This window comes from Lytechinus variegatus, chromosome 10 (assembly GCF_018143015.1).
Source record: "Lytechinus variegatus isolate NC3 chromosome 10, Lvar_3.0, whole genome shotgun sequence".
Lineage (NCBI taxonomy): Eukaryota > Metazoa > Echinodermata > Echinoidea > Temnopleuroida > Toxopneustidae > Lytechinus > Lytechinus variegatus.
In genome coordinates this window covers 19,893,558-20,139,879 of record NC_054749.1, presented here as the reverse complement: position 1 = coordinate 20,139,879, position 246,322 = coordinate 19,893,558, and the positions used below count along the sequence as shown (strand labels likewise).

Genomic DNA, 246,322 nt, shown 5'->3' with positions numbered 1-246,322 from the left:
ACACTCGTACGTTGCGAAAAGGCGCGCGCGCGCATGAGATATGGGCTTCAAACCCAAAAACATGCGATGCACGCACGCGAGATTTTTGCGATGCACGCACGCGATTCATCGTATTATCAGAGAGATATCACCTCTGATATCTCCTTGGTATTATCAACCCGTACTAGCTGTGCGCTGACATAGAGATGTATACATCTCTATGTGCGCTGACTGCACTCTCGATTCGTCTCGCGTGCCGGGCTAGCTAGACGCGAAGCGAAGGCGGTCGGTCAGTCGTATAATCTGGCGAATGCTACTTTTTCTCTTTTTTTTCTGTCGGGTCCCGATGCGTGAGAAAAATGGGTGCCATGCGTGAGATCGTGAGACGGACCCTGAATGCGTGAGTCTCACGCACAATGCGTGAGACTTGTTAGCTCTGTAAATGCATGTATCAAAAGCATAAATTCAAAATGGAAAGCCTACACTACACATGTTCCGAACTGATGACTATTCAATGTAAGAAGATTTAAAAAAAAATCACTAGGCATTCTGTTGCAGAAGGAAATGATTGCTAATTCAAGCTTACTTTACAGATACACAAACTGATAAGCACATAGATTTTATGTAATGTTTAAGAGATAGTTCATTGACCTGGGCGATGTCTTACAACTTTTATCATTGTAAGATCACATGCTATCACTGTCTCCAGCTGAAGCAAATAAAACTTTTTCCCAGGATCTAGGCATCGTTCGATTTGAGATGTTGTTGGAAAAGTATTAGCAAAGTTCACTACAACTACACAATTATATCATTTTCATTTTTTTACCTGTAGTGTCAATTTATCAGAGTGGGGGCAAAGTGGTTACATTTTTTATATTTTTTATTTGAAAAAAATTTGTATAAAACATGGGGTGTATTTGTTAGAATTTCCTTCTCCTACTAGCTGATTTATTTTTTATTTTTTATTTTTTTGGGGGGGATATTTCGAAATTTTGATAAATTTGGGGGGGGGTGCAACTGCCTTTTATAGAGATTATTTACTTGTCTTTGTAGAACAGGAATGAATTGAATACATTTACCTCTCTTTAACTACCTGATTTCTTTCATTTTTTTCTCTTTGGAGAGGAGGGAGTGGGGGAGTGTTCTAAATCTTTAATAAATTTTCATTTATCAAATCATTTATCATTTTGTGTCCAGATCAAACTGTCTGTTACAGAGCTGGTTTGCTTGTATTTTTTATTAGAATTGATGAAGAGGATGAACATAAGAAAATTTAGGAAACCTTTCTACATCATCTATATCTACTCATATCTTTTCATTAGCATCTTCATGTGCATTTTCACTGATCTTGATGCACATTCTCTTTCAGAGAAGGTCAATACAGAGAAATTTCTCAAAGTCACTTGAGTTGACCTTAGATATTAAACAATCTTCAGATTCCTTATCACTATGACCTGATTGCTAATTCTTTTTGGATGGGCACTATGAAAAATGCTTACGTGCAAAAAGACATCCTTCCGTTTATGACCATGACCATTCTATTTAAAACCGAAATCCCTCTCATGCATTTTTGCAGTTTATTTCTTACATGTATGCTCTGTAAACTTACATAGAGAATGGTACTTGTGAGCACAACTTTTTTTTTTAAACCTTGTCTGCATATGTTTGGAAGACAAACATATTTCAATAGATGAAAAATATTTCCAAAGATGAGAAAACATTTCTTACAATACGTCTGTATTGACGTGAATTCAATAATGTTCATTTAATTTTGTTATTGATTCTAACTGAGGACCATCACTACCTATGAATGTGATTTGGGTCAGGATAATATTGACTTTACAGACTCACACTAAAATACGTGCAGATTTGCATGAGTTATCAAAGCAAAAAGTACAATCAAAATTTAAAGCATGCGTCACTCCTAAAATGGGCAACAGCAACCTCTATGATGCAAACTAACAAATATGAAGCATGATTGAAGAATTGATTTGCATATCTCCACTGTGAATAGGCAGACAATATATATCATCCTGTTTTGTAAAAAAAAATAGTTTAGCTTTTGATAATTCACGTGTTTTTAGATGGTAATCAAGAAAATAAATCTCTACATGCACATGTACATGGTGTAAGGGATGTCTTATTATTTTTTAATGTGAAGGGAAAAAAGAATCGCATCCTTTTTATAATGAAATTTCAAACAGGAAAGAAAGGGGGCTTAATAGAAAGATATTTAGGCTTAAAGATAAGACCCATAAACCGCTACACAACATGAACATGTGTAGTGTATTATAATCATCAGCAGCATATTGCAAGCTTGCAACTAAATTGTATAATTTTGCCTTCCTTCCTACATTTCTAACAAGCGCAGAAACACATCACTTTTCTCGATCAGAACACTTTCGAGATTGCAATCGCCGATTCCTGTCAGCTCGACTCTGAATCATCACATTTTTTCCTCTGCGCTAACGAGAGCAGGAAAAACTCCGCCTGGCGCGAGTCAAGTAAACAGATTAAAAAAGTCCATTTTTCTTTTCCCACCCTGCGGTCCTGATGGGATATATCCACACTCTAAACGGAACTGACAGGCCCGAGACACGCTTTTATTCTCCCTTTCCGCAGACACCTGCAAACGCGCCACGAAAGACAAGCAAAAAATAAGAGAAAGCCTAGGTTGGTGAGGAATTCATTCCCTAAAAATTCAGCGAATTTCTGATCAATTTATAAATAGAACCCTCTTGTTTTCATCCTTCAAGACTCGTTGCAAAGTGACAACAGAAACAATCCCTCTGCAGACCGACTTCTTAAGGACAAGAAGTGTCAACTGGGAATCCACTCTAGTTCTCACTGATTTGATTCTTTGTAGATTGTATCATCCATGACTCAATATGCATTATGAAACTTATTAAATGGATATCAATAAAACTAATTGAGTTAACTGCAGATTGTGGCAACTACCAGGGTGGTAATACGGTAGAAGCCCCAGAGAAATTGAAATCCTTCACATATAATAGAGTGTTTCTCAAGTAATGACAGATTAGATACAGACTATGTTCTCAGCATAGTACATTAATTAACGTAAAGACCTGCAAGTCCCTGTAAAATATTTTAGACTGAAAAAGATCTTTTTCAATCTTTTATATTTTATATTATTAATTTCCTTCCTTTGTCAAAGTTCAGACCTCACATATATTCTGGAACGGCATGCTTTTTAAAATTCACACAAAATGAATAGTAGTAGCCTACAGAAATATTAAATGTATCCTATTCCAAGTATTTTTGCCCGATTCTACAAATCATAAACCGATTCAGCACCGATTTCATGAAATTCATTTCCAATGCAAGAAGGAGGATTTTTCTAGTGCTTCTTTGTCCTGTCTACCTTCATCTCTTCATTCCAAGGATATATAATCTTTAACCTTAACCACTTTTTTAATGACGTATTGAATATGATTGAACTCATATTGTCGTTCAGGTTAATTTCAAGTGTAACTTTCAATAAAATTTTGTGCTGACAGAACCAAAATGATTCATCAAGAATATTGGTTAATTTTCCCCACTTCTTTGTCTTGTCTCGAGCCATCTCTTCATTTCATAAAGATATGGCCCCCATCCATCATAACCGAGGAATCCCTCAAAATAAGCCCACCAACACACTGATCGCTTGAGGCACAGTTGGCACAGATGTTACCCCAATGGCCAGAGAGGGATGCCTACAAATTTGTCTGATTTCCCGCATGTCAAGGCAATCACGACATCTTAACGGGACCAGGATATTTGGGGAAACACATCGTCGAGCAAGGAATGCAACAGTGAGGCTACCGTGCTGTTGGTTGAATTGGTTCATGTTTTGGAGGATATCCACACACAGGAGTGTACGTGTGGCTATGGCATGCACACATGATGTAGAATGGAGATGAGATCATTATGAGTTTGGGTTGTAGTAGGTTTGAAGATATGAAGTACATGTACATAAAACAATGAGGAAAAAGTATGAAATACTTAGAAGAGATTATGCAAGCACAAAAGGAAGACACAGAAATACATGAACTTTAATAAAGCAACAATAGAACATACAGGTTTCTGGTCTGTAAAATGTGCAAAATATCAATTAAAGAGATAACCGCATAAAAAAATTACAAATTCAGAAGTACATGTACATGTGATAAATCTATATATATTTTTACTTCTCCATTTTCACTCAAGAGAAAATACATTCTTCATTTATCAATATCATGGGGTGTATCAATAAATGACATGACAAACATAAAATGTATTGGTATGAGTGCACATCTTTGAATATAAATGGAGATCTGGGGAGCGTTTCATGAAAGGACTTGTCGGATGTTTTATCCGACAAGTCCCATTTTATCCGACAGTTACCATAGTAACAGTGCCTCACAGCCAATCAGAGTCAGAGAAAGATGTCAGATCTGACAACTTGTCGGACAAAAATGTTGATGAAACACTCTCCAGGAGATATTTTCTTAATTTGCTTTTATTCCTTTGATATTAGCATTGTGAAAAATTTGTATAGCCATTACATTTTATTCACACAGCTATTAAAAGCAATATTATGATGCAGATGAAGTGTAACTGATCATGAAAATATGTATACAGTTGTATGAACATTGCATTGTTTTCTCCCGATTATGAATTCAAACAGCTTGAAAGAGCACTTGATTTGAAATGAGACTAATAGTACTAAAAATTCAAGAAACAGCATGGTGGTCCAAACACATACATGAACTAATGGGAACCATTCACATTATGATTCATTTCAATATCTTTCATATTTCTATTATTACACCCACTTACCTGTGTTGGTTAACTATTGCTACTACGTGCCATTCTGAAAAAAGTTTGATAATACTGTAACGTTACTTCAAAATTTATACAGTGTCCTGTCAGAGAGCTCCAACAACCAGAGTTTGTTCTCATTTATCCAGATAATTTATTACATGATGCAAGTTTTTGGTCCAATTCCCAAATCGTCTATGGTTCTTATGCCACATGAAGCTCAACCCACTTGGTCAGCTTCACATATCAGGTTGGATCTAATATCATTTGATCCAATACTCTAATACATGCAGCCTCTTTGGCTTAGCCTTACTGCCGTTTTTCTAACATTCAAATAATGTCCTTGCCACTTTACCAAATTAGTTTTAACATGTAAAATATTAATGACTAGAGAGCCAATGCACAAAATTTGTAGGTTTGCCATCCAATAGTACAGTAACTTCCATGACACAAATAATTTTGGTTGGATGCTCAGTTCAAAGCATCATTGCCATGGATGGAGGATACCATTGGATGAAAAAAAAATACAGTACATGTAGTATATTCGTGCAACTGAAACAGGACCCTATGGCTCGTATTCTGAAGTTGGATTTAACTTAGACCAGTCTAACTGTGCTAAAATTATGGGGAGCCCAAAATTCTGTTCATACTGTATTTTTCTTATATTTACTATTTGTTTCCTTTAAATTTGCTTTCATAATGAAGAAAAATACTTCAGTTATCATTCCCAGACAATTCTTAACAATGCGAGGGTCAAATCAGATAATCAAGTGGATTTGTACTCTTAGGGATCTGTGCCCCAATTGGCTCTCCATAGTTAAACCACCACTTAAAACCAGGGTTTAATTTAAACTCGAGTTCAGAATACGGGCCATTGTCTTGCGAGATACACCTGTACATGCACATGAGTAGGCACCTGTACATGCACATGAGTAGGCCTAGTGTTGTTAGACCAAATGAACATTACGTCTAAAAAATATGGACATGTAGTCCACATTACGTATCCATACATAAGCTGAACCCTCTGAAAAAGAGTTGTGATTGATCTGATCAATCACAATTATAAAACCCCAGTTACGTCATTTTCGAGAATATATGTTCTTTTTTAAGTGTGATCTAAATATAATGCTCATACAGTAAACGCATCCTTGTTTTGATTCCGAAGACATCCTACATGAATTATTATGACACCCTTGAAGGATTTCTATAATTTAGATTGATCAGTGGCATACACTGTACATTATTTCCTAAAACTTGTTATAATAACAAATTTGCAATAACAGTTAAAAGCTACCAAAATCCTTCACTCTGATTGGCTGATAGTGAATTTGTTATAGAAATTGTGCATTTGTTATTATAAAAAGTCTTTATGAAACAGACCCAGATCAATTACAACTCTTTTTGAGACAGGGCACAAGACAACTTGGTAAAGTGGATGTGTGGCATTTTGGTCATGACTTCGCCAAACTGAATTTTAACTTTGATGAAATTACATCCAATTTTTTTTTCTTGCATCCACTCAACAAATAACAGAAAAAGAGAATAACAAGTGGGGGGATGGGGTAATAAATCACTGAAAGATCAAACTGGTTGTTGGAACTTAATACTCTCAAAATTCAATAAACGATGCTAAAAAAGATGGCTGATTATCCAAATCAGAGTTTGGGTGAATACAAACTTTGAATAAATTTGCTTAATGTTTTTGTTTCATAAAATTTGATTAACACATATGAAATTAACAAATTTCATCCTATATTTTTTGTTGTTGCATTAAGATTATCATCCACACAATTCAGGCTTTTAACTTCAGTTCAATGGGAAACCAAAAGTTGTTTAATGTAAGCTATATAATCTAATCTCTATATTAATGAAATGTATATACATTTTTCATTTATCTTATGAAATGATAATGGTAGTAAGTTTGGTATTTTATATCTATGCAACCCTCAATAGAATTGATAAAGGAAATCTAATAAATTGATGGGGACAAAATTAAGAATATCCTACTTTGTATGACAGAATATCTTTCTTTAATCAAACTTTGTAATTTGCTATTTTTGTATGACCCCAAAAATCCCTCGAGACAATATGAACCAGCATATGCTCATAACCGATATTATGAAACTCACTGTGCATTCTTAGTCTTTGGAATACTGCATTATTTAAAAATTGATTTTATTTGAAGTGATTTGAATTCCTTTTCTCACATATCCCGAACTGATCAAGATCAGGGTTAAAAGCCTGAACACATGGATGAGCCATGATTAAAGCCAGATGTCACTTCTAGTTACCTTCATGTTGGTCGGTCCTGCCTTACGCACCATGGTCTCAGTTGGAAAGACTGCACCAGCCAGGTGACCGGGACCAAAGAATGTCGCCTGAGACACTTGCTGCTGGAAGCTCTGCGAATGCGGGTGGAAGGGCAAGGCCTGTCTGCTGGAACTCTGATGACCCTGGACGGATTGCGCCTGGTCAGCAAAAACACAGAGGTGAGAGAAGTCGGCGGATCCTTCAAGACTGCTCTGTCCGAAATGGTTTGGCGTGAACTGCTGCTGAGTCTGCTGGATCTGAGGTGTCTGCCAGTCTGTTATCAAGAGAGCATGAATAAGGGAGAGGGAGTACAAGAGGAAGAGTTAATACTCGCTGCAAGTGAGAGAGGCAGGGCGCATACTACAAGCAGCGACAGTCAGCGGGATATTTGATTTAAGGGATTATGTCAACAAGCTCGTCCCAGGCTGTGTGACTGTTTCAGCTTGAAGGGGAAGAGAAAATTGCTGAGTGGACTGTTTGCAGCTACCTTATGGGTGCAGAGACATGGCTAATGTGGCAATGGTGTCTACATCTCACTGTTTGCATATTAAAGTCAGAGTATGTAAGGCTGGGATGTGTAATCAGGATACCGTTAAGATGCTCTACAAACAGTTGTACATTTGGTAAATATACAAAAGGCCTAAGTAAAATTGTAAATACACCCTAAAATGTGACAGAACATAAGTCAAGTCAACATTCCCAATTTGGTTACAAATGTCTTTCAAGGACATTTTTCAGAAAATCGATCATTTAAAATTTCAAAATTAAGGAACTACAAATCACATTACTTACAAGAACCCACTGGCAAAACATTAGTAGCCGTTTCTGTAAGAATCATTTTGTAAGACATGTGCAGTATTTGTTGTCCTATTAGTCTAGTCAGGAGAGGTATGAATCTTCCATACTTTACATTCTTGGTATTTATAGGGATTTCTAGGGATTATGTACGATGACAGAGAAAAACACAAGTGATGTCAAATTCTAATTCCGGCTAACATTTCTGAATGGATGACATCAAGTGAAAAGGGTTTTCCTTCCTGAAGTTCCTCTCTAGTTTTGGTCATGTTATCACAAGTCTATATGACAAAGTTCAATGGTATATGGGAAGAGAGAGAGAGAGCAAGAGAGATAGTAGCTGAGGTGAAATCATTGTCAACTAACACAGTAACGCTGTTTAGAATTTGAACTTTCCCTTATTAGGGGGGAATCCAACAGTTTCACGTACAGGAAATTCGTCCTGAACAACTGTGTGTACTCGAGGGCTTCCGCAATCTCTTCCCCTCTCTCTCGCTTCCAACGATAGTGACTGAAAATAGCCAAGAATTCAAGTCAGACCGGTAGCACGATGATCTCACAGGAAGGGACCTGGCTAGGGAAGGATATCCTGCGTGTATATTAAATACAATAATAAAACAGACAGACGATGGGGGGGGGATTAAACTCAGTAAACTTGTCTCAGTTCGACATGTACATTTGAAGCTACTGCTGCAGTCAATTCCAAAATGGGGGGGGGGGGGATCTAAAGCAGGTTTGAGAACACTATTAGAATTAGAAAATAGGTTCTCAACCAGCACACCACTATAAACTGTTCGATATTATAAGTTCAAAAAAAAAGAAAATAATTCACTTAATGGTTTTTGTAATAACATATTATCAACTTGATACACATGTATTACAGGGATAAGGGTCCTTTCAGAGTAATACCCCTTTCATAAACCCAATTATGCGGCTAATAGCAGCATAATTTGGTCGTAAAATCGGAGGGGGACCAGGGTTACCGCATTATTTTGATGATGCAATTATCCGCATAATAGCAGCATCGGGACCAGATTTTGACTTTATGAACGCATTTCAAAAGTAATGCGGATAATTGCCATGGAGCGGTCACAAGGTCACCCTTTTCCAACACAACCGCATCGGAGGGGTGTGTGCGGTAGCCATGATGAATATCCTCCTTTTTCAGGACGGGCGCTCGTAAAAATAGCGCGGATTATTTTCGGAGTTTATGAACGCAATTTTTATTGAATTATCTGCAATACTCTTAGGCGGATTGGTTTATGAAAGGGGTATAACATTCCCATGTCTGTATGAGCCTAGTCTGCTGAGCAAACCCTTCACTTGAATTAAGAGGTCCAGCCTACCATGACCTGTCACCTGAGTACTGAAGGAAACGGCAAGTTGTTATACATGTATGTTTCTTGTGTGAAGGACCACTTGTTGATCAAAGTTTTAGGGTCGGTCTGTGCCTGCAGACTAAGTGTTCCCCTTTTTATTGTTCATTGCTTTTTTTCATCAAATGGAAATATTAGGATAAGGAAGACGAGCAGATTTGACTATTAAAAGTGAATGGACTTCAGAAAATATGTTTGACTCCGGGGGGGGGGGGGGGGCACTTACATTGACGAGTGGATACCATGCACGACAAAAAAAAAACATGTAAAAAGGATGTCTTTTTCACGATAGGGCACGTTGATAAGGGTGTCAAAAACAAAAATAATGAAAAAAGGGTATCTATTTTGCTAGGAAAATTATGTGTTTAGGGTCAAATTTGCGGGATTGATAAAACAAAATTAAAATGTCTTATAAAGGATGTCCTTTTTGCCCCAAAATTTCATGTTTAGAGTCCGATTTGCACGAGGTGTAGAAGGTGGGGTTGTACTAAACCAAATGAGGTAAAGCCGACGACCGATGGACCCGTAACAATAAAACATTCCTGTACTTGTTTCGGGGTTCATTTCAGGGAATATTTGCTAATCGTTTTGTTTCCAATACTTGTTAAGGGTAGGGTTTCACAAACCAATCTTGTTCAGGGGTGCATCTTTAGAATATGGAAATTACGTGTTTAGGGTGATTTTCAAGACCCCATGGTCGCGCATGGTATCCACTCGTCAATGGAAGTGCCCCCCCCCCCCCCCCCCCCCCGGGTTTCACTACACTTACTAACAGTTGTGCTCACAAGTTAATGAACCCAACCACAAAATCAATCTTTCTTGCTGAGTTTTGAATGTACTGTACATGAGTAAACAACACTACAATATTCAGCAATCCCAGAGAAACAAACTTTGTTGAATGTAATATTTCATCACCCAACTTCACAACTGAATATCTTTAAACATGCAGAACTTGAACACTTTACACATTCATTTTTAATGGGGTTCACTAAAAACTTTTGAGCACCACTGTTTCTGTACATATTGATCACATGAATATTAAAGGAATAATCTGACTTTATGTGGACACGCATTCTTAAAAGGAAATGATCCTCCACTATCTAAATGTACTCTGAACAGAATAAATCCAAACTCACTAAAATGATCAATGTTTATTTTTGTTAGCATGTGACTCACTCAAAGGAATTCGGCAATCTCATTTTTGCTGACTGGACATTTTATTTATAGCTCTGGAATTTGATAACAGGAAGATGGTGCACTTATTTGGAAATTCTAAAAGTGCAGTTTGTATTATATAAGATCGAAGGTTAGGATTTAAAAAATAAAAGATTTTTAAAACTTTTATGTTCCTAAAAACTGCATGGGAATAATTTTCCTGGTATCGCACTGCAATTTGCTCCATACTTTTTTAAGACTGCTACATATAAAGTCTTTTGTATAACATATTTTTACATAGGACTGTACATTACTTAGCTGAGAGCTTTTCACTTAAAGGTATGGTCCGAGCTGAAAATATTAATATCTACATAAACAGAGTAAAATTCACAGAGCAAAATGGTGAAAATTTCATCAAAATTGGAAAACAAGTTACAAAGTCATTTAATTCTAAACTTTGTCAATATTTTATGAAAACAGTTAGGATTTTCCAAATGGGGGGGGCAAATTTTTTAAAGGGAAATTTTGACACAAATTAAGGATATTTCTTACCCAAAAATTTGACTAAGAATTTGTAATTTTGCTTCTCAAAAGGGGGGGGGCACGTGTCCCCCTGGATCCGGGCCTTAATATTCATTAGGTGGGCTGATGATGTCGCATTCCCACTTTCCTTTTTCTTTTGTTATTACATGAAATCATAAATGTTTCCTTTTTTCATACATGCGTCTCCATGATGATGAAATAAGTTTTGGCAGTAAATAACTAATGCACATAATCAGTTGTCAATCCAATTGTTTTAGTTCTTGGTAGAAATTTTTGAAAAAACCTAATTTCTTATAATAAAATACAAAATAACAAGGGTCATGCGTCATGAGGTCACCCCCTTTTGCGTTACATGGTGATTTTTGCTTTCGTGATGCACTTTCAACTTAAAAAACATTTATCTGACAAAGTATTTTAATCTCATGGTTTTTGTCATAAAATTTTGTGTAGTCCCCCTTTGACAAAAATAATGCTATATTATGACAGAACACATTCAGACCTTTCTAACCATATATAATTGTGTAGGGTTCATGTTCAATTAATGATCTGAAAATTGAGTTGACCCCGACTTTAGCCCCCCAAAATCATGCGTTTCAGGAATCGTATACTATAAGTGTTATAATGCTTGCAATACCATCATTTGTTTGGTTTTCTTTGCCTTGTACATCAGAATTTAAACATTTTAAAAGGAATTGATGGTACATGTAGGTACATAAAAAATTCAAAGGAAAAGTAACAATTGAAATGTAAGTTACACAATTTGCTTACCGAGGCTCTTATTACAATGATCTGCCAAGTGATGATGACATGCAAGAGACAATGTCTATACAATGTAGATTCAGGAGTAAAGACTGAAACAAGTTTGCAGATGCTGTATGTACAACACATGACTACTGCAGCTTCATGAAAGAAGTTTCTAAAGTGCAATTGCACACATTATATCCACATAGTCTGTGGTTGATAGTTTAAAGCCATGGTGGGTTTTGATGAGTTCAAAGCCAAAATATAGTACGCAGTCCTTTGGTATGATAGAATTTGAGGTAGGTTATGTCCATCTGACCATTTCACACAGACACATGTATTGTTCAATGTCAGTGTGTGTATTTAGTGAAATATGTATACATCAGTGAAGATGTACAAACTTGGTGCTTTTAAGAAATGCTAAACCTTCTAAAATTTGTAACACATTTTCTGGATGTTTGAAGGTCATTGACCTTTGTCAGTTAATAATTTGGATGATTTGCCTTAATACTGAGCAGTATTTTCATCCCCTCAGAATTGTAGGAAAAGTTTTTTTTGTAATTGATGCAAGTTTTGTGCTAACAATAACTGTCATTCAAATATGTGTCAATCTGGAAGAAATGTCAAAATTAAGACATTGCAAATTTATCAGATTTTTATGTTTCAACCTTATCACACAGGTCTATGACATGGCCAAACCTACTTTTCAATCATTAGACAGTAGAGCATGTTAGCTTTAATTTGATACCAAGTTTGTAGGTTTAGGCCAAGTTTTGACAAAAATATTGATGTTTTCCCAAAAATTGCACCAAAAATTGCGTTTTCCCATTGACTTTGTACAGGCGGGGCCGCTTCCGGGTGCGCCGCTTCCGGCACCACCCCTCATCACCTCTGATGTCCTGACTTTTGAGAGCTATAACTCAAGTTCTATAAAGTCTACAGCAATGAAACTTTCCAGGCTATTGCCTTATTAATTCAGCTTTAAAATGATACTAAATTTGTTGGAATAGCCTCTATGGTTTTGAAAATAATTAAGAATTACTATAGCACAAAGCCAAAATGTGTAACAGCACCACCCTTTTGGGGGCGAGCTCATGACGCATGACCCAAGTGGAGATATGACATATGAGACATGATGAATACATGTAGCATTTTTCTAGGGTTTTTTTTTGTTGTTGTTAACGTAATACTAGGGAAATTTTCATTTTGGGGTGAATCACATGAAGTGCCCTTTGCCTCCATGTCTTCTTTATTACTGTTGCTCCCCCCCCTCCCTTCATGGCTATAAACCCCTGAAATAAACACAATCAAAAGACCATGTCAGCCTACATAATTAATATACTAATGATTTCAAAGTACAATACACATGTATATTAAAGGACAAGTCCACCCCAATGAAAAATTGATTTGAATACAAAGAGAAAAATCTAACAAGAAAAACACTGAAAATTTACCGGTAATCAAAATCTCATGTAAAATAAGAAAGTTATGACATTTTAAAATTTCAATTAATTTCACAAAACAGTTATATGCACATCATGGTCAGTATGCAAAATGAGGAGACTGATGATGTCATCCATTCACTATTTCTTATTAAATATTTTGTGAAATATTCTAATTTTCTCTTTGTCACTTGAAACAAAGATTAATTTCTCTGTGAACGACTGGAGTTAGCATTATTCTAATACTGGATCAGTCAAGTTTGCCCTTATTGTCAAATCTTTAAAAATGAAATATTGTATAATTCAAACAATAAGAACAAAAGATATGGTAGTGCAACATTATTGACAGTCTCATTTCCATGTCACTGAGTTGTGCATATAACTCTTTTATGGATATGCGAAACTTAAAATGTCATAACTTTCTTATTTTACATTCAATAAATTCCAGCAAGCATTGATTTTGAAGATGATGTGAATATAATATGTCTCAATGATTTCATACTTATAAAGAAAAACATAAAACCAAGAAATTTTATCCCTTGAAAGTAGATATCACTTGAAATTTCGAATGATAATAGGAGAAATAATAACTCAGTGAATGTTCCAAATATCCTTAAAATATGACAGATGTGTCATATTTTTTCATTCAAAACACACAGACGCTAGCATACTAAAATGCAAATTATGCTGTAATAAGTTATAATTAGAAATATCTTTTGTTCTCATTAATTATCTTCAAAACAGAACTGAAATTTGAGGCTACACCTGTCCAATTAATCAAGTTTTAATGATATCACTAGTTATCAATTTTCATTATCATTGGGGGCTTGTGGCTGACATACAAGAAGCATATTAAAAGCTGCGAGTGAGAAATGAAAAATCAAAGGAATATTAAACAATGAATCTCAAGAAAGTGAAGGAAACAATAAGCAGAACTACTAGATCCCAGGATTTTAAGTTTTTAACCGCAGTCTGTATGCTTTAGAAACACTGGGATTAATGCAGGATGTCAAGTACGCCGCTTTCGACCAATCTCTCATGATTAACGCAGATTAACAAGGTCACAATAAAGGCAAAAAAGCACAAATTAACTTGACAACAGCTACATCGAGGTATATCTAATAAAGAAGTCACTCACTTGTACTTTGAAAAGAACAGCAATTAGTCTGGTGATGGCGATACATTTTTGGTCAGATTAGTTTCCAACTTGATGACAAAAATTACGGATTTTGCTGATGCGAAAATCGATGCTTAAACTGACAGCAACTAGTTTTAATATTCCATTTCTCCAGCTTATAAATGAACAAATATCAAAAACTTCTCTATTCCAATTGAGATGCTTTCATGAATAAGCATTTTTCCCAAAATAAACAAAATAAGGATGTGATAAAATGAGTCATTGTTATATTTATTATCAACATACTATACTTATCTTGGTGATCACTGCTCATATTCACAACAATTTTAAGAAAGGTAATCAATGGCAATATGGAATTGCTAAATCATCAAAGAGAGAGAGCACTATTAAGTCTGCTTATTAGTTAACTCTTTATCACTTGAAAGTCATAAAGAAACAGTAAAAAATATGGTAGCAAGTCCAAACTTTGTGGATGTACATGTATATGTTTTGAATATTACTTTACATGTAGTGCTAATACCATACATGATAAAATTATCAATATTTAAAGGTGTACTCCAGGCTGAAAGTAATTAAGTAAATAGAGTACAATTCACCAAGCAAAAGGCTGAAAATTTTACCATAAACTGATGTTTATATTGAATTGGAACATTAAGCAATATTTTGCAAAAATAGAACTCACGCACATCCTCATAAATATTTACAAGATAGGCTGAAGATCTGATATCCCCACTTTTTTTGGTCATTAGTACAATGTGTATGTACATGAAATCATCATCATTTCATAAGATTCTAATATGTATCCCTCATAATCAAATTGCAGTATGAATTATATCTAATGCAATAAATCAATCAGTTGTCTATCCAATTCGTTTCATTTCTAAGAGGACAACATTTGAGTAAACGTAATTTGATATCATAAAATGAAAAAAGACAAGTGGGAATATGACATCAATATGCTCATTGAATACTCATGAGGATATGCATAGGAAAGTTTCACCTAACTTTTAAAGTCATACCATAACTCTGTTTATATTCCTTTCCTTCTTTTGATCAAACTTTCAGTGTTTTGTTTGCCTGATTTTTTTTATCTGTTCAGACCATGTAATTTTCAGCATAGAGTACTCCTATGAAGTTTTGCATAGTTTGAGTGAAAGTTCTATGCACGTCTTTATCAATATGCAACAAGCAAAATGATGTCATATCCTGAATTATTCTGTATTTCATTAAACTTAAAAATGTCATAACTTTCTTATTTTACATCCGATTTTGATGAAATTTTCAGCATTATGCTAGTTTGATTTTTCTCCATTTATTCAAATCAACATTTTTCTGGGGTGGACTTGACCTTTAACTGCAACTAAAAGTCTTAAAGAAACTAATTCTTCAATCAATACAGTGTTAATTTTTTATTTTCACAAAGATGTTTTCAATTTGTTTATTTTTAGGGACAGTGATTTTCCGTTTCAAAAAATTGCCTTTTCCGTTTCAGAAAATCTCAAATTCCGTTTCAGAGATGCCAAGTTTTGGAAATCAGAATTAGGGAGGATTTATAACAGACACCAAATTATGTGCGCATAGCGCACATCTCGAGCTATCGTGCAGCCACCATTAGGGGACTTGCAATGCAAAATCCCCCCGTTGGGGCTCATCAATTTTTGTCTTTAATGAATAAAAATTTTGAAAATTAACGCAACCAAAATGCAAATTTATATTCCCTCTTGGCATTAATTGCCAAAAAACATAGAAAAAATGAACTTGAAAGGAACAAAAACAGTGACTTACCTCGGCTGTCGCGCAAATTCACTTCGTTTTATCCGATCTTAAGTACATAAACTAGGCGCCCTCTAGGTGCATTCTGAGGCATTGAGTGTGCTGACTAGAATTGCAGGGCGACTGTGGGGGCATTGCTTTGTATTGTTTTTGCATGTGCAATGAAAGGTTATTCCCCATGGCATCATTGTTTTTACGTAGCTGAATGTCTATGGCAGCTGTATAGACTTGAAAAAAATTCTCACTTGGTGATCTTGCGACTCTGTGTGCTACTGGAATTTTGGCCTTGCTTTCAACCTCTTGCTATTCACAGGTATCATCCCACTCTAAAATGTATTCTTCCCGATAGAGCAACATTTAAACTATATTGTGGTGAAATTTGAGTGAAATCTACTGACGCTAAAGATGTTTTTTATGTCCCTGTTTCGGCGGCGTCTGTTATTTTTGGGAGTGTTTTGGGGCACTTCCATATGCAAATGCATGCGCATTGCTGTTTTCTATTAGTGCACCTTGGTCCCAGTTAAACAAAGGAATAGGGCCTACATATTAGGCGATTTATTTGACCAAAAGCTTCAGTCTCTGTATTTTGGTTGTTCCGCTGAACTACGTTGGCTCCACTCACCATAAATAGACTGAAGAGGTTGGGGGTCCGTGGCTACAGATAACGTATAGTGAACTAGCATTTTATAGATCGCGATTTAAAACTGTTTTTTGAGCGAAATTTACAGTTTAATTATCAGGGAAATATAAACAACTTAAGTAATTGCATACCTTGGACCGGAGTTATTGAAAAAAAATCCACTGGATGATTGAGAAATCTGTCATCTAAGACATTTTCTCCTGACCTGACGGTTTTTCTTGCCAGTTGCCATCTTGAATGACGTCATTATCATTAATGTCTCGATATATCGCGATTATAAAGTATTATTATCGTTTGTCTTCGTGAGTGTATCGTATACTATTATTGCCTTGTAGGTGTGCTGGTGGAATACAATATCGATATCACATTGGTATATTGTTGACGCCCTCTCTAGCTCTCCGTTCGTTTGTAAATATTTCATAGTTTGGCTGCCTTAATTTATCGTTATCGTTTTAAGTATTTTAAAATTGAATAATTAAATATTTTTAATTTGTAGTTTACATATCCTTAGATTGTAACCTCGATGTATTATATAACCTCAAACTTTGGACTCTGGTCGGACAAAAGTGCTGGTGTTATAACAAATGGGAGCGGAGCCCACACGGACACTTTACCGTCGGTCAATGGGGATTACAGTAAAATGTCAGAAATTGTTGAATAAATCCCCAGAAACGACGGTTATTCCTGTCTAGCGATTTATATGACCTCAAAACTGCAATAACTTTCTTATTTCTGGGGCTATTGAGATAAATGAGGTGTTAAATTAAAGGTCTTGATGAGCTCTAAGTCTAAATGATGCCATGAAGAAAACATCTTATTTCTGAGATTTATTTTTTTGCAACATACCGGTACCGGTCCTACATGCATGCATGGCTACATAAACATATGGGCCAAATCGTGGTTTTGGGAACCACTCGTAGATTTGTGTACGCGCAATTGTGTACAAAGTGAATGGAGGTGGAAATAGGGAACCGTGCGTGTGACTGAAAGTGAACGGTGGTTCCCTATCACGATAATGCCAACATATCATGCATATAGCCACCCATGGGTTCAAAGCATCTCGCGTGTGAAGGAATATCAGTCGTATGCACGCGACACACACGACGCAGTTAAACTTTGCTGGGCTTTTGCCCACATAAGATTTAACTTAAAATTTTATGTATCACATTCTGCTATGACACTTACCGAATCATTTAGATCCTTCCGTGACTTCTCCTTGAAGTTTCTTTTAAAAAACATGTATATTTTCCTGATTTTTGGTGAAGATTTTACGGAGATGAAATTTGCTCAGCGCGGATATCAATTTTCGCCTAAAGAGGGCGCGCGATTTATATTCATCTCAAAGACACGACAAGGGACAGACTAGGCACCTACACTACTTCTACACGCAAATCGACGCAAGGCATTACGCGAAGTCCGTGAAGTGTCCAATCTTTTCATTGTATAGACTTTGGGATACCGTATACATATTATTGACGTTCGTTAAAGCTTGTACTGCTGGTTTCTTTCCAGGCACGTATATTATTTTCATTTTTTTTTATTAGTCATCTTTTTAAATTCATTGCAAATAAGTGTTATCATCACCAATAATAATCTTTAATTATGTTTTTGATGGCATTTCATTCATTAGTGCCCATAATTAGTGAATTAATCATGAGGATTGCGCATTCAAAGAATTTAGATACAGTTATAAAATTACCGAGGAGCTGAATCAAGGTTGTGAAATTATTAGTGCCACCAACGGGCTTCCTTGTATTTCCGTGGAAGAGACAAGCAAAGTCACTTTCGAGGCCGAGGTAAGCGAAATTTCCTTTTTTTAATGATTATTATTTTATTATAATTTTCTTATTTCTTTAAGGCCAAGTAAAAAAAGATAGTAGTTGATCGTCCGGGTTTTTTGAGAGCAGTGATGAGGGAGGTCCTTGCTATTTGCTATCTTACTATTTTTTTTAAGAACACGGAGGCATTTTCTCGGTCTGATTTTTGACATCAGTGATGAGGGAGGTCCTTACTATTGACTATTTTTTTGATATTTTTTATTCAAATGATTGTCAGGCCATGTCAAGCTCGAATTATGTGATGGATGTATGCTCAATAGTAATAATAAATGATTAGAAACATATATATACATATTATTATATATGTATAAATATCTACGATTGATTGGAAATCTATGGAAAATAAATCTATTGTATTATTACTGATGTATACTGGTACTGTATTGTTGTCAAACAGAATGTTCATGTCAAGTGAATAATTTAAACATTTTAATTTATGTAAGGGTAAAAAAAAATGCATGGGGGGTCTTTTTTATTGTCATGGAGTCTTGTTCAATTTTCCAGAGCCAATCTCATTTTTAGCTCTGGGTATGGTTTCGCATCGCAGGTTCCGGGTGCTTGATCGTGTACATAATGTTTAATACTACTGCTCAATTTTTATTCATTTTTAAAATTGATATTGAATATTGAATCCCTCATTGAATATTCGATGCATTGCCTCCTGACATTAGAAATCTCGAAGGAAAATTCAATGCATTTCACAAATTCACATGTTACGCCAGCACAGTCAATCACATCATCCTAGCACACATGCAGTTCTCCCAACAGAGTCACAAGCACACAATCACCGTAACACACGTCGAAGTACAGGCGCAATCACTCACCAAAAAAACCCGCTGAAATACAAATTACGTCATTAGAATTGATTTATCTGCGCCATATTTCAAGAGCATGCGACGGATTAGTTCAGATTCAGTAAGCAGGGTCCCCGAAAATGCACTAAAAATGAAGAAATCCGCGATCTTTTCCGAGTTTGCAAACTTTATTTCCTTGCTAATTTATGATGGTATCTTCAAAATCCAATAAAAAAACAAATCAGAATTTTTTTCTTTCTTGCAATTACGGCGATATCGGACTTTGCAATTGTTTTTGAAGTTGCGAGAGAGATCCCAGAGTAATCTTGTGATTTTTTTCATTATTCAGCACCCATAAAAATAGTTAATAACAAGAAAATTGATGCTGCAATGAAAAAGGGAAGATGGCGAGGACGAGAAACAACACAATTTTTTTTTTTTTTTTTTTTTTTTTTAGAAAATAGTAAATAGCAAAATTTTCATGCGGCGGCCAAAAGTGATGCGCGCGAGGACGATCAACTACTTTCTTATTTTACTTGGCCTAATCTATTGCTACTTACCGGCAAGAGCCCCGGTGCGTAGCGAGAAGGAGTTTCGGCAAATATTACTTCAGCAATGAAGCGATGTTTACCGACTACTTCGAAATCCAGGGTCAAACACGGTCTATTGTACAAGGTTAGTATTACTAACCTCGTACAATGTGTGAGTGGCATATAGCCATTGATTGAGTCCCCTGTACAGATCGCGCTAGAACTTCGGTCTCTGTATTTGGTGAGTGAATCCAACGGAGTTCAGCTGAACCAACAAAACAGAGACCGAAGCTTTTGGTCTAGGCAGGCCCTAGCTACGAGGAATTTACCGAACTTCCGGATTCTCAGCGTCTGACCCGCCAGAAGTTTGGGGTGGCGTCGCCTCGCGAATACCGGTCGCGTTGCTGCAGCCGCAGCCCGGTGAATCATAGTTCATTCATATTCAAGCAACATTTACAGTATATTTATGACTTGAAAACTTAGAATTATTGACAGAACAAAAATTATATTCTAAAAATAATTACAGCAATTGGTTTGACATAAATATTCACAGAAAACATACCGGAATTGTCAATTAAAAGTAATGTTTAACATCACATCAGCACGATCAATCTCTCTGAAAAAGTTGCTGACTCAGCATTTACTATTCATCCTCGATCTATATGGTATCAGATAATTACCAAAATCAAAATTGATTTTAGAACTCAAATAAACAAATTAGACACAAATAAAATATTTAATTTACTACTTAATAAAAAATTTAGATTATCGGAATAAATTGTTTAATACAATGAAAATAAAAATTCAAAATTAGGAAGGAAAGCAACCCGATATTGCGTAATTTTCCCCCCACAGACGTGCGTGACGTAGACGACACAATGTTGTTTTCAGTTATGCCTAAAAGTTTTAGAAATAAAGACGAGTGATTTTCATCGAATTGTGACATCTGTGACCTGGATCGAACTAATTGCCTTCAAATTACAGCGAATTCAATTCTTAACCTGTGAGTGAAAATGGACGCTATTAAAGCTTGTGCCTTAAAGGCTTTTGTGATAGTCGCGAAGTCGAGCTTCGTTTGTTTGCTTGCCTTGGGCTTGGCATCATCCTCGGCCCGCTGAAAAGGGGAAAGTCCCGCACTCACTCCCACCAGTCCACGCCCTGTCCCTGAAGTGAAGCTAGTGTAGGCCTACTGTTTTTGCAGCGGAAGCGCGGCGCGGCCGCGGCCTGGCGAGTTGAGAGCTACATATGTCATGAGCTGAGTGTCTGTGCATGAGAAATCTTCATCTAGCTAGGCTAGCTAGACAGCTGGCAGCCGTCTGTTTCAAGGAGTTTATAACCATGATAACTTTATGAAGTTAACATTTTTTATTTTGTTTTATTTCTCCTTGTACATAGACTAATGTTGTAACCCGCAAGTGAAAACCCGAACCGTACCGTCCCGTATAATCCAATAATTTGCAAGCGGGACCCGCTGACCCGTCGGGTTTTAACCCGCAAGTCAATTTATCTTTGAAAAATGAAAAACATTATTTCTGCAATCCCCACACTATACAGGCTCAAATCAGGAAAATATATGTCTACTACTACCTAGCCTAGAGTGAATTTACTTACAATTTGCAAATACGCCTTTTATTCCGGAGAGAAAATGTTTTTTGGGGTGACTTTGTACCACGAAATGGGTCCGCTCTGATCTCGAAATTGAAAGCATTACGCAATTAACGCCTCGGAGCGAGCGAGCCGCAGCTCAGCGCGCTAGCTAGCCCATCCCAGGCTGCCCAGCAAGGATCGGCAGACGGCAATGTTGTTTTTCAGTCCAGGTCGGTCGACACTGCGACTCACAACAATCATAATTACAATATTCAATTCTATGGGACCTCGTCTATAAAGTAATCAAAATTGCAATAAATACCTGGATAATGATACAGTCAATTTTTTCTTCTCGTTTATCTCTATATTATTTCCTTCTGTTTTTGTATTTCATTCGATAATATGGCCGCTAAAACTCGATGTTCAGTTTCCCGTCGCCCGCACAAGAAATTTGGCTCGCGTTTGAAAATCAAATTCCGGAAATAAACTATTTGGATATCTAGATTCAAAACTGATTTTAAACATTAAAATAAGCTTTTCAGTAAGACAATTACTTGTATATCTTGTAAATACCTGCAAATCTTTTCTTTCTTTCTTTTTTTGTGAATGAAATGACGCTGCATGCTCGACCATACCTCGAGGGATGTTCGTGCAGGCTCCACTCAACAACCGTAGAAGTGGTGGAGTCTGCACGAACATCGCTCGAGGTATGGTTGAGCTACCTCAATAAATCCCAAAGTCTTGTAACCTCGCGTTGGTGAGTTATCATACGGCCTAGTACTCATCCAAAATAACTTATCTTATTTGCTAATTATAACTTAAAAATCATTTGTTTTATTTTTCCAGGGGATGAGTTAAATATCAGACAAAAAAAATCATCAAAGCTCAATCTGTTACAATGCCGACGGGAGACTCACCCACGTACGCATTGGCGCTTGTGCTAGCTAGTCTGAGCTCTGTCTCTCTGCCAGAGCTCTGGGGGACAATTCGCTCTGTAAAGGCCTCAATGATGGTGATTTTCTGCTTCAGATAGAGTTTATATTTCGGGTATATTTTTCAAAACTGCCAATGAAGTTTGATGATTTCTTCATTGTCATGTATATTTAAGTTATTAATGAGTTCATTGTCACCAAATTTAGACTCCCCCATAGAGAAATACAATTTTCATGGAGATCTGCATTTTCAAAGAACTTCAGGAAAAGTAAGTGTATGTGGGCCTTTATTACATGGCCAAGTACTGGAATTAGATGGAGTAAAAATTAGATATTAAATTCATTTATATCAAGTTCAACTCACAGTCTCACCCACACAAACACACCTACATCCAAGATTCTAGGCATGAAAAAAACTTTAAAAATCATACAATATTAAACAAGAAGTAATAATTTAATAAGTGAACAGGTATTCCTCAAAATACAAAAACGTAGCATTTGAAAAGAGCCCCTGAAATATTGCAAAAAAAATGAAAATGGAGCCCCCCCAAAAAAAAAAAAATGATCAATTTTTCCCTGGCTTCAAGTTCCACAGAATAAAGTGCGTTAAAAGGTTACAAAAAGGTCAAACTTTCATCTTCTGAAAAATAATGAAATCGGTTCCTCATTATGAGCTGGAAAAAATGGGACGGGAAACTCAACATCGAGTTTCATTGGCCCATGCGGTTGCTTTTGACTGCGCTGCATGCACGCATGTACTGGCGCTGGCCTTTGAGAGCAACTCGATGTATTTATCATGTTGAACTGTCTCAGACTCAGTCCTGTTCACTATTCACAAGACAAAATACGCCGGCATTTTTAAAAGGAAATATCTACGTCTCTAAAAGAATCTGCCACGTAAGAAGCACATGATCTTACTCAATTTTCACTGTGAATGTTTTTATCATGCGTCGTTTATTCTCCTTTTTTTTCGCATGACGGTCTGCGGGTTTGAGAATAAACTCGGCCCGGCCCGCAACCCGCGATCGGAGGCATACCGGCAGGTTAACCCGTACCGCAACGGGTGCGGGTTACATTACCATAGACGGCTCGCTATCATGCAGCCACCATTATTTAGGGGACAATGCAAAATACCCCCGACGGGGCTCTTCGATTTTTGTCTTTAATGAATCAAACTTTTGAAAAATAATGCGACTGAAATGCAAATTAATATTAATATTCCCTCTTGGCATTAATTGCCAAAAAACGGGGAAAAATCAAGTTAGAAGGAACAAAAACAGTGACTTACCTCAGCTGTCGTGCAACTTCACTTCTCTGTTTTATCCGAACTTAATACATAAACATATGGCCATTGAGATCTGTACAGATTGCGCTAGAACTTCTGTATTTGGTGAGTGGAGCTAACAGAGTTCAGCAGAACAACCAACATAACAGAGACCGAAGCTTTTGGTCTATGTCTAGGCATGCTAGGGCCTACATAATTCCTCCTTTTGATGGACAAAGAGGGGTGCAATGATTAATATTAGAGCTGATTATATTCACTATTCTTTCTTTATTATTGCGCTCCCTTTGCTTATCAAAAAATGGAATCGTAAACTTATTAAAGGACAAGTCCACCCCAACAAAAACTTGATTTGAATAAAAAGAGAAAAATTCAACAAGCATATTTCATCAAAATCGGATGTAAAATAAGAAAGTTATGACATTTTAAAGTTTCGCATCAATTCACAAAACAGTTATATGCACATCTCGGTCGGTATGCAAATGAGGGAACTGATGACATCACTATTTTGTGTTTTATTATACGAAATATGAAATATTTTGATTTTCTCGTCATTGTCATGTGAAATGAAGTTTCATTCCTCCCTGAATACGTGGAATTCCATTATTTTAACATTTTGTGCTTCAGGCAAGGAGGTCGTAATCATCAAATTCGTAAAAATTGAAATATTGTATAATTCAAACAATAAAAAAACAAGAGAAATAGTGAGTGACATCATCGACTCTCTCATTTGGATGTAACTGGCTCGTTCATATAACTATTATGTTAAAAATAAGCGAAACTTTGAAATGTCGTAACTTATTTTACATACCATTTTGATGAAATTTTCAGCATTGTGCTTGTCTGATTTTTCTCTATTGATTCAGATCAATATTTTTCTGAGGTGGACTTGACCTTTTATCGATGAGGGTGCTCTAGCACACCCTTTCTCCATAGACAAAAGACGCTGTAGTTTTGTTTTGAAATTCCACCATTTAGAGCCCAAAGAATGTATGTCATCAGTCTATTGACGGAGGGGATACTGTGGAGCTAGATAAAGTCTCAGCAGAGCATATCCTTGACAGAAATAGACCTACCCAACAAGATAACAAGTGGGGGGGGGGGTTTCATAGAGAAAAATAGCAATTATGAAACGTCCTGTTTAATGAACATCTTACATGAAACGGACCTCTTCCATTAGTTAGATTAGAGGATCAAAAATGGTTGTGAATTTTAAAAACTTTACATATAGGCCTTCAGTGTATAGGCCTACTGGTTTTAGGATTTCATTTGGAGGTGCTCTGCCCCCCTCCTGTTTCCTGATAGGTGCATGAAAATGAAACTATACTTATTGTAAACTGTGAATTCCATACATTTGTTTGTTTTATTCTATCTTTTCTCCTTTATTAAAGTGAAGTGAGAGCACATAATGGCTTTCAAAAATCCATTTAGCTCCAACTCCTCCATGGGGTTCGTGTTCAACACCGTCATGAGCAGCATCCCGCAGACGGAGTCGTACAAGTGGACTGTGCGCAAGGAAAAGCCCCAGAAGTATGTCTCTATGGTAGTTGTCGCCCATGCAGATTACATGAAGGTGTACAATGATGAGAAGGGAAAGGTGTTTGAGTGTGTCGTCCAAGCTCCCGGGGGATCTGACGCTTTCAGGTGGGTAATCAAGTAAAAGTCAAAGAGAAGACAAAGGGTAAGGAAAAATGTGCCCCTTTCCCAATTACCCCCCCCCCCTCCTTTAAAAAAAGAAGTTATTGAAATGACCAATGGCTTTGAAACTTGCATATGACTGAGAGGTTCATAAGTTGGGGGGGGGGTCCATCATGAAACACAATTTAAAATGAGTATAAGACATTATCAGTGCAGGAGAAAGTTTGTTTCTCCTAATTCCAGGGAGGTACACTATATTCTCAAAGATATGACTAGATATTGTGCAGCATACTTCAGATCGGAACGTTAGTTATTTGTTGGGCAAACCATACACTCAGTCATTGCACATATATAGTATGCACACCAATATACTAGTTCCGTCTCTTTTCTACGTTAGTGAGAGGAGTTGAAAAGAGGGACTGTTACGGTATATTGATGCATATACTGAATGCAGTGAGGGAGTGTATGCTTTCCTAAACAACTATTTACTTCCAGATCTAGAATATATGCATCAAAGCAGTAGGGGCTGCAAAAATATCACCTATATTTATAAAGGAGAATACTGCTCATTAAATGAGTGAAAGTACAATTCTATAAGAAACCATGCAGTATTTTGAAGATGTGTATTATATTTTACATATATTTTGTGTTTTGAAGTACTATTTAAGTAAAGTCTCACTTGCTAGTAATAACTGATTTGTATCTGTGAATATAATAAGAAATCAACCCAACTTTGTTATTTGAGACATCTTAAAGGGTACCAGAGGAGGACTGTATTCAATGAATATTTGCATTAAATCAAAAGGGGAAGAAAGAAAAATAAGAAGTGGGGAAGCAACATGAATGGATTCTGAATGGTGAGGCTTTTGTTTTGACCCTTTTTTAAATATTGCAATTATTTTGATACACTATTGCTCAGAATTACACATCTCTTTGTATGTGTTACATACTATTCCATTTTTGTCATCAATTTATAGTTTGTTCCGTTTAACAAATGAGGATGATGCCTTAGCCAGGTTCATACTCCTACATCAACACATCCAGCCATTTTTCAATGGTCCGATGGGACTCTACGATGTGACTGTATTACAGAAGCTAAGTGACATCACCAGGAAAAAGGAAAACATATCACATGCCCATGCAGCTGTCCTAGCGGGTTTGAATGATGCTTTCAGGTGCCCAGAAGTAATCAAGTGAGTATTAATTACTCTTTAAAATGTTGTTAAGCGTCAGGGCACTTTTTAGTAAGAGTTAAGTGTGCATGACCATGGGCCTGTTGTAGAAAGTGTTGCGATGAAATGCAACTCTGATAATCCATCACAACTTGCTTTTGATCCAATCAAAAGGGTGCATTGGGATTTGCTCTTGATTTTTTATGTGTTTGGAAAGGCAACCCTTTTAGCAATAGGGAGTAGTACTAAGTTTGACCAGTGACACTTAAAAATGAAAACGGAACAGGGTACTTTATGGGTGTCAATTTGTGTTGTGAATCTATTGTTCAAGGAGGGAAGATCTATTGTTTCATCTCCCCCCCCCCTTCACTAGAATAGCATGACATCACGGATCGACACCAGTGGGGTACTTGTAAATATAGGGAAGCATGCATCCCTTGAGCATGATCTAACATTAGATCCCATTGTAGAAAGAGTTTGGTAATTGAGGAATCGAAAGCAAGCCCAGAATATACAAATCGAATTGTAATTGATTGGTATTATTTTTTTAACATTCTCCACACCAACTAAATGATGTACCACACGGAACCAGGAAAATTTTGTGATTTCCAGATCACAACTGATGTCTTGTGAAGTAGGCCCAGTTGTGATAATGGCCAAAAATAAATCCTGACCAAATCTACCAAAGTAATCACCCAGAGATTCTGATATTCAACGAAGGCTGCGTTTATCTTCAAACTATTCCACAATGCTTAATGCAATGGATTAGACACAGGCTCTACAAGAGAAGATAGATATTGGAAAATTGCAGACCAGCATTATTTATTTCATGCAAATGTTTAGATTTTATCTAAAAAAAAGGGAAGGCATTGTTATATTGAAATATTTGTACATGAATTTATTTCTATTGACCTTTTCTAATATGAATTACAGGCATGTGAACAGTAAGAATGGTCCCACAGGAAAGACACCTCTTCATTCAGCCATAGAGTGTAGGTCCATGCAGGCGGTTATGCAACTCCTTGATTGCGGAGCTTCTCAAGAAATGGTGGATGACAACGGGGATGGCGTCTTCCACTATGCTGCAAGATCTCCAGCCTTTGGCAGTCAAGTCATGTCAGTAAGTTTGAATTCTTGATTATAGTCACAGTACAGGACCAGAGCAGTAAGTTGTAGTGAGACGTTGTTTATGTGGCACAACATTATTTGCTCCTGCAATATAACTCTGGTCTTAATATCTCAGAGGGCATAGGGTTAGAGTTAATAGAGTTTTTGATTCAGAATAATGCAGAGACTCCAACTCCAACCCGCCGAAAGCCCATTTTCCCAATATCTCCCATTGGAGATTTGATATCTCCCACCCAGACTCTGTTTCTCCTGCTTTAGATGTGTTTTCTTCCCCTTCAAATGATCTTTCTCCCGCCAAAAAACCTTTAAAAAAATTGAATTGAATTTTCATAAATAGGCAGATTTCAAGGTAACTAGAGTGTCAAAGCTATGCGCTATCTCATGAATTTAGTGGGCGCGAGCAATCTCAATAGCATCATCCCTCCTATAGGCCCTTCTACGTTGCATATACCAAAGAATTGATAAGAGGACATGACATGAATTGATGACTATACTGAATATCATTAGAATGTAAAAAGTGAGGAAATTCCTTCATTTTGGTTTCTAGGAATACCATGTGAAATAATTAGAGAAGCAGTGAAATTGCCGATAACCAACTTTAAGCAACATTACTCCAGAGGCCTGTTTCATAACGGTCTTGCAACTGTTGTAACTTTGCCATTATCATGATTATGTCAACTAGCATGGAAAATTTGAATGTGATTGGCTGATGAGCCATTTTACCATGGTAGTTGCCATTGTGGCAATGTTACGTCCTTAAAAACAGGCCACAGATGAGACAAGATGGATATGGAAATGTCAATTTAAGGTGAGGTAGTATTTATTATGTCTTTACTGGTTGATCGAATATAAGATGTATGGTTTTGTAGATGCCTGTCAATTTCATATGCATGCATGAATAATGATATATAAACAGAAGTTTTACAAAACCAAAATGTATGATTGGATTCATTTAATTATTATTTACTTAGAGCCATCATATATTGAAAATTAGCCTGAGATAGCACGGGAGAGTATCTAGGACCCTAGAGGTTCCAGGGCCCTTAACCCTATCTAGGCCGGGGTATTTTGGGAGTTCAAATGGCCGGGGGGGGCCTCCCAGGCCCCCCTTAAAATCTTGGCCGTCGGCCGCGCGATCGCGCCGAAAATTGGCATGCGGGTTGCCTTGGACATAATCTACAAGATTGTATAGTAATTTATTTCATGTGAATCGCTATTAAGTGATTATGCTAATTTATTCGTAATTAGTATTTGAAATCACACTTTTTCCTCTCACTCCCTAAATAAAGCTCCAAATATACTGATTTTTGGTATAGAAACTCTTTGGGGCATTCTTAGCAAGTGTACATGAAAAAAATTGCAATATCAAATCATTTTCTTATGTATTATATTGTTTTTTGCAATTTCTTTTGTATTTCTTTGTTTTTTTACCTTTTGTTTTTCATTGCTTTTTCAATGAAATTTGTTGGGGACTCTTCTGTGATCACAAAAAGCATAAAATGAATACATTTAGACCAGCAAAACTAAAAATAATCATACATTTATGAATTTTGGTTGAAATGAAAACACAATTTGCATTGACTTTGTACACGAAACCATGTTTTTTAGCAATTTTCGGTCTGACATGCATTTACATAATGTTGCGTAATTACGGAACCACGTACCCGGGTGACGCAAAATTGGTCTCAAAAGTTGTGCAAGACTTGAAAGTAAAAAGTCAGCGAGCGGCGCGGTCAAAAAATTTTGCACGGCGAAAATATTGTGCGATTCGTTGAGGGGGGCCTTCGAGGCCCCTCCTGGCCTAGATAAGGTTAAGCGGGCCCTATACACCCTGGGGTGTCACCCCGGCCGCAAGGGACACAGCGCTCGTGATGTGCGCTTCGCGCGAATCAAGTTGGAGTCTCCAGTTTGCTTGGGGATCCAGGCGGGAGGTTCTCCAGATCAGAAGGTGCTTGGGGTTGAAGTCTCTGATAATGTAAAGATAGTATTAGGGTTTATTTTGGAGGTTAGGTTTTATGCTTGGATTAATGTAGATTTTCCATCGGAGAAATTGTCGCGGGAGCAAATGTCATGGAACCATCACAAGTTCTGTTGACTTGGCAGTTGGTTGCTGTACCTCTGAGTTGGTTGTTCATCTCAGTGGGTGTGTTTTCTTCGAGCCCTTGGGGTTCTCTATGTATATATTGTGAGCTACTATATACTACAGGCCGAAACTATGGCATTGAAATAAACAACAGAACTTCACTCGTCCTGCATTTCTGGTCTTCATTATAATGCTCTGGTCCTGTACTAGACATCAAGGACATCAAGTTTAGCCTCTTTAATAGGTGTGAAAGACTTCCTTCATTATGTAAAAAAAGATTTCCACTCTAGAGTTTACGTCTTCAATAGTTCTTAGTTGATGAAAATTCATTATTTTTCAATCAGTGAATGGGAGCTAATCCCTGAAAATCTGTAATTATCTTCCAAATTTCATTGATACATTAGGGAACATTTTATCGGTGTGTGTCTTCTGATTAGTTGTGAGATCTCACAAATATCAACATTTTTATTGGTTGAGAAAGCATAGTTTTATGATTTTTATTTTTGTGATTGTCAGATAGTGTCAACTTGGAGTCATTTTCTAAGTTTAGAAGCCTCATTCCGCCCCACCCCCTTGTTCATTGTTCTTTTGTGTTTAAAGTCATTAAAAAAGGCAGGCATGTACATTGTTCATTGTCTTTCTAGTTGTAATGAGCATGAAAAAAACCCTCCTATATTACTGATTGTGATCTTGATGTCTCTGAATCTGGTTCATATTGATTATCCTCTCTCACTAGGTATTGTCCAAAGACAAACAGCTGATGGACCGAACCAACAAGGCCGGTCAGTCTGCCCTCCTAGTAGCCTGTCAAGAGGGTAACTTTGATACAGCTGTCAAGCTGGTTAGATCAGGAGCCACGGTGGATATGAACGATAACGTGGGATACCCCATCCACTATGCCCTCAAAAAGTGCAATGTTAAGTAAGTTCGGAATATGTCAATGATAATGTGAAGTGTAGTCCCATCTGTACATTTGGGTGTCTGAGCATATCAATTATTTTTCTTCTAGTTGTTTATTTACTTCAAGCCTTGTTTAACTCCTTGCACAAAATATAAACAATTTGCTTTTTGAAAATACAGAAATGATTAAGTAAGGCCAGTGAATAGACCTATACCATGATTTTATTTTAGTTGAAGTTATGTAATTATTCATTTTGAAAACCAGCCTAGTAAACTATCATCTAAATGATGATTGGAATTGTATAATCTCTACACAGCACTGCACTGATTATTCTGGAAAAACATCGAAATCAGGGTAGAGCCAAATGCATCAAACATGGAGGTACCCCTCTCCACTGGGCAAAGAGTACAGAGTTCGTCAAGCTGGTTCTTGAACAGGAGTACGACATCGATGCCATCAGCAAGAGTGGTGATACGGCCCTAAGCATCATGATCCAGCGCAGTCGACCGCTCTGCGCCCTCACGCTCATGACCGCGGGAGCAGACCCAAACATCGCTGATAAAAACGGAAATACTCCGCTTCACCATGCAGTCAAGGTATGTGTCCGGGGGCGTGTAGCCCCCTGCGATTGAACTAATCTCGTTATTATTGACATGCGCTTGGTAAAGATTATTGAAGTTAGACTGTATAAAAATATTATTCATTTTGACTGAGTGGAATTTGTGCAGAGCCCTTTTAAAAGTTTGATCGGTTTCTTTTTGGAACCCAGTTTGTTTTATATAGTTTGTTTGGTATCTTTTCAGATCAAAGATTTACAGACAGTTCATCTCCTCATTGGCTTTGGGGCAGAGGTCAACAAACTTAACAATAGAGGGGAATCCCCTAGACATCTAGCCGCTACTGACATCCTCAACACTATTGGAGGGATGATGGGTAAGTCAACCAGATACTCCACCCATCTTTTATCTCATTCCAGTGTACTATAAGCTTTTGTACTAGTGATTGTTTTACAGGGTGTATCAATAAATAGGAAACTCAGTGTTGATGGGGGTTTTTTTTGTGAGAAAATTATTAAATCAGTAATTAAAAGATTTATTTTACTTGAAATCATGATTTTAAACATAAAAAAAATATGTATGAACTAGGTTCCTTTTAAAGACCATGTACAATAAGAGGTGCAAAATAGCAGGTGATTCATTTCTACACATTGAGTAGGAAAATTGTGAGTGTGCTTTGGAAAAAAAAACAGTTATTCTCAAGTATGTGAATGTAAATGTATCAAATCTTATTAAAACAGAGGATTGTCAAATAAAAATAACAGATTATGAAAAGTGAAGAAATAAATATTTAATGTTCTTACTCCTTTAATATCCTCATCGTGCGTTGTGTCCATAGTGTGTTGAGACTTCAACCAAACCAAGGTTATAAGTTTACACTATAATGTGTTAAAAACAACATTGGTGATAAATGAGATGTAGTCCAAGAAACATCACCAAGGTGCCATTCAAATGCTGATAAGAGATACTTTTAGGATTTTTTTCAATGATTTTATATTGTTTCCAGGAGATATTATACAATTTTGGGCTTCTTTCATTTTCTGATAAATCTAGTATATTCTGAGCTTGAGCAGTGAGCTCAAATGACCTGGAAATAGGGCATCCCAACATTCTAAATTCCTCTTCCTTAATGGAATAGAAATATATGTAAGAAACTAACCCTTAACAGAATATTATACATTATGATAATGTAAAAGGTGCAAATTTAAAAAAAAAATATTTAGACACCTTGATTAGCACAAGTTACACTCTTGTTTCAAAATTTAGAGATAAAAAGTAAGAACAGAATTTAGAACAAAAGTTGTAAGAATATTATATTGTGCTTGTGCATCTGTTGGATATTTCTCTTTTTTTGCAATAATAAGGGATGAAACAAAGGATGGAGAAAGGTTTTCTGCTTGTCGCCCCCTGGACTCAAAACCCTGAGCAGCTTGTGGATCGTTACTCAGGTTGAAAGCAACTCAGACGCATATTCAAATCTAAAAAAAATCCATGCCGCATATCATCAGCTAAAAATTCATGCCTTTCTCAACCGCATGGGTCTTGTGATTTTGTGTTATGTATTATATCAGCCGGTTGATATGTCAGAAAGATGAATCATGTTTATGAAAATTTCACATACATTCGTCATTCCGAAGCTTCGTTATTCCGAAGGTTCGATATTCCGAAGGTTCGTATTTTCCGAAGGTTCGTTAGTCCAAAAACAAAATGAGGATCGTAATTCCGAAGGTTTCGTTAATCCGAAAACGAATTGAGGTTCGTAATTCTGAAGGTTCGTTAGTCCGAAAACAAAATGAGGATCGTAATTCCGAAGGTTCGGTAATCCGAAAACGTAATGAGGTTCGTAGTTCCGAAGGTTCGTTAGTCCGAAAACTAAATGATTAACAAACCTTTTTTCGTTTTCGGACTATCGAATCTTCGGAACAACGAACCTAATTTCGTTTTCGGAATAACAAACCTTCAGAACATTGAACCCTATTTTGTTTAACGGAATATCGATCCTTCGGAGTAGCGCCACAAATGTTCGGATTAACGAACCCTTTTACGTTTTTGGATTAACGAACATCGAGGTATAGGCAATTTACGCGTTTCGGAATTACGAACCTTAGGAATGAAGAACCTTCGGAATTACGAAGTGTATTCTGAGCCCTTCATTGTCTTCACATTCTAAACACACATGTAATAATGAAAAATCAGCATTTAGACATTTGTATACTGCAGAAACATAAGAGATTCATTTGAAAGGGAAACTGATCTCATAGGATCTGTTGTAGCATTAGGATCTGTTGTAGCATACATTGAAGCTTCTGCCCATTATTGACTTGATTACACCCTTTCATCTGACAATCTGAAGTATATGGTAAAGTTGGTTAAAAAAATCATGATGGCCATTTGTTTTTTTGTTGGTTTTTTGTCTCGCTTGCATAGCAGAGCGATACTATTGGCGCTGCTTCTGATGGCGGCGGTGGCAGCGGCGTCGTCAATATTGAAATCTTAATCATGCAGGCAAGACTGCCAGAGGAGTTCCATTTGTGTTTATTTTAAACAGGAATACTTGTTTTGGAAGAATACTGTAAGCATTTCTTTTTCTGCATTGTGGTATGAATGTTGAAAATATTATAACAAATTTATCACTCTAGTGGGTTTATGAATAAGACTATATATGATCAAAAGTTTGCATCTTGAGTATTATCCAGAAACTATTTTGGGTAGATTAGGTCTTAACCTGGTGCAATCCAAAGTGGGTATAATATAAAATGTTAAGGCTTTTAAATATGTAAGCAAAGAATATACTTCTAAAGTCAGTATGTACATGTATGTTGGTGTATAGATGATTCATTAATGCAGTGCATACTCCACACATTCACCTAATGTATTCATCATTTTATGTTGCTTTTAATGCGCATTGCTGGCTATATGTAGAGGTGTAAATTTTGCATTGTTGGACTTACAGTACAAACTGATAGCAAAAAAATACAACCTTTCAAAAAGTGTTGTCATATACATTACTTGTGCATAATGTTGGTTTGCCAGTTTGGCATATATGTATTGCCATTTAAGATAAACTTCTGTTCTGTCTTGAGATAGTTAGGAAATAAATTGTTTCAGAGTCATTGAAAATGTGATTACAATGCATCAGGGTGTATGCTATAACATTCAAGAATAACTCAAACCTGCTGAGATTCACTTTTGATGCACATGGAAATGCACGAATGGGGCTTTACTCACATATAAAGCATGAACCTTAATGGGGTCATAACAATATTGTGATTACATCTGAGAAAAAATGATTTGCAATTGAGCTTCTTTACTGTAATGCTCTTCCTAAATACATGTAACATGAAAAGATTTTGAAAGTTCATTATTATAGATTTGTTTCCTACATGTACATCAGGAGCTTCTTTTCAAAACCTACTTGTGGAATGGCGACAGAATTTATGACAAGTCATTGGAATTACAAAATGCAGCCCATTAAATTTTTATATGTGATTCTGGAAGTACGATAATGAGCAGTTCCAAGCAATCGGTTACAGCATTGGAGATTTCAACTTTTTGGATAGTACATTCATGTACATGACTGAACCAACATTCGATCTAAAAATAACCTTAAGTTAAACAAATCATTCGCATAATATGCTTGCACGTTGCTTTGACAACATTTAACTTTCTTTTACACCATCTTCGGTTATTTTTTTTTTATTAAATCTACTGTATTTAGTGACATGTGCATGTAAGGTATATATTACTTTTTTTCAGGAATGCAATCAACAATATAAATATTACATTCCATACACATATATTGTCACTCATACCCTCTACTTATATTTCTTTATCTTTATCTTATTCTTCTTATCAATAGCATTTGTTCTTTTTCTTCTTATTTATCTTCACATTCATTTTTTCTTCTACTCTTTCTTTTCTTCTGTTTTCTATTTCCTCCTTTTTCTTCTCATCATCCTATTATGTTCACTTTTCCATTTTCCCCATCTTTCTATATCCTTCCATTTTCTTCATCTTCTGTGCCTTCTTTGTTCTTTTTCTCCTCTTTCTCCTCTACTCCTCCACTTCTTGTACTTATTCCATCTCTGTCTCCTCTTTCCTTCCTCTTGATAAACTGTTTCCGTATTTATACAAATAACCTGGTTGTTTTTAAGTTTTTTTAAAAGATATTTATAACTATAATAATTAATATCAAAGATGAATTACTGTATCCTTTGTCATTTCCCATACCAGGAATGAATTCCGAGGTCATTTATGCTCTCCATGCTGTAGGGGCGGAGCGTTGCCCCCCTGGGACCAAAGGATGCCAGGGAGGATGCAAGCATGGGGGTCAGAACAATGGAATGGCCCCCAAGATTGGCATGGACCAGGTTGATGCTGGAGCCCAAGGTATGTTCTAGTTCCTGGTCCAGGTCTTTGTGCCTTTAGTCTCTGGGTGTTTCATAATCATAAAGTTGTTGATATTTACGCATTGCTTTATACACAACTGCCAACATTTTCTTGTGCGACATGAGATATTCCAAGTTATCCCTGATTGAACACTTAGTTAACCCCCCCATGCCCCAGTAAAAGCCTGGCCTGAAATAGCTTGGTTAAAATAGGGTAAATGGGTGTGAATTTTCAAGTTATGAATTTTGAATTCAGTTTCTTGTTAGCAACAAAAATTTAAACTAAAAAGATCAAATTTTCACTTTTGCTGGTGGGAATCAAATGATTACTGCACACATGTATTTAAATAGTTAGTTTGTGCATTTGGGAACAAGATACTTAAAGATATTGATGATGTATATATTTTTTTTATTTGAAATGATTTCTCAATTGTTGATTATACAGTCTACAACAAATACCTCACTCAGTGCATAGCAGACATGAGCATCGCTGCCCGAACTGGCCGGCAAGGAAGAGACGAGAGTGACCTTGCCATGGACACAACCGATGGTGCCTCGGATCCTTCTCAGCGACGGTCAGAGGATACCGTTCTTTGTCTTGATGGTGGGGGTATCAAAGGATTGATCTTGACTCAGATGCTGGCTGCCATAGAGAAGTCTTCAGGGAAGAAGATCGTTGAGATGTTTGACTGGATCGTAGGGACCAGCACGGGAGGCATCCTCGCTTTAGCCCTATCACAAGGTACATGCACATACAAATCTTCCTTTTTTACCATATACCTACTTGCTCAAATACCATTTACCATTTTGAGTTCCTAGATTTTTCCTAATAGAATTATCGAGGGATGTTGGCTGAATGAACCTATCCTTCCAGCCCCCACCCCTAATAAAAGATAATTTTTAAAATAGCCAGGTGGGTGTTTCATAAAGATATTTGTAATTTGCAAATGACTGGTGACCCTTGTGCTAAAATATACCTATGTAGTTGTGCGTAAAGTTGTGCATAACTTTACAAACAGCTTTATGAAACACCTGAATTATTATAGCATTTGCAACCTATGAAATATCTTTGTAATTTCTATTATTCATATCTTTACCAGGACCCTTTTACACAAGGCTTTGCGATTAATCATAGGGCTGTTATTTATGCTTGATTGCACTGATGATTATGTGTAATCAAGGATATGATCAACTTTTGTGTTAGAAGCCTCAGCATTCAGTGCAGTGGTTGTGAAGGACAGGGTTTTCATTAACCTAAGACCCTTCCATCATAGAATTCTTGACAGCAGGGGGTCATTTCATGAAAGAACTTGTTAGACATTTTATCAGGCAAGACCTCTTACATCCGACAGTTACCATGTAGTAAAAGTGCCTCACAGGCAATCAGAATCAAGGAAAGTTGTCAGATATGACAACTTCTCTGAGAAAAAAATGTTGATGAAATGCTTCCCTGGAAATGATTGTTTTATTGCAAAAATTTCCTTCATCCCCATTCTATCTTTCCTCTACAGGAGTCAGTGTAGAGGAATGCAGGAAGCTGTATGCACCCACTTATCGCAAGGTACTGTGGAGGTTGGGCCATTCAAGAAACGCCGTGTAGCCGGCTTTAGCCATGTTCAATTTCCGAGGCACTCCCCACCCCCCCTCCCGGATGATTCTTCAACAAAATACAGACCCCTCCCACCCTTGGAGAGATAAGCAGATTTCCTTCAAGATCACTTTTGTAATCCTTCTTATTTGTATCATATGTCTTTCCTTGACAGGATTCAGTGTAGAAGAATGCAGGAAACTGTACATGGCTCTCAAGGATGAAGTCTTTACAGGATCCAGACCGTACAACTCAGACAAGTTTGAGTCTTTCCTGCAGAGTACCTTTGGCCCGGAAACTACCATGGATCAACACACATACCCAAGGTAGGCCATTGGATGAATATAGTTAGTGAGATAATGATTAGTGGAGATGCTTTGGCCGAGTGGTCTAAGGTGCCTAACTAGGCCCAGGAAAGTTTGGGGTGAGATCCCCATCCACAGCACTTATGCCTGTAAGCATAGCATGTAATTGACAACAGTGCTCTTTATACAACTCCCAAGAATGTTCTGTAATCTGATTGGTCCAAATCGGATCACATGATATTCAGTGAATTGCACTATTGCGTCAAAATTCCAAAATGCACTATCCTGCACTCTGATGTCAGAGTGCAGGATATTGCAAGTTTTGGAATTATCTAGAATTATCTAGAATTATCTAGAATTTAGATCAAATATAGCATTTAGGGCAACTCAGTAACTTGGATGGGGGGTGGGGGTGTATAAAACAAACAATACACATGTTCTTGTGCATAGAGGACCTAAATAATAAACTCTGTGCTCAATTCGCCAAATGGATATACTGCACTTGATCCTGCGTACCCTGGTGGAGGATATCCACAGGCTCTTCTCGCTTATCGTTTATTATTTGTCCCTGCATGCACGTGCTTACATGTATATGCATTATTTTTATATTTATCTTGCATTCAAATTAATGGAAATGCTTTATGCTTTCTTGGTAACTGTGTACACTTGTATTTTATTGAAATAATAAATAATAATAAACACCATTGGTGAAGGAGTTTGACAAACTACCAATTTCTAGGCTAGCTGGATGTAGAGCTATCTTTCCAAAGGACTGGTGATTGAGGAATAATACATTATTATTTGCAAATTACAAACAAATGGAAAAAAAATAGCCGCAAATTATTAATTTTGTATGTACCGGTACACCATTTGGAAAGCTGTTTTTTCTCATTATCACTATACAGTTTTACTCTTGGAACCATTTTGTTCCATCTAATAGAATTCTGGTGTCTGGGACGCTGGGAGACCGAAGTCCTCCAGCTCTCCATCTATTCCGTAACTATGACGCCCCAGAGACATCCTCAGCTTGGATCGCAGCTAATCAGGAACCATTTGAACCCGTTCTAAAACCATCAGGTTAGCTTAGGATAGATCATTGTAAATAATTTCAGCTGTTAGTGTATAGTTCTGGAATGATCTTCAATTTCTCAATTAAATTATCCTGAAATTCATCATAACCTCTGTTCCTCAATTTTCCTCTTTTATCCTTTCTCCGAATTTTATTTTGTCTTTCTCGTCTTAAGCTCCAGTGAAGTTTGTAGCTGAAATTTTCCCTCTCCAGTCTCGCCCTTCCGGTGACACAACATTTGCTCTGGCGACAATTAATCTGGGCTTTATTTCGCCCAAGATATAGGGTTAGGGGTGTAATAGGGTTTCATGCTAGGTTTAGGGTTTGGTTTTGTATGGGGTATAGTGCTAAATCCAGGGATGAAGTTAGTCATTCAGTTCGTGTGTGGAATTCAGTGGAGCAATTCAATTCATCTTTATTGCACAAGCCGATTAAAAAGGCCCTTTTTAAAAACAACGTACATACAGTATAAACAGTTCAAAGATAAAAATGTAACAATGAAAAGTAGCTCATTGCAGAATATATACCGTAAGTAACGGTGTATTAACCGCACCTTTTTCTCGGCGGGATAGAAGCAAAAGTCGGGGGTGCGGTTTATACACGGTGACGGGTCTGAGCCAGCCCGCCGTAACCTCTCCCGTACATGTACGATGTCTGCCAGTTCACAACACATCGAGTGGCCGGGCGTAGCCGCCCAGACAATGTCGTTTAGAGGGGTATGAGCCGCGGGAAATGGGAAGTGAATTACGATCTTAATTAAATGTTGTCCATAACAAACGCACCCACCTTCATGACACTAATTTTGACTTTATTCTCGATTCAAAGTAGTGAAGTTCCCTGGCGAATTTAAAGAGACGCCAAGCATACTCGGTAATATTTTGTCACCGCTGAGCGAGAGTTGAATGAGCTTAGAGATTGCGTTGTAATGTGGTTATAGTGCGACTTAAGCTGGCGCTATTCAAAGTCCCATTTCGCGCCAGCTTGTTTTTTTTTCCTTCCTGTTTGCTTTTCAGAAGATACCATGTAAACCACGCACGAGAGAGACAGCACGAAGCCGTAAAAAACAACTGGGCAAAATGTCAATTTCTTTGTTTCTTGAACCTTCCTATAATCCCGTATCCAAAATTCATGCTAAGACATCAAATTTCTGAAAGTGATTGTGAGGTTACGATGCAAGAAATGTGAATGTTTGTTCCTCCTACGCTGGGAAAGACAGATCATAATTTGATAAGATGTACTGGCATGACTGGTACTGTATCGTAGTTTGCAATGTAATGGCAGTGCTGTGTGTGTGTACACTGTGACTGTGAGGTGAGTGAGTGTGTAAATTGCCAATATTGTCGGGTCTGTTCTTTCTTTCTAACATTTGTAGATGAATTGATCAAGAACAGCAGATTCCGCGTACCGGTAATCTGTTTGGATACTTTGATTTTTAAAAACTTAGATTTTGTTTCTTTGTACTTCAAATATGCATGTAAATGTGAGAAGAATTTTTTTTTTTTTTTAGTCCAAAGTTGGGGGTGCGGTTAATACACGGGTGCGGTTAATACACCGTTACTTACGGTAAATGTTCCATAAGGCATTGTGGTAAAATACAATATATGTTAACTAATCATTACGGTGAAAAGGGAAAAATAAAAGGACGTGTTCTGAAAATAAAGGCTTGCAAGGCACACCTAAAAAGGCCTAGAGGCCTGCAGGCAAGGTAGCCTGAATTATCACTGGAGCAAATGTCAAGGAGCCTATATTTTGCTATCAATATTTTCCATTACATAAAGATGGCAAGCTAGGGCTCACAACACCAAGCTTAGCAAATAATCATACAATTGTGAAATTAATTCCTGTGATCAAGCGCTAAGCTTTATATTTTAAGACACGGGTGTTCTAATACATTGAGAGATATCGTTGATTGCATGAATTGTCTTCTTTCCTTGACAGAGCAACTGGTGTGGAAAGCTGCCCGTTCTAGCGGTGCTGCACCAACCTACTTCAGACCGATGGGTCGATTCCTGGACGGCGGTCTCATTGCCAACAATCCTTCATTAGATGCGCTGACTGAGATCCAGGAGTATTACATGTATAAGAAAGCACAGGTAAAGTTAGGCTAAATAATACCATGGCAATCAAAAGTTACTGATGCCCCCCTCCCAACCTTGCAGGAACCAATAGTAAAATGTTGTTGCCAAAGTTAGGTGTGTCCATGACATCATTAACTAGTCACATTTGACCAAGAAAAAGTGTTGATTTCCTGCAACTGGACTTTAAAATGCTCACATGTACTCTACCTGTAGGAACAGGGAATGGAAAGAGATTTGTACAGCACCACACCACCCCTTCCCCCCCCCAAAAAAAAAGTTCTGTGTTGGAGGTTTTTCTACCGGAATGTTGTGTTCTGGAATAATTCACATTCATGATTCAAGGATGTTCAATGATTTCTATCACAATTTTTTTTGATTTTCTTATAATTGTGTATTTTCACTTCCCTATCTGTGCAATCCCTGCCAACATCCGCATCTCTCTCTCTTTTTCCTTCCGTTCCAATCTCTCCATTCTCTTTCTTTCTTCCCTCCCTCCTTCTCTCTCCCTATCTCCACCCCTTGTTCCTCTCTATCTTTCACTTGTCCCTTTCCTTCCACTCCCCCCCCTCTCTTTCTTCCTCTCATCCATCCCTTCCCACCCCTTCCTATTTCATCCCCATCACCTTCTCCCACTACCAGGGTGAACCAGTGCGTAAGATTGGGGCAGTGGTATCCTTAGGTACCGGACTGATGCCCCTCAAGCCTATAGCCCACGTTGAGATCATGAGGCCTAACAGTGCTGTTGATCTGCTCAGTGCTGCCAAGTCACTAGCAGGAGGTGCTAACTTGATAGACATCATGGTAGAACAGGTTAGTATATCACCAAAAGCAGATGATGATGATGATGCTGATGCTGATGATTATGATGATGATGATGACGATAAAGATGATTACAATGATGATAATGGTGATGATGATGATAAGGGTGATGATAATGATGATGATGAGGGTAATGACGATGAAGATAAGGGTGATGATAAATGATGATGATGATGACGATTATGACAATGATGATGAAAATGCTGATGGCTTCTGTTTTCAAATCCAGATTTTTAGGAAAGTAAGGTTTTCATTTTTATGTTTGTAACATTTTTTTTCTTGTAAGTGCTTTGGGCCTTTGGAAAAGCAGAGTATATAAATCATGATGGTGATAATGGATGTAATGATTATGATGATGATGATGATGACAATGGTGATGGTTGTAATGATTATGGTGATAATAATGGTTCTGATGGTGATAATAGTAATGGTGATTGATGATGATATGATGATGATGATGATGATAATGGTGATGATTATGATGATGATGATGATGAAGGTTATGATGATCGTGAAGATCGGGATACTATTAATAGTGGGTTTTATAGAACACCACATGACTGTTTCTTATATACAGTACATGTATCTTTTTTTTTCATCCATCCAGGTTTGTGAATCAAGAATGCGTGCCGTTGACCGAGCGAGGGCGTGGTGTTTCTCAATTGGCACACCCTTTTTCCGGCTCAGCCCACCACTGAGCCAAGATATCACAATGGACGAGACAAGGGATCATGTACTCTTAAAGATGCTCTTTGATACGCAGTGTTACATCCAAAAGAACAAGGAAAACATACAACAAATGACCGACGTGATCAACTCCTTGTAATGCTTAGGATACCAAAGATTTCAGGACTGCTGTGCCAAGGTAGATGTTGATGTTAAATCAGGCAAGGGCCCAGGCATCTACTCTTGGAAGATGATATTGATACACGGTTTTACATTCAGAAGAATGGAAAAAAAATAACTAACTTGATCAACTCCTTACAGTACTGTGGAGTTCTGAACTTTCATAACACAGTTTTATGCGCCTTTGCTAATCAGCCATTTCCTAGCCTTATCTTTGAGAGGATAAAAGATGGGCATAGTGCAATATGTGAAGATGGAAGTATTTTTGCAAGGAGTTTGTTAGTTTAACATAGCAACGTAGATGGTATCAGGAGGATCGGTTTAGAATATCTGCTGATAAATGGGTGATAATGAGGATGATGATATGGATTTATAGTCATGGTGATGATAATGGAGATGGTGATAATGATGTTGATGATGATGATGGTGATAATGAAAATATTGGCAACAATGATAATGGTGAGTGATGGTGATGATAAATATATAAAGAGTTAAAGAATTTGGGATTCCAGAAAGCCAAAAGTAATTGTCTATATCATGCAATGACTTTATAATGTGCCATTGTTAAATTTTTTGTATATGTTCTCTAAAAGTGGCCTGCATTTATGCTATTTAAGTAATTGTAATAATAAAATTGTAATAATCTTTAGAAAATTAATATTCACGTTAATATTTACAATTTGCTTCCATTTGTAGTCTATTTTGTTCAATTTTGTACTTATTTAATCTGGTATTCAGATGAAAATGAAAAAAAATGAAAAATTTACACTGAAGGAAAATGACTATTTTACTAAATGTGTACAAACAAAAATAATGTCAAATGCCATACTTGATATACATGTAAGGGGAGTACTGTATTGGAAGAGTTGGCAATTTGTAATCTTTAAATAATGCTGGAGTGAAAATAATCTCATAAACCGAATTCAATTTACCTGACAAAGTATACAAAGTTTTAGCACTCTTGTGTAGAGGAGTAGCTGGCTTCATTTTAATATCCTTTAGTATTGCATAGAAACTTGATTGTTCATGTGTGAATAAAACAAATTTGCACCAGAAAACCTGAGTGACACATCAAGTATTTTCTGATGGATGTTAGAGAGTACTTTAATCGGTTTTAGGTTTAGAATTTGTTTAATTTGTCTTTAGCTGACACTTGTAAACCTCCTCTTCAGTCTCAGGAAAGTGATACAAAAGTTAACAGACACAAAGTTAAAAGGTCACAGTGAATCATTCGCATTTATAAACAGCAACGTTGTACAGTCACTTTTGTTAGAACTTGTAATCATATGCTGCATTTTATGTTTTTGATAAATTGATGTTTACAAGTTCATTTTGTGAGTGAGTATAGCCTGTACAACACAGTTTGATGAATTCTCTTCAACTTGTAATCATATGCTGCATTTTATGTTTTTGATAAATTGATGTTTACAAGTTCATTTTGTGAGTGAGTTTAGCCTGTACAACACAGTTTGATGAATTCTCTTCAGGGTACATTTTTTTTATGATACAAGAATAATGTATATAAAAACGTACTTAAAATGTATGAAATAATGAATGACAATCATGTCTTTCAATGTGAAATATTAAATGTGTATTTCACTGTGTTCTTTGTACATGGATTGCAAACTGTTTGAAAGTAGTCTCTTTTCATCAGACAACACTATATTACCAGTTGAGACATTTCTTTGTCGTTATTGTCAGCCCTATCTCAGAAATTTATGTGGAGTAATATGGTATTTGCTCATGCAAACATTTTTCCTGCCATCAAATCAGCAAAGGTAGCATGTTAGGGATGGCAATAAGATTAATAATGGCTAGATTTATAAAGCGCTGCTATTACCCCGGCTTTAGCTCGAGCTACCATCACCGGTGCTCAGTGCATGCAAGGAATTCTGCTGGGTACCCATTCACCTGCTCCGAGTCGATTGCAGCACAGTGTGGATAAATTTCTTGCTGAACGAAAATATGCCATGGCTACGATACGCACCCAAGACCCTCTGTTTGAAAGACAAGAGTCAGAACCTCTAGACCGTTACGCGCCCACAATGAGATCAAAGGATGCGGTTTAATGTACCGATAATGGTGGTGATAGATTTGGGTATAACTTTTACCTTTTCATGTGATATGTTTGAGGGTGTTTTTAATTAATATTGTTTGGCTGAATGTACCAAATTTTCCTGGGTTCATGTAGGAATTGATATATATTTACTACTTACAGCTTGAAGTTTGCAACAACTATGTATGCCTTTTGACCTCAATCTCATATACATGTAAAAACATGTATGAGAAGCAACTACAAAAAAGGGATTGGTGTTGCTAGATGTAAAGATCAGACATGCATTTTATTGAAATGAATTGCAGTCTTTTCTTGAAGACAGTTATTAGAACAACAGAATTTCATGCCAACAAAATGGTCATGGTGTTAGTTTCTTCTCTTATCGTTATGTTATTTTATAGTCTGTGGATGTATATTATGATGTGCACTTCATTCTAGAAGGTGGAAAGATTTAATTGTGATCTTTATGTTTAAAGAGAATTGTCCTGTAGTAAAAAGTGTTTGCCTGTGTTTATGAAATCCGGATTCAGGGTTATAAATTGAATAGAAAACAGAAATATAAACTGAATTTTTAACACCTATCATTGCCATTATTCTGCAGCTGATATTGTGATGAACATGTTCATGTAGATGTGCATTAATGTAATAAGACATGGGGTTAGCTAAGAGGCAAATGTGCGTTTTATACATGTATATTGATCATATTCATAGACAAAGTAACAAATGTTAGAAGATAAGTTATTCTGTAGTAATCTTTAAGGCCCAAATTCACAAAGGTGGTTTTAAAACCATTGTTTGAATCCATGGTTTATGCAGATTTCCTATATAAATTACGCTTATTTACCGTGTATATCACAAACTGTCCAATGATGATGCAAGATTTTGTCACATGCGCCAAATTGATGCATTTTGCCATGGTTTTTCATGAGTCCACTGATTAAGGAGTGGACTTATTAATTCAAAACAGTGGACTCATTAATAAAATAGCATGGATAACCACGGCAACAGGCGTCAATTTGGCGTACTGTGACAAAGGTACGCGTCAGCATTGGACATTTTTTTTAATATACGTGGAAAATGAGCATAATTCAAATTCAAATTCATTCAAATCAGCATTAACCATGGGTTTAACCAATGGTTTTAAAACCACCTTTGTGAATTTGGGCCATCATGTTAAAACATAAATTTTGGGATTTGAGCTTCCTTTCTTCAACATGTACAAATATTTCTATTAGAAATCGTGATTTATGTACTTAAACTTTTACTTGCATTCATCCATGATGTTATAGCATAGTGGCGTCTGAACACCAAAAATTGGAGGGTAATTATTAGATTTTAGAAGAAAAAAATACTGACACAATTTTCTAAATCAAATCTACTTGGAACTTCATATACAAATAAATCATTGCCAACATAAACCATGTTGTACACTGTTAGTATGTAGTACTGAATTGTGAAAGTCCAGCTTATACAAAGATACTTTTAGTGATATATTATTCATTATTATTATATTATTATTATCATTCATTGTCATTCATTATTATATTATTCACTCAGTGCCTATATATCCCTGCGCTGAAATTGCTCCCTGTTTAAACATCTGGATCCCATTTCATAAAGACTTCTTACTGATTTATATAACACATTTTATATCAGCCAATCAATTTGAATAATATCAGTAGCTTTTAACTGTTCCTGCAAAATTGTTATTTTTAACAAGGTTTATGAAACAGGGCCATAGATGTCGGGTAAGAGCTGAAATCACACCCCTTCCAATTCAAACATCTCATACATTGATGAGGATTGCTTTTGAACATATCAATCTTCAATTTTTTTTAATTGTTGCATTATTGCCATTTTGCCCCCCCCCCCCCGCACAAAGGGCACGCCCCATAAGATAGGCCATTGTATTGATTACATATATATGCATGTAGCAGATAAGGATAATCATAAGGATACTGACATCTAGTCATATTCAAAGCATTCTTTCCTGTCATTTTTATTTAAAATGCTATGTTATATTTTCCTGTATTTCATTAAAAATATATTTGTATATGAATGATGATTATAATTATATATACCGTACCAAAGAAAAGGATTCAAAATAAAACAATACAAGCATATAATTTGTAACAAACAACATATTTTGCTTTAATAATTATGAAAGAACCATTGAATGATAGAAAATAACTGGAAGCAAATGAATAATCAAAACTGAAAATTGTTTTTTATTAATTGAATTTATCATGCTTATTTAATTTGTGTATACTGAATGAATGCTCTCAACTTTACATAACCTGAACTCACCGTCAAGTTATGTTTGTTGAAGTCAATGACAATCGACCACCATGTCTCATTTTCATTGCTACTTTGCAACCCATTCCTGGAATTAATACATGTTGCTTGTCAGCTATTCCATAAATCTATATGTAGTAGATGTATTGACTTTAGCTTACTGAGTTTAAGAAATGCGATTGATATTTATGTCTTGTTTGATTCTATCATGCTAGAAGAGAAAGCTATTGAAAATAAAGAATAGTATAAAAGAGTGGAATTGTACAATGTTGTGTTATTTCCAACCCCATATGATTTCAAGTTCATAGATAACATTTTTGTGTTTTTAACGTTGATTTGATTCATAATATTATATAGATGTATGTAATAATGTATAATAGTTATGAAATACCCATCTGAAAGTGTCAACTGCAATGAAATGTTGTTTTTTTAACTGATCTGATGTCTTTAAAAAAGAATGTTATTGATTTCAGCAGTTGGTTTTTTTTTGGTAATGGCTGTTTCAAGTTCCCTGAAAATGTTTCTGCATTTTACATTCCAAGAATGATGTAAAATATAAAAATAATGATAATAATATTAATGATCTTAATGATATTGAAAATAATAATAATAATGATGATGATAATAATATTGATAATTATAGTAGTAGTAGTTCTAGTAGTAGTAGTAGTAGTAGTAGTAGTAGTACGTAGTAGTAGTAGTAGTAGTAGCAGTATGGTAGTGGTAGTAGTACAGTAGCCCGGAGTAGTAGTAGTAGTAGTAGTAGTAGTAGTAGAAGAGGTAATAGTAATAACAATAATAACTACAATAATAATAAAATGAAAACACCACAGAGGGGTAAGAGTAACATTTACTGAAAATCTCATCTAAATATTAACCAGGTGTTAAGTGAATTTTTGAAAGCGCTAAGACAAGGGTGTTATGGATGTATGGTTATTCCATAGGATGGCCTAGCATGATGAGATACTCGATATCCCATTATGAGGTTCTGGTATATAGCGAGATGAGCACTTTATCACTAAAATATCCAATGGTATCTTCCTTCTTTTTTCCTCTTTTTATTTTAACCTTCCCTAGATTTCCTCATGTTTTGATCAAAGGGAAAGTCCTAAGAATTCACTCTAAGTTCACTTGATCATAAGAACAGGAAAAATAAATTCAGTTGAAAGTGATCTAGTGAAAAATGTGATATGATTTTGACAAGTAATAATGAAGATCACTTCTTTTCTTTAATCTTCAGCAATTAGATTATAAGGGTTAATAATAACATGGAATTGCATGGCCCTCTGGTATACAGAGCAGTAGAATTGATTAAGTGACTGTACCATGGGTAAGACATTATCATTGACATTATTATTGTTATTATGATTATCAATTATTACTAATTATTATTAACAATTATCATTATTGTTTTTGTTATTATATTGCTGTTGCTATCATTTTGATATTGTTATTGTTATTATTAGTAGTAGAGGTAGTAGTAGTAGTAGTAGTAGTAGTAGTAGTAGTAGTAGTAGTAGTAGTAGTAGTAGTAGTAGTAGTAGTAGTAGTAGTAGTAGTAGTAGTAGTAGTAGTAGTAGTAGTAGTAGTAGTAGTAGTAGTAGTAGTAGTAGTAGTAGTAGTAGTAGTAGTAGTAGTAGTAGTAGTAGTAGTAGTAGTAGTAGTAGTAGTAGTAGTAGTAGTAGTAGTAGTAGTAGTAGTAGTAGTAGTAGTAGTAGTAGTAGTAGTAGTAGTAGTAGTAGTAGTAGTAGTAGTAGTAGTAGTAGTAGTAGTAGAAGTAGTAGTAGTAGTAGTAGTAGTGGGAGTAGTAGTATAGTAGTAGTAGTAGTAGTAGTAGTAGTAGTAGTAGTAGTAGTAGTAGTAGTAGTAGTAGTAGTAGTAGTAGTAGTAGTAGTAGTAGTAGTAGTAGTAGTGGGAGTAGGGCGTAGTAGTAGTAGTAGTGATGGTGGTGGGAGTAGTAGTAGTTGTAGTAGTAAAGTAGTAGTAGTAGTAGTAGTAGTAGTAGTCCATTTTCCACACAAGTTGAATGAATTGAGAGAACTTATTATATAGAAACATAAATAAACATATAACGCTGCAAGAAAAGTTTACTAAAATCGGATTAAAAAAGAGAAGAAAGTAATGGCATTCTTACGTTTGACTTTTATTCCCTAATGCCATGGTCACATTTGTTCTACGGCGGCCGTACGGCGAGTCGAATACAGCCGTTTCAACATATTTTGTCCAACTACATATAGGTGGTTTGAATCAAAATTGATAAAACGGCTGTTTTCGACTCGCCGTACGGCCTCCGTAGAACAAATGTGACCAAGACTTTAGAAGCTTCCCAGCCAGGGACGCGTCCGTCGAATAATTATTACGTCACGTCTAGTCGATCGGGGATTCCCCGAATTGGGAACGATGCTGCGCAATTAAACATTAACGCGACAAATCTGTAATAGAATTCACGATAATCCACAGGATATACCAGCCAAAACCTAAGCTAATGTAGAAAGGAGTTTCTACCCCCAACGTGGTCAGATAGACTGCTGCAAACTTGATTTGATATTCAGAACTCACTTCCGTGAAAATGGGTAGTATCTTTTCAAAGACAAATGCAACTAACAAGGAGGAAACGCGTCTTCTTAAGGTAAGTTGACTGTAGATCTTATTCATCTTGCCAATCATCATCGTCATCCGTTAAAGTACAATCATGATCGAGATCTGATTTGTTATTATTGTTGTTGTCGATATAAAGGTTACCACAACCACCTACCATTTACAACGTGCTGAATTGATGTTGGAAACATGGCGTACACCACCACATAACACAGAACGCGTTACGGATGTCTTTAAAGGGGAAGTTCAAGCTGACAGAAAGATTATAGTAAAACAGGTCCCTGCTGGGTCATTTTTTTTTTACTGGGGGTGCTGATGTAGACTTGACAACCAAAAAAAGGAGGGTCACTACACGATAATGGTGATACTGATCCCGAGAAATTTGACAAGCAAAAAAAAGGGGGGGGGGCTTTGATCACTACGAAATGGAGACGTTATTCAGGTCCCTAGAAATTTAAACGCAAAAAATAATAATAGAATTAATAAAAGGGTTTCCTTCCTTTCAAAATATAGGCCATTTTGCTTACATTTATCCAATCTTTAACACCTACCCGATCCAGGGGGTGCTGCATATGGAGAATACACGCAGCGCCCCTAGAGAAAATAATGGGGCCGTAGTGCTTCAGCTCCCCCGCTTCCCAGGGACATATGTAAAATAGCAGAATTTTTTTATTATGGTGAAGGGGGTTGCGGACGTCATATGCAAGCAGCTTCCCGAATCTTGAATTTAAAAAAAAATCGATGAAATGTCATTTTCTAAAAAAATTGAATTTTTTTATTGTATCTATAGTATAATTACAAATTATTTTGCATCCGCTCCTGAAAGAAATATTTTGTCATCATGAGCCATTAAAAAAATGAAATTTATGCATTTATATATATTACATAATATAAGGAGCATGCAGCTGCTCGTATATGAGGTGAAATAAAGAACTTCAATTTCTAATAAATTTCTTATTATCCCTAAATGGATTTTCCTCAAACCTTTACCAATATTTATTTTGTTATTATTTTTTCTGTATTTTAAAACAAAAGTTTCGTCAGGTTGTTTTTCCCTTTAATGCGCTAATTATGCGTCATTTATCAATCCTAATTATCTCTTAATATATACATGATATATATAGATAGATATATGAGAATTTATACAACAGCTTTGGCAACTCTTGCATTTAAATACATGTATGGGCAGACAGCTCTGAGGAACCTTGATTTAAGCTATACGCCTATACATGTATACCATTCTCTTCATTCATTCCTTTCACAACATATTTGAATACAAGTGTTGCCAAAGCAGTTGTACATAATTAATTTTTCACATTTATATACCGTTTCTTTCAAAAATGATTGAAATGTTGCTATATATAAGGTATAATAAAAACAATTTTCATTTTTTGAGAACATGATATTTCTTTATTTTTTTACTTCATGATATATGGGGAAACCTTTCGCATATGATCTCATGAATAAAGAATTTTTTAAAACTTTTCTAATACTAGATGGATTTTCCTCAAACCTTCAAACAGATATTTTTTATACAATTTTCTGCCTCTTTAGCAATATTATTTTCGTCAGGGTGAACTTCCCCTGTAATAATGTACGCTTTTAATTTGATGTGTTTAGAAATGAAGCAATGAATTCTTTTTTTCTCGAATCAGGGTGCACCTATAGTTGTCATCTGTAGCAGCTCTGGAGAAGAGAGCATCACGGGTATCAAGCGATATATCAACGAAAACATGGCAAGTCACCTTAAATCAGCAAGATTGGTGTTCAAACTTCTGCCATTCAACGAGAAAGACATGAAGGAATTTAATTTCCATGGTATTGAGGCGTTGATTCTCTGTCACTCTGTGGAAATCAGGGGGCCCTTTATCATCCATCTATGACAAATTCTTGAAGAAGGCTAAAGATTGTTTAGGTATAAAAGTTCAGTTTTGTAATTGTTCAAACATGAATACAGTTTATGATCATGACTCTACTCTTAGTTTCATTTTTTCCCGTTCAATATAGTACATTTAGATACGAGACGAGTGATTACACGCATTCTTCACCACCCCCATGCGGGTGGTGAAGAATGCGTGAAGAAAGCAAAGGCGAATCCAGCTTTCGCTAATCATAGGTGGTCGAAAAAAATATTTTCATCCAAATTTTCCCAATTAAGATGCGTGCCTAAAGAACAATAAATGCGAGCGTACATGAGCTAATTTTTTTTAATATATGAAAACGAACCTGTTAAGGACTGCATACAGTTTGAGAGCTGAAAATCTTTTTAGATTTGTACCTAGAAATGGGAAATTCTGTACACTTTTTTATTGTGAAAATGATGGATATATCAAAATGAATGATGCGAGCGGCAAAGTGCGATCAGAAATGTTTCTATATTCCGATGTAAAAACTGGATATATTTTACCACGTCACTTTTTTTAATAAAAAATAAGCTGTGTATCCCAGTAAACTGTTAATGCGAGCGCGAAGCGCGAGCAGATTTTTTTCATATAGGCCCATAATGATACAATAGGGTCAACTTTAATAATAATATGAACATTTGTAATGCGCCGGTATCCATCATAGAAATACGCTCATGGCGCAATTTTATCAACTTTATTTTTCTGTTTTTCTTTCCTGTTTTCTGGTTTGGTATTTTGCTATTTCTTCTAATTTTCTATTTTGTTTGGAGGGGGTAGTCTTATCACCCCTAGATCCACTTATGCATAAGTTTGATAAGTATCGAATAGGATGTGACGAGGGTACGAGGCCATATTCATTTGTGTTATTTTCCCAGGCCAAGTCGAACATTGCCACATTGTGTCTTGTATGAAACAAAAATACATTATTTTCTTTATTACTTATTAATTTAATTAATAATTAACAAATTCTAAAGAATGTAGATAAGAAAGATATTAATCTCGAGGTCGATGTATGCAAGTTCGGGTAATGAGTGAACGATCTGATAATATTTAACTACCTATAATATCCATTCTGTCGTTTTGTTTTGTTCTTTCATATCTATCATAGGGAAGAAAAAAGTAGCTGCCATCGTGCACGACTATAAAATTCCATTGGAAGCACATGAAAGTTATGACAATAAAAATAAGTCCAATTTCAAAATGGCGTCGTTGGTTCTATCCCTTAGTCAAAGGTCTGGAGATGCTGGCGAAATTCAGATGACTGAGGAACAGGAGGACAGGTTCATACTCTTCTTCAAGTTGGCAGTTCAGGCACTTCCTTATCACAAGAAGATTTCTCGGGCCTTTTACAGATTTTTCTACGGTGTGATCTGTCAGTAAAAGTCAAAAGTGACACACCATGCACACGGGGAGCGTTTCACGAAAGGAATTGTCGGACATTTTATTCGACAGTTACCATAGAAACAGTGCTTCTCAGTCAATCAAATTAAAGTAAAGTTGTCAGATCGGACAGCTTGTCGGACAAAAAATGTTGATGAAACGCTCCCAAAACTATCTTAAGCCGTCACTTGCCAGAAAAATGAAGGATAAAGATTTCCCCATTGGTCACATTTTAACTTTCTAATCATTCTACCTCCATGCCCTAATCTTCCTATAAGACATGGGCGGATTCAGGATTTAGGAGGAGGTTCTTTTTACATCCCATTTCTTTTTTAATATTCCGTAAAATCTGACGCTTGACTTGAATGATATTTCACTCGATCTGGATGGAATAGAGCTGGTAAAAAGAAACCCAACAGTATATGCATGTGTTATAATAACTTTATAACTTTGTTGTCAGTATTTTTATACGCCAGTGAAATGAGTGGCAACATATTTTTTTTCAGACCCTCTTCCTGTGCTATCATTAACGGTATACATCATTAATTTTTTCATTGTAATAATTATGTTAACAATCGAGTCCTTCAGTGTGGATATTTTTGGTATTTAGAAGTGTCAAATTCATCTTGTAACTCCGGTTGTGTGTTTGTTTGTTTACTTTGATCATAATCTTTCCCGCTCCGTTTTAATAGCTTTATGAGTCTTTCCTTAGAAATAAAAGTGCAGTTTGATTGAATATACAGAGGTCCGTAATTTAAAGGAGGCGTTAAAATTTCCTATCCAAAATCTGAATAAAGATTCTGTACATAATAACCTCTCATTCGGTTTTATAGAGTTGTGAGCAGAATTTGATAAACAGTTTAAAGGAGAATGAAACCATTGGAACAAGATAGCTTGTGTGAAAAAAGAAAAATCAAAGAAACAGATCAACAAAACTTTGAGAAAAATCGGACAAATAATGAGAAAGTTATGAGCATTTGAATATTGCGATCACTAATGCTATGGAGATAGCAAATTGGCAATGCGACAAAGATGTGTGAAGTCACTGATGAACAGCTCTCCCCATTACTTAAGTATAATTATATTTCACTTGAATTGCCTCTTTTATCACATCTATCCATAGATCATGTGTTCTTTCTACATGAGGGCACGTATAATACATATTTTTTAAGAATACATCATGGATAAAGAGTTTGCATCATCATAAGAAAAAGCAAAAAGAGATATTTTAAGGGTATTTTATAGTCCACCAAAGGGAAAGTTGTTCATCAGTGACATCACACATCCTTGTCGCATTGATTGCAATATTCAAATACTCATAACTTTCTCATTATTTGTCCGATTTTTCTCAAACTTTTTTTATTCTTATTCTTTGATTTTTCTGCTTCTACACAAGCCTATTTGTTCCAAAGGTTTCATTCCCCTTTAATATCTTTTATTTTACACTGTAACACCTTTATTGAATAGGTTCCTATTCAAAATGATTAGTGTGTTTCGGAGAGTATACAAGCTTATAATCCTTTTCGTATTGACCCCATGTCGTTATATTTTTGGTGTAGTTTTTAAAAGGCACGTTTCATCATTTGTTTTAGTTGGATGATTGTCACATACTGTGTAACCATGATCATAAGGCCTATATAACCTATAACCACGGATAAATTTCACACGCCCACTTTAAAAAAAAGTGAACCCCGGCCCTGTAAACCCCCTTGCAATTTTAAACAGTTACACTCCGGTATAAACATTTTTTTTTTCAGAATGTTGAGTATCAATGTTTTTTCTTTCTGCAACATTTTGATCAAATAATCCTGTTTTGTAGGCCATTCGCTTAAGCCATTATTGCACAAACTAAAATAATTTTTTAAAATGATTTAGTATATGTGCATGTTTGTAAATAGCATTTTTGTACTCGCGTGTTCTGATCAAGTTTGGAGTATATACATACAGTGCGTCCCAGAATAAACGAAACCGAGATTTAGCGATCATTTATCATTACTTGATCATACATAAAATAGACAAATGACCTTCCAATTTAAAGCTTAGAATCTCTTCTTTCATCTGATATTACTTCGATTATTTTTTATTCACGCATGAGTGAGCAAATATAATTTGAAGAAAGGATATCAAAAACTCATTTTTTGGGGGGTATCTGGGTTTCAAAAAGAAAACCACATTTTTGAAAACTTCAATATCTCCTCTTTAATTTGATACCTAAATTACAGAAAATGATCATGAAATAACAAAGTTCTGGTCATTTGAAATAAGGCTTGAATTTCAATAATTTTATAAAATGAAGAGGTTCTCCAGGCTGGCTTTCAAACTCACTCGACACTCTGCTTTGTTGACGATCAGCCATGCATTAAATCTTTTGTTCACCATGCGAAAGCTTCTGTGGGAAACCGGTGAAAACACGTTTATCTCATGAAATTATGGAAATACAAGCCTTATTTCAAATGACCAGAACTTTTTTATTTCTTGACCATTTTCTGTAATTTAGGTACCAAATTAAAGAGCGGATATTGAACTTTTCAGAAATGTGATTTTCTTTTTGAAACCCAGATACCCCCCGCCAAATGAGTTTTTGGTATCCTTTCTTCAAATTGTTTTTGCTCACTCATGCGTGAATGAGAAATAATCTAAGTAATATCAGATGAAAGAGGAGATTCTGAGCTTTAAATTGGTAGGTCATTTGTCTATTTTATGTATGATTAAGTAATGATAAATGATCGCTAAATCTCGGTTTCGTTTATTCTGGGACGCACTGTATAGTGGCATAGCTTTGCTAATGATTGCCTATAGATTTTATATAATTGCCAACTCGTCCACTCACCACATAGTCTATACCTTCATTTAGTATGCCATTCCGTCCATCAACATTTCGTCTATACAACCATTTGGTCCAATCATCACTTCGTCTAATCACCATTTCGTCTAATTACCAGTTAGCTTTTGACCATTTCGTCTCATATTCAGTTGGTCTCATATTCGTTGTCTAATTAGACCAAATGGTTATGGACAAAATGTTTATTGGACCAACTGTTCATGGCAATTAGACCATGTGGATATTGGAGGAAATGATGATAGACCAATCCCAAATGATAGCAGACGAGTAGGCAATTGGACGAATTGGCATTGGACCAAATGAAAATAAATATATATACCAACGATATCGATGATTGCATGCGTTGGGGTTTGCAGTCCTATTCCGATCCTAGTCTACAAATGTAGACCCACATCTGCAGTGTGTGTACCTCAGCTGATTCAACGAGTCTGCATAGCAGACTAGGTCTGAAATGGCTCGCTTCGCTCACCCTTTCAGGCTGGTTTGCTTCGCAAACCAGTAGCAGATCCCACCTCACGAGCCATTCAGAGTCTGCATAGCAGACTATTCCGATCCTACCTCGACCCGCCCCCACCACCACTATACCTATTTTATAATTTCATAAAACGGGATTTCATGCTTAAAAGATTAGCTTGTAGATTACAGCCCCCCTCCCCATCCCTCTCATCCCCAATGTTCATTTGCGTTTGTAAATTATGATGTAAATATTAGGTTCTAAGATCCTTTATTAGATAACTGAAATACAGAAATACAAAACAATAAGATATCATTGTAAAAAAATAAGACCAGAAATCAAACATGTTAACAATATGTAAATGATTTATGATGTGAATAAAGCACGTGTGCATATTATAAAAGTTGTTATAGTTATTAAATAGGCCTGAACTGCATTATACTGGTAATCACGGCATTATTTTCGATTTACTACTGTCTAAAATACTGTATAGCCAACATCGAAATGAAGTTCCTGGTGCTCATATTACAGTGTCTTTTAAAATAAAATGTGTTTCCCTATACAGTGCGTCCCAGAATAAACGAAACCGAGATTTAGCGATCATTTATCATTACTTAATCATAAATAAAATAGACAAATGACCTACCAATTTAAAGCTTAGAATCTCCTCTTTCATCTGATATTACATTGTTTCTCATTCACGCATGAGTGAGCAAATACAATTTGAAGAAAGGATATCAAAAACTCATTTGGCGGGGGGTATCTGGGTTTCAAAAAGAAAACCACATTTTTGAAAAGTTCAATATCTCCTCTTTAATTTGATACCTAAATTACAGAAAATGGTCAAGAAATAAGAAAGTTCTGGTCGTTTGAAATAAGGCTTGAATTTCAATAATTTCATAAAATGAAGAGGTTCTCCAGGCTGGCTTTCAAACTCACTCGACACTCCGTTTTGTTGACGATCAGCCATGCATTGAATCTTTTGTTCACCATGTGAAAGCTTCTGTGGGAAACCGGTGAAAACACGTTTATCTCATGAAATTATGGAAATGCAAGCCTTATTTCAAATGACCAGAACTTTTTTATTTCTTGACCATTTTCTGTAATTGAGGTACCAAATTAAAGAGCAGATATTGAACTTTTCAGAAATGTGGTTTTCCTTTTGAAACCCAGATACCCCCCGCCAAATGAGATTTTGGTATCCTTTCTTCACACTGTTTTTGCTCACTCATGCGTGAATAAGAAATAAACTAATTAATATCAGATGAAAGGGGAGATTCTAAGCTTTAAATTGGTAGGTCATTTGTCTATTTCATTTATGATTAAGTAATGATAAATGATCGCTAAATCTCGGTTTCGTTTATTCTGGGACGCACTGTATAGAGTTCCTGGTTTTGTTGCTCTTTAACTTGAACAGGAACTAAACTTTGATGATTTGGGAAAACAAAATAATGAACTCGTTTGTTGTATTTTCCCTTATTTTCTCGGGGTATCCACTATAAGCGTTGCTTTTGTGTGACTTTTTTTATAATACGTTTTAAAAAATGTATATTGTGTCAAGCAGCTGTATATAAATAAATAAAAGCATTTTGCTTGTACACCTACAAATGATATTCTATGTCTCTAGATTTGTTGTTATGTTAGATATTCGTCGTATTATGCAAAGTCAAAATTGCATTGTTGCCCCCCCCCCTGCCGATGGTTGGCGATGAAATAAAACCCCTTTTATGAATTCTATCACCATGGTGCTCGACATGTTTCTGAGGTAGTTTTTCATAAAACATTCCTTTCTTTTTCTTTCTTGATCTCTGTTGTTTTAAAACCGTAATAATCGGTTTATTCAATTAAAAAACATGCGAGTCAAGTTTAGTTTGTGTTCCCTCCATCAAACAAACTGACGCCAACCCTGAAGTCTTCATTTGATAAAAAAAATAATGAACCCTTTAGCAATTATAATAATAATAATACCAACATGCTTATATATAGCGCATATCACTGCCAAATGCGTCTAGTATGCGCTTAATTGGATATTATTACACTGGCTCTACCCCGCAGCCTTTTTAAAGCGCGGAATAAATTCCTGCCAGGTATCCATTTACCTCACCTGGGTCGAGTGCAGCACAGTGTGGATAAATTTCTTGCCGAAGGAAATTACACCATGGCTGGGATTCGAACCCACGACCCTCTGTTTCATGAGTCCGAAGACTAATATTCCACTGGGCCACAACGCTCACATTATGACTCTATAGCCCAGCGCACGCCATTTATTTATTTACTTCATTTATTTATTTATGTATTTATTATCTATTCATTTATTCATCTATTTAGACAGGTTTGGACCAAAACACTGCTTTTCGAATGAGCCATGTACATATTACAATCATGCTGCACAGATGAACAATGAAAGTAAATAAAAGAGAATTCAGCAAAAGAAAATCTACATGCTATATGTAAAAGAAATGAAATTGGGAATCATATAAACTATGCATCATGGACAGAGAGATCGAAATTAGCCATCATAATAAAATCGATTATGTCAATGATTTGAAAAAGTATGAAATAAACTATGCGATCCGATGCGACGCGATTTTTTTTTAATAAATCGCATTTTGCATTGTCATGAATGTCCAAAAGTAGAATACTTTCATGAGAAGTTCTTCAGAATAGTAATTAGGAATAACAATATCACAATTTTGCTTTGCGGCAACCCATGTGAACGGAGTAAAGACCAAATCTGCTTCAAGTCGCAGCCAATGACGACGTCATTACGATTTGGAATTGCATTTTCTTTTGTTTTTAAAGGGAGGCTCAAATTTTCAGTTCAAAATGGAAATCAAACTGGTCCCGAGAAAATTGAAAAGCAAAAAAAAAGGGGGGGGGGGTTCACTACAAAATGAAGGTAATTTAGGATATTTTTACACCGTCCGCCTTCTAGATTACCTGGGGGTGCCATCTATGGCCCAATACACGCAACACTCCCCCCCCCCCAATTTTTTTTGAAGCTCCCCGCTTCCATGTCCGACAGTATAGTATTAAAAGTAAATTAATCATCATGACAAAGATCATGTAGACTCATTCTAATTTTATTTACGAATTATTACTTTTACATACTGATATACATAGGACGTGATTTTTTAAAAGGAAATGAATTCAGGAAGTATGGTAACCAAAGACTCTAATGAGTATTATAATGACAGTAATTCTGTTGTCCGACAGTAGTATTAAAAGTAAATTAATTATCATGACAAAGATCATGTAGACTCATTCTATTTTATTTACGAATTATTACTTCTATATACAAATGAATTAAACGCTCGCTCGTATGAAAGTAAGATATGACATGAGTTTTTAAAAGGAAATGAATTCAGGAAGTATGGTAACCAAATATATACTATATATAATGACAGTAATTCTGTGAACTAGGCATACTATTCCCAATTATTTATCATAACCCAAAAGTACACATTTTCTCATTTCGCATCTAGGAGTATAGCGAAATTTTCGAGGCAGGAAGTTAGCTTTTCAGAAAGAAAATGAGGTAAAGTCGACTATTTCAACACAAGAGGCAAATTGCATAATAATTACTTAAAAAAAAGGAGTAATGAGCATAATCTTGAAATGGATCCCCATCATTTTTAACACTTTTTATTTTGTTGGGTAACAACCGCGTAGCCAGGATTTCATTTTGGAAGGGGCGGTAAATGCACACGAAGCGTGCCAACACTTCCAGAGCGCGCGAAGCGCGCTCCCTAGGGGGTGGGTGCAAGGAGGGAGAGTTTCCCCCTCCCGCGAGAAGCTTTCGGTGTTTCAAAAATTAAAATGAAAAGGAACCGTCTCTCTTGTCTCTAGTACCTATACCAGCTCCAATTCAGTTGACTTTATTGTGATTTTGAAGCTTGTTTTCAAGAGTGTTTGTGAACGCACAAAAAAGGGATAAATGGAGGAAATTCTAATAATAATTAGCACGGAAGCTAAAGCGTTTTATCCAGTTTTTTTCAAAGAAACGAATCCCGAGAAAAGGGTATTATCTAAGTCATACTGGATGCTTCCCTTGGAAAGATCAGGTTTTATTACAAACAATAGGCAACAGAGGAGAAGGGTTTATGCCGCGAGAGGACGATATTCCTCGAGTCCCCACGAAGAGCAATCGAAACTCTGAAATTTCAAAGGGCGGACGTTTCATCAAATGCAGATATCTCTAATACCCCCATCGGCTCTAATTAAATTGATTAATTCATTACAAGGAAAATGCCGCTCGAAAAGTTGAAACATCTGTGATTTACTAAAATTATATAAAAAAGGATGATATATAATTTCTTTGCCTAATCTTGAAGCACTTCATTTTGAATGATGAAGAAACTTAACCGTCATTCAAAATTTCAAACTGAGGGCGCAAAATAGGACAGGAGATGAATGTGTATAGAAATGACATGAAATTTAATAGAATTCGATTTTAAAAAATTGTACTTTTTTTATTTAATACGACACGAATTTTATATCTTCCTCTTTTTAAATTAGAAACCTGTTTGCCCTCAAATTATGGTTGTTCAGTAACGAGTTGAAAGTCGGAGAAGTTGCCTACATGGAGGTGAAGGCAGAAACCGATATAAAGATTTGATCAGCCCGGAGCCGACCTGTCCAGAAGTTGTGCGATCAATTTGAAAAAATAATAACTTCATACACTTCGGCCTAACCTTACTCTAATTCCATGCCCTCATGTATACATTTGAACTTGAACTGGCAAGAAACACTGAGGTGGGAAAACAGGGTTAAAGAAAGGGTGAGGGGAAACAAAGGAGAACTACAATATGCGCGCGGAAGCAAAAATTCATATATATAAATTGAGAGCAAGAGTTAATGAGTTTCTCTTTTTAGAAATAAAAAAAATAAAGATGAAAAAGAAACCCCCCCAAAGCTACCTTTCTACTCTTTCCTCCCTTCGCTTTTCCTTTTCTCCTCTCTTTTTTCCCCTTTTTCATTTTGGGGACGTTCGGGGGGGCGACCGCCCCCACCGCCCCTGGCTACGCGCCTGTTGGGTAAGGATATATATATCTGACTTGTGTTTTGATGAAAATAAGCAGACGTCAGGGCTGCAAAAGTTGAAGTGAAAATAAATAAAGGAGTAACAGGTGTCAAATACGGTAGATTGATTGAGCACGGGGGTTGAGCATGCAAATATTCCGTCGATGTCTGTATAAAATGAAAATGTTATGGATGGATGGCCGAATGAATGATTGGATGAATGAATAATGATAAAATGGATAGATGGATGAATACATAAATTAACAAATGCATGAATGAATGATGGAAGCTCAGTGGCTGCTGAGTCCACGCAGGAATGATGAACGGATTGAATGAATGGAATGAATGAATGAATAAATGAATGGATGGATAAATGGAATGGATGGAAGGATGCTGGATCCGGGATGGATGGATGAATCCGGGATGGATGGATGTATTGGTGGGTGGATGGATGCATGAATGTGAATGGATGGATGGATAGAATGAATAATGATTAATGGATGGATTGATGAATAAATGAATTAATAAATGCATGAATGAATGATTGTACACTCAAGCAACTAGTATACTTGCTGCTTCAGCTCCCCAACTTCATTATGACTCCCTTCATTTCTTGCATGTTAGTGAACAACAACTGGACAGCCTTGTGATACACTTTATTCCAACTTCGTTCTGAGCCATTCTCTAATTGTGTCTCTATACATATTTATCAAACCACTTTTTTCTGCGTATCCACTGGATCTCGCAGTTCTCCAGGACTGGAGGAAATCAACAGAAGAAGAAGAAGATAGAAACTAAATCGGCTGCAGATATGCCAGGGGCCGATTGCACGAGAGGTCTTTGCAAGAACCGTCTTTCGTGTCGCCCATTTATCATGATGCGCCAATTATGTGAAACGCATTTTAAATAAATTACCTGCAAACATATTTTCTTCATCCGTTGAAGTAAACAAAATATTTGTTTATGATGTGATATATCATGAAATCGCATACAAATTGATTTAGATGCTAGCTATTGAATTTTATTTGTTTATCATACATTTCAGAAATCCCCCGCATACAGCTTATCATAAAAGATGGGCGACACGAAAGACGGTCCTTGCAAAGACCCTTTCGTGCAATCGGCCCCAGGAATAAATGAATGAATTGAATGCATGAATGAATGAATGAATGAATGCATGAATGAATGAATGAAAGAAAGAAAGAAAGAAAGCATGCATGCATGACTGACCAGTGGCGTAGCTACGGGGGGGCCTGGGGGGGCACGTGCCCCCCCTGAGATTTGGCGTGCCCCCCCAGGTGCCCCCCCAGAAAAAATTGGCAGAGCAAAAAAAAAGAAAAGAAAGAAAAGGAGAAAGAAAAAGGAAAAGAAGAAAAAAGACAGAAGAAAAAAGAAGAGGAAAATAAGAGGAGGACTGAATGAAATAATGTGAAGGGAAGACTTGCAATTAAAAAAAAAATCTTTTCATGTTTTCATCTTTTCATTACTATAAACAATTTTTGCTGGCGCTTCGCGCCATAATTGCCTGTTCGATGGGATTCATATCTTGCTCAATAGGCTGATGTGGAGCAAGTTTTGAAGTCAATATGCAAAACATAGTATTTTAGCTCGGACATCGAGTTTTCATTATTTTTTTTTTCATTTACAAATTTAAGTGCTCTGTAAAATGTCCGTTTTATGGTCTACATATCAGCATTTTACGCTCACGCTGCGTGGTCACATTGTTTGGTTTGCCAAGTTCATATTGTCTACGTGTATTCCATAATGTTCCATTAAACAAATGTATTCAGAATGCCCAGATTTTAGGTCTAAATATTTAACATGCGCGATAGCGTGCATGTTCTTTATTTAAAATGTACTTAAATTATCCAGTTTTACATCAGAATATCAATAATTGTCTGCTCACGCTTCACGATCGCATTATTAATGATACCCAATTGACTATATCATATTTATGACTTACAAAATATGAATAGAGTGTCCCGCTCGCATCAATTGTTTAGTTACATACCTATAACATTGATTAATACAAAAAGTGCTTAGAATGACCATTTTTTTAAGGTCGGAATGTCAAAAAATTTGCTCGCGCTTCGCGCTCGCATTATTGAAATATATACCGTCTTCGTGGGTAACTGTAAGCAGTCCTTAACAGGTCCCTTTTCGATAATGCTAGAACAGTTGATAAACATTTCTGTCAGTGGCGTAGCTAGGATTTTTTTCCCGGGGGGGCACTGGGGGGTCCTTGCTTTTTCAGGGGGGGCACCGGCCATTTTTCCGGTGTGTGTGTATGTGTCCACAAGGGCGGATCCGACTTTCGCCAATAGGCGGACGGGGCCCGAAATTATATCTTCACCTATATCAGTCACTTCTTAGTTTTATTCTTATAAAACAACATAAACATAAAATAATCTCATAAGCCTTATAAAAAGTGCGAGCGCGAAGCGCGAGCGATTTTTTTTTTACTTTAATGTATTTTTTCCTGAAATTTAATTTTCTGGGCAATGTTATGTGTGATCCTGAACAAGATTCGTATGTACCCCCAAGCGCGAACAGAAATGTTTATCAACTGTTCTAGCATTATCGAAAAGGGACCTGTTAAGGACTGCTTACAGTTAACCACGAAGACGGTATATATTTCAATAATGCGAGCGCGAAGCGCGAGCAAATTTTTTGACATTCCGACCTTAAAAAAATGGTCATTCTAAGCACTTTTTGTATTAATCAATGTTATAGGTATGTAACTAAACAATTGATGCGAGCGGGACACTCTATTCATATTTTGTAAGTCATAAATATGATATAGTCAATTGGGTATCATTAATAATGCGATCGTGAAGCGTGAGCAGACAATTATTGATATTCTGATGTAAAACTGGATAATTTAAGTACATTTTAAATAAAGAACATGCACGCTATCGCGCATGTTAAATATTTAGACCTAAAATCTGGGCATTCTGAATACATTTGTTTAATGGAACATTATGGAATACACGTAGACAATATGAACTTGGCAAACCAAACAATGTGACCACGCAGCGTGAGCGTAAAATGCTGATATGTAGACCATAAAACGGACATTTTACAGAGCATTTAAATTTGTAAATGAAAAAAAAATAATGAAAACTCGATGTCCGAGCTAAAATACTATGTTTTGCATATTGACTTCAAAACTTGCTCCACATCAGCCTATTGAGCAAGATATGAATCCCATCGAACAGGCAATTATGGCGCGAAGCGCCAGCAAAAATTGTTTATAGTAATGAAAAGATGAAAACATGAAAAGATTTTTTTTTTAATTGCAAGTCTTCCCTTCACATTATTTCATTCAGTCCTCCTCTTATTTTCCTCTTCTTTTTTCTTCTGTCTTTTTTCTTCTTTTCCTTTTTCTTTCTCCTTTTCTTTCTTTTCTTTTTTTTTGCTCTGCCAATTTTTTCTGGGGGGGCACCTGGGGGGGCACGCCAAATCTCAGGGGGGGCACGTGCCCCCCCAGGCCCCCCCGTAGCTACGCCACTGATTTCTGTTCGCGCTTGGGGGTACATACGAATCTTGTTCAGGATCACACATAACATTGCCCAGAAAATTAAATTTCAGGAAAAAATACATTAAAGTAAAAAAAAAATCGCTCGCGCTTCGCGCTCGCACTTTTTATAAGGCTTATGAGATTATTTTATGTTTATGTTGTTTTATAAGAATAAAACTAAGAAGTGACTGATATAGGTGAAGATATAATTTCGGGCCCCGTCCGCCTATTGGCGAAAGTCGGATCCGCCCTTGTGGACACATACACACACACCGGAAAAATGGCCGGTGCCCCCCCTGAAAAAGCAAGGACCCCCCAGTGCCCCCCCGGGAAAAAAATCCTAGCTACGCCACTGTGACTGACTGACTGAATGATGGATGAATGAATGAATGCATGGATGAATGAATGAACGATTGCGAAACAGCAAAACGAAGTGCGCCATCAAGAGTTTAAAAAGCAGGAACATGGACGCTTACATGGAAGCTGAACCCGCCGGTAAATAAAATATTGAAATGGATTTTAAGGGAGTTTGGAATGAATTGATAATGCCATTATCTCTTCGAATGGGGGGCATGCCGAGTTTAGGGCCTACTGCAAATTGTGGCATATGTCCGTCAAAAATAGCACAGTTCTTGGTCTTCCAACGCTGGTGTGGCTGTGGGACTGGGTCTGGGAGTGCGGGATGCTGGTGCAGCTCACTGGGGCGGGCGGCGCTGGGGGCTGGCTAACCCACGTATGTTAAGGCCCTAAACCGCAAATTGCACCTAAACCGCAAATCGCCGCCTAAGCTTGTAGAAAAAAGTATTTTTGAAACGAAGGACCTTGGATGAGTGGTTTCACTCCCCTGGTAACATTTAGTATTAAAGTTTGCAAATTTTTGAAAATAAGCTACTATTACTCCTATACTACTACACCCATGGGTTCAAAGCATCTCGCGTGCGAAGGAATATCAGTCGAATGCAACGCGACACACACGACACAGTTAAACTTTTCTGGGCTTTTGCCCACATAAAATATTACTTAAAATTTTATATATCACATTCTGCTATGACACCGAATCATTTAGATCCTTCCGTGACTTCTCCTTGAAGTTTCTTTTAAAAAACATGTATATTTTCTTGATCTTTAGTGAAGATTTTATGGAGATGAAAACTGCTCAGAGCGGATATCAATTTTCGACTAAAGAGGGCGCGCGATTTATATTCATATCAAAGACACGACAAGGGAAAGACTAGGCACCTACACTACTTCTACACGCAAATCGACGCAAGGCATTACGCGAAGTCCGTGAAGTGTCCAATCTTTTCATTGTATAGACTTTGGGATACCGTATACGTATTATTGACGTTCGTTAAATCCTGTACTGCTGGTTTCTTTCCAGGCATGTATATTATTTTCATTTTTTTTTATTAGTCATCTTTTTAAATTCATTGCAAATAAGTGTTATCATCACCAATAATAATCTTTAATTATGTTTTTGAAGGTATTTCATTCATTGGTGCCCATAATTAGTAAATTAATCATAAGGATTGCGCATTCAAAGAATTTAGATACAGTTATAAAATTACCGAGGAGCTGAATCAAGTTTGTGAAATTATTAGCGCCACCAACGGGCTTCCTTGTATTTCCGTGGAAGAGACAAGCGAAGTCACTTTCGAGGCCGAGGTAAGCGAAATTTGTTTTTTTTAATGATTATTATTTTATTATTTTCATATTTCTGTAATGTATTGCTACTTACCGGCAAGAGCCCCGGTGCGTAGCGAGAAGGAGTTTCGGCAAATATTACTTCAGCAATGAAGCGATGTTTGCCGACTACTTTGAAATCCAGGGTCAAACACGGTCTATTGTACGAGGTTAGTACATACTAACCTCGTATAATGTGTGAGTGATACTACTACTACTACTACTACTACTACTACTAGCTATGTGCGAATACGGGGCATCGCGAGCGCTGGTTTTGGTGGCACGGGTTTTGCTATGAGTGGCATCGCCTCTGTCTGGGCGGCTCATTGAAAATGGGGTTTAATGCGCATGCGCACATAGTAGGTGCAATCTCGTGCCTTTTAACAGACAGCTGAAGATGTGCTCTTTCTGTACATATAAGTTTCAATACTCGCCTGTAAAGTGTGGATATCGGAGCTTGAAAGTTCATCAAATTTTGGGACACGTAAATGTTCGAAATTTTTTAATGGTAAGTAAAACAAGAATCCGATTAGGTATACAATTTGACTGGAAATATATTTGAATTATCAAAAAATCCAAACTTACGCGATTCTGACGTTGCGCAGTCCAGATATAAGAGATGCCAGCTACCCCTGTCACAGCCGGTCTCTCGGCAGTCGAGCTGCCCGATGCGCCTGCCGTTGGCAGGGCGATGCTACCCTTGTCACAGCCGGTCTCTCGTCAGTCGAGCTGCCTGATGCGCCTGCGGTTGGCAGGGTGATGGGAGCGGTCGATAGTGAGTCGTTCATGCTGGATTGAACTCCCGGGGGGGCCACTTACATTGACGAGTGGATACCATGCGCGACCAAAAAAACACGTAAAAAGGATGTCCTTTTCACGATAGGGCACGTTACGTACGTAACGTGAAAAGGGTGTCAAAAACACAAAAATAATGAAAAAAGGGTATCTATTTCGCTAGGAAAATTACGTGTTTAGGGTCGAATTTGCGGGGATGATAAAACAAAATCAAAATGTTTTATAAAGGATGTCCTTTTTGCCCCAACACTACGTGTTTAGAGTCCTATTTGCGTGAGGTGTAGAAGGTGGGGTCGTACTAAACCAAATAAGGTAAAGCCGACAACCAAAGGACCCGTAACAATAAAACATTCCTGTACTTGTTTAGGGGTTCATTTCAGGGAATATTTGCCAAGAGTATCGTTTTGTTTCCAATACTTGTTAAGGGTAGGGTTTCACACGCCAATACTTGTTAAGGGATGCATTTTCAAAATATGGAAATTACGTGTTTAGGGTGCTTTTCGAGATCCCATGGTCGCGCATGGTATCCACTCGTGAATGGAAGTGGCCCCCCCGGGATTGAACTAGATCGTAAATTGCTCACTTGATGATTATGTTGTGCCTTTTTTGGGAAATCTCTGTCATACCGTAGATAATTATTCTGATATTGATTTTAATACATTCATTTGTCACAGAAAGATTTTATCATCCCAAGGTTATGTGACTCAAGAGTCTAGGTGGTTGATTATCGTTTCATTTGGAAACTGGATTTGCTTTTGACAGTGGAATATCAATGTTGACTTTTCTAAAATTAAATTCATGGGTGGAAATCCCAGGGGGACACATCCCCCTACCCAAAATAATAGGGGGACATGTAACAATAATACATTTTTTTCTTTCTTTTTTTCTTTTTGGTCAAACTTTTTTGGGTGAAAATGACCTTACAACAGTTTGGGGATAAACTTTTTTTTTTTAACTTGTCAGAGTTGCCAGCATCCATAGGCGGCGAAAGCTGGGGGAAGTGTACCCCCCCGCCCTTAATTTGAGGTGGGGGACGATCCCCCCACCTCAATTTTTTTTTTTTTTTTTTTGATAACCTTTTTTTTCTTTTCTTTTTTTTTGCTTGTCAAATTTAGTTTTCTGCGTCCCCCTATAATTTTTGGTTGATAACCTTTGGTGTATTTTTTTGATTATCAAAATAATTTGGTGGTCCCCCTAAAACTGTTGGCTTTCGCCACCGATGCCAGCGTCCCCCTACCTTTGGGGCCAATTTCCGCTCATGATTAAAATGCAAAACATTTGTTGTTTAATTTTTCACTCTCAGAGGAAATATTTCACTTCCACATGGCTCTATTGTCTATTTTTTTTTATGTTATTCATTTTTTTTTCTATTTTATTATAATTATTTTTTTTTTCAAGAAGGGTGCAAGGGGGGAGGGTTGTGTTCATAAGTTGAAATGGGGATGGGATTTGTATAAGTTTTTGTGTCACTTTTGTTCTCTTGTTTTGAGTGTTGGAGCTTTGATGCCTGTTTTTGTTGCTGTTCAGAGCTTTATTTATGTGCAGTGATTTCACGCTAGAATATGAACTTATTTTTCATTAAAAAAGGAGTGCTCGAACATGGCTTTTGTTGTAATCATACATATCCAAGAAATGCATATATATTAAAGCTTAATTTTTATGTTTCCTTCTTGATACATTACATGCAATGCTACATCTTTACACCCTCAGACTCTGCTGCTCATCCTTCCTAAAAAAAATTGTAATCGAAAGCCCACGGTCTCCAAAATGAAAGGTACATTATCCATCTATAAACAAATTGTTGAAACAATAAAATACATAAAGAATTGGTGAAACAATCAAATACATCAGAAAAGCACACTTGTATTTTTATACCATACAAAGTACATGTACAAAAGGAATGATATTTTTCATTTGTAAAAAAAGACCCCATACATACATGTACACAATACTAAAGTTGAAAAAGAGCTAATTGTAATTTATATCAGAAAAACAAAGAAATACATTAGAAATTACAAAAACAATACTTTAAACAAATTCATTTAGGAAATTATCTACATGATGCTGTTTTGATGCCAACTAAATTATATACAAATTATCTCTCATTATCACCTTCATTTGGCAAAAAAAAGGCGAGTAATTGTAATTTGCATAATTAATTAGAATTAATTAAAAGAAATTATTTTACACATAAGAAGAAAATTACCAAGTGAAATGATTACACATCAATTGAGTTTTCTTTCACCTTTCCATTGATACCTAAATTACTTCAAAGGACTCAAAAACAAAGAAGTTAGAGCCCGTTGAAGACTTGGGTTCAAAATGGTCACAAAAATCGGTTATGCACTCCATTGACTTTACATTAAGACAATGACCACAAATTTGGATAAATATGCGCGACTTAAACTGGAATAACTTTATAATTTCTTGATGAAAATTTGAGTTCTTGGTATCATTTGAAAGGTCTTTTTAAGGGCTTTCAAATGATACCAAATTCATTGAGATTTGAGGATTTTCATTTTTTTGTCACATACCTACTACTACTACTACTACTACTACTACTACTACTACTACTACTACTACTACTACTACTACTACTACTACTACTACTACTCCTACTACTACTACTACTACTAAAACTACTACTCTTACTGCTACTACTACTACTCTTACTGCTACTACTACTTCTACTACTGCTACTCCTCCTCCTACTACTACTACTACTACTACTACTAAAACTACTACTACTACTACTCTTACTGCTACTACTATTTCTACTACTGCTACTCCTACTACTACTACTACTACTACTACTCCTACTACTACTACTACTAAAACTACTACTACTCTTACTGCTACTACTACTACTACTACTCTTACTGCTACTACTACTTCTACTATACTGCTACTCCTCCTCCTCCTCCTCCTACTACTACTACTACTACTACTACTACTACTACTACTGCTGCTGCTGCTGCTGCTGCTGCTGCTGCTGCTGCTGCTGCTGCTGCTGCTGCTGCTGCTGCTGCTGCTGCTGCTGCTGCTGCTGCTGCTGCTGCTACTACTACTACTACTACTACTACTACTACTACTACTACTACTACTACTACTACTACTACTACTACTACTACTACTACTACTACTACTACTACTACTCCTACCCCTACTACTACTCCTACTACTACTCCTACTATACTACTACTAAAACTACTACTACTACTACTACTACTACTACTACTACTACTACTACTACTACTACTACTACTACTACTACTACTACTACTACTACTACTACTACTACTACTACTACTACTACTAAAACTACTACTACTACTACTACTCCTACTCCTACTACTACTCCTACTACTACTCCTACTACTACTACTACTACTACTACTACTACTACTACTACTACTACTACTACTACTAAAACTACTACTACTATTACTGCTACTACTACTTCTACTACTGCTACTCCTACTACTACTACTACTCCTACTACTACTCCTACTACTACTACTACTACTACTACTACTACTACTACTACTACTACTACTACTACTACTACTACTAAAACTACTACTACTACTACTCTTACTGCTACTACTACTTCTACTACTGCTACTCCTACTACTACTACTACTATTTCGTACTGATTATGACTAAAATAATATGAGTACATGGCTTCATTACCCTCGTAACATTTTGTATTAAAGTTTTAAAAAGATTATAATAAATATTAAAAAAAATATTTATAGCGATTCTTTCTTTATTTTCCGCCTTTCATTTCTTCCCTTTTCCTTTTCCTTTGCTTAAACCTACAGGCGTTAGATTATACTAGGGGAGAATTAGGGATACACAAAAAAAAACACAAAAAAAACGGCACTATGTACAGCCCAAGTTGCCCAACTCCCACCATAACCAAGAGTTACGAGGGTAATGAAGCCATGTACTCATGTTATTATAGTCATAATCAGTATGAAATAGTAGTAGTAGGAGTAGCAGTAGTAGAAGTAGTAGTAGCAGTAAGAGTAGTAGTAGTAGTTTTAGTAGTAGTAGGAGTAGGAGTAGTAGTAGTAGTAGTAGTAGTAGTAGTAGTAGTAGTAGTAGTAGTAGTAGTAGTAGTAGTAGTAGTATGAGTAGGAGGAGTAGTAGTAGTAGTAGTAGTAGGAGTAGTAGTAGTAGCAGTAGTAGTTTTAGTAGTAGTAGTAGTAGTAGTAGTAGTAGAAGTAGTAGTAGCAGTAAGAGTAGTAGTAGTAGTAGTTTTAGTAGTAGTAGTAGTAGCAGCAGTAGTAGTAGTAGTAGTAGTAGTAGTAGTAGTAGTAGTAGTAGTAGTAGTAGTAGTAGTGGGAGTAGCAGTAGTAGAAGTAGTAGTAGCAGTAAGAGTAGTAGTAGTAGCAGTAGTAGTAGCAGTAAGAGTAGTAGTAGTAGCAGTAAGAGTAGTAGTAGTAGTAGTAGTAGTAGTAGTAGTTTTAGTAGTAGTAGTAGTAGTAGGAGAAGTAGGAGTAGGAGTAGTAGTAGTAGTAGTAGTAGTAGTAGTAGTAGTAGTAGTAGTAGTAGTATAGGAGTAGGAGTAGTAGTAGTAGTAGTAGTGGTAGTAGTAATAGTAGCTTATTTTCAAAAATTTTCAAACTTTAATACTAAATGTTACCAGGGGAGTGAAACCACTCATCCAAGGTCCTTCGTTTCAAAAATACTTTTTTCTACAAGCTTAGGCGGCGATTTGCGGTTTAGGTGCAATTTGCGGTTTAGGGCCTTAACACACGTAGGCTGGCTAACCCGCGTAGCGGGCAGGAGCCCAGGATCGTACGTGCAATTTGGCATACTCACCTGACAAGCGTGAAGTATGGTCAAAATAATTCTCTGAATAAATAGTTAAAACAGAAATCAAGCACTTACCATCATTATATGGATGATGATCTAACGAGTGGCAGTTTTTCTGACATCTGGGCACATTACATTTACAAAAATGGCCGATCGAGACGGGGGTAGAAGGAGAGAACTTTTTGTTTTTGAGGTTCCAGTCTGTGCCCAGATGTCAGAAAAACTGCCACTCGTTAGACCAGGGAGTTCCCTGGGTTAGGGGCTGGCATGCTGGGCTGGGGATGAACTGCGCTGCGGCTAGGTCTAGTAGGTGTTCCCTTTGTAATGAAATTATTTTAGATACTTGAATGTGGATTTATAGTATACAACAATCTTTGTATCATCATCATGATTGCACAGTGATTGTATGAAGTCAATGCTCAATATTTTCAGTGTTCTACTTTTACGTTCTAGGGCTAAATTTGGTAAGACTAAGAGTTACTAAGATGTAGAAAAAGTGAGGGTCAATGCCGATCGACTGTCTTTAGAAAAGAGCATGCTGGCGATCCAAAGAGAGCATGCATGAGGCTATATTTCCATTTGATGAGAATGGTAATGTAGACTGTAATATATTTCATTTCCATAACTAGTAAATTTAGGTTTTAGCTATTTTTTATTATTTTTGGGGAAATATAGATCTATCATCTAGATCTAGTCCTTTGCAAATCCTGAGTTGGATCATTACAAAATCTAATGTTATAGCTGGGGGGGGGGGGGGGGGGGGGGGTAGCCAGGCGGCTTATTGAGAGTAAAAATCATTTACTAATGTAGGCTTACTCTCAATGGAGCCAGGTCTTCTTTCTCATTGACCCAAACGACGGAAGCCAAAACCTGAAACTTTCACCCCCAAGGTTTCTTCTAAAAGATCTAGCCCTAAATCATGTACATGAGATAAAACTTCATTTCCGACTTTTCTACGCTCGTTACTTTTTAAACAAGAATGCATTAAAAAATGAGAAAAATATTGTGAAAAGACGGAAGAGACTAGCCCGATGTTTACGCCGCCATCTTGTTTCTTGTCCTTCTTCGCCAACATTACCTGACGCACGCGTCTGTAACGTTGGCGAAGAACAATAGGAAACAATTTTTCTCTCATACTGTCTTTTATCACATTTTTTCTATCTAATTCATTATTTTGTCTATGCAGCATTATGAAATCTTGGGACCAGGCCACTTCAGAATGTCGGGCCTTGAGCTATGTTATCTGAATCCCGCTGGATCTGAATAAAATCATGATTGATATAATTATTTATAGAACATGTACACTTGACAAACGATTAATTCATGTCTATATTATACCCAGGACTTGTGTCTGGACAGGTTGTGTGTACGGACGATCAATTTTAAAAAGTTGTTTGGAAAAATTTACAAGCGAAGTTTCATCATTTTTTGGTACAAAATGTTAGGAAATATTATGAAGAACAAAATAGACGATGATTACAACTATTGAATTCATACATTTTGTTTAATCCAAAGACAAAAAGAAAGCTTAAAAAATAAAGTGTGTCCGGACACCCGATCCCCCATCCTACTAAAATATATAACTAGAAAAAGTAATCAAATCTACTGTAGAGTTTGTTTTATTGATCATCATTTGATTATTTTCCTTGGAATTCCGGGACTTTCCTCCACTGTACACTGTCCCTGGGCCTAGAGTGCCCTCAGTCTGTGCATACAAGTGCACTTTGAAGTGACAGGCACAGCTGCAGGGTTCAGAATAAGCACAGACAGTACGCGAAAATGAAATAAAATTGCATTAGTCTTTATGAAATTTGTGGTAATTCTTGCAGCTATAGACAGCATATCTATCTCTGCCACCCATGATTAAGAAGAAAAATGTTTTTAGACTCTGGAACAAATATGACGAGGTGTTTACTTGATGAAAGCAAAATGTTGGCTGAGGGCATCGATCGTATTTTGATGCGCTATGGAAATCCTACACTATATTGTCGGCTGCTAGCGCTCCCATGGTCACATCTGGAAAAGAGCTGCCCTAGCTTTGCTCCCTTTTCGATCCCATGATTCTTTGCATAAATCTATTTGCAATAAGGCCTATTGACTAGCCTAAGCTAACCCAAGTCCTAACCCAGGAAGCTCTGGCCCGCAAAGCGGGTCGGAGCCCTGGACTCATCTGTTAAATATAATGCAGAGGATACTCTCCAAAATGGGGTCGCAATAGCACCCCAAATAAAAGGGGAAGAAATAAATTATGCACTTGCCCCGATTATATGGATGAAGGTCTATCATGACACAGAATCCTGACATGGAGGCACAAACTGGACCCTCAAGAAAAGGAAAAGTTCTGTCTCGTTCCTTCTTCTTTCAAAATTGAAAACAAAATGGCTGATCGATACCGAGAACGATCGTGACAGAGAGGTCTAACTTTTCCTTTATTTTGAGGGTCCAGTTTGTGCCTCGAAGTCAGGATTCTGTGTCATGATAGACCTTCATTCATACAATCGAGGTAAGTGCATAATTTTTTCCCCCTTTTATTTGGAGTGCTATTGCGACCACATTCTACCCCATTCTGGAGAGTAACCATGTCTGCCTAATGTTACACGGACGAGAGCTCCCTGGGTTAGAGCTAACCATGCTAACGTCATGGCTAGTCTACTCTCATGACTCTAGCCAGTCTAACTCTAGGACCTAGAGACAGTAACTTGTTTTCGGCAAATTTGGATCGTCACAGTTTACAGGGACTGTCTCAGTTTTCAAAGATTTATCCACACAAGAAGTCTAAGAAAGCTCAATCACCTGTCAAGTGGCGATATCAATCAATTGTGCCAGTCAATGTAAACATCAGGTTGCATAACGAGATTTTTGGAAGATGGCAAGTCGTAAAATATAGATGCCTTGGTGAACTGGGGGGGGGGGGGATAAATTAAAGATTAATATATTTCTGGGTAATAAAAGGTGGAATTATTCCCATGCACCACCCTTGAGCCCGCCCCGAGGTCCCCTCTCTCATTCCCCCCATGTTTTATAGAAACTGTGTGCCGATGTGCGATGGTACTTCCTCATCACTAGTGGGTGTCCTTCCCCATTAGCATTTAACAGGCATTTGGGAGGGTTTCAAAAAAATCGGCGAAGTGTCCGAACTTCCCCTACATAGTATCTTTGGTTCCAGACGAAGTCTTAGCAGAGCATATCCCTGACAGAAATGGATCTATTTATTGGTCTACATTCACACCTGCACCGAATGTTGAGCAGACAAACAAAATATTCATTTTCGGCTTTTAGCCAATTCTCGGCAGCTACTTTTTCACAACTTACTGCTTAAATCTGGATAAACTTTGACATTGTGGTGAACTGGGATCTTCACTGAGTGAAGATCCCAGTTAAAGCCCTGGAGTGAAGTTCACTCCAGGGCTTTTGGTTCTTAAGTTTCCACCTGCACTACAAGAACAAGAGCTTGATTTATTATGAAATAACAGTACTGTATATGAAAATTGTGTTTATCTTCATCAACTTGAAATAGCACTTACTCTTGAAGAAGAGTCTGTCTTCTGAGCATTTTGGGGGCTGAATTATAGCCCCCAGCCTTGTGCAATTTCCCCAAGACAATGTAGATCTCAATCATGCTAGAAGTGACACAAAACACTAGCATCAGTGTTTTGTTTAACTTAACTTAGGCATGAGCCGGACTTAAACCCACACACGTTGCAATATTACAATCTTATCTGAAACAGGCGCTCTAACTGACTGAGCTTCACTGCCTCCGATTGCGCGATTGTATTCCTCAAAACATGCCCACAGGGGTTACTAACTGATGAATGACTGATTCTATGCTGTGGATACCATTATTAGCATTATTAAACAAAATCGTCCAAATTCTTTTTTTTTACTTGTCACCCTACAGATGAGGCTGTTTGCCTCTGGTACTCTGATATCGGACAACGGATTCCTGCACTACGCAAGATGCTTGGCCAGATGGGATACCCAAGTGCTACCCGGTCGCTATTGGGATGGCTTGACAGCTACTTTGAGCAGTGTGAGAATTTTCCCCCTGGCAAGTTTCCCAATCAGGAATACGTCAAGGTACTGGTCCAGGAGTTTGTCTTCTACAGAGCTGTGGAGAAAAATCTGCAGGTGAGTTGATCATGGACGCCTGAAGGGACTACTTCAGGGGCTTTTCAACTGCATAGAGCCATAGACCATGTTCAGTCTCCATCTGTCTCCAGTGTTATGCTGATATTATGTCTGCCTCCACTGGTCACCTCTTTCTAGAAATAAAACATGCCTCAAAATTGTCAGATTTTCAAATTTTGCTGCATTGTGTTTCATTTTTTTGCATCCTTCCACAATAGGAGATCACCGAAGCATTATGTTTTTGGATCGGTCGTCCGTCCTTTTTTTTCTCTCGCAATATTCCAAGAACCAAATGATGAGTCAATAACAGAATTATTGCAAAATGCTGATAATTACATACTAAGAATTTGATTTATTTGTTGAAATTTTTTAATACTGCGAAGTAATCAGAAGAAATCTCTATTTGCCAAGATTCATATGTGTCCTGCACAGAGAAATACATCTATGGTGCTGCCATTTAATTATTGTATGTTCAAAGTGAGATTTGATGAAGAGCATTCTTTTATCCTATTAAAAGCATTGAAAAGTTCACACTTTTTGCAACTAAAGGCAGGATAATACCTTTATATTGTAAAGTGTGGCCCACTGGAAGAGCAGTTTTCGGAACATGAGTGGCTACCCAGGGTAAAATATGACATCATCACTATCACCATCATCACCATCATCACTTTGACCACCACCATCACCACCACCATCATCAGTGTAATTATTACCACATCTTAACTTAAAGTACCATATTTTTCCGGATTTTCTTGGCAGAAAATGACAACCAGTCAAGAGCTTCAGCTCCTGGAAGAACTCTGTCACTACTTGCAAGAGAATTCCAAACTGGCCACCATCCACAACATCTTCGATGGTCTCTTTGGTAACAGTGGACATCCCTTGAAGGACGTAGATGAGCAGAGACGCTTGGCCATGATGCGGCTGGTTTCCATGGCTATAAGCATCGGGTGTAAGGCTGTCCTGGATTGTACCGCTGTATGGATGTATAACCAGGTAATCATAAATTTTATACCCCTTGTCAAACAGATTGATAGGGGTTAATATATTGTAGCAAGTTGGTTGGTTGATTGGTCAGTTCTGTGCATATCTTGTATTAGATATTTACTAATTTTGAATACTAGATTAGTGGGGGAGGATTGCACATGAATCTGTGACCTGAGAATCACTTGTCATTATTTTGGTAGTCAGTGAATGGACTAGTGCATAGAGAAAGGTTGAAAGTATTGAGATGTATCTTAGAAATTTAGCTACTAGTTGATGTCCTAATTGCAGTTTCATACAAATAAATGTGCCTTACCCTGTTTTGATTTACATTAATTCTAGATTTGAGAGTACATTACACAATTAAATATTGGTGTATTGAAATGTAGAATGTTGAAAAAACCATAGGGTTATTTGGAAATTATTTTTATGGCAGGACAAAACAGGTATAAATGTTTACGGCCAGGAAGAGGATTCTTTGCATGTGGTTAGCACTGATTGGCATTTTAGCAAACCAGAGTAAAGCACCTTTAGTTGATCAATCTGTGTTTTATAATATCCTGCATAATTATGGTTATCACATTTCATTTTTCGCAGGACTGTTCATCGCATAGCATCAACCTAGCTGATGCTGTTATGACCGATTTCTGTGAGTTAGTCTCAGGTCTCAAGGATACCATACAAAGAGTTGCCCAGACATCGCCAACGTTCACCCATCATCTATTAACTGCTCTCATGTCACATTACAATACCTATCAAAGTAAGTTCACCGTTGGTTTTGTAGTTTACCAAAGATTTTTGAAAAATGCATATCTCATCATATTGGGCCTTTATGTGTGTAGTTGTCTACAAGCTCTTGCAGTACTTGTTTCCCTTGAGTGACTGATCTTCACACATGGCTACCACTGTATAATACTCTCCTGTTTGTTGCTTCTCACATATCTTTATCAGGTACCTCACAGCCAATCAAACTCATCCCACCTGCCCAACTGGACATTGTCACAGACTGGATCATCGAGCACCCGACTGTTTGTCTCCGTCATGCCCTCCCTGGCAAGCCTCCTTCCCGTATTCCATCTTTCTACATCCATGCTTCCTACAAGGCGTCCTCCCACGACCCCTCCAGCTCGGGACCGGTCCCAGGCCTCCTCTGGCAGAGTGTCCTCTCCCCGCTCATCCTAGATGCCAACCGCTCCCAGATACAGAAGACCCTTGACAAACGCTTCTCCGTCCACGACTACTCCCTCCTCTTTTCCAAACTCCATCTGGGCATACTGCAAGCGTTTGTGACGACGTCAGATGCAAAGGCAACAACTTCTAAGGGGAAGGCCAGGGCTGGTGCCCTGTCCCTTTCAGACATTGAGAGTGTGATCATGTTGACTGTCCATACCATACAGGATAACAAGATCAGTAGGGATGCTGTGCAGATAGCGGTTGAGAGGATAGCACAACTGCTTCAGGTTTCCATAGCAACAGGGATGCTTAATACAACCAAAGGTAAATTTCAGTAATGATCCCAACAAATTCTATGTATTCAGAATTTTCAGTTTCAAAGGCGTGCAAACTTTTTAACAGTTGGATAGAGTATGTTTTATTGGTAATTATGTTCAGATTTATATATTATTAGCACTTCACATAGATGTATACATGGCAACCCTCAATATTAAAGGAGAATGAAACCATTGGAACAAGATAGCTTGTGTGAAAACAGAAAAATCAAAGAAACAGATCAACACAAGTTTTAGAAATATCGGACGATAAATGAGAAAGTTATGAGCATTTAAATATTGCAATCTCTAATGCTATGGAGATCCTTCTATTGGCAATGCGACAAGGATGTGTGATGTCACTGATGAACAACTCTCCCCATTACTTAGTATATATTTCACTTGAATTGCCTCTTTTATCACATCTATCCATAGATCATGTGTTCTTTCTACATGAGGGCATGTAATACATATTTTTTAAAAATACATCATGGATAAAGAGTTTGTATCATCATAATAAAAAGCAAAAAGAGACATTTTGAGGGTATTTTATAGTCCACCAAAAGGAAAGTTGTTCATCAGTGACATCACACATCCTTGTCGCATTGCCAATGGGAGGATCTCCATAGCATCAGTGATTGCTATATTTAAATGCTCATAACTTTCTCATTTATTGTCCGATTTTTCTCAAACTTTCCTTATCTTATTCTTTGATTTTTCTGTTTCTACACAAGCCTATTTGTTCCAAAGGTTTCATTCCCCTTTAATGTCAAATTAATGTAAGTTTAATATTAGTAAGGATTTCAAAAGGATTGCTAAAAAATTATACTGGATTCCCAAAAGGATGCAAAGTTTTAGATTTGCTTTTCTGCTTATGTTCAGTGGAAAGGTGTTTCAAGTATGGTGAAAAATATCTTTTGGAAAAATAAGGTCCATTGGAGTGAATGCAGATATAAAAAAGAAAAAATATTAAATGAAATATTTAAATCAGGGACCATCCTTATTGCCAGACATGAGTGATGTATCATACTTCTTAATTGTTGTTGTCACAGGATGTTATGAAGTATAACACTTTCCCTTTCTGTTGCAGAGAAAGTGATTCCACTATGCAAGGAGCTGCCTTCAAATGACCTTCTGACTCTTATCCTCCATGAGAAGCTACCATCATGAAAGCCCCTGACCTCAAAGTACTGTCTGAACTTTTCAAAATGTGTGACTGATGCATGGAAGATAGCAATAGTGATGGCATTTCTGCGTCAATACTTCTGCATTAAGACTTGAGTCGTCATTCTCAAATACACACTCCATGTTTCTTGTGAAGTGTGGTAGGAGTAGAAGATTCTATGGATTGGTGAACAGACAGATTGATGTCCAGACAGATTTTGAATGGCTGCAGTGAAATCAACTGAAATGAAATGACCAAGGGTCTTGAAAATGGCTACAGTGCAAGAAAGGAATGTTTCTGAATAGGAATAACAAAATATGTAATGTCCGGATATGCGGAGACGGTTTAGAATTGCGGATAGGCCCGGTGAAAATAAGGATGGAAAAGGGATGACCACAAGAGACTGATACTGTATCAATGACAAGTGGCTGATCGAGGAGATGCTACAGAGATCCATGAAGAAAGACCACCCTGCTTCCATGCTCTTGGGAGTTGAGTGTTGATGTATGCATATGCATGTGTGTGGCATCTGACTCGGTTGTCAATATACTCTGAGAAATTACATACGCCTCCAAGTCTAAAATGAATAATTATGCTGTCAAAGACTTTCCAAAATCGAGATTTCAAACACATATCATCACATCAATGGTATTGTGGTGTTGACCTGGAAAGCTGAAGGCAAACAATGCCTGGCTTATTTTCATAAGACTAAAAAAAAACAATTCTTGAGAAGTGCTATAAACTGTTGTGAAGAAATTCAGTGTGAATTCCAAGTCACAGAATTTTAAGACTTCTCTGTTGACTCCTCTAGTGGTTATATTTATTTTTCAGAAATCAAATCGTCTACATGAATAAATCTATTACAAACAAGGTTATTTTGTCACTCTATTGATTTATATACTTTTCATAAACTGTTATAAACATGAACCTTAAAAGAGGGAGGCTGTTTGTGGTCTTTTTCTGAACCAAGTTCCCTTGCATTTTTAGAGTTCATGGTATTCCACTATGTAATCATTGGTTATACATCTTTCTCTCTTTCATTCTTCCATCAATCCTTCCTCTATTCCCTCTCTCTGTATCTGTTTCTCCCTCTCACTCTGTCACGTACATGTATATTTTTACTCGGGCAACTCTCTTTATTTGGGATAAAAGAAACCCAAATTGAGGACTTCACCAAATTCCAAAATCCTAGAGCTATAAATAAATCAGGAAATATTTCATAAATACCACAGCTAGAATAATTCTGTAGAGATTTTTGTGATAACATTCTAATTGTTTAAAGTAAAGAGCTGATAATTGTGTTGGGGAATAGTGGTGCTAAAATCAACAGGCCAGACCCAAAAGTGAAATTTACCAATCATATACCAATCAAAAGCTCATAAACTACTGAATTCAGCAATGCAAGCTTTATTTTCACCACTTACCAGTCAAGTACTTTGCTTTGGAATAGCTCCAATTATCGGGCTTTAATCTTTTGCTTTTCACTGTAGTGTCATGTTGTGTTAGAAGCTTGTGATTCAATAGGTATGAACATGGAAAAAATTGAGATTTTGTGCTTTCCAGATTAGGCATTTTATTTTCCTCTATCACGTAAGGATAAATATCTTGTACTGCAAGATTGAATTGGTGAAATATACAGCTTTGGACTAGTTTTTGTCATACATAAACATGTACTCAATTTCCTGCTTGTTTGGCACAGCTTCCAATTCTATCCTCATTCAGAGGATGTGTAACAACTTTTCCTGACAGCTATTTAGGCCCAATGAGAGCCAAAGAAAGAAATATAAAAAAAAACCCTAGTGACGAGTTGCTGGTTTCCATTTGAACACTGATCATTGTCTGCCATTTTCTTACATAAAAGAATTAAATTCATGATCTTGAAATCTAAAATATAATCCAACTTTTTTACTTACAAATCACAACCTTCATTACGCAGAGTGATGTCACATGATTTAGGCCGTTATGAAGCTCTATAAAGCCTATCGTCGACACCTGTTAATTTCAATTTTTCTTTTACAAGCAAAATACTCGGCTGTCGAGTGGTGAATATGCATAAAACTTACATTGTTGTACACTGTAGCTTAAATAGTTCCCTATTTGTCAATTTCAATTTTAGCTCCTAAATAAAAAGTTTTGTGTTTTCCACGACTCACACTTTCAATTCTAATCTTTTATTCTACACCAAACCCATACTTCCACCTCTTAAGAAAACACCAATACTTACTTCAATTGCCTAATTTGTAAATGGAATTTATACAAATTTACAATTAACATTTCTCATAAGTATTTGTACAATATGTAACTTTAACATTCCACAAAATGAAAGTTTTCCCAGTCCAACATAAAATCGCCTGAAAACTATTGATTTAGCAACAGAATTTTACCAGTACATGTATTTTCTTTTCTAATTATTAAATTGATCTGTTGGGTCATGCATGAGTAAGCTCACCCTATACAGCAAAAAATTGTTACATTTTCAAATTAATTTCCTGATTTCAATAGGGAGATTCTTTATATGGTGTGTATGTTCAAGAGCCGTGATATTTATCACCCACCTCTAGGCTAGCTTAATGTGATGTTCTGACAATTCCGGTCCTTGCACCTTTTGATGAGCATGATTTTAGGACAAGTTTCTGGTGTTCACCCACGTGCGCTTGATATAACTGAATCAAAAATAAAACATCAGATATTGCCCCCCCCCAAAAAAAAAAATGTAAACACTTTTGAGGTTATATTATGTTTGATGAAAAATGTGTTTAAATACAGCAGAAAGTACTCGCTATCAATGTCATCCATCAATTGGAGAATAGCTGAATATGTACATTTTCCATCAGGACACATCTAATTTCCTCAAAACCTAATAAAATTGATATCAAAATAACAATTATGAAATAAAATACCGGTATATATCTCCTCATGTATGATTTATTTTACATAGTAATAATACTTATGGAAAAGGAATTTACACAGCACCACCTATCTAGATTAAACCTATTCTCAGTCATCCTATTATCATTACACAGGCTTTATAAGTGCTTGGTGCATTCAAGGAATCAATCCTACTGGGTACCCCTTCACTTCACCTGGTTCAGTCTTGCTGAATGTAAACATGACAGTACTAACAGATTTGATAACACTCATTCAGGACAATACAGTATTTAATCCTTGTTTGGCCTGCTAAAATCTCTTGATAGGGAAAAGAGCTTGTATGCCAGGGAATTTCTGGAAACTCAGAAAATTAAAATTTTAGGGAATTGTCCATTTAAAGGGATGGTCCGGGTTGAAAATATTTATGTTTAAATAGAGTAAAATTCACAGAGCAAAATGCTGAAAATTTGATCAAAAGTTGGATAACAAATAATGAAGTTATTGCATTTTAAAGTATATCAAAATTTTGTGAAAACAGTTATATGCACATCATCATGAATATTCATTAGGTGGGCTGATGATGTCACATCCCCACTGTCTTTTTTCTTATGTTATCAAATGAAATCATAATTGTTTCATTTTTTCATACATGTGTAAATGATGTGTCTCCATTATAATGAAATAAGTTGCAGCAATAAATAACTAATGCACTTAATCAGTTGCCAATCCAATTGGTTTAGTTCTTGGTATAAAATTTTTGAATAAACCTAATTTCATATAATAAAATACAAAAGAACAAGTGGGGATATGGTATCATCAGCCCACCTAATGAATATTCATAAAGACATGCCTAGTACTGTTTCACCAGAATAATGCAAACCTTTTAAAATTCAATAACCTTGTTACTTGTTATCCGATTTTGATCAAATTTTCAATATTGTGCTCTGTGAATTTTACTCTATTTCCAGACTGGACCATCCCTTTAAGAAACTCAGAGAAAATCTTTTTGTCTATCATGTTCTTAAATCAAATTCAATTCATAATCTCAATCACCTAAGTAAGTGCATTAACCTCATAAGTGATATTGAGTCCATTTAATATAATTACATGTAGACATTAATATTTGATTTCTCTTGTAATTTTAAATTAGTCTACACTACAGAAAAAAACTTGAACTTATTGCCTTAGCGTTCAGCTTTGTAGCAATTAGACAAATGTGTCATTGGTATGTGTGACACAACATACTCCTGCGACAATTGTTCTGGTCTTGATATATCAGAGGACATAGGGTATGAGTTAAGGTTGTAGTAGAGCTTTTGGTTGAAAATAATAGAGGATTAAAATTGATTTAGTTTTGGAAGTTAGGTTTTACATGTAGGTTCAACGTAACATGCAGATTTTCCATCGGAGCAATTGTCCCCGGAGCAAATTTCATGGAGCCTTGATATGACGCAGCTTGAACGTAAATAAACTTTTTATTACAGGGAAAAAAGGAACCTTTATTTCATAATATAAACAAAACGAGTAACTAATCATAAGTAAATCGAAGTAAATAAACTTGAGTCTTTTATTCTGAGTTAAGCTTGGGCAATAAATACATGAAAACAATTATATGCAGCCTTGTTGTACTAGTATGGTTTGAATTTCCTTGCTGCTCTCATTTGGGCTATCCTCTGTTTGTCTTCCTCAAACTTTTTCCTGAGTTCAGCAATGTCTGTAAAACAAAAATAATATGTGGAAAGAATTATTGATATGATATAAAGTTTTTTGTTTTTTCAAAGTAGAAGCTTGCAATTGTCATTGGAGGATTACACACCATGAAAGAGGGTCAGGTCAATAGAGCAGATTAAAAATTAAACAAGTCTTCTAAAATATACAAAATGAAATGACTCAATGCAATTGTTTCTCGGGCACAATACATTGAAATAGGAATTGTTACCAGTGGATAAGTCTTTGGACTGAAATCATGTCTTTTATAAAAGTCGCGCCCAGACATAAATAATCATGTGATACGCGTTTGAAAAAAATCAATTACACACAATCCTGGTTTCAAATCTCACCAATAAATGAGCTTCCCACTCTTCTATTTTACACATTACCAATCTCCATACAGATGTTGAGAGGTACAGGTATTCCATTCATTTGTGAAAAGTGGGCACAATGGAAATTAAGCACTACTGGAATACTCCATAGTGGAAAATTTTATCCATACAATTTTGGGAGCAAAGTCTGAACAAGAATCATAGGATCTTTACTCAATTAGAACCATTTGAGTAAGTAAAAAGGAAAATTTCTAAATAATGGGACAGTTCAGCACTCATTTAAGGGAATGTTGCAAAAAGTCATTTGCACTGATCGCAAATTTCCGAATGAAACCTGTTAAGAGTCAATTCATACTTTCTGTTGCAAATAGCAGACCAGCAGTCAGTTTAGAATATTCAATTAATTGCACGAGTTATATTTGCTTTAGGTCCATAGAATTGATTCAGAATGAAAAAAGGTTCAAGATTTCTATCTCCTATCTACGAAGTGCATCTTCTTACGTTCTCTCTTTGATTCTCTACTCTGGAACGTATAAAAGTTCATCAGTTCCTTTTCTTGTCTCTTCTTCTTTTCCTTTGCTTGAAGTCTCTTCTGCTTCCTCTCTGTCCTTGTCACAACTGGTTTAGTACTCTTTCTTGTGACAGTGACCCAACCATCATCATCGGGCACCCCTTCCTCCTCCTTGGCCAATTCCTTCTCCTGGTGACAATAAACAAAATCAAATTGGAAATGGAAACAATTCTTAATGCTATTTCTTTTCAGAGTACAGTTGAGACTGCATGGATCGACCTCAAATAACATCAAATAATCACCCAACTTGAAGCAATTTTCAGACCAGGGGGGTGCTTCACAAAGAGTTACGTACGACTCAAGAGTCTCACTTAAATGCCGACGTATATATAATATATAACGCTTAATCTTATTAATAGATACGCAGTACTGCGCGTCCTCTTGGCATGATCTGACCAAAGCGGTCATGCCTTTTATACTGCATATAATTAGGAATTTAAAGTGCGACTCTAAGTCATACTTAAATCTTTGTGAAACACCCCCCAGATTAGGTAAACCATGGACCTACAAAAATATGGACGATTAACAAGATCCCTTCCTTTGAAGTAATGATAGTCACCGTCACCTGATTATATGCATCTTAATGAGAACCTTCAGCCTCCAAAATACCTCATTCTTACTAGAGTTAATAGGTGGTCATATGACAGAGGGTCACTGAAGAATGATTGACTGAACAATTAGTGTTGTTGTAGTAATATCAAGTAAATACAAATGAAACCAAGTTATTCTTTACCTCCTGTTTCCTCTTGTCAAACTCTTTCATGAAGTCATCTGCTTTCTTCTGCAGTATCTTAGGATCTTCCCATCGGCTTTCATATTCTGAACACCATTCTGTGATTACAAAAAAAAATGAAAAGAGCAAGAAAAGATGGTCATCAACTAAAATTGAAATGTCCTTGTTGTATATTGAAATTCTTGTCAAAAATTGAACAGGATTATATGAAATTTAGTCCCACTTTGGAAAAACATGAGGAAATTTGGGGTGTGTCATTCAGCACGAGAACATTAATCAACTTGTCTAGTTTCAAAGATTTACCAAACCCCTGAACTCCCAACCGCATGGAAATGACATAATGATTGTGGTGGTGGTGATGATGATGATGAGAAAGAAGATGGTAAGGATGATGATGACAATGATGGTAATGATGATGGTGATGATAAAGATGGATAATGACAAAGATGATGGTATTAAATTGTGATTGCAATTACTTACTTCTATACCCAGTAACCGGTCCATTTACCTGCCCTTCAGGTGATAATATGAATGATTCCTCGTAGTTCTGCTTCATAGCCCTGGTAACTGATGAACTCTTGTCAAAGACAATGTATCCTATTTTGAAACTCTGTGAATGATACATACAATGATATTCCAAAATCATAAAAACAAATCAAATGGGACTGTGACAATAAGAAAATAAATATTTTATCACAAGTGTCCCAGGAAATTGACCAGTTTTGCAAAGCTTACAAAACATTTCTGTGATGCTGCAAGCTTCTTTCCATGTTATATTCAAATATAACACTGAATTGGCTGAATTTGAGAAAGATCTTGTAGATTATTTCTGTTACAAATGAAAAATTATACAAATACATGAAATGTACCATTATGATTGGAGAGTACATACTATGCTGATTGCCATGACTAAATTATTTCATAACTATAAAAAAAGTCTCTAACAACATATTGGATTTTCAACACAGGAGGGGGAACATGACAGTGTTGCAATAAAATCTGAATAAAATCTAAAATAACTAAAAACAATGTTTGGGGCTAAAAACACCCAAATATTTTGAATGTGCATACCCCAAAGAGAGGTATAAGTAGAGCACAGAATGAGAGAATGGAATACTCACCCTTGTCTTCCTTACAGGGTAGATTTCTTCTAGCTTTGTATCAAGTTCTTTGCCAGCTTTAGTTTGTAATGTGACAGACTCCACACTTCCGCAACCACCAAACAAACGTTCCAGACATTCCTATTATATAAAAAGTTTTTTTTTTTTTTACAAACATGTGAAATAAGCACAAACAAATAAACTATTGCACTATAAAACTAGATAATTATTTTAATAAACTGAATTATTTAACATTTTTGACTATAAGAGATTGAACAGAATTATTTTATAATTTTTTAAAAAACTTAGCACCATTTGGCAATATACAAAATGATAAACAACAATATAATGAAGGCAAATATCAAAGATATTAATGGGAAAAAAATCTACATTTATCAATAATTGAAAGATAAACAATTTTTTTTTCATCAAAAATGTAATCAGGAGTTGGATCCATAAGACCTGTTTAAGTTCCCATAAATATTAGTATCAATATTTTTTGTCATGTATGCATACTTCCAGACCTGTTTCCTTAATTCCTTTTTAGTTGGGACAAGAATGAAAACAAGACAATGGACAGAAAACTGAAAACACAATGCATCTGGTAACCATTTTGGTAAAAGCATATGGTAAAAGGTAAAATTTACAATTGAAATGCTCCTTCGGGTCTAACACCGACTTCTAAAGTAAGGAACGGGAATGGTTTCAGGATATTAAAGATCTTCATCTAGCCTCCTAATAATATAACTATTCTAATGCCTTCTGTGATGAGGAATTAATTTATGACACAAGTGCTCTGTGCTCCTATTTTTTAATCATCAAATTAAATTAGCATGTGCAAATTGAAATATGCAAAATGTAGATTTCTTTGTCACTGATTTAAATCTAGAAAACATATGTTAGGGTTTTAGGTTTTCTGCCTCTCTGTCTCATTTTCAACCTTGAAAAGTTGAATTATAAAACTAAAAGGAAAGCCCTGAGGAACTTTTAGAAGTTAATTAGTAATTTTCCCCTTCTGGGTTTTTGACACAATGTCAATCTCTTCCTAAATGAAACCCTCACCTGATTACAATATGGAGGAACATTGACAACAAAGAGGGTTCTATCCGTTGGTTTGGAGTCATCAATTTCTTTCACTGAATGTTCCTTGTAATAGAGCAAATGACCTGCTGAACTCTTCTCATTGAATTTCACAGGGACCACTGCCAAAGAATGATAGAAGAAATGTTTAAGGAAAATGTCTTGTTTCTTTTAGGGAATGAGGTAAATATCAGACAATAAATCATCCAACATTTTACAAGGCAGGCGGGAGGCTCACACACTCAGTATGGTAGTGGATCGTATTACCGAACACTTTTCATGAATTTGATCATATCAAACACATTATTCCAATAAAATTCACCAAACTTTCACCATAAATACACAAATACCTACAAAATATAAATATGCAGAAATTTTGCCGAAATTGTTTTTCATTTTCACAACATCAGCTTCCAATCGGACCCCTCTTCGCAAGTGAAATATTTTGGTCACTTGAAAAGGTATCGTATTACCGAACGTGTGTTTTCTATGGGAAAAGTTGGGAAAACAACAAAGTCACTGATGAGCTATTTTGACCATATTTTATTGTTTTGAGGATGTAAAGACTTCGAAATTGTGTTTTTGATAATTTTTCATCATTTTTCTATTTAAGTTCCCTTTGGAAGGAAGCTGCAAAGGTTTGAGCGTATTTGATTATTTTCTGACGCATATGATGCGCGCGTTCGGTAATACAAGGCCGGTCGGTAATACAACCACTCACTATATATAATGCAAAGTGGGTATGTGCCACGGACGGGACCCCCATTTTTACACTCCAATTTCTGTTCCAAGGCATAGCATTTTTGTCTTATTGAAAAAAAGAACAAAGAAGGCCGCTCCAAAGCATAGCATTTTCTTCTGACTTAGTGAGAAAAAGGAAATCCGTGCCAAAGCTTCACATATTTTCCGTTACGCCATTCCAGTAGTGATTTTGGTGAAAAGCGGCCGCTGAGCACTGCCGACCATCGCCTCTGTGCTAGGGCACCCGGCAGTCGTGCCGCCAGGCTAGCTGAATGTATGTTCCATAGGGACATACATAACGCAGGCGACCTGTTCCAAGGATCCCTGTATTCACAAACATTTGTAGTTCTGAAGCCCATTCCGAGGACCCTACTTTTTACAACAATTAGCCTGCTCCAAAGCCCCCATTTTTGTCTCGCCGATCGCCCGCGGCACACACCTACTTTTTTGGTCGAGTGAAGGCGACACGACGGCTTAGCCACTCAGACTCACACGTATACTAACTAACTTGGGTTAGGCTTATGTGTGTATTTGTTTGAGTTTTGTCAGACGTGTATCAATCAGATATGATTATTTACGTCTGGGACCGACCTCTGAGCTCTGTAACGTCACCATCCGAAAGTCGTGACCAGGGCTCGAATCTCGGCATCAATTTGTAACTTCCCCACAGCTTGGATTACAGGCGCACGCCACAACGCCCAGTTAGCCACTAATGATTAATCTCGCATGTTGCACTCATCATACGAACGAGGATAAGTGATTAAGTGGGCAGTGCTTAACCCAGGGAGTGCTGAGCATCTGTCTCGGATTCTATCACTCTTTTACTAAATGTAAGCCGATAATCAGGGAAGAGCTCTTCTTGCGACAGCCACCCAAAGTGGTAAAAGTCAAGAAATTCGTGAAGTATTACCTCTGAAACCGCCGACCTCATGGGGAACACTGGAGGCTGACATCTTGGAATTGGAAAGAGAATACTAACTTGCGATCAAATCTGATTGTGATATAGCGCCAGCTTGCGTCTAAACCTGCAATTCCCAATCTTCAGGGACAAATCTGTTTTATTGCTGAGTGGCGTTCTAAACTTCTAATAACCAGTGACATAATTAGCAGACATTTTTTTTATTGGGGGGGGGGGGCATGTTCCTCAAGACTGTACCATAGAGCTTTGAACAAAATGGGGGGAAAATAATATGTGTACGTGAATTCCAATGAAGACTCTTCTTGCTAGGCATAGGGGGCATACCACATAAAATGCTGCATTTGGGTTACACAAAATTGGGAAAATGAGAAAATATCTTGATAGGAAAACAACAGAAAAGTTATTACATGCCTTCATCTTAAGTCACTTAGATAATAATAGTTTACTATTCGGAATACAGGAATCGCTTCTCGATAAATTACAACATACCCAAAATTCCGCTGCAAGACTTGTAACTCGAAAAGGAAAATTTGAACACATCACCCCTATCTTATCTGACCTTCATCGGCTACCCATTTGATCAAGGATCAAATATAAACTTCTCATATTAACATTCAAATGTATTCATGGTATTGCCCCTGTTCATCTTCAAGAACTTGTCCAGATTCATAAACCCAAGCATAATCTCCGTTCTGGCTCACAAAATCTCTCTGAAATTACTGTCAAGACCTAATCATATGGGGATCAGGCTTTCCAAAATGCTGCACCAGCACAATGGAATTCTTTACCACCGACATTAAGAAATATTACCCAGCTTGAGAAATTCAAAGTTCAATTAAAAAGCCACCTCTTTCATAATGTTTGATTTAGTCACTCGCGCATAGAGACCTGTAGTGTAGGTGTTATGCGTATTTAAGAAATGTACTCTGCTATTGTTATTATTATAGGCTTTCGCATCCTACCGTCCGGCGCACCCATTTAACTTAACACCTGGGTGGAGAGTGGCAAATTGTGGATTGACGCCTTACCAAAGGACGCTAGGGCATGGTGGGATTCGAACACACAACTCTCATATTACGGCGAGAGTCAGAACCAGCTACACCACAAAAAACTTATACACACTTGTTTTGAGAAATTTTCATGATGAAGGGGGCATACACACATATTTTTTTTAAAAATATAGATTCTAAATTGGGAATACTTGAATGTCCATTTCTCCTAAATTTGAAACAGTTTTGAGAAAGAAAATTCAAATTTTTAGTAATCGTGTAATAGCATAAACTCACACTTAATACAGTGTTCATTACACTATTTGTTAGACTGTGTATTTTATTACAGTTTGCGCACATTACAAACAGTTTTCAAAAGATGTAGAATCACACAAAGATCTGCACAGATGTAGAATCATATATAAAAAAATCAAACAAATATAGAATTCAGTACAAACCTTTTAAACAGTTAGAAGTATATTGTTCAATTATATATTATTTTTGTGTTTGAAAGTATTAATTCCCCGGTATAGTCTTTCCTATTTAGAAAGGAATCCAACCTCAGTAAATTATGATGATGATGATGATGCCGGTGATGATGATGATGATGATGGTGATGATGGATTTTTGTAAAGCGCTGCTATCCGCCTCAGCTGGGCGCTCATGGCGCTTGCTAAAAAATAGGAAATATCTCACAGATTTCAATGTCTTCAAACAGTGCTTAGGATCATCATTCAGTTCAAGTACTGTCCTAGTAATGCTACAGTTGAGTTATTCTTGTGATGTTGGAGTGGGGAACAGAAAGGTCTTCAGGTCTTTATGATTTGTATGAAAGTGAAAAAAATGAAAAAAAAAATAGGAGGGTTTAAGGAATCAAAAAAGGCCGACCCAGCATAAAATATGAGATGACCAAGGCTTCACAACTTGACAAGCAGATGTAAATCTCAAATCGGCATTTTGTCGCGTAGAATTGTGACACTGATGATTTGGGTCCTATATAGGGCCGGTTAACCCAAAGTGATTCGAAATGACAAGAGACTAAAAACAGTAAGCATTGCGCAAAAATATCGGAAGATGAAATATACTTAAGAGAATACATATCGGCATTTTGTCGCGTAGAATTGTGACACTGATGTCTTGGGTCCTATCCAGGGGGGGGGGGGGCACTCAGTATATAATGCATAGTGGGTATGTGCCGCGGAGGGGACCCCCATTTTCACACTCAAATTTCCCTTCCAAGGCATAGCATTTTTGCCTTGTTAAGAAAAAGAACAAAAAAAAGCCGCTCCAAGGCATAGCATTTTCTTCTTATCGAGAAAAAAGCCCGGGAAAAAAGAAGAGAGAAATCCGCTCCAAAGCTTCGCATATTTTTCGTTACGCCGCTCCGATCGCATTGAATGAGCCGCAATTTTGGTGAAAAGCGGCCGCAGAGCTCCCGGCGGAGGCCGCGCTAGCTGCATCATGCACACATGACCGTTCCATAGGGATGCATACGCACTCACACGCTGGCGATCCGTTCCAAGGACCCCCGTTTTCACAAACATTTGTCGTTCTGAAGCCCGTTCCGAGGACCCTCCTTTTTACAATAAGCCCGCTCCAAGGCCCCCGTTTTTTGTCTCGCCCGCGGCACACCCCCACCACTTTTTGGGTCGAGTGCCCCCCCCCCCGGGTCCTATATAGGCCCGGTTAATAAAGCCCATGCAGATTAATTTACCCCAAGAACAAAGTGATTCGAATGACAAGAGACTAAAAACAATAAGCATTGTGCAAAAATATCAGAAGATGAAATATACTTTTAAAAGAGAATATATAGATTTTTTTAGATGAAGGAGCCGATGATGTCACAGACATATTTTTTGTATATCATATTGAATTAATATTGTGAAGATTTTCCTTTGCCTCCTTTAATATTTTGATTGCTCCATGATTATGTTAAATCTATATTTTTAATTGTTCAACCAAGAACTCTTTAAAGACCGATCTATACAAACCTGATGAAAAGGAATAGTGAATACACGCCATCGATGATCTCATTTGCATATCACCCGTGTTATGAATATTTTGGCTGAAGACTTCCTATCTGAAATTGCCAGTGTTATGCATGTTTGATAGTTCTCAGATTCTGATTAGATCAGCTCCCGGGAATCAGCTTAAATTTGTTGGTCTTTCACATTGTTTTGTCCAGCCCATGCTATGATAGCGGGTATAATGCAACAACAAAACCAAAATGCATATGATGATGTCAATTTTTCTTTTCATTCAATTTTTAATCATAAGCCTAACGTAATTTTATGTGGATCGAGGCCAACCTTTGGAAAGAGATCCCCGACTCTATACACTTTGGGTGGCTGTCGCAATACAGGATATGGCTCCCATTTGCTCCCTGCATTACTGTCCCTGTGAACAATGATAAAGATTAGTTTTTTTTTATAATGATTATTTAGTACCTTTATACAACCATGGACTTAGGTCCATGATACAACCTATATACAATGAAATGATTACGCCCCTGTCATTGTATGCTGCCACCTGCTACTCCGGCTAATTGAACTGCGCAAGCGCTCTTGTTTATTATGTCACGTGATAATTGGACAAAATACAAAATCGCACCCGTGAATAGAATCATACGCTCTTGATCTTATGCATATGCACCAAGTGAAACCATAGACGCTATCTGCACGGTAACGAACGAAAATCTGGCGATCAAGAATTTGAAATGACGAGATGGCGGGGATTAAATTCCCATTTTCTTGTTCAGTCGAACATTTTTGGATAACATAATTGAGGATTATCATTGAGAATTCATTTGAGAAAATTATTGGAGTCTGGTAAGTGGTTTTGTGCCATGTTGTTGTGAAGAATAGTGAGTGATAATGTAAAATTATTGTGTTCGAATCTCAGCCACTACCACTCACTGCACTCAGGTGGTGTATGTACCGTACTCCGTGCCCCGTATACACGGCGCGATCGAAGAGGCGGAAATCCCGAGTCCAGTGCAGTGGAAGTTGGATGGAGCTGGAAGTGGAATATCAACCTTGGCTTGGTCATAAAATTTGTGTGGAAAAGGAGAAAAATTAGTTAAACAGGTTGGTGAAAGTTTTATTCATATAATAAAATACAAAAGAAATAGTGAGTGAATGATGTTATCAGTCTCCTCATTGTGCATAATTTTCTCGCCTAGGCCTACTGTTTTATGAAATTAAGAAAAACTTTTAAAATGTCATAACTTTCTTATTGTACAGCCGATTTTGATGAAATCTTCAGTGTTATGCTTGATGGATTTTTCTCTTTTTATTCAAATCAACTTTTTGTTGGGGTGGACTTGTCCTTTAAAAAAGTTTAATGTAAAATCGAGATCCATAACTTGTGACTTAGTCTAAGACTAGACCAAAAGCTTGAACAGTCTCTGTATTTTGGTTGTTCCGCTGAACTACGTTGGCTCCACTCACCAAATGTCAGAAATTGTTGAATAAATCCCCAGAAACGACGGGTATTCCTGTCTAGTCTAAGACCAGTTTTGATATAAATTGATCAGAAATAAAATGGCCTAAAAAAGGTGAAACTTCAAATTGGCGAATTAGTAGATCTATTGGGTAACTAAAATAAATTATTAGAATTGTTAAGGACAACTGCGTATTCCGAACTGTGCAAGTGTGCAACTGTGACTGCAAAGTTTGTTTGTATTGTAGTGCAGGCCTGGACTGCGGACACTTGCACTCTCAGTCAGAGAGTAAGTCAGCGAGATGGAGGAAACTCCTGGAAGGAAAATAAGCTATTGATGGTCATTAAAAACATAAACTTTGCAGTAGATTAGATTACCATCTATCTACATGTAGTTAGGTATTTTACAGATGATATATTTATATACAAATAGATCAGTGTTTTATAAGGATTTTATAAATATTTATCTCCATCACAAACATTCAGATAAATTTTGTTTTCTTTTTCTCTCCACAGATTAATTCAGGACCATGGCCATACTTTCTGAAGTTTTATTAGTGGCCTGGTCGTGAGTTTTCATAATACTGCAAAGAAAATAATGAGGAAAGATAAAAAAAAGTATGAGAGAAAAATAAGTAAAAGAAAACAAAGTGAGGAAGATGATCTGAAAGTGTGGGAGAAAAAAGTGATTGAATGTGATGAAATTTTATATAGTGAAGATGCAACTTTTGAAATAATCATTGTATATTTGTTTAATAAATTATAAAAGTGAAAATGAGATACCCTTATACATGTCGGCCTACAATATGAATTACATATTCCACAGTCACAGCACTACATTGTTGTTGTTGTTGTTCGTCATCTGTTTTGTAAAACAAATTTTATGGTGAATTTGAATAGAGGTTAGAAAAAAGGCCATGAAGAATACATCATGAAAAAATGCTTTAATTTCTTTAATTGAACCCAGTCTCATCCGCCTCTCAAGATTCTGTAATGATCAGAATCAAAAGCCTGATTTGCAATAGCTTGATATTTCACTCCTCCATTTCCCCGGATTCCCCCCAAATAAAAAAAATCTACAAGCTGGAGAGAAAATACATCATGGTCTCCAGATTCTCATCAAAATGCTTTACTGGAAAAATAAGTTTTTCTTCACCGACTTTTCAAGTGCTGTAGTAGATTGGCATTGACGCGGAGATTCGATCACCTTGCTCACTTTTCCGACAAAAATATACAAATTCAACCCTAGAAAACTGTTAAAAAATGTTGAGCATTGAGTTTATACTTTGACTGCACTCTCATGACACATTCAAGTATCCAAAATAATTTCACTACAAAGAAATGTGACTTTTAATAATATGAGCCTGGATTTTGAGTGACACTACACAAAACATATGGCATTGTATGGCTTTCCAAAACAGTTTGAGTTTGCCCCCATTCTCATTCCTGTGATCCTTTGCGCGACGGTATGCCCTCATGTGACAAATGCTATTTTGGATAATGTCTATAGAGGATTTGTGGTGTTCTCTCAAGTACCTACACGTACATGTATCTATTCCCCTTGAGCAGTCATCCACCAATGAAGCATAATGCTTTTTACATGTATTCTTTTCAAACTTTTTTCTTTCATAAGACTTATGAAAGAAAAAAGTTTGAAATAAAACTATTGTAAAGTATGTAAAAGAAACCACAATATAACTATTTCATGTATGGAGTGAATGGGAGTTTATTCTTCTCTTGTATCGCTAATTCGCTATGATTTGATGTCCCCTTTGGTATAGCAATTACCAATTTTTACAACTTTAAAAAGAACTCCAAGTTGCCCAATATTGTCAAAACTATATAGATCTACGGTACTTGTCTGCTTTTTTCAATATTTTAGTTTTTTTGACATTTTAGTTTTTTTGACACCCTCATGTGTTATGTACGTGACATGCTCAATCTTGAAAAAGAAATTCTTTTTACTCATTTCTTTGGTTGTGCATGACTGCATGGTATCCACTCATCAATGGAAGTGCCCCCCCCCCCCAAATACATGTAGATTGTTTCTGGAAATTTGGCAACTTGTGAAAGTTTTAAGTTCAAAGTCCTTTTTCAAGTCTTTTGATATGAATCACTGGCATGATTTAGTCACGTTTGGGACATGTTGCCCTCTTCCATCAGGACTGAGCAATGTGCATGCATGTTCACATGACAACGTGTATGATGTATGCATGTTTATTGTAATGTGACTCTCTGCAGGAGTTCAAAGGCTTGCTCCTAGCCTGACCTTCATCACCCTGTGACCTTCACAACTCTTTGATCTGCTCTGTTTATTGTCAGACATCTTGAGATGGTGCATTCTCACCAGCCCGATTACAAAAATACCTGAAAATTACAAGACTTTGTCCGGGCCTCGTATCAAAGAACTTCATAATCTATTTTTTTTTTGCATTTATTGTAGTCCTCTGTGTCATGTTCATAACCATCACCAACACATCCTCTGAACCAGTTAAGACTCAGCAACAAAGCTCACCCATCTTTTACAAAGTAGGCCTATCCACATTCCTGGTGCCTTAAAGTCCCCACTGCTTTTACATCGCAAAAATCCTTGGAGAATACTATTAATATTCTTGTGTTTTTGAAAAGTACAAACTACATGAAACTTCTACAGTGTAATTTGGTGTCACACTGGCAAAATACCAGGTACATGTACAATGTACAGGGTGCTACATAAGCACTTGCCTGATTGCCCGGGTAAGTAAAAGTTAGAATCGGGCAAGTGTTTTGAAGTATGGGCAAGCAAAATTCTCACAGTAGAATGACTAAAATTAGGGTCGATATGATATATTGACCCTAATTTTGGTCATGGCAGGCAAGATGAAATCACTTTGGATAAAGAAATGCAATATCAAAGTACATGTAGGCAAGTTTATGAAACCGCAAAATTTTCTTTTGAAGAGGCAAATTTTTGTTTTCAATTATTTTTTCGGGCAAGTGAAATAGATTTTTGGGCAAGTATATTCCAACTATTTAAAAATTTACTTGCCCGACTGGGCAAGTGCCTCAAAAAGTTATGTAGCACCCTGCAGGTATTTTTGTAATTTGGTGGATATGAAATCATCTCCAATTTTTTTTTTGTGGGATGCAGAGAAATAAATCTAGAGAAACCACATAATGTAGATTAATTTGGTCACATCTAAATGTAAAATTAAATCATAGATCTGTAATCATATTATAGGCAGGTAGTTTTCCTGGAGTTGTTTCATGAAGTTGTTTATAAAATCATGCCAAACTTTCCAATTCCCCACCAATAAGACATAGCATGTTGAAACGTCTGCATAAAGTTGTGAAATTACATGTACTTCTTATTAGGGCAGAGATATACATGTAGGCCTACATGTACTTTGCAGTTTGCACTGAATGCGTTCTTATCAGTATCTTTAACTTTGAAATTGAGACACATTTTATTTCAATAGCTCAGTTATAGATGTACATAGTGATAGTGCTCACCCTTCTGTTTGGCTAATGTGTTTGTAGTAATAGATGAAAGTCTTTGCAGTGTGTACATAATACAGAAACTCAGGAATATGGGAAGTTTTGTTAAATATATATTTTTTTACAAGCAATATTTTTACAAATAGGAATAAAGGAAGTTCTGCTAAATATATATGTCCCAAATATTTTTTTTACAAAGGAAATACTTACAGGGAATCTGGTTTAGTAGCATCCCCATCCACCAAACAAAGTTCCTCCCCAAATAGTACTGCATAACGGTGTGCTTATAAACTACCGTAGTCAATAGATATGCCTGTTGTAAGCCCTATAAATGTATATTAAAAAACATTGTGCAGTGCCTAAGTTGCCTAACTACCTACAGTGTATTTTATTACATCAGAGATAGGTCATAACATTTATAGATCTGAAACTTGGTGCAGTTTTAAGATGCAAAGGAAAAATCTCAAGGGAATTTTTTTTAATGTACTTTTTTAGAGAAAAATGAAAATCAATTTTCATATTTTTTGTTCATTGTGCAGATTTTCCCCAGGTATGGACACCTAGAGAGGAAACATGCCTGGACGATCAACATCCTCTCGTGCCAGCCGGTCAGTCCGGTCATCAAGACCCTCTACAGGGTCATCCAAACGGCCCCACAAGAGACCGCCCCTCCCGATGCCTGTCAACAACAAAAACTGGCCCAAATCATTTGGTTTCACCATCGGAGGTGATGCCCCTACTTATATTCTCTCCGTGGAACCGAACAGCCATGCTCATGCTGCCGGGCTCCAGCCTGGAGACCAACTGGTTGAACTGAACAATCAGAGCATCCTTCACCTGGGTGCAGACTCTATCATGACCCTTGCAAGACGGTGTCCGGAAGTGCCTCCGAGCATCGTCGTGGTCTCCTGCGTCAAGACGTGCGAAATCTACCGCGATCGTAATGGCCATTTTGGATTGACACTCATAGGAGGTGGTCCCGTGTACGTGGAGGTTGTCGAACAAGGCGGCCCCGCGATGAATTGTGGGTTGAAAGCGGGAGACATGGTGTTAGAAATCAACGGACTTCCCATCAAGCACTCTGATGATGCTAAGCTGTTTGTAAGGGGAGCGGCAAAGTTGAAAATGGTGATCATTCCAGGTGCTGGACACCACTCAGTGAAGAAGATTGCCGAACGGTTCGAAGCACATGCTCAGGACAGGAAAAATAAAGCGGATGGATTTTTCAGGAAGGTGAGTGCATTTCAAACTGTTAATCTAGAAGAGTTCTTTGTTTCAACTTGTCAAGGCAAGCAGTGAGTTTACATACTATATGTTCTTGTATGTGTACATTGTAAGCCCCGGATAATCAACGTATTATAGCAGTGAAAAACTTATAAGGGGGCTTGGGGTGATGTTGCATCTGAAAAGCTTATTCAATGTTGCAGATTCCGGTAGTAATTTGTGAAAAGAAGCCCTCAGAATTTAAAAATTAATTGTACATGATGGTTACAGATTGTACTGACAGAAATTCTGTAATCATATTTGGCCGCGAATTGTAAAGCATGCCTGTTGATATTTAAAAAAAATAATGTGTGTCATATAGAACCTATCTATACCTTAACCCTAAAAAGACTGGGCTATTTTGGAGGCTAGAAAAACTGGGGGGGGGGGGCCTTTTGGGCCCCCCCTAAGATCTCGGCCGTTGGTCGTCCAATCGCAACCAAATTTGGCACACACATACTTTTCATGTCCTCTAAAAGAAAACATAGTCAAAATACTGATATTCATTGTATTTCTTAATATATGCATAATTAATTATGCGAATATGCAAATTTTTATCAAAAAATTGAATTTTTCATACTTTGGTACCTATTGCGGTCCATAACTTCCCGTTTCAAGGTTTTCAGCTGTAAGAAGAGGTTGTTTATCATGGAATTGTGTTATTTCGTGCTTGAATTATTAGATATGCTTATGCAAATTAGTAATTACTAAATATGCAAATAAGTACTCTGCACGCGTTATGTAGAGAAATACGACATTTGGCATGTTTTATTGCATTACACTCTCTTGCAATGAGCCAAAGCAATCTTGGAAGATAAACAAGTGATGTGTTACATGTACACTAGCTGGTGAAAACAAAGCATAAGAGATATCACATAATTTATGCAAATTATATTCATAATTAATTATGTGAATATGCAAATTTTTATCAAAAAATTGAATTTTTCATATTTTGGTACTTATTGCGGTCCATAAATTCCTGTTTCAAGGTTTTCAGCTGTAAGAAGAGGTTGTTTATCATGGAATTGTGTTGTTTCATGCTTGAATTATTAGATATGCTTATGCAAATTAGTAATTACTAAATATGCAAATAAGTACTCCACATGTGTTATGTAGAGAAATACAATAATTGGCATGTTTTATTGCATTACTTTTCTTATGTTTTTCTTTGATTTTAATTTCTTATGTATTTCTTTATTTTGCATTTCTTATGTATTTCTTTATTTTTTTATGCAATGTTTTTCATTATTTTCATATCCTAGAACTGCTACTTGAATTCACAAGTGACATAATATAGAAAGAAACAAATAAAAATGTAGTTAGAAAACAATGTGTATAACATTCATTCAAATACCATACACTTTACACACAAACGAATACAAATTTCAATTTCTTACGTGACATGTGATACGAAAATGTTACGTAACTCCGCAACCGCGGCATGGGGGTATACAAATTTGGTATCAAAAGTTGCGCAAAACTCAAGAGAAAAAAGTCATGAAATGGCGGCGCGAATGCTTCATGCGCAAAAACGTTATCGCAATTTATGTACAGGGGGGGGCCTAAAAGGCCCCCCCAGTCTTTTTAGGGTTAAGGCCACTTTTCTCCAACACTTGGCTATTTTATCTGTTTCCCTTCGGTAGCCTTGATAGAGGTTTGATTGTAAGAAAGGGAATACGTAACGTACATGTACGTTAAAGGTGTAATAAAATTTGTTTTCCTTCGCTCCAATTCTCCGATCCCCATCCCCCTACATGTACATGTACATGTATATACATGTATGCCCTCTAATGTGAAATAAAATTACCAGAAACAAAATGCACCTTCTCATTTCAATTCCAGATTTTTGGCTATTAATTTCAAGAATTCACTCAAGGTGGAATTGTCAAAATTGCATTGTTAAAGGAGAAGTTTTCTCTATAAAGAAAAAGTTTGTTAAAATAGCAGGAAAATGATAGAAAAAATATTGGTGAAGGTTGAGGAAAATTCATTAAGAATAATGATAATGAAAAAATTATTAGTTTTATTTGAATTTCCCCTTTAAAACTCTTAGACATGTGTGTAATCAGTGCAAAATTGCAATTACACTTTTAGGTGTGCAGTTTCACTGACTATATGTAGAGGTTATTATGCATATTTACATGGGAATGGGATGAATTTTATTCTATCCCATTGCAAACAAATTAAGTTCCTCTTGGAATAGAGCTTTTTGGTAGCCTTGACTTTATTGTTTCCATCCATCCATGAATAATTGAATTACAATTACTCTGAAAGGCCATTAAAATATATTTCTTGACCAACATTCTTGGAAACACAGGAGTTCTCAGCAGATTGTTCCAGAATACAAATAAAGGAATGAATATGTTAAAAAACAACCCTCGTAATATTACATGAAAGATGATGTGATCACCTTTGGAAATTACAAATGAATACACTGTACATCACTTCATTACTTCATAAAAAAAGATGAGGTTTAACTTTAATAGATATTACTTTTAATAAGTTTTCCATTATATTTTTTAATCTTTTGTTTGATTCTGAATTATGAGCTTGATATGATTGATTGTTAATCTTTTATCATCAGAAATTATGATTATGGCACTGAAGCATGATGGATTGATTACATGTAGACCTTGGATTATTGCAATACATATATTGCTAGGTCCTACTCAACATTACCAATGCTCTACCCCAATGCCTCAATAAAATTCTGCTCCCCATACAAAGGAGACAGGTTCATAGAGGGTTTTAAACTGAAACTACCACATCAGTGTGTGTGCTCCCACACAGATCGACAGACAGGCAGATACATGTATGATGAATGGTACACTTATTGCCATAGTCACGCTTCCCACTAGGCTGTCACTATGGCAACCATTGTAAGCATCGTTGGTGTAGTATTAAGAGGGACGCACCGTGCAATTCTAATTACGTGAAGTGCATTTTTTAGTCCATTCCTGCATTGTATTGTTGAACTAAGCAATTTACAAGCTTAAGGGGGTATTTATGGATTAATCAGCTGGTATCAATTACACACATTGCTTTTATTGCATACACCTGTATAAAGTAATTTCATGTAATGGATTTTCAATGACAGATGCATGACAAAATTGATGCATATATCATCATGTATTGTGCTCTATTCAGTACTGCCCTTATTTTTTTCACATGTCCTGTTACTTGACAATTTTCTTTTTTTTTTAAATTGTTTTGTTTTTAGTTCTCATCTCTCATTTCATTCTCTTTACATGGAGTTGAATACCATCCTCTTTTCTTTTGTTCCCCTTTAATTCTTTCTACATTTCTGTCTGCTTGTTGACCATTAATGTACATGTACATGTACCACTTCTTTCTTTATTGCCCCTCTTTATCTTCAGCTATCTTTTCCAATGTTTCTACTTTGAAAGAAAAAAAAAATCCTTTCCCTGCATCCCTAAACCCCTTCATGTGTTTTTCATTTCTCTTTATTGATATTCGTCTTCCTTGTTAATATTTTCCTTCTCCCCTTTTATTCTCTAATATTCTTTTCATTTGCCTTACTCTTAATTTTTCTTTTTCTCTCCCCTATTCTACTTCTCTTTATTTTGTACTTCATTTTCTCATTATTCGTCATCCCCTCTACTCCATTCCCCAGTAAAACTTACCAGTAGTCATTTAAATTTATTTATCTTTATTTCTATTTTATTTGTTTTTCTTGCTTTACTTAAATCTTTGTATTTCTCTTTCATTTCATGTTCCCTCTATTTTTAATTTCACCTGCTTTTTCGTACATGTAGATTCTTCTTTGTTGTAATACTGTACATGTACATGTATGTACATGGAAAGGCCTGGTCACACCGCCCGAGTGTTGTTGGAGCGGTCGTGGAGCGGTAGGGGGAGAGAGGGTCGAATTTCGCTCACAAAATTGGGGGAAAAAAAACAAAATAAAAAACAAAATAATAACAATCGAAATTGAAAATGGTGAACGGTAGCAAGTGGTGATGATTTTTTCTCTCCGCTCCACGACCGCTCCAACAACGCTCGGGCGGTGTGACCAGGCCTTAACATACAAGTGCAACAAATTCTAGAAGATTTTACATTAGTAGGGCTAGGCCTACACAGTATAAATTGTTCTCTTCATACATACAATGCTTGCACAGTAGTGGCATACATGTCATAGTGAGGCCATTTATAATTGGCAAAGAATGATCCAAGTAGTTTCTAGGTGGAGACCCTATTCCATTATTCATAAAGTCATTGTATCAGGGCATGATATCATACACGGAAGACAATCAACGCCGAGAATGATTCACTCCGCATCAAAACACACCTACATTTAAAGGCAACTCCCTAGAACCGGGATCGATAACTCTGAATTTTATTGTCGAAAGGAATGACCATCACTGCGGAAAAGGTTTGATTGTTCTGGGGAACGCATCAAAAGGGTGATTTCTATAGACGCACTTCAATGGAGCGTGCTTATTGCATGGGGCTGTATTGATTGTGTCTCTGAAGCTTTACTTCATTCATCCAGCTTTTTGAATCAAACAATGCTTTGAGGCTTCAGAACAGAAGGGGATGGGGGAGGGTCTTGATAGATGAATGAATTTGGTTGTAATGACAGATAATTGCATGAAAAGTAATACCAGCTGCTTGATAAGAGTTGTAAACATGTCTGGAAAATACAACATAGAAGATTGAGATAATCTACTTTAGACTTTTTTACCACTTTTGTGAGAGAGTTTGTTTAGATTGTGTGTAATTGAGTGAGTTTAAAATGCACCTCACTACATGCACGTAGATGTTCTGATACAGTTGCACAACATGTATATCACATGTACATTTTCACCAAAATACTGCCAAAATTATGTTTATCAGTTAATGCTATTTAATATCTTACAATCTACAGTAGATCTATATACATTTTTGAAAGAGTCTATTCTCATCCTAGTAATTTGAGAGACACAGGTACATGTAATTGTCATTGAATGATAAAACTTGCTTATTTCAAGTAAGTCCTACATGTATTAACTACTGACAACGCATTGTACTTGTACATGTACCGTATGTAGGATTTTACTTTATGTCAGAAACAACAGATTGCAATTAATCAGTTTGTTGAAGCATTAGTCCATTGACTCTTCCTACATGTATTGTGCAAAGGCAAAGATGATAATTGAACTCCTTGAAGAACTCAATATGTACAGTAATAGTGTGGGTAGTGTACATGTTATAGATGGATAAGTTTCCCATTTCAAATTTAAGGGAGATCGAATGGAGAGGAGGAGGCCTACATGTAAACGTTATTTGGGTAAAGACAATTGAGAAAGAGAAAAATGATGTTAAATTATAGATTTTTAGAGCACACCACTGTCCAAATATGCTGCTCAATGTCGCCAGCCCAGAAACAGTTCTTTTGTATGTAAACAAGTTTCAAATATCGTTTTTTCAAAACAAATCTACAAATTAAAAGTGTATAGTACTACAATGTGGATGCAAAAGTCGCAAACATTTGCTAAAGTGTACATGTTTGCACCACTCGTCAAGAGTTATGGAGCTCTGTATCTCAATGGGGCCTTGTGCCCTCCTGCTTGCTGCCCTTCTCACCAACAATTAACATGCTTTATGAATGTCAAAATAAGACTAGAAAATAGCTTTATAGGTCTATTATGTCCAGCCAAAGAAACACTGAAAAGTTAGTGGATTTGAACGAATACAGAAACATCATACAAGCTGAAAATTTCTTCAAAATCATATAAAATTACAAATAATTTTTTTTTTCTTCACATGGAGCAAGAGAATTCACACCCCTTGAAATATTGCAGTTTTTAGATCATTTCATTCGATCAATCAATTCATTTGTGTAAAACCGTTTGACCATAGAGCCGAGACAGTATTTCACTGCATTAAATTCTTTCACATTTCTGATACCAGTACATGATGCATGAATGTTGAGGAAACCCAGATCGAATTCTTAATTTTAGTATCTGCTTTATTGTACCCCAACCTAATTAATATCTCGGCAGATAAGATTTCAAGATGTTCCTGGGTAAAGATCCAGGAACTTTATGAATTCATGCATGATATGTACGTTTTAAACTTTAAACCCCGAACTATCCTGTATGTCCCTCTATTTACAGCTTGATGCAGTGTTTTACAATGACCCATTGAAGAAGGAGACTTTACTTGCGTTACTCAAGCGATATGCAAAGGACAAGAAAGTGGATGCCTTTGGTAGAGCACTGGCTGGTCTCCTTGATACTCCTACAGAAAGAAAACTATTTGAAGATATCAGGTAAGATTATTTATTTCCTGTGGTGTTAATAGAGAATTAAAAAATAAAAATAATATTTTGCCATTTGACAGAAAAAACAAAATATTTTGTATTTTGTACACTACATTTATGTATTTCATTAGGTCAAGGCCACCCTGGTATTATAAATAGAGACTAAATTGTAAGCATAACACTGAAGACTTTTTAAAAAAATTGTCGCACCTACAAAAGGAAAACTCTTTGAAGATACATGTATCAGGTACAGTAGAATGACCCAAGCCCATCTCTTGATGAAATTATTGAATTGAGCTTGGACATGCAAGTTTTGCTTCTCACAGAGAGCCTACACCTTATAATTCTATTCATTTTTGACACATTACAAATTTGGAGTTTTAAGTACTTGTGCAAGTCCAGAGTAAATTTTGTGGTTTGTTTGTAAAAAAAAGAGCAATGAAAACCTTAATTTATTTCGTTTGCTTCCACTAGGATTTTTGTTCCACCCAAACATCGAGATCGATTTGATTTTCTGGTTACAAAGGATGAGCCAGCAAGGGGAAAGAGGTAAGAATTATAAAGAATGAAATCAAATTTGTTATTTTTTTCATAATTTTAATACTTTTTTATGTTGACATATATATGAAAACTATGTTTAGATTTGTATCCACTGATAAGAAGGTACATGTATCTATGTGTAATTTTTGAAGTTTACTTAAAGCACAACCTATGTGCAGTAGACCGTGATATCTCTCAACTTCTATATTAAACTTATGGTTTAGTTTTTTTTCTTCACTTTATAGAGACTCGCATCTCTGGATGTAATTTGAATAGAACCATTATTTTGAAAAAAGTTGTTAGTTAAGTAATAAATAAATATGTTAAGTTTGATTACAATTAATGTGATGATTCTGATTTTATTTTGATTTAAGGATTGTGACAGTCAATCGAGCTGGAGGATCATTTGGTTTTGTTCTTGCTGGTGATAACCCTGTAATCATAGAGACTATTGATAGAGGTAAGTCAGACTTTTGAATTTTAGATGAACATGTACAGTTTGTGTGATAACAAAATGTTGTCATTTTTAATTTTCATTATTTTTGATAGAGATAATTGAATATTTGTACTTATGAAAATAATGGGTAACAGCTAGCAGTGTTTTTTATAAAACGTTCTTATCATTGTCACCATCATCGTCTTCATCACCATCAACATCATCATCTTCACCACCATCATCATCATAATCATCATCATCATCATCATCATCATCACCATCACCACCACCATCATCATTAACCTCCCCCTCCTCCTCATCATTGAAATCAACATCAACAGTATCATGATCGTCATCATTATCATCACCACCACCACCAATTTTATTGTTGACGTTGTCATTATCTTCATCACCTCCACCATCATCGTCATCATTATCACCATTTGCATTGTAATGAATATTTTGATAATATGAAATCAGCAGCAGTATTACCTTTTTGTTTCTACTTGACACTTATAATTATTTTTCCTCCATTTGTAGGTGGTGCTGCTGAGAGAGCCGGTCTGCGTACAGGAGATCGTATCATGAGACTCAACGGTCTCAATGTACGTAAGAAGACCCATGATGAGCTAGTAGAACTCTTAAAGGGGAGCGGATCTACACCGACATTGGTGGTCGAGACCGGTCCTGCTGGTCCCTCCTCAGGTAGGCCAAATCATCCCCAACTTGTTGCTCTTTTCAAGGATATCAGCTTCATCAGGAGCTCGTTTCCCTTTCCTTGTTTGCTAAATTAATTTTGATTGGATATCAGTGAGGATTTGTTATTTTCTTAAATTCTGCTTTTGTACCACATAATGGATGATTCTGTATTGAAAAATTAGTTTGTGATAGCTTCTGCAGTAGAAAGGAAAAGGAAAAGTTTGGATCTGCTGTTTCCATCATTGGTGTACAATGTTTAATTGTGCATTAGACACATGTATGTTTTCTTTTTAATTAATTATTGCTTGATTGTCAATCAAATTGGAGAGAGAGTTGTTCATAAAACATCACATTGTTAACAATTTTAATTATTTTTGTGAAACTGAAACTACCCTGCATTTATTAATACATTTATAGAATATAAGCAGAGATGCCATTTATCATTTCTACTTCAACATTTACTGTTATGCTTCCAGAATTCCCCCCGAATTGTAGAACTACATGTATGCAATGAAACCTGTCTACGTGGACAACCCACAGGAGATGTGATTTAGAATTGGCTTTCGCGTGTTCAGTGTGATTACTAAGTTGAAGTGAGAGTGATATACTCTAGGCATTGTTGACATTGGTATCACCAGCTGCTGTATTCATTTCATGGCCTTTTGAGTTCCATAAGCAACCATTTTATTTGAGATGTTGGAGATAAATATTTGATTAATAACGCTTTTATGTTGATTCTGCAGCAGCTGTCTAGGATGCTGGCAATGTGTTGGAATAAAGATACGATGTGTACGTGTATTTACTGATGTACCAAAAAAAACGATTATTTTACACATGATCATGCCATCTAGTTTGCACAGAATGATGTAGTATTTCTATTTGTTCCCTAATCCAAATCCCTTTCTCAAATTTCTTTTGAAAAATACCTTTTAAAGCTTTTTATTTCATGTTTTATTGATTTTTTTGAAATTTCATTTTTCTTCTGAAATTTCTGTGGTATATAGAAAAATTACTGCTACCTTTCCACAATTTTTATTTCTGTAGATAACTCCCCAATTTGGGGTGTGCCGTATATATGCAATAATTTACTGTAGGCATGTTATTCATGTTAACATCATGTAGGTCCAATTTTGACACATCTTTCACTTCTCTTCATAAACACCAAGACATTACATGCAATTTTATTATGCTACAGTATGTGAGTTAGACCCTATAGGGGTCTATCAAATGTGCATACCAAAATATATCATGATTATTTGACTTATGGAAGTCAGTTTTTGCAGACTTAGATGTATTTGCAAAAAAAAACCTTGATCGCTAAAATTGTTGGTTGCACATTTCTCCTCTCTTTTATGTACTCAAGCCAATTCTGTGGCCAGTGCTAGTATGGTATCAAGCAGTATGCTGAGCACCACACAGACCAGTGACATCACCTCCATCGCAGGTTGGTTGTCGGAATCGGGAACCAGTCGAGCCTCGACAACCGTCTACGATGGTGACAGTATTATCGGCCTCAAGCCTCTCTCAAAGATGGACCTGCATTCTCTGGGAAGAACTTTCAAGGAAATGGTGAGATGATTTTTGACTTGTTGGCCCAGCTTAAAAGAGATTTTAACTATTCACTGGTATAGACCTTCCATTTTTTGTTGTTGTCTCACCTGCATAGCAGAGTGAGACTATAGGTGCCGCTTTTCCGACGGCGGCGTCAACATCAAATCTTAACCTGAGGTTAAGTTTTTGAAATGACATCATAACTTAGAAAGTATATGGACCTAGTTCATGAAACTTGGCCATAAGGTTAATCAAGTATTACTGAACATCCTATTAGAGTTTCATGTCACATGACCAAGGTCAAAGGTCATTTAGGGTCAATGAACTTAGACCATGTTGGAGGAATCAACATCAAATTCTTAACCTGAGGTTAAGTTTTGGAAATGTCATCATAACTTAGAAAATATATGGACCTAGTTCATGAAACTTGGACACAAGGTTAATCAAGTATCACTAAACATCCTGCATGAGTTTTATGTCACATGACCAAGGTCAAAGGTAATTTAGGGTCAATGAACTTTGGCCGAATTGGGGGTATCTGTTGAATTTCCGTCATAACTTTGAAATTTTATGGATCTGATTCATGAAACTTGGACATAATAGTAATCAAGCATCACTGAACATTTTGTGCAAGTTTCAGGTCTCATGATTAAGGTCAAAGGTCATTTAGGGTCAATGAACTTTGGCCGAATTGGGGGGTATCTGTTGAATTACCATCATAACTTTGAAAGTTTATTGGTCTAGTTTGTTAAACTTGGACATTAGAGTAATCAAGTATCACTGAACATCCTGTGCGCATTTCAGGTCACATGACCAAGGTCAAAGGTCAATGAACTTTGGCCGTATTGGGTGTATCTGTTGAATTACCATCATAACTTTGAAAGTTTATGGATCTGATTCCTGAAACTTGTACATAAGAGTAATCAAGTATCACTGAACATCCTGTGCGAGTTTCAGGTCACATGATCAAGGTCTAAGGTCATGTAAGGTCAATGAACTTTGGCCATGTTAGGGTTTTTTGTTGAATAACAATCATATCTCTGTAAGTTTATTGGTCTAGTTCATAAAAAGTGGACATAAGAGTAACCATGTATCCCTGAACATCTTGTGCGAGTTAGAGTAGTTTTCAAAGTCAGCACTGCTGCTATATTGAACTGCGTGATGCAGGTGAGACGGCCAGAGGCATTCCACTTGTTGAACTTAAGACACTCGTTTAAGTATGCCCAAGGAGATTTAAACCATGTCCATGGTTTAATTCTTTGCAGGTTAATTAGGGTACATGAAATATTTAATTGACATTAAAAAAAAACTCATTTGCACACTGGGCAATATGTAAACTTTCAATGAAAATTGGTTCACTGATATTGGAACATTTTTGAGCTGTGTTCCCATTTTGAAATAGAAAGATTCATGAATATATTACTTAACCCTAAATCTCCCGGGGTATTTTGATGCTTGTCATTCCCGGGGGGGGGGCCATTATGGCCCCCCCTTAAGATCTCGGCCGCCGATTGCGCGAGCGACGCAAAAATTTGTGCGCTGGTAGTGTGCGATGTAATCTACAAGGCTGTATGGTAAAATTTTCCAAAATAATGAGATTTTATTTTATATGAATTAATTATGCTAATTTATGCATAAATCATACTTTTTGCTCTAATTCACTAAATAAAGCTCCTAGAATGCTAATTTTTGGTAAAAAATTTCTTTGTGGCATTCTTAACAATCGTAATTCAAAAAAACTTTGGTTTGGAAATAAATTTCTTATGTATTTTATTGTTATATGAATTTCTTATGTATTTCTTTGTTTTTTTTCTTTTTGTTTTTATTGTTTTTTCAATGGAAATTGTTCCAGACATAATTCTGATCATAAACAAGGCAAAATTAATTAAGTTTAATCAGTAAAAGTAGAAATAATGATACATTTATGAATTTTGGCTAAATACGCAATTTGCATTGGATTTGTACATGAAATCACGTTTATGAGCAATTTTGGGTCTGACATGCCCTTGCATAATGTTGCGTAATGTCGTAACCGCGTACCCGGGCGTCACAACTTTGGTCTCAAAATTTGCACGAGACTTGAATGTAAAAAGTCAGTGAGCTGCGAGGTGAAAAAATTTCGCGCAGCAGATATATCGCGAAAATTGTTGAGGGGGGGGGCCATTATGGCCCCCCCCCGGGAGAATTAGGGTTAAAGCTTTATAGATGATTTTGAAAATCAGACTCTCCTTTCCTTGATAATTGAATACCATTAATATGATGATCATGCTCTTTTGCAAACATATGTAACTGATTATTGTCTGGCCTGTTGCAGACAGAGTTGCGATCGATTGGATTTCCCCAAATCGACTGCAATATAAGATCTTCAGCCAATGAAAAGGCAGTAATTGGGAGTTGTGTTTGATTGAAAAAAATGTTTTTGATTGCTTGCAATAGACTTCTGATTTAAAAGATGAACAGTTTGTACCTGAATAACCAAATTGCAAATTAACATATTGCTTTATATATAACAGATAGTCTCCTCATAATATATGGTATTATTTTTTATCCTGGTTCTATTGTTTTTGTTTTTTTATGACAGATGGAACACCATCTTACACCTGATGAAAGGAAGGTCATCAAAAAATGCCTTAGAGATTACCATCATACAAGGTAAGATACAAAATGCATAACTTTTTAAATACTTGATGAGGTTAAGTAGATCTTATTTATTATGGCTATTTTGTGACATTTACACAGCGTTTTATGAGGATAGAGTTTATACCCCACCGGGAATAAGTTTTTGAGCTTTTGTGGGCCATCCTGTGCAAGCCTGTTGTTTTTAATGCTCTATATTATTTTGACTTGCCTAAATGTATAAATAAATACATACATAAGTAAATAAATAAGTAAACAAAAAAATAAATAAGTAAATATAATATTGTGTAGTATGCATCCGTTGTCTTGAAAGACGATGGTGTAGTGCTAGGTTTTACATTTTCCAAAGTGGCAGACTCTAAAGGAATTTGTACAAATGAAGGAGGGTAGCGCTGAGACGGGTGCAGATGAAGATGCTACCCTCGCTTTCCTCCTAGCTCTTTGGTCTGCCAATTGAGCATTCCATAGGAGGATGTAGCTGAGGTAGGTGCAGATAAAGATGCTGACCGCGCCTTCCTCCTAGCTGTTCGATGTGCCATTTGAGCATTCTGGTTATTTTCTGCTATCTTGACATCTACACTATCAGTTTTTGTGTATAGAATAGTGAATATCAATTCCTTGCAACTCTGGAATATTCTTAGTGAAATAGAAGTTACAACAAAAAGATGCAAGGCAAAAATGTAAATATTGTATATTTGTATTCATATGATAAATGAATGAAAGCAAGATGATTGATATATTACTCTCTATTATCACATTTCTTGTAGGAACATTGATGGGTTGATCGTTGAGGTCTTTCCAATCCTCGACACCAACGCTAAGAGGACTATCTGGCCGTACATCATCCACATCCTCCCTGATGATGTCCAGGAGAAATGCAAGAAGAAGGTCATATATCTCATCGATAGGCATGCTGCTGGTATGTGCAATTTCATATGTTGTTACAATAGTAATATTCCTCTTTTATCAAGCGCTTAATACATTGGAACAACATCTATAGGTTCTTAACAGATGTACATTATTATCCCAGTCATCAGATCCTAGCTTACCCATACACAACATATGTGCTGTCTTGCCCCATTGCCATTTCAACAAGAGTTTCTAATATCAGAGCATATTGACCAAGTTCAGATCGTATCGCATGAGTCAGAGATGAGTGCAATTTGTTGTGAACACGGTTGGTGTTTTCTATGTACACGTGACATAAATTGTCAATATAATTTTGATTAAAAAGATACACGCACTGATATGAGAACAAGGAGAATGGCAGTGTGTTATTGCTGGAAACTAGTGTGCATGAAACAACTTTTTTTTTATTTTTCAGCCCAAATGCATATTTTTATAGGTAATAAATTCATATCTCATCTTTATTTTGTAGATGCTGTTTACAAGCACAAGGGAAGTCCTCTGCACCCTGACGAAGAGGTGCCATTCAGAGCCAAGTCCAGGAACCACAACCGAGCAGCAAGCTATGACATCACTCCCTCGTACGGTGATGTCGTGTTTGGCGCCCCTGGAGAGTTTGAACCAGGTAAGGATACCCTCCCCCTCATCAAATGTTTCCATTTTGCCCCTTTGCTCAACTCATCAAAGAAGATTTCCATTTAGTGTAGATCCCAGCATTCCCAGGATTATATGAAAATCAGCAGCACTCCCCCCGTCAAGATATAAAGGACACTCAAATTTTGTTTTCAGTGTCCTACTTAAATTGAATTTGGTTTAGAGTAGGAATGAAAGGGAGTGGGGGTGGGGTTATGGGGGTAAATGTCCACGTTTGTTAGCCCCTTTACAGCTATTCAAGATTAAGGAATCCAAATAAGTTATAAGAATAGCGAGTTACATGATCGTTATTATTTTTCCCAGAGAGGGTCTGGTGGGTGTTTTAAAAAAGCTGTTCGTAAGATAAGAGTGACTTTATGAACGACTGGTGAACCTTTCTTGTGGTAATGTTATATTCATTGGCAATAATTTAGCATGTAAGAAAGGATCACCAGTCGTTAAAGTCGCTCTTAACTTACAAACAGCTTTGTGAAATGGCCCCTGGGTTTGTGCAACTAAATACTTGCAAGACCAAGGCATTGGTTTTTAATTAGGCATTATTTCAAGAATCTGTGAACTGACATAATTCAGCTAATAATAATTATTAGTCACATGTTGATATATATATATTAAAAAAAACCTAGAAAATAATTCTAAAACTGGTCCTTTCAGAAATTAACTGCATCTGCGAATTGCATAAAGTATTTGATTTATTTAATAGTTTCAGTGATATATTTCCTTTACATTGACATTGTTTTTCATGATTATGATTTAAGTAATTATTTAGAAAGAAGGAATATTATTTATGTGAATATTGAAAGTTTTTAAAGGATTTTCTTTTTATAAATTACAAAAATTCAGTTGTCGCATACTAAACACTATCTGTAAATGTAGTTTAATTTGTGTGATCACAAACATTTAGTACTATATGCTTATATGCATTTAAGTTCACATATGATATTTAATCACCTTAATAGTGAAGTATTGAATTAATGCATTTTAAATCATTATATCTAGTTAATAAGTGTATGTGAAATGTCGATGTTATATGCTAGAGAAAAAAAGTTAGCTAGTTGATATCTACCTGCATGAGCATGCTGTGTGTGGATGGGTACGCACATAGATCGTCTGCACATTCCTGTTGTCTGCTTGTAGTGCCTGTTCCATCTTGTTCTTACATATACCCCTTTTTCTTTCCTGCTCTCCTTCTTGGCTTCCTTACTGGTCTCTCCATTTTCCTCTTTGCATTGTGGTGTGAACCTCTCCCCCTCCATCATTTTTCGCTGCTCCCTGGCTCCTGTTTTACTCCTGTGTGCTCGATGTGAACCCATTCCAAAACTCCCACCCCTAGGAGAAGCAGCTTACATGTTCCAGCAGGAGCGGAGGAGAAGGATGCGTCGGCATCGATCCCTCGGCCATCTTGGATGTAAGTAGTTATTCCGTTCAATACGCTTCTTCTCTACCTTCTAGTTACGTGGCTTTGACATAATTATTTACCCATCAATAAGTTCTTAGAATGGATTTATTTACCCATCAATTAGTTCTTAGAATGGAAATCAAAGTGGCAAAGAATTTAACTGGCATTTTGAAAAGACAAACTTTACAATATGAATCAGGTATTTTAAACTGGCAATTAGTATTCAGTGCTCCATAATTTGGGGATCAGATAACATATTAGGAAGCTTTTATCAGCCATGAAGTAACCCAGTTACCCCAATGACCAGTAAACAATTGATTTTATGAGGTGTTTTCTCTATATTTTGTTGAATAAATACAGAATATTGGTCTTAAGTAATTTGTAGCTGTCATTTGAAGATGATACTTAACCCAAACTTAGAAAGCAATCACACACACACAAATAATTTTCTCATTTTTCTGTATCACTACAAGGTCTTGAAAAATAATAGATTTTCTTGGAATTTAGCAACATATTTGTATGAAGTCTTGGTTAGAATAGAGCTTGTCATATCCCTTTTTACTACAGAGAAGTACAAAAGAAATAAATTTAAGATCAAACAGAGATATGTTACTACTTTGGCAAAGAAATGTATGCCATTTTCTGTTGGCTTACTGTTTATCTTAAAAAATGTCATGTTTGCAAGATTCTTCAGACTTATCGAAGGAGGCAGACTAGATCAGAATAAGTAATGATTCAACTTGAACAAGCCTATTCATTGCTTGTATGTAGAATTTTGCATAAACTGGTATGTCATTTAAGAACCATGCCTTTGCTTTATTTGATGGATATTTAATTTTAATCAATTTTTGTTATCACCTATAGATTCTGGTGAGCCACAGTTGATAAGCAAACGATGGACAGATCCTTCGTATGATGGGAATTACCCTCCTGCTATGGTCAGCTCAGGTAAGAGAGATTGTGCATGCATCTGAATGATAATGATATGTAAATTTATGCAAAATTCATACTGATATTCTAACCACAAAATAAGTAATTCATTGGACTAATTATTAAGAATTTTACTAATTTTAACATGAGATGTTGAAATTATTTTGTATTTTTTGCTTTTCTTATTATATTCATTAATAGAAATCATAATTCATTTATTTAAAAATGATATTAACAATTTACATATTTGCTTTATCTGTGACCTAATACATTAACCCTCCCATTTAACCCAATAACATTAAATGATATACCTGTTTTTCAAGTGTTAACAGTTCATAGCTGTGTAATAGCCTGCATGTAAGTGTTTCCCTAACCACTCCTTTCAAACATGTATTTTTTCTCTCCTAAATAGACGTTCAAATTTAAGCAAAATCATTTGTTGACCAAAGAAAAAGCTTCCATGTAGCAAGAGCAAAAACATTTAGCAATGCGCAAATTTGTGTTGCACCTCCCAATAACCCACCCAGCGCTTTGGAACACTTGTGTGTTTGCATTGCTATTGTTTAGATTATTGTGATATATCATGTTGTTTATATATTGGTTATTTGTTGTTGAGAACTTATCCAAATCTTATTGCGGTGCGTTGAAAAAATAAACAAGTGATTGAATCAATTTGACCAGAATATTATCCCTTTTCTTTAAAAGCCACAAGGAGACCACATATTGTATATGTTGCAGGTATATTAACATGTTTATGAATTATTAACTTCTTTTCTCTTTTTTTTTAAACTTTATTTATTTTGTATCTTCCTTTACTTTTGTCCTAACTTTCTTTGTATCAGCAGTCACTGCACATGTTACAATTCTAATACAACACATTTTGGAATTTGGGAACACTTTATATGGAGGCAAAATTGTGCTTTCACAAATTAAACAAATAGTAGCAAATTTTCTTGAAATGTTGAAGTGTTCAGTGACCTTTTGGTTTGGAAATTCATTGGGGTTCCTTATTGGAAATGTTTTTCTTTTTAATTTCTAATGGTCTTTTTTTTATTTACCTTTCCATATATGGTTCTAGGTATATCTTTTATATTTTGGTAGTAGGTTGCATATGACTGTGACACACACTCACAAAGCTAATTGTTTCAATGTTATTCCAATACTTCTTTGTACAGTAATTATTAAACAAAAAATTGTTTCAGTAGTTATTCCTTGGTAGTTTTGATAATTCTTTATAATTTTTGTCTTTCCTCTTATTATTTAAATCTCAATGTGTACATTATAAATATATATATTCACAAATCTCTTGAATTTTGTTTTAGTTTAGATTTAAATCTACTGTAATAGTGTATAGAATTGTTGATTCAGGAATGAATATACATATATCTATTGTGGTTCTAAATTTTAAAACACCACATCTATGCAACCTGAGGAAGGATGCAATACATGTACATGTAGTTTTCAAAGCCTCCCATTGCATAATGCGGTGTTTGTGCAAGTGTACACAGCACTGTGTGTTATAAAAAGCCTTCTACTGGGCTGTATAGTTTATGTTTGCCATTGCCATATAGGCACTTTTTCCAATTAAATGCGACAGGCTCCACTAAAACCTGGCATTTGTTGACGGAAATGACATATATGAACATCCAAAATTTTAACTTTCCTTTTCATTTGATATTTTTATCCTGAAGATGATATTTTGGGGAACGGTAATTTTCTGTACTTTATTGCAATTGTTCATTAAAGAGAAAATTATCTAAATGACTTGTAGACAATTGCCTAGTTTAGGGAAAATTTGCTTGTATATTATTATTCACACAATGAAGTGTATTTCTTGTATGAAGAGAATCTGTGCATATACCACTCTCTATAGTAGAACATTGGTGGATGTAGACCTGTACATAACGTCCTGTATTTTGTGATAAGTGGTTTATTGTAGGCCCATGAGTACCGTGCATCCAAGATATAAATATGGTACAATGTAGGTGAAAGTTAAGAAATTATTTTTAATGTGCATTGATACATAATGAAATCCTTTCTTTTGGTAGTGATATCACAACACAAATCAAATTACTAGGCCCTGCATGCATTTAATCCCTACAATTTTTTTTACTTCACATAACATACTTCATCAGACATAAAAATGCATGGTGTGATAAGAATTCATATGACTAATACTAATACTCCCTTAAAAACCAAAATACATGTACCATCAAGAATTTTCACCCATACCAAGCATGCCTCCCAATGTTTTTGCTTTGCTTCCTCCTCTAACAATGCCCAAACAGTTGACGATTATGAGATGCTCAGACATCGGAGTAGGGGATCGGTGGATGGCTCGATGATGGGAGACGACTACAGCACGTTTCCACGCAGGATGCGACAGCGACATCGGAGCCAACCGGACCTCCGCAGGTTCATCGACGATGACGACGACGATGAGTCGGATATATTCCCCATACCACGAAGAATGGATAGAAGATTTGGTAAAAGACAATTTGAATTTTTTCACCTTTTCCTCTCTTTTTGTGTAGTTGCAGCATGCATCAGAGAATGGTCAATGATCACTGTATTGAAGAATACTTTAAACATATATTTACATAGTGTTTATTTTGCAGGAGTATATAAAAGCATGGTGATTTTGAGTATGTAATATTCCCGCATATGAATATTGTATATTCTGTATAAATGTGCTTAGTAAGTATCAGCATATCAGTATTATGTTCTTTCTCATTTCATTGGATCAGATATGCTTTTTATCAGTCAAGAATTCTTATTTTAGTTTATTAGATTACATATTTTATATCAGACTCAATATAAAGTTTTTTTATAGTTTTTTTTCTTGCATAATTGCACTTGTTCGAAACATTCAATATTTAAACGAAGGCAGCTAAAAGGAAGACAAAATTGTATGGTAAATTACAATACGATACAAATGGGAAAAAAATATTTTGGTGAGAATATTAGGCTTTATGGAGTACCCAGAGAACATGCTCATTCATGTTATCATTCTCTTGTTTCAACAACTTGCATAATATATAGTGTCAGAGCGAAATCTTCATGCCATTTATCTACCTGAGAGCGATACAGGTAAACTCGTAAATAATCGATATCCCATTATGCAATTCACTCATATTCTTTTCATAGTACATTATCACATCAAGGGCGTAGGCTGGTTTAACCATGGGGAGGTGCACATTCTTGAGAGGTGGAAAAAGCAGTGATAATGAGGGGTGCAGATCTTGGGGAGGTGGAACTTAAGTTTAGAAAATGACCTGTTGAAAGCAGAAGAAGGGGTACAAAGTTTATTTTGCTTGCCAGTGTCAGACCTCCTCTGCCTCAGCAGGAGGGTGCACGTGTACCCAGTGCCCCTCCCCAGCCTATGCCCTTGCACATATCAGCTATATCATGTATCCAATCCTCACATCATAGTCATTTCACCATTGATACCTGTACCTTCACCTACTTGTGGCTGTCTGCTTCAAATTTCTCTCAAAATTTTAGCTTGGCATATGTTTTCATCTTGATGCTACATGTATTGGATGTATCCAATATTTCACTAAAGCATGCACCTCCGTTGTGCAGTTATGGGGGGGGGGGTTGAGTGAACTAAAATTGGCTTTCATTTTGCAGAACTTGATGTATTTCTATGAAAGTTTGATCTGAAAGACTGCAAAAAAAAAGCTTGTGGAGAGTTTCATGTTGTAAAAAAAGGAGCATTTGTTCTTTATCTTTTTCATGACCATGAGTGTCGCAATAATTTCAACTATTTCAGACACAACTTTTGGAATGAAGTGAATTACATAAATGATGGAAAATTAAATAACTATGGTACTTTGTCAGTTGTATTTAGTTCATGAATAATTTATTTGTCACTGTTGAGTCTGCGTGAAATCAGCATTGTAGGGTTTCTTACTTCTATCATTAGTTGTGGCATGTACCTTTTTTGACGCATGAGCTCTGAAGTCTTTTTGTTTCCAGTCTATATAGATGTCATCCTGCATGTTTGCTTTGGGGACCATATTCCTTTTCCAATTGTCTTTCAAATGGGTTTGAAAAATTCCTCTGTAAATGCCTTTCAGTTTCAGTTTTAAAAACATTGTAGGCAATTGTAAATTCTTTAAAAAATTCATTCTTAGGACACTTTCTTTTAACATGGGAAGAAGGAGGGGGGGGGGGGGGTAGTGAATACTCTCTTTAGTTCTTTCATTTTTAATTTATCAATATACAGTGCGTATCAAAAAAAAACGGGACAGATTTGAAAAGTCTATAAAATTTTTGTTTCAAATAATGATGTCTATATTTTGGTGTTAATAGATGCTCTAAGGTCTTATCTTTGAAATGCAATTCAAAAAAATAAATTTTATTCATGCTTGAGCGAACACGGGACGTTTTTGTTGGGGGTTCAAAAAGAGGCTTGCGCCAGAATTGCAGAATATGTGTAATACAATGATCAGACTTCTTGCTAATCTGGAGACTTCCTCTTGACCTTTTCATTATCTGTGCCACAAATTTCGATTTATGCTGTCAAATTTTATTTACAAAGTTATTTATTTGATTGAATTATTTTGTTTTTTTCATTTAAACTTCTCTTACCTTTTAATTTTCCTTCATAAGTAACCGAGAAAAGAAGATTTTTTTTTGTCAACCCAAGCAAGAAGATTTGAATTATTAATTGGGAAAACTTGTGATTATTCAAATCGTCTTATTTTGTGAAACAAATTATGTTATGTACCTTTAAAAGACATGAATCTATTTTTCAAGGGGTCATTAATTCCTTGACCAAGTTTAATTGCTTGACAGGAAACACAGGAAGGGATTCATGTCTTTCAATGACAATGGTGTATTGAGTCAATTTTGAAGGAGCTAGATATGGCAGATCGGGTAAAATGTATTAAAAAGTTGTGAGCGAGCGAAGTGAGCACGCAAATATTCCCACCTTTTTTTATTACAATATCAAATTTTGTGATAGATTTTGACATAATATTCAGAAAATAATATCATGTTTTACTTTCTATCTTTCCTTTTATTTCCTGTGCAGTTTTTTTCTTGGTCATGATTTTTTTTTTTTTAATTGAGGGGGGAGGGGGGAGCAACCCGAGCGCCTGCCCATCTGTGTGGCTTTGTTCAAAAGGCACCATAACCTTTGTGGCACATAATGAAAGGATTTGAATAAAAAATCCATGCTCTCCCATAATTCAGTTGAAAAAAAAATTAGCTTGAAGAAGGAATATTCAAAGTTAACAGAGAGCATATTAAAAGAAACAACAGAATAATTAAAGCAAATAAATAGATCTGAAAATGAATTTTGACCGCATGATTTGAAAATTATGGCAAAGATAATGAAAAGGTTAAGAGGAAGTCTGCTAATTAGCAAGAAGTCCGATCATCATATTACTCATATTCTGCAATTCTGGCGCAAGCCTCTTTTTGAATCCCCAACAAAAACGTCCCGTGTTCGCTCAAGCATGAACGAAACTAAATTTTCATAATAGCATTTGAAAGACAAGACCTTAGAGCACATATTAACACCAAAATATAGACATCATGATTTGAAACTAAAATTTTATGGACTTTTCAAATCTGTCCCGTTTTTTTTGATATGCACTGTATATGTAGATTACAGAAGTAGTTTTTTCCATCCAAGTATAAACTGCAATGTTTATAAATATATCCTTACACAACCTGAAATTACCTACATGTATTTAACAGAGCTGCCAAGTAGTACTGATTTTCCGTATTTAGTACTGAAAATAGAGAAGAATACTGATTGTTTCATGCAAAATACTGATTTCTTAAGTTTCAGTTTATGTGTTGTCCAATGGTATTCCTGTGAAAATACTAATTTCCTCACCAAAATACTGATTTTCAGCCTTGAAAATACTGAAATGTTCTTGTTCCGGTTGGCAGCTCTGCATGTAAATGTATCATGTTGGGAAAAAGGTACTCCATATTTGCAGATAATTTGATTTCATGGTGATATTAAAGGTCAATTAATTTCTTACATGAAGTCAAGAAATAATTCATACATGTAGTGTATCTTCTCACAAAAAAACACCTGTATTTTAATTCTTAAACTGTTCTGCTATCTAATGTAAGGGCCCCATCTAACAAAGGGTTCTATTATTTCTTAAAATCATCTCAAACTATGGAAAGCCAATGGTACAATTTGTATGTTTTTGTTCATGTGAGCAATTAATATAGAGCCTTTTGCTTCAATTTAATCATGGTATGATGCCACAATTCTTTGCAATGCATACGTGTCAAGCAATTCTATTCAAACAAGACACAGAGTTTCTTCTAAAAGTCACATATCCCCCAATTTTGATGAAATTTGTTGCACAGTTTAATATTTTTCAAAATATAATGAATGATATAAATACATATATATATATATATATATATATATATATTTAAAAAGAAGTTCATATGAAGTCAAAAGCCACAAAGTCTAGGCCTAAAAAAATACGGCTTACCTTCATTCTCAATGAATATTTATGATGTCACTGGCTTTCCATAGTTTATTCAACTACATTACATTGTTAAAAAGACAAGGCCCATCATTCCTTTACTGATGTTCATGGTATTTCATGAATCCAAACATATATTTACTTTGTGTGTATTGTGTGAACATGTTTCATACAACTTTTAACTACCTGTGTGAATTTAAATGATTTTCTATATATTTTTCTTTAAAAATTATTTATTAGCCTACTTGTAAAACTTGTATTAATTGCTATTAAACTTTATTGTTCAAACTACACATTTGCATGTATGCCACTCTGATGAAAAATAATGTTTTTGCACCTTTATTGAAATGTCCCATTTATAGTATTTATATATTGTATTATGTGTTTGAATTAATGTTTTTACTGTGCAGGTATTTACTTACATGTAATTGTACAATTCATATAAGTTAAGATACTGTAACACTATTAGAAGAATATGTATGCTGATTTATGGTACATGACATGTGAACCTGTAATATAAATGTTAACAATAGGCACTGAAGTTGGTTTTATTTTTAAATTACAGTAAGAGATACGACAATCGCCTGCTTTAAATTAACTAACAACCCACGCTAACAAACTGCATGAAATCTAGCTCACTCACTTACACCCTGCATTTCCCTTCCTCACTCTCTAACCTCGCACACCAGATTTTGACGAGGACGATGATCTGGTGCCGGACGAGCGCTTGTTTTACCCCCGCAACAGGTCATATTCTCGGCAGCACCGCCCTCCAGGAGAGCGGTTCAACACCTTTCATTCTCTCCCCTCCGGCCGTCGACGATCACAGCTCTCACAGGAGACTTTTTTATCTAATACGGGGGGCTTTGAGCACAGGGAAGTGGGTTCATTCGTGAGGAACCCATTATCAGGTTAGTGGTGTAGACTTTCTTATGCATAGAGTAATGGTATAAGGTTGTACATATTCAGGGAAGCATTTAATTGATACATTTACAGGAAGCATCTTATTTAGTATTTTTTAGCTAGGGGAAAGGGTTCATTTATGAGGAACCCATTATCAGGTTTAGTGGTCAAACTTTCTTCTGAATAGAGTATTGGTATAAGGTTAGTGCAAGGAACAGTTTTTTAATAATTTCTTCAGAAGAAGAGACTGTAGGACGCATGTAATGGGTTGCTTAAAGCAAAGTGAAATGGGTTCATTCGATGGGAACCCATTATCAGGTTAGTCAAAAAGTCTCATGTATACATGTAGAGTACTGGTATAAGGTTAGTATAGGGAACACTTACCCAATGCTCTCAGAAGAAGAGACTTTTGAAATGCCTGTTTTGGATTGTTTTGAGCAAAAGGGGAACGGGTTCATTTCAATGGAACCTACGGTATGCATGGAGTATCAGCATAAGATTAGTACTTTTGTATCCTAATTATACAGGGCATCATTAACAAATACATTTAGAAATGGATATAAATGAATAGATATAAGATGTGTTTTGAACACAGGTATTAAGGGTTCATTCATGGGACAGCATAAAATGAGTACTATTGACTTTTATGTGTATGAGTACTTGTATAAGATTACTGTTAGTTCATTAGTTTATGTCCGATGTATAGGTATAGGAGAATTTTATTGTTACCTTAATATGGAATCATAAGAAAATAGTATATGGTTATCTTGAATTTATCAGTGATAAAGTAGGGCAGTATTCGATTTAGTTGCATTGATTTGTGACATTAATTTGATTAATTCTTTTATTTTTTCTTTCAAGTTACACATTATTTATTGCACTAATTGCATGCTGCTTTGCCCTTATTCCCATGTCCATATCAGATATACATGTTTTTTTTCCTCTTAAGATATCAATTGCACATTTCATTTTCTAAATATTGTGTATTTTTTTATAAACTTATATTGGCATGTTGTTATAACATAAGTTATATCTACTTGCATCATAGTGAAGAGAAGAGAGTTTGCTTTCATCAATTTTAATATCAAATTTGACACTTCCATTTTTGCACAGCCAGTAGTAGATTTGAATTTCATCTTTGTTTGTTGTCATCATTTTAAAGTAAAAGAGCAGTTTTTTTATGTTCATATACACTGTAATCGTGTATTACTCATAGCCTTTATTACATAACTGATTTGGCCAGTATAACATCTATTTAAAAGTCTGTCTTTGGTATGTAACTATGCCAACTTTGCCAGCTGGTTTGATTTTATCTTCATCTTTTTTAATAGCTTTCATAAATTATTAACCCATGATACCTAATCAGCATGTAAAGTTGTATTATGAGTTTGCACTTGGTTTATTATGTATGTTGTATTTTACAAAACATGTATAATTTATGTTTATCTCCACTCTAACCAATCAAAGTTACTTCTCGTTGTCCCATAGTTGTTGCTGACCTCGTGTCAGATGAAGAGGGCGCCGCGGCGTCCCTTCGTGGCAGCAGCCAGTCCCGATCAAAATCAGTGCCAAGGTCCTCCAGGTCAACCCAAGAAAACGGTCGCGCTCCCAACGAGAGCGTCAACAACAACAATAACTCGCGAAACAGCAGCAAGTTCTCCCCGCCGATGTCTCCGTCGGGAGGCTTTTCCCATTCCACTCCTGTGACTGACCGCAGAGAGTTGGATGAGGTAGGGAGCTTAGATGCTTATCATGATGGAAGGCAGCGGTCACACTCTAGGAATCGACAGCATCATCATCATCACGATGATAACTGGTCATTTCCAGATATGCAGGTGAGTTTGGAAATTCTGTTCTTTGAGTTATTTATTGATTGCTCTGTTTACTTTTTATATGTGTGATTTACTTATTTATCAGAATTATTTATGAAAGTTTATTTGATTATTGAACAATTGGTTCATTCACAAACAGAAAAATGTTTAAATGATTTGGATATTTGTTTCTATAATATGTGCATGTAAGCTAAAAACAAGTTGATGATTCGAGTTTTGTTTGTAAAGTGTAACTTATCTAAATAATCATTTCACCAAACCTTTACAACAGTCTTTGTATGTGCATATTGTATTTCAGACACCTTCAAACACCATTGAACGCAACCACTCCAACCGCAGCTCCGTAAGCCACGCCTCCAGCCCTCCCCTCTCCGATAAGAGCATCCAAGAGCGTATGGATGATCTGATTCGAAGTGCACACCAGAGCCAACATAGTCCGCCCCGCCCTGACCCACCCCCTGTTATACCCCTCCCACAGGATGAGCACAATGGATCACTGGAATCTACCATGATCAATGGAGATGATGAAGAAGGTTTGTGGATAGAGGGATAGATTGATGGATAGATGGGTTGATTGATAGAAGGGTTGATAGATAGTCAAAGAATAAGTGGATATAAGGATAGATTGATGGATAGATGGGTTGAATGATAGAAGGGTTGATTGATATTCAAATAATTAGTGGATAGAGGGATAGATTGATGGATAGATGGGTTGATAGAGTGGTTGATGGATATTCAAAGAAATAGTGGATAGAGGGTTAGATTGATGAATATATGGGTTGATTGATAGAAGGGTCGATGGGTATTCAAATAATTAGTGGATAGAGGGACAGATTGATGGGTTGATAGAGTGGTTGATGGATATTCAAAGAATTAGTGGATAGAGGGATAGATTGATGGATAGATGGGTTGATAGATAAAGGAGTTGATGGATAGTCAAATAATTAGTGGAAAGAGGGATAGATTGATGGATAGATGGGTTGATTGATAAAAGGGTTGATGGATATTCAAAGAATTAGTGGATAGAGTGATAGATTGATGGATAGATGGGTTGATTGATAGAAGGGTTGATATATAGTGAAAGAATTAGTGGATAAAGGGATAGATAGATGGATAGATGAGTTGATTGATAGAAGGGTTGATGGATACTCAAAGAATTAGTGGATAGAGGGACAGATTGATGGATAGATGGGTTGATAGAGTGGTTGATGGATATTCAAAGAAATAGTGGATAGAGGGTTAGATTGATGAATATATGGGTTGATTGATAGAAGGGTCGATGGGTATTCAAATAATTAGTGGATAGAGGGACAGATTGATGGGTTGATAGAGTGGTTGATGGATATTCAAAGAATTAGTGGATAGAGGGATGGATTGATGGATAGATGGGTTGATAGATAAAGGAGTTGATGGATAGTCAAATAATTAGTGGAAAGAGGGATAGATTGATGGATAGATGGGTTGATTGATAAAAGGGTTGATGGATATTCAAAGAATTAGTGGATAGAGTGATAGATTGATGGATAGATGGGTTAATTGATAGAAGGGTTGATGGATATTCAAAGAATTAGTGGATAGATGGATAGATTGATGGATAGAAGGGTTGATGGACATTCAAAGAATTAGTGGATAGAGGGATAGATTGATGGATAGAAGGGTTGATGGATATTCAAAGAATTAGTGGATAGAGGGATAGATTGATGGATAGATAGGTTGATAGATAGAGTGGTTAATGGATATTCAAAGGATTAGTGGATAGAGTGATAGATTGATGGAAAGATGGGTTGATTGATAGAAGGGTTGATGGATATTCCAAAAATTAGTGGATAGAGGGATAGATTGATGGGTTGATAGTTAGAGTGGTTGATGGATATTCAAAGAATTAGTGGATAGAGGGATAGATTGATGGATAGATGGGTTGATTGATAAAAGGGTTGATGGATATTCAAAGAATTAGTGGATAGAGTGATAGATTGATGGATAGATGGGTTAATTGATAGAAGGGTTGATGGATATTCAAAGAATTAGTGGATAGATGGATAGATTGATGGATAGAAGGGTTGATGGACATTCAAAGAATTAGTGGATAGAGGGATAGATTGATGGATAGAAGGGTTGATGGATATTCAAAGAATTAGTGGATAGAGGGATAGATTGATGGATAGATAGGTTGATAGATAGAGTGGTTAATGGATATTCAAAGGATTAGTGGATAAAGTGATAGATTGATGGAAAGATGGGTTGATTGATAGAAGGGTTGATGGATATTCCAAAAATTAGTGGATAGAGGGATAGATTGATGGGTTGATAGTTAGAGTGGTTGATGGATATTCAAAGAATTAGTGGATAGAGGGATAGATTGATGGATAGATGGGTTGATTGATATTCAAATAATTAGTGGATAGAGGGATAGATTGATGGATAGATGGGTTGATTGATAGAAGGGTTGATGGATAGTGAAAGAATTAGTGTGGAAATTTGTGTTTATGGCGATAAAGGTCAGTGGATATTGCTTGATGGTTAGAGTGGTTGATGGACAAAAGCATTGATAAGTCTAGATGATGAAAAGCTTTGGTATAGGGAGATTGCTGAATGGATAGGTTGATAGATGGAAAATTAAATTCACAAGCCCATCAGAGTCTTAAACTGTATAATGGAAATGGGTGTTTGTTACTTTGTTGTAATGTGTGGGTAGATTACTAGCAAAAGTGGTTGATGCACAGTGAAACTAAATTGTGAGGAAAATGTAAGTGTATATGCAGTGCACTTGTAAAGTTGACCGATTTATGCCTGCCATGATAAGTGGGTTTTACAAAGTTTTACAAAGTGGTTAATAGACTGATGTATTGATCGATTGATAGAAACAACAAAAACAAAACAAAAATTGTCTTGATAAAACCAATTATTTATTGCTTGTGGGACCTAAGATAAAAACAGATGGCAAAAAAAAACCTATTAGAAAAGGAAAAGAAATAATTTGCATTCAGCATACATACACACTCTGAATGCATGTGCAGTTACATTCATCATGTTTTTTTTTCTCCTACTCCATTGTTTATCATCTTATTCATATTTGTCATGTACCAAGGCTTCATTTGACTAACCATAGATTAATATGACATTTTATGTATCCCAAAGAAACCTGCATCTTGTACTTGTTTTACTAACAGGTTTGCTATAAACTTTTCAAAGCTATATGAGCTGACCTGCATGTTAAATTATAAAGATGGATGTAATCATGTTTGTATGACGATTGATAGTAATACAAGCTATTTATTGAAGCACTCTGCCAATTTGATAGTTTTGCCATCGATGTTAATGAACATGTATGTTTACTGCCAGTCACAATTCTGTGACTCACTTTTACCTGTTAAATCCAGAGAACAATAGAATCAGTTGACTGAATCTATTGTTCTCTGGTTTTCGTGAGTCAAAGAATTGTGACTGGTAGTGTAAAGTAAATGTTTATAGTTATATTATGCCCACCATAGTGTATGCACACTCTACTACCTTTAGGAAGTTGTTCATGTATTCATGAATATATATTTTCCTACATGTATATATTAATATATGATCACCTTGTAAGACTTTACAAAAGGTATTTGTGTTGGGATAATAGTAGGGGTAATGTGTATTCATAAGCTTTTTTTATGTTATCAGTATACTTTAGTGAAAAATTTCCACTGCAAAGGGTTGCTCTTCATTTGCTCGTGCATGAAAATTGTGACCCATCCCCCCACCCCCCAAAAAAAAATAGCTGAAAAATTTGGGCCTAACATTTGCATAATTCCACTGAGTAGTCTCCATGCATTCATTTTTGTGTGAGTGCATGTGACAGCAGAATGTAAATTTTCTTATAATTTTTAAGATTTCATAATCTTACAAAATATAGTCATGTTTAGGTGATCAAGAGTTCCCTATTAATCTGAGACAGGATCTCTTCTCCCAAAAGTTAATCTTGTGACTTGAATTTTATGTATCTTTATCTTTAATCTTGGTTGTATTTATCATTTGTCCTTATTTCAGATGGTTCATCGTCACAGCAGAGCATGGAGGCCCGATCTTCTACCTCCATGGTGCCCCCGCCCCCTCCCATGCCTCCACCCCCTCCCCCTATCCCTCCACCACCCCCTCCCATCCCAGGGGAGATGAATAACAACTGGACGAGGGAAGGAAAGATGTCCGTCAAGAGACTCAATTGGGAGAAGCTGCAGGACACAGAGAACACTGTCTGGAGTGGGGTGAGTAAAGTTCTACTTTCCTTATTCTTCTTCAAGCTACATTGACTGCATCCTTCAATCCTGAAGATTCTTGCAGTATTATAGTACCAGGGCCCGGCAGGTCCAATACACCGGGTGAACACCCTACTCTTTGACGAATAGTGTATTGGTTTTAACGTGCATAGGTTGTGACTCTCCTATACACGGGACCAATATTTGCGTCCTTTCCGATGGACAGAGTGTTTACCAACTGCATTCACACCTACACTGAATACAGTGGTGAGGCATGCTAACACACAACACTATAGCATCAGATTTTTGTTAGCCGAGTTTTGGCACGAGCGGGACTCGAACCCCTCACGTTGAGATCTACGATCTTATCCGGAACATGCGCTCCAACCGACTGAGCTACGCTGCCTTCTAAATAAGAAAGATCTTTGTGTAATTTCAAATCAATAGCCTACTTATGATAATGATATTCTTATAATATAGTTTGAGTACTTTTGATGGAAGGCTGCTATGTATATGTATTGCAGATAATGTGGTTGTGGCAGAAGTGGTATGGTAGAACAACAGGGGTAGTGGAAGTGGTATTGGTAGTTCTGCCAATGGTAGAATTTGTGCTGACAATACAAGTGGTAGTCATAGTAAATTGTTACTAAATTAACACTATTATAGAAGCTTGTAGCTTAATACTAGTAGTTACCTGTTTTTAAACCGGACCAAGTATTCAAAATTCATTTGTTCATGCATGTCCATTCTTCTATTATAGCTTGGAGATGAGGTTGGCTACTTTGATGATGTCATCAAGCATCTAGAGCTTGAGGAAAAGTTCAGTACGGTCAGCAAGGGTAAAGGTCAGTGTTCATCCATCTTGTTATTCTTCATTTATCCATTCAATACACATTTTTTTAAACAATATTAAATCCTAAACCAAGAGCTTTTACATGTATGTCGGGTAAGAACCCCAAGAAATGATGGAAAGAATCATTATATAAATAGGCAAAATTTATTTAGCGCTTTAAAGCACTGCATATTACTAACTCAGCTTTGATAAGGCTAAAAGTACTGTGATGAGTTGCTCAAGCAATCAAGCATTTCTTCATACCGGGTGCACATGGGTGGGGAGTGGCAAATTTAGATTTTCTATCTTGCATATGCATGTATGTCTTAGCCTATAGCAGGATCACATTTCGTGAATCACCTGTGCTAAAATAAGACATTTGAATGAATACAGAAATGCATTTCCAAGGGACTTCAGCTGACAAGTAAAAGGCACCCTGGGATATTTTATGAATAGCATTCAACCAGGAAATTGTAATAAAAGACATTCAAATTGACTAGTTATTCAGAGAATTTCAGTGCAAATAATGATTATGAAGATTGAAAAGCAGTAATAAGAAAGAATGCTATCCCCCATTATTTTTCGTTGCATTTTTTGTGAAGTGTACTGTCAATTACCATTGATTGTGCTATGTTTCAACATGTAGAGCCTATGAAGAGATGTGAATATTTTTGAAAATCATTCATATACCTGTATGTCTTGTTGTATTGTCAATAATCTTAGTGTATAATATATTTTTCATCATGACATTTTTAACAGATGGAAAACCACTGAAAGGCGGAAAGCTAGGTCAGATGATAATAAAATAATTTGTAATTATGTTGCATTTCCTTGATGTCGCCATGTTTCATTTTTGTTTAAGCAGATCACATCATTGTCGTTGTTGTTTCTTACTTTGCTATTTACATGTCTTGGTATGTGTTTTAAAATGGCCACTACAGGAATACCATTATGTTGGTGTTAATTTGCTGCATTTCACCTCACATTGTGCTTGTTTTCTGTACAGTTTACCTGTTGGCTGAAAATCTAGTTGCAGTAATTTATTTTGTCACCCATTTTTAAATGGAGTTGCATATTTTCACGAGTTCACTTTTTGTTTATACTACATAAGACCTAAAAATGGTAGAATATAGAATTTTACCATCAGAAATGATTTGGAAAAAGGAGATACATAACATTTCATTCCCCTCTCTCATTGTTTTTTTGTTATAATTATAATTATGGGAGAGGTCTTGCTGTATAAGATTTTATAGCCGGCCCTGTGATTGATGGAAGTCTATGAAATTATTGCTGAGTTTGTGTTTTTCTTAGTACAGGACTTTATGCATTCTTATTTTCGCATCAAAGTTTGGTATTTCAAGTGCAAAAGTCAACATGCTGATTGTGCTTTGATAAACACAATGAATGCACAGAACAGAATATAGAAATAAAGGCTGTATACTAATTTTATTCTGAAGTACCAATCATTGTAAAGGAAAGTTGAATTCAATTTTATCCACATCTCTTTATAAACATTTAAAGATCAAGTTTACAAATCAATACAAATTACAAAACACAACATACATTATACATAATTATACATAACATTATAAAATGAATCGTAAAGATGAAGTGAGGCGGATGTGGGGGATAAACAAAAGGCCATTGGCCTGTCAAGGTACATGTAACTCCCTGAATTTACCCCACTTCAAAAACTGATACAAAATAACATACTACAAACATAAAGCTAACATACAATAACTGGTAATCATTCAACACTAATACTTTCGTGTTTCAGATTGATGTAAATTATGTATATTATTCTCATTCATCCAGTCATGTATATAATGAAGGAAAAAAGGGAAAAATCAATCACTTTTGCAACGTTTTTCCAGTTACCAATTGGCTTCATCGGGCAAATGATGATCCCAATGAAGAGGAGGCGCATATGTTTGAGATTTCATTACTTTTGTGTTTTTATTGTTATTGCTTTCCATGATTTTTATTTTTTTTCCATTTTGAATTTCAATCAGGCAATTGCAGTATATCATCATTTATAAACAGTTTGAATCATCTGTCATTTGTAATTGGGACAGGGATGTCACTTGTATTAAATAGAGACCCATATTGGTTTATCAGAGAATTAACTGTACAGGATTGTAAGGAAACACTAGTTTCACAACTGATACTTATAATTTGCTTGGATTATTTAATTGTTATTTTTGCTCATAAAGTGGAACTATAGCAGTGTATGTTTTCATATTGTCCAAATTAAAGTTTGATGTATTTCTTTTTAATGTAAATGATAGTGTTTACAACTTTTGCCCCCCCCAAAAAAAATGCATGCATGGTCCATTCTTTGATAAGTTTACTTTTAATGACAAAAAAGAGTAGACCTATGTCTGTGCTCATGAGAACAATTTAAAATGGATGACATGAATTTGAGGGGTCTGCACAATGGTATTCTACAATATGCTTGATAATCTTCAACTACATGTAGCTTTGCTTTGCACTTTCCAGTTTGCACATGAAAAAAAAATTGATGTTCCTGTTTGTTCTTCAATGTAGTTTGCCGGTATATACAATTTGCATGCCATTGAAATACCATTAGACAGAATGATAAATGTATGAACTGAGAGTGATCTTTTTGATCACCAATAGATCAAATCTGAAAAAGAAAAGTTCTGCAAGAGTAAAGCAATATAGCCATGAGGTGTCTGTATAGTCTGTATGGTACCAGCTGGTCTGATTGTCTAATTTTATACTCCATTTGCGTACAAAGTCCACTTGGTCCGTTTCATGTATCGATTCAGTGTAATTGCTATTTTGTCCTATCAAACTTTTGCCTGACTTTGATTTCAATTGATTTCTTGCAGCCATAACCAGTCCAAGAGACAGAAAGAATCAGATATTTGTGATCAACCACAAGAAAGCACATAACACAGGTAGGGTATAGATAGATTCCAACTTTTGGAGGTTACCTCTCAAAATTGTTCTTAGTAGTTGCCCTCACAAAAATGTTTCTGGATATTTCTTAGTAGTGCTGCAAGTCAGGCGGCATGTTCGGGTTCGGTTCGGCAGGGTTCGGCAATTTTTTTCCGAACTTTGGTTCGGTTCGGGGTTCGGCAATAAATGCCAAATTAAATTTAACATATAAAAAATAAAGATCGCCGACCTACAAACAAGTAATCTCGTGCATGATCCGTCATGTATTAATAATAAATTTTGTTTCTAAAAAGAATAGTTAAGATAATTGTTGAACTTTCTTTTGTTTTAATTAACAAAAAATAAGTCATTTCTACTTTCATTTTTAAAATGAAAATAAAAAAAATCAAAAGAAAAAAATATTGATAACGAGAGAATCAGGACAGAAACAGAATTACAAAGATCAGAATATTTTTTTCACGATTATTTCATGTAGCTATGATCATGATCGATTACGATGTCATTGCCAACGCAGCTTCTCAAATTGGAAAGTGTTGATCGGGAATGTCGAAATAGTAGACAAACAACCTCCACTCAACTGTTATTATACCGGTAAAATTCACATTCCAAAGAATATGAGTGTTTTAGAAAGTCCTTATTTTCTGAAAAGTGGTAAAATCTGGTCAATGAATTACTTTAAAAAGATAAAATATCAGTCCATTCTTGGTCCAGAAAGATCGACGCTACGTGACTTCAAACATATTTCTAACACGAAAATGAGTACATGGGACTGTACTGCGTATTTTAGTGTTGTGAAATCACTCGGCGTTGATCGTCAGAACTAAGACGGAACTGATAATTTATCATTTCATTCTCAGTAATTGGCCAGATTAAACCACTTTTAAGAAAATATTGACAATGGAAAAACGTTTCAAGTTTGGAATACGAATTTTACCTGTATAATTGACACCAATAGCAGGTTGTTTGGACTTCCTGTTTCAACTTTCCTTACCAACCATTTCCGGAACATCGATCAGGGAACATGCGTTGATTTGGTTTGAATTTTTATCTTTTTTGTTTTTTTTCACCCTCATTCCTTCATCTCTTATTTATTTATCTTTTATATTAATATGGAAATTTCAGAAGGTGGAATATATATACTTTACCATTACTTTGTCAGTCACAAGGAATTAATTTATGTCTTTTCAATTAAATGTACATCCGATTACAGCAATACGTAATTCAACTACACTTTTTAACTGAGTTAAGCTTAAAATGTCCCCACATTTTATAAGGAAAAATATATTCATGTTTAGGCCTGGGACGATTGTTATTATTACCATTCGATTATTTCCTGGAAAAATAATTGAATGATTTGATTGTTCGTCGGGAATCACGTCTTTTAAGTCACAATAGTTGTCCTACTTTATGGTGACCCCCCCCATGAAGAAATCTCCATCAAAGTCACATGTTTAGCATAAATGAGGCCCTTTTCCCCCTTCTCCATGATTTTTTTATATCAAAAGAAACTTCATGAAATGAGATTAAATCTTTCAGTTTATTGTTCCAATGAAAATCTTTCCTAAATTAATACTGGTACCCTGGTATTATGCATTCATCCCTCCAAGTGCCACACCCCTGCATATAAATGAATCAGCCCCGCCGAGTCCAAAGACGTAAACAACTCATTCATGAAGTATATTCTTTGAGACTGAGCCCAGGTGGAGCATTTCACTTGAAAATTTTCATCCCTTGCCCACACCATGTCCCCGCCTCCACTTGTGGCACTGCCCACGATGCTACACATGTATTAAAAAAAAATATTTCATTTGAAATACCTTTCAAAATAACGATTTTTTTATCATTTGAACCTACATGTATAACTGGGTCTATTTTTGGAGACTAGTCGAGAAAGTACTGGTGAAGGCGGGCGCGTGTTGGAATGTAGTTTTCATTGGTTGAGGGGGATATAAAAAAGGTTGCATTGTTCTGAAACATGAAAGAAATTCTCCGGCTCCCACCCCCTATCCTTCCCTCTCTCTTTCCCTCACACGCACACACACACACAGATGGGGGAGGGGTCAATTTATTTCTGAAGTCATGACCTTTCCTGATAAGGGAACCACATGCCTTCCGCTTCTTTGTTTCCCAAAGTTTCATTGGCTATCCGAAGGTCCAATCAGCTCAAGTGAGCTGGTTATGTGTTTACTTATTATTGTGCACGCACACAATGACTTATTTTGTGTATGAGGGCAAGGTCGGGTGGGATTAACATTTTCGGAGCGCTATCATGTTGGTATGTAACTGTGAATGTGATACAATCATTGATAATTTTTGAAACATTACCTCGGTAACATAATTTTTAAACCTGTAAAAAACAGCTGTCATCATTGTTTTCTTGTCATTTTATTATTATTACTTGGGTATTAGAGTTATCCCAACGTCATAATCGGGATCTGCCGAACATTCGATTAGTGTAAATTTTGCTAATCGATTGGTGATTGGCGGCATGCCAATCGAACCATTCGATCAATCGATGTTTACTCCCAGGCCTATTCATGTTTATAAAAAAATTGAAAATGATAAAAATTTAATCAAACACGAGACCGAAACTGTCATACTTTGTCATTTACGAGGAATGAATTTATGTCTGGTTCTTTTTCTTTATTAAATACAAAATGATTAGGTCCGATTACGATCACGATCGATTACGGCAATACGTAATTACACCACACTTTTATACCGAGTTTAGTTTCAAAATGCCCCCTCATTTTATCAAGAAAAAATATATTTATGTTAATAAAATATTCTTAAGTTGATAACAGTTCAATCAAAGACAAGATGGGAGCTATCATAGTGGATTTTAAAAATATATTGAGTGGAATTCTCTTTGTGCACAATCACTAACCAATATATATTTTATTAATTTTATACTTAAATCTATGTAGTCATCGCATTCACGCATTGCATACAAACATATTTTTTTTTTTACCGAACTTCCGAACCAGGCCTTTGAGTTCGGTTCGGTCCGGTTCGGAAGTGCCAAGTTCGGCGAACTTCCGTTCGGTTCGGCTGCAGCACTATTTCTTAGAAGATGTTTTGTTGAGGTAGAGTCGTCAGCTTTGAGATTAGGTGTTTTTTCAATGTGAAGAATAGGATAAGGGTAACTGTTATTAATAGTTTGAGGTTAGGTTTTTTATACTTCTTGAGAAATTGATAGTTTGTTTTCTATAAACCATAAGATATATATATATATAGTCATCATCCTTGTTGTTATGATTACTTATACTGCGCTTTTCCCACAAGGCCTAAAGCGTTTGTAATGATTTGATTAAGTGGAATTACATAATCTTAAAACTACAATCTCCAAAAGAGATGCCTTTTTTAATGCCTTTCTGAAAATTGCTAGTGGACATTGTGGAATTCGTACAATTGAAGGTACATAGTAAATGAATAATCAAATACACATATTCAGAACAGGTTGGGGGAGGGGCCAAAATTTCAAGTAAAACGACACTGCGGTGCACAGTAGCGTTTTCTTTTGGGATGTCTACATGCATATTGGTTTTCTGCAACTGAGCCGGAAGCTTTCATATAATCAAAAGTTTTTACAGTGCAGGAGTAATTGGTGTATTTATTGTAATGCCTAATCCTCATGTAATCCAGGCGAAAGGGGAAGAAACTTTTGTCCTGTTACTCCTGTGGATGTGTATTGAGAATATTATAATCCCCCTAATCCTCCTTAATCCCCATAATAGGACCCCAAAGAATTACTTGAATAGGAATGTAAACTCACATGAATAGAATTATCTCTCTCTCCTTCATTTTTAATCTCTGAATGATGAAGTGATCATTTACGATGTTAGCAATTTGGAAAATCTGCTGCTCTGCATGTAATATGGGCAAATCCATAAGTATATAATCCGGCCTGAGGTCATTTTCTGTGTTATCTAGTTCATCTTAAAGGTTGCGCTGCTCTCAGATTATAATGGCTTGATCATGGTTTATGTAGTTTGGTAAAAATGGAACAAGTGGGGTTGATTGTTTTATGGAATTGCCCACTTACAAGTAGATGGAGGTAAAGGTAGGAATTTCTTCAACAATATATCAAATCAAGGAAAAAATCATGAAGAAAAACAAACAAGAATTGACATCAGAATACAAGTTGTTTCAACTAATAAAAAAAGTAATACGAAAAAAATACATGCAGTCTTTGATTTGTAGTCTACCAAGATTTGGAAATACCCTTTGTGTTATAACTCATGAGTAGAGATTTTATTATATGAAATTCATGACTTTTATTTATTGAAAAATTCACTGAAATCTGCATATGGGATATGAGTATTGACCATGATCTTTTAATGAATTCTGAATCTTTTATTCCTATATTTTACCTCACTTCCTTTGTTGTTAATCTATGATTTATCAAATCCTAATATGTAATGTTTATGTATTGTTCAGCCATCTTGCTTGGTCATCTAAGAGCCCCAGTGGAAGAGCTAAAGAAAGACATCCTTACCATGGAATGCAGACGACTCTCTGTTGCCCACATCCAGCAGCTTGCACAATATGCACCTGACAGAGATGAGGTAAGACTAATCAAATGCTGTAGGGGGATTTCAGGTGTTGTGTTGACCCCTATCTGTTAGTGTCGGTCTTAGCATAGATGCCTTATCTGAGAAAGAGCAATTATTTTCCTTCATATTGTTAAAATTCAAATTAGTAAAGTTGAATAGAAAACAAAGATGCAAGAGTTTCTTTGACACTGTTTTTTCAGACTACATTTTATGCAAATTATAGTTGGGTTTTTTCAGGTTGCAGGTCACATATTTTACAGCACAAATGGGTTTTAACCTTTGGTTTGTTTTCAAGCAAGTACACTGACTGGCATCCTTGTTCTACATGTAATTATACCTTGCTTCTTCATCAAATTTATGAAGCTAGTCTAGCACTGAGACGAATATCAAAATGTGTTGATAGTATAACCCAAGATACAACAAAATACTGCTCTTAAAATACCCTAAAATTGTAGCAGACCTTTTGTTACAGATTTGCGTGGTCCCATTTAATTTTTTCCTGGTGTTGATCACATGATGATCAAATAAAATTCTATATGTGATGTAGAAATAAACAGAATATGATGTAAATTAAACTGACATTTATGTGGAAATTCTAGTGCATTATTCAGATTTCAGTGGATTTTTTAAACAAAATTTTAAAAAATTGCTCTTTGATTTCAGGTTGATAGCTTAGCTCGTCATGCAGGCCAGGCAGCGCAGCTCAGTGAACCAGATAAATTTGCGTATGAGGTAAGGATTATTATAATTGTAAAATTACATGGAAATGCTTGACTGTATTAGGCTCAGTTTCATGACTTCATATTTGTATTTTTGTATATACATGTACATGCATGTAGAGGTAGAGCTATTATATCAGTTGAATTAATTGCTTGATCTTGTAATAAATAATATTTTGCCTGATTATGACTTTGTTCATGTGACAAAATTTTGAACTTCATTTCCTTAGTGATTACATCTTGACTCGTCACCTTTCATGAGTTCATAGCTGGTTGTTCACAAGTTTCTCTTCATGAAACAATGTATATACCATTTATTTCCATTCTTTCAATGACTCTTATAGTTAAGTCGAGTTCCTGGCTTCAAGCTTCGCCTCTCAGCACTGATGTTTAAAGCTGGTTTTCATGAGAAGGTTGATGAGTTGGTAGGCTACCTGAATATCATAGCACAAGCCTCTGCAGAACTCAGACAAAGCCAGAAACTAGCCAAAGTTCTTGAAGTAAGTAGAATGAAAATGATTATTACCTATAGGAATCTTTGAATGCTTGCATTCATACTGAGAATATGGCACACAAGTTATCTTAATCCCAATATAGCTATCTTCTCACTACAGGGCTTAAATTTTTATTAAACTATTTTTTTGAAAGTGGTATTTTCAAATAGGTATTCTAATATATTTTGTGTTGTCAGTATAGTTATTTGATAGGTGTATGAATATATTGTTTAATTATGGAAATGAAATTTTGATACAAATTAATTCTTGTTTTAAAAGTTTATCATAGTGATAATTAATGATTCAATGACAAACCTTGAACATTCATTAAAGTATTAAATCGATCTACCTAAACTGGATCTCAATTATTCACCTTGTAATTTATGTCACCATTCTTCTTTTCAGCTTGTTCTTGCCATGGGTAACTATATGAACCAGGGCAACCAAAGGGTTGCCGGGGCAACAGGATTCAAGATCAGCTTCCTAACTGAGGTAATGATTATCAAGATTGTTCATTTTCATTTAGTTCATAGTAATGATAATAATAATAATAAACATTTCTTGTGTATCATATATAACATGATTATAATGTCTTTGTGTGTTTCCACTGGACTTGGATATGACTACCATGACTTCAGCGTGGCGTCTGTAATATATTTATATTATGTATTCCCAATGCTATATCACCTAAAATTTTATTTAAAGGAAACTATCTCTTATGTGGTAAATTTGCCATCTTGGTAACTCCCATAATGGTATATCAGGGCTCAGCAGCCAATCAAAATCGGGAATTCCATGTTAGTTCCATTCACAGTGACAACATACATGTACATGCGCGGATCCAGAGGGGGTACAGAAGGGGGCACAAGGGGGCACAAGGGGCATGTGCCCCCTTTTTGGATTGAAGATCTTTCTTTTTTTTTCTTTTGCTTGTCAATTTTTTTGTAAAAAGTATCCTTAATTTGTGGTTGAAAACTTTTTTTTTTTGGGGGGGGGGTTGGAAAAATTTGCCCCCCCTTCGGAAAATCCTGGATCTGCCCCTGTACATGTAGCTACCATGTAAGTTACTTTTACAAGTTGTAAAGTTTTTGTGCAACTGCACTTTGTCGTATCACAACCTTTTGCTTCCTATTTCAGAATTTAAAAAAATATTTTTTTGTACTGCTTCATGTCCTGTTAACTTATACTGCTCTCTATTGCGCCCGTCACATATTTGATCCATCCTAGGCTTAGAGAAAGTGAGCTATGGTAAGTGCCATTGACTGGTTCATTATGAGTGGTGGGATTCCTTGATTGCTTTCCAACTCTAATGAAAAAAAATCACTGTCTTGTTCTGTGCAGTTGGACACAACAAAGACATCGGACAACAAAGCCACTTTCCTCCATGTCGTAGCCAAGGCTGTCCATTCCAACGTTCCTGAAGTGATCAACTTCCGTGATGAGATTCCATCGGTGCCCAAAGCCGTTAAGATGTCTCTCAAGGCCGTGAAAGATGAGCTTACTCAGCTGACGGATCAACTCAATGTAAGAGGATTTAAGACGGTTGAGGTGATGGTGATTGTTATGGTAGTGAATAGGTAGTATTGATAAAGATGATATATTGATGATCACGATTGTGTTGGGTAGTAATGATGATGATAGTGATGATGATGATTATGATGAGGATGTTGGTGATGATGATGGTGAAGATGATGATGATGATGGTGGTGATGATGATGGTGAAGATGATGATGATGGTGGTGATGATGATGGTGAAGATGATGATGATGATGGTGGTGATGATGATGATGGTGATGTTGGTGATGATGATGGTGAAGATGATGATGATGGTGGTGATGATGATGATGATTATGATGATAGTGAATGTGATGATGATGGTGACGATGATGAGGATGATGGTGACGATGAGGATGATGGTGACGATGAGGATGATGGTGACGATGATGAGGATGATGGTGACGATGATTATGATAATGATGAAGATGGTGATGAAAATCATGATGATAGTGAAATAGATGATGATATTGATTGAGATGGTAATTATGGTGATAAGTATGGTAATGATTGTAAAGGGCTATGAATTCTCTTTTTACATGAAAACAAAAAATTCTTTGATTTTCATTGTAATCATCCCTTTCTTTTGTTACAGCAGTTGTTTATTACACCTGTATTTACTAGGGAGCATTTTTTAAAAATTAGAATACCTCTTTGTTTATTCAGGACATGGATCGTGAGGTAGAGCGTTTTAACCAGGAGGAGATCATCGTTGACGAGGACGACCGTTTCTCAGAAGTCATGGCCACCTTTTTGAAGGAAGCCACGGAGCACCTTTCCACACTCCATGAACAGTACGCCCTCTGTTGTGATGACTTCTACAAGACTGCACAGTTCTTTGGTGAAGATCCGGGGAGTACTGAGAGCGCAACGTTTTTCAGCATCTTCTCACTCTTCATCACCAAGTTTGCTGTAAGTTCATTAAGTGTGTTTTTGGTCAGGGGAATGAATCCGAGTTATGTTGTGTGAAAGCAGAAAAATCAGAGAATACTATCAACAAAATTTGAGTAGAATTGGACAAAGAGCGAATGTTGAGAATACTTATGGAGATCTTCCCATTGGCAATGACAACAAAGTCTGTGTTGTCACTCGTGTACAATTTTCCCCTTCAGACACTGAAAATATACCCTAAAACGTCCCTTTTTTGCTCATTCTAATGATGGGACAAACAATTTATACATGATATAATGTTGTGAAACCTGTATTACATTTCCTCTCATATAAAAAAGAACACCTGATCTTGTGATAGATTATAGCCATTAAAAGACAAAAATTAAGAGAAACATTTACTGAAGTAATAGGGAAGTTGTTCATGTATGACATCGCAGATCTTGGTTGCATTGCCAAAGTGAGGATTGGTAAATATACCAATACTTGGTGATCTCATTAATGCAATGCTCATAAGTAATTTTTTTAATTTTCCATTCAGTCATCCTAAAAATTTGATTGATCTATTTCTTTGATTTTCTCTTTCATATAAATTCTGGATTCCAGTGTTTCATTCTCCATTAAATCTTTTGAAACATATTTCATAATTGATGCAATATTAAAATTAAGAAATAATTATTTGTTGTGTACATGTAAATAATTTTTTTTTCCAAATATTTTCTTTGATTGCATTGCAGAAAGCTCATGCAGACAACATGCAGAGACCTTCGTGACAGCGAAACATACATCAATCTTTTGTCAGCAACTTCCCAACATCAACGACGTCTATAAAAATAGAGCATGCAAAGTAATTAAGTAACTAATCCAGTATTCTTGATGGCTTATGTTTTCCGTTGAAAGGGGAGGAGGTATTCTTCCTAAAATTGCCAAGTGTGTAAATTATTTACAATTTTCAACTTATGTCAGAAGAAGCAAGTTTTGCTGGTAAATTGCCAACTCGTCCACTCATCACAAGGTCTACCTTCATTTAGTCTAATGCCATTCTGTCCATCAACATTTCATCTAAAAACCATTAAGCCCCAAAAAACATTTGGTCTGATAATCACTTTTTAAATCACGAATTCATAGATGAGAATTTTTTCTCATCACACAATTGGTCTGATACCCATTTTCTTTTCATTCATTTGCCCAATTAACATTTAAACCAATTAGACCAAATGGTATATGTGGACTAATTGGCTATTGGACCAGCTGGTTATTAGTCGAAATGGCAATTAGTCCCTGTGGGTAGTGGACGGCCCGATGGTAGACCAAATTATAGTAGACGAGTGAGGTACTTGGACAAATTTGCATAAGACCATTTGAAAATAAACAGATTTATCCTACTACCATTAGAAACCTATTTATGATATCACATAAGTAAACCATTGTGTGCAGATACATTTACATTTATTACTTGTGCCATGTCAGAGGAAATTCTTGCAAACTTGAAAAAAGAAAAGTTTTGTTTCCGTAATGGCGTGACTTATCTGGTGTGTTCTTGTAATCCAGTTAAGTATGCTTGTACCAATGGATACTCACTACGCTATTAAGAATAACGGTTACATGTTGTCTTTACTAGCTACTGTGTTTCATGTAATGTATAATGGGAATAATTTTTAGGTTCTAAATGAAATGCGTGTACAATACATTGTTTTGCCCCCAGAGTCCATACAAGAATTTGGTGAATTTGAGGTTTGTGTTTTATATCTTTTCTACATGGAGCATTATATTAAATTGTGGCTGTGTGTCTTTTCTCATGAGCAATATTGTACATTAAAACCTGAAGTGGGAGCATATACATGTATGATAAGCAAAATATGATTGTGCATTTAACACGTGCATTCAAATGCATTGTATGCTACATGCACATGGCCAATACTGATTGGTTGTACAGATACAAATTTATACTGGGCTTGCATTGTTTACATGACAAAGCATAGAATCTTTTATGTTGCTTAATTTGTAAGGATTGTTCTCATTATTTTTGATGTCACTTTGAGCTGGAATGTGTACACTGTTAAGATTTGCATCACCTATTTGCTAATTTTGATTTTGTACTTGTAACAGTTGAGGCTTAACTTACTAAATGCTGCTATCTCACGTCTGAATTGAATTTCTCATGCTTTGTGTATGCATTTCTTTTGCAAAACATGAACAGTAAATAAAACTCAATTTAACCAAATTGGATATTCAAAGCTAGATCAATTTTTATAGATTTTATTCAATTAGATGATGATACTGTAGCTTCAGTTATGATCATGTGTGGCATTAGACTTGAAGAATTGGTATTTTATTCCTTTTTTCATCGAGGAAATTGGGGCCTAGATCTACTTTATAATGTGATGTATTTCAAAATATTTATTAGAATTCTTGAACTAAAAAACAATTATTTTAATTTGAATGTTTGAAAATGTGAATTTAGATGTTTAAATTTTTTTTTTATTTAAGCTCAATGCCTGTCATACTACACCAGATATTTGTGTATTTGTGGTGTTACAGAATCAATTGTTTATTCTCATTACATGCTACAAAAATTCTTTACCTTAAAAAAACGTATATTTTCTGAAATGAAACTGACAGGAAGCTAGTTTTGTGTGTATGTTGGGGGAGGGGATGTGTGTAATTGTGTCTCAACCAATTTGTATTATTTCATTCAGAGAAAACAACATTAACATGAAATGAGTGGTTTTATTATTAATGCTTGCTTCAATTATGTGACAGTGTATCAACATTCCAATTAGTGGTCTCAATTTAAATGGTCAGAATCAGAAACCTTATCGATATCTGGATCCTCAGGACAAGCCCACCCCAACATAAAGTATATTTGAATAAAAAGAGAAAAATCCAACAATCACATCACTGAAAATTTCATTGAAATTGGATGTAAAATAAGAAAGTTATGACATTTTAAAGTTTTGCTTAATTTCACAAAACAGTTAAATGCACATCCTGGTCAGTATGCTAATGAGGAGACTGACGATGTCATCCACTCACTATTTCTTTTGTATTTTATTATGTGAAATACAAAATATTCTAATTTTCTTCTCATTATCAAGTGAAACAACATCAATTCCTCCCTGAACATGTGGTATTAGCATTGTTTAATACATATGGTTCAGTCAAGTTGGTCCTTATTGTAAAATCTGTAAAAAATGAAATATCGTATAATTCAAACAATAAAAAGCAAAAGAAATACATGTAGTTAGTATGAGACATCATTGCCTGTCTCATTTGCATGCCCACCGAGTTGTGCATATCACTGTTTTGTGAAAAATAAACAAAACTTTAAAATTTCATAACTTTATTTTATGTCCGATTTTGATGAAATTTTCAGCGTTATGCTAGTTTGATTTTTCTCTATTTATTCAAATCTACATTTTTCTGGGGTGGACTTGACCGTTAATGTCAGTAGCAATACAGGCAAATCTGCCTAGGTAGAATTTTCCTTTGACTTGGCGATTTTTCAACTATGGAAGGTTGAATCTTGCATAGGCCTACTGAACTACATGTATACTCGAACATGAATCACTTTACTTTTTGGAGTAACCCAATACAATATTCTATGTCTGTAATGAAAGCTTGATTAGTGATGTATTTGTGCTACCTTTCCGTTGGTATTAATATAATTTTATCTGTGTGCACTATAGCATTGATTGATTGTAGAACAGGATGTGTAAATATGTGTGCTGTCTGAATTTCACTACAATATGACCTGTACAGTTGATATCGAATTGAATTGAAACACTCATCTGTGTGTCAGTTGCACCAGAACATTCTAGAGGGCAAGCCTTTGTTAACCCACAATAGCTTGGGCCTGGCGCGTGTTTCATAAAGCTGTTCGTAAGTTGAGAGTGACTTTAAAGGTATTGTTTAATTTTGAGCAGCCGATTTAAAAAAATCTCAAACCAAGATGAAACATGTGTACAAATGCATGTATTAGAACTAATAAACCCTGAAAACAACCATTATTGAGAATGAAAAGCGAAAACTACAAGGCAAACCCCGATTTTGTAAATAGGCGACTTATAGACACCTAAATAGTACACATAAGTGTATGGGATGAAATTAAGATGGTGTTTCCGGTCACTTTATATTTCAATTTTTGAAGCACTAAATAATTAATTTCGAATGCAATTTTTTCTGGGTTTCATTTTTGTAACATCACAGACACAGGTGACAAGTGTGACCTTCTAGCTCAGATTTTTTAAAAGTCAAACCAATGTTAACCAAACACTTTAGGCACGACTGGTGATCATTTCTTGTGGAAAATGGTATATTCATTGGCGATGGTTAAGTGCGTCAGAAAGGTTCACCAGTCGTTCTTAACGTACGAACAGCTTTATGAAACGGCCCCCAGGAGTGTTCCAGCACCTCTAAACACGGAACCCAGCAACAGTGGCACACAAACACTCCAAACATTCAAAGGATGGGAGGGGCAAGCCATTGTCAACGCAGCGTGACTTGCCCCTCCATTTTTTGTTGCTCAGTGTTCCAGTGCTCAAACAGGGTAACTGGCCCCTCCCATCTTTTGTTGCTCAGGGTGTTCTGGTGCCTCTGGCAGTGTATTACAAAATTCAAGTTCTTGCACTGTTTTCATCCCATCAACTCAGAAAGTTTAAAGGAAGTCACTTTTTATTTAAGTTTGTGAGATGAGACATTTGTGACTATTGGCAAACTTTGTTCATGTTACCATAGAACGTTATCAGAATAAACATAATTTAAGTTTCAGATTGGTTTGAAATGAAAAAAAAATAGTATGTACAGGAAAATTTGATTTATTGCCAATATAGAACTGTAAAAGTTGTTTATGATGCGATTTAATTTCTCAAGACCATGTCAATAAAAGGTATATTTGTAATCAACCTATGAGTATCTTTTATATGACCTTCCAATGCATGAAGTATTTGAAATATATGTTGAGGTTGAGAAGGCATTGGAATCTAAACATATCTGTACAGTTATCCCTGCACAAGAGTCCACAGCCTATTCCCATACCATTTTATCACCTTGATTTGTTGTTCAAAGAAAACCTTGATCTGAATGTTATTTCTTCATGTCACCTTGAAAGAAAACTGTGGTTCTCTACATAGATCTTTCTCTATTCCTGTTCCAAGTGTCCTATTTTTATTAAGAATATTTAACTTTTTATCATTATGCCATGAAGTTAGTAATAATGTGTATTTTTATCATGAGTGAAAGATGTTTTAGCTGAATGTGTATTTTTCTGTATATATTTTCTAAAGCTTATCCATGTACACCTTGACTTTTGAATAATGTACAGCAAATTCCTATTTACTGAAGTATGCGATATTAAAAGTGTGCAACATTACGAAAATTTGTGTTTAAAAACAGATCTCCTCTGACACCCCAATTTCAAATTCCAAGCTTCTCTCACTGCCCCCCCCCCATCCCGCTATCAGCAGGAATGGTAATCCTTAAGTAAACAACCACACACTCTCCCAGATAATCCACCTTCCAACCAAGGAGAAGTGACCTTCAGATGAGAGGGAGAGAGAGAGATGCTGCGGTTTCCAGCGCGGTGTTTGTTCAGCTCTTATCAGCAGCTGCAGTCGACCCCACCCCAGTTTAAACGAGAAAAACTTAACTTTCCCCAAAAACTGAAAATGGGGTGTCGATACCCCACTTGAGTTCCCATTGACTTACACGCAAGGCCTTATCAGCAGTCAAATGAACCCCACCCCAGTTTAAACGAGAGAATTGAAGCTCTCCCAAAATCTGAAATTGGGGTTTCAGATTCCCCACTTGACCTCCCATTGACATAACACGCAGGGCAATGGGGTTCCTGTGTTATAAGCTGGTGGGGTATTTTTTAAACACGGGATTCACGTAATGAAACTCATGTAAACTTAAAAAGAGATTGTTTTGTTGTATTATTTGAGTATTACCAGATACTTGTCATTAGGCTGATGTCAGGTCTAATGAGTAAAACTGACTGCATCCCTGCAATATGCAAGCCCCCACCCAAGTCTCTCTGATGTTCAAGTGTACCCTATGTACATTTGTATATCAGAGGGACTTGGCTTGATTAATTCCAAATTAAATCTCATTGGTTTTGATTATACAATCCTTTTAAGTGTAGTGCTCTGTTCTGTGAAAATTTGTAAAAATATAATGCAAAATTTATCGAACATGATTTATGACATTGTGTTATCATTGCGATAACATAATTGCCATGGATTTTCTTGGCAATTCAAACTTTTTTAAGAATAGTTTTGGCATATTATAAATGTGCATTTATTAGCAGTTATACTAATACAGTAAATTTGCCTTTCAATTGAAACTTCTTGATTTAACCGTTGAGCACTTTTACCATCAGATTACCAGATTATCAGTTACCATCAGATGGCAAAATTACCACTATATATATAGCTTTTATGCAGTAGGGCCCATAACTATGACGAACGTTGCTGTGCTTTGTTACCTGAATGTCATATCTGGACAAGGCTTTATATCTCCATATCCGAGAATATCCAAGTTATGCAATACAATGTATGCATAACACATAATTTTCTTTTGATTTTTTTTAACGAGCAAAAAATATTAATGGATCCCTCTTGATATATCTTTATTACAGACAAATGCAGGATTGCTATACAGCTAATAATATGCCCCGACTTCGTATGACATCAGTTATCATAAGTTCGTAATTCTATAAAATGGCTTTCTGAAATATGGTATCCACATTATTCATTTTCCTTACATTGCAACAATCAGAGGATATCATTTTAGATGTGGTAATCATATTAAAGGTAAATGCTAGTTTTGGTAAAGACATCAAAATGAGTTCGTAAAGAATCCAATGAAATGACCACCAAAGTGTCTGTATAAATAAAACGCATGTGCCAAAGGATTCTGGAAGAAATTGTGTAATTGCTGAGAAATCAGCAAATAAGCACAGGATTTGGGTAGAGCGTCGGGCCCGACGCTCTAAGCAATAATTATACATTGTCCCACGTGCGCTTATCTGTGTTGGGGATCTTCGGTGTGAACATTTTTCAGCGTAGATTTCAAGATTCACAAAGTTCTGTTAATGTAACTGTACCAGATCTAGATCCTCGATGATATACTGACAATTAAGCCTTGTTTTACAGACTTTCTCATGAAATCAGTGTTTACTGCAACTACTGAAATTTCTCTTTAAGCCTTGTATGAACAGATATACCAAGTCTCGTGCTTTAGGTGAGTGATTCCCGCCTTTGGGAGTCTTGTTCATCCATCTCACCCGAGTATAAATGAATATTGGCCTACTTGAAATGATATATTTCTTCTTTAACATGATATAACTTACATACAGTACTTGAAATAATAATAAACAAAAAATATTGGCAAACTGATCACATTATATCATTTTATTCAGTAATTATACTGTATTCATATTTTACATGAGTCTTTCTACAATTCACATATATACAAATAAACAGTAAATAAACAACATGGTACATAGTATTGTTTTTTATTTCTAACTTTTTAAAACAATTTCTCTTTACTTCACATGGGCCAGTCTTTGAAAGAGAATAGAAAAAAGTTATTAACTGAAAAATAATGTAGGCTGTATATATCAAGATAATTAAAGGAAATTCATTACCGATACCTTCAAATGTCACATTCAACAACAACAACAAAAAAAGGTTTATGCCCTCCAAACTAATGCTCTGCAATCCATTTTTTTTCTCAGAAGTTAGATCCAGTGTGTCTTGCATCTCATCCAATATATGAATCCACAAAAACTCTTGATTTAATATGCTAATCAGTTAATAAAATGGTCATCAGGCCTGATGGTCATATGTATGAGTCTAGGACTACATGTACAGTGATAGTGGATAAATTGCTAATTTGTGTATTGCCAACTTGTCCACTCATCACATGGTCTAACTTCATTAAGAGTATAAATGCCATTCCAATCATAACGTCGTCTAATAATCCAGTTTGTCTCAGAACCTTCTTGCCTCTACTAATACTGGAGGGAGATTTTTGCCACAGCAGATCGCATGGATCCATTTCATACAAATGCATCGGGTCCTTGAAGCCGCAATATCGGTACAAACCGATTCTGTAGATTTTTGCCACTTCAGGTTGCATAGATCCATTTCATACAAATGCATCGGGTTTTTGACCACACTTGTGTCCAACATATTCATATATGTAGTTAAAATTTTTATAAGACATAATATGACCAATTGCAGCTTCAGCTGTACGAGATACGACTAAGGAAAAACCCACCTAAACTCCTGCCAGACGCTGTCCCCCACACCTACAGTCCAGACGTTCAGCTGTCTCTCCAACTTTCCAATTCTCATTCTATCTTAACTAACCACATATTTGTTCCAAGAAGAGTCTATGAACTCTTCAGGAGGTAGATAAGGCATAAGCCAAAGTTGAGTTCATATATGTAAGACAAATTTAACTTGGGTTCATGGTAAATAAATATCAGATTTTTTCCCATAAAAGCCAATGTCATCTGGACTCTAATCCACTATTACTAATGACTTGTTATTTCAATTTTTTTTAAAAGCAACACATCCAGGAAATATTTCATGAAAAGACTTGTCAGACGTTTTATACGTCACGTCTGGTTTTTATCCCTAATCTTTAACTCATCCAACAACTCTCCATTTGTTGTGTAATGTGTTTTGTATGGATAAGTCTTTTTCATGTATTATGTCTTTGTCTATATGTCACGGTGCACTCGTCACAACCTCTTCTTACCAAGTTGCTACCTCCATTGTATTGTAACTTCTAGAAATGTATAAACGCTTTTACCTTTGGAAAGAAATGTTGAATTGAACTGAATTGATTTTCCTGAAAAATTTTCACACAGAAAATCTGACAAGTGCTCTAATTTCATCCAACAAATGGAGATTGCCCTTCACAACCAAAATAGCAGCGTTGCTGCCATTTCGCTGCAGGAGGAGGGAGTGGGTCTTCCAAGGCCCCTCAATCATTTCAACATATACGATGAAAACGTCAAAGAGATGCTAGAAAATAGGTTCAACAACAGACAACTAAAATATGGCAGCAGTGATGAATATATTACTAATAATAACAAACAACATACGCGCTTGATATGCATTGTTTCTTTTAAAGCGCTGGAAAGTAGTACATAGATAAATACAAGTATAAGTTGAAAAGTTGGATAGAATCAACAAAATACAAACTAAGACTACCAAAAATCAAATGAAAAATGCATGGAGGATAATTTAACATATTTTGTTAGGGGGTGCTGCCCTCTGGTGTGATTTTCAGAGACAGGACCACCCCCTTGACATCTACGATGTTGTAGACATGTTCGAAAAAATACAGGTTCGACAGAAGAGGTATAATGCACCTCATCTCAGAATTTGCAGATGATTTAGAGCATGCTACAAAGAGAAGAGCATTGCCTGCATCCCTGGAACTCTTTGCAGCATTGCCATTCTTTGCCATGGAATCCGTGTTGGAATAGTGATGCAGCAATTCACGGTTGCAGCACTACGTAGTTGTCAGCACTACGTAGTTGTCATCACCCTATGTTTTTATGCAGCTGTTTTGTACTTTGTAGATGATGTAAACCCTTCCCTGTCCTCTTTCAAAGTAATGGTGGACGTGGTATGAGCAGCACGGAAGAAGAATTCAAGAATCAGATGACGACGTGAGTGGTATCAAGAAAAAAACCTGAAGAGTACGGTACCTGAGGACTATTCAATATCTTTCCATGGGGACCAAAAAACAGTGGAAACGATTAACAAAGTAAAGCTGGCAGCTGCAATGGTACCAAAACTGCTGGTATGCATGCAATACTGAATGAACTTGCACAATACGTACCAGAGGACTACTCCATTGCTTTCCATGGAACTAAAAAACAGTGGAAACTATAAACAAGGTGAGACTGGCAGCTGTCATGGTTTCAAAATCCAGGTACTACTGCTGTGATGCATGCTATCCTTAACAATCTTGCACAGTAGGGGAAGGCGGGGTAAGTTGAGCATAGGGGCAAGTTGAGCCACCAGCCGCAGGCCAATAATGAATGAGTCAGACATTGTGGTGGTGTCATATATTGATGACCCATAGCATAACCCCTAACCCCACCACATTGTTTCCAACTTTGAAACAAAAAGTAGTTTTCTAGAGGGAAAAATGTGAATTTCAGCCAAAAAAGTAAAAAAGAGTGTGAAATAGATAAGTGCTTTATAAACACGCACGTCTTTAAATATAATAAAGACATGATAACAACATTATTAGTCCAGGTATGGATCTTCATTCTTGTCATAGTCTTTTATATGATGGATGCATAATAAATGTGTGGATACAAAATTATCGCACTAAGCTCGGACTGGGGTAAGTTGAGCCAAACAGCATGGGGCAAGTTGAGCCATGGTAATTCCTACGGTAATGTATCTTAAAAAACAAATAAACCATAAAAATCGATTGAAATGCAGGCTGAAAGGAGCAAATTTACACGACTGCTCTTTTCCTTTTACAGGATGTTAGTATTTATAGAGAATTAGCAAGTGAAAAGACTTTAAACAAAAAATTGACATGCTGGTTCTCCCCCATACATTTGTACATAGTTTTTGTGGCTCAACTTACCCCAGAAGGTGGCTCAAACTTACCCCATATATGGGGCAAGTTGTGCCATTTGACATCGGTTTTTTCAAAGGTCACGATGACTTTCAGTGTTGGGGTAGAAATTTATATATAGGTGGAAAATATTTCAGAAGAATGAAATTTCAAAGCAAGGTACTTATTTCGACAAGATTATTAATCATATCAATTCTAACTTGCAAAAAGCAAAAACTGTCACAACTTACCCCGCCTTCCCCTACATACCAGAGGAATACTCCATCTCTATCCATGGGGATCAAAAAACAGTGGAAACTATCAATAAGGTGAGAACTGGCAGCCATGATGATTCCGACGAAAAATACATATTGTGAGAGTTCCATCCAATTCTCCAAGATTTCCATTTCTGGGCTCTTGTAATGAAGGTAAGCATTATATTTAACTGACTTTTTAAAATTTGTATTCATGCCTGTTAGAAACTTATAAAAAAGAAATCATGTATGAAATAATGAGAGTAAGGTGTAAGAATTCATTAAAAAAGATTATTCACAGCATGGGAAGAGCATAATTGATTTCATAACAGATGACATTATATACTCAAGAAACAGTTTGTGTTGTAAATGACATCTGTTATTTTAAAATCACATCATTTCATCTCCCCTCAAATTGACTATTACAAAATCATGTTTCTTTATACAAACAATGGGAGATATAAGAAGGAAAGGTATTTAGTCATTACAATGCTCTCGATTTTTGATCGCTGTAGTCCTACAGACATAATGAGATTTAGGGTGATGTCTCTGGAAAACTCTCATGTCCATTTAAACTCAAGTGGCTGATTTTTTTCTTCCTCTCCGTGAAGGACATGATCACTGAATTATATTCAAACTCCTCTCACACGGAAAAAGGCTCACTAAAGAACATCAGAGAGGCATTTGGGCACCGTTCCGTGAATGATCAGTTTTAATCACACAAGATGATATTCTCTTGGTATGTGTTCAATTAGTTACTCAAACAAGCATATGAAATAACGTCATGTACAGGCCCGTACAAGATTTCTTTTTTTTTTTTGAAGAGGACTTTGGATCCCCCAAAAAGAATTGTAGATATTTTGCTCCCGAAGAAAACATAAAAAATGAGCCAAAATATATGCCAGCGAAAATTTGACAAACAAAACCAACCATAAAACAGTTCAAGCCCACTGAACCCCCAGTTGGTACGACCCTTTTTATAAAACATTATTATAGGATGCGGAGTACAGAAAAATAATAACTTTAATTTCAATAACTAAAGTCTTTGAGATATGTAAAAAGTCATAGAACATGTTTTGCAAGTACTCTTTTATCAACCCTGAACAAAATTTTTGCGTGCAAAAAAGATAATTTCATCCAAATTACCCCCGCCCAAAAGAAACAGACCGCTTTTCTTAAGTCAAATTTATCTTAAGGTCTTACTCTGTGATAAGAAAAATATGGGAATCCAAAGATTTCAAAATTTCATTTATATTACTGGTACTGTTTTATATCTTTGTATGGCACTTTCCTAGTGTCTTAATGATGAAGGGAACTATTTTAGTAAATATTCCCTAGTCAGCTGTGAGTGATTTGAGTGTCAAATGAGCTGACAAAAACTGTACTGTTAGAGTTTAAATCAAACACAAGTTCAATATTTGATGCTCTACATAACTTTGAATTTTGTATATTGTCATGATAATGTTGAAGGAGAAATATACACAGCATTATATTCATTTCTAAATGAAATGTTTTAAAGACCAAACTGCCCTTTGAGAAAGTCTCCATAACATTAAATTAAGACAAATTTTGTTCTGCAATTACAAATCCCCTATATTGGTATCATGTACTCTTCGAAAACACTGGGGAAATATCATTATGACTAATTCATATTATGTGCCTGTGAGGAATTTGACACAGGAACGTACTTCAGTATGAACCTCTGATTGGAATGACCAGTAAAAATATTCTATTCATTCCTTTTCTGTTGATCCAGTTCATATGAAATGCATTCACCTTTGGATTTGCTCATCAAATCCTTCAGGAGCAGGCTAAAGAAGGCAACACGAAGCCAGACTTAACCTCCGTGGCTGCCGAAATACTCCGACACAATTGGTTTCAACTACCAATGAATCAGGTTGCAGATGCAATAAACGCCACCACTGAGGGATATAACGACGATCTATGCTTCTGCAAAGAAGGTGACAACTTTTTTTAAGAGAAACATATCAGAATCATGGAAGAGAGGGGGCTGGGGGGATACAAATGACCAATTTGGATATAACATGTTGGGGATGCAAAAAATTCTTAAATTGAGCAAGATCATATCCTCACTTTGAATTTCATACATACACCGTTCTCAGTAAAACACTAATCTTTAGCAGTGTTATAACAATGACATTTTGTATTTATATACAATCAATGTCCTGATATCCTGAGCTAAAAGAGGGTTATTAGACTTAGTTTGCTGAAAAAAAATAAAGATGCGGATCTCACTTGATGATAATGATGTTGATGATAATAATACTTAATATCTGAGTTGTACTGCGTCAAATCCAATCTGTAAATAATAACATGACGGCCCGACTCTGTTAATTTTTTTTTCTCTTCATGAAGGATATCATCTTGGAATTGTACAACAAAACTTCACATACAAAGAACCCTGAAAAACCTCTTGGAAGCCTTTGGCCATCATTTGGCCGACAAACAAATGAACAGTTAAACCATACAGATGATATGCTATTGGTACTTTAAGTGTTCCATCATTATTAAAACTTGAAACAAGTACACTGTATATAAAATAACATGTAGAGGCCAATAAGAGGATCTTTTAAAGGGGGCTACGGATTTCCCTTACATCAAAAGTTAATAGACGTTTTGCTCCAGCAATGAAGGTCATCATATCCACAATGTGATATTAATATATAAGGAAATGTATACCTTACGAATATATAGTCCTATAGTCCTATAAACATGAGATTTAGGATCTCTGAAGTACTCTCAACTCCATTTAATCTCAAGTGGTTGAAGTTAGAATATCAAACGTACAATAAAGGTACAAACAGGACGACCTAACAATGATTTTTTTCCTTCCTCTATATGAAGGATATCATCTCTTAGCTATACACCAATTCATCTCACACAGAGAAAGGCTCGCTGAAGAACATCAGAGAGGCATTCGGCCATCGTTCTGTAAACGAACAGATGAGCAGTTTCAACCACACAGATGATTTTCTCTTAGTACATGTAAGTGGTCCATAACTTTCTAACCTCAAAACAAGTACACTGTATACATCATGTAGAGGGCAGTACAAGGATCTTTTCAAGGGGGCTTTGGATTTCCCCTATACAAAATCAATAGATGTTTTACTCCAGCAATGAAGGTCGTCACATCCATAACGTGATATTCGTATATAAGAATAAAAGATATATCTTACAAATGGCTCTGAATTTTAGATCGCTATAGTCCTATAGACATGATGAGATTAAATAGGGTCTCTGAAGAACTCTCAAGTCAATTTAAACTCAAGTGGCTGAAATTTGAATATCAAATGTACAATAAAGGTATTGGTAATAACTACACGACAGCCTACATAACTTTGTTGATATTTTTTTCTCTCTCTCTGTGAAGGATATCTCAGAGCTACACACCAATTCATCTCATACAGAGAAAAGGACCCTTAAAAACATTCAAGAAGCATTTGGCAATTTTTTTAGTAAAAAACAAGCAGTTTCAACCACACAGATGATTTTCTCTTAGTACATGTAAGTGGTCCATAACTTTCTAACCTCAAAACAAGTACACTGTATACATCATGTAGAGGGCAGTACAAGGATCTTTTAAAGGGGGCTTTGGATTTCCCCAAACAAAGTCAATAGACGTTTTGCTCTAGCAATGAAGGTCGTCACATCCATAATGTGATATTCGTTTATAAGAAAAAAAGATATATATCTTACAAATGGGTCGTGATAATGCTCTCAATTTTAGATCGCTATAGTCCTATAGATTAAATAGGGTCTCTGAAGAACTCTCAAGTAAAGTTAAACTCAAGTGACTGAAATTTGAATATCAAATGTACAATAAAGGTACCGGTAATAACTACACGACAGCCTAACTTTGTTGATAATTTTTTCTCTCTGAAGGATATCATCTCGGAGCTATACACCAATTCATCTCATACAGAGAAAGGGACCCTGAAAAACATTCGAGAAGCATTTGGCCATCTTTTCATAAAAAACAAACAGTTTCAACCACACAGATGACTTTCTCTTGGTACATGTAAGTGGTCCATAACTTTCTAAACTCGAAACAAGTATATGAAATAACATCATGTAGAGGGCAGTACAAGGATCTTTTAAAGGGGGCTTCAAATTTCCCGTCCACAAAATCAATTTTTCTGTTAATTGTAACTTAGTTAGTAAACATAAAAAGCTTGACCCCACTGGTATTCTTTTTCATTGTACAAACTTTTTTAATTTACGAATTGAATTTCATTGATCAAAGATATACTTTAACTATTTATTGCAGGGAACCCACACTAACAAGCTTTGCTTTCCAGTGGGTTCCCTTTTTTCATTTCTGTATATGATATTTTTGTGTTATGCTTTACATTGTAACTTTTGTTAAATTTGGAATGAAAAAGAATAAATGCAATCAATCAATCAATAGATGTTTTGCTCCAGCAATGAAGGTCGTGACATCCATAATGTAATATTTGTATATACATGTAAGAAGAAAAGGTATATCTTACAAATGGGTTGTTATAATACTCTCAACTTTAGATCACTATAGTCCTATAGATATATTAAGGGGGAATTGGAGAAATATGCAATAGCCCAGCATGCAAACCAACTACAACACAAAATTCTATGGGAGGATGGCAAGCTACTAACGTCAATAAAGCACTGGCATACCAGATGGGTACAAGAGGCCATAGAAATCACCCAACACGACACAGTACCACAAGACAGCGGCCTACTCATCAACAATATGTGGTCGTGAGTGCCTAAGATCACAGGGTATGGGTAGCTTACATGCGCTCATCTCAAAATGGGGAGATCGCGAACAGACGGCCATGCGTTCGCAAGGGGCCTTGCCTGCGTGGAAGCCATCTTCTTCACTTGAGAGTCAACTGGTGCAAAATTAAGACATCTGAGCTTAGAGTACATCTACAAAAACCAACCTTCACTTCGCCCTTTCGCCCTTCGAGTTTCAACCATCTACAGCAAGAATACATCACACCAGCAATATCTTACAAGTTACTTTGGGCCTGCCTTTTAGTTTGACATTCATTTCACCGCTGTCTTACACCAACTTTCCATGCTAACCCCACTTTCCACCCTTTATTTCCTCACAGGTAATTTATATATTATTATTCCAATTATTACCACACAAGGAAATAAATCCTAAAGCTCATTAAGAGTCTAAGGTTTTGTTACATATATATCGTCGCACGCAACACGAACCGTCCTCTCTGCGCACTTCGATGCGAAAGTTAGTTTTGCAGAGAACGCATTTAAAAAAAAGGTTTTTCAAAACCAGCAATAAGTGCACCTACAAGGAGAGCAAATTATTTACCGGTGTCTTTGTTCGATAGTTCAGGTTCCAAAGTTTCGTCCCGTATATATACATTTTCTTGAAGTGAATTATTTATGCCAGTGGGCATTGTAACAGAGAGGACGGTTCGTGGTGAAATCACGAGGCGCGATAGCGCACTGTATCTGTGCAGAGAGGACGGTTCGTGGTGCGTGCGACGATATGGCTCATAATGTAACTCCCCATAGAATTCTAATGCCTGCATAAAGAAGATGACTATCTTGTTTAAGATAACATTAAAAAAAAAACTTGAAGGAAATGTTTGGGGGTCATTACCTTACATGTAGCTCAGTGGTAACAAAACATGAGACATATGCAAACAAAATCGAGAGCTTCTAGATGTGCTTCAAAAGAATGTGAAATCATTCAAAAGCAATAGACAGAGAGTTTCACAGCATCCCTACACCCAACAACTAATGCCAAGCCTTGCTGTCAACTACTAAAACAATCTCCTATTCATTAGAGGATATAGTCAACATGTGGGCTTTTAATCCACATTTCCCATCTGACATCTTGTCAGATCTGACAGAAAAGTAGTTTTACAAAGCCAACTGACATCTTGTCAGATGGCCTTTATCATTACATCATAGTGAACAAGCCTACTGACTAAATATTGACACACTCGCGGCAAAAAAATAAAATAAAAAAGTGAAAATGAAGGCTTGAGCTCTTCAACAATAGCACCAGTGAGATGGCCAATTTGTGGAAGAAACACCAGTTTAACAAGCTCATCTTCGAAAAAAAATTCACACATCTGCTCATGTAGAACACTGACAGGCTTGCAGGTGACAAAGTGACAATGTTTGAAGTAAAGATGTGCAAAGACAAGCCCAGGCTACTATGGACAAGATTTTAGCAGGCTTGCAAGTCGATTTCTTTAGATTACATTTTAGTTGCTATCAAGAGCATTGCAGAGAACCTAACCGAATCATGGTTATCCAATCATAACTTCCGACCTAATCACAAAAATGTAAAATAGTACGGTTCACTGCCAATGGTATCAGATCAACTGGGTTCTAATAACTAATACCTAACAAAATGGGTGGCATTTGATTAACTTTGAACATAAAATGAGAACATAAATTGGTACAGATGCAAGGACAGATAAGTTAAGATAATGGCCCTTCATCAGTTAGATAAAAACAATATTAAAGCAGATTTTATACCTTGGAAATTTCAAAACAAAATATATAGAATAAGATTCTGTATAGGACTTTGTTTGAAGATGATAGTGAATAGATGCAAGTCATTTGTCCAAATCCCATACCTTCCGTCAATGCAGATGGGAAGAAATCACACTCTACCAAAATTTTCAGTATTAGAACATGGCCCATAGTTAGAAAAATTGTTCAAAATGATGAAATCTCAAATCAAATACCAGATTAACAAATCATCAGAAATTAATAAAAACGAACCATACAAACGCAATAGGAATACATTCATTTCATGTATAACATTACAGAATAACACCAGTATACGTAGATGATCATTGACATCAAAACATTGGATATTGCACTGTTTAATGTGGAATATGACCTGTTTTGTCCTGTATTGATGTACTGCTCATATTGCACTTGCTTCTTGAGGGGGTAGTGCTATCTGTTCTAAGACTAGGTGAAGAATGTGATTCTGTTCTGCTGATAGGTGACACCTGTAAGTGAAAGAGTAAGAGATCGGTAAAAGAGTCTAATTATCAAAAATATTTTTCATTTGCAACTTCTTTCAAATTATTCAAAAATATATTGAAAATGCCATTGCAACAATCCAAAGTCATTACAGGAGGAATCTCATATAACATGGATATTAGCACAATATAGAAAAATTTGAATCTGAAATAATGCACGCACAATGAGTAAAGCACGTTGGAATATCGAGACATCAGATTTCCTGATACTATTATACTAAGCTTTTACTTTATCTCATTTGATACATTGCTCATTGCACAATCATTGGCAGCGCAGCAGAAGATTATCTTTTGTGTTCGGGGGGGGGGGGGGGACGGCTATTGTTGCGTCCCCCCCAAACACAAAAGATAATCCTCTGCTCCGCCGCCTATGTGCACAATGCCTTTCCAAACCCTTTGACAAGCTGAAGCTAAAATCAAACAAAAACCTTTGAATCGGGGGGGGGGGGGGGGATAATTTCTTCATTTTATAAACTAAGGTTTTGGGTTTTTTTTTAAGATGAGTCTGCTCCTTTTTTTCATGATTAATTACAGTATATTGCATGTACATGGACTACTCAGAAATCTAACATTAGTGTTCCATGTGCATAAAAGTTCACATTAGTTAAATGTCCTTTCACTGCCCTGACCTCAACAAGAACTATTCAGATCACCTGTTATTCATGAAGTAGATTTCAGAATGTACATTCAAGGTATTCAAAGCATTAGAATGTACAAGCACTGCAATGTAACCAACAACCCTTGTCAGCTGCCAAACATTCTGACCTATTCATTAATTGTCAATGTACATTTCAGACAGGATCTGAAATGTACATAAACAGGTGTTGAATTCCTACTTGTTTACAGATTAATATTTCATCTCCATGTAAAGTAGGTCAGACTTGTCCCTACATTTATAAATCGATTCATACTGCCATACTTTGACAAAAGCAAGTCAGTGACACATTAATAAAATTCATATTGATATCTTTATCCGAGGTTACAAAATTCATAGAAAATTATTCTTTGTATACATGTACATTGTCAGTAATCTTCAAGCTAAACTGCATTAAAATTTGTGTAGATATTTTTTTTCAAAATGAATTTGATAAACAGAAAAAGGCACTTTATTACTTCCTTCGGTCAAAATAAATCAGCTTGAATTTCAATTTTTTGTTTAATTCAGTAAACATTTCAAAAAGGAGTTTTGAACCAAGGAGTTTTTACTTTAACATATGATTATCTGGCACCCAAACTCTATTATTACAAAAAGTGCAACATTTTACAGACGTGGGCTCGACTTGTAGCTACTGGGGCGACAAACTTTGTAACTCAAAACAGTAAATTTGTCAAGAAAGTGAAAACCTGACTGCCATAAAAAGTAAATAGATCTGAGGTGTATGTCACTATGGTGGCAGCAATGCTTACCATAAGTCAGCTTGAAGTTTCTTTAATGATTCACTGTCTTTAGATTGGCAAGCCATCTACAATAACGGTAAACAGTAAAGTCATACACCAGTGACATAGTACAATTAAATACAAAATCATCATTACAAGATACAAGATTTATTCATTACGTTTTATAAAGACGTTATCTCATCTACAATATCAACAGTAATTCAAAAAATCATTACAACTTTTAAGACCAGTATGTAGTTACTTATGGACAATTTTGGTCAAATGACCTTTCATTTCTTTCATTATGATAGGCAGATTTCAAAGCAAGATGTTACGTAAGCTTGCCTTACATAGCAGGATGAAGAAATTGAATAGACCAGGTGACTAGAATAGCACAGCAATTAACAATTTATAAAGGTATTTGTTGCATTCCTACTTTGAATGCATATCATAGCATGTTGCACAATGTACTTGACAAACTGTGAAATACCAGTCGTTCGTGGACGCATTGTTGTTTTTTGTGGATGCAAATGAAAACCACAATTCAAAAGGATATATGAATAATCAAGACATCAAAGTTGGTGCTTATCTCATTAGATTTTAAACCACCATGTCACTTTAGTACAAATGACCTTCCTCTGATCATGTTATAGAATCTTTCGATCATGCGCAGAAAGGAACTACGAACTGGCTTATTATTTAGAAATACATGTACAGTGGGGGAAAAAAAAACAATCACTGATCATTTGGCTCATAGCAGATATTATCTCCTCATACAATATGTTACTGGTTGCTTTTCAAATGGAATAAATGCATGCATAATTGAAGAAAAAAAGGTTGAAATAAATGCGACCATCATGTGGACAAAAATGGAATTTATAATATTAAATACTTAAATAAACAGTTGATAAAAATATCAAAGATTTACAAGCAAAAACAGAAATATTGTAATTCTTACCACCACTGATTGCAGCAAGAGAAACACCTCTTCTGTTATACATTCAGTCGCTGTAATGAAAAAAAGGTAGAAAACAAATTAAATTAAAAATAATTAGAAATATTATACATTTATCATAAATAATTAAATAAATGCATTTTAGAACAATGACAATATGTTTCCTACCATCTTGACTTAAAAAGTCAAATTATCCTTCTTTCCTTCTTCTCCCCCTCTCCCTCCTCCTCACTTTTCCTCCTCTTCTTCTCCTCCTTCTCTTCTTCCTCCTCTCCTCGGCCTCCTCCTGTCTTCTTCGACCAATGTAATTGTAAGTACTTAATCATTAACAAAGAACTATGAATACCTGGGTTAGATTCATCACTTTCCCATGTATATTTCTCTAATGTCTGTGCATGCTCTGGTCGTATACGCTGAGGTGTAGGCTGAAAATGAAAAAGAGGATAAAGCATTAGTTTAAGATTTTATATCCTTCTTGATATAAAATAAATGCAGCTATAAATTGGCTTGACATGTTAAGGGCAGAGATATCACATGATTCACTATTTTCCTTTCTTTTCTTTTCTATACATATCTTTTCATTTTTGCTTTGTTCTATAATCTTGTCCGTAGTTGTCAGATGCGATGTACTTTCATTTCATTCAAGAAATATTTGCTACAATATGGAGAGAGATATATTTTCAATATCCTGAATAAATCTATGCACATATTGCACTTTTCAGAAACAAATCAGAACATATGCTTTACACTGAACAATCATAAACAAAATTAGAAAAGGCTCTGGAGGCAAATGCTTCCAAACAACACAAGCAGACTGCATCTACAATATGAAAATGTTCAATATTACCACATGCACTTAGAACATTTTATTACCTGTAAGAGCATTAGAAGAAGTACTCTACTGATCTCACAGGTAGCTAGGATGTCAGAGAATGCTCCTATTGGTTGGTTGTTGGATCCAAGGATACCTCGCTCTCTTACCAAGTATTCCATTTCAGTCAAAACCGCCAGAGCACCATCAAAATCGCCTGAGAAAGATGAATGGAGGGTCAACAAACATGATTGTTCTTGAACAGAAATGCCATTTGAAGTGCAATCTAAAAATGAGTCCACACAGAATCCAATGAAATGACTACGCAGAATGTAATTGTCAATTTAATATGCGCAATCTCTTGTCACACACACAACATTTGCGCTGTAAGAGTTAAAGCCATTAGCCAGTATACTGAACTCAGGTTTACTTCAAACTGTGGTCCAAAGTTTTGGTTTGACTATCTCTAATGGTACAAGTTAATTGTCAGCTCATTTGACAAACTAATCATTCATAATGGACTGAAAATAATTACTAACACAGAATCTTTTCATCATTAAACATGAGGAAAGAGCCAAATAAAGATAGGAAACATAAAATGCCAAAGTGATTTTCGTAATTTTTTGGCTCCCATAATTTTCGCCTATAAAACAGACTTCATGAGAATACAGGCCATTGGGAGCAAAAATATGATGGCACTGATCTTTACTGAAAAACAGGAATGCTTGGGACCATTATGTAAACATTTCATTTTGGGCAAATTCTTTGACAGACAATTATAACTGGCACATATCTTTATACTACATGATCAAGAAGTTGCATCCTGGCTGATCTAGAGACAATTATGAGGAGTGTTGGTCTTGAGCTAGTGCTGTTCAAAGTGAATGTGGCATATATGTAATTAGATAATGAAGTACACTATTGATATATATTTTATGTCACATATTACCTACCTATTTCAATTTTGCATGAAGCAACCTTTCTTAATGAATGCAGACAATCCAATGGACACTGAAAGAAAAAAAAATAAAGCAGGAATGTACTCATGTCAATATGAATTATACAACACCTAGATAGATCCTTGTGATTTGATTGGTTGTTTGATATCGCTCATTCAGCCCATTTTGCAATGACGTCATCAACCGTGCAATTTTGGATCCATACGATTTTGTCCATTGCACTCGCGAACTGAGACTGCAGCTCAAGCACCAGCAGTGCGAATGTTGTAATGATGTAACAAGCAACATAGGGAACTCGCACTGCATGAGCATGTTTTGCATCACAATTCATGAATTTCATATGGAAAAAAAAAAAAATTAGGTGCCATATAAACAAAATAATGAATTTTTTTCATTCGTGCAATGGACAGAATACTTCATGAGGTGAAAGATGAAATGATCCATTCAACGAGGCATAGCCGAGTTGAATGGATCATTATTTCATCTTTCACCAAATTGAACTCATAAACATTCATTATTTGTATACTATATTGAGTGTAGTTGTAATACCTGAAGACATGAGAGAAAACCATCATCTCTACCTGCAAGAAACTCGCAACTGATTGCAAGTCAGTTTTAAAATCAATAAGTTTTGCAATTGATTATAAATCTGTGATTGATAACTGCTCTACTTCTTGCATCAATATATATAAACGATTTGCTTTAGATAAAATTGTTCTTTCGTTTGTAAATTTGCATCTGAAATCTGTGATAAACTGCAAATATTTTCTTGCCACACCCCCTAAAAGGTATGAAATTCATATATATGGTAATTTAACAAAACCAGGAAGCCTGAAAGTATCTTTTTATTACAGATTTTCACATTTCTTCATTTATACAACACTGGAGAATGCAGGAAAGCCAAAAGGCACAGTAGAAACTATTTTATAGGGGAGGTTAACACACTTTGCATCCCTTGTTCGTTCCACCCTTTCACACAGTAACAAAATCGGAATTTGAATGATTCCAGTGACAAATAAGGCGAATGACAAATTTTTAGAATGTGTGAAACCAAACTAGAATCACGAACTCTATTCACAATCACGAATTCATATTCTACTCTTGAGGTGAATTCCAGTCAAGTTTCAGTCAAATTATGGTATGAATTTTCCATGGTGAAAGTCGTGACCTCCAAAACATCTTTTGGGTGGCAGAGCTTCCATGACCTTTCAAGCAATTCCATAGATAATAAAATTGTCATGCACTCATCGTAGTTTGTATTTGCAAAGCAGTGCTTTGATTTACAAGTCACCAAGGACACATACCGCCTCAATTCAAATCACAGTTTTCGAGTGAGTGTGTTAAAGGTCTGATGATTCTAAACACGAACTGCAATCATTATTAATGATTCAAGATTCACGTACAGGTATGAAAAGGCCCGTTTTCATATTAAAGCTCTGATGCACACAGGACTTCATATAGGATTAAGAATCAAAGATACCTGATATTGTAGTTCCGCTGCCTTCTGATAATGTCCCATTGCTTCTGCAGGTTTCTTCAATCTCTGGAAAACAGATGCAATTCATAAACCACTATAGACCAGTTTGTACTTACTTCATGGGCAATTTTGGTCAAAATGACCTTACATTTCTTTCAGTATGATAGGCAGATTTAAAAGCAAGATATTATGTAAGCTTGCCTTACATAGCAGGATGAAGAAATTGAATAGACCAGGTGACTAGAATAGCACACCAATGAACACTTAATGAAGGTATTTGTTGCATTTCCAATTTCAATGCACTAACAATGTTGTTATAACAATGTACTTGCCAACTGTGAAATACCAGTTGCGAGTGGACAAATTGTTGTTTTTGTATGGATATAATGAAAAACAGAATTCAAAAGAATGGATGAATAATCAAGACACCAACGTTGGTGCTGATCTCAATAAATCTAAAACCATCATGTAAAGAGTACCAATGACTTTCTTCTGAGAGAAATGCAGTTTTCTCTTAATATAAAAGTGAAAGTTTAATTGGGTTAAATATCATTCAAGCCCAAGTTGGTTGTTACAGCTATCAATTTTGATATTTTCCATGCACTTAATGATGCTTAAAATATCACCATCATTAATGTCACTGTTTTAACAATAATTGTGCAATGCATATATTTTCACATTAATAACAATATTTTTTGCATGCAAAGCTTTCCAAGTGTCACAATAATGAGCATATAGAAATGTTAACATATTCCAGCTTCAGCTGTTTATTCATTTATGATTAATATCACATTTGTACATGTTTTCAAAAGATAATTCAGTAAAATAAAATACATTAGAATTCATGTTTATTTACCCTAAGACTGTTTCCAAGTTGAAGGCAAAGAGTTGCTGCAAGAGCTGGTTGTTTATGCTCAATACTAACCTACAAATCAAAGTAATACATACAAATAAATCTTAATTCCTCAGCTACATTACTGTTAAAGGTCAAGTCCACCACAGAAAAAAGTTGTGTTGAATCAACAGAGAAAAATCAGACAAGCATAATGCTGAAAATTTATCAAAATCTGATGTAAAATAAGAAAGTTATGACATTTTGAAATTTTGCATATTTTTCACAAAATAGTTATATGCACAATTTACCCACATGCATATGAGAGAATCGATGATGTCCCTCACTCACTATTTCTTTTGTTTTTTATTGTTTGAATTATAATATTTCAATTCTTACAGATTTGACAATAAGGACCAACTTGACTGAACCATATAATGTTAAGCAATGGTAACTCCACATGTTCAGTGAGAAATAAAACTGTATTTCACAGGACAATGAGGAGAAAATTAGAATATTTCATACTTCAAATACAACAGAACAAGTGAGTGAGTGAGTGATGTCATCAGTTCCCTAATTTGCATACCGACTAGGATGTGCATATAACTATTATGTGAAATTAAGTGAAACTTTAAAATGTCATAACTTTATTTTAGTTCCCTAATTTGCATACTGACTAGGATGTGCATATAACTATTATGTGAAATTAAGTGAAACTTTAAAATGTCATAAATTTATTTTACATCCGATTTTGATGAAATTTTCAGTGTTATTCTCATTAGATTTTTCTCTTTTTAATCAAATCAACTTTTTGGTGGGGAGGACTTGTCCTTTAAATATACAATAATAATAAAACATTTATAAAGTGCTTAATACACATTGTTTCTAAGCGCTGGATAAATAGACAAAAATATGTACCGGTACAAGTATATGTCAGCAAAATACAAAACAAAATATAACAACTTAATACTACAGAAAAATAGGAAAATGTTTTACTACTGATTAAAAAGGTAGGTTTTCAGTTTAGTCTTAAAAGATGGAGTGTGTTGGAGAGTCACGAACGAAAAAAAAATAATGTGATTTTGTATGATGTTGTAATATCAAAATATTGTGTCACTTAATAACAATGAATACTCAATCAGATTTTGTAATCACACAGTGACCAATGATAACATGTCTTCAACCCCTTTTTTTTGTTTACCATGAGGCAAACAAGTTATGTAGGTAAAACTTTACCCCCACAACAAGGTATGGTACAATAACATACAGTTGTGCTCAATAGTTAGTAGACCCCACCACAAAATGCATTCCTTTGTGCCGAGTGTTGAAGGTAGACAGCAACACTATGTTTGGCAAGCCAAGAGAAATAAACTGTATCATGAATGTAGTATTTTATCACCCGACTTCATGAATAATTATCTAAAACATGGTTGAACCTGAGCACTTTACTTATACATGTATATTTGTTCATTTTCTGGTAGGGTTCACTAACTTTTGTGCACCACTGTATCTGTTAAATGCTCAGAGACATTGTCCTAATGCAATAAGTGAGTACTATAGAAGTCCAATATCATAGTAATTTACCAATACCAGTTATACCTCGGTCACATTTGTTCTATGACGGCTGTACGGGGAGTTGAAAACAACCGTTTAAACATTTTTTTTGTAAAAGCTAATATAAGTGATCTGAATAAAAATGGATAAAATGACTGTTTTTGACTCGCCGTACGGCCGCCGTAGAGCAAATGTGACCAAGGTATTAGACTCACCCCAGCTCATCTTGCATCATTATGCCTGATTATCTACTTTGACAAACTATTATTCTGGTCCAATAATTCTTGATGTAACACACTATTAACCCACTAAGGAAACATGTCTAATTTGTCTGAATTATGTTTTTAAAAGTTAATTTTCTAAACTCCCTCCATTTAATCTAAGACTGTTTGGACTATCACTTATTTGTCCAATCAAATATTGTAGACTAGGTTGTGTTAAACCAACATAATATGCTAACCCGTCATTAGAAAAACAACAAATGGAGTAAGTCGGAATTACACCGTAGATCAAGAGGTTAAGAGAAAAATGGATTGCAGATACAATGAAAAACTATAGGACGAGACTCAAGACAATAGGGGGATGAGACCTGGGGGGGGGGTGCTTCACGAAGGTTTAAGAGTGTCACTTCAAGTCATGCTTAGTTCGTGCTGACATGCACATGATTATGCAACACACAATCTTATTGACTAAAGCGCAGTAGCGCACGTCCGTCCTCTTAGCATAATTTGACCAATGCAGTGATGCCTTTTATTTGGCAAGCATCTGGATATCTACGTGAAACTCTAAATCATACTGTACTCTTTGTAGAATACCCCCCCTCCCCAGTGGTCATTGATTGTTGAAACATACCCTGACAGCATGGTTGTAGCAGTTGATGGCTGCACAGAGATTCTCTTCAAAGTTTGGACAATGCATAGACCGGTCGCTCCACTCAGCATCCAGGAACTCATGGGCTGCTTCCACAAGAGCATGCACTTCAGCAGGGTGGTTTGCTAATGTGTGTTCACATCTGTTTATACACCGTATATGTGACAATAGAGACAAAAAGAAATATCAATAATGAAGTGTTAGGAACAATTGGCTCATATGCTCAAAGGTAAACCTTATATTCTGAAATTATTCTCTTTTTTCAACTACAAGTAGATCATGTAGGATGCAATGATGCAAGAATATACTGTGGTTCTTTTTTCTGTAACACATTGTGGTGATAGTGGTGTTAGGACCATTTTTTTATTATGATAAGCTATTAAAAAATTAAATACTACAAAAACACATTGAAAAAGGGTATCATCTCAAACAGGAACACTGCCAAATTTCAATTAATTTTGATGTTTTTGTACTTATGCCCTCAAATTAAATCATCCATTTTCTTGAGAAGACAAACAAGGTATCCATATCAATGAAAATGATAACAGAAAATTCACCTGGCCTTGGCAAGGCTAAAGAGAGCTGCATAGGATGGACATTCTTGATTATGTAACACCTTTGCCAGGTTACCTACAAAATGAAAAGGTGACATGAACCATTCAATAATAAAAAACAACAAAGAGAAAAAATGTGAAAATACTACCTAAATTGTTTCGGAAAACCAAGGTTGGGCTCAATTACATTCCAAATACATTCCTAATTACATTCCAGAAATGATTCAGCTACTTACCAGCTTCTTATTGACATTACAATGACCTGCTTAAGCCAGCTAATGACAAGATTGTAATCAACTTGACAATAACTTTTCATTGGGCTGGCTTAAGCAGGTTATTGTAATGTTAATTAGAAGCTGGTAAGTAGCTGGATCATCTCTGGAATGCAATAAGGAATGTATTTGGAATGTTATTGAGCCCAAACCCTGTCCAAATAAGTATAATTTAAAAGAACTAAATGATTTATTTTTTAAAACCCATTTTATCATCTCTAGAACCATTAGATTTCTGGTATAATTTTTCTAGGGCATTGTTTTACAGTATTCTACATATTGTAGAAAAAGTTTTCATTGGAGACTTGACTGCTGATTAGAATTAATCCCTAGCAACCCCCTCTCCCTAATATAACTTAAGTTCTGCCAAAGGTTTGATTTAATATAGGAGTTGAAATTGCTTGAATGCCAAGACAACAATTTAATCATGAATAAGAATTGGCATTAAACATTCCTCAATATTTTTGGCAAATGGTATACAGCTGAATAAAATTGATTTTTACTTACCAAATTCATCAGCGGCTTCAGCAACATTTGGCTTGCGCAAGAAACGCCTGGTAAAGTAATAAAAATTAAATCAAAGCATACACCAAAAGGATATGTAATATCTGATTGTGCCCAAAATCTAACATTTACTGATATCAAGTGGAAAAACACAAAAAAATCATCAATGCTCTTTCCATAAATATTCAAATATGAATTAATCAAAAGCCAATGGCAACAATGTAAACTTGCAAAATAATGACAGGCTGCGATTTTAAAACATTGGAGGAACTTGCCTATTCTTTCGTCATCATCATCTGCTGTAATCAGTAGTAGGTATGTTGCAAAAGCGCCCTCTAGGTGCATTCTGAATGAGGCATTGAGTGTGCTGGCTAGAATTGCAGGGCGACTGTGGGGGCATTGCTTTGGATTGTTTTTGCATATGCAAGGAAAGGTTATTCCCCATGGCATCATTGTTTTTACATAGTTGAATGTTTATGGCAGCTGTCTAGACTTGAAAAAAAATTCTCACTTGGTGATCTTGCAACTCTGTGTGCTACTGGAACTTAGGCCTTGCTTTCAACCTCTTGCTATTCACATTTACAGGTATCATCCTACCCTAAAATGTATTCATCCCGATATAGCAACATTTAAACTATATTGTGGTGAAATTTGAATGAAATCTACTGACGCTAAAGATGTTTTTTATGTCCCTGTTTTGGCGGCGTCTGTTATTTTTGGGAGTGTTTTGGGGCACTTCCATATGCAAATGCATGCGCATTGCTGTTTTCTATTTGTGCACCTTGGTCCCAGTTAAGATCACAACTTTTGGCTTAAAAAACAAAGGAATAGGCCTACATAAGAATTGAATAGGCAATTTATATGACCTTAAAACTGCAATAACTTTCTTATTTCTGGGGCTATTGAGATAAATGAGGTGTTAAATTAAAGGTCTTGATGAGCTCTAAATGATGCCATGAAGAAAACACCTTATTTCTGAGATTTATTTTTTTTGCAACATACCTAAGTAAAGGTGCACAGCCAATATGGGAGACTCTCTCCAATGTGGGAGATAATCTCCCATACTGGAGACAATATATGGTTATATCATAACCCTGTTCATTGAATGAGTCCTGGAGACTTGCTAAAGAACTTGCTTTGCAAAAGAACAAAAGAAAAACCAACAAAAGCAAACAATTTTTCCACCCAAAATTTTGGGGTAACTTTTCATGAGGAATCTGCTTATCACATTTTTATTTGCCGCCAAGGTAATCCTTTTAAAGTGAATGTAAACAAATGAAATTGGTATCCCAAACTGGTGACTGTCTCTGAAATTGGATACCCAAATTCTTTACAAAAGTCTCTGATATGGGAGATAATCTCTCTCATGTGAGACAGTCTCCAATAATGCCATAGTCGTGCCCGTCATCTTTGACTTTGTCAAAGGAACAGGCTCTGCAGCCTATCTCACAAGATTTTGACACAATTTTCGGCACAAATACTCTTGAGAATATAAGACATAATATCAACCTACACTTTCGTGGGTCGTAAAAGAAATTCGTGTTTAATCTTCAGTTTAAGGAAAATATTTTTTCAAAGATCTGACATCACACAAAAAGAAACACGTGGGAACAGCAAATTTGTACACGCCCATTACAAGTCTAACTACTAAACTAGATCTAGCCTTAGCTACCACAGAAAATTGTAGGATTAAATAAACATCAAATTAAGTTCATATTCAAAGGCAGTCCGTTTTCAATATCCTAAGAATGTACGAAATCCACTCACTTCTTCAGTTTGCCAGAAATAGCACGATATTTTCCGAGGTAGTCGCTGTCTCTGTCCATTTTGATAGCTTTCCTTTGCTGCGCTAGCGATTAATGGTTTAACGCCCTCTTGTGGTCTCGAGGTACGGTATGTCATTTTCGTGATCACTTTTTCTTTGCGGGGTATAGATTGAAGATTAGGTTATCCTGAGATTATCACGGATCTACGTTTGATGAGTGACAAACACAGAGTTCTATACGCACTCTATGGTGAAAAAAAGAAAAATAACAAATACAACTAAAACAGCAACTACAACAACGGAAACGACGACGACGATAAAAATGATGCTGGTGATGCTGGTGATGATGATGATAATAATAATAATATTTACAGCAGGGTAACAACTTCAATTCCGATAACTGTTCTCCCAGTGGGCCCTGCTATAGATAAATGAATGAATGAATGAATAAATAAATAGATAAATAAATAGATAGATAGACAAATAAATGAATAATTGATTATTATAATAAATTAGAAATCTGACAGACCTGAATTATTAAAGACTGACTTTATGACGTTGAAACGATGCTCTTCCTTCATCAATTTCCTTTTTAATTTTCTTTGTCCTCCCTTGACTTGAATAATCATAGGGCGGGTCGCCCCCTATTTGCTGAGTGCCTGTAGCACACATATTCACCCAGGGTAAAAGCATCATTTCATTTTTTTTTAAATATATCTCTACCTTCTACAAATATATTATATTTTGTAAACATAGGCTTATTGGTCTTTAGACCAAAAGCTTCGGTCTGTTCCGCTGAACTCCGTTGGCTCCGAAGGTCTAACTTGATCTTTACAAGGAATCATTCTCCATAAACCAGGGAACTGGGAGTTGAGCGACTGCCGAAGTCTGTCACTGTTTCCCCCCTTTTTAAGTTTATTTTACCCTCTTTGGTGCATTTCAAGCCAAAACGGAAGAAAGAAAGAAAAGCAAAGGAAAGAAAGAAAGGAAGAAAAGCAAAGGAAATAAATAAATAAAGAAAGAAATAAAGGAAAGGAAAGAAGAAAGAAAGAGAAAAAGAAAGAAAGGAAGGGGAAAAGAAAGGAAGAAAGACAGAAAGGGAGGAAGGGGAAAAAATGATGATATAGACTAGAAAAGAAAGCAAAAGCTAGAGGGAATAAAATCAGAAATAGATATGAAATAAATAATCCCTTTTCTTTTTCTTTCTTTCTTTTTTATGTTTTCCCCTCTCCTTTTCTGTTTCCTTTAATTCCTACCCCAACCATTTCCCTCTTTTTTTCCGGAAAGAAATTTCGATTGGGATCATAGGCGGCGGAAGCGGGGGGGGGGGGGGGGGGGACGGTCCCCCCTAAAGTTTTCACTGATAACCTTTTTTTTGTTTTTTTTTTGCTTGTCAATTTTGTTTCCTGCGCCCCCCTAAATTCTGGTGAACTCCCCTATTTTTTTTTTGGCTTCCACCGCCAATGATAGGGTACTAGGCCTAGCGCACCCATTTCCTCATGCACATACAACCCCATCAGGGAATCGTGAATCAAAGTGAATGCATCCACGCTGTAAGTGGCGCCATCATGCAAGTGCTCACTGTTCGCGCGGACTGCGAAGTTCGTCGCACGGTGTCGTCGGTCTTGTCATGCTTACAGTACGCGCCATACATTCCATAACAGGTGTATTATTTTGGTCGATTGAGCTTGTCGAAGCTGCCACTCGAAAATTGGATTCAGAAGAACTCGGAGATAGATCGAATATAGGTGCATGGATTGACCGAAATTGGAATAACTCACTCGGAAGGAGGTTCAACTTGGAGATATAAAAGACAGGCATTATCGAATTAAAAAGTATTATTCCGTAAGTTTTAATAGCTATAGTCTCTATATAATTTTTATGGTAATTATATTGGATGATGTTATTTTAACAATTTTTCGGTAATGTAATTAAAAAACAAACATTTTGAGGGTTGTAAGCCGATAAAATGGGGTCCACCCGCCAGTCATAAGGACCACTGGTCATAATACCCGCTAGTTATAAGGACCGCTAGTCATAATAGTCATAAGGGTCGCTATTCATAAGGGGCTTTGTTCATAGAGGTCGCAAGTCATAATCAACGATGGGGTTCGCCATTCATAATCAAACAAGAGGGTCGCTAGTCATAATAAAGGAAGAGGGTCGCCAGTCATAAGGAGGAAAAGGTTTCGTTGATCATAAGGGTCGCCATTCATAATAGTGGATGAGGGTCGCCAGTCATAATAGTAGAAGGGGTTCGCCAGTCATAATGGTAGATGAGGGTCGCTATTCATAATAGTAGAAAGGGTTCGCCAATCATAATAATGGATGAGGGTCGCCAGTCATAATAGTAGAAGGGGTTCGCCAGTCATAATGGTAGATGAGGGTCGTTAGTCATAATAGTAGATGGGGTTCGCCAGTCATAATAATGGATGAGGGTCGCCAGTCATAATATTAGAAGGGGTTCGCCAGTCATAATGGCAGATGAGGGTCGCTAGTTATAATAGTAGATGGGGTTCGCCAGTCATAATAATAGATGAGGGTCGCCAGTCATAATATTAGAAGGGGTTCGCCAGTCATAATGGCAGATGAGGGTCGCTAGTCATAACAGTAGATGGGGTTCGCCAGTCATAATAATAGATGAGGGTCGCCAGTCATAATATTAGAAGGGGTTCGCCAGTCATAATGGCAGATGAGGGTCGCTAGTCATAATAGTAGATGGGGTTCGCCAGTCATAATGGTAGATGAGGGTCGCTATTCATAATAGTAGAAAGGGTTCGCCAGTCATAATGGCAGATGAGGGTCGCTAGTTATAATAGTAGATGGGGTTCGCCAGTCATAATAATAGATGAGGGTCGCCAGTCATAATATTAGAAGGGGTTCGCCAGTCATAATGGCAGATGAGGGTCGCTAGTCATAATAGTAGATGGGGTTCGCCAGTCATAATGGTAGATGAGGGTCGCTATTCATAATAGTAGAAAGGGTTCGCCAGTCATAATAATGGATGAGGGTCGCCAGTCATAATAGTAGAAGGGGTTCGCCAGTCATAATGGTAGATGAGGGTCGTTAGTCATAATAGTAGATGGGGTTCGCCAGTCATAATAATGGATGAGGGTCGCCAGTCATAATATTAGAACGGGTTCGCCAGTCATAATGGCAGATGAGGGTCGCTAGTCATAATAGTAGATGGGGTTCGCCAGTCATAATAGTGGATGAGGGTCGCTATTCATAATAGTAGAAAGGGTTCGCCAGTCATAATAATGGATGAGGGTCGCCAGTCATAATATTAAAAGGGGTTCGCCAGTCATAATGGTAGAAGAGGGTCGCTAGTCATAATAGTAGATGGGGTTCGCCAGTCATAATGGTAGATAAGGGTCGCTATTCATAATAGTAGAAAGGGTTCGCTAGTCATAATAATAGATGAGGGTCGCCAGTCATAATAGTTGAAGGGGTACGCCAGTCATAATGGTAGATGAGGGTCGCTATTCATAATAGAAGAAAGGGTTCGCCAGTCATAATAATGGATGAGGGTCGCCATTCATAATCAAACAAGAGGGTCGCTAGTCATAATAAAGGAAGAGGGTCGCCAGTCATAAGGAGGAAAAGGGTTCGTTGATCATAAGGGTCGCCATTCATAATAGTGGATGAGGGTCGCCAGTCATAATAGTAGAAGGGGTTCGCCAGTCATAATGGTAGATGAGGGTCGGTATTCATAATAGTAGAAAGGGTTCGCCAGTCATAATAATGGATGAGGGTCGCCAGTCATAATAGTAGAAGGGGTTCGACAGTCATAATGGTAGATGAGGGTCGTTAGTCATAATAGTAGATGGGGTTCGCCAGTCATAATAATGGATGAGGGTCGCCAGTCATAATATTAGAAGGGGTTCGCCAGTCATAATGGCAGATGAGGGTCGCTAGTCATAATAGTAGATGGGGTTCGCCAGTCATAATAATAGATGAGGGTCGTCAGTCATAATATTAGAAGGGGTTCGCCAGTCATAATGGCAGATGAGAGTCGCTAGTCATAATAGTAGATGGGGTTCGCCAGTCATAATAATAGATGAGGGTCGCCAGTCATAATATTAGAAGGGGTTCGCCTGACATAATGGCAGATGAGGGTCGCTAGTCATAATAGTAGATGGGGTTCGCCAGTCATAATAGTGGATGAGGGTCGCTATTCATAATAGTAGAAAGGGTTCGCCAGTCATAATAATGGATGAGGGTCGCCAGTCATAATATTAAAAGGGGTTCGCCAGTCATAATGGTAGATGAGGGTCGCTAGTCATAATAGTAGCTGGGGTTCGCCAGTCATAATAATGGATGAGGGTCGCCATTCATAATCAAACAAGAGGGTCGCTAGTCATAATAAAGGAAGAGGGTCGCCAGTCATAAGGAGGAAAAGGGTTCGTTGATCATAAGGGTCGCCATTCATAATAGTGGATGAGGGTCGCCAGTCATAATAGTAGAAGGGGTTCGCCAGTCATAATGGTAGATGAGGGTCGCTATTCATAATAGTAGAAAGGGTTCGCCAGTCATAATAATGGATGAGGGTCGCCAGTCATAATAGTAGAAGGGGTTCGCCAGTCATAATGGTAGATGAGGGTCGTTAGTCATAATAGTAGATGTGGTTCGCCAGTCATAATAATGGATGAGGGTCGCCAGTCATAATATTAGAAGGGGTTCGCCAGTCATAATGGCAGATGAGGGTCGCTAGTCATAATAGTAGATGGGGTTCGCCAGTCATAATAATGGATGAGGGTCGCCAGTCATAATATTAGAAGGGGTTCGCCAGTCATAATGGCAGATGAGGGTCGCTAGTCATAATAGTAGATGGGGTTCGCCAGTCATAATAATAGATGAGGGTCGTCAGTCATAATATTAGAAGGGGTTCGCCAGTCATAATGGCAGATGAGAGTCGCTAGTCATAATAGTAGATGGGGTTCGCCAGTCATAATAATAGATGAGGGTCGCCAGTCATAATATTAGAAGGGGTTCGCCTGACATAATGGCAGATGAGGGTCGCCAGTCATAATAGTAGAAGGGGTTCGCCAGTCATAATGGTAGATGAGGGTCGTTAGTCATAATAGTAGATGGGGTTCGCCAGTCATAATAATGGATGAGGGTCGCCAGTCATAATATTAGAAGGGGTTCGCCAGTCATAATGGCAGATGAGGGTCGTTAGTCATAATAGTAGATGGGGTTCGCCAGTCATAATAATGGATGAGGGTCGCCAGTCATAATATTAGAAGGGGTTCGCCAGTCATAATGGCAGATGAGGGTCGCTAGTCATAATAGTAGATGGGGTTCGCCAGTCATAATAATAGATGAGGGTCGTCAGTCATAATATTAGAAGGGGTTCGCCAGTCATAATGGCAGATGAGAGTCGCTAGTCATAATAGTAGATGGGGTTCGCCAGTCATAATAATAGATGAGGGTCGCCAGTCATAATATTAGAAGGGGTTCGCCTGACATAATGGCAGATGAGGGTCGCTAGTCATAATAGTAGATGGGGTTCGCCAGTCATAATAGTGGATGAGGGTCGCTATTCATAATAGTAGAAAGGGTTCGCCAGTCATAATAATGGATGAGGGTCGCCAGTCATAATATTAAAAGGGGTTCGCCAGTCATAATGATAGATGAGGGTCGCTAGTCATAATAGTAGCTGGGGTTCGCCAGTCATAATAATGGATGAGGGTCGCCATTCATAATCAAACAAGAGGGTCGCTAGTCATAATAAAGGAAGAGGGTCGCCAGTCATAAGGAGGAAAAGGGTTCGTTGATCATAAGGGTCGCCATTCATAATAGTGGATGAGGGTCGCCAGTCATAATAGTAGAAGGGGTTCGCCAGTCATAATGGTAGATGAGGGTCGCTATTCATAATAGTAGAAAGGGTTCGCCAGTCATAATAATGGATGAGGGTCGCCAGTCATAATAGTAGAAGGGGTTCGCCAGTCATAATGGTAGATGAGGGTCGTTAGTCATAATAGTAGATGGGGTTCGCCAGTCATAATAATGGATGAGGGTCGCCAGTCATAATATTAGAAGGGGTTCGCCAGTCATAATGGCAGATGAGGGTCGCTAGTCATAATAGTAGATGGGGTTCGCCAGTCATAATAATAGATGAGGGTCGCCAGTCATAATATTAGAAGGGGTTCGCCAGTCATAATGGCAGATGAGGGTCGCTAGTCATAATAGTAGATGGGGTTCGCCAGTCATAATAATAGATGAGGGTCGCCAGTCATAATATTAGAAGGGGTTCGCCTGACATAATGGCAGATGAGGGTCGCTAGTCATAATAGTAGATGGGGTTCGCCAGTCATAATAGTGGATGAGGGTCGCTATTCATAATAGTAGAAAGGGTTCGCCAGTCATAATAATGGATGAGGGTCGCCAGTCATAATATTAAAAGGGGTTCGCCAGTCATAATGGTAGATGAGGGTCGCTAGTCATAATAGTAGCTGGGGTTCGCCAGTCATAATAATGGATGAGGGTCGCCATTCATAATCAAACAAGAGGGTCGCTAGTCATAATAAAGGAAGAGGGTCGCCAGTCATAAGGAGGAAAAGGGTTCGTTGATCATAAGGGTCGCCATTCATAATAGTGGATGAGGGTCGCCAGTCATAATAGTAGAAGGGGTTCGCCAGTCATAATGGTAGATGAGGGTCGCTAGTCATAATAGTAGAAGGGGTTCGCCAGTCATAATAGTGGATGAGGGTCGCTATTCATAATAATAGAAAGGGTTCGTCAGTCATAATAATGGATGAGGGTCGCCAGTCATAATAGTAGAAGGGGTTCGCCAGTCATAATGGTAGATGAGGGTCGCTAGTCATAATAGTAGATGGGGTTCGCCAGTCATAATGGTGGATAAGGGTCGCTATTCATAATAGTAGAAAGGGTTCGCCAGTCATAATAATGGTCGCCAGTCATAATAGGAGAAAGGGTTCGCCAGTCATAATGGTAGATGAGGGTCGCTAGTCATAATAGTAGATGGGGTTCGCCAGTCATAATAATGGATGAGGGTCGCCAGTCATAATAGTACATTGTATAAAATTAGGTGTTAATTTAGCGCTTACAGTGATTGTATAGTGATTGCACTGGGAGTGTTGGTTTTCTAGTTTAAATTTGAACTAGAAAATCAGCACTAGTAGTGCAGTCACTATACAAGCACTGTAAGTGCTGAATTAGCAATTAATTTTTACAGTGTAGTAGAGGTTTGCTAGTCATAATAGTAGATGAGGGTCGCTAGTCTTATTAGTAGAAGAGGGTCGCTAACCATGATAGTGGAAGGGGTTCGCCTGTCAGTAGAAGGGAACTTTGCTACATAATAGCTGAGGTGGGCGCAAAGCGTGAGAACACAAAAAAAATGTGATTTTCAAGCCTAATATGTATTATATTGTAGTTCAAAAAGGGTATTTAATTTCGAATAAGAGCACATTTTTATTTTGAAAAATGGGATTTTTTTAAATCATAACCAGCAGGAGCTATTAAAAATGACACCCTTTAGAAAGATAAATTATCTCATGTTATTGACATTACTTTTGTGACCATCCTGAAATGTTTTGTTGGACTTCAAGAACAGTATTTAGTTTTGAAAAAAGAGCACATTTCATTTTGCCAAAAGGCTTTTTCCTTTTGAAAAAGGGCATTTTTTTTACCTACGGCGATTTTTTTTTCATCATAACCAGCAGAAGTTGTTAGAAATGACACCCTCCCCTAAAAAAAATCAAATTATCTTTAGGCGAAAAGGTGTAGATTGTGAATGATTCCAATAACAAGGAAATCTTCTTTGAATATATGCATTTAAGATAGTGTTGACCTAAACCTGTACCACAGTATTTTCTAAAAGCCTTTTTTTTAATAGAGGTTTTTTTTAAGAAAAATGTCTTTTCTATGTATATTATACTTTTTTTTAGTTGATGTTGAATATGATATGAGCATGAAATTATTCCTTCATATTATATATTTCATTTTTTGAAAAGGAAAAAAAAACAAATATTCATTGTTTACAGGACACTCATTTGTAAAGGATTTGGAAGAAAGCATCTTAAAGGAGTGGGAGGAAGGTTTTTTTCTCATATATATCATCTAATGCAATGCTATATTATTTGATAAAACATACAACTTGTTATTAAGAGAGTAAAATGCGACACTGATGGAAAGTATGTTCCTTATTTCATTGATTTCATTGTATGGGCAAAATGACCCTAAATTTTTTAGATGTATTGAAAGTATCTTATTGGACTATGATGATCCTCATAAAATCCTATGTGGTGATTGGAACCTGGTCCAATGTTTTGAGTCAGTGAGTTAATTTAGTTGATCCATGGCGTCAGTTAAATCCAAATCCAAAATGTTATACTTGGAGACAGCCCACACCATTGAAGCAAAGTAGAAAACATTATTTTTTGATATCTTCAGATATTATTTCTTTGGTTAGAAAATGTGATATTTTTATTTTTTTTTTATTTATTTTTTTTTTAAACAAGTGCACACCTAGTTACCAATAATGCATACAGCATTTCCATTTATTTGAAAGCAGGATAAAAGAGCATTGTAGATTAAATGCCTTGCTCACGGGCATAGCTGCTGCGGCCGGGGATCGAACCCCGGACTTTCCATGTATAGCCAGGCGCCTTAGACCACTCGGCCACGGCACCTCCACGATATCCTAAATATTGATTTAGGATATCGTACCGATCACACAATGATCAGTTTAGAGATTGTGTTAGCTAAATGTTTTTACAGTATCTTGATATTGTCTTCATGGTAAAGCTTTTGAAACTGTTAGAAAAGAGAAACTCAGATTTATTATTGATTATCAGTTGTTTTTTATACACTGTTCATAGGCGGATCTAGGGGGTCCGAGGGGCCCACCCCCCCCCCCCCCCATTGGCGGAGCAAAAAAAATAAAAGGGGGGAAGAAAGAAAGAAAGAAAGAAAGAGAGAAAAAAAAGAAAAAGAAGGGAAAAGAGAGGAGAAAAAAGAAGGGGAAACACAAGAAGAGGAAGACGAGTGAATAAAATAAGATGAGGGGAAGCCTAGGAAAATGATTTTTAAAATCCTTAATGTCACTATAAAAAAAAAATCGCTTGCGCTTCTCGCTTGCATTGCATGTAAGGTGATTTACATATCAATATGGAGATTGAAATATTAAAATTTGAAGTCAACATAGAAAACATATTTCAGCTCAGAAATCGTACTTTCATTATTTTGTTTGATTTACAAAGTGATTTTTAAAAAGTGCTCAGCAAAACTTTTTGTTTTATGGTCTGAATTTTTAAAAATTTCGGCTCGCGATTATAGCTCGCATTGATTGTTGAAAATCTATCAACTCATGCATCTTCTTCATAAATCATAAATACAAAAGTGCTTTAAATGTATAGTTTTCAGGTCATAATATTAATAGATTTCACGCTCTCACATTAGGCTTATTAGGTTAATAAATAAGATATTAATTTAAGAATCAAATTGTCCCTTTTTTTTCTTATAGCCATAATTTTCATATGATGACACAATGCTCTTGGAATGTCCTGGTCCTATGTCAAAACTCAAAGTAATAATAATGAAACTTTTGAATGAAATTAAAATAATGAAACTCTTTTTTAAATCTCATCCATATCCACCTCACAATTTTTCCTACAAAGTGCTTGAAATACAGAGCTTAAATTGACCCTTTTCAGATCGGAATATCAAATGTTTTAAGCTCGCGCTTCACGCTCACACTTTATCGATTTTAACGATGACAAAAGGTATTTAGAATGCCCACTCAGATTCTAGGTCTAAATCTGAAACACGCGCGCGTTTATTCAGATACGCAGCTTGTTCTCTGTATAAATCATTATCCAGTTTTATTCCACAATATAAAAAAAATTGTGCTCGCGCTTTGCGCTCAATGTAGAAAGATATCCAATTACTCATCCTTTTCATGATTTACAAAACATGAATGGAGTGTCCCGTTTTTAGGTGTAAACAGCGGCGTAACAGGGGTCGGTGGCCAAGGGAGGGGGGGGGGGGGGGGGGGCAAGAGACAAAAATTTCCCGGTCATATCATGGAATAAACAGGCGCAATGGTGTAATTAGGCGACGATTTCGAAAGGGCAAGACATTGTGTATCAGGCAGAATTTATCTTTTAAAAAAGAGCGATGCGAGCGAGCAAAAATTTTGACATTTTTAATACAAAAATCCAATTTTGTGATAGATTTTGACATGATATCCAGAGAATATATTTCACTCTTCTCTCTTTCCATCCCTTTTTTGTGATCTGTACGCCACTGTTAACAGGATTATTTGCGGCAGTAGCGTGCAGAGTAAACAAAACCAAAATCAAGGGGCGCAGTATGGCGCATGTGCTAAAAAAGCTGCTTAAAATAAGTCCCGAGCGAGCGAAGCGAGAAAAAAATCACATTTTCATGAGAATCTAAATTTGAGATATCTTTTTTTACATGGTAAAACTTTTGGGGACCATGGCCCAACCCTTCCATACTCATATACGGCAGTGCTATGCGTTTGGGGTCTGGGGCGGAGCCCCCGGAACTTCTTGATATCAAAGCCATTTAAACCTCGCAGATTGCCGCTATTTAATCAAATTGCGGGTATATACAGAATATAGCTTTTACACAACACATTTATTCAACCCAGTTGAACCAAATATTTTGAGGGGGCAAAACATAGCAATGTGGGGGGAAGTCGCCAGCGAGCAAGTGAGCTGGAAAAAAAATGCCTATTGAAATTAAATTCTAATTATGTGATAGATTTCTCCATTATATTGAGCAAATAACACATTTCATTGTTTCCATTAATTTCATTATACGTTGTCTCCCATAAATTCTTTAATTTCCTCTTGGGTGTTGAACCAAGACCCCCCCCCCTGCGCCTGTACGCCAGTGATTGAAAGTAAAGCTTAATGTAGGAAGGGTCCCTAAAGGGGGGGGGGGGCGTAATAGAGCCATTTGAAGGTCATAGATGAAGAGCCCCTACTGCTTGGGGTCTGGGGCAAAGCCCCGGTAGCTTTTTTTGCATAAAATTTAGCAAGCTAATAGCACAATGTTGTATGCAGTTCCTCTTTCTTCTCGCTCTTTATTTTCTATCCTCGTCAGCCCGGTCGTGTTATTAAGTTTTTATTTCTTGTCCCTTTTCTTTGTTTTCCAATTTAGCTTTTGACTAATTCCATTCTACCTTCATTTCCCGCTATTGTTTGCCATCTTTTAATTTATTTCCCATCATGCTATTGCACTATATAGGTCTATTTCAGAATGATTTGTTCTTTCTCAAATGTTTTTCTTTCGTTCTTCCCGCTTTCCTTCCTTTTCCATTTCAAAAAATATATTTTTCCTTGTTTTCTTTTTAATATATTATATTAACAATTTCTGCTCGCGCTTTGCGCTCGCTATATTAAAGGAAACCAAAACCCAAGAAGAAAAGCAATTTTACTTGAAAGAGTAAAATGAAAGGATCAATTTAAAAAAAAGTTTCATCAAAATCGGTTATGAAATAAGCAAGTTATGGGAGTTTGAAAACTCTTGTTGTACTTTCTAAGGGCATCCTTAAATTGGCAAACGTGCTTCAATATGGCTGATTTTGTGGACATCTCTCCATTTGTTTTGTACACAAATTTTCAGATTTTCCTCATTATCTTTCAAGTTGCATCTTGCCTCCTTCTGAGCACAACATATGTCATGGGAAAATATAATCCACACCATATATGTCAAGGTCAGGAGGTGATAATGTGAAATATGTAAAATAAAGGGGAAAATCTGAAAATATGTGTACAAAACAAATGGAGAGTTGTCCACAAAATCAGCCATTCAGTCATTTCTGCTCGCGCTTCACGTTCGTAGTAGTTATTCATTTGCATGCACATCTTTTTCAGAAAAAATACAAAGGATTTCCAAAAAATTAGCTCGCGCTTCGCGCTCACATTATATAAATAAAGATGATATTGTCCATAAATGTTTATTCATAGGAATAAAGCTAAGAAGTGAGTATTAGGATTACCCCTTCAAAGAAACCAAAAATTATCTTCGAGTGGCCGATCGGGGAAAATATGTCTGAAAAAAATTCCGCCCCCCCCCCCTATTCAACATTTGTTGAATTGATTCATGATAATGGTACAGTATTGCAAGAACAACCAGACATCTTAAGAGAAATTGGGTCATATAATGAACAGTTATATAAATATAAATATCATGGAAATAGTGATGCTGAAGAACTTTTTTTTTTATCTTATTAGAGAAGAGAGTTTCCATAGTCTTACAGAGGAAGACGATTCTTCTTTAGAAGGAGAAATATCTTACAGTGAAGTTGATTTTGCATTAAAAAAATATGAAAAATAATAAGCCTCCTGGACGTGATGGATTTACAACTGATTTTTTTAAAGCATTCTTTCAGGACTTAGGTATATTCTTGGTACGAAGTATGAATTTTGCTTATATTTCTGGAAAATTATCCATCTCACAAACAATAATGGCTTGATAACATTAATTCCTTAAGGTGACAAAGTAAGACATTTCATCAAAAATTGGAGATCAATTTCATTGTTGAATGTTGTTTGTAAACAGTTGTAAAGTTGTATTGCTCACAGACTTTAAAAAGTATTACCATATAATTATTCATGTTAATCAATCAGGATTCTTGTCTGGACGATTTATTGGTGAAAATAGGAAAATTTTGTATTATTTAATTGTGTATATGGAGAAGAAACATATTCCTGATTTCTGATTTTTCATGATTTTTTGTTTAAAACGCTTTCCATTTTTAAATTTGGCAAATCTGTCATGACATGAATAAAAAATACTTGATCAGAATGCATTTTCTAGTGTTATAGTCAATGGGCAAATGACATTAAGATTCGTTTTTGTTAAGCGCTAAAAGTCTTGGGTTGTTAATTCGAAATTCACACTCTGCCAAACGAATTTATGTTGGCTTAAAAGAATACAAAGTTCTTTAAAATGCGGATGACACAGTTTTATTTCTCAATGGTGCAGCTGCCAGTTTCTGTAATGTACTAAATATTTTGGATTCATTTGCTAAATGTAGTGGGTTGAAGATCAATACGCAAAATCTACCATCTACCTCAGCTACCATTTTGACTGGCGAACCCCTTCTACTATTATGAAAATCGACCCCCATCTACTATTATGACTGGCGAACCCTTTCTTCTATTATGACTGGCGACCCCAATCCATTATTATGATTGGCGAACCCTTTCTACTATTATGAATAGCGACCCTCATCTACCATTATGACTGGCGAACCCCTTTTAGTATTATGACTGGTGACCCTCATCCATTATTATGACTGGCGAACCCTTTCTACTATTATGAATAGCGACCCTCATCTACCATTATGACTGGCGAACCCCTTCTACTATTATGAATAGCGACCCTCATCTACCATTATGACTGGCGAACCCCTTCTACTTTTATGTCTGGCGAACCCCTTTTAGTATTATGACTGGCGACCCTCATCCATTATTATGACTGGCGAACCCTTTCTCCTATTATGACTGGCGACCCTCATCCATTATTATGACTGGCGAACCCTTTCTACTATTATGAATAGCGACCCTCATCTACCATTATGACTTGCGAACCCCTTCTACCATTATGACTGGCGAACCCCTTCTACTTTTATGACTGGCGAACCCTTTTTAGTATTATGACTGGCGACCCTCATCCATTATTATGACTGGCGAACCCTTTCTCCTATTATGACTGGCGACCCTCATTCCTTATTATGACTGGCGAACCCTTTCTACTATTATGAATAGCGACCCTCATCTACCATTATGACTGGCGAACCCCTTCTACTATTATGAATAGCGACCCTCATCTACCATTATGACTGGCGAACCCCTTCTACTATTATGAATAGCGACCCTCATCTACCATTATGACTTGCGAACCCCTTCTACTATTATGACTGGCGAACCCCTTTTAGTATTATGACTGGCGACCCTCATCCATTATTATGACTGGCGAACCCTTTCTCCTATTATGACTGGCGACCCTCATCCATTATTATGACTGGCGGCCCTCGTCCATTATGACTGGCGAACCCTTTCTACTATTATGAATAGCGACCCTCATCTACCATTATGACTTGCGAACCCCTTCTACCATTATGACTGGCGAACCCCTTCTACTTTTATGACTGGCGAACCCTTTTTAGTATTATGACTGGCGACCCTCATCCATTATTATGACTGGCGAACCCTTTCTCCTATTATGACTGGCGACCCTCATTCCTTATTATGACTGGCGAACCCTTTCTACTATTATGAATAGCGACCCTCATCTACCATTATGACTGGCGAACCCCTTTCTACTATTATGAATAGCGACCCTCATCTACCATTATGACTGGCGAACCCCTTCTACTATTATGAATAGCGACCCTCATCTACCATTATGACTGGCGAACCCCTTCTACTTTTATGTCTGGCGAACCCCTTTTAGTATTATGACTGGCGACCCTCATCCATTATTATGACTGGCGAACCCTTTCGCCTATTATGACTGGCGACCCTCATCCGTTATTATGACTGGCGACCCTCATCCATTATTATGACTGACGAACCCTTTCTCCTATTATGAATAGCGACCCTCATCTACCATTATGACTGGCGAACCCCTTCTACTATTATGAATAGCGACCCTCATCTACCATTATGACTGGCGAACCCCTTCTACTTTTATGACTGGCGAACCCCTTTTATTATTATGACTGGCGACCCTCATCCATTATTATGACTGGCGAACCCTTTCTACTATTATGAATAGCGACCCTCATCTACCATTATGACTTGCGAACCCCTTCTACTTTTATGACTGGCGAACCCTTTTTAGTATTATGACTGGCGACCCTCATCCATTATTATGACTGGCGAACCCTTTCTCCTATTATGACTGGTGACCCTCATTCCTTATTATGACTGGCGAACCCTTTCTACTATTATGAATAGCGACCCTCATCTACCATTATGACTGGCGAACCCCTTCTACTATTATGAATAGCGACCCTCATCTACCATTATGACTGGCGAACCCCTTCTACTATTATGAATAGCGACCCTCATCTACCATTATGACTGGCGAACCCCTTCTACTTTTATGACTGGCGACCCCCTTTTATTATTATGACTGGCGACCCTCATCCATTATTATGACTGGCGACCCTCATCCATTATTATGACTGGCGAACCCTTTCTACTATTATGAATAGCGACCCTCATCTACCATTATGACTTGCGAACCCCTTCTACTTTTATGACTGGCGAACCCTTTTTAGTATTATGACTGGCGACCCTCATCCATTATTATGACTGGCGAACCCTTTCTCCTATTATGACTGGCGACCCTCATTCCTTATTATGACTGGCGAACCCTTTCTACTATTATGAATAGCGACCCTCATCTACCATTATGACTGGCGAACCCCTTCTACTATTATGAATAGCGACCCTCATCTACCATTATGACTGGCGAACCCCTTCTATTTTTATGACTGGCGAACCCCTTTTAGTATTATGACTGGCGACCCTCATCCATTATTATGACTGGCGAACCCTTTCTCCTATTATGACTGGCGACCCTCATCCATTATTATGACTGGCGAACCCTTTCTACTATTATGAATAGCGACCCTCATCTACCATTATGACTTGCGAACCCCTTCTACTATTATGACTAGCGAACCCCTTTTAGTATTATGACTGGCGACCCTCATCCATTATTATGACTGGCGAACCCTTTCTCCTATTATGACTGGCGAACCCTTTCTACTGTTATGAATAGCGACCCCCATCTACCATTATGACTTGCAAACCCCTTCTACCATTATGACTGGCGAACCCCTTCTACTTTTATGACTGGCGAACCCTTTTTAGTATTATGACTGGCGACCCTCATCCATTATTATGACTGGCGAACCCTTTCTCCTATTATGACTGGCGACCCTCATTCCTTATTATGACTGGCGAACCCTTTCTACTATTATGAATAGCGACCCTCATCTACCATTATGACTGGCGAACCCCTTCTACTATTATGAATAGCGACCCTCATCTACCATTATGACTGGCGAACCCCTTCTACTATTATGAATAGCGACCCTCATCTACCATTATGACTTGCGAACCCCTTCTACTATTATGACTGGCGAACCCCTTTTAGTATTATGACTGGCGACCCTCATCCATTATTATGACTGGCGAACCCTTTCTCCTATTATGACTGGCGACCCTCATCCATTATTATGACTGGCGAACCCTTTCTCCTATTATGACTGGCGACCCTCATCCATTATTATGACTGGCGAACCCTTTCTACTATTATGAATAGCGACCCTCATCTACCATTATGACTTGCGAACCCCTTCTACTATTATGACTAGCGAACCCCTTTTAGTATTATGACTGGCGACCCTCATCCATTATTATGACTGGCGAACCCTTTCTCCTATTATGACTGGCGAACCCTTTCTACTGTTATGAATAGCGACCCCCATCTACCATTATGACTTGCGAACCCCTTCTACCATTATGACTGGCGAACCCCTTCTACTTTTATGACTGGCGAACCCTTTTCAGTATTATGACTGGCGACCCTCATCCATTATTATGACTGGCGAACCCTTTCTCCTATTATGACTGGCGAACCCTTTCTACTGTTATGAATAGCGACCCCCATCTACCATTATGACTTGCGAACCCCTTCTACCATTATGACTGGCGAACCCCTTCTACTTTTATGACTGGCGAACCCTTTTTAGTATTATGACTGGCGACCCTCATCCATTATTATGACTGGCGAACCCTTTCTCCTATTATGACTGGCGACCCTCATTCCTTATTATGACTGGCGAACCCTTTCTACTATTATGAATAGCGACCCTCATCTACCATTATGACTGGCGAACCCCTTCTACTATTATGAATAGCGACCCTCATCTACCATTATGACTGGCGAACCCCTTCTACTATTATGAATAGCGACCCTCATCTACCATTATGACTTGCGAACCCCTTCTACTATTATGACTGGCGAACCCCTTTTAGTATTATGACTGGCGACCCTCATCCATTATTATGACTGGCGAACCCTTTCTCCTATTATGACTGGCGACCCTCATCCATTATTATGACTGGCGACCCTCGTCCATTATTATGACTGGCGAACCCTTTCTACTATTATGAATAGCGACCCTCATCTACCATTATGACTTGCGAACCCCTTCTACCATTATGACTGGCGAACCCCTTCTACTTTTATGACTGGCGAACCCTTTTTAGTATTATGACTGGCGACCCTCATCCATTATTATGACTGGCGAACCCTTTCTCCTATTATGACTGGCGACCCTCATTCCTTATTATGACTGGCGAACCCTTTCTACTATTATGAATAGCGACCCTCATCACCTATTATGACTGGCGACCCTTATGATTAATGTAGCCTCTTCCTTTTTATGACTAGCGACCCTTATCTAGTATTATGAATACCGACCCTCGTTGTTGATTATGACTAGCGATCCTTATGATCAATTACCCTTATGGTCCATTATGAATAGCGACCCTTATCTTGCATTATGAAAATCGGACCTTATGACCCATGGTCCTTATGACCTTATGACTAGCGACCCCTTTTGCCTATTATGACTAGCGAGCTTTTGGGTATAGGATTTTACACGTTATGACTAGCGGTCCTTATGACCAGTCAGTATTATGACTTATGGTCCTTATGATTGACGGGCTTATCCCGATAAAATATAGTGGGTTTTTAGATCATAACACGTATATCTTTATAATTAAGTCCATAAATTTGATTTCCTCAATGAAAATTCGCAACTTGTAGATCAAGTTAGCACCAAAATAGGCATATTTCGTTTGCTTGAATGCATATCTACATGATTACAAAGTATTCTTTAGCCTAGCTAGTCATGCAACCGTCGAAAATCTATATATCTGTTTATCTGCATATTAACAGATTTTTGTGAATATACAGATAAACAAATAGATAAGATACTGTTACAACGTTAAGCTAAAAGAAGAATCATGAAACACGAAAATCAGTGCAATATAAGCTTCTATTTTCGTCCTATATAAAACACGGTTGATCATTATTTGCGTTCAAAGGTTGGTTTTCAAGAGCTCACGACAGTATGATTCCGCCAGACAAGTCAAACAAATTGAATAGGTATTTCATTTCTTTCATTGTTGGTTTTTTTTTCGGTCGAGTAATTTTCATGGCTATCCACAGACCTGGAATAAGTAAACAGCAATTTTGTGAGTGTTAGTGTTTTTCATTTCCTGCAAGGGCACTGCACAAAGCCTTTTATCATTTTATAATGAAATATCATGATTGAGATGTTTAGATTCTACATTGCCTAATAGCCGATGTAACAATGGTCCAATGGGGGAAATTCCCATTTCCATAATAAAAGCCCGTTGATATTGCGGAGTCGTTTCGAATCGTCACACCTTTAATTATTTTCGTGCAACAACTTCCGCTTTTGATTCCGTTATTATCGTTATAATGAATTACATTTTAAAGTGTGCTGTCAGAGTTTTAGTCTTAAATCATCCTTCTGATATTGGTAATTATATATATAGCTCCTGTGATCCGCCTTGGTCAGAGCATGGAGTATAGAATACAATATTTTTATTCTCAATAATTGCAACCAAATCAAATCTACAAAACGGTTACACACCTTTCTATCTCTCTTATATGCGTTTGTATGGTATGATTAAAGATAAATTTTGCGGATGTAGAATGGAGTAGGGAGAATCAGCTAAGCCAATAAGTGATAATAAAATCTTACACGGTCTTTCTCCTCAAAAAGATTTCCTTTTGTGTTCATCATTCTGTGTCACTTTTCTAAGCCGCTTTTCACTCGCTAATCTCTGCTCTTTCTTCCTTAGACTTTTCTTTCAAGAACTTTTGTTCAGCGATCATTATTTCTACAGCCAATGATATCAACCCAATTACAAAGCCAAATATACATTTATACCGATAAAATGTTATCAAATTTGTGCATTCCCTTTGGGGCACAGCCCCAAAATGTAGCCCCCAATAAAAAAGAATATAGTCCCAATGCTGAAAAATAGTCCTTTAAACTGAAATAATTATTTCCTATCCTGTAGTATAAAAGTTAATTTATTTTGATCAAATCGTGAACGTTCTATTATTTCGTTACATTTTTTCTCTTCTATTATTCAGGTTCCTTTAACTGACGATTGAGCTCAGAGAGATTGCTTTTACTTTGGAACTCTTAATATATAGCTTCACAACTGCTCGAGTGGACTGCGGGGAGTTCATAAAATTCGCTCTTGTACAGGAATATACTTTACAGTTTGGATATTCGTGCAGTCAACTGATATAGACTTCACTTTCTAACACCTCTTAGTGACGCAGGCAACACCTGATTTTTGTGCCTTTTTCGAGTCATGTCCCCACACAGTTGTTGAAACTTCACATTTTGTTGTTTCGCCCGTTGAGATACAGCCAGTCATGAATACGGGCAAAGAACTAGAACTGGAGACCTATCGGCAAGGCTATCTTCAACGGAAAAAGGGGGTTGCTAAGGTGAGCCGAATTATTCCTCTTATTTTATCCCTTTTTGGCGCATACGTCAGAGGGAATTTTCAGAGTGCGTAGATGAAAGAGTTTAGGATATCCCATGCAGTGAGGGAGATGGTAGATATACCATTGGCTTCTTGTCTTGCTGGTAAATTGACGTCATGACAAGAGTTTTGCTCTCGTCTTGTCTTAAATCATTTAAAGGTAGTTGATTCCTTAACAAGATCAAAAGAATAACGTGGATCGCTACTATCCCTTCTTCCAATAATGACTTGATTCTCCTTCAAATTACGTTCTATACTTCATTATTTTGTAATAACTAATAATAAAAAGAAAGGTTTCCACAGTTACCCATAAATCCAAAGTTGTATAGAATCGAAGCGTGTATTTTAATCTTTTCGTTGTTCTTTTCTGTCACGTTAAACCATTCTCTTTCTGTTCCCTTTCTCAATATAGACCATAATGGAACATGTTCACCAGGTGATACGTTTGTCATGCTTATCTAAGAAAAGCAATTCATTAAAAAAAGAACACCGATGTGCATTTTAGCCATAAATATAAAGACAGTACAACCATAATATGAACATGATGTAAGACATTGAATGATTGTAATATTTATAGAACATGAATTCGTTCTATCAGCAAATAAAACATTTATGTACTTTAGCATGCATGTAAAAAAAAGTGCGTCACGCTTGAAATGAAATTTATGCAACCGCGAAATTCGTCTTCGAAAAAAGAGAAAATGGTTCTCGATTATTGTTTTCAGCATAGGCAAATTGTTTTTCATATCTTCTTTTTAATTCATATAATTTACGAATTTACTTCAACTTCTTTCTATACAAGATGGTCATGAGCAAGAATATTTTGAAATTTCGATGTCAAAATCAAGTTGGGTGGAAAAATTGCATAATTTATTCAGGATTCGATGGTTTTTGGTACACTCTAAAAAAAGAAATGTTAAATAAACATTTGAAATGTTGGAGGAGTGACAACATTTTCTTAATATTGCATTTACCACTTTAAATGGTTCTACCCAACACTTGAAATGTTGGATTCAGCTTTATACAAGGTTGGATGTAATATTTGGAAAAGGTTGTCACTCCTCCAACCTTTCAAATGTTGATTTAACATTCGAATTTTTAGAGTGTAAATCATTTCCGTCAGGCCTTAGTTTTTAATGCTTATAATCTACCATGCACGACAGATCCATCTTCATGATTTTGCTTTCACATTAAAGAAGAGTTTTCACTCATTCTATTGTAAAATCTGAAACTGATGACAAGGATATAATACTAAAAATCGGTTTACTTTTTTTTTTACTTGGACGTACTGTTATGGTTATACGCACTCAAACTGTATTTTTCAATATACAAATCAATAAAGTGGATTCGATAAAGTATTATGTAAAAAAGCATTGAATCTATATTGATTTGCGATTTACGAATGCTTATCTTGTCAAGTTCGGTTAACTTCTGAGATATTTTTTATTTCAAGTACTTTCAAAAGCATCTATCATGTCTATTGTCAAAACTTTACAATTTTGCCTTTTCGCAACATTATTATCCATGTTAAAGTGTGAATTTTTTTTGCATGTAAAAATATCATACCAGATATGAAACAACCAAAGAAAAGCAAATATTATTGTCACTAAACCTCAGTGCTGTATGGTTTCTGCTTTAGGGGCACCAAATCATTAACACTTTATTTAAAATGGTTAAGCATGTATGATTTATTGATTTTTAAAAATGATTGAGTAAAACGATTGAATTGAATATTCTCATGATATAACACCTCACTATGCTAAGAAGTTTTCTCCTTCATTTTTTAAAATTGTCTCTCAAGTTGCTCTTAAATCCATCGTTCATTTCATTTTATTTCAATTCAGTTTTTTTTCACTTGTCCTTTAATTTCTTCACCATTTCCTCCTACCACTCCCCTTTCCCATTCTCCCTCTCCCCCTCGTTCTCCCACCCTTATTCTCTTTTTTCTATCCTCATCTCCTCTTCACTCTTTCTCTCCCCTCTCATCAATTGTTCGCACTCTCGCCTCCTTTTTAAAATATAACATGTCACATAACCACTCTCTCTCTCCTTTGCTTTCAATGATTATATCATATATTTCAACACAATGCCGTGCCGAAAAAATGAGTCAGTCCTTAATCTATTTTGATAAATCAGATGCTGCCGAAGATCGTCAAAATCCACTTCCCTAAAATCACTCCATATGTAGAGAGGGTGGGTACTTGGGACGAAGTCATGCTATCAACGAAGGCCCACTGGAAAACCAGCTTAGTCACAATGTTTCAATTTAAATTTTGTATTTCCTGAAATAATATTGGAATCTCTTCACGTCATTCCATTGTCCAGTCCCAAGTCCATTTTTTTAGCAGATATAATAAAGACAGATAAGAGATTAGCTTAACCCTGACGGGGCGGAGACACAATCATCGTAATAAGAAATTAGGGAAGAGATCTTCGTGTTTTATATTTGAGTTAAAAAAAAAAAATTATCGAACATTACCTGAAATTCTAATATTCCTCTCTACTCCTAGGGATGGTGCCACACAGAGAGGCTAGCGGGGCGATAGCCCACTATTTTTTTCTTTTCAAGCATGAATGCAACTGAAACAAGAGAATAAAAAAGAGAGGGCAAGAACACAACAAACAAAAATTAAAACAAATTATATAGTTTGGGCGGAGATCTACAATACCTATAATTCTGAATCGAAAAGAAAAACAAATTGTAGGTCCTCTTGTGCCCCTCTTTTATAAAAATACCCGGACGCCGCCCCTGCTTGCTGTAGAAAATGTGTGTGTGTGTGTGGGGGGGGGGGTATACCCGTGAGTATACCGGGGGGGTATACCTATATGCCCGTGAGCAAAACATTTAATCTACAATGCTCTTTTATCTTGCTTTCAAATGAATGGAAATGCTATATGCATTATTGGTAACTAGGTGTGCACTTGCTTAAAAAATACACCGCTATATGCAAACGTACGACACAACTTAGGCCTATATCATTGGCGTGCCTCCGATCTATTTCCCGTTAGAAACTAAACGCCACTTCTATCGTATGTCCAGGAAATATCAACGGTTCTTGAATAACAGAACATCCGACAAGCAATTAGATCCAATCATCTTGATTACGAGTGGAAATTCGTTTGAATAATTATTGTCCTAAAAATGGTGACGTAATCAACCTGCGTCCGTTCGGCAGTTCGGGAATTACCCTTCTTGCATGCCATGCACGCGGATCTCAGTACAAACTGTTTTAATTCTGTTTTTATTATAATAAATTGAAATAAATCACAACTTTGCCCAGAGTGGTTCATTAATCAATTTAGAAATAGTTTTCGAGATTTAAAAAATATACTAATACTATATCGTAATGAGCCAAACATTTTGTTGGGGTAGAGTGAACATGGCTTAGGCCTCTGTGGGACCCCCAAAAAGATTTGTATGTGAAATGGAAGCATAATTATGAAGGATTTTTACGAAGGATACAAAATATCACATCTTACCATCTTTGCTTTGATTTTTCTTTAATTTCTTTTCTTTTTCTTGGTCGTGGAACTAGGGAGGGGGGGGGGGGGGTGCCTCAAGTTCATACGCCATATGCCCGAGGTCTTACACCCGATCTTACAAAGAGTTGCATTTGATTCGATCAACTACAATATGCATTGCCAGCAGCGCCAACATCTAAAATGCAAATTTGCCCAAAATATTTTCTAAGATGTATATCCATACACTAAAAAACACCGAGTAAAATTTTACCCATATGGGTAGAAAAAGAACATGCATGTTTGCTGGGTATTATTATCCATATTGGGCTGTTTCAACGCGACATTGCGCAAAATTTTTACCCAACCAACATGCATGTTCCCATTTTACCCAATATTGGATAATTTTTTTTAGAGTATATACAGTCATTGTTCTCTTGAAGATTCAGTGTGATTCTATTTCTTTACTAAGGAGATGGTGCAAATTTCTTGTAGAATAAATCATGACATGGATGGACTTCCGTGACAGTTGAGATTGATGAATGGAGATCGATCAATCGTAACTCTTTGTAATACTGGGCCCAGTATTGATAACAATGAATGTAGATTTTAATGGTGTAAAATCTCATTAATGAGGAGATTCGACAACACGAGCAGGTATAGTAAGGTGGAAAAGTGTGGAATACTCCAAGAAAGTCGTATAATTTTGACAGCATTTTAGTAGTATTTTTTCATGCATAGTGGTATCGAATTTAGAAATAAACCACGGTTTCACATTTTTATTGGGAATTATTGCCCCTGAGCCCCCATGCACCTGTGATGATGGGGGGGGGGGGGGCACATTCGTTGCTTCGGTCGTGAAGTATGCTCTACCTGCAATTAAAGGATATGCTCTATAATCTGCATTTTAAATGTATAAGCGTTGAAAACCAGTTTTATAGGAATAAACCACCTCGGCTCGTTATTCATGTTATTTATCGACGTGTTTTGTATCTCGAGCAAGCTCATTTTCTAGTTGAAACGCGTTGTATTAGCACTTTTTTATTGACCTATCTTGTCCTGCCAGTATTTAATTTAATTGGCAAATGAATGCGATTGCTAATATAACTTGCTAAGACATAACCTCAAACCAAGAGATTACAATAATCAAATTAATATAGTATCATGGCAAAAGATTAATCAGAAAAGGAAATTCCTCTGGCGATTTATAGACCTAAAACAGTATAGATGTGGTTGAGATAGCATATTAGATTTATCACTGTTTGATCTAACCATCGTTTGGTTAAGTAAAATTATATATAATGGTTTATTACCACGGCCACCACACATCTTACCACTAGTCCACGATCCGATTTGGAAAAAAAAATCACATTTAGTTCATTTTCTGAAAAAAGAATGAAATGTACCTCTTTATTTGAGGTTTAAATCAGCTGAAAGAATACTAACATAACAATTTTGGATGATTGCAAACCTTTATTTTGGAGTAATAGTACCTCGTTCCCAATGTCGTGTGATCCCTTACGAAAGTCAGGATTGGCATTTTGTAACTGATCGCGACATTTTTTTTTTGAACCATTCAAAATTCTTCTACGATCAATACGATTACCACGACTGATCTGATAAGATCATTACGATTGCTCCACGATTAAGATTGCTGTTTGAATCATGGCGCAAAACTTGACAGTCGGAGTGGGAACTATAGGTATTAAGGATGAATTATTTACAAAATTTTCTTCTGAACCCTTTGAAGTTCACACCGGCAAGGCAGTAGTTTGCAAATCAAGTTCAAGTTCAAGTCGCCAGTGTGCTGCTCATGTGTGAGTGATGCTCTGAAACTTTCTACAGATATTTTGTTCTTTATAATTAGGATCCAATAAATTACAAGCTAAGAATGAATTATTGCAAGTTTCTGTCAGGGCAAAGGGCACTTCTATATACGGGTACCATAATTGTCCCTCTTCTCCCTTGTCGAAATCAACTTCATGTAATCGTATATAGCCAATCGTACGATTGCTACGACGTCATTACGACTAGATATCAAATACACTTCTATTATAATAAGTGTGATAGTATAGTTACAGATTTGAAAATATGTATTCGCAAGACGATTTAGAACATTACACAGCAAGATATTCCATGTCTCAGTATTAGCATCAAATCCTAAAATGTTTTATTAGAAAAATCGGATCGCGCCCCCATCGTAAGCTGTGCGATGGCCTTTAGTCCTTTAACTCCAACACATTTATTGACAATTTATTTTTTTCAGTTCATCAAAATATGCCTACATTGGTAATAAAAATTATTAGTGTTTTTGTTCGAAAGTGGCATTGCATATAAAAACGTCAGTAGAGGTAAATCAATCTAGACTACAAGGGTGAGGTTCAAGTCCCCTTCAAGAGATGGAGTCCTCTCCTAGGTGCTTGTAAATTGGCAACCGGGTTATGAACCGAAATGGTTGCATGGTATTTTGCTTCGCAGGGAGTGTTTAGTGTGCATATTATATAGAACATCGGGGCAAAGAATCCTGAACTTGAAGGCCGCATTCTTGATGGTCACGATTGATTGCCATCATTATTCTCAAGTGTTGAATAATTAAAATTTAGGTCAAGTGCAGCATAAAGTTAGAACTGGGGGAACTGGGACTCATGATTGTTTTTCCTCAGGGAAATGGTTCTTCCAGAAAATCTAGCCTCACGTCGCATCAGCTCACTCCGCTCGAATTGTCTGTCATTCCAAATTCTGTCAAACAGTTCTCAAAAGCTTCGAACAGCTTACAGTAGACTTCTGATAAAGACGTGCAATTCACGAGGACGCATAGACTAGTCACATCGCCGGTAGCTCACTGAGTAGCTTCCGGCTCCTTCCCCGAGGGAGAGAGTGATGTCTGAGTCAGCCCATCCTGTAAAGTCACTCAGATTTCTGTTCAGCCAAGAAATTATATCACTCAATCTTTTTGGTAAAGCAACGATGGGGAAGTTTCTTCCGTTTTTCAGGAAGGGGGGGGGGGGGGGGGGGGTGGGGGTTTGAGGGGGCATACAGGGACGTTAATGTCGCAAAGTTTTTTTCATACAGCTATACCTTATTCCAATATTGGAGATACTACCTACAACTAATACTTGCTCCTGGGCGGGGGGGGGCATGATCTCGGGATGTAGGGTGCTGTTTATGTTATACAAGCACCCCTTTGAAATTTACAGTTTTGACCAAAATCTCATGCAAATCCCCTTCATTTTGGAGCAGAACCCTTTTTGTTCCCATGCAGGCCCCCGGGAAAGGGGGCGCGTCACTAAACCATGGACAAAATTTCTTTGAGCAAATGGTTTGGGGGTCATTTCTTACTGTTTGAACATTTTCCATAGTGCAGCCCCCAATATAAAGTACGTCACTAAAACTTGCCCAGAGTAAAATCGCGTAAAAGGGTGTATCCTCACTTGCAAAGGTTTTATAAATTTGCAATATTATTACAATTTTAGGATATCCTTCCATAATACGATTCCCATTCCGTGACCATGCACTGCGTTTTTTTTTTCAAATTTAAAATAGAAAAAATAACGAATCTAGAACATAGCTTCAAACTCATTTTTGTGTGAAAACAATGCTTCTTTTAAAACATTTTGATATCTATAAGTCATTTCTATCCCTGTGCTATTCCAGGAAACTCAATCACGAAATAATTCAGTTCTGAAAATGATGTCTTTAGATGTCCCTGCACTTTAGAAGCTTGTTGCAATAGTATGAGTTTTTTTTTCTTAAAAATCACTTTCATCGGAAGATAATGCAAGAATCCCTTTTAACCAATCTTCATTTTGTTTGGGGCCTGAATTTACGAGCAACTGGAAAATATCCGCATCATGATTCCCAAATTAATCAATCGCAAAAGCCGAGTAGTTGAAATGGTACATTGCCAATTCGTCTACTGCCAACTCGTCCACTCACAATGGTTGAACAATGAATGATAGAAAGTGATGTTTGATCATTAAGTTCATTTAGTCTAATGTAATTCCCTCCATCAACATTTCGTCTAACAACCATTTCGTCCAATAACCATTTTTTCAAATTATCCCTTCGTCTAGTCACCATTTCGTCTATGACCATTTCGTCTCATAACCAGTTAGTCTAATATCCATTTCGTTTTCATTCATTTTGCACAATTAACACCTAGTCCAATTAGACCAAATGGTATATCAACTAAATGGCTATTGGACCAACTGGCTATTAGACGAAATGGTGAGTGGACAAATTGGCAATTAGACCATGTGGTGAGTGGACGAACTGATGGTAGACCAAATGATAGTAGACGAGTTGGGAATTGGACGAATTGGCATTAGACGAATTGGAAGTAAACCGTTGAAATAAGCAGAAGCCAATTATGTCATCTTACTTTAAAACAAGACACGTTTTAAGGCAAATGCTGTGGTGTATTCGGCACAACATGAATCAATCGTTTCGGCTATTAAACTGTCGTGAAACTTTGTAAAAAACCAACCCAACTAATTCTTCTAATGCCGTCACGAGAATCAATCCAACTTCGAACCACGATAAACCAAAAATTATTTTTGTTCACTTATTTTATTTTATAAATCACATGTTTACGTGTGTGCTCCTTATTTCATAATTTGATGCATGCTGTGTGTTTGGAAGTGAGTGTTATCAGGAAAATAATCCTTTTTCATGCTAAGCGTTTTATCATTGTCTAATATAATTATTTGTTTACGTATTGTGTAAGGTAATCACTTTCTTCAATTAAGTCATTATCATAAACGCTCAATTTCCTTGTGACTGTAATATAGCTTTTGTAAAGTGACTTTTCACAGAATTATTAATCGTATTGCAGAATATATAAGTCTATAAAAATATGTTTCAGTACAAGACAAATACGATGTTAACATTTTGTTACAATTCAGTTTTTAAAAAGAAATTCCCAAAAGAAAATTCGAAACAAGCCTATGAAATGGAAAAAGACATGAAATTTTGCTTCACGCTGCCAAGTTTTCCCTGTTTACATTATTTGCTTAATACCTCGTTCCCACTGCCATGCGATCCTTTACGAAAGCCACACAGCAAAAACTGTGGTGTTAACCGGTGTACATAGAGGACCACACCAGTTATTTTACACCGGTGTTAAATTGGTGGTGTTAGTTTTACACCTATGGGTGTTATTACATCACTTATGGTTGTTACATTTACACTCTTTGGTGTTATGTTCAATCTCTAGGGTGTTATTTTAACACCTCAGGGTGTGGTCCTCTGTTAACACCAATTAGTGTCAGTTTTAACACCACAGTTTTTACAGTGCACGATTGGCCTTTCGTGACTGATCGCGAAAATTTTTTAACCATTCAATTTTTTCAACGATCATTATACGATTACCACGACTGATCTGATATTTTCTGATACGATCGGATAAGTCACGATGATTATTCCACGATTAAGTACGCCGTTTGAATCGTGGCGCAATTCGTGACAGTATGAAAACTAGGTATTAGGGAATTCGCAAAGTGTATGTGTCAATAATAATGACAGGCAAACTATAATTCTCATTACATACAGTAAGTGTTGGCATGGCGGGCAAAGATATTCGCTTTGTCACGACTGCAACTATACCCGGGCGATGAATCATGTTTGAAAATTGTTTTAGATCGAGAGTGACAAGACTTCAACAGGGGTGTAATCTTGGGGCCAAGAAATGAGAAAGGTGTAAACAACTTATAGAGAAGATACTTTGATGATTACTTGTAGTCTTGCACTGCCAAGACATGAACTATATTACAGCGCTGCGATAAATAATTAGCTGGTAAAACAAACAAGTTAAGTGTGGATTTAGTTTCCTTTCATTTTGCTTATGGTGGTGGGTTATAGACTCGATATTTTCTTATCGTATTTTATTGAATGGTAAGCAATGACGTGCTGTTATTTCAACAGCACACGTTTTCTGTACAAAATGTGAACCAAACATTGTATCATCCTGTTTTGGGATTTTTTTTCCATCAAGAGAATTTCGTGAAAGCTCAATATTCCGAAGATTTGATATTCCAAAGGTTCGATTTTACCCGGCCTCGGGTTGTTTTGTCTTATCAATTTTTAGATTATAGATTAACTCGCTTCATGGTGTAAAGGAATGTCATTTTTTATTTCCTGCTAAAATATAAATATCACTGCATATAACGAGTGGATGCAGCCTATACTGTCATGCTGTTTTTATAGTATTACTATCAAAGCTAAGAATACGGCTATGATGTTTCATGTCTACACTCATGTTATCTTTGAAGAAAACGAAAACAAGTTTTATAAGAACGACGTGAACGTCCTCGAGTTATTTTGTCTAATCAATTCTTAGCTTATATAGATTAAACCACTTTATGGTGTAAAGAAATGTCATTTTTTATTTCCTGCTAAAATATAAATATCACGGCATACAATAGAACGAGTGGATGCAGGCTATAGGCCTATCGTCATGCTGTATTTATAGTATTACTATCAAAGCTATATTTATAATGATAATACGACTATATTTTATGTCTACACTCATGTTATCTTTGAAGAAAACGAAAACAAGTTTTATGAGAACGACATGGGTAGTACCAGAGGATTATGAAGGGGGGGGGGCAAAAAGGTGACGTCATTCCCTCTAATGTAATAAGAGCACTATAGCGTTAAACTGCCCAAACTTTTCCCTATAACCTTCTTTCTTTCCCTTTCTTTCTTCAGCTTTTTCTCTCTTCCCCATGCATACTTCAAAAAAAAATTGAGCGTGTAGTGAATTAAGGGCGATTATCCCTGCCCCCTTTGGTACCACTCCAGTCACTAAACCGACTGAGTGAGAATAATAGAATATACGTATGTAGTGAATCGTTTATCCCTTTTAGAGGATATTAGCAAACCGTTAAGCATTTCAAGAAGTATAAGTTTATATGTATTTCATTATTATATTTTAGTAGCTACGTACTTGATATACCTTGCAAACTTTATAGTGTGAATACTGCTGTTTTAAATATTTATATGTATTTTACATCATGATATTGTAACTTTGTATGTTTTTTAAACCTTGTTAAATCAGGACATTGATGTAAAACAGCAATTCAGCTGATCTTTTATCATGTATAAATATTTTCTAATAAATAAATAAAATAAATAAGCCATATATGAGCTTTGAACTCATCGAAACGGTCTGTTTGATTTGTAAAAAACCGTGGGCGGAAATCCCAGGGGGACGGGGGGGGGGGCGTGGCCCCCCTACTCAAAATAGTAGAGGGATACAATATCTAATGTCCCCCTACTATTTGTGGTCTTTTATAAGAAATACATCATTAAAAATCAAGATAAAACATGTATTTCAGGACGAGATGACCTTACTTTTCACTTGTCAAATTTATTTTCGTCGAAATTTTTACCTTAATTTTGGGAGAAAACCCTTGTGAAAACCCCTGTGTTCATAGCAGTGTTCTCATATTGACTGAGTAGTATTACCATGACTACGGCCCAGTTACGACAAAGACCGACTTTTCACTGTCATCATGTGTCTAGTGTGAACGCACCTTCATCAAACACCACAATCTTGAACGTCTTCATGTTAAAAGTTATGACTGAGTTATTAATCATCGGAACCATTGACCTTCACCTTAAGCTGAATAATGAGACAAGGAACGATTTGCACGTGCTCATATAAAAGCAAGCAATATTTATGCAGTCACAAATGCTCGTGCAAAAATATAAACAAACAGCAACCAGAAGAAAACACAGATAATTCATAGCATTCATGCTTTCAGAATTCCCTAAAATTAATTGTCGAATTTTTGCCTATCTGTATCAATCCATTCATTCTCCATTTTTAGCATACATGCACAATTCCATGCATCCATTACCATGAATATCAGTGCGTAAAATGAAATAATATCCAGAAATGGATTCAACACTTTTGTAAAGAATTATTCAACATGATAAAAATTAATAGCAACAAAACTGTAATGTGGCTCACATGAATAATGGCACAATCAACGATCGCTCTTGAAAATAAAAATCAATTATTATGAAACTGCAAACCCTTATTAATTTTTAATGTTTTTATTCTAACGTTGGAGAAAATTGATATGATAAAATAAATGATCTCATCGAGACTTGATCATAGATGTGTATGACTTAACTCGATATGTTCAATGAGTTCCGAAAGTGAATCCAGTCCAAGTGAAATGTTGTTAAGGGGGGGGGGGTGGCAACAACAGAGAAACTGGTCATCTCGGTAAAAAAAAGTCATTGAAAGAAATGTGAAATATTTAAAAAGTTGTAATTCTTTTTCATATCACAACGGGGACTTTAAATTTGCTGCAATGATGTCACTATGATGTAAAGTATTACAGGACAACTGCTCCTCTTTTGCTCCAATAAACACACGTCGTCTTCGTCCAGAGTTTTTTTTTACTCAGAATTATATTTTTCTTTGAAGACAATTAACAATAAACAATAGGCTTTCAAAGTAACGCTAATTACTGCCCCTGAGGGAAAGATAAAAAAATTCCCAATAATCGGGAGTTGTCCTTATATACCACAGGTCTGACCACTCGCCGCAATACTCTAATTTTTGAAATATCAATAACTGTCTTTTTCTTGGTCCGCGAACATTTACCATTCAAATTTTCCCCATTAACATAACTGGGCGTTGTGGCGTGCGCTACAAATTGATGCAGAGGTTCGTGGTTCGAGCCCTGGTCACGTCTTTCGGATGTGACGTTAAAGGTCGGTCCCATATACACACACACACCATCAGTTCATTACCAATGTTGGACCCCCCTTTCAATAAAATAAATACAATTGGAAATGCCATGCTTTACAATCATCGCACACGATTAAGTTCACAAACCACACTTTTAAATTCTGCGAAGGAAGGAAGGCTTCATGAAAAACATAAACGTTCTGCATCACATGACATTATCTGCAATATCCGTTATTAATTCCCGATTGTAATTTCATAATCATTATCTATGACCGAGAAGCGTTTATATTTCAGGCTATGATTTTTGTTTTCCTTTCATGTAATTTGTTGACTTTGTATCATTAATCTTCTTTTTTGGTTTCTTTTTTATATTAAATTCTTTTAATTCATAGAGTGTAAAGAAGAGATGGTTTTGTCTCAATCAAGATGCGTTTATCACATTCAAGACAGAAGAGGACGCAAAGAAAAGTGATGTAAGTATTTTATTTCAACCTTACTTCAATAGTCAATCATCACTGTATAATGAAAATTCGAAATATGATTCTTTTCAAATCAACATATAATCTCACCATCGCACCACAAGCAAGTTAACATTACAAATGAATGAGTCAGTATATTTTATTTCCTTAAAGTGTCATTGGTGGCTAAAAGTGCAGAATTGTAATTGTTTGCTAAAAACAATTGCTTGTTATCATGGTTATAAACGCGTTCTGAAATTTCTTTGATATACCAAAAGTAACATTATACAACATTGCATGTAATTGTATCCTTATATCACACGTGCAATTATATTAAATACCCAGGTGGTATTTCTTTATATATATTATGGGGCATTGCAAGTAAGTTGCGATCAATTGCAAGTCAAATTTAGGTTACAAAATCGGTCACAAGTCTGGCAATTAATTGCAAATTCACATTAAACAAAAGTCTTGATTGCTATTCTGATTCTTCCAAATTTTCTATATCAGTTGTACTTCAGGAAAATAAATTTGTAATTGACTGTAAATATAAATTTTTATTGCAACACCCCTTACTCATTTACTCGGATATTGAAATTCGGCATTTTCTGTTATCAAGAAAGAAAGTCCAATGAAGTTATGGTTGATATTTCATCCTATGTTGTCCGATTCACATAATTATCACCATCCACTTAATCGTATCATGCTATTCATCACGTTCATCATGTTCATTAGGCCTACGCAAAGGATAGATCATCGAGGTCAGTTCTACCCATCGAATTTATTTTTCTCTGCATCCTACGTTCGATTGATTTTGGTGTAAAAGTGTGATTCAAAAGTGATATCTTAGGGGGATTATGTTCTGGTGGGTGTTTCATAAAGCTGTTCGTAAGATACGAACGACTTTACGCACGACTGGTGATCCTTTCTTGTGCTATGTGTTATCACTGTGTAATTGAGGTATGACCTATATAAGAACATGTTCCAGTCGTGCGTAAAGTCGTTCGTAACTTTACGAATAGCTTTATGAAACACCTACCTGGGCTGGATTATCATGGTAATTTCATGCAATAACAATTTTGAAGTAAACTGATGATACCAAAAAGGAACGGAACCCTCACATTTTTAGTGCATTTTAGAAGCAACATCACACAGCTGACCTTAACATATACTTGTTTTGAAGTATATTAATAAAATCTAGATAAAAATCATATCGGCTGTTTTTTTAAGCAGTTTTTGTGACCGGAAATATGTGAAGTGTTTTGGAAAAGCTCGCGATGCTATAGAAAAAGTAATATTTATTTCATTTATTTATTGATCAAAATATCTTTATACGGGATAACAAGCTCAGATTGACTGTTTTCCAGAATGGTTCTGTTTAACATGAAATAACAATATATACATAAAAAGATAAAAGTGTAACTTAGGTTCTGTACAAGTAATGAGTGAATTCAATAACATTTAAAATCAGAATTATCACTAATACAAAAATTGTTCAAAGATAACATATTCAATTTTTGAGGAATTGATGAAATGAGAATAACAATAGACAATACAATAACAGAAAAATATAAACTAAGATGTATGATATCTTTGACGTAGTAAATAAAAAATTCAACAAAAGTTTTGAAGGAAATTAGGAATCTAATTATCATTGAGCATGTCGTACGAGACACTTTAGCATGTTCACGCTGGAAAGAACAGGAGAGAATACAAAACGAACGTGATAAAAATTAGGGAAGAAAATTACGTTTCCATAACGATTGGCAGTGAAATCGAATATCAATCGCGTCCTAGTAAGAAGTGATCGTGATTTCCGTTTAATTTATGAATGACCTTGTCTATCATTAATAGTTACCATGGAAACTGTTCCGCCAACGTCAATTAATCATTACTAAAATGATCAAAATCGGCCAAAACTTGTCCGATATTATTAGCAGGGTTTTACCGAATTATTCTCAATTAATCTCTATTTATGATGCATCCTCCCTTCAAATTGCATTCAGCACGAATCCCACCTAAATGAAAATAGATGGACGATGATCAGACAGGGAGGAGAGGGGCAGGGATATTTTGTAGTTTTTTAAGGGAAGTAGTTACAGACTGGATGGATGACATTCGTACGGTAAAGAATTTACAATCTTGTGTCTCGTCGCAAATTGGAAGAGAAAATAACTGTTCACAGTACCCAACAAACAAATCACATCATAAAAATTACTGCCATTTTACCGGTCACTTATGCTTGCAGACATTCAATGAGAGATTTCTTAACCAAAGATGTAAATAGCGATAACCCCCTTTTTAATCCCATACCAAATGGATCAGGATGTGGGCCAAAACTCCCTGTTTTCAATTTCCCAATCTCCCCAAATTGTCTTCATTGTTCCTTTTCACCTCGTATTAGTCATGACAAAAAACCGGTACATGGAGATAACAACATGCAGATCCTTGCTTATTCATTTTCAAATATTTTGTTGTTACCATGGCAGCAGGAATGTCTGGATGTGCTCCCTCTCGTTGATGTTCAGACGGTGAAAAAACAGCAGAACAACAACTACAAGTATTACCCCTTCGAGATCGTCACCTTACAAAAGACACATGTATACGTGAGTATTGAAAGAGTTTGTTTCCAGAAGGCGCCAAAATCAAGAGTGTATTTCCAAAAAAAAGGCGCCAAACTTAAGAGTGTATTTTCAAGAGGTATCAAAATCAAGAATAATATCCCAAAGGCGCTAAAATCATTTTTTTAAAACACTGGTTTCTTGATATCGACGCCTTGAATCAACATATTTAAAGAGTATTTCCGGGGATAGGGGTGGGGCTCGAAGACTTCTGCAATATTATATGTGGTGACAACCCATTCAAATACAATTTGGGGTCCACTATAATAAACAATAATCTTGAATAAATACATATCATAGTAACTATGTAATGTATCTATTAAAGATTGATGGGCACCTGTTTACATATGTTCAAAAGAATTAGAATTCAAACAGCAATTTGTTACAGAAAAATCAGGCACTTATATGCCACACATTTTCATATAAAAGACTCGTTATTGTTACTGGATACGGTATGACATGAGGAGTCAGATCTTCAAATTATCGGAATTCAATGTGAATAATGGAATTAAGTTTATGAACCAGGCGCTTATCCATGATTTTTGCACCCCGGGGCCGACCTACTTTTGGCGCCCCTGTGAAATTTTCGGAAAATGGCACCCCCGCTGGGCAAACACATGTAAATGCATGTTGATTACCTTGTTTCATAATTGCGTAAAAATGCGATCGAAGACCATTTCTTTTTAATGTCCATAAAACCCCCCCCCTATATCCATGAATATGTTGTGACACCGCTTTTTGAAAAGAATAAATGCGACCAGGTGGGTGTGGAGGAGCCGTGGTGTAGTGGTTCTGACTCTCGCCTTGTAAACAGATAGTCGTGTGTTCGAATCCCATCACGGCCTTGCGTCCGTTGGCAAGGCGTTAATCCACACTTTGCCAGTCTCGACCCAGGTGTTAAATGGGTACCCGGTAGGATGTGATAGTCATTGTAGCTTGTCCAGTACTGTGTGCGCCTCCCCAGGGAGTGGAGGATGTGCACACATTGTGTGCGGGATGACTAATTGAATCCGATGACCGGGGTAATAATAAATCTGTAAAGCGCTTAGACACGTTCAGATGTATTAAGCGCTATATAGACACTTGTGTGAGCGCGAGCTGAAAAAAGTGTGATATTCTGACCGAATATTTGGACATTCTAAGCACTGTAGGTAATCATAAACAGGATGGTCATCTAACTAAGCAATCGGTGCGAGCGCGAAGCGCAAGCTGAAGATTTTTTATATTCTGCCTTAAAATTGGACAACCTAAGCACGTTCGGTAATCATGTACAGGATGGGCATCTAGCATGAAGCTCGAACTGAAAGTTATTCATATTCCGACCCAAAACTAGACGTTTTTTTTATACACAATTAGTGACCGTGAACATTACGAGTATCTATCTAAACAATTATTTATGCACGCGCAAAGCGCGAGCTGAAAACGTTTGATATTGGACAGTCGAGTAATCAGTTTTGGTAATCTTAAAGGGGGAGTGAACTGTGTGTGATCTCTAATTGACTGTGTGTTATTAATATATAGTATTAAACTATACGTTTTTAGATATCTACTAATATTACAGAGCATAAATAAAATGACCTATATTTGTACAGAGAAACTAAAATATTTTGAGAGGAAAAGTTATTGTTTTATAAGTTTGCTACTTGGTAACCTAATTATTGCGGTATAAATGCATTGAGTAGTTGATTAACATGCTATCATTCAAATGGGTCTATATTTCTAGACTACACTGGCATTATGGGTCAGGAAACTGGCAGGTATGAGTTGTTGAGGAATCGAGATGGTGCTATTGGTTCGTATGATGAGCACTTAGAAATATTCTATGCGAGCGCGAAGCGCGAACTGATTTTTATTGTTGTTGATATTTTGACACAAAGTTGGACATTCTAAGCACTAATCTAACCATATGCAGGATCGTCATATTACTAAACAATATTCATGCAAGCGTGAAGAGCGAGATGAAAATTTTTAATATTCTGACCTAAAATTGGAGTTTCTAAGCACTTTTGGTAATCATGAACTGGGTGGGCATCTAACTATGCATGTTTTATGCGAGCGCAAGCGCCATGAACTCATGTGAAACATGAATTCGGCGCTCCCGATCAAACATCATTTTGGCATCCACTACCCCCACGAGATTAAGTTCAATTTGGTCCCCCTTCATTTCAGGTCAATTTGGTGTCCCCCCTATGTCGAACATCAATTCGGCGCCCCTAGGCAACATCGATTCGTCCACCCCCATGTCAAACTCAAATTCAGCGCCCCTAGGTCGAAAATCGATTCGGCGCCCCTAGGTCGAACATCAATTCGGCGCCCCTAGGTCGAACATCAATACGGCACCCCTATAGGTCGGACATCAATACGACGCCCCCTATGCAGAACATCAATTCGTCTCCTCTAAGCATAACATCAATCGGCGCCCCAACCTCGAGGACATCAATTCAGCGCCCCCCTATGTCGAACAGCAATTCAGTGCCCCTATGTCGGACATCAATTCGCCCCCAGGTCGGACATCGATTTGGCGCCTCTCCCCTCTTCTTTTCCCCTTTTCTCTTTCTTTCTCCTTTTTTCTTTTTCTCTTCTCTCTCTCTCCCCTGTTCTTTTCTTATCCTTTTTTATCCTATTTTTGGCGCCCCCTTTTCTGCTAACCGGGGCCCATTTCCCGAGCCCCACCAGAATACGCTCATGTGAATTGTCAGAGAAACACTTTTATTCAATTTTACATCAGAATCGGAAGTAGAATTAGGGGTCAATTGCTTAATTTTATTGATGAAGGGGGGGGGGGGGGGGTGGGCGTGGTGCATGATATAGCCACAACAATGTCAAATGTTACCCAGAGTTGTATCTTGGATGATTTTACTCTAATTATCATGTCATTTTTAGTCTCTCATTTTAACATTCAAGAGCATCGTTATGAATTAAAAAAAATTTGTCAAATATTGTCATATCGTTCACAAAACAAATTTGTTCTTATTTTTCAGTTAACAGACAGTGCATACGAGCAGGATCAGTGGGTTAAAGCATTCCACAACGCCATGAAACTCAGAAGTTTTAACCAACAGACTGCTGACGTCACATCTAAATATTCCAACGGCAAAGACAGAAGGTAAATGTCCCGAAGGGGGGGGGGCGGTGATAACGATCAATTTTGCGTGCATGTTGCAGATTCTCTTAAAAATTCATCTTTTCCAGCAAGTGGAGCCGCCCTGTATAATCTATCCCATGAAATTTCTCTCATATCTCTTATCACTTATAATAATAATAGCTACCCCCTCAAAGAAAAAAAAAAACCACACCCTCGCATTATAATTATTGAGCTATATATGGGTTATGGACCTTTTCTCACGCAATGATAATTTATTATCAAATATTATCTTTGTTCCCTTCCAAAATTTGAAAGTATAAATAAAAGGGTGAATACTAAGTGTATGTGTTGAGACTCTGTCTCTTTATATTATCGCGAAATACCGACATAAACCATTAACATCAAACCGAGACCGCTTTTGGTGCACTTCGTGATTATCATCCACCTACCGAACTTTATTGAATATGATGGCATGCTAGTTTGAATCACTACGGATCAGCTGTCGTTCAATTTTGCAACGGCTTATGGATCAATTTTTCACTTCCAGGGGGCTGGATTAATATCCAGAAGGGGTGTATATCATGAGTTTATTAGGAGTAGAGTGTAGGATAGTATGAACGCCTGTCAAGAGGCCTTGCACGTGGAACAAATGTTGCACCTTGCCAGAGGAGTTTTTTGGGAATGTCTATTCCACATATTCCACACTAGCAAATATACCACTTACCAGTGTTTCTGCTGCATTCGATCTGTTAATTTTTTAAACAAGTTGTGGTGTTAACCAAGTTGTTTAAAAAAGTTCTGAAAATTTCAAGAGTTTTAAAAAATCCTGGTTTAAACAACTTGTTGTTAGAGTGACGGACTTGAACAACGTGCTTGCAATTTTACTCCACCGTTTTACATTGCATGATCATGCGAGCAAAGGCAAGCGACTCTTATTATTTTCTGATATTAAGACTCATTTTGCTGAATGTGAGAATATATTTGACAAGGAATCATCTGGCAGTTATCTTCTAAGTAGGCCTTAATAGATTGAGTGTGCGTTCTGGAAAACACATTGTTGTACATGTCAACCCCAGGTCCCAAGCACTCTCTGTAGTACTTTATTGAAAAAAAATTAACCACGCCCCCGCCTTGATCAGACCATAGTAGGATCCATGATCAGACACCTCGAATGTTAACTCCTCGTTCACCATGTTCACCGTCAAAATAAATGGGCGTACGTGTTACTGAATAATCCCGCTTAATTCAAACACTACTTCCAGGTTATATTCAAAGTGGGTCGATCCTGACAATTGGATAATAACAATGACCTCCTTTGATCACCCCTATTAAAGAATGAATGAATGTTTTCCGTAGGTTGATCCGAACAAAATAATATACACCTCGGAAACTATCAGACAACCCCTCTACCACCCCATATAGAACAGTAATCCAACAACGCCCTCAGAAAGGGCGCAACTTGGCAATAACTACAGCCTATACAGGGGAACGTGTTGGTGCCTTATGACCGGGGGATTGCCTGTTATGGCACCTGCTTGCATGGGTTTAACTTTTAAATTCTAGTGGTTGTGACGGTGTCCACTTCATATCGTCATAACTGATAAAATGATTCATTCATTAGTCCCGTGCATGTGGCCACCATTAGGTTCCGTGTGGTGTCATGGCCTGGGACGTTTTTCGACGACCTTTCCCCTTGTCTCTTTCCATTCCGTTTAATAAGATGGATGAATGTGAGCCATTGTTTTTAAATAAAAACATGTCTACATCATCATTTAGAAAGCAATTGCGAAAGGTGACATCATTTTCAGTTCATTGCAAATCAATTACCCTATAGTAGAAATTATTTAAACCAACGCATGAATACAATAACTTTATCGGGTTGTTATCAACGTGTGCAATGATAAACATTTTCGAAATTCAACGTTTAACTCACAAACATTCAAATTTAATTTTGTTACCAAATATTCGAATGGTTTACATGCATTTATTTTTAAACTGCTCTAATTGAAAAAAAGGAAATTGACGAATAAATATTTTGTTTCATTGACAGGAGCAGTACAGGAGCGAGGAAGCTCTCTCAGATCAAGAAATATATGCAGGACAGCAAGAGATCTGGTCAGCAGCGCAAATCATCGGGTGTAGAATGTGACCCAAGCGAAACACCCGACTATCAGGGTATCCCCATCGGAAACATGGACGTTGAAAACGACGACGTCTTCGTGTCTAATAAACCGTCGTCGTCAACGACCACGAACAACCCACAGACTGTACGTGAAGACACAATAGACGGCGGTAGTATGAACGCCAGTGGAAAGAGTCGGGCAAGCGACGACAGCGGACAGGGATCACACGATGTTAGAAATTTGGACTCGACATCGAGCGCGAACACGGCGTCGGTGTCCGATGGTGATGTCGAAAACGGGGCGTCGAAATCTCTTTCAAACGGGAATGAAGTTCGTGATGAGGTTGACGGAATTACTTCGAAGTCACCATCGTTAATACCACCTCCAGTACCAGCGCCGGCGTCGTCTGGGTTAAGTCGATCAAAGAAACAGCGCCTGTTCGAGGATGAGCAGATTTATGACGAACCTCCGCGTATCGATGAGGATATCTACGATGTCCCACCACGTGAAGATGAGGACGAAGTTGAACCTGTGAATAATGACGAGCAAGAGGAAGATGAAATGGAGCTGCCACAAGAAGATGAAGAAGAATATTATACATCAGGTTTGGTCAAATCATCCGCCATGATCAATCTCCAAAAAATCCTCGACGAAGATAGCGATGACGAGGATGACGATGACATCGTTGGCGACGGTGCTGATAGCGAATACGACAATGTTAATGAACAACAAGAGAACATAGAAGCTGAATTAACTGAGAAAGGTGTCGAGAAATCAGCGGTAGAGCAATTAAAAGATTTGCTTGACAGTTTTGATGAACTTTAACCACGATTTGCGATCATGCGGATTTGAAATATAGTAGCAAGGAAAAGATAGGAAACCGGACCAGTGAACTATATCAGATGGTTAGCAAGAAAAGTTTTGATTGATTTTGTACATATCAGGCTGCAGTGACAATGGGATGTCCGTTATCAAATGCTTTTTTAAAAAATTGAGAAACGATCGTTGACCCTTAAGAGGCCTGGGAGGGGAGGATTTAGCACCCTGTTGTCGCTTCGACGTATCATGACTTAGTTTACATGTAGTATCTTTTTGGAATGTATTTGTGGCGACTGGACTGTGAAATGTGATTCCGAAATTTTCTACATGCGTGACTGTCCAAGATTGTCAAAAATGCAATTTTGTGTACAAATCCAAAGCTGAAATTCACAAATGTATGATAAAATTTGATAATGAAATTGGCCGCCAAATTTCCTATGTTCTCAGTCATTTCAATTATGATTAAGATTAATACATCTGGAATTTCGTTTAAACAGTGCATCTCGGAGGGTAGGATGTGTATAAAAGATCAAGGTGAGAATATCATTCTAAACGGCATAACGAATATTGGACCAAGTTTAGAGATTTTCTGGCATAATCTATACCAAAGATTTTTCTGTCATCTCATCAAACTTTTCACAAAATTATCATTGGAGTTTTGAAATAGGACTTAGAACATGTAGAAATATGCATTCTATTTTGTTAAGAAGACATACAAGGTCGAAGTTTTGATAAAGAATTTGATCGATTCGACCATCTTGAATAAACGAAAGGCTGAACTGACCAGAGAAATATGGCACTATAAATTGCAGAAAACCTACGCTAATAATCTATACAAATATTACAGTCTGGGATTTTTTTCACACAAAGTAAATGAACATCTGTCATATCGAGTATCTTATGAATTTGATGACAACCAACATTTTGCATTGTCTATACGCATATTAAATGAGTGTACACATAAATGAGTGTATAAACTTCCATTTGAACTTTCCTGTGCAGTACATGTATGTTCCACTCATGTTCACGATTTAATATAATGAAAAAGATTGATTCGCTTGAATTGAAACAAAGGCATAATAATGAATTACTTGAAGTTGAACTATCCAAAAGGTACTGTCAGAATAGATACGGTCGGAAACAATCCATCTCAAGATGGTAATGCTTCAGCAGACGATCATGTTGGGTTCAGAGTAAGGCTGCTCATTTTCTCAAGAAAAACAAACAAATTCATTAAATTCCTTCACTCTGAGACTTTGATATGATGATAAACTTGCATCAGTTTTGCCTTTCGTATAGGTCGTCTTGATAGGTCTTGATACAGCCTATAACAGGCGCGGATCCAGGGGGGGGGGGGGGGGGGGGGGACAGGGGGCATGTGGCCCCCTCCGTTTGAGAAGAAAAAATAAAATTTGTAAAACTTGTAATGTAAAAATGTAATTGAAACCAAGAAGTCTCCCCCTTTTTGGAATTGAAGACCTGTTATTTTTTTTGCTTGTTTTTTTTTTGCTTGTCAATTTTTTTGCGGGTACGAAATATCCTTCATTTGTGGTTGAAAACCTTTTTTTTTTTTGGGGGGGGGGCTTGTCAAAATTTTCCTCCGAAAAATTTGCCCCCCCCTTTGGAAAATCCTTGATCCGCCCCTGTCTTATAAGGACAGCTTGGAAACTTCAAAACTTGTAATTCAACATTCAAAGGACAGCTTTTAATTTGTGAAATACTGTATAAATGATTCAAACACTTGAAAAAAGAGATATTGATTACTCCATAAAACGCACAGTAATCGATTAAAACGTTGCATGAAAGATATGAATATGCATTACTCAATAAGATATTTTTATTTGTGTATTCATCTGTATAATAATGTATATTTTTGTAAATAACAAAATTTTCAATTGTCATCTTCGTGCCAATATATCAGAGCATCTTATATATTTGTATCTTACAAATGCTGCCAGTGCATATATATTTTTTTCTTACCATAATGGAACCCCCACAATTTTATAGGCCGTTTTTATCAACATTGATGAGATTTTAAAGACAATTCTTACATTTTTGCTTGTACCTTGAAAGCTTGTCCGATGCGCTTACCAAACTCTGAAATTATAGGCCTACTGTAAATATTGTGAAATTTCCCGATAATAAATTAAGCCAATTCTTCCCTTGTATGACTTGGAACACAAAGCACAAAAATGAACTATGATTTTTTTGGCAGACGTCCCAATAAATACATGCGAAATATTAATAAATTATTGCTATCAATCGACGGAAATGAAACGATTTTCAGGGAAGGGGGCGTTCGGGTTGCAAAAGCTTAGGTTTAAGTGACAGGTTCGTCAAAACTTTACACATTTCGGCATATTTTCTTCCATCTAGTAAGAGTAATTTTACACAACTAAATAATTAATATGAATTTAATACAAGCAATGCAACAAATATGTGGTTGTTTGGTTTTGCGCAGTTTTTTTTCCTTTTAATGAATCTGTGTAACTATACTTTGCAAATGATTGTGTTAATATATATGCATGTGTTTAATATTAAAAAAAAGACCTGTCTAGGCCTATTGTCCATGTTCAAACGCATCCATGTACATTATGAAGCGTGTGTACATTTCGTATCATAGATTTTTAACATTGACGTGTACAAATAAAAGCAATAAATAACCATCACATCGCGTGAAAATGTCATCTTTGTTTCGTTTTGAACTAATTCCTGTTAGAAACAGAATGAATTAATCTGCCTAGATTACAATGGCGATAAATGATAAAAATATACATGGCGAAAGTGTTCCAGTAATTGTCTACCATTTTCCCTACTTTGATAAAGTTTTGTCGAAAATCGGATATCCAGCCCTCTAGGAATCTCTCCAATCAGCCAGCAGGAGGGTGATTTTTTTGTTTGTACAGAGAATCCAAAATTACAGTACTTGAAATAAATCAAGATGGAATGGATTGAGGGACTAATCGAATCCTAGATTTAGTTGTAGCCCTCCCCCCCAAAAAAAAAAATTCTTGAGGGAATTGAAATTCAATCCTTTGAGATTTAAAAATGAATCTTTATGATTCAAACTAAATCCAGAATTCGAGTGTTCCCTTCCTACAGTCCAGCTGGATTTATTCAAAATCCCTGCAATTCAGAGTGAAGCTCTGAAGAGGTTCCGGTAAGCTAACACCCTTACAGATAAAAAATGAAAAGTGCCGAATCTCATTCTGTAAAAAGATACAAATGTACGAGCAAAGAAAGTCAAAGAGAGATTCATACAGATAGACAGAGAACAACCATGAAGAGAAAAGAATCCGAGAGGGGGGGGGGGGGGGGATCGGAGATATGTCGGCAAGGGGAAATAAAAAAAGAGGAAAAAATAAAACAAATCAAACTACTCATAAATGATTCTCGAAAACGTACTTATGTCTCCAAATGCTTACCAGAAACAACTCAATTTTGTTTAAAAATGTCTTCATTCTATTTAATATGCTTAATGTATGTGTATTCTTAATGAAATTAACAATTTTTATCAAGTAAAATTGTTTAATTTGCTTTTGAAATTAAATCCTTAAAGTGATTGGTTAACATTGGTTTAACTTAAAAAAAGATCTGAGCTAGGTCACACTTGTCACCTGTGTCTGTGATATGTCACAAAAATGAAGCCCAGAAAAAATTGCGTTCGAAAAATAATTTTTTAGTGCTTCAAAAATTGAAATATAAAGTGACCGGAAACACCATCCTAATTTCATCCCTTACACTTATGTGTACTATTTAGGCATCTATAAGACACCGATTTACAAAATCAGGGTTTGCCTTGTAGTTTTAGCTTTTCATTCTCAATAATGGTTGTTTTCAGGGTTTACTAGTTCTAATACATGCACTTGTACACATGTTTCATCTTGGTTTGAGAATTTTTTAAATCGGCTGCTCACAAAGTTAAACAATATCTTTAATTCTGTGTACAAGCATTTGCTTTTGCTAGCAATCATATATGAAATAATGCCCATATGACACGACAAATGCAATGTTAATTACTGAAGAATGATTATTCTGTCCTTCTTTATTGAAGAGATGGGTGTATATTCCAATAAAAAGTATTACAAAAATAATCAAAAATTGAAAGATCTTTCTCATGTCAAAACGCCCCCACACTGTACAGACCATACAATATACAAGAGGCGATCATTTCATAAATTCACTTGAATCTATCATCACAAGATGATATATATGTATATATATATATATATACACAGTATATAAATGTATGATAGACAGGCCTTTGAAACTGATAAAGCATACTAAATTTTTAATCATATATGTTAGTACATGACACAATGTTTTATATTGTGTCCTGACTATATAATATATGCTGTATGTGTGGAAATTTACTCTTGTATATACATCCATCTAATATTCATTAAATAAATACTGCTATGACAACATTTCATAAGAAATAAACTCACCTCTTATATCATGAGAGCAATCTATATATCTCTATTGATTTTTTTCAAATATTTCATGTACCGAAATAGAAAAGATATAGTGAGTATGCCATCATCAGCTTCCTAATTTGCATAATTACCAGAATGGCCATATAATAATAATAATGATAATAATAAATAATAACAATGAAAAAAAACAACAATAATAATTTTTCCCTTTCAAATAAATAAGGAATGAATAAATTAGAAATGTTGATGAAATTTGCAATGCTCTGCCTATCTAATTTGTATTTCTTTAGTCATTCATCCTTTTGATGAAGTAATCTTGTCCTTCAAAGTAATCCTTACATTTCCAAATTCTAAAGTATTCATACCTAATTATTAATACTTAAATGACAGCAAGAAAAAAAAAACATCTCTGCAAACACCAGCAAATAAATGGGTGTCACTGCCAAGGAAAGAAAGTGGACGACTCTTTTATTTGTGCAGAAAAGATAAAAGAGAACTCAATGAGAGAGAATAAGAGGGATATTTAACAACAAACAAAAGGGAAAAGAGAAGAAAAAATTAAAAAAAGAAAAGAAAACAAGAACAGGAGGGTAAGAAACAATTAAACATATGAGAAGAGGGAGAAACAGAAAAATGAAACAAGTGGAATGCCCCTGGCCGTCTCACCTGCATCATGCAGTTCAATATAGCAGCAGTGCTGACTTTGAAAACTACTCTAACTCGCACAAGATTTTCAGTGATACATGGTTACTCTTATGTCCACTTTTTATGAACTAGACCAATAAACTTACACAGATATGATGGTTATTCAACAAACAAGTGGAATGCCTCTGGTCGTCTCACCTGCATCACGCGGTTCAATATAGCAGCAGTGCTGACTTTGAATACTACTCTAACTCGCACAAGATGTTCAGTGATACATGGTTACTCTTATGTCCACTTTTTATGAACTAGACCAATAAACTAACAGAGATATGATGGTTATTCAACAAAAAACCCCAACATGGCCAAAGTTCATTGACCTTACATGACCTTTGACCTTGATCATGTGACCTGAAACTCACACAGGATGTTCAGTGGTACTTGATTACTCTTATGTACAAGTTTCATGATCAGATCCATAAACTTTCAAAGTTATGATGGTAATTCAACAGATTCACCCAATTCGGCCAAAGTTCATTGACCTTTGACCTTGGTCATGTGACCTGAAACGCGCACAGGATGTTCAGTGATACTTGATTACTCTAATGTCCAAGTTTAATGAACTAGACCAATAAACTTTCAAAGTTATGATGGTAATTCAACAGATACCCCCGATTCGGCCAAAGTTCATTGACCCTAAATGACCTTTGACCTTAATCATGAGACCTGAAACTGGCACAAAATTTTCAGTGATGCTTGATTACTATTATGTCCAAGTTTCATGAATCAGATCCATAAACTATCAAAGTTATGATGGGAATTCAACAGATATCCCCAATTCGGCCAAAGTTCATTGACCCTAAATGACCTTTGACCTTGGTCATGTGACGTGAAAATCATGAAGGATATTCAGTGATACTTGATTAACCTTATGTCCAAGTTTCATGAACTAGGTCCATATATTTTCTAAGTTATGATGACATTTCAAAAACTTAACCTCAGGTTAAGATTTTGATGTTGATTCCTCCAACATGGTCTAAGTTCATTGACCCTAAATGACCTTTGACCTTGGTCATGTGACATGAAACTCTAATAGGATGTTCAGTAATACTTGATTAACCTTATGTCCAAGTTTCATGAACTAGGTCCATATATTTTCTAAGTTATGATGACATTTCAAAAACTTAACCTCAGGTTAAGATTTTAATGTTGATTCCTCCAACATGGTCTAAGTTCATTGACCCTAAATGACCTTTGACCTTGGTCATGTGACATGAAACTCTAATAGGATGTTCAGTAATACTTGATTAACCTTATGGCCAAGTTTCATGAACTAGGTCCATATACTTTCTAAGTTATGATGTCATTTCAAAAACTTAACCTCAGGTTAAGATTTGATGTTGACGCCGCCGCCGCCGGAAAAGCGGCGCCTATAGTCTCACTCTGCTATGCAGGTGAGACAAAAAAGAAGAATTAGGAGAACTGTGCTTATGCATCATGAAAATGAATTAATAAATAAAATTATCTAATCCATAAAGTGTTTTAAACAGCTGAGCAAACAAGACATTACTGCGCAACATCTGGTAGAAATTTATTGTAAATATGTAGAAGTACTGTTGAGGTGTTAAACCCCATGGACAGTTCAGAAAATTGTTGATTTTAGTTTTTGCCTAGGAAAAGTTCTCTACAGAAATAAGGGATTGTTTCAGACAATGTCCAACATTAGCATTTTTTTTCTAATATACAGCTTTTTATCAGCTGCACTAAATGTATATTCATCTTTCCATTTTTCCTAACACCCCAGTCCCCACTGATAATTTACCTTCCAAAGTTCTGAACAAGAAGATGGCTTTGGTTACCTTTCCAAATGTGAACTAATGAGGGCAGTAGAGAAATCCATATTCACAAAATTATTGACTTCTCTATCGATGATGGTCCTATATAGCTTTTAATAAACACAATTTTAACATAAAAAAGACATCAATTCATGAATTATATGGAAGTATACATGTTTCATGTCTTTGTCAATAAGCTTATACAGTAAATTTGATTTTATCCTGAAAATTCATATCCCATTCCTGCCAAAGAAATAATTTCATACCAAAAAAAAAGGAAAATTCAGGGGACCCAAATCTTTAGTTTTTATATTGTATTAATTTTGTGCAATGTACATTAGACCTGATATAAGATCTCATCTTCTTCGGATGTGTCTTATGACTGTACCAGATCTTTAATTTTCCCTGAAAATTATTTGAGACTTCTTTTTTTATATAAAAACTTCAGTTAGGTTTAGATCTCTAAGAAATTGATTCAGATTCTTTTTTTTGTGTATAAATGTGGTGAAAAATCTTGTGCAGCACATAAAAATAACAATAAATTTTACTAATTTTATACCATGTCATCTGCAGTTGAGGAGGCACTAGTAAATGCTATTTTATCATGTTCATCAGAATGCTGATCTACTGTACAATCAGTTAGAGAGCCATGCAACACGACTGCTGGATTATTACTGTGAGATACACTATCACAACTGAGGTCACCAGCAGCATTATGGGATGTGCTATCAGTTCTACCAGGAGCAGGGGGTTGACACTCGGAAGGGGCTGAACCATCAGCTACTCCATTTCCCATCAGGTAACCACGTCTGTCTGATGACAGGTTCTCATGGCCAGAATGCTGGATTTCCAATTCATTCTGGACAGTCGATCCCACTCCTGACACCTGGTTTGAGTCTCTAGTTCTATTATACTTACTTACATTATCATCAGATGTGACTGCTGTTGTCTCTGAGGATGTTGTAGGTGATCCGGCCTTTGATAATGACCTTTGCACTGGTCTTGAATGGTTACTGACCTGTTCTTCCAAGGTATTTGGAATGTTACTTGCTCCTAGGGATATGTGGATGCCGCTTTGTGACAGGCTCTCCTGGACCGCACTGAAGTTGTTGTCTGAAGTGCTACTGATGTTGATTGGCTCCCGACCCTGTAGTTGCAGTACGATTACTGAGCTATACATGTTGATCCTTGGGGATGATTGCGAGCTTCCGGAAGCTTCCTTTTGGTCTGGAATGCCATCCTGATTTTAATAAGTTACAAATCAAAACAAAATTTCATTTTAATTTTGAAGGCTGAACATATGATCCAATAAAACTTAAAACCTTAAATCTTGAGTCTTGTTTGATCAAATAATTGAACTAAATCAAAAGCTAATAATAGCATGGCCCGCTGGGAGAATAGTTTTCGTAACTGATGTGGCTACCCTGGGTAAATATGTCGTTATTATCATTATTATTAAAAGAGAAAATAGTAAATGTCATGAAATAGCAAATTGACAAAAAATCTCAATATCTCCTTACCTGAACTGAACTTCTTGGAGAAATATGTGTCATAGCAATAGTAACAATCTAGTGAAAGTTCTTTTCCAATACAAGTAAATAGTTGTTTACATTATTAATTTCTAGGTACAGATAAATACATAAATTCTTCCTGCCTTGTGAATTCTTAAAAGGTATGTGATGTTGTCAGGATGTTTTCTATTTGAAGATCACTATTGTTGATTGCAATCAAGGACCTCTAAAGCTATCTGAACAAACCTCTTGACTTGAATTGCCGGCTGGTGCTCTCTGTCTAGACGGATGTGACTCTTCAAGCTCCTTGCACTTACTCTCTAGTTTGGCAATCTTACTCTGAAACTGCTTCATCATAATTGAGTGGGCCTCACTGAGTTGGTTATACTTTGTTAAAAATGATTCTGCTAGTTGTTTCCATTGAGACTGTGTTTTTAAAATTGAAAACATATATATAAAACAGGACATGAGAATAACAATGAGAAGAAAACATCCAAACACAAGCAATAAACTGAAATATCAATCTCAGTGAATAAATGGCACTTCCTGGGACACAGGCAGGATGTTCAGTAATACTTGATTACCCTTTATGTCCAAATAAAAATTTCATGAACCAGATCCATATACTTTCTTATGTCATTTAAAAAAAATTAAACTTAGGTTAAGATTTCCATCTTGACGCTGCCAAAGTGCTTGATGAACTATGACTGAATAAAGAAATTTTTTATGATTGCAATCATGTCCTTATCCCATCGCTGTCACCAGTCACCACTGTCTGTTAAATAATGTTTACAAAGTGCTTGATGAGCTAATGAACTAAACATTTTTTTTAATGATCACAATCATGTCCTTTTCCTACCGCTGTCACCACTGTCAATAAACAATCTCCACAAAGTGCTTGATGAGCTAATGAAGTAAACAAAAGAATGTTTTTAATGATCACAATCATGTGCTTATACTCCGCTGTCACCACTTTCAGTTAAACAATCTTCACAAAGTGGCTGGAGTTAACGAACTAAACAAAAGAAACTTTCTATGATTGCCATCATGTCCTGATCCCACCGCTGTCACCAGGCACCACTGTATAAACTGTATACATTAGCTATTGGTACGTTAAAACCTAAAATATATTCATTTGTTAGGAAAAAAAATGATTGAAAGGTAATCATGAATTCTGAATGATTACTGAATTCATTTATTGGACTTAAAATGGTAATTCAAAACTTACATCATTTGAGGATGACTTTCCTAAACCCAAGTCTCCTTCCTGGTCAAAATGAAACCGTGGGTCACCTAAAACCAAAAGCAAAAGTAAAGCATTTGCTTCTTTTGATGATCATGTGCAAAAGAATCAATAATGAGATGGTATCAAGTGGAATCGTGTCATAATAAAAATATCAACAAACCTCTTCATTTCAAGACCTGTCAACTATTCATAAGTGAGTGAAGAGATGTCCCAATGATGATGATGATAACTAATGATAATCATAAAAATAATGGTAAAATTAACAATAACTACCAGAAAATACACACCTGAACTATCATCACTTGTGTTATTCACATCTTCCCCATGCATCTGCCGAGCCATTATCATCTCTAACTTCTGCCTCTTCGCTTTAGGTAAGAGTCGTGTTGTTCTCCTTCCCTGTCTCATAACTGGTACCACTGGATTGATGAAGAAGTCTTGCATTGCTCCAGAATGGTGCAGTAGACCTTCAGCAGCCTCGTCTTCATGGTCCTGGTCTAGATGATTGCTAGTGTCATTACCTGAAGCAATGAGGATTCAGAAAATAACATTATTACCTAATTCTATATAATTTTTGAAGATTTGCATACTGGTAATTTTTACTGATTTTATTGGAAATCCTATCAAGGTTTAATCCCAGAACAAGTTGATGTCCTCCTTTTCATCATCTTATTCATGAAAAATACAGCACTAACACAGATTAACTTTTCCTTTCTCATCCTCTGAAACTAAATTGAATTATGAGCAGCATAAGAAATCCTACCTGTTTGTTGGTAGTCATTCCCCTGGTCTACTCCATCTTCCTCCTGTGATAAGGAGGCTGCTCCATTGGTAGTGACATTCCAAACCTTTCTCATTGGAGGAACTGCCCTCCCTATCTTCCCCCCTCCTCCTGTGGAAGTGGATGGTGCACCTTCCACACCTGGCTCCCTTTCGTAATTCCCCTGTGCTTGCTCCTCCTGACTTGGAGATGAAGGTTCTTCCTTGATGATAAACTCCTCAATATTCTCCTCCATCTCCATACCCTGTGGAGCTGCATCTCCCACTCTTGATGGAGGTGGAGTTGTTAACTGAGATGGCTGCTGCTGAAGAATGTTGGTGGTCTGGCAGTTCTCGGATGAAACCCCATTTAGGGAAAGATGAGGATATATATTCTGCAGAGTCTTGATGTATTTGGCTAGGTGTAAAAGTAAAATAATTTCACTGAGGGAATCTATTCTGACATCAAGTTGGTTTTGATAAAGCAGAAAAAGAGGAAAGATATTCATGAACCAAACTTAAAAATTTGGTGGAGCTCATGTAAGTTGTTGCCCTTTGCCATATTACAAATACCTCCACAATATGTTTTTGAAGGTTCATGATGATGAAATAATTTGTGCCATTTTCAATTGTTTCCATAGTGCTGAAATGATAATAAAAAAAATCCACTTTGAAAGTGTAATCTTGAATATTGAAAATAAAGCATGCATGATTCTCTAACAAATATGTGAAAACTACTTCAATTCAACAGTATATAGATCTCCTACTCACCCATTGGGTTTGGTGTAGAAAAAGACTCTTCTAGCATATCAGAAGATGATGGAATATTGTGCTTTTGGCCTGTCTCATCTGGGAAAACAAAGAATTTTATTATGTAATTTCAATATGAGATTTAACATACATGTATATACCGGGGGGGCGGGGGGCACTTCCATTGACGAGTGGATACTATGCACGTCCATGGGGTCTCAAAAAGGATGAAAAGCACCCTAAACACGTATTTTCCATATTCTGAAAATGCACCCCTTAACAAGTATTGGCGTGTGAAACCCTACCCTTAACAAGTATTCAAAACAAAACGATACTATCTTGGCAAATATTCCCTGAATTGACCCCCTAAACAAGTACAATGATATTTTTATTGTATGTAGTCATCGGTTTTACCTTTACCCACATCATTGGGTTTAGTGCAGCCCCACCTCTCACAACTCGTGCAAATCATACTCTAAACACGTAGTGTTGACTCTTGGGGCAAAAAGTACATCCTTTATAATTATAAAACATTTTAGTCTTAATTTTTTATATCCTCGCAAATTTGACCCTAAACATGTAGCTTTCCTAGCGAAATAGATACCCTTTTTCATTATTTTAGTGTTTTTGACACGTAACGTGCCCTATCTTGAAAAAGACATCCTTTACATGTTTTTTTTTATGAATCTACATATAAAATAATTAGAATTATCCAGAGGGCTCTAATGGTCAAATACAAAATGCTTACATTTAAGGTTTTGAACATAAATGATATGGTCAACAAAGGTTGATTTGCATTTTGAGAATTCATACAAAAAATTAGCAAAACTATTGTTCTTTCATAAAATGAAAATTTATGAAATTAAGTGCATGAAGACATTTTGCTATCAATATGAATACAATTAATATCATTTTTTAATATGAAAAAGAAAAATAATTACTGGACATCAGTAATGTATCCATCAATGAAAGAAGAATTCATCACATCTTCATCCTCCTCTTCAACATCACCATCATCATAATCATCATCAATCATCTCCATCACCAACCGATCATTCATTATCATCATCCATAACCATCATCCACTCATTTGTCATATCATCCTCATCCATCCATCTATGCAACCATCCATCCATCGATCCCTCCATCCATATCCATCGATCCCTCCCTCCCTGCATCCATCCATCCAACCATCCATCGATCCCTCCATCCAGCTATATCCATCTATCTATCCATCCATCCATCCACCCATCTATCCATCCATCCACTCATCATTACTCAAATCCAGCAGATATATACCGTCTTCTGTTGGCCTATGCATCGAAGGATGTGGAGCAGAATTACCCACTCCGTGGACATCATACGATCCATCATTAACCTCTGTATCAAAGAATGATCCAACCCGAAGTCGGTCTCCGGTCGCTCTCGGCAACTTGGACATCGGTTTCGGAATGATTGATATCTTCCCGCTCATAACGAGCATGACCTGTCGATGTTTGGTGCTATTATCATGAGCTTTCACAGAATCCAGTCGAAAGTTAGTGGCGCCATGTACGAACGTGTTGGTAAATTCGGCGTCGTGCATTTTCTGATATTCCCGACAATAGATGCAAAACATGCATTCTTTCTCTGGGTTAAATTCCAGCCACGGGTACTCCACCACCCAGTGAGGAATGAATGTCCGGGCCCGTCTGGTTCTATCGTATGCTTTATAGACATTGCTCTTATGAGACTTGGAGGCAAGGAGGCAGAGTTGGGCACCCTGAGCAGCTGGATCGAGCAGCTGAGTACTGCGATCAGCTTGTTTGTTGTGCATACCGTCTGTTTCCGCATTCATATTCGCTTGATTTGTATCGTGGTAAACGGGCGTGTTATTGTCCACGTCGCCTGCTCCGCCCCGATCGGCATCGCGAGGTTTCGCTCGAATTTCAGGGGCTTGATGGACGTCCATGGTCTGCTACGGTAAGGTACTTGTTCTAGGGAAGTTTACGGTGATTCTGGTACCAAATACACTCTAATTAGCCACGAACAACTTGCTACATTAGTTAAAATGCGTGACAACCAACTAGCGACTTCGGGCAGTAGTCAAGTAGCCATAGTCGTCCTGCCCTTTTCTATGCATAATGAGCTACTTGCCCGCATGCGCATTTCAATCAAAACACTTGTCCTCGAGGGCCAATTTTATGAGACGACGCCATTATTATGTGGGTACATAGGCCTTAATTAGATTGTAAATAATCAAAATATATCTCGTTATTTTCTGTTTATAGAACTTTTAATGAATTCTTAAGGTAAAAGGTATTGTTTTTTACTTTATTATTTTGAATAGAAATGTTATAGGGAATTATTTTACTTTAAATACGTTTCAAGCATACATGAACACCCCTATCAACGAATGGACCAAGCATAAATCCCGGGAAATTGAACTTCCAGAGATAATATACCTGTACCCGTATGTTGTCAGTACCGTCGCGTCGTACTGTCCACGTATTGTGAACTTGGCCAAATTCTTTGTTCATATGTAAAGGGATGTGGGATAGGGGATGATTTTAATAGATCAAGACCGAAGAAATATAATGGACCATGCTGCTAACCACTCGGCTGTATAAATTTTGTTATATTTGTATCGCTGTCAGTGATCCAGGAATTCTGATCAACATTACATTGCAACTATTGCAGGAGAAAATTTGTGAATTGTAATAACTTAGGGTAAAGGATATGTATATTCATTTAGTAGAGGCCTATTATAGATTTTCGTTTTTCAGTTGTGATGTGTATAGGTGCATGGCATTCTATTTTTTTTAATTTTTTTTTTATAAACGAGGACGGAAATATTTTCATCCTCCCAGTTGCAACTGATGAAGAGCATTCATATTCAACTCGCAATTTCTGAATGTCTATCATAATTATATTCGGAAAAGGTTATTTTTAATTTCTACAGCACTGATAAAATCATCTTTGTGGCTAGGCCAGGGCGGATCCTGGATTTTCCAAAGGGGAGGGGGCGCATTTTAGCCTGGGAAAAAAATTGACAAGCAAAAAAGGTAAGGTTTGAGGGGGGCACACTACTATTTAAACAACATTTTTACATTACAAATTGCCGCTCAACGTGGGGGGGGGGTGGGCGGCACGGGTCGGCTTTGCCCCCCCCTCCAGGCCGACCCGCCAGTGCCTGTGATGGCTGAACATGAAACGAAATTTGTCCTACTTATCTCGCCGCATGCACCCAATTATCTCAGATTTTTACTTTTGTATACCCCCCCCCTTTTTAGGGGGAGGGGGTAAAATTGACGTGTGATCGTTGTAATTTGAATTATTTCAATCACAGATACTCTTTCACTCTCTGTTCCGAGACGCCGTTGTGCACTCTCTTGTCGAGAGGACGATATAACAAGAAATTCACTAATTTTGTTAAATATGAAATTCATATTTTATGGCAGTGATCTCGTTTATTATTTTGTTTTGACGAGACGAAATCACTTTCATATACATGCATTCTCTCTTTTGATAATTTCCCAATTCACACAGTTGTATGGAAGTTGTCTCATTTCTATGAAGTTTTTTCAAGACGAGATGATTTCCAGATATTTTTTATTACTTTTGTATTTTTCTTATGCCTATTATGGCCATCGTTGTAACTTGTTATATTTCTTCTTTGCCATCAAAGAAATCAAATCATTGTCTTTGTCAATCATTGGCCTACCCTTGTTTTTTGGTCAATTATCTCATTTCTTTTGGAGAAGAAACAGTTTTCACACATTTCCTTTATTTGTTCAGTCTTACATTCAGATTTTTTATGGAAGTGATCTCATTTATAAGTTCTGTCGAGACGAGATAACCTTCATAAACTCTTTTTCTCAATTTCCAACTTAGTCATCCTTTTATGGAAATGATCTCATTTCTAAATCATTGTCGAGATGAAACCATTTCCATAATTATCCCTCTTGTTCAATATCAAATCCCGTCCAAGTTCTCTCCAGCAGAAATCTCTTTTACATATAATTTTCTTCAATTTTTCCATGCAACTCGGTCACTATTTTTATGGAAATGATCTCATTTCTGAATATTATAGAGATGAAAACATTTCCACAAATTTCCCTCTGTTCACATTTCAATGAAAGTGATCTCATTTCTACTTGTAAGTTCTGCCGAGATGAAATCACTTCCACCGATTTTCTCTCTCAATTTCCAATTCAATACTTCCTAAAAAAAAAAATGATCTCATTTCTAAATTTTGACGAGATGAAATCATTTCTCCATTTCACAGCACGCGTTGACGTATACCAAACTCTCCTCAAGATTTCTCGAAAATGCACTACAACTGCCAATCTACACTTTTAGTTGCTTTTTTATTACAAAGTTATTACATTCCATGATTTACATATGTAGATTTAAAAAGTCAATAGTCTCTTTTGGGTTGGATCTTCCACATAAATAATTGTCTCTGTACAATGTCTTGACGTAGTTTGATACTCCTCAAAATGGTTATCTTTATCACTTCAGCTGGCGGTCCAAAATACATATTTCAGTCCAAAAGGTCCTGTATCGTCGGGCGAGGTAACTGGCAAGTCTCATTACATGACGAAAGTTTATTAGGACGTTGAGATGATTTCCAATTTAAGAAGAGTTTGCATGATTGAAGATGAATCCAGGAAGTTACTAGCGTTCGACTTCAGAATTCATAATTCAGGGTGTTGTGATGGTATAGAAAGCTAAGGACGAGAGTCACATTCTCACTGATTCTAGAGGGGTTTTATCGGGAGTTAAGTCCAAATGTCACAGACAACCAACAGTCACAAAAATATACATAGTCTTTGTTCTCAATGAACACGTTTATTTCTTTGATTTCTTGGCGGCCTTCTTTGCAGGCTTCTTCTTTGAAGCTGGTTTCTTGGCGGCAGGCTTGGCTTTCTTGGCGGCTGGCTTGGCTGCCTTCTTCTTTGGAGTTGATTTCTTTGCGGGCTTCTTCGCTGCTGGTTTCTTTGCGGCCTTCTTTGCTGCTGGTTTCTTTGCTGCTGCCTTCTTCTTGGGTGTTGCTTTCTTTGCCGGCTTCTTCGCTGCTTTAGCCTCTGCGAGGAGGAAGCTTCCAGAAGCCCCAGTTCCCTTCACGTGTCTCAGCTGTCCTGATGAAACTCCACGTTTGAGAGCAAGCTTGATGTGAACGTTGGCACTGTCACCCACTTTGTAGTTGGCCTTGATGTACTTGAGAATGGCCTGACGAGATGACCCCTTCTTCTCATTCAGACTTTTAAGAGCACTGGCGATCATGTCACTGTATTTAGGATGATTAGCTGGGGTCTTAGGCTTGCTGGTCTTCTTCTTTGCTGCCTTCTTAGGGGTAGAAGGAGCTGGAGCACTGGTATCAGCCATTGTTAGAATATATTGATACGTGAACTTGACACGGAAGAAAGTGGGTGTGTTGGCAACGAGCTGGCTTTCGACTAGCAAAACAAAATGCTCTGAGATGGGGACGCTGAGGACGCACTAGTATATATCTAGTTTTTGCGGACGTCGGGGAAAGCCGGTAAATAGAGTCTGCTGCGACTGTCTAAAATGGCGGACGTTCATACCTATGTGCTTCTTTTCTCTACTTTGATCCCCTTTTAAAACATCTTGTAGAAATCGATAGAATCGATAATCTTGCGTGCAGATACACCAAATATTCAACTTTATATCACCATGTTCCCAGAGTACATGGGTTCTCGCATTTACGGAAATTCAATCGGATTTGAGAAACACCTTCAATCTTAAGAAAAGTGATATTCTTATGTTTTCCTTTATTTTAAGACTAATTAATGAGTTTCCAAATTCCATCTTTTCGACCATCAAAGACAAGTTCTTCAACTATGTGACTGATGAAAATACTAAATGAAGGGAACTGGTGAACTTGGGTTATTACCGATATTACCGACATAACTAACACATATTTTGCCTTCCCCGCCATCTTGGCAAATTGATTTTTGAGCGAAAAAATACAAAATTAACACATTAAAACTCTCTATAAAATCTTCGCATGTATATAAAAGGTCGTAATGATTAATTCGACGTATATTGATACTTAAATCAGACTGATTGGTTGAGACAAACGAAAATTAGAGCTGATTTTGTGTTCCATATAATGTCTTTGCCTAACCCCCGCCTTCCAAGTTCCTGAAGAGCTCGCGCCCAAGCTCAAAACATCAACACACAGATTTCTAAAAAATAACTCTAAATTTACACATTCTTCTTCTGCCGAGAGGGTGAAAAACCAATCTATTCCATATTTTACAAAGGATTGCATGGTTTGAAACGAGAAAAGTTAGAACATCAAGCAGAAAACAAGACTTCGTATCTTTATTTTAGGTTTTGTTTATACACCCGAACTCGGATTTGACAAGCGGCTGGACAGAAAAATTTTCTCGCTGCGTCACAACTCGGTGTTCACTCCCGAGCTACAGTGTGGAGATGCAGATCAAGAAAATTTCCCTTTCCTTATTATTTCATGAAAACAAATTATTATCTCCTCCTGTGGATCACTTCGTCTCTGATATTTTCACACTTTTATGTAATTAATAGACCGTATTTTTCGATTTTTAGGAAAACTAAGCGAGAAAAGGACTGACCGCGCTTTGACAGGTATTTACTGACTTGATTTTTTTTATCATGAATGATCGCTAGATCATGTTGAGAGTGCGGGCATTCAACTCAGTTCCTGGCAAGCAAGCTGATAGAAATGAATTAGAATTGTTGTCATCAATTTCACCTAAAGAATATCTTGGGAGAAAAGATAGCATTTCTAATTATTAAAATAAAATATTTTTCTGGAATTTTCCTGTTTTATGCGACGTTGTGTGAATACAGCGCAAAGCGTTTTCCAGTTCGAGCAAATTATTCGTCAGTTGGCGAGAACGTCCTAAAAATGTATTCAGTGAGTATAGGACTATAAAGATATATATGTTTTTTGGGTAAATTTCTATTGATTTTTTTATTTGAACTTGAATTGAAAAATAATTCCATTATAAAACTGTGATATTCAGATAAATCCATTACAATTATAATCACAGCTTGCCTGGAATCATTCCGAATTCCCCCATATTCGATCTCAGACGCGGTATCTCTCGTCCATCAGAATCTTGTCTATCAGAATCTTGTCTTTTAAATGAATTGAGAAATAATGAGTACATTTAATATAGGTATAAATCTGAAAGCTAGAAAAAGAGGTTGAACAGATGAACAAAACAATTTGAGGAATACACCACAGTTATACTGGATTAATTCCATATTTGTTTACAGGGTATTTAATAATTTGTAAATAAAAGCCATTATAGATAGAGGAAAGACGAATGTTGCAAACGGATTTAAGATGAAATCGCTATCCACTGACCATTTGTTGTATAGCAAAAAAAAAGAAAAAAGAAAAAGTTATGCCTTTTGCAAGAACCCATCATACACTAAAATAAATAATTCAAAACCATATTTGAAATCCTGTAAAGTGTCTTATTTGAGAATTAATTTATATATTATTGTTATATAAAATAATGAGTTCAATCACGGCTATAGAATAACCATATCTAACATCATTTAAAACTGTGGCCTTTGTGACAACGAATCAACTGGCGGATGATTTCCATCGACTGAGGCAGAAGTTATTATGATGACCAACAATAATATTATATTGATTATGAATATGATTTTGACCTTGAATAGACTTGTCATCGTGAGCAGTGATGGCAACTCCTGCCTCTGTAATCAAGTCTTGTGATTAATAATTCAATTGATTCGATTTGCATTTATTGAAATAATGTATTGTATTTATTGATCGAATTACTATATACATAATTATGTAAACACCATAATGACCTATTCTTCGTTTAGAATGAGAGAGTGCAATGCCCTTTGTCTTTTGCGCCTGTATACTTCACCTCAGTTATCCTTACAGATAGAACCTGAAGGTCTGAAATTATATAAATAAAGAGGAAGTTCATTCCCCTTCTAATCTGAAATTGGAAAATTAAAGTAACATAAATCTAAGTAATGAAGATTTGGTTAAAATCCATCCAAGAAATTTGGACTTTTAGACTTCTCAGTGCAAGGGCACGTTTATCCCTAATAAGACCGGGGGGGGGGGGGGGGCTGATTCAGCTCCTAGTATAATGACCGCATCGCTCTCTGACCGTTTACATTTTAGACCGGAATTTAGACCGGAACCCTAACATTTTGTTAGTGCATGCAAACCCAAAATTGAAAAAAAAAACAACCCCAAAACAAACAAATACGTGAATTAGTGTACAAATCCAATGCAAATAGTGTTTTAAACTAAAATTCATAAATGTATCATTATTTTTTTCCGTTTACTAATTATTTTAATCTCGTATGATATTATGGTCAAAACAAAGTCCCTGACAATTTTCATTGAAAAAAAAGTCGAAAAACAGAGAAATACATAAGAAATTTAGAAAACCAGAAAAATACTTAAAAAGTAATATGTAATATTCGATCAGATTTCTATATAGTGTCTGTGAGCCAAAAACAGCATTTTAATTAGCATAAGTTAATAGCAATGAGATTTTTTTCACAGTCTTTGATTATATAGTTTTGTGGTTATGCCATGGGTAACGTGCATGCCAATTTTCGTCGCGATCGGCGGTCGAGATCATCAGGGGGTGGGGGCTGAATCAGGCGTCGTAATAGCCCAGTCTATTTATGGTTAAGAATTACATTGGAACTTTGCAATTATATGGCAACTGCCGTGGTAACAGAGCTCAAGCAGCCAATCACATTCAATGGTTCAATATGGAAGTTGAAATAATGGGAAATTTCAATAGTCTTTATATATGAAACTGCCCCCTGATGTGATTTTCTTACCTCACGTACGAGCACACCTCGTATGTCACGTGGCATCTAATCCATAGAATGCTATAAAAGTGGATATGATTTAGGTGTGTATTCAATGGATGATCAGATACGTCCACGCTGTTAGCATTTAGACATTTCTGTTTCATCATGAACCATTTTAAACAGCAGAATAGGGAATATGTGGAAATACATGAAGCATACGAATGACACGGGAGAGCTGCTCAAAGAAAAGGGCATAGAAGAAAATTAATAAATATGTGTCTTTAAGTCAATTTTAGGATATTGATTGGTCATTGGTTTCAGTGCGTATTGTCAAATATGTTGACCAAACTGATTTTATTGAATTGAGATTAATGATTCATATACATACAGGGAGTCTATCATCCCACTTTCCTGCTGCCATCATGTCCATTTTAATTCAACATTTATTTCAATTCCTGCAGAGCGTATATAATTCCATTTTGCTTTCATCTCTTCGTTCTGCAGAGATGTAGATACACTATTCGTATAGTTTTCTATCTTTTGTATCATTTTATTGGCCTCTCTTCTCCCTTTCTTTTCAGCTATATGTTATACCCCGCCTTTTCTTCTCTAACCAAGTCCCTATAGCCTATCTTTCACACTCTCCCTCCCTCTTCATGCGCTCGCACACACACACACACACACACACACACACACACACACACACACACACACACACACACACACACACACACACACCCTCACCCACACACTCTCTCTCTCATTTTCTTTCTTTCTTTCTTTTTTTCTTTCTTTCTCTTTTTCTCTCTCTCTCTCCCTCTCTCTCCTTCCTTCCTTCCTTTCTTTTCATCTCTCTATCGCCCCTCTTTGCCCCTCATGACTTTTCTTTCTTTCTTTCTTTCCGGGAGGGGTGCAAACTGTCAATTCGTGCTTCTAACCCCGTCCCCTCTGTGGAGTCCCTTTTCCTCAACTCAATAAGGACAATTTATTAGTGTAATAAGAATTGTCCATATAGAGATAAGAATGACACTTCGTTACGATAATTCTAGGATTATGAATAGCGATCCGTTTGGGGTAATTACTATAAATTATGAATAACATGCATTTGACATTTCATCAATAGTGATCACTCCTTCAATCATGACACTCAATGTGAATTGTAAATCATGACCTTTATTATGACATCATGGATAACATCCATTATTGACTATTGCCAATAAAGGTTTAGATGAATGGCGGCCAGGACAAGAGGCATAATATTAGAAATGCAACTTATTTAAGAATAATACTATGTCCATGATATCAGCATTTGCAGTGATATCAAGAATTTCAGTCCCCTTGCATCCATTTCATGTTATTTACCTGTATGAAGTATATTCTCTCTCCAAAATTAATGTAGATTAACACAAAGTGTGCAACTCACAGTGATGATAAACAAAATATCGACAGAAATTGATATATTATTCTTGGAAACGATCCAGATTTTCGGGGTGACATGTTTTACACTGTATTGGCTCATATTCTATTCTTCGCTTTCTAATAGAGAATGCCACAAAATTCAAAATTATTTTGTAAAAGAATACGTTATTAATACTGTCGATATGACAAGGTATAGGGAGAAATGATTTTAGAAAAAAAAATCGAAAAGGATTATCAGAAAGAACAAAGAAGAGTAATAGGCCCCTACAGTTGGTGTTTAAAGGTCAAGTCCACCCCAGAAAAATGTTGATTTGAATAAATAGAGCAAAATCCAACTAGAATAACGCTGAAAATTTCATCAAAATCGGATGTAAAATAATAAGTTCTGACATTTTAAAGTTTCGCTTATTTTTCACAAAACAGTGATATGCCTAAGTCAGTGACATCCACATGAGACAGTCGATGATGTCCCTCACACATTATTTCTTTTGTTTTTAATTGTTTGAATTATACAATATTTCATTTTTTTACATATTTGACAAAAAGGACAAATTTGACTGAACCATATAGTATTAAACTGTGCTAATTCCACAGGTTCAGGGAGGAATCAATTGTTGTATCACTTGACAATGAGGAGAAAATTAGAATATTTCATATAATAAAAAAAAATAAAAAAGAAATAGTGAGTGGATGATGTCATCAGTATCCTCATTTGCATACCGATCAGGGCGTGCATATAAATGTTTTGTGAAATTAAGCAAAACTTTAAAATGTCATAACTTTCTTATTTTACAACCGACTTTGATGAAATTTTCAGTGTCGTACGTGCTTGTTGGATTTTTCTCTTTTAAATCGAATCATATTTTTTGTTGGGGAAGGACTTGTTTTTTAAAAGATGTGGGAAAAAAAATAAAGAATGTGATAGGGCGAGGGAAGGGCAGAAGGAGAAGAATAATTAGAAGAAGAAAAAGAAGAAAAATAAGAAGAAAAAAGATAATAAGAGATTTTATAATTTTTCAAATATTATTTTTTTTTACATTTACCATGAATGTGAATTAATGTGTGGGATGTGATTTGTGTTGAGGAATGAAAAAGCATGTTATGAAAAACGTAAACATCAGTTAAAAGTAAGAGTATATCCAAAATGAATAATACTGTGCAATGCGTTTATAACTTCCAATTATTCTAAAAACAATTTTTTTGAAAATAATCTTTACCTGTTTCGTCAAGTCAATATACTCTAAATGAAAACGGGTTATAAAGATAATGATCGATAAATGATTGATATATTTATCTTCTTCAAATTCGCACAATATATGAAAATATTTAAAGAAGCGTAATAGTGCCGAATCGGATTTAAGAGTGAGAAACGAAGACTAAGCTGCATATAATGAGCGACAAAATAATGTTATCCTTAATCATGTTAAAATAGTAATTGATGGAAGGCGATAATTAGCCTATATCGTTTGCGGCCTGCATGAATGAAAGACATGCAGGATAGAGGTGTGGAAATACTGATTCTGAAGTGATTACAAATCATGTCATTTTACAAGAGTCATGTTTCTACACCATCATAGCTTTTAATCTAAGTCAGGATATCATTTGCAATGTCGATTAATCCAATCCGACGCGCCTAAGAAAATAATATCCGGTTCAGTTTCGAGTCGAAATCATGATGACACGTAGTCTAAAACGTACGTTCAATATGGATATTATTTGAAGGTGCAATTAGCAAATTAAATATTGTTCCTCATGAAATGTTAAGTAATAAGGGCCAATAAATTAGTTGCATGCAAAGGAACAATGAGAAAATTTGAGGGGGGGGGGGGCAAAATGGTATATATATACAGGAAAAATTTCTAAATAGTCGCGATCTATCGATCCCCAATGACATTTCAGTATCATAGCATGATATTCCCAAGTTATAATATAATTAATGGATATACATAATTATTATGCATTATATCATGAATTTCCTTTCTTTCACTTTTCTCTTGATAGTGGATAATTTTTAGAGAGGGGTGAGGGTAGAGGAGGGAAAGTGCAAATATAGACATAGAATTCGGACATATCAAAAGTGATGTCATTTTTTTCTGAGTGAAAAAATGAAGCATAATAATAGGGCTACAATGAAGCCGGCTTATTATTAATGCTGAACAAAAAAAGACAAGGAATTCAATTTCATCGTTTAACCATCAAATACAAAAAAACAAAACAAACAAGTTGACAACTAAAATCAAGGGAAAATACAATGATGGTAAGGTGACCCCGGAGAAGCAAGGCTTTTAAAAAGGGGGCACCAAGTAACAAAATTATCAATAATTATAAAAAAAAATGCAAACCTAACTACCCCCCTCCCCCCAAAAAATAAATTACACACTCATGCAGCAAAAAATATATATAAAGAGCAACACCACAGGAACTTCATTAAAGTAAATTTAAGGGAGGTTAAGAGGTTAAGATTCCCCTGCACAACTTTTTATATCTCGAAATGGTTGAGCTGTTTTTAATGTCATTAGGAAGTTTATTCCATAGTTTTGGGAAATTAATTTTAAAAGAATTAGACTCAACAGAAGTTCGAACCCGAGGGAGGTGAACGAGATCACTCTGACGAGTATTGTATGAAATGATGAATTTGGCGCGAAAATATCTCTTAAAGGACAAGTCCACCCCGACAAAAGTTGATTTGAATAAAAAGAGAAAAATCCAACAATCATAACACTGAAAATTTCATCAAAATCGGATGTAAAATAAGAAAGTTGTGACATTTTGAATTTCGCTTAGTTTCACTTAACAGTTATATGCACACCCTGGCCAGTATTAGGGGACTGATGACATCACGCACTCTTGTATTTTATTATAATATCTGAAATACGAAATATTCTGATTTTCTCACCCATGTCATTTAAAATTGAGCTTTATTCCTCCCTGAATTAACAATGTTTAACATTATGTAGTTCAGTCAAGTTTTACAATGTTGTCAATTCTGTATAAATTGAAATATTGTTAATTCAAACAATAAAAAACAAAAGAAATAGTGAGTGATGGACATTATAGATATAGACTCTCGCATTTGCATATCACTGAGTTGTGCATATAACTGTTTTGAGAAAAATATGCGAAACTTGACCATGTCATAACTTTTTTTATTTTACATCCGATTTTGATGAAGTTTTCAGCGTAATGCTCGTTAGATTTTTCTCTCTTTATTCAAATCAACATTTGCCTGGAGTGGACATGACCTTTAAGGTAGGAGGTAAAATTTTAGAATGGAATTTGTACATGAAGACAAGTGAATTCAGTGATTTTAATTCTTTTAATGGTAAAATATTTGATTGGGTAAATGGCGGTTTGGAATGACTATCAAAAGCAGCATTATCATAGGCGGCGGAAGCGGGAGGGGGGGGGGAGGGGGGGGGGGGGGTACGTGTCCCCCCCTAAATTTTAGGTGGGGGACGGTCTCCCCTAAATTTTTTTTGATAACCTTTTTTTTTTTGCTTGTCAAAAATTCTTGATTATGCAACTCCTTAAATTTAGGTTGATAACCTTTTTTGGGGGCGCTTGTCAAATTTTATACCTGTGTCCATCCCAAAATTTCAGGTGGACACCCCCTAAATTTTTGGGCTTCCTCCGCCAATGAGGATTACATATTATAATTCGGATTGCTTTCTTTTGTAGAATGCACAACTTAGGGGATTTTTAAATGTGTGACCCCAGACACTATTTTAATAGTTTAAATGTGGAAGAGTAATACTGTTGTATAAAGTAGTCAAAATAGTCTGAGGCATAAAATGTCTAAGTCTGCAGAGAAAAAGAAGAAATTCTTCATCTGTAAAAAAGAAATACGTCAATGTAAAAAAAAAATGAAAATGAATCAATCATTTGTTTGTTTTGAGAGAGTAGGCCTAGTATGAATTCTATTGCGGAATGTTCGGGCAGGATTTCTATTTATCATTATGATCATGCCAAGAATTTATTCGAGAAGATTTGATTTATCAATGTTCCAATTATGTATATTGTACTCAGGCAAAGCCATATGAGTGGAAGGGGGGGGGGTGATAAATAAGACCTTTTCAATATCATTCAGGGGGTGGGGGCAATATTGGATGCCTTTTTGTGGTTGACCACTTTTTCCATGATTTGATACCATTATTGTGATTGTATCAACATTCGTTCGCACATTTTATTGGAAAATTTGGTTGAGCTCACAGTTAGGATCATTTATCTGCACAAACGAAACTGGAATGTTATATTTTGAGCGATAGTATTCTCCTTTCTGGTACTCGAATGAAACGTCAGTACTTATCTCTTATAAGCATTTTGATTTATGATTTACATGTATGTGCAATATGAGAAGAGGGTGATTTGAATAAACTACTCTTTGCTAAAAGGCTTTATCCGTGCCAGGAATGGATCGACGGACGTAATGGTTTTGCACAGTGTGACAATACCGTATTTCACACTGTCTTCACATCCCCTTTACTGCGATTGAATGGAACAAGTTTCACACTGGTATAGAATGTCTCAACTCTATGAATAAAACACGTGGTGTATGAAATGTGAACACACCGTCAAAATGATATTGTTTTTTTCTATCACTTTAAATGATAGGCCTATCTGGGCGTTGTGGCGTACGTGCGTCTGTAATCCAAGCTGTGGGGAAGTTATAAATTTATGCAGAGATTCGAGGTTCGATCCCTGGTCACGTCTTTCGGATGGTGACGTTAAAGGTCGGTCCCAGACGTAAATAATCATATCTGATATTGATACACGTCTGACAAAACTCAAATACACACACACATTTCATTCACTCTGTGATTGTCATTGTGTGTTAGTATTCACAAACTACCCAATGTGTACCAAAGTGTATGCTACAGCGTGAAAACGTCTTCCTATTTATTGAAGTAAAATGTGCGCACAGTGTTTATATTTCTATGTGTATTTTTCTTGCATTGTAGGCCGCTCCTTAACACTTTCGCGTGTGCGAATAAGATTTATAGGTTTTTATGTAGGTTATCGATTGTTGTGTAATAGTTGGTAGAGTATTACACTTACACTCTAAAAACAGTGGGTAAAATTTTACCCAATATTGGGTGGGAAGGGAACATGCATCATTCCTGTGTATAATTTTAACCCATATTGGGCTATTTCAACGCAACATCTTTTTACACAACCAGCATGCATGTTCCCATTCAGGGGCGGATCCAGGAGGGGGCCGAGCCGGCCCCGGCCCCCCCTATTTTTTGACAACCTGCAGAAAAAGTGTACTCTTTACCTTGATAGAAACTACGAAAAACAGAAAGAAAAGTAAGAAAGAGGTATTTTACCCATGATGTGTAATTTACAGCCTCGTAAGGGCCGGCCCGACCCCGAAAGGAAACCAAAAAAAAGGTGAGGGGAAGAATTGGAAAATAGACTTGATATAAAATTTTTCGCTCGCGCTTCGCGCTCGCATTGCCTGTGTAATGAATCCCATTCAAGAGGGTTAAATGACACTAATATATAACCAATATATATACATGTAAAATATACAATATATCCAGTTCTGATATCAATTTGCACACATTTTTTTAGCTCGCACATCAAGCTTTCATTATTTTGTTTGATTTACACAAATTGTTGATGTGTATCAAAATGTTCAGCTCGCGCTGCGCGCTCGTATTGTTTGATTTGTGAGAAACCTATGCTCTTTGGAAATTCTTACCAAAATTTGTCAAAATGCTCCTTTATCTCGCATTTAATTGTTTGAGACACACAGCTTGTTTATTTAAATAAAAACGCGCTAAGACTGTTCATTTTTTTCAGGTCGGAATATCAGAAATTTTGAACTCGCGCTTCGCACTCTCATTATTTGATTGGTGATACTTGTATCCTCTTCATTAATCACTAAAAACAGTTCCTAATTGAGTCACTTTTCACGTTATACCATGGTCACATTTGTTCTACGGCGGCCGTACGGCGAGTCGAAAACAGCCTTTTTATAGTAGTATAGTAGTATAGTATTTATTTCAAACCATATCAAACACAAACAATAGTACAGAATACAACATCATAGGACTCAGAATGATAGGTTTGGGACCCAAGTGAAGCACAGCTTGTTAACGGGCCCCTTTACATAGTAAGTAACATATTTACAATGGGTGTAACTTACATGTAACTTAAGAATAAATGATTTGACAGTATAATAAAAGGGGTAGGTTATAAAATAGAGATGTTTCAGCTTGCCTAAGGTAACCCTATTAACAGCCTAAATGAAGCAGGGCCTCATCAAATGAACAGGAGCCCCAAGACAACCGAAACACCACCCTTTTTGACCCCTGTATAGACAACCTCTAATAATAAACACACCCGATTAAAAATGCACGCACACACCTCACACACACACACCCACACACACCCTCACACACACATGGAGACCTCACCCATTGCAATCTGCTGAATGATTTATACATTAATTAATTATTTATCAATTTTGATTCAAACCACCTATATGTAGTTGGACAAAAAAATGTTAAAACGGCTGTTTTCGACTCGCCGTACGGCCGCCGTAGAACAAATGTGACCATGGCATTACTACATGATAAAATTTCGGCTCGCGCTTCGCGCTCGCATTGTTTAGTTGGATACTTATCTTTGTTCATGATTATAAAAACTGCTCTGAATATTCAGTTCTAAGGTTATAAAATATCAAAGATTTTTAGCTCGCGCTTCGCGCTCGCATTATATATTAAGACCACATGAGATACCGTATTGTTTATAGCAATGAAAATTAACATATAATTAAAACTTCAGTCTTTAGTTAGTACTACCCCCTGAAAAACCAACAAAAAAAAGCCAGATTGTAGCGGCCAATCGAGAAATATGTTGATCAAAATATTTTTCGGCCCCCCCTATTGGCGAAAGCTGGATCCGCCCCTGCCATTTTACCCTGTATTGGGTCAATCTTTTTTTTTAGAGTGTATTATTACCATAAAATGTGGGATGGGATAAAAGATAATACACTATTAGTCAGAAAATTAATTTCTTCAATTAATCATCCATTCAAACAAGAATGACCATTAGTACGTTTTCCCTCAAAAAATATGGAATAGACTTTAATGCAAATTTGAGTAAAATATGCTAAACAAGTCAACACACTATGATCACACTGTGCTGAAGAAATGCCACGCAGTGGTAATTTTCATCACGGTGTGGTCACTGTGTGGATTTATATGAACATACTTTACAGAACGAATGTCACACTGGCTATCTAAATGGTGTGGTCACTGTGTGGAACTATATAAACATACTGTGCTGAACGAATGACACACTGTGGCTATCTTCTTCAAGGTATGGTCACTGTGTAGAACGATATGAACATGTTATGTTGAACGATTGACACACTGTGGCTATCTTCTTCAAGGTGTGGTCACTGTGTGGAATTATATACAACACACTGTGCTGAACAAATGTCGCACTGGCTATCTTAACGGTGTGGTCACTGTGTGGAACTATGTAGACACACTGTGCTGAAAGAACATCACACTGTGGCTATCTTCACGGTGTGGTCAGTGTGTGGAACTATATGAACACACTGTGCTGAATGAATATCACACTGGCTATCTTCATGGTGTGGTAAGTGTGTGGAACTATACAAACACGCTGTGCTGAACGAATATCACACTGTGGTTATCTTAACGATGTGGTCAGTGTGTGGAACTATATAAACACGCTGTGTTAAATGAATGTCACACAACTAGCATGCATGTTCCCATTTTACACTATATTGGGTCAATCTTTTGTTAGAGTGTATTATTACCATAAAATGTGGGATGGGATAAAAGATAATACACTATTTTTCAGAAAATTAATTTCTTCAATTAATCATCCATTAAAACAAGAATGCCCATTAGTACGTTTTCCCTCAAAATATGGAATAGACGTTAATGCAAATTTGAGTAAAATATGCTAAACAAGTCAACACACTATGATCACACTGTGCTGAAGAAATGCCACACAGTGGTAATTTTCATTACGGTGTGGTCACTGTGTGGATTTATATGAACATACTTTACAGAACGAATGTCACACTGGCTATCTAAATGGTGTGGTCACTGTGTGGAACTATATAAAAATACTGTGCTGAACGAATGACATACTGTGGCTATCTTCAAGGTGTGGTCACTGTGTGGAACTATATGAACACATTGTGCTGAATGAATGTCACACTGGTTATCTTAACGGTGTGGTCACTGTGTGGAACTATATGAACACACTGTGCTGAATGAATGTCACACTGGCTATCTTCATGGTGTGGTAAGTGTGTGGAACTATACAAACACGCTGTGCTGAACGAATATCACACTGTGGTTATCTTAACGGTGTGGTCAGTGTGTGGAACTATATAAACACGCTGTGTTAAATGAATGTCACACTGTGGCTTTCTCCTTCATGGTGTGGTCAGTGTGTAGAAATATATAAACACACTGTGCTGAATGAATATCACACTGTGGCTATCTTAACAGTGTGGTCACTGTGTGGAACTTTATGAACACACTGTGTAGAACGAACGTCACACTGGCTATCTTAATGATGTGGTCACTGTGTGGAACTACATAAACACACCGTGCTGAACGAATGACACGCTGTGGCTATATATCTTCATCATGTGTCATGTAATGACTGGTTTTTATCTTTGTTGCATGAGAACTGTGTGAAGACAGAGGGACGAAATGGATTTTATAGAACTCTAAGTTTCTTACTAATATGTGAACAGAGTGTGTTTGTCTTTAATTACACACAGTGACCACACACATTTTGTCAAACAGTCGTTATCACACAATTGAAGAGTTAGATCGCATATATTGTGAATCGTTACTTTGTATGTATGACATATATGTGTCATAGCGATACACGTACCACACTGAATCCAGATTGTGCTCATACTGCAGTCACTTATTCATCTAGTTATAAAGGTGGTACTCCGGGTTAAAAATAATTATATCTAAATAAATAGAGTAAAGATTAATAAAGTAAAACCCTAAAGATTTCATCAACATCTGATAACATAACGAAACTATTGGAATTTTAATGTTAGCAATACATGTATTTTTTTAAAAGTTATATGAACGCCGTTATGAATATGCTCTAGGTGGGCTGATGATGTCATATCCCACTTTTCCATTTCATATGTTATGTCATCATTATTATTTCATATTTGCATACGTGTGTGTGTGTGTTGTGTGTGAGGGTGTGTGCGTGTTTGTGTGATATGTCTCCTTTGTAACCGTTTCAGCCGTGGTCATCTTACTCATAAAATCATGAGTTAATCGATGTTTTTCATAATTGGAGAACAGAATATGAATAAATGTAATTTCATATATAAAAAAAAGAATGGGGACATGACATCTTCAGTTTACTCAAAACATATTCATGAAGATATACATAGAACTGTTTCACCGAAATATTGCAAAACTATAAAATATCCTTTTTTCAATGTTTTATTTGTCTGATTTTTCTTATCTGTTCAAATCATGTTATTTTCTGTCTTGAGTACCTCCAGTATTCCATGTCGAGGAGCTACGTCGCATGCGCGAACGGCGACTAGATGGTCTAATACTGTGAGTTGCATTTTAAGAACAGCGCCATCTTATCCCGATCTTCTCTCGACATCTTTTATATCTGTAGAGGTGATATATCTCCTTGGTTATTTGTGATAGGTCCATGGTCATACACTTATGTGTTCCTCTCGAATTTCGAATTATGTACAGCAGCCTAAAATGTAATTTCGTGTTTACACTCTTTGTGGTCACCTATTTTCAACAAATTATTACACGATTTTAGCCCTAAATTTTAGGGTAATGTTTCGATGTGGTTTCATAAGATTGGCGATATCCCTCCATCATCAGTTTGGAGCGCGTTTTGGCAGCATGCATCCATCATAACAATCGATATTGTCATTGACAAGGTCCAGGTTTGTTTTTCATATTAGCAGTTGTTTACGTTGAAATAGAATACAAAAGATATACATACAAATGGTACAAACCACAATGTGTTCGGCATTGATTGCCAGTAAACAATAAGGAAACACGGGACAAGAACGCCTTAAAACACACTCCTAATGTGCCCTGGATATGGTATGATGTTTTTCTTGGTAAGTCAGATAATTCATCTTCAATATCTATTATGAAATGTCCGAGTTGAACTGTATGCATTATATTGAACATGTACTTGCATTGTTACTTCGATCATCATTTTGTTGAATGGAAATAAATAAATCTAATCTAAATTTATAAAGGTATTGCGGCTCAGTGGTTAAGTCTCCTGACTTTCACCACAACGTCGGTGGTTCGAATTCCACCACAGCACTCGCGTCCTTTGGTTAAGCGTTTATCTTCATTTTCCGCTCTCCACCCAGGTAGGTGTAGTAAATGAATACCCTGAAGGAAGAAATTCCTTGAATGCTCGAGCGTCCGATCAGGGTAGCCGCTTGCCGAGTCTGGGTGTGCAGCGCTTAAAAACATTGTATTGAGCGCTATATACACTCGGCAAAAAAAGTTATTGGACACTTATAAAAGTTAAAATATTCCATACAGATATTTGATTAAAGGCAAATTAGTGTATGTCAACATGACCAGACAATATTCCTCTTCCCGTATGACATGAAATTTTCATGTGAGCAGTCATGCATGGGTGGTTAAATGCTTTAAACAATAGCAATGTCAGTAGAAGAAAATTGCAAGAAATGGACCAGTCAGTGCATGGCTGGTTACAGGCATTAAACAATAGCAATGTCAGTAAATGAAACTTGGCCAGAAAACGATCAGCCATTCTTTCAGTTGTGAAAGTTTATGTGGCATCAATATCCATTTAACGATGAAAGCAAAGTTAAAGTCAAATACCACTATAAAAGTGAAGAGAAAGTTATCCACCTTGGATGCATCACTATTCCACTGGAATGAAGTTAGTCGATGAAAAAATGTCAAATTTCAGTATCTTGGCATAAGCAAAAGAAAATTCAATATCTCGTTTGTCCGCCCTGGCTCTGAATGAGTGCAGCACATCGATGTCACATGCTTGTCACAAGTCGGCGAATATGCTCGGGGGTGATGTTGTCCAATTCTTCCCGGAGATAACGCCGGACATCTCTAAGAGTGTCTCCTGGTTGAATTCTTTGATTGATCAATTTTCCTAGCTGATCCCACAAAATTAATGTTCAATCGGGTCCCGGGGGGGGGGGGGGGGGGGGGCCACTTACATTGACGTGTGGATACCATGCGCGACCAAAAAAAACACGTAAAAAGGATGTCTTTTTCACGACAGGGCACGTTACGTATGTAACGTGATAAGGGTGTCAAAAACGCAAAAATAATGAAAAAAGGGTATCTATTTCACTAGGAAAATTACGTGTTTAGGGTCGAATTTGCGGGGATGATGAGACAAAATTAAAATGTCTTATAAAGGATGTCCTTTTTTCCCCAACACTTTGTGTTTAGAGTCCGATTTGCGCGAGGTGTAGAAGGTGGGGTCGTACTAAATCAAATAAGCTAAAGCCGACGACCGAAGGACCCGTTACAATAAAACATTCCTGTACTTGTTTAGGGGTTCATTTCAGGGAATATTTGCCAAGAGTATCGTTTTGTTTCCAATACTTGTTAAGGGTAGGGTTTCACACGCCAATACTTGTTAAGGGGTGCATTTTCAGAATATGGAATTACGTGTTTAGGGTGCTTTTCGAGACCCCATGGTCGCGCATGGTATCCACTCGTGAATGGAAGTGGCCCCCCCCCCCCCCGGTTCATGTCTGGTGAACAAGCGGGCCATGGATCCAAGAGCTGAACATTGTGGTCATCCAGAAATCTTGGACAATGTTCGCTCGATTGGGGATGCGCATTGTCATCCATGAGAAGAAACTAATCGGATCAGCTAGGAAAATCGGTCAATGAAAGAATTCAACCAGGAGACACTCTCCAAGATTATCTCCGGGAAGAATGGGACATCACCCCAGAGCAAATTCGCCAACTTGTGACAAGCATGCGACATCGATGTGCAGCTGCACACATTCAGAGCCAGGGTGGATAAACGAGATATTGAATTTTCTTTTGCTTGTGCCAAGATACTGGAATTTGACATTTTGTTTCATCGATAAACTTTGATTTAAAATTCCAGTGGAATAGTGATCCATCCAAGGTGGATAACCTTCTCTTTTAGAGTGGTATTTGACTTTATAGCTTTGCTTTTATAGTTTGATGGATATTTATGCCACATAAACTTTCACAACTGAAAGAATGGCTGATCGTTTTCTTTCAATTTTCTTTTACTGACATTGCTACCGGCATTGCTATTGTTTTACCTGTAACCAGCCATGCACTGACTGATCCATTTCTTGCAATTTTCTTTTACTGACATTGCTATTGTTTAAAGCATTTAACCACCCATGCATGACTGCTCACACGAAAATTTCATGTCATATTGGAAGAGGAATATTGTCTGGTCATGTTGACATACAATAATTTGCCTTTAATCAAATATCTATATGGAATATTTTAACATTTATAAGTGTCCAAGAACTTTTTTTGCTGAGTGTACATGTTGCATATTTATTTTTATTACATATACGCCTATAATGATAGGCATTTTTTTTTATCAATGATTAGGTTGCAATAAGTGATTAACCTGTAACCTTTAATTCAATAACCTGCATGCATGTGGTGTGCGCAATTATTTATCGTCTTTGAGTCAGGTTCACAACCAAAAAGATTGCCCGGGGATTGAGCGTAATTGTCCTAGGATAAAAATATGGATTGGCCGGTTTCAGATTACGCGTCAACTGTTGGACTCCTATCATTTACAAGCCTTTTTTTTTTAAAAAAGAAGCTTTCTACATGTATTTCTTTTTCCATTTATTTTTCATTTTTACTTATAATCGTAATTTGCTATTTTTATGCATTTGATTTATTTTTATTTTACATACATGTATATTTCAGCTGTTTATAGAACGAATGTACACAGTTTGAATATTTTAGTGGAAAAGAATAAACGAATTGAAATGGAAAAAAAACAGGTCAAGGGGGTGACATCATTTTACATTATTTTCATGGCCACAGAGCTCTGGCGAAACCTCCCCAAGCAGAATCGGATCATGATGTCCTAATGAAAAGCCATAGGAATGACCCCCATCAAAACCAGGGTGTATAATGGATTGGCATATGTTTGTTTTGAACAACGAATAAAACAGCGCCATCATCAATTCGATATACGCGAAACAAGAAGTCGATTTTAATGAAGGGGGGGGGGGGGATCCGACAAGCATAACACAAAAAATTTCATCAATATCGGATATAGAATAAAAAAATATATGACGTTTTTCAAGTTACGCTTCATTACGCTTAAATTCATGAAGGGATATCTATCTATCTATCTATCTATTTATCTATCTATCTACATCTCTCCGTCTCTACCATCTCCTGTTCCTCGCTCAAACCAAACCATGCATGGAAACAAAATGGTCATTTTGGTTGTTTGACATCTTACAATAACACCCCAAAGTGGGATCAAAGTTGCACCTTTCAAGGTTGCGCAATATGCGGTCCCTCTAATTGTCATTGTGGTACCCTATTGTGATATGATGAATAGACTTGTTAGTCAGATCTGCTGAAATTGAAATATATATAGGCCTATATTATAATGTGTGACACCAGCAACTATCCCATTTGCAAAGTACCAAATATCATCATAACTTTCTTTTTTCATAATATTTTGATGATCCTTTCAGCGTTATATGCATATGTCATAATAAACTTCCTGTTTGGGAGGATTAGACATATATATAAAGGCCTATATTTTTAATTTCTGTACTCAGAATATTACTTCTTTATATGTTTTTATTGAACAAATCAAAACAAATCACAGACAATCACAAGCAATCAAAACATTTACAAAATATTGTATCATTGAACACACAAAAAGAGAGAGAGGAACTAATAGAAATAAAAATAAAAAGGCTGCCTTTTTATATCCAATCTTACATCAGTTCCAATCACTTATGTTTATCATGTAGGATTTTATAGATAAAAGAAATAAACTTGATTTGATATTTCAAAGTCAAACTAAACCTCTGGACAAGCCCGTGACTCTTTCGTTTTGTTTGTTTGCTGCTTGATGATTCTGATTTTTTGTGGGCCAGCTGATTTCCACTAATTTCC

The 246,322-nt window shown here is 36.4% G+C and overlaps 9 protein-coding genes and 1 pseudogene across 16 annotated transcripts in view; 5 read left to right on the top strand and 5 right to left on the bottom strand.

Moving 5' to 3' along the window:
* LOC121422524 (transcription factor MafF-like) overlaps positions 1-8,433 on the bottom strand; it is a 16,915-nt gene extending 8,482 nt beyond the window's left edge. The window contains exons 1-2 of one of the 2 annotated variants that reach the window (XM_041617657.1): positions 8,315-8,433; positions 7,071-7,363 (exon numbers count right to left, since the gene is read on the bottom strand). In XM_041617657.1, the coding sequence (XP_041473591.1) occupies positions 7,071-7,103 (33 nt within the window). In that variant the 5' untranslated portion in view covers positions 7,104-7,363; positions 8,315-8,433. Of the gene's footprint in view, positions 1-7,070; positions 7,364-7,881; positions 7,984-8,314 lie in introns of those variants that run through there. The other variant, XM_041617656.1, reaches the window with a different exon arrangement.
* Positions 8,434-20,697: 12,264 nt separating this feature from the next.
* LOC121422366 (85/88 kDa calcium-independent phospholipase A2-like) lies at positions 20,698-42,652 on the top strand. 2 transcript variants are annotated; one of them, XM_041617363.1, is made up of 15 exons: positions 20,698-20,857; positions 25,047-25,299; positions 26,271-26,486; positions 27,399-27,585; positions 30,413-30,597; positions 30,894-31,173; positions 31,381-31,510; positions 32,499-32,582; positions 35,368-35,523; positions 35,968-36,264; positions 37,286-37,436; positions 38,356-38,492; positions 40,423-40,577; positions 41,202-41,372; positions 41,989-42,652. In XM_041617363.1, the coding sequence occupies exons 2-15, from the start codon at positions 25,064-25,066 to the stop codon at positions 42,205-42,207; spliced, it is 2,604 nt and encodes an 867-aa protein (XP_041473297.1). In that variant the 5' UTR covers positions 20,698-20,857; positions 25,047-25,063; the 3' UTR covers positions 42,208-42,652. The 2 variants fall into 2 exon arrangements, with proteins under 2 accessions (XP_041473297.1, XP_041473298.1); XM_041617364.1 differs by lacking the exon at positions 32,499-32,582.
* Positions 42,653-48,984: 6,332 nt separating this feature from the next.
* On the top strand, positions 48,985-53,307 carry LOC121423176 (annotated as a pseudogene).
* Positions 53,308-64,700: 11,393 nt separating this feature from the next.
* LOC121422574 (uncharacterized protein C7orf26 homolog) lies at positions 64,701-82,256 on the top strand. The gene is made up of 6 exons (XM_041617722.1): positions 64,701-64,793; positions 75,499-75,728; positions 76,488-76,724; positions 77,310-77,472; positions 77,664-78,209; positions 79,290-82,256. Exons 1-6 carry the CDS (start codon positions 64,763-64,765, stop codon positions 79,367-79,369), a joined length of 1,287 nt encoding a protein of 428 aa, XP_041473656.1. The 5' UTR covers positions 64,701-64,762; the 3' UTR covers positions 79,370-82,256.
* Positions 82,257-83,148: 892 nt separating this feature from the next.
* On the bottom strand, positions 83,149-94,743 carry LOC121423313 (ribosomal RNA-processing protein 7 homolog A-like). Of its 3 annotated transcripts, none has more exons than XM_041618665.1 (7): positions 94,632-94,743; positions 87,741-87,880; positions 86,700-86,819; positions 86,059-86,188; positions 85,579-85,676; positions 84,776-84,974; positions 83,149-83,946 (listed from the first exon to the last, which is right to left on the bottom strand). In XM_041618665.1, exons 1-7 carry the CDS (start codon positions 94,639-94,641, stop codon positions 83,861-83,863), a joined length of 783 nt encoding a protein of 260 aa, XP_041474599.1. In that variant the 5' UTR covers positions 94,642-94,743; the 3' UTR covers positions 83,149-83,860. The 3 variants fall into 3 exon arrangements, with proteins under 3 accessions (XP_041474599.1, XP_041474596.1, XP_041474598.1); XM_041618662.1 differs by lacking the exon at positions 94,632-94,743 and adding an exon at positions 89,410-89,498; XM_041618664.1 differs by lacking the exon at positions 94,632-94,743 and adding an exon at positions 89,410-89,498 and having other exon boundaries at positions 84,776-84,971.
* LOC121423312 (delphilin-like) lies at positions 93,036-142,845 on the top strand. Of its 3 annotated transcripts, XM_041618659.1 has the most exons (28): positions 93,036-93,235; positions 97,865-98,558; positions 104,708-104,862; positions 105,328-105,402; positions 105,768-105,853; positions 106,370-106,534; positions 107,892-108,097; positions 110,661-110,731; positions 111,484-111,635; positions 112,095-112,247; positions 113,607-113,681; positions 114,537-114,620; positions 116,891-117,088; positions 117,645-117,692; positions 121,762-121,983; positions 123,464-123,810; positions 124,106-124,340; positions 127,834-128,048; positions 128,800-128,884; positions 129,631-129,660; positions 131,727-131,795; positions 136,237-136,364; positions 137,016-137,084; positions 137,416-137,571; positions 137,971-138,057; positions 138,907-139,089; positions 139,786-140,031; positions 140,745-142,845. In XM_041618659.1, exons 2-28 carry the CDS (start codon positions 97,899-97,901, stop codon positions 140,778-140,780), a joined length of 4,236 nt encoding a protein of 1,411 aa, XP_041474593.1. In that variant the 5' UTR covers positions 93,036-93,235; positions 97,865-97,898; the 3' UTR covers positions 140,781-142,845. The 3 variants fall into 3 exon arrangements, with proteins under 3 accessions (XP_041474593.1, XP_041474595.1, XP_041474594.1); XM_041618661.1 differs by lacking the exon at positions 117,645-117,692; XM_041618660.1 differs by lacking the exon at positions 129,631-129,660.
* A 13,471-nt stretch (positions 142,846-156,316) lies between these two features.
* LOC121423051 (40-kDa huntingtin-associated protein-like) lies at positions 156,317-169,920 on the bottom strand. Its single transcript, XM_041618327.1, has 12 exons — positions 169,833-169,920; positions 168,069-168,115; positions 167,293-167,365; positions 166,718-166,877; positions 164,336-164,404; positions 163,483-163,545; positions 161,997-162,054; positions 161,106-161,260; positions 160,579-160,657; positions 160,236-160,285; positions 159,308-159,363; positions 156,317-157,867 (listed from the first exon to the last, which is right to left on the bottom strand). Exons 1-12 carry the CDS (start codon positions 169,889-169,891, stop codon positions 157,780-157,782), a joined length of 957 nt encoding a protein of 318 aa, XP_041474261.1. The 5' UTR covers positions 169,892-169,920; the 3' UTR covers positions 156,317-157,779.
* Positions 169,921-171,425: 1,505 nt separating this feature from the next.
* LOC121422515 (chromatin-remodeling ATPase INO80-like) lies at positions 171,426-212,085 on the top strand. 2 transcript variants are annotated; one of them, XM_041617637.1, is made up of 6 exons: positions 171,426-171,675; positions 189,049-189,414; positions 202,011-202,091; positions 204,569-204,682; positions 207,679-207,803; positions 209,833-212,085. In XM_041617637.1, exons 2-6 carry the CDS (start codon positions 189,340-189,342, stop codon positions 210,728-210,730), a joined length of 1,293 nt encoding a protein of 430 aa, XP_041473571.1. In that variant the 5' UTR covers positions 171,426-171,675; positions 189,049-189,339; the 3' UTR covers positions 210,731-212,085. The 2 variants fall into 2 exon arrangements, with proteins under 2 accessions (XP_041473571.1, XP_041473569.1); XM_041617635.1 differs by having other exon boundaries at positions 171,427-171,675; positions 204,566-204,682.
* A 5,154-nt stretch (positions 212,086-217,239) lies between these two features.
* On the bottom strand, positions 217,240-224,170 carry LOC121422409. Its single transcript, XM_041617423.1, has 7 exons — positions 223,203-224,170; positions 221,925-222,002; positions 221,158-221,571; positions 220,682-220,915; positions 220,377-220,441; positions 219,395-219,574; positions 217,240-218,877 (listed from the first exon to the last, which is right to left on the bottom strand). The coding sequence occupies exons 1-7, from the start codon at positions 223,852-223,854 to the stop codon at positions 218,191-218,193; spliced, it is 2,310 nt and encodes a 769-aa protein (XP_041473357.1). The 5' UTR covers positions 223,855-224,170; the 3' UTR covers positions 217,240-218,190.
* Positions 224,171-226,236: 2,066 nt separating this feature from the next.
* On the bottom strand, positions 226,237-227,394 carry LOC121422407 (histone H1-delta-like). Its single transcript, XM_041617422.1, has one exon. The coding sequence runs from the start codon at positions 227,271-227,273 to the stop codon at positions 226,737-226,739; it is 537 nt and encodes a 178-aa protein (XP_041473356.1). The 5' UTR covers positions 227,274-227,394; the 3' UTR covers positions 226,237-226,736.
* Between the last annotated feature and the right edge of the window lie 18,928 nt (positions 227,395-246,322).

Coding starts and splice junctions, on each gene's coding strand:
- LOC121422366 (XM_041617363.1), top strand. CDS start 25,064: ATGGCTTTCAAAAATCCATTTAGCTCCAACTCCTCCATGGGGTTCGTG. Junction 30,598..30,893: donor CTCAAAAAGTGCAATGTTAA/GTAAGTTCGGAA, acceptor ATCTCTACACAG/CACTGCACTGATTATTCTGG. Junction 35,524..35,967: donor GGTTGATGCTGGAGCCCAAG/GTATGTTCTAGT, acceptor TTGATTATACAG/TCTACAACAAATACCTCACT.
- LOC121422574 (XM_041617722.1), top strand. CDS start 64,763: ATGGACGCTTACATGGAAGCTGAACCCGCCG. Junction 64,794..75,498: donor CATGGAAGCTGAACCCGCCG/GTAAATAAAATA, acceptor GTCACCCTACAG/ATGAGGCTGTTTGCCTCTGG. Junction 75,729..76,487: donor CTGTGGAGAAAAATCTGCAG/GTGAGTTGATCA, acceptor TTTTCTTGGCAG/AAAATGACAACCAGTCAAGA.
- LOC121423313 (XM_041618662.1), bottom strand. CDS start 89,452: ATGTCAGCCTCCAGTGTTCCCCATGAGGTCGGCGGTTTCAGAG. Junction 86,820..87,740: donor TTCCTCCATATTGTAATCAG/GTGAGGGTTTCA, acceptor TTTATATAATAG/GAATGTCTGGAACGTTTGTT. Junction 83,947..84,775: donor TAGAGAATCAAAGAGAGAAC/GTAAGAAGATGC, acceptor TTTGTTTTACAG/ACATTGCTGAACTCAGGAAA.
- LOC121423312 (XM_041618659.1), top strand. CDS start 97,899: ATGCCTGGACGATCAACATCCTCTCGTGCCAGCCGGTCAGTCCGGTCA. Junction 117,089..117,644: donor AAGAATGGATAGAAGATTTG/GTAAAAGACAAT, acceptor CATAATATATAG/TGTCAGAGCGAAATCTTCAT. Junction 121,984..123,463: donor CGTGAGGAACCCATTATCAG/GTTAGTGGTGTA, acceptor GTTGTCCCATAG/TTGTTGCTGACCTCGTGTCA.
- LOC121423051 (XM_041618327.1), bottom strand. CDS start 169,891: ATGGACAGAGACAGCGACTACCTCGGAAAATATCGTGCTATTTCTGGC. Junction 162,055..163,482: donor CAGCGGAACTACAATATCAG/GTATCTTTGATT, acceptor TTTTTCTTTCAG/TGTCCATTGGATTGTCTGCA. Junction 160,658..161,105: donor TTCTTCTAATGCTCTTACAG/GTAATAAAATGT, acceptor TTTCATTTTCAG/CCTACACCTCAGCGTATACG.
- LOC121422515 (XM_041617635.1), top strand. CDS start 189,340: ATGAATACGGGCAAAGAACTAGAACTGGAGACCTATCGGCAAGGCTAT. Junction 204,683..207,678: donor TACAAAAGACACATGTATAC/GTGAGTATTGAA, acceptor CTTATTTTTCAG/TTAACAGACAGTGCATACGA. Junction 207,804..209,832: donor TCCAACGGCAAAGACAGAAG/GTAAATGTCCCG, acceptor TTTCATTGACAG/GAGCAGTACAGGAGCGAGGA.
- LOC121422409 (XM_041617423.1), bottom strand. CDS start 223,854: ATGGACGTCCATCAAGCCCCTGAAATTCGAGCGAAACCTCGCGATGCC. Junction 220,442..220,681: donor CACAAGTGATGATAGTTCAG/GTGTGTATTTTC, acceptor TTTTGGTTTTAG/GTGACCCACGGTTTCATTTT. Junction 218,878..219,394: donor CCGGCAATTCAAGTCAAGAG/GTTTGTTCAGAT, acceptor TATTAAAATCAG/GATGGCATTCCAGACCAAAA.
- LOC121422407 (XM_041617422.1), bottom strand. CDS start 227,273: ATGGCTGATACCAGTGCTCCAGCTCCTTCTACCCCTAAGAAGGCAGCA.